The sequence below is a fragment of the Neofelis nebulosa genome, chromosome 6, assembly GCF_028018385.1.
Source record: "Neofelis nebulosa isolate mNeoNeb1 chromosome 6, mNeoNeb1.pri, whole genome shotgun sequence".
Lineage (NCBI taxonomy): Eukaryota > Metazoa > Chordata > Mammalia > Carnivora > Felidae > Neofelis > Neofelis nebulosa.
The window spans coordinates 97,883,735-98,128,166 of record NC_080787.1 but is presented as its reverse complement, the minus strand read 5'-3'; the positions used below and the strand labels follow the sequence as shown (position 1 = coordinate 98,128,166).

General features: G+C 37.4%; 1 protein-coding gene and 3 pseudogenes across 7 annotated transcripts; 2 read left to right on the top strand and 2 right to left on the bottom strand.

Moving 5' to 3' along the window:
* The first annotated feature begins 942 nt into the window (after window positions 1-942).
* Window positions 943-123,399, top strand: HACE1 (HECT domain and ankyrin repeat containing E3 ubiquitin protein ligase 1). 7 transcript variants are annotated; one of them, XM_058734826.1, is made up of 25 exons: window positions 943-1,257; window positions 8,887-8,941; window positions 10,143-10,232; window positions 11,485-11,589; window positions 18,217-18,292; window positions 26,799-26,930; window positions 39,998-40,080; window positions 48,625-48,721; window positions 49,757-49,858; window positions 50,475-50,581; window positions 57,026-57,176; window positions 65,341-65,675; window positions 66,161-66,229; window positions 66,470-66,557; window positions 87,285-87,396; window positions 87,490-87,587; window positions 87,768-87,855; window positions 91,571-91,720; window positions 92,245-92,441; window positions 100,871-101,002; window positions 104,605-104,628; window positions 109,085-109,183; window positions 109,474-109,544; window positions 121,995-122,108; window positions 122,668-123,399. In XM_058734826.1, exons 1-25 carry the CDS (start codon window positions 1,182-1,184, stop codon window positions 122,768-122,770), a joined length of 2,754 nt encoding a protein of 917 aa, XP_058590809.1. In that variant the 5' UTR covers window positions 943-1,181; the 3' UTR covers window positions 122,771-123,399. The 7 variants fall into 7 exon arrangements, 6 of the variants coding, with proteins under 6 accessions (XP_058590809.1, XP_058590812.1, XP_058590811.1 ...); XR_009263164.1 differs by lacking the exon at window positions 109,474-109,544; XM_058734829.1 differs by lacking the exon at window positions 26,799-26,930.
* On the top strand, window positions 62,721-63,751 carry LOC131514612 (translationally-controlled tumor protein-like; annotated as a pseudogene).
* Window positions 123,400-136,731: 13,332 nt separating the features above from the next.
* LOC131515462 (piezo-type mechanosensitive ion channel component 1-like) lies at window positions 136,732-141,689 on the bottom strand (annotated as a pseudogene).
* Window positions 141,690-215,640: 73,951 nt separating this feature from the next.
* On the bottom strand, window positions 215,641-217,449 carry LOC131513485 (intraflagellar transport protein 74 homolog; annotated as a pseudogene).
* Between the last annotated feature and the right edge of the window lie 26,983 nt (window positions 217,450-244,432).

The following is a 244,432-nucleotide window of genomic DNA, read 5'->3' as shown; positions in this document are numbered from 1 at the left end:
TTTGCTTCTTGAGGAAGGAGAAACTGAGAAAGTCCAAGCTCTTTGCTTCTTTATTACTCCAGCGTCCGAGAAAAGAAAATTCCTCCCTTAACTTTTTCATTGTCAGTGGTGTTAGCCAGGCTCGGATTTACCTGGATCACATTCTTCCATGTTTCAGCTGCTCAAATTTCTGTTTTTACCTTGGCTTGTGCTCAACTTCAGTGCAGAGCTGACAAAAATGATTTTTCCCCCACTGATTTTGTCATAATTCATTTCTTCCACACTTTGTTGGTATTGTCAAATTTTTTGCAAGCCATAAAGTCAAAGTCTGGATTCCCCACTGGTATCTATTGTCACCTTCAACTTCAGCAGTGTACTAAAGAAACCAAAGTTTTCTTTCAGGATGTCATCATCTGTATCTTCCTTAAGGTTTCATTGTTGTGTCAGGTGCCGTGGCAAGTACGGGAGTACAAGATGCAAGATAGGTTCGTGATTTGCCCTCACGAAGTTGTCCCAATGGGGAGACAAATAGTTGAGAGAAAAGGTGTATCCTGCTTTGCATTTGTTTGACTTCGTTCTTCTTTAAATTTGACATGTGAACATACACTATTTCAACAGTTCATGTATCTGGAAAACAAATGTACCCAAACTTGGATGAAGGCGAGGAAGGACTTAAGAACTGCGCAGAACCCCAATCTGCCATATAGGGGAGTGACAGAATTGAAAGAAGCTGCTCCTGTACAACTCTGGAGGGCAAGAGAGGGCGTGGGGCCACCCAGCAAGTCTCTCCAGGAACTTGGCGGTAAGCCCGGTGTTGGCCAGGCTTCCCGCACTCACCACTCTACCCCAGCGTCGGCGTGGCCTCGGCGCAGAGCCACGGGCGCGCCCAGCGTGGCTCCGCCTCAGGCGCGCGGGTCGGCCGGCTCGGAACTACCGTTCCCAGAAGGCCGTGCGAATCCGGGAGGGAAGCGGCGGCGGTGGCAGGAAGGGCGCGTTCGGCGGCCGCGGCTGCCCCGTCAGTGGTCGGTCCGGCAGTCTCCGGTCCCGGGACGGGGGACGCGGCCCCGAGCGGCCCGTGCAGCCCCGGGCGTCAGCCGGGGCGAGCCGGTGGCTCCTCCCGCCGAACGGGCCGGGGCGGGATGTAGGGCGCTGGGCGCGGAGGCCGCCGGCGCGGTGGGGTGTGCGCGGAGGGCGCGCCGAGGATGGAGAGAGCGATGGAGCAGCTCAACCGCCTGACGCGTTCGCTGCGCCGCGCGCGCACCGTCGAGCTGCCTGACGGTGAGCGGGCAAGGGGGCTCGCGGTGTCGGGGCGGCAGTAGGGGGGCGGAGGGCGGGGCTGGGGCGCAGCTGGGTCGGGTGAAGAAACTGAGCCGAAGCCGAGAAAACGCCCACAGTTACTTTCCTTAGCTGGGAGGGGCCAGGCTGGAACCCGCGGCCGCCCCTCGCCCGCGGCTCCCGCCCTGGCAGATGGGAGTTTGCGGGAGGTCTGGGCTCGGCGGGGCCCTGGTGCTGGAAGAAGCAAGACCGAAGTCTCTCCCGACTGTCGATTTAAGGTTTTAGCAAAGGGGCAGAAATTTCAGTCGGATGGCGGAGACCCGGATCCAGAAAACATTACAGTTGTGGGGCATTTTACAGTCGCTGCTAGTTGGGGGTAGAGAGATGCATCAAAACAGTATTATTTGCTTTAAGTTGCAGAGCGAGAATTAAGTAGCCTTTCTTTTCTTTTCGGAAATGTGAGCACTGTTGTATTTTGATGGTAAACAGATAAAAGGGTGTCAGATACCACACTTGTACTCTTAAAGTACTGTTTGTGTGTGCAGGTATGTATATGTGTATACTTTAAAAATACGCGTGCCTGCCTGCCTTCATTTATTCATCAGATTTAAGAGTGAGTCGAGGACCTTCCCCAGAGGGGAATAAGGCATGACCCTTGTAGTTCCGGGATTTTAGTTCGTTGTGCCAGGGTTTCAGAATGGGTAAACCACTATCAATAAAGGAGGTGAGAAAACTGTTGTTTGCAGCCTCATGAATTCCCACCGTTTAGTGGCAGCAGGAGATGGCAGTGCTGCATCTAATAGGCTTTCGGTTCTGTATGCCCCAGCGAGAGAAGGGTTAGGAGGTTATGGCTGGTAATTTTTTTTTAATGCGTTGTATTAGTGTATCTTTCATTTTTCAAAACTTTTTTTGAATTGCTGCCGGAGAGGTGACTTGTAGGTTATGGAAGGGGACCTTGGGAGAGAGTCATCAAACAAATAAATGTGGGACTGAGGACTTTGGGGGTAGTTTTCACGAAAAATTCCCCCCCCCCCCAGTCTCTATTTAGAATTAAGAATAGGGATGATTTGTGTGACTTTCTGAAAAATGATTTTCTATTTGATATTCTGCTAGTATGAAGTAGTTGGCTGAAAATAATGATGTCAGTAACTAGACTTCTAGCTTGAACTTCTACATTCTGTGTTTTCTTTCCAGCTTCTACTTTGAGTCCATTTCTTAGGTGCTGTCCTCACTCATTTTCCACAAATTATTGGTGTAGGCTGATGAAGAACACAGCACGTACAGTTGAATTAACCAGGCACTTGTGTTGCTTAGTTTAAATTCCACCATATTTTACACAAATATGATTTAGAAGACTTTGATAATGTATCCTGCTCCGAAAAGTAATGTATTTTCATTGTAGAAAATTTCAAGAAGAATAATTTTAAAAATCTGTTATTCTACCATTTAGTAATAAAGTGTTAGTATTTTATTTCCTTTTCTTAGTGTTTTTTTCTCTTTATCAAATCAAATTAAGAACCTACTGCATATAGTCTTTTGCTTTTAGGAAATATCACATTTTTTATGTCTTTAAATATGCCTAATGACTTTGCAGCATGTCATAGGATACATGTAACAAATATTGACTCTCATTTTTGTTTTGATAATAGATTTTATGAGGAGCAACTTTGTAGTTTTAAAGTCTTAGCCTTCCTCTAAATATTTCCTTAGGATTAATAAGTGGGAGAAAAATTATACACCTAATTACATCGACATTTTTAAAGCTCTGAGTTATCACCCTCCCATAGAAAGTTTCACCAATGGTCTAGAGTCCTTGGAAACCAGAGTAGTAAGTAAAACTAAAACATTCTCTCATGTTGTTAGGCAAAAGTGGCATCTTGCTTACATTTGTTTCTGTTTCATTGTAATAATTTGTTCATCTTGTTCCTTTAGTTTGTCTTTGTCCCTAAGTTCTGATGTATCTTTTTGAATTTTCTGAGCTTGGCTCTTTCAAGTATGTAATATATGTGTGTGTGCACGCGCGCGTGTGTGTGTGTGCGTGTATGTATTGCATTCTGGTTACAAAAATCCAGCTTGTTGTGCTTGCATTTTAAAAGCTGCAGAATTAAGTCCTGAGATCTCTCTAAATTTAGAAAATAATCAGATACTGTACTAATTTTGCCATGTTAGAATTCAGTGATTAATAAACGTCTAATTGGAACACAATATTAAGGTTGGAAAGTTTTTAATCTCCTTTTACTCTAAAATTAACTTTGTTGCATAGGATTAAACTGCATATTTGATTTACTGAAACTGGATTCTGGTAGAACGCATTTATGTTTCCTTGGGATGATGAAAACCTGAGTATCACCACTAAGTAATGCCACTAAGTAATGGAGTGCAGGTTGTTCAGTCATCCTGGGCAGGGCTAACATTGGAATATTCTTGTGAGAGAGGAAGTGTAGAGAAAGAAATTACTTTAGGGATGTGGATTCTCAGTGGACGTTAAAAAATTGGTTTATATTGTTTGTTTATGTGGAAAAAATAGTCCTAAACTACTGAATTTACAGTGAATTTGTTTAGTAAAATAATAGAACTTGAACCCATATTAGCATATATTTGAATGATGATTAGGGTGATGATCAGTTTTTATTTTTTATTTTTTAAAATATTTTTTAATGTTTATTTTTGAGAGAGAGAGAGAGACAGAATGTGAGCAGGGAGGGGCAGAGAGAGGGGGAGACACAAACTCTGAAGCAGGCTCCAGGCTCCGAGCTGTCAGCACAGAGCCTGACATGGGGCTGGAACCCACGAACCATGAGATCATGACCTGAGCTGAAGTCTGGCTCTTTTTAGTATCTGTGCTGCTGAAGAGAGCACTGAAGTCTGGCTGTTAACCAACTGAGCCACCCAGGCGCCCTGTGATTATCACTTTTTAAAAAATCACTCCCATTTGATGGCTTTATAGAGAAATTGTAAATAATATAATGAACCTGAGCTCCCTGTTCTTAAAGGATTTCCTTTTAGTTGTAGAGTTCTGGAGCTTTATCAATTGATCAAAATGGTCACCATATCTGATAAACTGAGATTAAATTCTTCTTATCACTCTGAAAACTTTATATGCCTAATTCTTAACGTGTCTTCATGAGTGTGGAGAAGGAAGCATGTGACAACAAATTTTGTTCTTTCCTTTTTTTTTGTAATGTTTACTTATTTATTTTTGAGAGAGTGAGTGAGCTGTGGAGAGAGAGGGAGTGAGAATCCCGAGCAGGCTCAACCCCATGACCTTGACATCAGGACCTGAGCCCATATCAAGAGTCAGATGCTCAACTGATTGAGCCATCCAGGCGCCCCGTTCTGTTCTTTCATAGTATACTATTTCCTGGATAGTCTCCTTCTAGCATCATAGTTGTGGTTATATTTATTTCTTCATACTTTTAGTGTATGTGAACTGAATTTTCATAAGGTTATATGTGACTTAAAAAGTAAGATCTACATCTGAATTTTACCTAAATAAATACCCTTTAAATAAAACCCATGTGAACCTTATGATGCTCATTCATGGTCACTTAAAATTATGTACTAACTTGACTTAAAAATTTAAATTCAAAATAAGGGTATTTCCTTTTTGTGACTTTCTTTATTATGGAGGGACTTAATGAAATTGTCATGGTTTGGAAGTTCAGATGTTTATTAGGGCGTGTATCATATGAGAGAGAAAGAATGTTGCCATGTCCAGGGAGGCTTAGTGCCGTGTTTTCCAGCTCCAGGTGGTGACTCACTGATAGTTAATGAGAATAATTTATTGCAGTCAGCATTAACAAAAAAATTGAAATAGAGAATAAATTAGAGTGTATTGTGCATAAAAGAATAAGTATGTAGGCCTTTTGTTTACTGTATGTAGTATACTGGGTGCACTGTAAGGTTTTTACTGTAAGGGCTGTGGACTCAGCCAGCTTTGAGTTTGAACTGAGCCCCTTACTGACACCATCACACAGCTTGTTACTTAATGTAGTGCTCAGTTTTCTCATTTGCAAAATGGGGGTAATAATAGAACTTCCTTCATAAGATGGTTGTGAGGTGAAAAGAGATGATGTATATAAAGTGTTTAGAACAGTGCCTTTAAGATTATGTTTTAGGGGCTCCTCCTGGGTGGCTCAGTTGGTTGAGTTTCGACTTTGACTCAGGTCCTGATCTCAGGGTTTGTGAGGTTGAGCCCTGTGTTGGGCTCTGTGCTGACAGCTGGAATCCTGGAGCCTGCTTTGGATTCTGTGTCTCCCTCTCTGTCCCTCCCCCGCTTGCACTCTGTCTTTCTCTCAAAAATAATAAACATTAAGGGGTGCCTGGGTGGCTTAGTCAGTTATTTGACTTTGGCTCAGGTCATGATCTTACAGTCTGTGACTTAGAGTTCTGCGTTGGGCTCTGTGCTGATCAGCCTGGAGCCTGGTTCAGACTCTGTGTCTCCCTCTCTTTCTGCCCCTCCCCAACTTGCTCGCTCGCTCTCTCTCAAAAATGAGTAAACATTAAAAACAATTAAAAAATATTAAAAAAAATTTAAAAACCCAAAAGATTATGGTTTAAAACATGTGGGCTGTTACGATTAGGATTTTTTGTTATTATTATTTTTTTGTAGTGAAAATGTTGCATCTGCATGCTGAATTTGTGAATAGTCCTGACGAGAACTAAATTGCTTTTCATGGATATACTTACAAATAGTGAAATAATGAGCAAAGATGTGAAGAAATGGTGATAACTTTTCTCCTTCTCAGTTATATATTTCTTCAGTGTATATTTCTAAATACGTAAACTGCTTTTTTCAAACATAATCACAATATTATTGTTAGAGCCAACACAGTTGACAATTTCTGTTATCATCAAATACCCAGTCCATATTGAGTTTTCTTCTCTCAGAAACATTCTCTTATAGTTGGTTTGTTTGGATCAGTATCCAAAGCCCACATATTACATTTGGCTGATCATCTCTTAAGACTCTTTTAATGATAACTGTCCCCCCCACCCCCTTTTTTTTACACCTTCTTATTTCTAAGTAATTTTAGACTTAGAGAAAAAATGCATAAATAGTACAGAATTTCCATGCACCCTTCAGTCAGTGTCCCATAATGTTCATATCTTGTACAGCCATAGTACTGTTGTCAAAACTAAGGAATTAACATTGGTGTAATGCTGTTAACTATGTTACAGACTTTATTAGAATTTGACAAGCGTTCTCAACAATGTCCTTTTTCTTTTTTTCAACTTTTTTTTTTTTTTTTGGGACAGAGAGAGACAGAGCATGAACGGGGGAGGGGCAGAGAGAGAGGGAGACACAGAATCGGAAACAGGCTCCAGGCTCCAAGCCATCAGCCCAGAGCCTGACGCGGGGCTCGAACCAGAGCCTGACGCGGGGCTCGAACTCACGGACCGCGAGATCGTGACCTGGCCGAAGTCGGATGCTCAACCGACTGCGCCACCCAGGCGCCCCGGTCCTTTTTCTATTTTAGCATCCAGTTGGTGATACCATATTGCATTTAGTTGTCCATGTTTCCTTAGCTTTTCCAAACTGTAATAGTTCTTCAAGCTTCTCTTGAATTTAATGGCCTTGAGACATTTTTTAATCCTTATTTATTTATTTTGAGAGAGGGAGAGAGAGAGAGACAGAGTGCGTGCATACGTGCACATCCATGTGTGTGATGGAGGGACAGGGAGAGAGGGAGAGACAGAATCCCAAGAAGGCTCAGTGCTGTAAGCGCAGAGCCCAACAAGGGGCTAGATCCCATGAACTGTGAGATCATGACCTGAGCCAAAATCAAGAATCAGACGTTTAACTTCCTGAGCCACCCAGGCACCCTGGGCCTTGAGACTTTTTAAGAAGACTGCTTGGATGTTATGTGGAATTCCCCTTAATATGGGTTTGTCTGATTTTTTTTCATGATGTGCTTTTTATAAAAAAACGTGGATTATATATCAGAGGCTACATGATACTACATGATATTGATATGTGTTCTATCTGGTGATGTTACCCTTTATCAGTTGATCAAGGTGATTATCAGCTGTGTTCTCCACTGTAAATTTACTATTTTCCTTTGTAATTAGTCAATATTTTGGGAAGATACTTTGATACTCTGCAAATACCCTTTTCTTCCTGAAACTTAACTCATTAATTTAGTATCAGCATTAATGTTTTAAGGGCTAAATGGTCATTGTCAGAGTTACTTCTCTGTAAATAACTCATAAAAAAACATAAATGCATTGAATTGAGAAACGACCACTAGTGATATGTAAAAATAAATCCAAACACAGTTGAAATTTATGTAAGTATAATCTATCATAGATATTGTTGACATTTAACCTTTTCTTTTGGATCACACTTCTGTGAACTTACTCTATACAAGATATAAATGAAAATGTGAACAGTGTAAAGTAATAGGGAAAATTAAGACTTAAATTTCATAAAATAGGGGCGTCTGGGTGGCTCAGTCGGTTGGGCGTCCGACTTCGGCTCAGGTCATGATCTTACTGTCTGTGAGTTTGAGCCCTGTGTTGGGCTCTGTGCTGACAGCTCAGACCCTGGAGCCTGCTTCAGATTCTGTGTCTCCCTCTCTCTCTGCCCCTCCCCTGCTCAAGGTCTGTCTCTGTCTCAAAAATAAATAAACATTAAAGGGGCGCCTGGGTGGCGCAGTCGGTTAAGCGTCCGACTTCAGCCAGGTCACGATCTCGCGGTCCGTGAGTTCGAGCCCCGCGTCAGGCTCTGGGCCGATGGCTCGGAGCCTGGAGCCTGTTTCCGATTCTGTGTCTCCCTCTCTCTCTGCCCCTCCCCCGTTCATGCTCTGTCTCTCTCTGTCCCAAAAATAAATAAAAAATGTTGAAAAAAAAAATTTAAAAAAAAATAAAAAAAAATAAACATTAAAAAAATTTTTTTTAATAAAAAAAATTCAATTTCGTAAAATATAGTTTCATAAAAGCTTCTAAAATAATTTCTTTTGTTTTAATGTTGGCAAGAAGCAAGTACTATGTATATTTAATGTTTTAAAATTATTTTAGCATATATATCTATAATGCCCATATATACTTAAAATTTCCCCAAACTACATGTAAGTTTGATAAAACATGAAGTTGATAAACACATCTTTGGAAGTAAAAGAAATTTCTTTTGTAAAGCTACAGAAACTAATATGTATCTCATTTTCCCCATCACATCCAGAAGCTAATAAGCACTTTGGTGATGATTTAAAGGGACTGAACATTATGATAAAAAGTTCTGCATTGCTGCAAATTTTGCAATACCTCTGGTATTGTGCACTTTTTAAAATTTAAGTTTATTTATTTATTTTGAAAGAAAGTGAGAGAGCCAGGGAGGAGCAGAGAGAGAGGGAGAGAGAATCCCAGGCAGTCTCCGTGATGTCAGCACAGAGCCCACCTCTGGGCTGGAACTCATGAACTGTGAGATCACTACCTGAGCTGAAACCAGGAGTCAGATGCTCAACTTCAACCAACTGAGCCACCCAGGCACCCCTCTGTACTATCTTTAACCTTCTTCCACCTCTTGTTACTTTTTGTATGGAATTAGAAAAACTCTAAAGTAGTCTTAAGTATCTTTGGAAGAAAATAGATAAATTAATTCTGTTTTTTGTTTTGTTTTTGTTTCTTACTCAGATAATGAAACTGCTGTTTATACATTAATGCCAATGGTTATGGCTGATCAACACAGGTGAGTGCCTATTTAAATTTTTTTTTTTAACATTTATTTATTTTTAAGAGAGAGAGAGAGAGAGAGAGAGCACAAGCAGGGGAGGGGCAGAGAGAGAGGGAGACACAGAATCCGAAGCAGGCTCCAGACTCTGAGCTATCAGCACAGAGCCTGATGTGGGGCTCGAACTCAAGAACCACGAGATCATGACCTGAGCTGAAGTCGGACGCTCAACTGACTGAGCCACCCAGGCACTCCATGCCTATTTCAAATGTATACTTTTTGTTTAAATGAGTAAGGGAAGTATATAAATTTACCTAAATGTTGTGTACACTTACATGCACACACACAAACATACACACACAGTTTGGACATAGATGTTGTCCTGGGGCATGTTGTTTAACCTCTGTTATAATTTACTGTCTGTGAAATAAAAACCAAAATTTTCCAAGATCCGTATCACCTGTAAAATTCTATGGTAAGAGATTTTCTGAATGAATTGTCAGCTATTAAGTCAGGTATTTGGTTGGTCACTGACAGAAAAGCACTGTGATGGGTTCAGTTAGAAGTCACTACTGATCTTTATAGCAAAAGGTTAGGGCTGATGGACAACTTACTTCCCTAATGTTCTACTTTGATGTTCTTTTTATTTGGTGCATATGAGACACAGTTATCTGACTAGATGTTGAGATGTTTACACTTGTAGCAGACATTTCTGCTGTGGTTAGCCATTGGATAGTTTGGTGTAATAAGAAAGTGACAAGGGAACTATTTTGCAGTAGTTTACAATGTAAATAATTTTTTGCTTTAAACTTCCTGTTTTATGCAACTAAAACATATTTTAATCTGATTTTTCTTATTTGGCTATGATTAATACAGATAAGCCATACTTTTTGCAAGGGGATTAGCCAGCCCAAGAGTCTTTCTTAAGAATCTAGGGAGAACTGAAGCCAACTTAGGTTTCTTCAGAGCAGATGATATAGATCAACAGATGAAGAAACCTTCAACACCAGTTTATAGGTCAGTGCAGTTGGTTTTTGGATGAAATGTTGCTGGCTACCATGCTATGCTTAGAGAATAGTGCTTTGTTTCTTGGTTGTTGTGGGACAGAACTTTTTGGATAATTGTTAAGAGTAACTGAAGAGCTATTAACTTGAGTTACTATGTTTTTAAAAGCACGTTTTTTAACATATTGACTCTTACTAATTTTCTTTTGGTGTAGGTCTGTTTCTGAGCTACTATCAAATTCCAGGTTTGATGTCAATTATGCATTTGGACGTGTGAAAAGAAGCTTGCTTCACATTGCAGCAAAGTAAGAAAAAAGATATTGTGGATTAAAGTCTGATCTAGAGTAATGATCAGTAAGCTTTGGATCATTGTTATTCTACAGTAGTTTTGGGGAAAGATGAGAATAGACTGCTGAATGGTTCTTTATTCTGTTTAGAGCATAGTATGCTATGTTTGTATTCTTTCTCTAGATAACCTTGAGATCAGACTCAAGTCTCACATCTACTGTCTTAGCTTGTTTTAGATCAGATCAGTAGGTTGCCTTTCCTGGATGTATTTAAGAGGGTACATACACTTATTTATAGCAGCACTATCAACAATAGCCAAACTATGAAGAGAGCCCAAATGTCCATCGACTCTTGAATGGATGAAGAAGGTGTGTTATATATATACAATGGAATATTACTCAGTCATCAAAAATAACGAAATCTTGCCATTTGCAGCAACGTGGCTGGAGCTAGAGTGTATTATGCTAAGCCAGATAAGTCAGTCAGAGACAGACAAATACCACATGATTTCACTCATAAGTGGAATTTAAGAAACAAAACAGGTGAACATATGGAAGGGGAAAAAAGAGAGAGAGGGAAACAGATCATAAGAGTCTTAATGATGGAGAACAAACTGTGGGACATGGAGATCAGTGGGAGAAGAGCTAGATGGGTGATGGGTATTAAGGAGGACACTTCTGTTATGATGAGCACTGGGTGTTATATGTAAGTGATGAATCAATGAGTTCTATTCCTGAAACCATATTGCACTATTAACTAGAATTTAAATAAAAATTTGAAAAGGAAAAAAAAAAGGTTATATTCACTGTAATCTTTTTCTTATCCTACCAGTATGAAATTTTATATGTTAAACTGCTCACAGAGCCATTGGCTTTATATTTTTTACTTAGGTGTGAGAATGATTTTTATCCATAGTCTTCAAGTATGTAATCAATCACTCAATTAGTTGACATCTGACTTCCTTTCAAGAGTTAGGTAAATGTGTTAAAATTAATTTTTCATTATGAATTTGGCTTCTGGAAGTACTATGTGGTTTTTTTGTGTGTATTAATACTTTATTTTGATTTGAGTATCTTCGTAGCTTTCATAGTAGAATGTACCATCTTGAAAGTAGAGGATATTTACTATTTGTGACGGAAGTTAAATCAAATTTTAAGTTAATGGACCTCAAAAATAATGTGTTTACTAGAGCTTTTTGTTTTTTAATTAAGTTGTGTCAACTGTGGCTATTCATTGAATGTATCTGAACTGTTTTTAATACTGTTTTAGTTGTGGATCGGTGGAATGCTTGGTTCTGCTCTTAAAGAAAGGAGCGAATCCTAACTATCAAGATATTTCAGGCTGTACGCCCCTTCATTTGGCAGCTCGAAATGGGTAAATATTTTGTTTCCTTGAGGAGCTTAAGTTGCATTATCAGTTATGTCTAACAGTATTCAAGGCACTCTTGATAATTTTGTTTTTTGACCATTATTCGCCTTGGAAAGTGGGTTGTGGGTCGTATATTCAATTTTTAAAGAACTATCGTATTTAATAATTCATTACATTGTTTACTAATTTTTTTCTTGAAAATATTCTTGTTGAGGTTCATTTTTACTTGTATTATAATGACATTTTATTTTCTGAAAAGCAGAGTTGTCACCTCTTTGTTTTGATATCCCTTTTCCTGATAATTTTTTCCTGTGTCTAATTTCATACCTTATTTTCCAAATTACTTGTTTAGTTAGTTTTATTAATGAAATTAAAGATAGAGTAAATATATTGTACCTAGCTTATTTATAATTTTTTGAGAATGGGCTGTCCTATAGTCAGCTTTCTAAGTGAGGCTAGCTAACTCATTTCAGTGCCAAAAGTTGTGTTTTCTTTTAATTATGACAAAAAGCTTTCTGAATAAATAATGTGTTTACTAGCCTTCCTTTTGAATTTTTTATTAAATAAATTTATTCCCATTATAAAACTAGTATTTCCAAAATGTAAATATATTTTTGCCTTTTTTGGATAACTTTGGTCATCATTATGAACATCTTTATGTTATTATGTGCTATTTTAAACCTTACTATACTTTTTATGGTTTTAATTTTCCTTTTTTTGTTGTTGAAAATTTCAGATGTCACATCTTTGTGTCTGCCTCTACCACTGTTTTTTACTTCTTAAAATTCTCTTGGACTGCAAAACCATATCAAATGGCTGAAATTATGTTTAAAATGAAAAAAAGTAGTTTTGGCTCAGGACTTGAGGAATTTACATTTATAAACATGTTTCAAATGCTATAAAGTTTATTCCCATGTGTCTCTTTGATTACTCTTGAAAATATTTTTGTTTCCTCTTTTGATCTGGGATTTTAGGTAGTTGAGGTAGCTGCCTAACTGAGATAGATATGGGGCTAAAATTGTATACTGCATCATTCTGAGACTAAATTTTTGCATATAAAGGATTAAAGTGGAACCAAAAATACAAAAATCATAGTGACGTCTAGGTTGGACCAGGGGAAGGCATGGTCCTTTGACACTGACTGTTCTGTTCCAGTTCCTGATTCAGCATGTGAACTAGTTGTCCACTGTTCTGGTAGGTAACAGTGTGCTGATCAAAGAGCTGTTTTTATAATAATTAGCCACATTAGATATGTTTGTAGGGTGTCACACTCAAGGTCATAGATCTTGTTGAATTCATTCCTTGCTGAATTGATGTCAGATCTGGATACATTATCCCAGGTGTTGGTGAGATAGTAACAAAGCTCTTTAAAAAAATTACACATTAAGGGGTACCTACATGGCTCAGTCGGTTAAATGTCCATTGACTCTTGATTTCGATTCAGGTCATGATATTGCAGTTTGTGAGATCAAATCCTGCCTAGGACTCTATTCTGACAGAGCAGAGCCTGTTTGGGATTCTCTCTCTTTTTCCCTCTTTGCCCCTCCCCTGCTCTCTTTCTCTCTCTCTCTCTCTCTCTCTCTCTCTCAAAAAAAAAAAAAAAATTACAAATAAAAAATATCTCAGTACTCTATCTCAACAACTGTAAGTGAGAGGACACATCATTACACACTGGGGATAAAATGTCTACTGCCATTGTAGTCAGAGACCTAAGTCATTTAGGAGACCGTTACTTTTTTTTTCCCCTAGCTTTGTTGAGGTATAACTAACAAAATTGTAAGATATTTAAAGTGTACGTCATGATGATTTGGTAGATCTATGCATTGTGAAAGAATTCCTTTCATTTAGTTAGTTAACACATCCATCATTAACACCTCACATATTTATCTTTTTTGCTGGGGGGATGTGTGGAAACATTTAAGTTGGAGAGCTTTAAGTTTAAAAGACGAAGAAATACAACAGAAATTACTTGATTCACGTGGCAAATCCATGAGGAGAGAAGGAATAAGAAGAGTTTGTAACCCTAACATAACATCTGATTTAGATGCCTTTCTATTTCTGTGAAGATTAATTTTGATACTTAACTACTTTCTTTTTTATTACTGGGTACCTTGTACATTTTAGACTTGCTCCGTAAATGTTTGCTGAGTGACTTGAATGCATGTTACTTCCTGTAGCTGCTGCTGTTTTCAAAAATAACTTTTTATTACAATTTCTTCAAGTTCAGATTTGTCTAGACTGAAGCAGAAGTCTTTGCCTTTTGCTCATACATCTGTTTTTGGGGTTTAGTTTTTTGTTTTGTTCCCTCAGTTAACGTCAGATGAGTAGTATAATTCTCTTGGCCTGCTTTAGCAGTCCTCTCTGTAACCAGTGGTGCTGGGTACATTAGTACTGAATTGCCCTCCTTTCTAGTAGAAGACCCATTAAGCTACCACGGACCACTTGGATGATTGGTCTTTGTGTCATTTGGGTTACCATAAGCTTCCTATAATTATTGCAATATTGGGGCTGGAAAATAGTTGCTTCCTGTACAGGAGGATCCAGGGTTGCTCATGATTATATGAGATTATTAAAAGAGAAGACTTCAAAATTGTTGGGAATTCTTAGGTTGCATGTTGCTCAGATTTGAAATACGATTTTTTTTCTTTATTCTTTTGGGCTAGGTTGTGAGCTCATAAAGGGCAGAGCCTGTGTGTTAATTAATATTTTAGCTCTAATTCTTGGCAAAATTGGTGCTCATTTAGTGGGTTGTTTTGACTTACTGAGATTCTGGAAAGTAGCAATAATGATTGTTAAGTGAGAAAACATAATTTCTCTCATATTACTCTTTTGCAATTCATTTTTGAGGGGGAGCATTATGGATTGCTGTTTTTCTTCATCAACCCCCCCCCCCCCCCCGCCCCATCACCTCCTTGGGACTGTTTCCCTGGCTCATTCCCATGGAAGTGTTTATTTTGTCAATAGGCCAGTGGTCCAAGACAGCTTGAAGATGTTTTAGAAATCCAGCAATATGGGTATAGACAGTCAGACACGCAGACACACACACACACACATTTTAAACAATGTATTCATAAAAACATTTTTTTAATGTTTATTTATTTTTGAGAGAGAGACACAGAGTGTGAGCAGGGGAGGGACAGAGAGAGAGAGGGAGATACAGAATCCAAAACAGGCTCCAGGCTCTAAGCTCTCAGCACAGAGCCCGATGCGGGGATTGAACTTGGGAACCATGAGATCATGACCTGAGCCAAAGTCGGACGCTTCCCTGACTGAGCCACCCAGGCACACCAACAATGTATTCATTTTAATAAGACTATCTGGTCTGTTGTCTTAGGATTATGGAGGATTTATTTCCTAAGAGTTTCATAACAATGTGTTAGGTAAAGGAACTTTGTAAATGTTTGAACTTATAAGCTTACTCAGAACTTTCTTTTCTTTGATTATAATGCTGATTTTAAATGACATTTAACTTCATTTCAGATACAGAAACCAAAGCAAGAAAAGTAATTTGTTCTCTGTTAAAAAATATTTATTCAGTTAATAAAAAGCTTAGCTGTTAACTTAAGATTGAATAATTAATTAATCAAGTTTTATTGAGGTTCATTGAGAGCACCTAGCTGTGCTTTTTATTGAGTTTAAGAAATATACAGTCTAAGTCATGAAGAAATTTATGATCTAATTGAGTAAATAATAACATATACACATACATACTCTATATATTATATACTTTGTATATACCATACACAGCATTATATGTAGTATACTCATGTTAATACTATGTATATATTATATTACATATGACATATAGTACATAATATGCTATTATGTGTACACTGTTACATATTTTTTATATGTATAATTGTTCATTTAACCAGATCATAAACTTCTTCATTCTATGGATTATATCTTATTTCCTTAATTTAGTGCTGAGCATTGTCAAGCATATATATATATATATGTATATACATATATATATACATATATATATGTGTGTGTGTGTGTACGTGTGGGTATAAAATGTGTATTATAAATATATTGTGTGTGCATCACTTTTGGTTTCTAAAGCATGAATTTTCATTCTTTAGTGAAGTGGAAATGGAGATTGAATAGTCACTGGGAATGGATCAGGCTAAGAGTAAACATTGTGAGCAAAATGAAATCGATAGGCAGTTCGTAAGAGGACAGAAGACTTAAACAGATATTTCTACATAGAAGATCTACAAATGGCTAATAAGAACATTAAAAGATGCTCAATATCACTAATTATTAGGGAAATGCAAATCAGAACTACAGTGAGATGCCAACTCAAACTCATTAGTATGGCTATCAAAAAAAAAACAAAAACAAAATAACAAGAGTGAACAAGGATGTGGAGAAAAGGAACCCTTATGCATTGTTGGTTGGATTGTAAAATGGTACAAATGTAGGGGCACCTGTGTGGCTCAGTCAGTTAAGCGTCTGACTCTTGGTATCAGCTCAGGTCATGATCTCATGGTTCATGAGTTTAAGCCCTGCATCAGGCTCTGCACTGACAGTGCAGAACCTGCTTGGGATTCTTTTTTTCTCCCTCTCTCTCTGCTTCTCCCTGCTTGCTCTTTGTCTCTCAAAATAAATAAGTAAACTTCAAAAAAATGAAAAAAAATTGGAAAAAAAAAAAAGAACTTTGGAGCACCCGGGTGGCTCAGTTGAGCATCCGACTCTTGGTTTTGGCTCAGGTCATGATCTCATGGTTTGTGAGATTGAGCCCCATGTGGGGCTCTGTGCTGACAGTGCAGAGCCTCCTTGGGATTCTCTCTGTGCTGTCTCTCTGCCCCTTCTCTCTCTTTCTCTCTCTCAAAATAAATAAACATTAAAAAAAAAATGGTATAGATGGCCTGAAAACAATTTGGCGGGTGGTCAAAAAAAAAAAAAATAGAATTACCATGTGATCCAAAAATCCCACTTCTCAGTATATATCCAATAAAATTCAAAGGAGGGTCTTGAAGTATTTGTACACCCATGTTCATAGCAGCATTAGCTAAAATGAAAGCAATTGAAGTATCCATTGATGGATGAATAGATGAGCAAAATGTGGCAGATATGTGCAATGGAATATCATTCAACCTTAAGGAAGGAAATTCTGACTTATGCTACAACATGGATGAACCTTCAGGGCATTATGCTAAGTGAAATAAGCCAATCACAAAAGGACAAACACTGTCTGATTCCAGTTTTATGAGGTACTTAGATAAATTGTAGAGACATAAAGTAGAATAGTGGTTGCCAGAGGCTAGGGGGAGAGGAAATGGAAAGTTACTGTTTAATGGGTATAGAGTTTCAGTTTTGCAAGATGAAAAAAGTTCTGTGCTTGAATGGTGGTGATGGTTGCACAGTAATATGAATGTACTTCATACCCTTGAACTGTAACTTAAAAATGGTTAAGATGACAAATTTTAGGTTCTGTGTATTTTTCCACAGTAAAAATAACAAAAAAAAGAAATGAAATAGGTAGGGGGATGCATAGATATGTACTTCATTAATTTTATAGTTACGTTCTTATAACTCATCTAAGTATTAACTTTTAAATATCTTGTAATCAAGAATGTAGGATACTAGAACATTGACTTTCATTGTCTTATATTTATTTAATTTTTTTAAAACTTTATTTTTGAGAGAGAGAGAGTGAGAGAGAGAGAGAGTGGGGGAGGGGCAGAGAGAGTGGGAGACACAGAATCTGAAGCAGGCTCCAGGGTCTGAGCCATCAGCATAGAGCCGGACGTGGGGCTCGAACTCATGAACTGCAAGATCATGACCTGAGCCAAAGTCCCAATGCTCAACTGACTGAGGCACCCAGGCGCCCCGTCTTATGTTTCTTTAAAAAAATTTTTTTTAATGTTTATTTTTGAGAGAGAGCAAGACAGGGAGAGACAGAGCATGAGTGAGGGAGGGGCAGAGAGAGAAGGAGACACAGAATCTGAAACAGGCTCCAGGCTCTGAGCTGTCAGCACAGAGCCTGATGCAGGACTCGAACTTGGGAATGGTGAGATCATGACCTAGGCTGAAGTCAGGCGCTTAATCAGCTGAGGCACCCAGGTGCCCCACCCCCCATTGTCTTATATTTCTGAGGAAGGTTACTATTCCAAATGTTCAGTCAACAATAGAAATTTCTTAGCATTAAAAAAAAAAATATTGATTTACTTTAACATTTATTTATTATTGAGAGATAGACACAGAGCATGACTAGGGGATGGGTAGAGAGAGGGGGAGACACAGAATCTGAAGTAGGCTCCAGGCTCTGAGCTGTCAGCACAGAGCCTGACGCAGGCTCGAACTTAGAAACTGCGAGATCATGACCTGAGCCGAAGTTGGTCGCTTAACCAACTGAGCCACCCAGGTGTCCCGTTTTCCTTAGCATTTTGAATGATAAATTTGTCTTAATGACACAAAAACCTCATTGTACCTTTTCTTTATCCTATTATCTTGAATTATAGAAACAATTTTTCATTTTATTTCATATGTTATAGTGTTTATTTAAAAAGATACAGATTAATATTTGCCACCAACTAATGTTGAGTGTAGTCAGTATTTCAATAAAATAATAGTCATTTGCTTATTTTTCTTGTACCAGTTATCTGTGTCTTTTTTTCTTTTCAGGCAGAAGAAATGCATGAGTAAATTATTAGAATACAGTGCTGATGTCAACATTTGTAATAATGAAGGCCTTACAGCAGTAAGTGCTAAGAATTTTATCTGAGAATTTTAAAATACTTTTAGAAAATGATATTGAAGGTGATAGTAATGCAAAGTGCAGTACAAGTGTTTTTGCAAGTTACTTCTTGGTGTTCATGAAGAAGATACAGAATGATTTGAGACCTGATTCTCTGCTGTATTAAGAGAAGTTAAGTTTCACTTTGTTTCTCCTATCTCCTTTTTGTTTGTGACCTTTCACTTATTTTGAAGGCTTATTCTTCTAGCTTTTGTCACCGACCTACAGGACACTTCTTAGGGGCATCTCTGCTCCTTCTTCATAGGAGAGCTGTTTTATTAGGTCCTTTAAAATATTTTAATATGTACATGGTAGGAAAATTGGATGGCTAGGCAGAAAAGAAAAAAAAAGACAATGAATGGAATGATCACTCACTGTATCCTGTGCACTCAGAGATAATCACTGTTAATATTTTGGCCTATATCCTTTTAGACTTGTTTATATCTTACCTATGCTAGAATTTTTATCCATTTTGCTATGTCACATAAGTTAATATGTTTTTGATCCATATAGATGTTATAGGGAGGTGGTGTGGGATATTTCTGAAAAGATTGTTGAAATCCAAAAATTTTTAAAAATTTATTTATTTTTATTTTTATTCTAGTGTAGTTAATATGCAGTGTTTTATTAGTTGAAGGTATATAATGTAGTGATTCAATAGTTCTGTACATGAAATAAAAAATTTTAATCATTTTCATTAATGGAACATTATTCATTTTAGAAGTTGAGATAAAATAGAATTATGTGATTATTGAAAAATTGTTTTGAGGGGCGCCTGGGTGGCGCAGTCGGTTAAGCGTCCGACTTCAGCCAGGTCACGATCTCGCGGTCTGTGAGTTCGAGCCCCGCGTCAGGCTCTGGGCTGATGATTCGGAGCCTGGGGCCTGTTTCCGATTCTGTGTCTCCCTCTCTCTCTGCCCCTCCCCCGTTCATGCTCTGTCTCTCTCTGTCCCAAAAATAAATTAAAAAAAAAAAAGTTGAAAAAAAAATTAAAAAAAAAAAAAATTGTTTTGAACTTGTGACAGATGTTAAATTTTATATATCAAATTTTACCTTCCTATATATGAGGTGATGGTATTAATTAAGTTGATGGTCAGAATCCTTTGTATTCAGTTTTTATTTTTAATTTCAATACAGTCAACATACAGCATTATATTAATTTCAGGTGCACAGTATAGTGATTCAACAATTTTATATGTTACTCAGTGCTTACCATGATAAGTGTGTGTTTTAATCCCCACCCCCTATTTCATCCATTGCTCCCTCCACCTCCCCTCTGGTAACCATCAATTTATTCTGTATAGTTAAGAGTCTGTTTCTTGGTTTGAAAAAAAAAAAAAATTTTTTTTAATGATTTTGTTAGTGTTTTGTAGATTCTAAATCTTTTAATTTGTGGATAAAGAAGAATATTGAGTATTTACATACCATGCCAGTTTTTCAGACCTTTCTGATTAAAAATATTTTTGAAGGTAGGGGGTACTGGGGCATAACAAACAGCTTGCCTAAGATTTACTTTATTCTGTGAATGACTTACTAAAGGTAAAGAATAAGCTCAATCATGATTATTATGTGGAACCCACAATTCCTGTGATAATTCAGATTTTGTTATATATTAACAACATAATGCCGTCTATAAAGAAAAACTGTAGTCTGAATATCTACAAGATGCTTAGTGATACGGTAGCTACCATTTGGGTATTATAAAACTATGGCAATGACGTAGACCTGTCCTTAGGACACTATCTAATATAGGCAAGTTAAGATGTTCAGTGTTAACATAATCTGTTTAATCACATAAGTTTTTATCTGCTAATTTCCCATTCCTGAACTTTAAGGAAGGTAGAGTAGAAAAGTTTTAAAAATCAAATTTTTACTTAAAAAAAATATTAGTGCATATATTAAAAAATTTTTTTTTAATGTTTATTTTTGAGAGAGAGAGAGAGAGAGAGAGAGAGAGAAACAGAACGTGAACATGAGAGAGGCAGAGAGAGGGAGACACAGAGTCTGAAGCAGGCTCCAGCCTCTGAGCTGTCAGCACAAAGCCCAACACGGGGCTCAAACCCACGAACTTGGAGATCATGACCTGAGCCAAAGTCGGATGCTCAACCAACTGAGCCACCCAGGTGCCCTTGTGCATATATTTAAAGAGTCAAAAGATTCTACAAAGCTTGTGGTAGAGGAGTAGTCTCTGCACTCTTTCTGACTGGAACCGACCTTAATATTCTCTCCTGTGGCCCTGAATAGTATAGTGTGCCTCCTCCTCTTGGAAACTATTCTGGCTATGAACCATGATTCTGCCTAGGCCCAGACCACCATGATGGAATTAATTCAACAGCTGGGCCACTTGACTCCATCAGTTGAAGGAAGCTGGGCTGGTGAAAATGTGTTGCTGCAGAACTGAGTAGTTGCCAGCAAATACATGGGACAGTAAAGCCAGGGCTCCTGAGTTGGAAGAAACCTTGTATGAGGAGCCAAGAGCCCCAAGACTTTTGTTACAAAGGAGAGAACTGTTGACTGTATGCTTTCTAGGCTGGTTACCCTCACAAAAGACTTATCATATTTCTTCATTCATTTGCTCTTTCAACAGGAGTTTCTTGAATACCTACTGTGTGCTGGCACTTTGATATTGTGGGATAGAGCCATGAATATGACTGACTGGTCCTTGTTGTCCCCATACTTCTAGGAAGACAGGAAAGTTAACAGGCAGTGGTAACACAGTGTAATGAATGTCAACATAGAAAAGGGAGATGCTATGGAAGTCCTAGCAGGGGCCCCATCATCACTTGGGACATTGGAAGAGGTATCCCAGGGACATACCACATGAGCTAAGTCCAGAAGGACCAACAGAAGTTAGACTGGTGAATGTCGCGGTTGTGGGGTTGGGAGAGGGGGTGGGGAAGAGAGTTTTGACTCAATGGAATAGACTGATGAAGGCTTAGAGACGAAAGCACACTACATTAGAGTGGTGAGCTTAACTGGTGTTCAGGTACCCCTGCGGGTTCATGGAAACTTCCCAAAGGTCTTTGGCATGGATAGTTACAGGGATCACTTTCCAGACCTTTAGCTACCGTATGTACTTTTTTCTCAAGATTATGTGCTCAAGAAACATCCTGCAGTAGATATCCTGCCCTTCCCACCTTCACCTTCAAAATCACTCTTCCACCACTTTTTGAATGAAGTACATTTTGTGCTCAGCCATCCTGAATATTGCCAAGGCACATTGTTAAGGGTGGCCTGGGGTAGTGTCAAACAAAAGAGCAATTCAAAGTATTAGTGTGTGCAAAGACTCTGTCACTCAGTACCCACCATAAAATCATGGCAGGATTTTGTAGACTTTTCCCTGCCTTACACATATTGCTGTTAGGGGTGAGGTAATTAAACTGAGTTGGTTTGTTCCAAACAAAGAAAAAATTATAAAAGTGAGGCAATAGGAGTGATGGAGTATTTGTTTGATTATGTTGCCTATAACATCCCCCAACCACCGTCTGACAATTCACTGCCTCTAACAGAGGTCTATGAGAGCAAAGCAAAGAACATTAGTAAAAAATACTGAAGGCAATGTTGACTTATGTCACTCAGGTGACAAAATCAGGGTGAGACCTATATCTTACCCGTCTATCTCAGGAAAAGGAGGAAATGGGTAGTGACTGCTAATGGGTACTGGGTGTCTTTTTGGGGAAATGAAAATGTTCTAAAATTGACTTTGGTGATGATGATTGCACAACTCTGTGAATACACTAAAAACCACTAAGGTGTATACTTTAGTATACACTAAAGTGTATACTTTACACTTTAGTGTATTGTATGGATTGTATGGCATGTGAATTGTATGGCATTATACTTCGAATAAATATACATCTATATTGTGACACCCCTCCAAAAAAGGAAACATTCTCTTGACTCTCCTCCCCAACCTTTATAAACTGTTAACTCTGTAGTTAGCTCTTAACTATTTCAATGGATATAAAAATTTAGTTTCCTCAAATCTAAATATTGTACTATTGTTGCTACTTCTTGATTTTTCAGTTTTAGGCATTACCAATTGACTTTATGGAACATAAGGTTATTTGCTCTCTTTTCCAATCCCGCCTCCTTTTATCCCATCATGTATAAGCACTTTTCTGTCACACCTTTCCAATATAGTTGTTGTAATTTTAGTTAGATCATTTTTTAGTATTTTAATATTTAAATTATATTTATACTGTTTATAGTAGTACCAAATAGTTTGTTATAGTTACTTCTCTTTATTACATAGCATTTTGTTTTTCATGTAGTCAAGAATTGCATTAAAAAAAAATCAAGATAATGTACATTTTTTTTTTTTTAACGTTTATTTATTTTTGAGACAGAGAGAGACAGAGCATGAACGGGGGAGGGACAGAGAGAGAGGGAGACACAGAATCGGAAGCAGGCTCCAGGCTCTGAGCCATCAGCCCAGAGCCTGATGCGGGGCTCGAACTCACGGACCGCGAGATCGTGACCTGAGCTGAAGTCGGACGCTTAACCGACTGCGCCACCCAGGCGCCCCGATAATTGTAGATTCTTAAGTACCTATAAGAAGTAATACAGAGAAATCCCCTTACCTATTGCCCAGTTTCCCTCACTGGTAACATTTTACAAAATTATAGTATAATATCATGACCAAGATATTTATATTGACATCATCTTTCTTGTTCAGATTTCCCTAGTTTTACTTGTTTATCTGTACCCAGTTTTACTTGTGTGTGTATATTTATAGCACTATACAGTTTTATTACCTGTGTAGGTCTATGTGTCCACTACCACAGTCGATATTCTGAACATTTCCACCTCCACAAAGATGTTTCGTTTTGCTTTTCTTTCATAACCATACTTTTCCTCCTCTTCACTCCATGCCTAACCCTCGGCAATCACTAATCTGTACTCCATCATTTTAAGAATGTTATATAAACGGAATTATATTGCATGGAACCTTTAGGCTTTTATTTATTTTTTTTTTTAATTTTTTTTTTCCAACGTTTTTTATTTATTTTTGGGACAGAGAGAGACAGAGCATGAACGGGGGAGGGGCAGAGAGAGAGGGAGACACAGAATCGGAAACAGGCTCCAGGCTCCGAGCCATCAGCCCAGAGCCTGACGCGGGGCTCGAACTCACAGACCGCGAGATCGTGACCTGGCTGAAGTCGGACGCCTAACCGACTGCGCCACCCAGGCGCCCCACCTTTAGGCTTTTATATGTTCATCATATTCCATGGAGATTGATCTAAGTTGTTGTATGTGTCAATAGTTTGTTCCTTTATATTGTTGACTGGTATTCCTTGGTGTACATGTACTACTGGTTGTATAACCATTGAAGGACACCTGGGTCATATCCTGTTTGGAGCTATCTTGAATAAAGCTGCTATAAACAGCTATAGTGTACTAGTGAACCTGTATTAGTGTACAGGTTTTTGTGTGAACATAAAAGTTTTCACTTCTCTGGAATAAAGGCCCAAGAATGCAGTTGCTAGGTTATATGGTAGTTTTCATGTTTAGTTTTAAAATGCACTGCCTAACTTTTGCAGAGTGCCTGCATCATTTTATACCTCCAGCAGCAATATATGAGTGATCTAGTTTTTCAGCATCTTCACCAGCATTTGATGTTATTACTGTTTTTTTATTTCATCTGTTATGATGTGTGCAGTTGCTATCTCATTGTGGTTTTAATTTGCATTTGCCTAATTGACATCTTTTCATGTCCTTTTTTGCTATCTGTATATCTTTCCTTCTTTTTCTTTCTTAAAGTTTTTATTTAAATTTCAATTAGTTAACCTACAGTGTTCTATTAGTTTCAGATGTACACTATAGTGATTCAGCACTTCCATAAAATACCCAGTGCTCATTACAGGTGCCCTCCTTAATCCCCATCGCCTTTTTAACCCATCCCCCCCCCCCCACCTCCCCTCTGATAGCTATCAGTTTGTTCTTTATACTTAAGAGTCTGTTTCTTGGTTCTGTTTTTTCCCTTTGCTTGTTTTGTTTCTTAAATCCACATAGGAGTGAAATCATGCTAATTGTCTTCCTCTGACTTATTTTGCTTAGCATAATATTCTTTAGCTCCACCCACATTGTTGCAAATGGCAAGATTTTATTCTTTTTTATTGCTCAGTAATATTCCAGTGTACACACACACACACACACACACACACACCCCACATGTTTATCCATTCATCAGTTGATGGACACTTGGGCTGTTTCCATAATTTGGCTATTATAGATAATGCTGCTATAAACATCAGGGTGCATGTATCCCTTTGAATTGATATTTTTGTATTTTTTGGGTAATTTTGCTATCTATATCTTTTGACATGTCAACCTATATCTTTCGACATTTTTTAGTGTTTTATTTGTTTTTGAGAGAGAGAGACAGAGAGAGAGTGTGATTGGGAATGAGAGAGAGGGAGACACAGAATCTGAAGCAGGCTCTAGGCTCTGAGCTGTCAGCACAGAGCCCGATGTGGGGCTCGAACCCACGAACTGTGAGGTCATGACCTGAGCAGAAGTAAGACGCTTAACTGACTGAACCACCCAGGCGCCCCAATTGCATTGTCCTTTTTAAAAAAACAGTACCCTGGGGCGCCTGGGTGGCTCATTCGGTTGGGCGGCTGACTTCGGCTCAGGTCATGATCTTGCGGTCCGTGAGTTCTGGCCCCGCGTCAGGCTCTGTGCTGACAGCTCGGAGCCTGGAGCCTGCTTCATATTCTGTGTCTCCCTTTCTCTGACCCTCCCCTGTTCATGCTCTGTTTCTCCCTGTCTCAAAAATGAATAAACGTTAAAAAAAAAAAAAATTAAAAAAAAAAAAAACAACAGTACCCTGTTCTTGTTTAAAGGGTGCAGTCAATATTTCTCTCTCTGAGAGTATTAAATATAACTTTTTCATTTGAAGTTTTTCCTTCAATATCCATGGTTCCTTTTTTTCCTCTTGCTATTTATTTATTTATTTAGTATTTTGTCTTTCAGACTAGATGCATTTGTCAAATGTTTGGTGGAATTGGGAAAAGCTCTTTGAAAGCTCTGTTTGAATTAAGGAGGTTTATTCACTGTGGACTTCAGTGTAGGGTGATATGCTTGGGCATTTGCCTTTAGGATTCTTTCTGCTGTCAATTTCTTTAGGCATTTACTCTCAAGTTGGTCAGATTCCTCAGAGAAAGCTCTAACAGTTTCCAGGAGGAAACTGGATACTGGGTAGAGGAAAATGCTTTGGGATTTCAGTATTCAGTGTGTGTAAACTTGCACTTCATCTCCCATTTTCAGTATGATATTCTTGCTTCATTGTGCCTGGTGTCTCTCTTATGTAGAGACTGTTTTCATGTCTCTTGTGTTCTCTCAGATGGGGAGGGGCAGTTATTGGCCTTGAAGAGTTCAGGAGGGATGGTAATTAAGGGTCTAAATCTTATTTAGGTCTGCTAATACACCCCTATTTCAAGAGATGCAAAGTGCTTGTACTGATTTTGAGCCTTTTGGGATTTCAGTGATCTGAATCACCTTCTTGGCTTTCTCTACTGCTGGTTTAGGATTCAGCTTTTTGTTCTGATAACTCTGACAAAAGCTTTTAGCTTCCAAAACTTGTTGCTATTTAGTCTCTTTTTTATCTTAAGATAAAGATCTATCTTTTAAGAAAAAGTACTCTTTATTGTCATTTCAATGGAGTTTGGGGAAGAAATAGAAGTTGATGCATATGTTCAAGCTGCCATCTTAAAACAAGTTTCATGATACATTTTTTTAATGGAAAAAAGTCAATTGAAAAATGCATGGATTGGGGCGTCTGGGTGGTTTAGTTGGTTGGATATCCGACTTTGGCTTAGGTCATGATCTCATGGTTTGTGAGTTCCAGCCCCACATCGGGCTCACTGTTGTCAGCATGGGGCCCACTTGGGAACCGCTGTCTCCCCCCCACCACCAAATAAATAAAACATTAAAAAAAATGCATGGATAGCGTAGTCCAAAGTTTTAATATTGATTATCTTTGAGTGGTAGATTTATAGGTGTTTTATCTTCCGTATATATTATTATTTATGTATGTTACATGCATTACTTGTAAAAGACATGAGGTAAAGAATATGGTGCCTACTGTGTTAATTACTTTTTTACTCATGTTTGCTTCTGGGGAAGGAAAAGTATCCAGTACCTTTTCTTTAGAGACAAGCTATGCATAGAGTCCAGGATCATCTAGGAAGCAGAGTATTTGATGATCCTAAGTCTAGGACCCTTAACTATTTTGATCTATGGAATGCTTGATTTTGAAGTACATAAAGTACATGGTGTGTAACCTACATCTGGATGCATAGTTTTTCCCCATATAAAAATATAAGAAAATGTAGGGGCTTTCATTTTAATTTAATCTTTAGTGTGTGTATCATGCTCACATTTGAAATGTAATAGCATTATTTATCTGCTGGTTTTATATGAAACACTCCTTGCACAAATGTTAAGTAACTCCATGGCTGCACAGATACACTGGCTGGCTGTGAATGGGCGGACAGAACTACTCCATGACCTTGTACAACACGTCAGTGACGTCGATGTTGAGGATGCGATGGGGCAGACAGCACTGCATGTGGCCTGCCAGAATGGTCACAAGACGGTAAATTCATCCCTGAGGACTTTAAATTGCATGTATTTATTTTTTTTTTTTTAATTTTTTTTTTTTTTAACGTTTATTTATTTTTGAGACAGAGAGAGACAGAGCATGAACGGGGGAGGGGCAGAGAGAGAGGGAGACACAGAATCGGAAGCAGGCTCCAGGCTCTGAGCCTTCAGCCCAGAGCCCGATGCGGGGCTCGAACTCACGGACCGCGAGATCGTGACCTGGCTGAAGTCGGACGCTTAACCGACTGCGCCACCCAGGCGCCCCATGCATGTATTTATTTTTGAAAACTTTGAATTTATGAAAAGTTTTTCACTGTGCATAATTGGGAACATGAAGCACCATAGCAAAATCTTATGCATTATATGGACTTACGATTAATATATTCTTTGTGTATAAAAGGAATAGAAAACAGTGCTTTTAAATCTGTTTAAAATATTTGGATTTCAAATTTATTTCTGCTTCATAGATTTTCACTAAAATTTTAAGTGTGTGTTCGCATGTAACTTTAAGTAATAATGTTCTTATTCTCAGTTTTATTACATAACTTTTTCATATTTTATTTTTTACCATTAAGCCCCAGTTACTGGGATTAGATAGTAAGAAAGTGAACACTGACATTGCTTAAATAGTTCAGCTTGGATTATCATATTTTTCTGCTGTCTTGGAATATGCTGCAAGACTAGAGTGATGGTTTTCATTCTTTCTTAGAGTTCTAAAATCATGTATTTGTTTTATGTCAGTACTTTCCTGTTACTCCCATGTACAAACCCTTTAGCTTTATAAATTGCTAATAGTTGGGGTGCCTTGGTGGCTTAGTTGGTTGAGTGTGCAACTTTGGCTCAGGTCATGATCTTGCAGTTCATGAGTTTGAGCCCCACATTGGGCTTGCTGCTGTCAGCGCAGAGCCCACTCGGGATCCTCTGTCTCCCGCTTTGTGGTCCCTCCCCCACTTGCACTCTCTTTTTCTCTCTCTTGAAAATAAATGAATATTAAAAAAATCTTAAAAAAAATAAAAAAAAATTTGCTAATAGTTTTCTCTTTCATTAGGAGAACTGCTGCCTATGTAAAAATTGTTAGCTTAAGATTTTAATATTTGCTTTGCTATAATTTTCTATCCTGGTTACTTTTGAGTTTTTTTTTTCATATTTAACATTATTGATAATACAGTATTACTTATTTACTTGTTAACTACAACAATAACAACAGCAAAAACCAGCCAAAAAAAAAAAAATCACCGGTAACTGCAAAGATACAGAAATTAGTGTGTTTATTATTTTGTACATACTCTCTCTGAGTCTTTATGTTGGGAGAATTCCTACTAGAATCTGGATTTTCATCTCTGCAAATACTTTTCCTTAATTTGGGTTCAGGATGTAGGATCCTTCGTGTTTAGAGGCTTTATGTATGACTGTAATTCACAGAATATTGCACTTCTTTAAGATAGGCTGAGTGTGACATTGCTATGTTTTATAAGAATTGGATAAAAGGAGGGATATAGAATTTTTGTTTTCTTCACTGGAATTTCTTCTGAACACCAATTGTTCATTTTTATTTTATTTTTTTGGTCTTTCATCATCTGAAAACTGACCCAGTATTTCCTTCTCATTAGTTTTTACTTTCTGAGAGTCAATACTGTTCACTTAAAAAGTATTCTGTGTGAAAAAAAAAATGATCTGAAATGCTCTAATGTGTTGGAATGGCCCAGGTTTTTAAAGAACTGTTGTGTATTAGAGAAGGGGTCCTGCTGGCAGCTGTTATAGGACAGAAAAGTACCCACTTTAATACAAATATTCTCTGTTATAACAGATTGGAGTGTCATTTACTAAAATTATAAACCCTACCTGTTGCCCATAACTTTTGTATAAAACACTGGAATTCAGATCAGAAGAGATCTACAAAACCCAATTTTACTTGCCTTGAGCCAGTGAAGAAATAAGAATTACTAAGAAAACCTTATTTCAAGACATGTGTATTACAGGCTGCATTAAAAATTTAGAATTGCCTTCTGAAGTTATTGAAGAATAGTTAGTATAAGTATAATATACTCCATATGGTTTACAACCTAAAGCAGGTGTGGTGAAGGAAGGGAGAATTCCTCATAGTCAAATGCCTTTGAAAAATTATATTCTCAGAAGATTTATAGGGGGCCTGACTTCACTACAATGATGAGTTTCACAGAGTGAGATTTTGCAGATATAGAGGAGGAAGGGTACAAAAGCCATGTTGATTTGTGGTTGATTGTATTGGTGAGTGAGATTCCGTTCTGTCATAGTTGGTCAGTTATAATTATCTGCAAAGATCATGAACAGAGAAAGTATGTTTAGCACTGACTATTTTGTGAATCATTGTATGCATCTTGAATTCTTCAATTAGGGCAAGGAAGAATCTTGAAAAATTAGTCTATCTCTTAGCTTCCAGGCTGAAATAAACCTCTAAAAATCTTTGTTGGTAGTTGTGCTAATACTACCTGTGTCTCATAATTACTTAACATATTTCTGGGACACGTTCAAATCTCAGTGGATGAGCATATGATATGATTATTACAGGGTAGGGATCATTGATTTTTTTTTTAACTCTTTGTATATTTTTCCATAAGTTGAACACTGAGTCTAAAATGCTTTGTCAGGTATCCTAGTGACTTATTTTAGCAGCAAGAAAAAAATGGCCTTTTTATTGTCTCCAAGTAGCCAGTTCATGCATAAGTTCATTAAAAGGTCTTCAAAACTTGGTTCCATGTAGACATATAACAGTGCATGTAGGTTTCAGGATTTATATTTAAACTTAAAAACTTACATATTGTTTATATATATTTTACAGAATAAAATATAAAACTTTAAAGGGAGAAAGCTCCATTTAAAATTATTTTTAAAAGATATTAGCACTTTTCAAATTAAAGAGGCAGATATGCTAATCCTCTGAAATTTACTTTCTCACTCCATTTTAGGGTAAATCTCAGCAGTACATGGAAAGATCCTGATCAACTGGTTAAGAACTCTAAAGCTTTGTAGAATTTGTAATTGAATACTGCATTCTTGCTTTGATGACAAGAAATGCTGTTCAGATATGCATTATTTTTTTTAAAAGACAAAAGATTTGGAAGAAAGATTCATTTTTGTTATAACTAAGAAATTGAATAATCTTTGCCATGATTTCATATAGATGCATTGGTTTCGGTAGTGGTAAACCAAGATAAAGGTGTCAGCATCTTACTGAAAGAAAGTGGCTTGCATTCTGACCATTTTTTTGTTCTTGCAACAGAGTAGCACTATGATTTTAAACTACTTCTGTTCTGATTTAGAAATGATCAGGTGAAAGAAATGATCATAATAACTCCTTAGTATTTTAATTTTCTATAACTTTCCTTAGGTCAGCTGTTATTAGTTGTATGGTTTGTCTTGGGCTATTGATTTTATTTTATTTTTTATTTTTTATTTTTTTTTTAAAGATGGCGGCTAGCAGAGGTCAGCTCTCTCACCTCTACAGTTCTTCCATCATTGCCTTTTATTTTTTTTTAACGTTTATTTATTTTTGAGACAGAGAGAGAGCATGAACGGGTGAGGGTCAGAGAGAGGGAGACACAGAATCTGAAACAGGCTCCAGGCTCTGAGCTGTCAGCACAGAGCCTGACGCGGGGCTTGAACTCTTGGACCGCGAGATCACGACCTGAGCTGAAGTCGGATGCTTAACCCACTGAGCCACCCAGGCGCCCCGGGATATTGATTTTAAAAATCACTTCAGGGTTTGGTTATTCAGCTGGCCTAGTATATAGTCTTTGGCAACTTTTTCTTCCCTTGCCCTTATCTACCTCCTAAGGTATATTCTGTTTACCGATTATGTAATTAGTAAATTGTTGTCAACACTTTGGAAGACACTTAAGAGCGATAATAGAATTGGTATTGTTATTACATTTATTGTTTATTTTTACTATCATTATTAATATGGATGATGTGATTCTGCAAGGAAAGGTAGAAAACATTCTCTGAACCCTTAATTCATTTACTCTTGTATGGTAAGCTAGGACCAGTGTGTTTGATTTTTAATCTCAGTTTTAGAAAGTATAATAAAACATAATATTATTCTACATAGATATAATTGACACCAATTTTTTTTGGCCATAAATGGAACTTACTTTTTGATACTTTTTCTCTGTGTCATTAGTTTTTTAAGATGTATTTTTTTTTTAATTTTTTTTTTCAACGTTTATTTTTTTATTTTTGGGACAGAGAGAGACAGAGCATGAACGGGGGAGGGACAGAGAGAGAGGGAGACACAGAATCGGAAACAGGCTCCAGGCTCTGAGCCATCAGCCCAGAGCCTGACGCGGGGCTCGAACTCACGGACTGTGAGATCGTGACCTGGCTGAAGTCGGACGCTTAACCGACTGCGCCACCCAGGCGCCCCAAGATGTATTAATGTGTTAAATTGCCACAAAAGGTTGATTACTGGTTTCCTAGAATAACTTGGATTTAGAAGCCCTAGGAAATTGTCAGATGGTTTAATCTTAATTTATATAAATTAGAGTATACAGCAGGATTAGTTTATGGACTAATTTCACTTCACTTAAATTTTTATTTTTAACTTTATACTCCTAAATTTATATAGCTAAATATGAAGCTTGACCATATAAAATGATAGTTGAACCCTGCTTAGAGTAGATTTAAGCCCTTGAAACTTAAAAACATTGTTTGACACTGACATTATAGACTATCTTTGATAGAACTGACTGCATGTTTTACTGAAATTGTAAGCTTGTTAAGGAACAATGTTTGCCTACTTTCAGTCCGCTCTGTTGATACCTTTCAGTCAGCTTCCAAGCTTTTCATCTAGAGAATTACAGGACAGCCATGCAAACTTAATTGAAAGCTTTTACAAAAACATTCGTTGGGTTCAGCCTTGAGGCACAAAGGTAGGTAGATTAACATTTTGGATTGTATTTTTAGGTTCAGAGTAATTTTATTTATTCTAATGTTAGAATTCTCCTTTAATCACTTCTGGGAAATGTGAGCAAATAATAGAAAGTTCTGTTACTGTGATTTTCAAACACAACTGGAAAATAATGAGTTTTACTAGATGTTTACTAGATGTTTTCATACGACTTCAAAGTTTTGATAGGTTTAGGTGTACAGTTTTCTATAGAAAACCTATATAAACCAGTCATTGATTAGTGAGTTGGCCATTTTTTCTTGGTGTGTAAGTTATTTGTACATTGCTGTCAAGTCATGTCATCAGAATTATTTTTAATAAAAGATAAAGATGCTTTTTTGTTGTTGTTTGGTCTTCTTTTAGGTAGTAATAATACCATAACTCAGATTTTTACTTGTAGTTTTAATATTGAATATCTGTTTCTTTTTACTTTGATCAGTGTTGTTTAGAGAGTTGACATTGATAAAGTAGAGCTGCCTTGGATTTCTTGCTTTGTAATTTATCAGTGTATTGGGCACAGGTGGTCTTGGTTAGTCACTGCCTTCAATTAAATGACTTTTGAGATTGACCCAAACATTAGCTTTTGCACATTAGTTTCCCACTTAGAATATTGTTGTATCACTTGAAAGGTCATGAAGTCTGTTGAAGATGTGTTGTTTCTTTTCAAGAATTTCTTTAAGCCATATGAAAATCCCTTTTCAGTGCTTTTTTTTTTTTTCCAACATTCCTTCCCAGCACTTTCTTATACTGTAAGGAGGAAGGACCCCCCATTGTAGATTATCTAGGAATAGGAGAATTGTTTTGTTTTGTTTTGCTGGGGGGGGGGGGTGGTGTTGGACAGGGAATTTGAAGTTTTGATTATTATTTTTATTATTTTTTAATGTTCTTTTATTTTTGAGAGCAAGTGAGGGAGGGGCAGAGTAAGAGGGAGACAGAGGATCCAAAGTGGGCTCTGCCCTGACAGCAGAGAGTCTGATACAGGGCTCAGACTCACAAGCTGTGAAATCATGACCTGAGCTACAGTTAGACACAACCAACGAGCCACCCAGGAGCCCCTGAAGTTTTGATTATTTTAAAAGCATATTTTGATGATCTGTGTTAGGCAAATAAAATGATTTCAGTTCAGTGTCATTCTTAAAATTATGTATTATGTTAAATTGGAAAATGTAGACAACCAGTTATCATTCAAGATATTTATGTTGGTATGCTTTTATATGTCTACATTTATACTGTAAGCCGCTGAGCTTAATTTTTTTCAAGTAAATGAGAAGTCACAAAATTTTGAAAACAGAAGAACTTAGGACTATTGTAAACCACAGGTCTTTTTTGAACTTCATGGTTTATAGTCACAATACAATAGACACAATGCAGTTTTTACAGAAGTATTTGTATATAGGGGTACAGGTGTGAGGAATTTGCTAAAGCACATTGACTCCAAATCTCTCGTAGAGAATCTTGTTAATTTTTCTGCATATCACTAGTTACTATCTAGCACAGTACATATTTTATTTGTTTTGTGTCTTGGTCTTCCTTTTCTGCTAGAACATAAACTTCATGAGGGCAGAGATTTTTGTTCATTGCTATAACTCCAGCATCTAGAGTTGTCTCTAGTACATAATAGACATTGGATTTTTTTTTTTTAAAGATGGAATGGACAAGACAAACACAGTACTATTTCAGCCAGTTTTTTCCTGCCATTTTCCTTCCATTTCTGAATGTTTGTCACTTTAAAATTTTGTGCCTTTAAGTGTTGTACATAGTGCTGATTCTTATAAAAGTTCGGGTTTAATTTGTTTCTACTGGTGAAAATCTCTGGTCTTGAGACCTGTTAGGGATTTTAGTGGTTAAATCTAGAATTATTTTCTTCAATTATGTTTTTCCTTATGCTTCTGTATAATTTAAAGTCCTCTAGTAGAGAGCTTTCATGTATTTATTTTAGTTTAATAAACACGCAGAGTTTCCTCCACCTGAGTTTTACTAGTTTCAAAGTTATTTTGCCCTTTGTATACATACAAGTAGTTCTACATAGACTGAAAATATTTTTTAAAAACTGTGATTTAGGTTATCTGTGACTTTCTTGCTCCTCCTCCTCTTCCATTTAACTGGTGATTGAATTCTAAATTATTCTTTCTCCTCCTGTTTCAGAGCTTTTACAAAAAGCAGTCTGTATACAAACCTGTTTTTTTAATCCTAAAGATTAATGACTTTTCAGTCATTTCAGTGCTACGAGGCAGAGGCAGTTTTCATTCTTCACATTCAAATCCTTTTATATACTATTTATCCTTACTCTAAAGGAACTGTTTTTTTCTCCTTGTTTGTCTTCAGGCAACATTCTAGGTACAAGTGGAACTGTTGAAAGCTTTTTAAAAATATATGTTTCTTGGGGTGCCTGGGTGGCGCAGTCGGTTAAGCGTCCGACTTCAGCCAGGTCACGATCTCGCGGTCCGTGAGTTCGAGCCCCGCGTCAGGCTCTGGGCTGATGGCTCGGAGCCTGGAGCCTGTTTCCGATTCTGTGTCTCCCTCTCTCTCTGCCCCTCCCCCGTTCATGCTCTGTCTCTCTCTGTCCCAAAAATAAATTAAAAACGTTGAAAAAAAAATAAAAAAAAAAATATATGTTTCTTTTAGTAGGTACATATTTTGATGATGTTAATTTTGTTAGAAAAGCAGAAAGATTCACAAATGGAAAAGAAAATGCTAGAATGAGCTATTTTTACTTTCTTGATCTTTTCTTAACAGAAATAATTTTTCATGTCTTCGTCAGATATTTCCTATAAGTGAGGATGTGATAGGAACAAATGATAGTTCATATTATAAGTCATGCTTTCTTGCTATGATTTGCCCAGTTTGTCTCATCACATTGTTGAAGAGAACAGTAGAGAGGAATAGTCTAATGGCTAAATTGTTTTTGTGCTCTCAAGTTCTACAGTATAGACACAAAAGTACTGTAAAAAGTATATGATTTAAAATGCATTATTTTAAAACTGAACACAAACAGCTGTCTAGGCACTTAAGTTTGACTCTCAAGTAGTTATTTAGTGGGGAATTGGTAGAATTAATGCAGTTTGTGAAAGTATGCCAGTTAGCCATAATACTATTTAGTAGTCTGAATTCAGAAAAATTAGAGTTCCTACTTTTTGGTAGGTAGCATAGTGGTTATGAATACAGGCTTAGGTTTAATCCCTGCAACCCTGTTTATTTGTATGTTGGGGTACACATTTCTTGACTTCTGTGAGACTCAGTTTTCTACTTTGAAAGTAGAAAGAATATCTGTTTCCTCACAGGATGTATTAAATTTATTAGCACAGTTTCCAGGCACATGTTAAGGTTACTTAAAATATTATAATATTGTATGTTTTACATTTTAAACATTTCAAACTGTATAATTTTTGTGAATGTATAATATGTTTTATTAATAATTAATTTCTGCTTCTATCTGGATTGCTTGGTTTTAATTGCATATTAGTACATATTTTCAATAAATTTGCTTTCATCTCTCTTGAGCCTTTTGAATTGTAGCCTGTGTCTAATTGCTGTAACAGTTAATGAACATTATTGTTGTTGTCTATCTCATTCTTCTTTTGGGCCATGCAGATGCAGCTTCTAGGTCAAAGCTCAGAAAGGAGAAAGTCATGATCAAAAGGCTTAAATAGGCTATGTCTTATAAAATACTGACCTAAATGCTTATTTTTCTTATATTTGAAAGTTGTGCTTGACTACTTGTCCTTAGTTTAAAGGAATTATATAGCTGATGATAAAGTCTTATGTAACAGTGTTTCTATTCCTCTTGGGATAGAAGTAAATAAAGTAGCAGTACTTGATATCTTTGTTTTAATTTTTATTTTTATTAAATTAAAAAAAAATTTAAATGTTTGTTTATTTATTTTTGAGAGAGAGAGTGCTAACAGGGGAGGGACAGAGAGGGAAACACAGAATCCAAAGCAGGTTCCAGGCTCTGAGCTGTTAGCACAGAGCCCAATGCAGGGCTCGAACTCACGAACTGTGTGATCATGATGTGAACTAAAGTCGATTGCTTAACTGACTGAGCCACTCAGGCAACCCTCTTTTTTTTTTCTTTTTTTAATGTTTATTTATTTTTGAGAGACAGAGAGAGACAGAGTGTGAGTGGGGGAGGGCAGAGGGAGAGGGAGACACAGAATCCAAAGCAGGCTCCAGACTCCGAGCATTCAGCACAGAGCCCAATACAGGGCTGGAACCCATGAGCCCTGAGATCATGACCTGAGCCTAAGTCGGACACTTAACCAACTGAGCCACCAAGGTGCCCCTGTGAGTACTGTTATCTTAAAATATTTTTATCAAAATCTTTGCAGTAAAAATGATAGTCCCTTGAACCACCATTTTTTGTGAAGCCATGATCACCAGGCAGCAATTTTCAACTCTTAGATTTTCCTCTGGTATCTGTTTCCAAACAATATGCTTCTATTGCTCTTTCTCAACTTTTAGGTAACACTGAATCATTTCTTGTCCTGGTTGAGTGAGGATTTAACTCCTTTAAATTCTCTTCCCATGCCTTCTTCCCCCATTTCTAAAATTATAGTGTACATTTTGGCTAGATAAGACTAGTTGTATATATAGTTAGGTAAATATTGTTTACTGCTGCGTCAAGTAATGAATTGTGATAACATTTTCTATCTAGGGTGACTACTTTTATTGAAGTTAATAATTGGCCTTGTTTAATTTTTCTTTTTATAAATCAGTAATTCTTCCTGTATGCTCCTACAAAGTATCTTAGTACTGTTTTCAACAAAGACAAATTCATTAATTATCACTTCCATTTTTTTTTTAACTTGGGAATTTCTTAGTTTCTCTTATTTATGTTCAATCCCAAATAGTCTAGATTTCGCATTTTCTACTTTGATGTGTTCCTTTGTTTTAGAGGAGGATATCCTCCAGTAGCTTCTTGGAAAAGGTGCATTGGAGGGAATTTTTTCCCTCAAATCTTACATAGCTCAGCATATTTTTTATTTAAAACCATGTATTTGAGTGCTAGTGTGGTTGGTTATAGGATTCTACATTGGAAGTTATTTACTTTACTTTTTTGAAGACATTTCATGTTTTAAATTCCAGTGTTGCAGTTGAGAAGTTTAGCGCTAATCTGATTTCTGTTTATCTCTGGAATCGTACATCCCTAGTATTCTGCAATTTCACTTTGATGTACCTTGTTGAAAGTCTTTATTATGTCAGACGCTTGGTGTGCCTTTTCAGTCTGGCACTGCAGGTCTTTCAGTTCTGAAAGTTTTCGATATTATTTCTTGATTACTTCCTTTTGGTTCCTCATTGTCTTTATTCTGGATTTTCACAGTGTCTCCCTGGATTGATCTACCAATTTCCCATTCTTCCCATTTTCTTTGTCTTTTTGTTTTACTTTCTTTCTTGTAGAGTTTTTCAACATTGTCTTTCTGAACTTCTCTTGAATTCATAGGGCGCCTGGCTGGCTCTGTCAGATGAGCCTGTAACTCTTGATCTCGAGGGTGGGGGGGAGGAGGGGTTGTGAATTTGAGCCCCACAGTGAGTGTAGAGATTACTTAAATAAATAAATAACAATACACTTTAAAAAAACTGTTTAACTTCTATTGAATTTTTGCTTCTTCCATCATATTTTTGATTTCTTATTCTCTGAATATTTTTTTTCAGCATCTTGTTTTATCCTATGGATATAATATCCTTTCTGTTTGAGGGTAATCTTATCTGATTTTTATTTTTTCTTTGGTTCCCTGTATTATCTTTATATTTTTGACTTCCTATTTCTGTTTGTTTTAATTTTTGTTTTTCAAGCTAGAGACCTACTTTTAGTTAGCCATCAGGTTAATTGTCTCTTAAATATTGTCTATCCATTTGTGTATAGCCGTGAGGCACTAAAATATTGGCTGGAAGCATTGTATACATGGGCTGCGTTTTGTTGGCTGGCCTCATGGTATGCTATGGTTTCTCAGTTTTGCCGCTATTGTTATTTGGGGCCTGAACTTTCTTTGTTATGGAGGCTGTCTGTAGATTTAGGACGTTTAGACATATCCCTGACCTCTACCTACTAGCTGCCATTTGTACTCTTTCTTCTGCAGTCATAAAAAAAAAAAAAAAAAAAAAAAAAAAAAAAGTCTCTCAGCATTTCTGAATGTTCCCTAGGGGACAACTGAGATATTTCATAGACACTCTGTAATGCCTTATTTGTAGTGGTGCCAGTCTTTAGAGAGGAAACTTTCAATCTCTGCCCTTTGAGGTTTTAAGCCTGGCTACTGGATTTTTGGGAGCCTACTGGAATATGGGGGTTGGAGGTTTTCACTGAATTGTTTTCATCATGGCTCCTTATCTCTGCTTTACCTGTATATCCTGCCTGCAGTCTAGAGCCTCCCATTTTACTTTGCCCAGAGAATAAACCTTCCTACTTTGAGATAGTATAGGGAGGGATAGTGTCTAACTCTACGGCATGGGGAGGAAAGGTCCTGGGGTAAAAGTTCAACTGTTTTTTATTATTACTATTTTTTAAAGTTTATTTATTTTGAGAGAGAAAGAGAAAGAACATGAATGGAGGAGGGGCAGAGAGGGAGAGAGGGAGAGAGAGAGAGAGAGAGAGAGAGAGAGAGAGAAAGAGAATCCCAAGCAGGCTGTGTGCTGTCAGCTTGGAGCCCATTGTGGGGCTTCAACTCACAACCTATGAAATCACAACCTGAGCCAAAACCGAGTTGGATGCCTAACCCACTGAGCCACCCAGGCACCCCACCAATTATTTTCTTTTAAGGCTTTCAACTGCTCTTCCTATTTTGAACTTTTTGTAACTATCCCCATCATCCAAGGTACTTGGTACTTCCAATTCCTGTATTTTCTGTGTTCTGTAGTGAGAATTTGGTGGTTTGTTGAAATCCACATTTGTAGGCACTTTGACTTCAGCTGTCTTTGATCTGCTAAGTCAGCTACTTTTCCTCCACTTGCTTGCCATTTTCCCAGAACTTACTGACTTACCTAGTATGCTGTTGTGTTCTTTCCCGTTCTTCCTTGTGGGTTTATAGTCTTATTATTTTGCTGACCTTGTGCTAGGTTTTAGAGCAGCAAAAATGAACATGTGTGTTCAATCCAAAAGTAATACTAAACAGTGTAATTCCAAAAACTTTTGGATTTTTACATGTTTTCTTCCTTTTTGCAGGAGAAACTCAAATGAGGATTAAAGGAATAAACCAGAAGAAATTCTTTTTTTTTTTTTTAAGGGTTTCAGGCGAGCCTCGTTCTCTCTCTAATTACTGATATGTATTTTTAAGATTTTATATTAACTTGATTTTCTTAGTTTGACTAAGATGATTGCAGAAGTAGAGCTTAGGAGACAGAGTATGGATGAATGAGACTATCAAAGAAACTGAGTCAGTATTGGTTACTGTTAATAGCAAAAGGACTTTGTAGTTTTTTAACATTTTGTACTTTAATATTTATGTTTAATAACTATGCTTGATTTTAAGAAAGGTATAGCTCTGGTACTTATTTTTGGCTTTTAGAGGCAAGAAATTCTGTAGTTTTTTTTTTTTTTTAAGTTTATTTATTTAGTTTAGAGAGAGACAGAGTGAGCGAGGGAGGGGCAGAGAGCAAGGGAGACAGAGAATCTCAAGCAGGCTGTGCACTGCCAGCACGGAGCCTGATGTGGGTTTGAACTCACAAAACTGTGAGATCATGACCTGAACCGAAACCAAGAGTCAGATGCTTAATCGGCTGAGCCACCCAGGCACCCCAAGAAATTCTGGTGTTTGATTTCAAATATCTAGAGCAGTGCTGTCCAATTTGCTAGCCATATGTGGCTATTTAAACTTGTTAATTATAGTAAAATAAAATTTCAGTTTCTCAGTTGTTGTAGCCATTTTTCAAGTCCTTGATAACTCCATGTGTCAGTGATTTTCTAGAGCCTTCCCAGGTTAACACAAGTTATGTTACATTATAATTCCACATATATTGTTTAGTGCCTGAGAGTCTTAGGAGAGCTAACCAAAAAGTAGAAGCTGTTCAGCCATCGTAATTGTCATGTTCCTACTTGTTCTGCTTTAAAATTTCACGTTGGGGCAAGAGAATTCCTTATATCTATTTAAACTGTGATAATTGTGTCTTTCTCTGTATTTACTTTTAATTGTTCTTTTCCCCCTCAGACAGTGCAGTGCTTGCTAGACAGTGGTGCTGATATTAACAGGCCAAATGTATCTGGAGCCACTCCATTGTACTTCGCCTGCAGGTATGATATTTTATATTTTCAGATGCATTAAAGAATGTTGTGTATCTGTTATGTTTCCAAGCACAGGCATTTCTTTACACTTTCTAAACCTCTCTTGTTTTCCCACAAATACTGCACTCCCTTAACTGTGTAAGGAAAAGTTTTTCTATTGTATTGCCAGTGTTTTTATATGTTATAGGTGGGAGCTTTTGATTCACTTGATTATTTAAATTTTAAACTAATTACTTAGTAGGTAATGAAAAAAGACATGTTTAAAATCCAGTGATTTCCAAAGTTTGCCTTATTAAGTACTAGGCATAAGCTATTAAAGTATGTCTTGGACCAGAGCCGTGTCTTTGTTTTCTTTGGATTTGTATATTTTTTTAAATGTTTTTAGTGTTTCTTTATTTTTGAGAGAGAAAGACAGAGGCAGAATGTGAGCAGGGAAAGGGCAGAGAGAGAAGGAGACACAGAATCTGAAGCAGGCTCCAGGCTCTGAGCTGTCAGCACAGAGCCCGATGTGGGGTTTGAACTCACGGACTGTGAGATCATGACCTGAGCCGAAGTTGGATGCTTAACTGACTGAGCCACCCAGATGCCCCTTGGATTTGTAACTTTTAAAAAAATCTTTGAATTTGTCTTGTTAGGTATTAAGTTATGCATTAAGTTATTTTTGCACTTCTGTCTTGGTTCATTTTCTTGGAGCATACATTTTGATTGTTCGTTCATTCATGTAATGAGAAAACATTGACTTAGCCACTCACTGTGTGCCATATATTATAGGCATTAGTGATACAGTAATAAACCTCAGTCCTTAAGGAGCTAACAATATAAAAGTTATACATATATTCCACTCCATAACCCCCCCCCCCCACATATATACATAATGTTACGTAAATGTAGTTTACAATTAGAAGCAGTTTACAGTATGCTAGTATTTCTTGTCTTTGGTTTGGATTATATGAATTGTGTTACTTATTTAGGCTCTTAAATTCAGATATAAAGGTCTCCAGAAGGTTCCTCTTTTGTTATCCTTCTTTCTGTTGTATATCATTTCATTGGAGGTTTATTTTAGACTAAAAGACCTGCTTTTGTTCTTGTTTAGCTTGTCTTTGGGGTCTCTAATGTTACTGTGATTACACTGGTTCAAATCATCATTGAACAACCTTGAATTAGAATACAAGGACTTTTGGATCTCTAGACTTTTATATCTTGTCTGAATCCAGCCATTTTCTTACAATTTACTTATGATTTGGTTGCTTGGCTAGGAAGCCAATTCCTTCTGTAGTGTCCTGAATTTATGAATAATGTCATTGTTTGGTTTCCTGAAATCATATCCTATCTTCAGGAGTTATCTCTAGATCAGTTCTTTCTTTGAAGCTTCAGATTTGAATGGCTACCTGCCTGATTTACATCATCGCTTGCAAGTCTTGTAGAATCTCAGCTGTCAGAATGTCCAAACTAGAGCCTTAGATTTTCCTTTTCAAACCTTTCATCCACCTTTTCTCATCTCAGTTATTGGAACCGTTATCCTTCTAGTTGTTTAAACCAGAAACTAGATGATGATTTTGTATTTCTGTCTGTCTCTCTCTCACCCTCAACTTGGAATTTATTAGTAAGTTCTGTAAATTTCACCTTCAGAGTATATTCTGAATCACTTAACTTCTTTCCAGCTCACAGAAGTGACCTTAGTTAATGTTGTTACCTCTCATCTAGAGCCCTGTAGCCATCTCTTAACTGGTCTCCCTTTCTCTATTGTTTCCCTCCCACCTGTCCGTTTCTCAGCAGCCAAAATGATCTTTTAAGAAAATGAATCGACTTTTGTCATTCTGTGTTTAAACCCTGTATTAAAACTTTTTCAGTGCCTCTGTCTGTTGCATACTCTGCCTTGCCTATGAGACCTGCATGGTCTGACCAATGTGCTTTTGCCACATTGGTTCTCTTTGAGTTTACCAAATGCAAGGGACTCTTTCTAGCAAGCTTTTCTGCATGCTGTTTGTTTTACCTCAGATGCTCTTCTCTAGTCTTCTTATGTGGCTGACTCTTTATGTCACAGCTTAACTGTTACATTTTAGGAAGGCAATTCCTGACCAGTCTAACTAAGTAGGCCTCTCCCCAAATTTTCTTTCACAGCATCACAATCCTTTCTTTTATACCACTTTGTATTTTGTAATTATTTATTTACTTTGTTTATGGCATGTCTCTCCTACTGGACTGGAAGCTCAATGAAAGTGAGAACTTTATTTTATTCACTGCTTTATATTCAATGTGTAGTACAGTGTTTTGCATTTAGATGCTTAGTAAGTGTTTTTTGAATGAATGATTTGCTGTAATTACATGTTTGAAAAATATCTTATATAAAATAATGCCCTGTATAGTAGTTAAATATAGGTATATTAGGGTTGTATAGAGCTTGGATATTCTTATAGTTAGTCTGAACTTAAAAGTATGGTAAAAGAATATTTTAGAAGTACTTTCTGTTAGTATTATATGCCCATCATTAACTTTTAATTTAGCAAATACTGGATCTCTTTGAACAGAGATAGTTAACCAAGTCTGATTGAAATTGAAACTAGAAAATAAATTTATCGTTGTAGCAGGATGATAGATATGGAACATGGTTCATTTGCAGGCAGACTTTTAATTCTATTTGTGATATCTAGATATAGGTATACATTCAACGTATTATTCCCTGTGTATTGTCTCTGATTAAATGAAAAGGGAAAGGAATGTGGGGGAATAGAACAAGTTGGCCCTATAGACAAATTGTAGATCTTTAAAAAGCTAAACTTAAATTAAGTTTTTATTGGTTGAGAGGTATTACTAGATATATCATCATATGTCTTATTTAAGAATCAACTACTGAAAAAAATTTTTTTTTGTTTTGAATTAAATTCGAAAGATATTGAGATATATAGTAGAAAGAGCCTTGGGAGGCAGGTTGCAGATCTCAGCCCCAAAGCTATGCAACTTTCATGAAATTTCTTGACCTCTGAAACTTCTGTTTCTTTGTGAAATAGAAATGCTGCTATCTGGCTTGTGGGACTGTAATGAGAATTAAATGAGATGGCTTATGTAAAGCACCCAGCAGAAGATTTTGCACTTAGGTATGATTCTGAACATAGATTTGTAGCTACTGCCAAGCATCTCCTTTCAGTTAGTGGAATTTCACAGTCAAAGCCATATAAAACAGCCCAAAGACTCAAAATTGTAAATTTTTAGAAAAGAAAAGGACCATTGGAAAATGTAGTCTCTTTGTTTTATTAGCAGTTCCAAAAAATACTGCAGTATATGTACTAGATGCACTTTAGCCAAGTTTTCTGATCATATTGCTTGAAAAGAGCCTAAATTCGGAGACTCAAAGTGCTTAAAAAATCAGTTCAAAGTGCTTTAGAAGTACTATACCATTCTTATTAAATCTTTGCCAACTTCCTGGTTTCCAGAAAATGCATTGGCATTTCCTTGAAGGGAGAATGATCTCAATCAATATTAAAAAAGTGGTTGAGGGGCGCCTGGGTGGCTCAGTCAGTTAAGCGTCCAACTTGGGCTCAGGTCTTGCCCTTGCAATTCGTGAGTTCCATCCAGCGCTGCATCTGGCTCTGTGCTGACAGCTCAGAGCCTGGAGCCTGCTTTGGATTCTGTCTGTCTGACTCTCTCACTCTCTCTCTCTCTCTCTCTCTCTCTCTCTCTGCCCCTTCCCCACTTGTGCTCTGTCTCTCTCTGCCCCTCAAAAACAAACATTAAAAAAAAAAGTAGTAGAATGGCAAAGAAAAATTATTCATTGGGCCAAGTTTTGCAGTTATTTGAACTGAAAAATCTTTTATGCAATACTCTGAGCAGTCTGTTATAGGTTAATCTTAATGTCTTATAATATAACAGGTGAGGCAGTTGATATCCTAATTGGGTTATGCAGATTTTGTATATTACTTAGCTCATGTTTTTTTCTTTTAATTTATTTTTGAAATGAAACATCACTTGATCGTGGGTGAGATTTTAATGTGGTTTTAGAAATAACTCCAGTTTTGTAAAAATGTCGTAATGGTACTTTTTTCCTTCATGCTAATTATCCATTTTGCTATATATGGTAAATAACTGATCATTTGGAGACTTTTTTTATTTTTTATTTTTTTAACGTTTATTTATTTTCGAGACAGAGAGAGACAGAGCATGAACGGGGGAGGGGCAGAGAGAGAGGGAGACACAGAATCGGAAGCAGGCTCCAGGCTCTGAGCCATCAGCCCAGAGCCCGACGCGGGGCTCGAACTCACGGACCGTGAGATCATGACCTGAGTTGAAGCCGGACGCTTAACCGACTGAGCCACCCAGGTGCCCCTTGGAGACTTTTTAAAAACCATGTATATTCAACCGTGTTCCATTTGTAGATGGTGATCTCTTCTGTTCATAGTGTGTGATCTCCATCATATTTTTTTCATAACATAAATCCCCTTGCACCTTATACATTATTCTCTTGAGTATTGAATTGTTTACTCTTTGAGGTAAAACTCTATGTTTATTCATCTTGGTGGAATAGTATGATATAGATGAAGGATTTGGAATCAAACTGATCTTGATTCAGATTCTCCTCTGTTATGTAATTGTTGATCTTGAGCAACTTAATGGTTTTCTCAACTGAAAAATAGAACGAATACTTATTTTATAACAGTGTCAAGATTAAGTCAGACTTTGTACAAAGAACTGAGCATCATGCTTGTCACCTAGTAGATCCTAAATCAGTTATGATTCCGGTCTTTTTTATGTTATTTTCTATAATAAACTACCTTATTTAATGCTTATTTGTCAAATGAATGGTACTTGAAGTTAAAAACTATAATATAATTCAACAAATGTATTGAGTGCATGTTATAAGCCAACTATCATGCTCTGTGTTATGGAACAAATATGTTGTCAAGTTTACAGTTTAATTGGAAAGATTGGATATGTGGGTATTAAATATCTGTAGAAGAAATGTCATTAAAGTTGAACAGATCAGCTTTGCACATCTGAGTTTCTCAGAAACAAGGGTTTTAGCAAAGATATCACTGTCTTCCCTAAATAAGTTAAGCTCAAGTTAGTTTCTTTTCACTTAGCTTTCCTTTTTAGGTATTATAAAGAATACAACAGTAATAATTGTAAAGTATTTGATATTAGCTATAGTATTTCTGTGTTGACCAGCACTCCCAGCTCAATGACAAATGATGCTTGATGAAGACTTTTCTTGATGTACAATAGTATAACTACTTTTGCCTTTGGAGAGATTGCAGATTTACTTGGTTTCTTGGTTTTCTGGTATAAATTAGATACTGCTCTTAGGTCAGTTTTGGCCTCTTGATACTTGCATTAAGCAAGATAATCAGTATTACAATAGAGTATCAAGAGAGTGGTATACCTATAATGTCTACTATTAGATTCATATTAGGAATCTATTAAATTTTTAAGATTTAAAATTTAAATATTTTTAGTTGTTTAATTCCATTTGGTTACAAATAATGCAGTGTCATTCTGTGAAAAAGAGTGAGTAGGCTTTTTTTTTTTTTTTTTTTTTAAACTTTCTGAGGCTGTGTGTCCTTTCTCTTTGGGAAATGACATACCTTTATAAGTATGTCATGTAGACTTGGTACTGTAGAAAGAGTACTGGTATAGACACCAGGGATCTAAGTTCTAGTTTCACCTATGGTTGAGTTAATAGTTCTTACCATCTACAAAATAAAAATCTTTGATCAGATACTCTTCCAAACTATATGAGTTCCTTGGGAATTTCTTAAAATTAGCTTTAAACTTTAGTGTCCCTGGATTGTAAATTTATTTTTTTATTGCCTAGTATCTGGGATCAGATTAGCTCTTTGAATAATGAGACTTAGAGTCTAGTGGTTGCTGTCCCCAAAGTAGCTTCCTCCTAGCTGAAAGAGTTGTGGTTACTGATTTTACTCCTACTAGAAAAGAGAACAATTAGAGAGAATGAGCATGTGGATAAGAGCACTGTTCATTTTAGGTCAAATTGAATAGCTGTCAACAAAAGCCAAACTGAGTGGGTTGATAAATGAAGGTTGAGCGCTAGATAGTATTTTTGGCTAATTAATCCCTACCACCACCACACCCCTCCCCCATTCTCTTATGTTGATATCTGTATTTTTGCCTTACTTCTTTCCATTTTATTTTATTTTTTACAAAGTATTAAAGTGCTATAGAATGTACTTGTTTTCAATATTGAAGGTTTTTTGGAGGTAAGAAGTCTAGAAACTTAGAGGGTGTGGTAGGAAGAAGGTTAGAGTTGCAAAGGGAATTGTTTGGAAGAAAACAAAGCAACATAAGCCTGAGTAGCAGCTGTTTATCCCAGAATATTATGATTTATTGTAGATAATGTGTCCTAAGTTCAATTCTAAGATTTAATAGGTCAGTTTCTTACCTATATAGTAAAAGTATGTTTTAACATTGGGAGAAGTTTTCCAGGTTGTTGAGGATGTAATTCAGATCATCCTCTCCATTAAAAAAATTTTTTTTGTTTATTTATTATTTTTGAGAGAGAGAGGGAAAGAGTGTGAGCAGGGGTGGGGCAGAGAGAGAGAAAGAGAGAGAGAGAGAGAGAGAGAGAGAGAGAGACACACACACACACACACACACACACACACACACACACACGGAATTCGAAGCAGGCTCCATACTGTTTTCCAGTGTGGCTGCACCAGTTTGCATTCCTACCAGCAGTGCAAAAGAGATCCTCTTTCTCCTCATCCTCACCAACATCTGTTGTTGCCTGAGTTGTTGTTAGCCATTCTGGCAGGTGTGAGGTGGTACCTCATTGTGGTTTTGATTTGTATTTCCCTGATGATGAGTGTTGCTGAACATCTTTTCATGAGTCAGTTGGCATCTGGATGTCTTCTTTGGAGAAGTGTCTATTCATGTCTTTTGCCCATTTCTTCACTGGATTATTTGCTTTTTGGGTGTTGAGTTTCATAAGTTCTTGATAGATTTTGGATGTTAACTCTTTATCAGATATGTGTTTGCAAATATCTTCTCCCGTTCTGTCAGTTGCGTTTTAGTTTTGCTGATTGTTTCCTTCACTGTGCAGAAGAAGCTTTTTATTTTGATGTGGTCCCAATAGATCATTTTTGCTTTTGTTTCCCTTGCCTCCAGAGATGTATTGAGTAAGAAGTTGCTGCGGCCAAGGTCGAAGAGGTTTTGCCTGCTTTCTCCTGGAGGATTTTGATGGCTTCCTGTCTTACATTTAGGTCTTTCATCCATGTTGAGTTTATTTTTGTGTATGGTGTAAGAAAGTGGTGCAGGTTCATTTTTCTGCATGTCGCTGTCCAGTTTTCCTAGCACCATTTGCTGAAGAGACTGTCTTTATTCCATTGGGTATTCTTTCCTGCTTTGTCAAAGATTAGTTGGCCATATGTTTGTAGGTCCACTTCTGGGTTCTCTGTTCTGTTCCATTGATCTGAGTGTCTGTTTTTATGCCAGTACCATACTTTCTTGATGATTACAGTCTTGTAGTGTAGCTTGAAGTCTGGATTGTGATGCCTCCAGCTTTGGTTTTCTTTTTCAAGATTGCTTTGGCTATTCGGGGTCTTTTCTGGTTCCATACAAACTTGAGGATTGTTCTAGCTCTGTGAAGAATGCTGGTGTTATTTTGATAGGTATTGCATTGAATATGGAGATTGCTTTGGGTAGTATTGACATTTTAACAATATTTGTTCTTCCTATCTAGGAGCATGGAGTATTTTTCTGGTTTTTTTTTTTATCTTCTTCAATTTCTTTCATAAGCTTTCTATAGTTTTCAGTGTATAGCCAAACTATGGAAAGAGCCCATATGTTCGTCAGTGGATGAATGGATAAAGAAGATGTGGTATACACACATATACACACACACACAATGGAGTATTACTCGGCAATCAAAAAGAATGAAATCTTGCCATTTGCAACTATGTGGATGGAACTAGAGGGTATTATGCTAAGCAAAATTAGTCAGAGAAAGACAAGTATCATATGATTTCACTCATATGAGTACTTTAAGATACAAAACAGATGAACATAAGGGAAGGGAAGCAAAAATAATACAAAAACAGGCAGGGGGACAAAACATAAGAGACTCTTAAATATAGAGAACAAACAGGGTTGCTGGAGGGATTGTGGGAGGGAGAATGGGCTAAGTGGGTGAAGGGCATTAAGGCATCTACTTCTGAAATCATTGTTGCACTATATGCTAACTAACTTGGATGTAAATTTAAAAATAAATAGTTTAAAAAAAATTATTAGTCTTCAGAGCTCCTGGGTGGCTCAGTCGGTTAAGCAACTCTTGGTTTCTGCTCAGGCTTCGTGGGTTTGAGCCCTGCATTGGGTTCTGTGCTGACAGCATGGAGACTACTTGGGATTCTCTCTCTCCCCACCCATTCTCTCCCTCTCCCCCACTTGCGCTGTCTTTGTCTCTCTCAAAATAAATAAAGTTAAAAAAATTCTAACCCCCCAAAACCTTGTTAATCCTCTGTTGATTCATATTAACTGTTTATAATTCATAGAAAAAGACTAAATTAAAAAGATTACTTTTTTAACATGGCTTTTTCTATACAGTCATGGTCAGAGAGACACAGCACAGATTCTCCTGTTACGAGGAGCCAAATATCTGTCAGATAAAAATGGAGTAACGCCTCTGGATTTATGTGTACAGGTATGCTGTTAGTGTATATTCTTAGCCTTTTATTTTATAATAGAAATTGAGGTTGGTAAAACCACTTTCCTGAAATGAGAAAGATTTTTATTCTGTTTTGTTCTGATTTTATTCTATTTTATTTTAGCTTTTTTTTTAAAAAAAAGAATATGATCCTTAAATAGGAACTATGGCATTATAAGAAATATATATTGGCCTTCATCTCAGTTCCTGACACAAGAGCTTCTAAGGCTCCTAGAATCTCCAGGGTGATAAGAATGTCTTTTTGTACGTGAATGAGATGGCTGGTGGCTAAAAGCCTCTGAAAGCTTCAGCATGGGGGCTGGTTGCCAGGGGAACCAACCATGTGACTATAGGGCAGTGTCCTATCCCATTCCCTGTGAGGTAAGAGGGAGTGGAGATTGAGTTCAGTCATCAATGACCAATATCCTGCCTATGTAATGGAACTTCCATAAAAACCGTATAAACAGTGGGGTTCTCAGGGAGTATCCAGGTTGGCAAACACATCAAAGTTGTGGGATGGTGGCATGCCCGGAGAGCGCGTGGAACCTCTGTGCCACTTCCCACATACCTTACCCTATGCATCTCTTCCATTTGGCTGTTGCTGGGTTGTATCCTTTATAATAAACGGGTAATATTGAATAAGGTGTCTCCCTGAATTCTGTGAGCTGTTATCAAACAGCAAATAGCAGATTATCAAACCTGAGGAGGTGTTTGTGAGAAATCCTGACTTCTAGCTGGTTTAGTCAGAAGTATAGGTGGCCTGAACTTGTGAATGACTTCTAAAGGAGGGGGCGCTCTTATGAGACTGAGCTCCGAACCCATGGAGCCCGTGCTCACTCTGGCTAGTTTGTGTTTGGATTGAATTAAGTTGTATGACGTTCAGTTGGTGTCCACAGACAGTTGGGAAATTCTTGGTGTGGAAACCTAAACATACAGTGTCAGACTGGTATGTAGAGGAAACCAGTTTTCCTTTAGGAACTTTTTAAAAATCTAGATAAGTTTAAATCTATTTTTTTTTTTTTTTCTTTTTAGGGTGGCTATGGAGAGACTTGTGAAGTATTAATTCAGTATCACCCTAGGCTTTTCCAGACAATTATTCAAATGACACAGAATGAAGATCTCCGAGAAAACATGGTGATGTAATTGTGCTAATAGCTTGTAAAAGAATAAGCCTTATTCATGCTTATCATATATGGCATTTTAGAATGTGCTTGGTAGTTTTATTATTACAAGTATTTTAATAATTCAAATTGTCTGCATTATAGGAAAGTATGAATTATACACTAATAAACTTTGTGCTGATATTTAGCCCTGTGAATCTTCTGTCCTCTGGGTCTTTGGTTTTTGCTTAAAATAATTAGAATTTTCCCCAGAGGTAGGGGAAAGTAATCTAAGGAGGAATATCATAGTATCATTAGTAATCACTAGTTTATTGAGTTTATTTGTAATAGTTTTACTCGTTGAAAAATTGCAGAGTTTGAATTTCTCTTATATTTTAGAAGTTTGGAATTAAGTTTCTGTAAATGAACTTGGTGATTTCTGTTTATATTTTCTATTGCTTTTTTACTGGGTAATTTTGAAAAGATTTTTTGTCATCTTTGTATTAGTTTTGTAAGGCAAAATAACTGTAAAGGAGTTGATTTAAACTAAATGGCTTTGGGATACTTTTTAAACTAATAGGTACTTACTTTCTTGATAAAGTTTAATGGATTATTGTGTAATCACATTTTTTTATTTGTAAAAAATTTAGTTACGACAAGTTCTGGAACATTTGTCTCAGCAAAGTGAAAGCCAGTACCTGAAGATTCTAACAAGCCTTGCTGAAGTTGCCACAACAAATGGCCATAAACTGCTTAGGTAAGTGTTTCAAAATATAAGCAAATCAATAGGCAGCAGAATCTGTCAGCTTTGTCTCCTTTCAGGCTTTTCTGGGAATAGTTTATTTTGTTGGATGTTTTTGTCAGTGGTAAGATGTTCTAAAATTTTGCTGACTTATTATTGTTTTGTTTTAACGGACCAGAGCAATCAACTATTACTGGGAAATTTTAGTCTCTCTAGAGTGAAGAAAAATAGGGACTTACCTTGGATTTGGATAGGTTTCTAAAATTTTATAAAATGATAGGTTAGTCATCTAAGTAAAATATACATGAAGAAGAATCAAGGAAATTTAGGAGTCTTTTGTTGTTGTTCCTCCCCCACGAAAATAGTTTGGGAATCAAATCGTGATCTCTAATTTATAGAACTCTGGGTACAGGCTACTGTTCAGGGTCTCAGCATACCTTCATGATTCCTTACAAAGTGTTTGCCCTAAACTGTCCCCCTCTGTTCAGTTCTTTATTCTTTCCAAAAGACGCTATGGTTTTAATGGCTGATTTTTATGTTCTTGGAGGTAATACCTTTATATTACTTGCATTTCTATATATGCCTTTTCCTGCAACTTTACATTATTGTATATGGTTAGCTGCCCCAAATAGGAACAAACAGCCCCTTAGAAACGGTTAATGTATTCTTTCTTAGCTTATAAATTTGGCCTACTTCTAATATGGATGCTTTTCCCTGGGTAGTTTTCATTTCACTTCTCTTAATACACCCAACTCTTAGAACAGGTCATGGTCTTATCTCTGTGATCGCAACTGGAGTTTCTTCCTCCCAACTCCATGATATTTCTATATATCAGCTACATTGTCAAGTCCATTATGTTAGCCCCTTGTTTCTGTCGTCCTTTGGGGTTTTCATATACTCAGACCAGAATCACACTCTATAACATTTATGTAGAAGGATCTTTGCTAGGCCCCTTAAACTTCATGGTACCAAGGTTACCCTCTTGTTTTCTTTTAGCCATTAAGTCTTTCTTCAGTTCTACTCACTATACTATTTGCTAATTTTTTATAATTCAGTTTCTAACTTTGAGACTACTTAAAATTCTTTTTATGGGATTCATTGAATTTCACCTTTATATAATGTTCTCATTTTATTTAGTCGTTTCCATTAATCCATTTATTTGATGAGGGCTTTCTGTGATTCAGACATACTAAAGGCATGGCTCAGAAGTCTGCCAGACTCAGGTTTAAATCCAGATATCACTATTTACTGTGTGATCTCAGCAAGTGACTGTTTTGAGTTTCCCTTTTTCATCTACCCATCCGTCTAATACATATTTTTGAGTGCCTACCATCCCCCCAGGCCATCTGGTAGATGATTGTGAATAAAACAGACAAGATCTCTCCCTGTATTTAATTTACAGCCTAGTCAGGATTTTGTTTCCTTATTGGAAAATGATAGTAAATATCTTCTTAATGAATTGTTGTAAAAATGTAATGATAAAATACTGTAAAGTGCCAAGCATAATGTTTGGCCCATAGTTGAGATGGTGATGATGATTATATAAATGGAAAATGCCAGAGATAATGATGATTATTTTAAACACCCTGTTTTCCTATATTAGAAAAATGTCCTGTTTTTTTCTACCTAAATCTTTTGTCCTATTTTTTGCTTTTCCACAGTAATGAGAAGGCCTATGTTTTTAAATGTTTATGATTTTATTTTAAGTTCACCTTTAATACTTACAACCAGACACTAAGCTAAGGAGCATTGAAATACATTATTTTATTTAAACCTCACAATAATTTTATTTAGGTAGTAATTTCCATTTTACATGGAAGAAAACTGAAGTTAGCAATTGACCAAGCTAATACATAGAAGAGTGAGGATTCCTATTCTCATTAATAGAGAGCAGATTCTGGGTTCCAATCTAGCTCTTAAAAGTAACAGGGAGAGGGGCACCTGGGTGTCTCAGTCGGTTGAGCGTCGGACTTCGGCTCAGGTCATGATGCCACAGTTCGTAAGTTCAAGCCCTGCGTTGAGCTCTGTGCTCACAGCTCAGAGCCTGGAGCCTGCTTCAGATTCTGTGTCTCCCTCCCTCTGCCCCTTCCCCGCTCATGCTCTGTCTCTCTCTGTCTCTCAAAAATGAATAAACATTAAAAAAAAAAAAATTAAAAAAAAAGTAACAGGGAGATGAGTGGAACAGAAGTACGGTAGGAAAAAGGGGCCATGGCCAGAATGAGTTTTAAAACTGTTTTAGTAAACTGCACTGCCTCACCACCTACAGTGCTACTTTTCAAATGCTCTATGAAATCTGTTAATTATGGCCATTTTGGGGCTCTAAGTATCTTTTTATTTTTCTAAATGTTTATTCATTTTTGAGAGAGAGTGGGGAGGGGAAGAAAGGGGGACAGAGGATCTGAAGCAGGCTCTGCGCTAACAGCGGCAAGATCATGACCTGAGCCGAAATCTGACGTTCAGCCTACTGAGCCACCTGGTACCCCTAAGTATCTTTTTCTTGAGATTGGTAGTGAGTATTGGTTATTAGAATTATATTAGAATTTATTGTGTTGTTTACTGTTTTGGAAAGTCCCGTGTTTCTCCTTTACTACCTTTACCTGACACTGTTACCACCCTCGCCAGTTGTGTGGGTTCTTCATTCCCCACACCAGGCAATTCTTTAAACACCAGCTGTTGTACAGCTTTTCTCAGCTTTGAAAACTATCCATCTAGATAGAGACACATCAAGTCTCATAGGTTAAGGACTCTTTCTTATGAGACTGCTCCCACTTTCAGATGCCAATTCCAAGTAGTAAATCCCCAGGTTAGCCATAACTTCTGTCTGACTTCACTACAAATTAGAAGTTCTCATGACCTCCTTCCCCTTGGGTTTGGTTATTTTTTAGAACAGCTCACAGTATTCGGGGAAACACTTATTTAGATTTACCAGTCTATTAAAAGACACAATAAAGGATGCAGATGATCAGCCAGATGAAGAGATACAAAGAAAAAGGTATTGGAGGATCTAGAGCACAGGAACTTCTGTCCCCATGGAGTTGAGGGTGTCACCCTCCCAGTATGTGGACGTGTTCACTAATCTGGAAGTTCCCTGAACCCCATAGTTTTGGGCTTTTTGTGGAGGCTTTACCCTGTAGGCATGTTGATCATTAACTCCATTTCCAGTCCTTCTCCCCTCTCTGGATAACGTGGGGTGGGGCTGGAAATTCTAAGCTTCTAATCGTGGCTTAGTCTTTCTGGTGACCAGCCTCCATCCAGGAGCCCACTAAGATTCACTTCAGTAGAACAAAAGACAACTGCTGTCACCCAGGAAATGACAAGAGATTTAGGAACTCTGTATCAGGAACAGCAGTCAAAGACCAGATATTAGAACAAAAGATGTTCCTAGTGCTCTTATCAGGAAATTATGAGGGTTTTAGGAACTTTGTACCAGGAACCAGGGGTAGAGACCAATATATATGTTTTCTATTGCCTCACAGCTGCCAAGGTGTAGAATAAGAGGGTCTCGAATACAAATTACTCCCTCCTGAGGGTTTATGTTTCATGGTACTTTTGCAAATTGTCTTCCTTTTGTTCATTAATTTATAAATCATTTTATGCTTCTTAACCCACAATGGGATATAATTTTGGCCAGTTTAATAGAAATTTTAATTAAGAAAACTGATTCAAATATATATTTAGTGACAATTGAGAAGTTAATTAGCTTACTTTTGAAAAAATGGATAGCCTTTTGTCTAACCAATTCTGGGAATATTTACTAAAGATAATAAATATGTACTTAAAATTTTTTTTTAATGTTTTTTAAAATTTATTTTTGAGAGAGAGAGAGAGAGACAGACAGACAGGGAGACACAGAATCTGAAGCAGGCTCCAGACTCAAGAGTGTCAGCACAGAGCCCGACACAGGGCTCGAACTCACAAACCGCAAGGTCATGACCTGAGCCAAAGTTGGACACTCAACCAACTGAGCCACCCGGGTGCCCCTAGATAATAAATATTTATTTGCAGTCCCTTTTGCACATAATGTGTTTGACTAAATAAGTGAATTATCTTACTTTCTGTATACCTATGATTAAAGATAAAGATAGTTATCAATGTGCAAATGAACAGAGAAATCACAGCTGTTTGCTTAGTAAGACATTGAATGAAAGTATACTTTCACATATAAACCAAAGGTAAGTTCATTGATAGGGCCTTGATTTAGGAAACTAATGTTAAAACTTTTATATTGAGACCTTATGGCTTGGGAAGAAATTATCATTTTATGATCAAGTGGAGAAAGATATGAAGTTTAGATTTTGTGATATTTTTGTATAATACTAAAGATATTTCACTTGTTGTAAAGTGAAAAATAACATTTTTTAAATCAGTGATTCAGCTTGGAAGAATTTTAAACTGGTTATAGTAATATAAAATTATTAGATAGTGTTTATAATTGAGAGTCGTATTCAGATTCCATTGTTCAGAAAATACTTCTTAAGTCATGAAATGTTTCCTAGGTCAGTTATTTAAATATTTAAATGTATGGTAATTTTGCAGAGGAAAGTCAAATTCACCTCTTTCTCATAGAAAAATTTGAGAGTCATCATAGTTAACTTTTCCAATAGTCACAACACAATAAAAGAAGGAAGTAGTTTCAGTCAAACTACATTTCTGTTTTGTTAGTCTCAACAATCTTATGATATAAAATTAGAAACACTTCATAAAGACAAATACATAAAAATCAATACAAAGTTACTAAAACAAAAAATTTTGTTAATATGATGTAGGTATCCCAGTTCAATACAGTATGGATAGCAGTAACTGTCATATTTTACTAACAGTTGTAACTGATAGCTAATTTTTATTGAATATTTTTAACAATTTAATAATTCTTAGAATGAGAAACAACATGAATATTGAAGTGAAAATGTCAGGAAATTTTGGGTTCACATGTCACCAGCAGAGAAAATACGCTCTAGTTGGCACTTACACACTGGAATTCTTAGAAGTAGGCATTTGCTATTTCCACATTACTTATGCATTTTATTTATTTTATTTTATTTTTAAGTTTGTTTATTTATTTTGAGAGAGAGAGTGAGTGAGGGAGGGGCAGAAGGAGACGGAGAGACAGAATCCAAAGCAGGCTCTGCACTGCCAGCACAGAGCCCAACACGGGGCTTGAACCCAAGAACCGTGAGGTCTTGACCTGAGCCGAAACCAAGAGTCGGACGCTTAATCAGCTGAGCCACCCACTCCCCCTACTAATCCTTTTAATTATTATTATTGACGTATAGTTGACATACAATGTTGTGTAAATTTCAGGTGTATAACATAGTCATTCAACAATTCCATGTTACTCAGGGCTCAACATGATATGTATAGTTACTATATGTCACCATACAGTGTTATTACAGTATTATTGAGTATATTCCCTATGCTGTACTTTTCATCTCCTTGACTTTTCATCTCTATGAGCTGGGTAAAATACACTTGGGAGAATTTAGGGTAAGCTATGATAATTAATATATACAATCATAACCATTCTGCCCAAAAGTTTATGTAACTCTTTACTCTGCTTTGTGCTACCGTTAAAATACAAGATAACTGATGTTAGAGATTCCAAATTAACCCCCTGAACAAAAACAACAAACATTTTTTTTTTTAAAGATCTGTCACTGGTTTCAATACAGATTTAGCCTAACTCCTACAATTTCTCTATGGAAGAATAGTTGATTGATATTTGTAACGACGAACAATTCCCAGGCACTATAAAATAATGAAGGGGTTTTTGATTTGTCAAAGAAGGTTTATATTATATTCAGTATTGTTGTGTTAATTGGATTTGAGTTCTTTTTTTCTTCACAGTGGTGTGTATATCCTATATTTATGTAGAGTCATAAGACTACTAAGACTACCATTAGAGAACTTCCTTGATGCTGATATTAACTTTAAGATTATTCAATTTGTAAGTGTTCTGCTATATGTGAACAATTGGTTACTATTCTGGGGTGAGGAGGGGAAATGAGGTTATGGATAGAGTAGAAAGTTCAGCTTCTACAATGGAGTTGTAGGTTGACTTGAGCACATAATCAACATTTCTATTTCTCTGTGAAATGTCCTCAGAATTCCTAAGAGTCCGTTTAATTTATAAATATACTTTTGGAAGTGAAAGTTAGAGATTGCTTAAAGTTGATGCCTCAAGAAACCAACTGTTGGTGCTTTCCTTCATATTTGTGCTTTGATTATTGGTTCTATTCTGGTTGCTTAAACATTAACAATTCATTCATATGCAATCCAAATAATGTATAGCAACTTCCTATTAAACAAAGCATTCCGTTCCCTATCACAATAGGAAGGAACTTCGCTAGTTATATTAGGAAACAGATGATTAATGTGATGAAAATGTTTTAAATTAAGTATTTTAAGATGTGATTTGTTTTATTCCACCTAACCTGTTCGTATTTTAACTTTTATTTTCAGCTTGTCTAGTAATTATGATGCTCAAATGAAGAGCCTTTTAAGGATTGTGAGGATATTTTGTCATGTCTTTCGAATTGGTCCATCCTCTCCCAGTAATGGAATCGATTTGGGCTACAATGGGAATAAAACTCCAAGAAGCCAGGTGTTCAAGGTCAGAAAAGTATATGATGTTGTTAAGAAGATAGACAAAAAAGAGATGAATTTGACAAAGCATGCATTCATTAGTCAGAAACCTCATAAACTAAGTTTGGTTCATACTCCTATCACATTTTAAGTTAGACACACATTTCTCCTTTCATCCCTGTGTAATCAACAGCAATTCTTAAGTGGTAAGCTTTCTGTATTTTTCTTACAAGTAACATTTTAATTCCATTAGTGTTGTATTCAAAGGGTAAAGATACTTAATACTTAAATCTACTTTTTTTTTTTTTAATTTTTTTTTTCAACGTTTTTTATTTTTATTTTTGGGACAGAGAGAGACAGAACATGAACGGGGGAGGGGCAGAGAGAGAGGGAGACACAGAATCAGAAACAGGCTCCAGGCTCCGAGCCATCAGCCCAGAGCCTGACGCGGGGCTCGAACTCACGGACCACGAGATCGTGACCTGGCTGAAGTCGGACGCTTAACCGACTGCGCCATCCAGGTGCCCCAAATCTACTTTTTTAAATTGGATTACAGGTTTTAAATGTAGCAATATGCAGCCATCATGCTTTTTAAAAAATTATTCAGAAGTAAAGAAAATAACTAGTTTTCTTTTTTTTCCTTGTGTCCATTTTTTTTAAAGTTTTTATTTTAATTCCAGTTAGTTAACATACAGTATTATGTTAGTGTCAGGGGTACAATATAGTGATTCAGCAATTTCATACATCACCCAGTGCTCATCACAAGTGTCCTCCTTAATCCCCATCACCTGTATAACCCATTTCTTCTCCCCACTCCCTTCTGAAAATACCTAGTTTCTATTTAGAGGTTATTATTGCATATTTTCAGAAGGGAGTTAATGTGTGTGTCCATATATGTGTTTTAAAAGTAAGTTTACTTTCATTTCCTGTGTTTACTACCAGTTAATTCCTGGGATCACTTCAAGGAAGAATCATTGAGATATTTTCTTTTCTCTTCTTAAAAATTAAAAAATATATATTTATTTATTTTGAGAGAGAGAGAGTACAAGCAGGGGAGGGACAGAGAGAGAGGGAGAGAGAAAGAGAATCCAAGCAGGCTCATCAAAGTCAGCGTAGAGCCTGATGGAGGTATCAATCTCATGAACTGTGAGATCATGACCTGAGCCAAAATCAAGAGTTAGATGCTTAACCGACTTAATCACCCCAGCACCCTGAGATATTTGCTTAAAATATTTGTATTGCTTCAGCTGCTTCCTGTAAGACCCAAGACAGTGTTGCTACCTAAGTTAAAGTATAATTTTATGAATTAAGCAAAATGAATGTGACTATAATTGTTATTGTTAAGGCTTTTTTTTTCTTGAGGCGTATTTTTAAATAACTCAGATTTTGGACAAATGTGTAACTTTATAACTGTTTTCATATTAGCTTTTTAAAGGTAACTTATCTTAAGAAATTTTCATGGTATAAAATTTGCTTTTGGGTTCATGAAGGTTTGTATTTCTTTAAATAATCTTTCGAGTATAAATATAGGTTATCTATCCAAAAAGTGATATAAACATTTTTATTTGTCACTTTCTAAAAAACTAGTTATGATTGACAGCTTTACTGTCTGTAAAATTTGAAGTAAAACTAATGACCAATGCTAAGTGATTCTTTTCTTACATGGAACTTTTTGGGCACCTACAAATAAGTGCTTTGTAAGCATTTTGACACTGGTGGATTTTAATAGCTAAAATAGGTACAATAGGCTTTTAGAAAGATGTGTGTAAGGGTCTTGCATCTGTTTGTGTTCTTCACTGTTTCTAAAGAGTTAGTGCAGAAAAGAGTTTTCATCATCTGTTTGTGTGTGTGTGTGTGTGTGTGTGTGTGTGTGTGTGAGAGAGAGAGAGAGAGAGAGAGAGAGAGAGAGAGGGAGAGAGAGAGAGAGAAAGAGATTGATTCTTATTTTTTTCCTTTTTTTCCCCTATTGTGCCACCTCCTGGAAGAAGGCAGTTATACAACTTTTTGTAATTCAAATTTTGGCTTTTCACATACCACTTCTTCAATACTAGTTTGGAGTCATAAGTGACTATCTTTGTAAAATTTGAATCTAAATATTGATCCACTATTTTGTCAGTGTTATTTTAAGTGAGTTTTACTGCTTAAATAGTCACATTACATGCATTTGTTCTTAATGTATTCTGGTATGGCTTGTGCTGATTTAATTTTCTGCTTATCCTTTCTACTTATCTATAATGATGAATAGAAAATCAAATCAGGCATAGATAAAGTCACTATTCTCCAAATTGGGTGTAGATTATATTCACTATTGTCTGTTTTTTGTTTTTGTTTTTGTTTTTTTTGGTTTTTTTTGGTTAAAATTTGAGTCTACCATGTGTTTGCTAATGATCAGAAAATAAGTATGTGTTAATTCGTAGCATCTCTATAGGAATTTTGTGCTTGATTTAAAATGTTAGTTTCCTATTTAGCCAGTCAATACTGGTATAACAGAGTAGAAAAGGGTATCCCTGGTTTCTTTGAGTTTTTCTTTTGTGAAATCTAAACTCTGTTTTGATTATTATATCAATGACATATATATTACAAAAAGCTCTTTTTTTTCTATCTTATTTCATTTGTTAGTATCTTTTTTTAAGGGATTGTTTTATGCATCATTGACAACTGCTTTTGCCTTGACTGTTTTTTTTTTTTTTTTTTTTAATTTTGACCTTACACTTCGGTAAAACATTTTTATTACAAAACTACCTACGTTTTTAAAAACATTAAATGTTACTCTTAAAAATTTATTAGTCTCTTGACATATAATTTTATGAATTATATTTTATGACTGGAGGATGACAAAATGATGCCCTCCCACTTACAAGGATAAAAAATAGAAACTACATTGTCATCTATTTATATAAAATCTTCTGTTCATTGTGGGGTGATTCAGAGTTGTAAAGATCATAACCATTTCCTGAGTTCCTGCAATGTTAGACTGGAAAATACCATTTTAATTTTTACCACATTTTGTCTAAGGTAGCCATTGATCCCTACTTTCCATTTCATTAACTAGGTACTCTAACATGTCACTTTATTGTTAGGATTAACTAATGGGTTTTCCATTACGAATGAGTGGGTTTATAGGCCATGTGGTTTTAGTAGGTGAAATTGTTTAACATCCTGTTACTAGTTTTCTGATTTATCTTAGAAATCTTTTAAGTTAATCTTAACACTTAGCCATTTTTTCAGTGTTAAGAGATTTTTATCTAATGCCTTGGGAACTTCGGAGCATCTGAAGGAGAAGGTAGTTATGTTTATTGAAGCAGTGTGAACATGGGGAAGACTTACTGAATCTTGATATGCTCTTCTTTTGTGACTAGTAAGCTGTGACTATTAATACTTACATAGAATTGTAATTGGGAGAGTTTGGAGCTGAGAATGATTGAGAAACTTTTAACTTCAAAATCTTATATTTTGGATCGTAACATTTGACATTGTCAAGTTGAGAATAGTGAGACTATACTGTTAAATTTCAAGAGTGTATTTCAAGATACTATTAAAGAACTTAATTTAGTAATGCTTTCCTGTCAAATTCATATCTCACGTTGGTACATGGATCTTAAATTTTTAAAAAATTGTCCAGCAAGTTTGAGATTATATATTATAGCTTTGAAATAGAACTTAAAATGTTTTGAAAATTATGTATGATTGTCAATAATGTGAAATGAAGCAATATTTCACAATGGCGAGATCTGCTAATGTTTTCCATAGTCATTGACTCAATTTTCAGTAAAAGTTGATATATACGGTGCTTTATATCTTTATTTTTTTGGTGCTTTGTGTCTTAGCTAATGTTTTTATCATTATTATTTATGAATATAGAAAGCATCATAGATAAGGCTTGAAATTGTTTATTTTTAATTTTAAAAATTTATTTTAATCCTTTTTATCTGTGGCTAGTACCACAGTTAGATATTAAAGTTATTTTCACAGTACTTTTTTTGTTGTTGAGGCATGAACTTTGTGAACAGATCTTCAAGGGAAAACTCTGTAGGTAAAAATACCTTGAGGTTGGGATTTAGTTTTAATACATATGTGAATGAAGAAAGAAAAGATACGAAAAAGAGAAAAGAAAGGCCTAAGATGACGTACTACTTCTTTTTTCTCCTCATTCTGTTTTAATTTTTGCTGTGTTCCTTTATTGAAAGTCTTTCTAAACTATCATTTTTACACAGATATGGGCTTTAAAAATTATTTCTGGATTATTCAAAACATGCCTTTAATTTTTACACATTGTCAGTATTTAAAAATAGGATTGTTGGGTGCCTGAGCAGCTCAATCGGTTAAACGTCCAACTCATGATCTCAGCTCAGGTCTTGAGCTCAGGGTTGTGAGTTTGAACCCCTCTTTGGGCTCCATGCTGGGTGTGGAACCTACATTAAAAAAAAAAAAAAAAAAGGAAAGAAAGAAAGAGAAAGAAAAAAATGGGATTGTTGCTGGTTGTTGCTGGTTCAGGCTCAGTGCTCTCATCTGTGTGAGCAGCAGGTATCATTTCTTGCCTTAGGCTTCATCTCTATCCAGTGTGCTGTTTTTCTAGGTTGCAGTCCTCATTTAGAGGCCAATTATTCCTTTTGCCTTTTGTTTCAAGAAGTTTTACATTACCACCTGTTCTTTCTATTTTGGAAGTTCATTTTGTGATGTAAAGCTAAAAGTTTTACTGACGTAAAATGTTCTTTTTCATTCTTTACAGCGGGTTTGATGTTTTGCTCACGAGAATTAAGACCTTTTCTGTGCAGGTATCATGTCAGTGTTTATGGCAGCTGGTGCCTCTTACCCTTCCTTTGAAGCAGCTCAGGGATCCTGAATCTTGCAGCTGCTACGCCTAACCATGGAAGAGCCCTCTTTGTTGGGGAGAGGGGTGCTTATTTCAACCTCAGAGAGTATAATCAGTTTCTCACTTTGCCTACCTGTTTATGTAGTATGTACTAACTAAATATTTGTTGAAAGAAGGGACTAGGTTTTTGTTGATGATAGGGGGAGCTTTTTTTGCTTTATTTTGTTTTGTTTTCTGCTTTTTGGTTTAATGTTTAAGTGAAGACTTAAGATTGATTTAATTATTTGCAAATCTAGTAAGTCAAATAAATATTCTCAAAAAGACAATGTTCTGCAAACCTGAAGAAAAGCTGAACACATAGCAGAAGAACTTGTTAGAAAATAATGATAAAGAATTTCCTGGAAGAACATGTTATTTAAACATTTCTTAAACTTCCAATTATAGTTGTGTAATCTCTTTCCGTAAAGTAAGACTCTAATATTTAAAAGTAACATTTCTTTTGGTTGAAATATTGTGGGTCTTTCTGAAGCGCATCGTCTAGTTTGTAGCATTCTGTGATCCCATAAGAAACAAAAAGATTAACTCTTATATTCATTTGCAGAAAGACAGTTTATCATTCTCAGCAGTAATATTTAAAATGGTATATAGCTTTTCAGACTCCCCCTGCCCCCCAACTTCTTCGTCATACCCCCAGTGTGACTTCTTCTGCACCACATTTAGGGCTCCCTGCTCCTGCTAAGATAGTGCTGCCATCGTCTCTCTCCAGATGCCATCATGATTATCTACCAGGACCTCATGAGTCATGATGAGATGTTCTCTGACATCTATAAGATCTGGAGATCATGGGTGGGTTGTGCCTGGAGGTGGAGGGGAACATGGTTGGTAGGACCGAGGGTAACATTGGTGGATCGTTAATTGGTGGAAATGCCTCCGCTGAAGGTCATGTGTGTGAAGGTACCAAAAGCACAGTAATCACTGGTGTTGATGTTGTCATGAACCATCACTTGCAGGAAACCAGCTTCACAAAAGAAGCCTACAAGAAGTACATCAAATGAAATCAATCCAAGGCAAGCTCGAAGAACAGAGGCCAGAAAGAGTAAAACCTTTTATAACAGGGCCTGCAGAACGAATCAGGCACATCCTTGCTAATTTCAAAAATGACCACTTCTTTATTGATGAAAACATGAATCTAGATGGCATGGTTGCCCTGCTGGACTACCGTGAGAGTGGTGTGACCCCACATACGTCCTTTAATGATGGTTTAGAAATGGAAACATGTTAACGAATTTGGCTGTTACTCTGGATGTATCCCCTGTTGTCATGAGTGGTGGCTCCTCATCCACACAACACCAGGACTTAGACAAATGGGACTGATGTCATCTTGAGCTCTTCATTGATTTTGACCTTGATTTATTTGGAGTAGAGGCATTGTTTTTAAGAAAAAAAAATACGCATTTAAACTCATTTGAGAGAATGGCCTCTTCGTTTAGTACATATTTAAATCCACCCTGTGTAGTGTCCTGCGGAAGCTAGAGCCTGGTTGTAGACTACTGCTAGAAAGCATAAGACTTCCTGCAGATAAGTCTACAGTGAGAACTACTTCTGGACTGCAGTATTAAAAACAAGAACCCAAAGTCTTAATTCTGAGTTCAAGTAAACGGAAAGACCATGCTCATAGCTGTGCCAACATTTGGAAGTGGATTCTTTACACATTTCATGACCTACAAACAGAAGTAGTGAATTCTGGGAAAGATTACTAAAAGAATAAAAAGAGACTAATACAGTTGGAAGCAAAAACAAAACAAAACAATAGTGTAGGAATGAAGGAGCATTTAAGTGCTATCTTTCTCCTTGACCCTGACTGTTAATTTTTATTTGGGGTTAAAAATGTTCTTGCAGACCTTTTTTCCCACCAGTTTTATTGCGATATAATTGACATATAACATTGTGTAAGCTCAAGGTGTATAATTTGATAATTTGATACACATATACATTACCCCAATAAGGTCAGTTAACACATCCTTCACTCACATTATTACCATTTTCTTGTCATGGTGACAACATTAAAGCTTTACTTTCATAGTAACTTAAAAAAAATTTTTTTTTAATGTTTATTTATTTTTGAGAGAGATAGAGCATGAGCAGAGGAGGGGCAGAGAGAGAGGGAGACATAGAATCCGAAGCAGGCTCCAAGCTCTGAGCTGTCAGCATGTAGCCCAACATGGGGCTCAAACTCATGAACCATGAGATCGTGACCTGAGCCGAAGTCAGACGCTTCAGCGACTGAGCCACCCAGGTGCCCCCATGGTAGCTTTCAATTTACAATACAGTATTGAAAACTAGACATGATGTTGTATATTAGATCCCTGGTAGCCTTCTTTTGATAGTACTTGGGCATTTATACTTCTGCTTGTTAAAAATTACTAGTTATTAGGGATGATGTAAATATTTAATCTCCTTTAGTACTTAGTCCTGTTGTAGCATTTGTGATTACATAATATTTTAAAAAGAAAATTTCATGTGCTGTTAGTTTACAAAAGGCATTTCATTATTTTTAAAAGGAATATTTTAAATAGTGTAAAAAAAAGAAACAGTTTACTCCCTCCCTTTTTCTTTTTCAAGCTGTTAATCTTTACTGGAATTAAGGATTTGCTAGTCAGTTTTGATAGTTACTAGTCATTAGATGGAATTTGTGTATATGTGTATGAAAGCATATGCATGTATGTGCATATATATAAATATTATGTAACATTTTTAAATTTCTCACCATAAATTTTCAAAATTCTATGAATTACATGAAAAGAGCACAATAAAGCTTTTATTTTTTAAGTTTATTTATTTCTTTTAGTGATCTCTACACTCTCTGTGGAGCTCGAACTCACAACCCTGAGATCAAGAGTCACATGCTCCACCAGCTAACCCAGGCAGGCACCCCAGAACCAAACTGTTCGTTAGACTTTTTAGGACTTCTTATTTTTTTTTTAATTGAAAAAAGACAGTTGAAAATTGTTAACACATGAATATAGTAAAGGTTGGGGGATTGTATATTTAAAAGTAATATATGCTTTTAGAACTAAATATTTGAGAATTTTTAAAAGAGGAAAGATTGCTTATGAATTTTTTGTTAGATTTTAGGTTTTACCTTTTTATTCCAAGGAATAAATAAATACAAATTAAATTTTTGCTATAAATGAAGAAATTGTTATTTATGTGGCATTCATATGTTTTGTTATTTACCTTCAGGCACTGCTGTCACATTAACTTGGGAAAGTAGCAGTAGCTAGAGTAAATTTTCTCTTTTATAATATTTGCTTGAGTGAGTTTTTTCATCCTGGAATTTAAGAATGATGTTAAAAAAACCCTTCTGTTTTTCTCCTAGCCTCTTGAATTGCTTTGGCACTCATTAGATGAATGGCTAGTTTTAATAGCTACAGAATTGATGAAAAACAAGAAGGATTCAACGGATATCACTTCTATTTTGCTGAAACAAAAAGGCCAAGATCAAGATGGTACTTCCATTCCTCCATTTGAACCTCCAGGGCCTGGGAGCTATGAAAATCTATCCACTGGCACAGGGGAATCTAAACCAGATGCTCTTGGAGGGAAACAGGAAGCCAGTGCAGACTGTCAGGATGTTATTTCTATGACAGCTAACCGGCTAAGTGCTGTCATTCAAGCCTTTTACATGTGCTGTTCTTGTCAGATGCCCCCAGGGTAAGAAGGTTTCTGCTTATTATTTCCTTTTCTGATAGATGAAGAAAAGCTATGATTTTTTTGGTAATTCCAGTAACAAACAATAATTTTTTGATTTTAGGTTCTGTTTTGATCTGTTTTAGGACACTCATCGTACTAATCTAGAATTGGTTTAAAATATTTGAGTTTTAAGCATTATATAAATGATTAACATGTAGAATGGTGAATGTCACTTTGTGCAGGATTACTTAATTTTGTATTCAAAGTGTATAGAGCAGAGATGTTTAAATTTCAAGGTTTTTAAAAAGTCACTGTTCATATCCTCTGTTAATGAAAAGTTCTATATATTTTTTCATCTTATAAATTGACTAGGCATGCCTAGTTTTCCAAACACAGATCTTTTTTTTTTTCTTCTGCTAGGAGCCAGTCCAATTGTATACATAGTTACCAGATTTGCTTTATCACCAATTTCAGTCCATACGTTCTGATTTTTTTATCCCCCACAGAATGACTTCACCCCGTTTCATTGAATTTGTCTGCAAACATGATGAAGTTTTAAAATGCTTTGTTAATAGGTAAGGCTTTCTTGGATTCATAGATTGCTCTTGTAGGCTTTTCTTTCTTTGCTTACAGTGTTTATCTCAACAGAAATAATGTTTTTTTTCTGTTACAATTCAAAAAATGCTTAATGATAAGTAAAAATATAGTAGGTGTAGATTAATATTTTTCTTTTGTTTCAGTATCTGTATATCTGAATTTGCATTTCACTTATTCATCCTTCCTGTCCATTTAAACAAAATATATTTTTCTTTTAGAAATCCCAAAATTATATTTGACCACTTTCACTTCCTCCTTGAATGTCCTGAGTTGATGTCAAGATTCATGCATATCATAAAAGCACAGGTAGAGATTTCTCTTAATCTTGTTTTTAGTCTGTCTAATGAAAATTAGTTTTTTCACTTGAATACTTTTTAGTGAAATAATTATTATACTTGAGACCTCTTGCTAGAAGAGGAGTGAAATTACCTTATTCTTTACTTCAGTATGTGGAATTACATTAATATGTTACATTAGTATGAGGGGCATTTTTTTATCTTCAAGAAGTGTGTACTGAGTGTCCAGTGTGTGCAAAAGCTTGTGCAAAGACAACAGAACACATTGCCACATTTCCTGAAATGAGTTTTATGGAGCATTAGTCCTATAAGGCTGATGGTCCTTGAGGAAAGGATTTTATCCCTAAATACGTTTGGAAAATACAATATGCCCTGTTGGAGATTTGTAAAGCGTATCAGCAGCTTGTTAAAAGGCTTTGAGAAACCATTTGATAAAAATCGTGATTTAACTTTCTTAATCCTCCAAATTTATTTGACCTGAGATCCTTTCCCCCACCGGGGTTCATTCCACATATCTCATGTTTTGTGAAACATGCTAGGGAAAAGTTTTTTTGCTTCTTACTAGCTATGTAATTTTGGGCACATTTCCAACATCCTTGAGCCTTGGTTTCTTCATCTATAAAATAGAGATAATGACACCAACCTCAAAAACTATTGTGAAGAATAAATTTTAAATAATAACTGGTATGTATGTTCAATAAATGGCAGTTATTTGGAGATAGAAAGCATATGTCCTTTCTCCACAAAGATCTTAATTCAGTCTAGCAGGTAAGATAATAAATGTACCTATAAAAGAGTAATTACATCATTATCTGACTGCTTAGGACTTTAAGGGAGGAAGACTTTGCTTCTGCCTGCTATAGTCAAGGAAACTTTTAAAAAGAGGAGGTGGATTTTATGCTGGACCTTGAAAAACATTGCAAAATTTTGCTTGGAGTGAATTGGGTAGATGAACATTCTAGCCAAGATAGGGTCTGGGGCTTGTAGATGAAGAAGTGTATAAAATTACAATGGTTGAAACAGAAATGTTTTGTAGGTGAGGAGTGAGGTGTAATTCTGGAAAGGTAGGTTGGGGTCATGCTGTGTTAAGCCTTGATTGCCAGATTGAAGAATCTTCTTTGTTTTCTAGGCTGTCAGCAGCCCCTGATAACTTTTCATTCAGGAGAATGATATGATCCTGGCAAAATTTTAAAAAATAATTTGTCAGAAGTGTAGGACAGACTGGAAGCTGTGGTTTGGTTAGTAATCATAAGGTAGATATTATAGGTGTTTTTAAATCTTTTTAGGGACACTGACCCTTTCAGAAATTAAAGCTAAGAACTAATTCTTATAAAATTATACACCTGTATATAAGTATCCTTTTGACATGTGTTAAAAATGATAATGTGAAAGAGAAGATAGTAATAATAACATTTCTTGAATGCTGACTTTAGGTCAGTTACCATATATTTGCTTTACTTGGGTTATTTTCATAGCAGTCATGCGAGATGGGTACTCTTGAACTGAAGAGATTATGTAACTTGTTTAAGTCATTCAGCTACCAAGTGGGAGAACCAGGATTTAAGGGTCTGTCTGGTTTTTAAATTCATTTTCTTAATCTAAACTATGTGACTCCATTCTAGGGCAAATGAAATTATAGGTGTAAGAAGCTTTTAGTTTTTGAAAGAGATAGTTTGCTATTCTTAATATTATCTCTGCTTTTATTATCTTTTATTATCTCTGCATTTATTTTCCTCTTCCCTTCCTGAACAACTTAGTCAAAAGCATCTGCATTAAGAGGTCCACTGTTTTTACCTATAGAGGAAGTTTTGTTGCCTGGCCAGAGTGAGGAAGGTGTTCACGTGCATAATGGCCTAATGTGTGGTTTTGGAGCATGGGTGTGGTAAGGAGGTTGTCTGTGTAGAAGAGGGGCTCAGCATGGAGTATGTGAGTTGGAAGAGCATATGGAGGATGTCCAGCATGGAGAGCGGTGACAGTTGCTCAGAGTAGACTGACAGAGCCCGGGTAGGGTAGAGGGCATCAGTGTAGTAAAGTATGCATGTCCGTGACAGGAGATTGGTTATACAGAGGGTGGGCCAGTTCATCAAATAAGTAAGTATACTTCATATGGGAGCCTGGTTTCTCAGTGTTGGAGAGAGGACTTACAAAATGGAGAACAGAATGAAGCATACACTGTTGGATTAGAATTGGACGTATCAGTGTGAACTTACAGTTTTCAGTGTAGATTGATAGATATAGCAAACCTGGCACCCGGTTCTTGGCTTCTGAACACTGTTCTCAATTAACCAGTGTTCTTTGGAGAAATGGCTTATTTCACAGCTGAGTCAGGGAACGTACAAGATGAGCCTGGAACCTCTTATAATGCAAGAAAGTTTTTCGAAGAGTGATAGGATTATGTCAGAATGACACAGAACCAACTTGAATGGACTCCACTGGCCAAAGCTAAATGATGTGAACATCTGAATAAATAATGATGGCAAAATATTACAAATAAAATTGGAACCCATAAGTCTATATTGAAAAAATTAATGAATAAATGGAAAGTTTGATGAAGCAGGGAGTATGTTTACAGTCTCAAAGTATCTACTGAAAGAATAGTTAAAAATTACAGAGATTAAAAACTACAGTGGAAAAACTTGGCAGTGATCAAAACAGACATATCAGTGTGCCAGCTGATAGGATGCACTGAGACTGGCATCACTTTTATATTCCTGCCAAAGATGTACACCCTGAATTTAATCTTGAGAACGTCAGACTAACTCTAGAGGAGGGACATTCTCCAAAATAACTGACTGACCTGCAGTTTTTATAAATTTTTTTTAATGTTTTTATTTATTTTTGAGACAGGAGAGACAGAGCATGAGCAGGGGAGGAGCAGAGAGAGAGGGACACACAGAATCTGAAGCAGGCTTCAGACTCTGAGCTGTTAGCACAGAGCCCGATGTGGGGCTCGAACTCAAGGACCGTGAGATCATGACCTGAGCCGAAGTCGGATGCCCAACTGACTGAGCCACCCAAGCACCCCATGACCTGCAGTTTTTAAAACTATCAATCAAGGTCATGAAAATTACGAACACACTGAAGAACTGTACTGGAGTGAAAGAGACATGACAGCTAAATGCAATTCATCAGTCACGATGCTATAAAGGATATTATTAGGAAATTGGTAAAACTTGAAATGGGGTCTAAGGATTAGCTATAGTAATGTACCAGGGTTAATTTCTTGATTTTGATGGTTGTTACCTGGTTATGTAGGAGGATTCTCTTGTTTGTAGGAAATACAACACTGAAGTATTTAAGGGTGACTGGATTTCATGGTGGCAGCTTACTCTCATATAAGGGAAAAAAAATACTTGTACTCTACTGTACTTAGAAATTTTCTGTAACTTGGAGGCAGTTCACAGAAAACAAAAAGGGTGAAAAAAAAAAAAAAGCAATTACCTGGGGTAAGGGGTTGAATTCTTATTCTATTGGTGGCTAAAGGAAGAGACGTTTTGTATGGCTGTACAAATGCTATTAAGAGGAGCCTATAATCAGTCTTGTGAATTATTTTATGGAAGTGCAGGTACTCAGAAAGTTTATATACAAAAATGTGCCCTTTGGCTTTGTAGTTGTATATAAATGTGTTTTGATCTTCCAGATCTCTTACTAGCTTTTGAAGATAACATTTTGTACGTTTTAATGTTCCATTTGAATTACTTTAAAAAATGCCATTTGCTTTTATTTCTTGGTTCATATTTTATAGATAATATCTTACAATAGGGGAATACATTTTCTGTCATGTTAAATAATTTTAACATTATTCCAAATGATAATAAGAACAATATGTATTTATTGAGCATTCTGAGTCTTGAGTATTTCCCCAAGTTACTTAACTAACCTTTTATTGCTTCACTTTTCTCTTCTGTGAAAAGGGGATGATAAGAGTCCCTTTTTCTCTTAGTGTTGTGAGAATTACATGTGAAAGTGCATGTGAAGTACTTAAAACAGTACCTGTTCACATCCATAGGTGCTTTAATAATTGTTAGCTAATTAATGATTATAGTTATGATTCTTAGGATCTCTATTTGCATTATTTCATTTAATCCTCATAGTTAGCCCTCGAAATATTTTCCTTATTTTACAGGGGGGAAAGCAAGTTCTGAGAGGTTTACTAATTTCCCTAAGGTCATAAACTTAGTAGTGACAGAGCCAGTATTCCAAACCATGTGTATCAAACTTCAAAGCCCCTACATAAATACATTACTTCTGTGTAATGTTTTTTTTTTCTTACCAGAGTTTTAGAAATAATCAGCATTAAAGCTGAAAGCACTTTATATTCTAGTTTATTAAAATTTATATGCCCAGAAGTTTTATAACAACAGCAATGCTTTATTCAGAATGGAAAGACTATTAGAAGTATGAACAAGATTATACATTTAACTTTATTATTTTTAATACATATATCTTTTTCTGTTATTTCATTTTTTGTTTCAAGTTTTTATTTAAATTCCAGTTAGTTAACATATAGTGTAATATTGGTTTCAGGAGTAGAATTTAGTGATTCATCCTTACATATAACACCCAGTGCTCATCTCAAGTGCATTTCTTATTACCCATCACCCATCTAGCTCAATCCCTGCTCATCTACCCTCTGTCAATCTCAGTTTGTTCTCTATAATTAAGAGTCTCTTATGGTTAGCTTCCCTCTTTTTTTTCCCCTTTCCCCTATGTTTATCTGTTTTGTTTCTTAAATGCACAGATGAGTGAAATCATGTGGTATTTGTCTTTCTCTGATGGACTTGTTTCACTTAACATAATACCCTCTAACTCCATCCACGTCGTTGCAAATGGTAAGATTTCATTTTTTTTGATCATCAAGTAATATTCCATTGTGTATATATACCACATCTTCTTTATCCATTCATCTGTCGATGGACATTTGGCCTCTTTCCATAATTTGGCTATTGTTGATAGTGCTGCTGTAAATATCAGGGTGCATGTGTCCCTTCAAATCAGTATTTTTGTATCCTTTGGGTAAATACCTACTAGTGCAATTGCTAATTCATAGTGTAGCTCTAATTTTAGCATTTTGAGGAACCTCCATACTGTTTTCCAAAGTGGCTGCACCGGTTTGCATTCCCACCAGCAGTGTAAGAGGGTTCTACTTTCTCTGCATCCTCACCATCACCTGTTGCTTACTGTATTGTTAATTTTAGCCTTCCTGACTGGTGTGAGGGGGTATCTCATTGTAGTTTTGATTTGTATTTGTCTGATGATGACTGATGTTGAGCGTCTTCTCATGTGTCTGTCAGTCATCAGTTGTCTTTGGAAAAATGTCTATTTGTGGCTTCTGCCCATTCCCTTTTTTTTTTTTTTTTTTTTTGTAGGCTTCACACCTAGCACAGAGTCCAAAGTGAGGCTTGAACTCACGACCGTGAGTTTAAGAGTCGGACACAACTGACTGAGCCACACACGCACCCCTCTTCTGCCCGTTTCTTAACTGAATTATTTGGTTTTTGGGTGTCGAGTTTGATGAGCTCTTTATAGATTTTGGATACCAACCCTTTATCAGATATGTCATTTGCAAATGTATTCTCCCATTCTGTCAGTTGCCTTTCACTTTTGCTGATTGTTTTCTTTGCTGTGCAGAGGCTTTTTATCTTCATGAAGTCCAAATAGTTCATTTTTACTTTTGTTTCCCTTGCCTCCAGTGATGTGTCTGGTACGAAGTTGCTTCAGCTGAGGTCAAAGAGGTTGCTGCCTGTGTTCTCTTCTAGGATTTTGATTGTTTCCTGTCTTACATTTAGGTCTTTCTTCCATTTTAAATTTATTTTTGTATATAGTGTAAGAAAGTGGTCCAGGTTCCTTCTTCTGCTTGTTGCTGTCCAGTTTTCGCAATACCACTTGTTCAAGAGATGGTTGTTTTTCCATCGGATATTCTTTCCTGCTTTGTCAGTGATGAGTTAACCATATAGTTGTGGGTCCATAAATAAATCCCACTTGACCATGGTGAATAATTCTTTTAATGTACTGTTGAATTCAATTTGCTAGTATGTTGAGAATTTTTGCATCCATGTTCATCAGGGATATTGGCCTGTAATTCTTCTTTTTAGTGGGGTCTTTGGTTTTGGAATCAAGGTAATCCTGGGCTTGTAGAATGAGTTTGGAATGAAGGTTTTCTTTCCATTTCTATTTTTTTGGAACAGTTTGGGAAGAATATGTATTAACTCCTTAAATTTTTGGTAGAATTCCCCTGGGAAGCCATCTGGCCCTGCACTTTTGTTTGTTGGGAGATTTTTGATTACTGATTCAATTTCTTTGCTGATTATGGGTCTGTTCAAATTTTCTATTTCTTCCTGTTTCAGTTTTGGTAGCTCATATGTTTCTAGGAAATTATCTATTTCTTCCAGATTGCCCAATTGGTTGGCATATAATTTTTCATAATATTCTCTTACAATTGTTTGTATTTCCGTGGTGTTGATTTTGATCTCTCCTCTTTCGTTTGTGATTTATCTATTTGAGTCCTTTCTCTTTTCTTTTTTATAAGTCTGTCTAGGGCATTATTAATTTTATTAATTCTTTCAAAGAACCAGCTCATAGTTTAATCCATCTGTTCTGTGTTTTGTTGTTGTTGTTATTTTTATATAAGTTATTTCTGCTCTAATCTTTATTTTCCTTCTGCTGGCTTTAGTCTTTATTTGCTGTTCCTTTTCTTTCTTTATTTTTTTTTTTAATTTTTTTTTTTTAACGTTTATTTATTTTTGAGACAGAGAGGGACAGAGCATGAATGGGGGAGGGTCAGAGAGAGGGAGACACAGAATCTGAAACAGGCTCCGGGCTCTGAGCTGTCAGCACAGGGGCCCGATGCGGGGCTCGAACTCACGGACCGCGAGATCGTGACCTGAGCCGAAGTTGGCGCTCAACCGACTGAGCCACCCAGGCGCCGCTGCTGTTCCTTTTCTAAGGTTAGGTTGTGTATTTGAGACTTTTACTTACTTCTTGAGGTAGACCAGTATTGCTATATACTTCCCTCTTATACCACTTTTGCTGCATTCCAAAGGTTTTGGAGTGTTGTGTTTTCATTTTCATTTGCTTCCACATATTTTTAAATCTTTATCTTTAATTTCCTGGTTGACCCTTTCATTCTTTAGTAGGATGTTCTTTAACTTAACGTCCATGTATTTATGTATTATGGTCTTTCCAAGTTTTTTCTTGTGATTGACTTCAAGTTTCCTAGTGTTGTGGTCTGAAAATATGCATGGTATGATCTCGATCTTTTTGTACTTGTTGAAGCTTGATTTGTTACTCAGTATGTGGTCTGTTCTGGAGAATTTTCCATGTACACTCAAAAAGAATGTGTATTTTGTTGCTTTAGGATGAAATGTTCTGAATATATATGTTAAATCCATGTAGTCCAGTGTGTCATTCAAAGCCATTGTTTCCTTGTTGATTTTCTGTTTGTATGATCTGTTCATTGTTGTAAGTGGGGTATTAAAGTCCCCTTCTATTATTGTATTGTTATCATGAGTTTCTTTATGTTTGTTATTGATTTGTGTATTTGGGTTCTCTCAAGTTGGAGGCATAAATACTTAGAATTGGTAGATGTTCTTATTGGTTAGACCCCTTAATCATGACACAGTGTCCTTCTTCATCTCCTGTTACAGTCCTTAGTTTAAAATGTAGTTGGTCTGATATAAGTATGGCTACTGTGGCTTTCTTTTGACGTCTATTAGCATGGTAAATGGTTCTCCATTCCCTCACTTTAAATCTGCAGGTGTCTTTAGATCTAAAATGAGTCTTTTGTAGGCAACATGTAGATAGGTCTTTTTTTTATTTTTTTTATTTTTTTATTTTTTAATCCATTCTGATACCCTGTGCCTTTTTTGGAGCATTTATTCTCTTTATATTCAGCGTTATTATTGATAGATACAAATTTAGTGCCATTGTATTACCTATAAAGTCAGTGGTTCTGGAGATTTTTCTCTGTTACTTTCTAGTCTTTGTTGCTTTTGGTCTTTCCTAGTCAAAGGGTCCCCTTTAATATTCTTGTAGGGCTTGTTTAGTGGTCATGAACTCCTTTAGTTTGCTTGTCTGGAAAGTTCTTTAAGTCTCCTTCTATCCTAAATGACAGCCTTGATGGATAAAGTATTCTTGGCTGCATGTTTCTCAATCAGCACATTGAATATATCATGCCACTCCCTTCTAACCTGTCAAGTTTATGTGGAGAGATCTGCTGCTAACTTTGTCTTTCCTTGTCGGGTAGGGATTTCCTTTCCCTTGCTGCTCTCAGAATTCTTTCCTTATCTCTGTATTTTGTAAATTTTACTAGGATGTATTTTGGTGTTGGCCTGCTTTTGTTGATTTTAATGGGTGTTCTCTGTGCCTCCTGGATTTGGGTATCTATTTCCTTCCCCAGTTGAGGGAAGCTTTCAGCTATAATTGCCTAAATGAAACTCTGCTCCTTTTCCCCTCTCTTCTTCTGAGAGTCCTATGATGTGAATGTTATTATGCTTTATGGAGTTGCTGTGTACCCTAAGTTTATATTCGTGATCCAATATTTTTCTCTCCCTGTTCTTTTCAGCTTCAGTATTTTCTACAATTTTATCTTCTATATCATGTGTTCCTATACTTCTTCCATTCTTGTGGTCATTATAGTCTGTTAGTTTTGCATCTCAGTTACAGCATTTTTAAATTTCAGCCTAACTAGTTTTTAGTTTTTTTTTTTTAACTCTGTGGTAAGGATCTCTTTGGTTTCTTTGCTTTTCTTAAGCCCAGCTCGTATCCTTATGCTTGTTGTTTTAAAATCTGGTTCCGGCATATTACTTATATCATTTTTGATTAGCTCCCTGGCCATGACCTTTTTTTGTTCTTTTGGGATGAATTCCTTCCTCTTGGCTTTTTGTCTAGGTATTCTGTATATTAGGAAAACCTGTTATGTTTCCTGCTCCTGAGAGTAATGGCTATATTAAAAAGAGATCACATACTGTCCAGGGTCTGATGCTTCAGGAAGTATTTCTGGTATATGCTGTGTGCACTCTGCTGTTGTGTTTTGGCTCCTCTTTCCCTGAGGTCAGTCTTCTGCAGAATTTCTCCTTGCCTGCAGTGGGGGAGTATTTGGACCTTGTCCACTATACGGTGAGTTTTATCTAGATATGTTTTGATCTGTATTATAAAAGGGGCTAGATCCTGTTTCCCCTAGAGCTGAAGCTTTGCAGGACTCTATGGTCATTAGACTTGGTGGGTGTGGGAGGTTTGTGCTGGTCTTCTGGGGGAGGGTCCCACTGCTGATCTGACTCTCAGGCACACTTGCTGTAGTAAAAAAGCACCTGCAGGGCGCCTGGGTGGCTCAGTCAGTTGATTTTGGCTTAGGTCATGGTCTCACAGTTTGTGGGACTGAACCCCGCATCTGACGCTGTGCTGGCAGCAGGGAGCCTGTTTGAGATTCTCTCTGTGTCCCTCCCCAACGTGTGAGCTCTGTTTCACGCTCTTTCTCTCTCAAAATAGATAAATGAAACATTAAGAAAAGACACCTGCGGAGCGCAGGGGGCACAGAGCTTGGTGCAAGCAGCTGAAGCCTCCACTGTGGGCTCTGTGCTGTTCACTGGAATTTGATGGGCGGGGGTAAACATAGGGTCACCTGGCTCTCTCCTCCCCCGGTGGGAGAGTTTGCACCTGCCGCTGTTCAGGAAACCCTCACAGAAGAGCGAACAGTCTCTCCTCGTTTGTCACAGGTTCCCTCAGATCCCTGCCTTCACTCTGTCTGTGTCCAAACCGTCTGCTCACCCGGCAGCCCTGTGCTCCTGTGTTATATCTCAGGTGTGCCAACTGGATTTCAAAACTCCAAATTTTAGGGACCCAGCAAGGACCTTCTCTGATCCTCTGGGGCAGGGTCTTGCTACACTGTGTCTGGTGCTGTTTTGTCCCAGAAGGGCAGTTGCACAGGGACTTGGAGTTTATGGTCACGTGCAACAAAAAGCCAGCGTCCAGGTTAGTGGCCCACAGCAGGCGTCTCTGCTCCTGTGCCAACAAATGGGGTAGCTCAGTGTTGCCCACTGGCTCATTTGTCCCTGAAGAGGCAGTGCTTCCTCTTCAAAATGCACTCCAACAAGGGGAACTGGCTCTCCCAGTGCCACCCAGGGGATCCTCAGGCCACACTCTGCTCCCACAGCGAGGGCCTCTGCCCTACATTCCACAGAAGCACCTCTGTACCCTCCAGGCTCCATCCAGTGATAGTGGGGACTTCTAAAACTTCAGACTTTGAACTCTGCTGCTTGTAAAAACTTGCGACTATCAGTTCCTCTTGTTTTCCCTGTCAGTGGTTTGGGACAAGTATCTTTTCTTTGCAGTGCCCTGCACAAGAGAGGGTGTGCTCTCTCTCTCTCTCTCTATTTCTCTCCTCTCTCCCTGATCAGGGCTCCTTCCTCTCTGCAGCATTAGGGATTGTTTTCTCCCCCAAATCACGTCTCCACACCTCCTACCTTCCATGATGTGACCTCTTTTTTCCCTCTAGTTGTGCAGTTTGTTCTCTCAGTCCTCAGATCTGTTTCCTTCATATTCAGAATGATTTGATATTTATCTAGCTGTGTTCGAGGAACGAGGCAAGCATAAGGTCCTCCTATTATTCTGTCATTTTTTTAAAAATTTTTTTAACGTTTATTTATTTTTGAGACAGAGAGAGACAGAACGTGAACAGGGGAGGGGCAGAGAGAGAGGGAGACACAGAATCTGAAACAGGCTCCAGGCTCTGAGCTGTCAGCACAGAGCCTGACGCGGGGCTCGAACTCACAGACCGTGAGATCATGACCTGAGCTGAAGTCGTATGCTCAACTGACCGAGCCACCCAGGCGCCCCAACTATTCTGTCATCTTAACTCAACTTAACAACTTATTTTTTTTTTAAGTTTATTTATTTAAGTAATCTCTACACCCAACATGGGGCTTGAAATCATGACCCTCAGATCAAGAGTCACATGATCTGACTGAGCCAGCCAGACACCTTTATACATTTAACTTTTAAAAAGAATCTGCTCTTTCTTACTGAAAGAGCAGACATTAAAAAGCAGAATTTGGGGCACCTGGGTGGCTCAGTCAGTTAAGTATCCAACTCTTGGTTTCGGCTCAGGTCATGATCTTGCCATTCATGAGTTTGATCTCCAACCCCGCCCCCCCCCCCCCCCCCCCCCCCCCCCGGTCATGCTCTGCACTGATACCATGGAGCCTGCTTAGGATTCTCTCTCTGCCCCTCCCCTGTGTGCTCACATGCTCTCTTGCTCTCTCTCAAAATAAAATAAACATTTTTTAAAAATAAACTAAATAAAAGGCAGAAGTTAATCTTTCACTGGTTATCTTCACAACAGTATTTTTACTAAGAATTAATAAAAAGTGATATTTAAGCCTTTTGAGGATAAACTAATGCTTAGTTTAGCTCAAATGAAGAAATTTACTGGTGTCCTGTAAATTTCCTGTAAGATAACCTCTTTGTGGTCTTGTGTATTGATTATATTTATTTCTTGAAACTCTTGGCTTTGTGGTATTACACCACCCTGGTCCTCCTTTGACTTTTCTAGCTTTGTGTATCATTTGGCCAAGCAGCTTCTCAGTCCTGACCTGTAATCATAAACTCCATTATAGGTGTTTGTTCCCTATATCTTTAATCTCTTGAACAATAGACCTTACCTTGTGTCCATCTTCAGCTTTGTTCATGACTTTCTTTCTAGTGCTTTAGCTGTGGTACTTTCCAGTATTTGTTTCCAGGCTCTTAGTAGTTACATCCCAAATAACCTGAAATTCAGAATATATAAAACCTCATTCATTATCTCTTCACCTCTGCTTCCTAGGAGTTTAGAGGTAGATTGTGAGAGGAGGGTTTTCCCCCTCTAAGCTGTTTCTATCATTAAGTTCTGTCTCTAGAGATTTTCTCTTACTTTTCATCTTTATTCAAAGAAGTCATGTCTCATTTCCTTTTTGTTCCTCTTTGATCCCATGACACACACATTATCACCCAGTACTTAATATTTTAACTGTTGCCTAGACGGTCTCCTTTTATTCTGGTGTAACTCACATTTTAATAACCACATTTACCATGTTATTCCTCTGACCAAATACTCACAGTAGCCCCTGTATCCTTCACTTGATTCTCAGGATCCATAATTATGTCATCGATGTACTTGCACAAACTTATTTCCTTCATAATGTGCAGGAATAGAACTCTGGTTATGCCAGCTACCTTCACTTCATCTTCCAGAAAGACACAGTTTCTCCTTCAGTGCCTTTCTCCTTGACTCCCTTAGCCTGGTGTGCTCTCTTTTCTCCGTGCTTGAGTAAATCTTACCCAGCTTTATATTCCAGTCCAAACTGTGACCTCATGAAAGCTTTGTACTCTCCTCATCTTTGCAGTCTGTAAATTCTTAGTGCACTGTAGTCTTCACTTAATGGTTTAGAACTTGATATTATATGTGTATTGTTTGTTTTATGCTAGTCTTACCTCTTTTAACTGTATTAAATCATTTTTAACAATGAAATTGAGATTTTAAAGCTCATATGTTCCCTGCAGTGTTGGCACTTAGTAGGTATGCAATACTGCCTGATTAATCATAAAAATTATGCTTATCTGGCAAATGAATAAAAGGTAGAGATTTCTTTACTGTTCAAGAGATCTTATTTTTCAGTTTTTCGGGAGGAAGGGAAGAAAAAAGGGTAACAGTTCCTTTTTAGTTGCCTTATATATTTGGTTGTGTGTTAACTCTCAGCTTATCAATAACCAGTGTTGTGGCTGGACCAGCCTTTGTGGTTCTGAACCCTTCAACAGTAGCCATCAGGAGACTTTGAAAATGAAGGTTTATTACTTACAGGACTTGAAAATTACTCAGCATACCTGAGGCCACGCGGTGAGGTCACTTGTAGAGAGAGAAAGAGCATAAGCATGCCTGAGCCTGGGGTTCTGCTTTTATTGGGGTTGATGTGGGGGTCTAGGGTTTTGAAGGCTCATTTTTTACTGGTGAATTTAAAACATTAGAGAAGGAATTTAAAGCACAGGAAGAGAAAAAAACAAATGGCCCAAATGGTTAGTTATTAAAATTAACCAAGATTTCTAAAACAAAGGAATCTCAGTGTGAGGAGATGGCCTGGCTCTGTATCTAGTTTTGTGGCTGTGTCCCATACCCCCACCCCCCTACCCCCATTCTCCCCCTTCAGATAGTCCATCTTTGAGGTGGCTGCCACAGCAATCAAAGTTTAAGTCAGGCCCTTGCATTATGAAAAGGCAAAGACCCCAAACAAGTGTCAGTATTTGTAGTCCACTCTGAGGCATCAGAGTCAATGGTGAGGACCTTAACTGCCTGGGTAGCAGATATAAGTCTTTTGTAGGGCATGTGTAAAACCCAGTACACATCTAAATAGCACATTGTAATAGCAAACTTAATAATTATACAGGCAGTAGTCTGATATCCAGTCTGTAGCCATTGTCCCAAATTTGAAAGGTCCAGCTATGAAAATAGATCAGTTAAATAGTTGTATCTCATTTCAGGAGGTGGTCTTGCAAGTGGATTCCCAAAGTTAGGCCTATATTTGCAAGAAATCAGGTATTTAATAAGAGGCATTTCTATGGAGTAAAGGAAAAATAAAGGCTAATGGTTGAAGCAAATTATAAACCGAATCTGAATCTGGAGGGCAGGATTCCTAGATGTTAGGGTCAAAACAGCTTTGTAGTTTGAATTTTTGTGATGATGACATCAGGTGTTCAGGCAAACTCTTTATTGCCCACACAGCAACAGACACGAAGATTGTATATGAGATTGTGATGATTTCTCTCAAGTGTATATCCAGTTATTCCATTCTAGCTCTCGTTGTTTTGGGGAAAGGCAATTTTAGTTCTCAATGATTCCAAGTCACAAGGGTGGGAGAAAAACTGGACATGTTAGTTTGGAGAGTTGTAGCCAAATACTGGAAGAAACTAGAAGAATTTATGATCCATTTCAATTTACAGGTAAAAAACAAAACCTCAAGGACAATTAAAAGCACTTAAATCTGATATCTGGAAAGGCGTATTACTGAAACATAATTAGGTCTTTCTGCAGTCACCCCCATTTCTATCAGAGATCAGGAAAATAAGGCTCAAGTGTTTGTAAAATAAGTCCAGTCTCTTTAAACTTGGCCTGGTTATTTACATAAGTGCAGCATGAATAGCTATTGACCATGATTGACCATATAGACTCTTTTCATTCAGCTTTGCTGAATTTTTCATGAGGAGTCATACATTGAACTTGTAGATGCTTCTCAAGGCTACGAAGCCAAGCCAAGGACTTGGATGTCAGACTTCATCTGTAATACAGATAGATTGGGGTGAATTCCTCATTTTTTGAGGCTCTCAAATATTCTGAGGTTCCTGGGCCTGCCAGGAAGTGACTTTCTTCACTTACCTGGTAAGGCTGCTGGGAACCCTGTATGTAAGGCACCAGACTTTCCCTAGGGACCTTCCTGGTTCCATAAAGTCAACCTTAATTTTTTAAAACTATCTGGTCATATCTGAATCTATGTATGTCTCTCTCAACTATGACATCCCATTCAAAGCCTTGGTAATGTAACCATTGTTTCCAGTTGTGTCCTGGTACAAGGAGAACAGATTCTTAAGTGAACATATGCAAATAATTGTACTGCTGTGAAAGTATACTCACTGAGAGTTTCCGAATTCTGGAGGGATCAGATGGAGGGAAAAAGTGATTGTTTCACCTTTGTTCACAAAGGTATATATTTTACCAAATTGCTGTAAGTCATAGCTAGCTTAAGAGAAAACGTTTCCTTCAATCTGGAAAACAGAAGATTAAAGAACCAGCAATATTTCAAACAAAACTCATAAAAAATTATAATTATTCTCTTCAGTTCATTCAGTCCTAGTGATTCTTGGTCATGATCTTTTTTTTAGCAGTTTTATGAATTTAGTTTTTCCTTAGAGTTCTGTCCGTTCTTACCTAGTTTTAGTGGTACGATCTGAAAGTTATCAGAAACCTGGGCTTGTCAGATTCCTTTCCAGGAATCTCCTTGAAGATGAAGCATTTGTGCAAAAGCATCAGAGTGAAACAGTAACTTCTGTAAATGATAAAAGACTTAAGAATGCTTAAATTTAAAGCTCTGATGAGAGTTAATTATAACACCGCTGACAAGGAAATTTGGCTATTTCTGTGCCACACGTTTTAAGATGATAACTGGAAATGATGACTGATAACATTTCATATCAGATTTTTAGGAATTTCATAGAATTTCTGGAACACTTACATTAATAGCGTATATCCATACAAGGATATCCATAAGGAGGGTTTAGTGTTATTTGATAATGCTTCTCTTATAATTTAACATATCAAATAAACCTAGTTAATTCATCATCTCTCTTTTTATAAGGAAAGTAAAGAGATCTTTTGAGATGTTCCAGGGGTTCCCTAGGAAATCCCAGAGTTATTTCCACGTTAAAAGGACTTGATGTAGAATTTGATTTGGGGAACGTTGTCAAAAATATCAAAAGGTTTTAGACACTTGAGTAAATAGGATCACAGATGATTATGAAACAATACTTAATTATCTACTTAAGTGACAAAAGATTGTATTTTTTAAATTAGTTTTTAAATGTTTTCATTTATTTTTGAAAGTGAGACAGAGCACGAGCAAGGGAGGGGCAGAGAGAGGGAGACACAGAATCTGAAGCAAGCATCAAGCTCTGAGCTGTCCGCACAGAGCCTGATGTGGGGCTTAAACCCATGAACCATGAGATCATGACCTGAGCTGAAGTAGGAAGCTTAACTGACTGAGCTACCCAGGTACTGCAGTAACAAAAGATTTTAAAGGCAAATATAGAAGGTTACATAGTTGTGAGCAAAATTCAGCTCCTTTAATATTGAAAAGACTGTTTGCTTAAGTAATCAAAGATCTGATTAAGACACATGAAACAGGTTAATTATTTTGATAAAACACAAAATCTTTGCTTTCTAGCTACATTACTTGAAAGATAAGGCAAAACCTTTCATAATCTATTATCAAGAGCTGACCAGTACTCCCAAGAAAACTTTGTCCTTATAGCAGATAAAAGAAAATTATATAAGCACAGTATTGATTTTAAAGCTTACTATTTTAAAAACCACCATTTATAACAACAATTCAGTTTTAGCCAACTTGACCGCACAAGGTAAAATTCTTTTCTCTTTCTTCTCAACTTTCTATACCATTTTATGCTTTATTTTCCTCTTTCCCTTTCTGAAAAAACCAATTTTAAGGCAAATTGCTTTCTTTTTCCTTAGCAAAAATACATCTTCATACCTCATACCTTCTCTTAGCTGAAGATACATCCTACTTTTCTTGCATGCAGAGATGTTTCCCTTATTATTTCTAGTAGCTGTAATTATATATATTATTTAGAATTCTTAGCCCTTAGAAACCTTAATTTCTCACAAAAAGTAAGAAGTAAAACTTGTGAATTATTATATCAGCATTCTTTAGACTGGCAAATTTGTGACTATATTTCATAATTTCTATAAACATACATTTCCTCGTAGTACAGCTTTGCAGTGTGGTGGCACAAGACACATTTACTAACAGACCCAAATATCTTTAGTTCCTCTGTAATAAGAGGTCAAAAGTAGGTCAACTTAAGCTTGTTTTGCAATTAATATTTCAGTATTTTATCTTATTTGGAAATGATTTAGATAATCAGTGAATTCCTTTCATTTAATTTAGCAAAATTCTGAGGGTGGAAGTTAACAAAAATTTTAGAAACTACTTTTAAGTAGACATGTCATCACATAAATATTGCTGAAAAGTTCGCTTAGAAACTCTTATCTCATTTAACATTTATCTAAATCACTCGATCACAGCAATTATGTTTAGACTACCCATGAAAAACTTCTTTAGACAGTAAACAAAGGTAAACCACCATCCCAAGCTATTTTTCTTGCTGACAAATTTTATAAGATATAACATGAATTTATTTGACTAGTAAACCCAGGTAGAGTAAGTTTTTTATCTGAATTATACTTAACGTAATTAATTATATTAATATGATCTGCATTATATTTACTATATATAATATACATGAACAGTATAATTTTATAATATAAATGAATTAGATATAATTTGCAATATACTGAATATCTATGTTTCTGAAGACATACTTTTTTTAATTAAACCAAATTTAAAGTAGCTTTTACTTACCAGAGATTATTCCAGATCATGTGAACTTGAAAATATTTGAGTTAGTTTCAATATTTCTGAGTTTTAGGAATACTTATTTCCTAAGTGCTTATTTTTAAGCCAGTGAAATAGTTCTTTTACAGATTAATTTGGTGATCCTGTCTCTGGAGGTAGAGAGAAAAAAATCACATATACATAACATACCCATAGACATACATGAACATGCAGACAGACATAGAGACCTGTAGCTTCCATTTCAGCATTCTAGCCATGAATCAGGTACAGCAATATAATACTCACTAGTTTATAAATAAGGGCTGAATCCAAATTGGCAGACAGAATAAGAAAAGGTTGCCTGCTCTAGTAGCGAAAGCTTTGTACTAATATTTGTAGAGACGACTTTTAAGATTTGTACTTATCCTTAACAAATAATCTTAAAGAGGCTGTGGACTAGAGTTTGGGCAAAAGAGCTTTTATAGCATTTTGTATTTTAAAAGGCCTGTTTTCCCCCTTTTTTTTCTGCGGTTTCAGGCGATGGTGGGCAGGGCTTTAGGTACCCCCTGGGTGTTTACATTTCAAAGACATGGCTGGATCTTAAATCTTCAAGGGACAGAGTAGAAGGCAAGCTTTCTCCTAAGAGTTCTAGTGCCTTTTGAATGGTTTTGGCAGTCACAATAAAATGTAGTAGTGCTACCCTGTAATTAGGGGGAATGCCTTGTAAAAATAATTCTCTGGACTCCACATCAAATGGGGCCTCTTCAGGTTGGAAATGCAGAAGGGGTCATTTGGGTCATTGTGGTCATGGGAATGATGAACCCATTGGACCATGGGAATTTTGTGCAGCAGGAGATGGGCTTCCTCTGTGAACCTTAGCAGTAATCACGATGATGGAAGGACAGGTGCAGTGCCAGGCAATGTATATCCAGGTGAGGAGAGGGAGGGCTCGGCTATGAGTATCAGTGGCTCTAGGGGCCTTTGCCTTCCCAGTTCCCTCTTCCTCCTCTAGGAGAGGGCTCGATAATCCTGTCAGCTCTTCCCTTGTTGGAAGAGACACCTCGTGAGGCATGCTTCTAGTGGAAAGCTGTTCAGTGGAAAGCCGAGGGGGCTCAGGATCTCTGGTATCTCAGAAGGAAGGACAGTATAGCCCAGATGGATCTCTGAGAAAGTTATGGATTTTAGGGTCTTTAGATACTGGCCTGTTAGTGCATTTTGGCCACTGTGAGGCATTTAGAGCCTGTTCCAAACAAACAAGAAAATCCACAATAGCCAATTAGCTCTCTTCTCTCCTTCCTGCTGCATAAAATCTTTAAGCAAGGTTTGAGTTTCATTAAGGTATAGTTTTTGATCTTGGTTTCTACGTGTTTTTTCTCCTGTGACCTTAATCTTCCATGTTGTTACCAGAAAATTTGGATGACATCACTGTCAGCCCTCTTCATAGGTGGTTGCTTTCTTTTCCAGGGTGTCCCAATAGACATCTCCAGGATTGGAGTGTGTCTTCAGTAGCGTGATATGCACAGGGTGTTTGGGAAAAGTCCCTTGGCCTCTGGAGCATAAACCAGAGTCTTGGCATTTTGGCTTGCATGGCATTGAATAATACCCAGGAAACATTCGTGGGTTTTGCAGTTATCACAGAGCCGGTGTACCTCCTCAGGGTTCTTAGGATGTGCTGGCGCCAGATGTTCAGGATATTTATTTGTCATTAATTTTTAGCAATACCACACCAGGAATTGGACCCATGGTATCCCATTGGGTCAGGGGACAATAGCAATTTCAGTGAGTGAAGTGGTAACACAGAGACTGTAGGCCTCTGTTGTATTTTCCCTTTGTGGTGCTATTGGCTTCTAGTTGTAAGCCTATTTCACTCTTCTGGGTTAGGACATATAATTTGGGCACAACCCAGTTGACTCAGTGGTTGCAAGTGGAAACCTTCAGTCCTCCTCACCTAAGGGGAATAATTTCTTCCTATCTTTGGCTCAGAACCTTCCTTGGGCAGTGACAATAGCCTTGCAGTCTTACCTACCCTCCTTAGCTTTCCTTGGCCGTTGAGGATCTTTACGCACATTAGTAGTCAAATAAGATCTTTATAATTAGTAGTCTGATTGTCGCATTAGACCACATGGCCTTGATTATGCTGCTCTGGGGAAATTTTTGGATTATTATGGCAGCCGTGACCTTTAGGTTGGATACTGCAGGCAACACACAACAGAGGCAATGTGTGAAAGCACACAGTAGTATGACCCCTAGCTAAAGGTGTCCATTTCTTAGATGGTGAGTTTGGCAGTTAGTAGGCAAGTTGCAGGTAAAGGCATTCCCCTTGGTTAGTTGCAAGGGCAATCATGTAGTCTTGCCGACTATGCCAGTTGTGTGTTGGTCTTGTTATTAACCAGTTTTGTGGCTAGAGAAGCCCTTGTGATTCTTATTATGATTGCAAGATGCCGTTCAGCAATAACTATCAGGAAACTGAAAAAAAAAATAAAGGTTTGTTACTTATAGGACCTGGATATTACACAGTATACACGGGAGTGGAGGTGGGGGAGTGGGAGAGTGTGTGCACATGTGTGAGCATGATAACATGCATGGACCTTTTGTTCTGCTTTTCCTGGGGTTGAGGTAGGAGCCTAGGATTTCACAGGCTTACTATTGGTGAATTTACAGCGTAAGAGTGGGAATTTAAAGCACGGGAAGAGAAAAAAACAACAAGTGGTCCAAATGGTCAGTTACAGAAATGAACCAAGATCTCTAAAATGGAGGAGCCTCCATGTGGGAAGGTGGCCTGACTCTTTATCTAGATGTGTGGCTGGCATTCTGTTTATTTGAAATAGCCATCTTTGAAGTGGTTGCCTTGGCAATCAAAGCTTAAGTCAGGCACTTACATTAAAGTAAGAAAAAATACCCCATTTATCAAGGTTTACACTACATATTCAAAGGATAGAAATAAGAATAAAGTTAGGCCTAAAGATTATTTTCATGGAAAATTAAATGTAACATGAAGTGTAATCTTTCTGGATTTGGAAATACATTCTTTTTTTTAAAGTTTATTTATTTTTGTGTGAGAGAGAGAACGAGCAGGGGAGGGGCAGAGAGAGAGCTCCGGAGAGACAGAGGGAAAGAGAGAATCTCAAGCAGGCTGTGTGCCGAGCCCGATGTGGGGCTCAAACCCATGAACTGTGAGATAATGACCTGAGCTGAAACCAAGGGTCCTGGACGTTCAACTGACTGAGCCACCTAGGTGCCCCTGTAAATTCATCCTTACAAGTGTTGTTGGGATTGAAAGATATTGAGAGTAAATTACATATCAGTTACATATCTGATATTAAGTTTTTAGATATAACCTAACTTATTATGTCTTTTCTGTTAAAAAATATAATTAAAAAAAGTACACTCTATGTAATCAAAGCATTTCAGCTAAGACCTGCCTTTTTGCGAATAATTTTTGAAATGTCAGAACATTATCTAGAACTGTTTATTATAAATAAAGGTCTAAGGATGATTATTTGTAGAAAGGGGATTTAGCAGGCTCATTAAGTAATCTGATAGATAACTGAAATAATGCTAACATATTTTACCGTTATTTGTTGGGGTAGCCATTTAAAGATCGCTGTGAATGGTTCTATGAACATTTGCATTCAGGACAACCAGATTCAGACATGGTGCACAGGCCAGTGAATGAAAATGATATCCTGCTGGTTCACAGAGGTATGTTTGACAAAGAAACTGATGTGTGTGAGGCACAAAATACTAGTTATTACAAGTTTTAATATGTAAAATTAATCAATGCTACATATTTAGATTCTATTTTTAGGAGTAGCTGTGAAGTTGTGTCAAAAGCAAATTGTGCAAAGCTAAAGCAAGGAATTGCTGTACGGTTCCATGGAGAAGAAGGCATGGTGGGTATAAAAATAAGTGCTGTTAAGGTCATTATATATAAAAGATTGAAATACGCTTGAATAAAGTTTAGTATTTAATTGATAATGGAAGAAACTTGAAATTATTTTTATTTGTTATTCAGAAAAAAATTTTTCCTCATATATTTCTGTTCACACTTAATTTTATTTTCTTGAACTCAGGGTCAAGGTGTTGTGCGTGAGTGGTTTGATATTCTGTCTAATGAGATAGTCAATCCTGATTATGCATTGTTTACCCAGTCAGCTGATGGTAAGTTGCACAGTCTACATCACTTTTTCTGTGGCTTGTCACATTTTCAAACTCCTTCAGTGCATTGTACCCTTTGATTCCCATAGTGATCCTGTGAGCTAGGTGAGGTATTCCCATTTCATAGAAAAGAAAGTTGAAATTCAGAGTTTCCATCTACATTAACACAGTTTGTGAGCTGTAGGATCATGAATAGAATCTGATTCAGTTAAGTATTCTTTCCTGTAAATAGTTGGTTCTTAGATATTTGTCTCAAGGGCTAGTGCTGGCCCCAACGAAGTTTTCATCAGTCCTTTGTAAAGTACAACTAAACTTACTCAATTTAAGGATTGTCCTTAGACTCATTTTTGAGTTAAAAATTTCCTTTTGTGAAACAGTGCTAGTAGATGGGCTTAAAAATAGCCTTATGTGGAAAAATTAAAATTTGCTATTGCTTATTTGAGTTTCCAAGTCTTAAAATTTTTGGATCATAAAAAAAAAAGTCTAGAAATCATGGTATTAAATCTTAACTTATAATCTATTTATGTATAGTAGCTTAGTTTTCAGTCCTTTTAAAAGATCAAAATCTGGTAACTGAAAACCTGTTTTTATCTTATAAAACAGATAAACTGTTTGTTGAAATGATGCTTTGAATCTGCACAATTGTAACTTGATATTGTAGGCAAAATGGAAATGGTTATTGCTTCATCTATGGGAGGTATACCTGACAGTTCTCTAACTTAATAAAGACATATTCAAGTGAAGGTGGGATTCCAAGTTTTCAATGCTTTACACAGTTGCTTTTATTTCCTGAAAATCTTTTCTTTCCCGGTGTTTAAGTTCTTTTTATAAGCAGAGAGTGTATCATTAATTATAGCTTCTGATTGCCTCTACCCAAACCAGCAGGCAAATCTCCATTGAGTAAGAATGATGACTCTAAGAGAGGCGAGGGGGTGGGGGGCTGCAGTGATGCCAGGGAGCTGCAGGGATTCACCTGTGTGATGGGCTTCAGACTCACATGGTCTCTTGGAAGTTACTTAGGATTATGGGACTGTCTGCTTTAATTCTGTAACTACTGATTATTTACTCTGAGGTAAATTTGGTGTCTTTGTGATTTTGATGACAAGTTTGATGAGGTGCTGAGTTTAATTAGGCCTAACCTTTGAAGCAAGATTTAGAATTAGAACATTCTATTTTAGATTTATTTCTTTTCTTTATAGTCCTTTACTCTATGTCTGTTATTTTCATACCTGAAAAACAGATTTGGTGTGGAATCATAAGTCAAGATTCTTCCTCATATTACAAATATATTAGCACAGCATATGTTGCTCTGCTAACAGAGACCATAAAGATGGTGATTTGTCCTTTTTGTAAGCCATACAAGTCTTCTCTTTAGGGTCACACTATTTATAAATTAAAATCTAGATGAAATGTTTCTTTATGCTTACGTTTAGTTGATATGGAGGGAATTATATTAAAATTTTGAATTAAAATTCCTAAATGTGGGAAATGTTTGGCTAGATCTCATGTCTAACAATTTCTTTAAAACTTGCTTTCTCATTATATTAAGATGCTTACTATAGAGTTTGGCCTTTGGTGTTACACTGGACATGAGTCCTGGCTCTGCACCTCTTTTTGCTGCGATCTTGGGCCAGTAAATGTCACCTTTCTGGACCTCAGTTTCTCCATTTGAAAATGATGATAACCTATGTTTTGTAATGTGGTGAAAGAAATCAATTAGCTGATGTGTAAAAATGCTTAGCCCAGTACCTGGCACATAGAAAGCAGAAATAAATATTAGAAGCTATTATTCTGTGAGAATTATATTTTCTTGTTCTATAGGATTTTTCTGAGTAATGAAAAGAGCTGTGTCACAGGTACACTTATTTTGAACTTAGAACATAAACTTTGTGTTCTGTTTTAAGTAGTTTTCAAGTTAAAAATAACATTTCTTTCCTGAAGATCCCTCCCCCCAATTTGTTTCCTTATTTTTTAAAAATTTCTCCTTATCTTTTTAATAACCCAGATTTCCCAGAAAATACTTAGCAAAGGGATTATAAATCACAGACCTAGGAAAGGAAAGTTGAGTCATCAAAAATCTTTGCTGATTCATCAGTAACCCTAAGCATTTACTATTTTGATAGGTAAAAAAAAAACTTGTGACTATTCTTAAAATACTATATTTTTAGAATTATTGTTATGTTTGTCCTTGAAGTCTTTTATTCATCTCACAAAACTTTGTTTTGACTTTTTTTAACATTTATTCATTTTTGAGAGACAGAGCACAAGCAGAGGAGGGGCAGAGAGAGAGGGAGACACAATCTGAAGCAGGCTTCAGGCTCTGAGCTGTCAGCACAGAGCCTGATGCAGGGCTCAAATCCACAAACCACGAGATCATGACTTGAGCCGAAGTTGGACGCTTAACTGACCGAGCCACCCAGGTGCCCCTTGTTTTGACTTTTAATACCCAGTCTTACCCATGACTGGGAATGATTTTCAAAAGATACTTGACAGTGAATGACTAGCTTCATGTGACCCTTTTAAGTCATTCAACCATAAGCTTCCAAATTTGTACCTTTTATCTAAGTAAACTGGTTACAGCAATGTAGTCTAGTGCTAACAGTGAGACATCAAAGACCAGCAATGAACAAAGTGAATTATTATCAAAATATGTATACTAAATGACCAAACATCTCACTTTCCAAAACTTTCCATTTTTCCTTTATTTTATTTATTTATTTTTTTGGAAGGGATACTATTTATTAGATTTAGCAGTTATTCTTTCTTTTAGCCCCATTGCCTAGAAGAGTAGTAAATAGGCTGAGCTCAATAAATATTTGTTCAATGAATGAGAGTTGTATTCAGAGTTAGTGATCATCACAGAAAAATACGGAAAGAATTCTTCAAAGGTAAGGTTTGGTATTAGGTTTTTCCATTGCACTAGATTTTTTTAGACTTTTTATTGTAAAATATATAACAAAATTCACTGTTTTAACCACTTTAAAGTATACAGTTCACTGGTGTTAAGTACATTGACCATGTTGTATAACCATCACCACTGTCTATTTCCAGATCTTTTTTTCATATAAGTGGAATTATACTGGGTTTTGACAGTAATTGGTAACTATTGCCTTTGCCATTTTTACTTCTATACCTCAGTGGCACTTATTTGAAGTTGATTATTTGTCGTGAAGAATAATTGGTTGACTTGTGGATTTAGGTGATTTTCTGAAAATTGTTAAAAGGCATCAAGTCCATTACTTAAGAACAAGTTGAACATTTAAAATTCTTACCCTCTCATAGTGCTCTGTTCCATAAGAAACAAAAGGTAGTGAGTACCTACTGCACTGGGCATGTATAGATGAATGAAACAATACCTGCCCTAATTCATAGCCTAATATTTCTACACTGCCGAGGAAAATGTGTGTGTGTTTTATCGTATAATATATTATTTCCACTATCTCTCTGGCACATCTTCCAACCTTTCGGTTAAAAGTATTCTAAAATTTTCTCTCTGCACAAAGACTTAACTCTGATAAGTATGTGTGAATTAATGATTATCTTCTGACAATTCGCTTGTCTGCTATATATTCCACAAAGAACATTACTGTGCAAGTTTATACATCATGTAACTTTGGTTTTGTCAAAGTTGTGTTTGAACTGATTTATCTGCAGTGAAATGATCTTTCTTCTGCATCTGGATTCTTAGAAATAAATTATATTGTATTTATTTTAATAGGAACAACTTTTCAGCCTAATAGCAACTCCTATGTAAATCCTGATCACTTGAACTATTTCCGGTTTGCTGGACAGATCTTGGGATTAGCTTTAAACCACAGGCAGCTGGTCAACATTTACTTTACAAGATCATTCTATAAGCACATTCTTGGTACGGCTCTATTGTTATTTCCATAGGCATTTATTTAAAGTGTTTTTCTTAGAATCTTTAGGAAAAACTAAGTAGACAAGAGGTGGCATTTTGGATGAGGTAATTTTTATTTCAGTTGGAGACTATCTGTGTATGTAAGGCATTTGGGAGCCTGAGGGAGAGGGAAAAAAATTACCTTTTTCCTAAAAAAAAAAATTATTTTTCATTTAGTGTGTATATGTTCATGCTAAGAATGCAATTTAATATGAATATACTTAAGAGAATTGGCACTTCTTGAAGTGCATGATAATTTTCCTGTATAGCTATTTCAAAGAAAGAATACATTGTAAAAATGTGGAAAAAACCACAAGCTTCAATTAATAGAGTTCCAAATCCAGGAATTAGCATGTATTTAAATCTTGCTGTCAATTGGATTATATTTTGCAGTTTTATGGAATATCTGTAGAGGGCAGTATTTCACCACTAAACAAACAAGGAAAGGCAGAAACATTTAGAATATAACTGCTGTATGTTTGCATTTTTAGGTATTCCTGTAAATTACCAGGATGTGGCATCCATTGATCCAGAATATGCCAAAAATTTGCAGTGGATTTTAGATAATGATATTAGTGATCTAGGTCTAGAACTAACCTTTTCTGTTGAAACTGATGTGTTTGGAGCAATGGAAGAGGTGCCTTTGAAACCTGGGGGTGGAAGTATTCTTGTGACACAAAATAACAAAGTGAGTATTCGAATTTTTACCTTAGCCAATGTTTGTAACTTGTCCCTGATTGCTAATTACTCTAGTTTCCTGCCACTAGCTAGAAAAGCTTTTACTGTTACAGGGTTTCACAGCATTTTATAACAGATAAGATACTTAAATTAACTAAACCATCAAATATCAAACTTTGAATTAGGATTAAATCACTGTTGTGTTAGACAGTCAAGGCAGTTCCTGAAGCAGCCTAGAGCACAATTTAGTTGATTGTATAACTTGGATAACTGTATACTGAAAAATTCAATTAGAAATGGAAGCTTACATCAAGAACATATTTGCATCAGTCACTGTTTCATGTTTTAATGTATGATATTAAGAGTTCCAGTGGAGAAAAGAAGAAATTCCCATGTTAAGCTCTGTACCTGCTTTTGGGATCCAGTAGAGCTAATGGATCCAGTAGATCTATTCGACTACTTGATTTTTTTAAGCTTTATAACTTGATTATGTATTATATCTTCTGTTTGTAAGTAGTTTTTCCAGTTTTACTGAGAAATAATTGACATACACCTATACATATTGGTTTTAAATTTTGGCATATGTTTTAAATTTCATTGTTGAAAAATATGTTATTTTAATATATAATACATTTTTATGTTTGAAAATGTAGGAAATTGGGAGTCAGAAAATCTGGTTTGGCAATTCTACTTCTGTCATTTGCCAGTAGCAACTTTTGGTTAAACAAGACTAAAATCTTTTCCCTTTCCGTTAGTTGGATTATAATTCCAAGATGGCTTCAGAAGCAACTAACTATAAGAAATAATGTCCATTGATTTAGTAAAGCATATATTCTTTTTTAAAAGCCTAAAAGACTTGGCTGCACTTTAACCTCTTTTAGCCCCAGTTTTCTATTCTATAGACTTGGGATAATAATACTTCTTTTTTTAAAAAAAAAATTTTTAACGTTTACTCATGTTTTGATAGCGAGAGACAGAGCGTGAGTGGGGGCGGGGCAGAGAGAGCGGGAGACACAGAATTGGAAGCAAGCTCCCGGCTCTGATCTGACAGCACAGAGCCCTACGTGGGGCTCAAACTCACGGACCATGAGATCACGACCTGAGCTGAAGTCAGACGCTTAACTGACTGAGCCACCCAGGCGCCCCAGGATAATAATACTTCTGATACAGAATTGTTACTAGCGTTTTGCTGACTGAAAACAGCAACACGAAAGTCAGTTGTTATTGCATAGTTTTCTACAAAGAGGCTCTTAGTTTGAGATACGTACAGGGTATTGGAAAGTTATATTAAGCTCTGTAGTTTTACTTTTTGAAACTTAGATACTATACACATAAAAAAAACATTAAGTGTAATTGTTGAAAATAAGATCAGGAACTGAGTATTTGCATATGTACACTTGGACAATTTTTAGTCTCCTCTTTCATTTTATCCAGGAGGACACTGAAGCCTAAAGAGTTAATGGTAAAACTGGGGCCAAAACCCAGTTTCAAATCTAATGTTCTTCCTGTTTGCAAAACATGTTGAGGAAGATCTTATTTGATTTTTAACATAACGAGTCATTTTAAGCTCTAGAAGATGAAAATTATAAAATGCTTATTTTTAAGATTATGTATATAAGCTTGCCAGTGAATTAAAATACTTTAAAAAATCTAATTATTAGATTGTCCACCCTGTCATGCATTTATTATTTTATTTTACACTGGAGACCTATTCTCACTTAAGAGTAATGAAGTTATAGAATCTTTGTTATAAGCAAGAGATTGCTTTTCAAGAAACTCAAATATGATTCTTATCTGTGAATATTATATCTGATGAGTAGATTTGTCACTCTTGTCAGGTACGTTTTATGTGCCAAAGTTGAAAGACCCATTAACAATTGCATGATGCATAGTTATATTTATCCTTGTATCTCCTAATAGTCCCCCTCTCATTATGAAATTACTTTTGTTTAGATTTTTAAAAATATATATTGTATTAATTCTTTTGCATTTGTGTCTTTTATTGAAATGTAGTATTGGTAAGTAATAACAAAAATAATATATGGATATTGGGGGTATACCTTTTGTTGTGAGCCTAGTTTGAGGCTAGAATACTATTGTAATATTAAAGAACTTGAAAGTTGCTTCTAAGTTTAATACACTTTTACTTCACTGTATTAACTCATTTGATAATAGGCTAACTTTTTTTTTAATGATTAGTTTCAGTAATAGAGATAAAAGCAGGATCTCAATCACTAATATGTTCATTATTCTCAGCTTTCATTTTGTGATGTAAACATTTTTTCGGAATAATTGAACCTCTTCATTTTCTAATATTACCAGAGTCAAGTATAATTGTATATCAGATTATTGATGTTTAAACATTTAATGCTTACCCAATAAGCAACCTGATTAATTTTTTAAAATTAAAAATCTTTAGAAACATACCTGCATCTTAAATTGATCACTTGCTCTAAGATTGTTAAAGTATTAACTTTGTAAATACAGTTTTCAAACCATGTTTTTTAGAGATTTTGTTACTTTTAAACATACCTTTCTTTCATGAACTTTTTTGTTACTTTAGGGTTAGCCTTTTACTTACTCTTCTCTATAGATGTAAAGTTGTAACTGTCGTTTGGAGTTCAATGTCAAAATCTGTAAGCATATTGAAGCTTAAATGAGTTGCCAAGCTTGTTAGTGTGAGAAAATCTGTGTAAGCTGATGTCCACATGGGGGAGTCATTTATTCCTGAATTTTATGGAAAGTCTTTGGTAATTATAGAGGGAAACCAAATAGATGAAAATAACTTTGTTTAAAAAGGAGTACCTTAAATAAATACAAATGATGTACAGAGAATATATATCTGTTCCACATTTGAAATATAATGCTCTTTTAAATTTAATTTTGTATCTATCAATTTGTTTAAAAATCTTAAAAACAAATAACAAAATGAAACTCTGGTTTCACTTTTGAAAATGGCTGAATTAACCGGGAGCTAAACATTAACATTTAAATAATACTTTCACCTTCTTTTAAAAGCTTTGCTTTTATTTTTCACTTTTACTTTTTTATTCTTGACCAAAAACTGGAATCATGGAACCATAAAATTTGTGTTAGAAGTGACAGTTTTTCTTAGATCTTCAGTTCTGTCTCCTAGAACTGAAGAGTAAACTACATGAGTTTTAAATGTTAACACTTTTACAATACTACTGATAAAGTTCACTCAGGCTGGGACGGAAAGAATTAGGGGTGGGGTAAGACAGGATATCAAGGAATGGAGGAGGTGCCATGGAAGTTAACTTATAGAGGAGATGCATTGAGTGGTCAGATAGGAGGAGTAAGGGGGAAAGGAAATGTTCTGGCCTTACGCGAAGTTGAGGATGACAGAGGATGATGTGTTTGGGGAACCACAGGTAGATCAGAGTTGTAGATCTTAGCTTCGGTTGTGGAGTAAATGAGTGGTAAAAGATGAGGGGAGTATATGGGGGCCAAATTCTGAAAGACTCTGCAACCACAATTAGGAATTTGAAAATTAATGTGACTGCAGGGATGATTGCAGGTGTTACAGAGCCAAGTTTCCTGAGTGAATTCTGGTTTTTAAAAAAACCACAAAACAGCCTCAGCTTGGAGTGTGAAGAATGGATTGAAATAGGGCGATACTGGAGTCAGGAAAGCTGCTAGGGGATTGTGGCGTTGGTCTGGGGAAGATGCATGAGAATTTTATAAGACAGTGACAGTGAGGATAAAATGAGATAGTGTAGCCTTTTTGATATTTCTGCTTATTTCTACAAAAGAAACCTGATTATCCTTTGGAGTTCTCAGTAGAGAAATTTTCAGTGAGAACTTTTACATACTAGAGCGATAATAAGTGGATAAACCCAGGAAAGAAGCTTTTTATCACCAAAGGATTTATATTCAAACAGTAACTTGAATTATGTCAATAACAACACCATTTAACCTGTTAACTATTAAAAAAAAATAACTATTCAAAACCATTTTATAAACGTGGTCCAGTTTTTATCTCTCCTTCAAGGAGGGGGAAAAAAAATCTTGTTTTCACTATTAAGAGTTAACTGTTGGGGCGCCTGGGTGGCTCAGTCTGTTGAGCGTATGACTTCAGCTCAGGTCATGATCTCATGGTCTGAGTTTGAGCCCTGCGTCGGGCTCTGTGCTGACAGGTCAGAGCCTGGAGCCTGCTTCAGATTCTGTGTCTCCCTCTCTCTCTGCCCCTCCCCTGCTCATGCTCTGTCTCTCTCTCTCTCTCTCTCTCTCTCTCTCTCTCTCTCTGTCAAAAATAAATAAACATTAATTTTTTTTTTAAAGAGTTAACTATTATTTAAGTAAATGGTTTTTTCCGGACATCTTTTAAGAAATAGTGAAAAAAGATCTGCAAGAAGAAAAATGGCTTTAACAAATGCATTAGTTTTCAGCATCACCACCACTCTTCATAAGAAGATATAGTTTAGGTTCAAAGCCTGAAGAGAAGTTAAAATTTTAAGGAAGATTTCTGAGAGGTGGATATTATTTATTTCCCATATTCAAAAGACTGGGAGATTATTAAAACAAAATGGTTCTGTAACTAGACATTAATTGGAATTTAATGTACAGAAGTTCATTCTTAATCTTAATCTTTTTATGTTTTTCACTTTGCAGTTTCTTTTTTGCTTACCTATTTTATGTCAGTGACCAGGGTTGGAGGTTAAAGCCAGAAAAAAGTTGCTACGGCTCTTTTTTTTTGTTGCTGTTGTTGTTTCTATGCTCAGACTTTCTCAGTTGAAAGATTTCCATGTATTAACATAATTATTTCACCATTATAAGTACTAAGATTTTTAAATATGATCAATTCTTTAATTCTTTGGCATCTGGTATTAATTTATGCCTTCAAAGAATTGACAGCAAAACTCAGGTGGGAGCAAATAGGACTCCTAGGATATGCCATCTGTTAGCGATAAAAGATCCCCTGCCTCCAAGTTCTATCAATCTCTTTTAACAACTTAAAACAAAATGAGAGTTTAGGTATGGTTTGTATTTAATGTTTAATTATGCAACTCTTTATGCCAGTGTTTTGTGGACTGCTTGTCATCTGTACATCCACTGTTTCCTTATTAAAACATGTAAGATATTTGATGCAGGGGCATAAGGTGTGGGGGGATGAATCCCTTGGATGCCTGCATAGGTAATGGGAATGCAGCCAGTATATTTCTGCACAGTGTGAATAGTTAAAATGTTAGTGTGTGATAATAGTGGCTGTTCATGGTAATAATTGTATCATCAAGATAATGTTAATTTGTGTCCTGTTTGAGGATGTGCAATGTTTAAGGAAGCAGGGAAACATTTTAGCAGCAGTTGGATTTAGATTTTCTTTTATTAAACACCGTTATCTTACAGCTACATGGAAAACTATTTTATTAAATACCTCAGGAGGATTTGTGATGGCTAGGATTTTATTATTTTACTGAGAAATAATTTAGACCAAGATTCATCAACAGTTAAGTTAATATGGAGAATGGTATGTGAAGGAGCTGATTTCCATAAGTTGATATCCAATAGCTAGGGGTCAAAGTTATAGAAATAAATGTGGAAAATAATTAATATTATACGGAATAGAAGGGAACATGTAAGGAAAGATTAGTATACTTGTGAAAATGTTTAAAAAGAATGTGTGAGGAAATAATAGGAATTATCTGGTAGAAAATGGAATGTGTACTATTCTGATAAATATGGACTGCAATGGCAAAATAGGTAAAGTGCCCTTGAGCAATTCACAAATCTTTTACTTTTATGCCTCATAATTTAACATCTTAAACAATGATCACTGAATAGTACTACAAAATTCTAAGTGCAAAACCTTTTGGGAAAAAGCTATTTTTTAAAAGTGTATTTATTTATTTTGAGAGAAAGCCAGAGAGAGCATGAATGGTGGAGGGGCAGAGAGCCAGAATCCCAAGCAGACTTGCGTTGTCACTGTGGAGCCCGATGTGGGGCTCAGTCCCGCAAACTGAGATCATGACCTGAACCAAAATCAAGAGTCAGATGCTTAACCCACTGAGTCACCTAGGTGCCCCTGGGAAAAAGTTATTCTTCTTAAAGGAAGATAGGGTCTCATATAGTACCTTAAACATACAATTGACAAGTGAATGGAGCAGAAAAATTGTAGTAGTTCAAGTAGGCAGTTTTAGAACAGACATAAATTAAAAGATAATGAGGTGCTAATGTTGAAATCACTGCTGGTTATAACTTGGAAGTGTGCTGTGTATATTATTTCCTGTATTGGAAAATCTAGCTTATGTTTCTGTTTGATTGTTTGGCACACATTTCCATCTCCCTCTCTCTAGTAACTACCTGAATATAACTTGTAGTAACTGATTCATTCCTGTCTAGTGGAGAAAAACTTCTGGGTGGTAGGGAGTGCAGTTTGGGGGTGGGAGTAGACTGAATAGCAGAGATGGCAGCTTTCGCTGTGCCAGATGACACAAGGGACCACGTTGGGTTTGGGAAGAACTGTGGGGAATCCACCATGACACTTCTGTAGCTTTGGCATGTATGGAGAATTCATAGCTAGTGGTTAAATACAGTTTGCTGACTTAGTGCTTGTGGAGGCAAAGCATTAGATTAGTGCCAAACAAAATTAAGGAAGGAACCTGAAACAGGCTTTCTCACCTCTTTAGAGTAATCATACCTGAGAGGTGAGAAATATATACAACATATTGCTTTTAAATGACAAAGTTTCACTTAGACATAATTTAAAATATATAAACGATAACAATGATAGAGTTGATTGAGAGATATGGCAACTCATTCTTGTCTGAGCCAAAATATGTTTTTATTACCTTAAATTTTAAGTGACATTATTTTCTATGAGGATATATTTTATTTATGTTTGTTTATTTATTTCCATTTTTTTTTTAATTTAAATTTTAGTTAGCATACAGTGCAATATTGGTTTCAGGTGCAGAATTCAGTGATTCATCACTTACATTAAACACCCAGTGCTCATCACAAGTGCCCTCCATAATACCCATCACCTGTCTAGCCCATTTCCCACTCTCCTCCCTCCATCAACCCATAGTTTGTTCTCTATCATTAAGAGTCTCTTCTGATTTGTTTCCCTCTTCCCCCCTTCCCATAGGTTCATCTGTTTTGTTTCTTAAATTCCACATATGAGTGAAATCATATGATATTTGTCTTTCTCTGATTGACTTGTTTTGCTTAGCATAATACGTTCTAGTTCCATCCATGTCACTGCAAATGGCAAGATTTCATTCTTTTTGATGGATGAGTAATATTCCACTGTGCCTGTGTGTGCGTGTATGTGTATATATATCACATCTTTTTTTATCCATTCATATGATGATGTGTTTTAAAATAAAATGTGTGAAAATAGTATACCTTAATTCAGAATCAAATTGACTATGGTTAAATGGCCCATTTATCAAGTTCCAACTATGTATTAAGTGCACTTGTTGAATGTATGCATTCATCACATATTTACTGAACACTCTACAAAGTGGCAGCCACTTTTTTAGAAGCTGGGAACATGTATGTATCCTGGTAAACAAAACAGATTCCCTGCCTGCAGAGATACTATATTCTAATGAGATATTTCAGTTAGAGACACTAGGAAGTGTAAAGACACTGAGGGGTGCCTGGGTGGGTGGCTCAGTTGGTTCAGTCGTCTGACACTTGATTTCGTCTCAGGTCATGATCTCATGTTTTGTGAGACGTGAGCCCTACGTTGGGCTCTGTGCTGACAGCATGGGATTGTCTTTCTCTCTGTCCCTCCCCCGTTCGTGTGCACACTAGTTCTTTCTGGCTCTCCCTCTCAAAATAAACAAATAAACATTAAAAAAAAAAGACTCTGAGGAGTGAATAAACTTTAGTTTGGGGAACAGAGAGAATGAACAAGGGGAAGAGTGGGAGGAAATGAGATGAGAGAGCAAAGCAGAGGCTGGATCATTTAGGGCCTTACAGGCTACGAAAGTAATTTGGATTTTACTTAAGTCACTGTAGGATTTTAAGCAGAAGTTATGTGGTCTGAATTGTATATGAAATTACATATAAAACATTTAAAAAACCACTCAGTAGTAAGGAAGAAGCACTACAGAGGCAAAAACGGAAGCTGGAGCACTGCATGTTGCAGTAATCCAGGTGAGAGATGATGGCTTGGACCACTTGCTAGCCGTGGAGGTGGTGAGACAAGGTCAGACTCAGTATTTTTTTGGAGGCAGTTGTGATAGCACCCACTGATACAGCCTGTGAGAGAAGTCACGGGTGATTGATTCCTAGGATTTTGGCCTAAGTAGCTTAGTGATTGGTAGATTATGGGTTTACTGAGGTATGTGGATAATGGTGCGAAATTAATTCCAAGCCTTTACCTCTAAAATGAGAAATGAGTATATCAATAGTGTCTTAAATATGTGAAATTGAAGAAAAATCATCACTTTTTTTTTTTTTTAATAGGCGGAGTACGTCCAGCTGGTTACTGAACTTCGGATGACAAGAGCCATTCAGCCTCAGATCAATGCTTTTTTACAGGGCTTTCATATGTTCATTCCACCTTCTCTTATACAACTTTTTGATGAATATGAATTGGTAAGGAAAAACATCAGTTCTTTTGTTGTTATAAACCATACAAAACTCCAGTTGCTGCAATTCAGAAATAATTTTGTGGTACTGTGAATGAAATAATATATAATAAGACATTATGTTTTAATGTTCATGTTTAGAGGTTTGTTACAAGATTTGTGATTGTGCTTCTCTTGAGCTTAATAACCAGATTAATAATTCCTCAGTGTGAAACGGGGCGAAGTGGTGATAAACAAAGATGGAATACATTTTCAAAATATTTTATGTGGGAGATGTTGAAGGCCAGTCTTCTCAAAAGCGGTGTTCATATTACAGTTGACCCTGGAACAACGGGTGTTTGAACTGTGTGGCTTGAAACTTAAAATGTGGATGTGTTACAGTATATCATTGTAAATGTTTTTCTCTTCCTTTTGGTGTTCTTAGTACTATTTTCTCTAGTTTCCCTTATTCTAAGAATATGATACATAATACATACAGTGTACAAAATGTGTCAATTGGTTATGTTATCAGTAAAGCCTCTGGTCAACTGTACATAATTAATAGTTAAGTTTTGGGGGAGTTCAAATGTCACATGTGGATTTTGGCTATGTGAGTCAGTCCCTAACCCTTGCATTGTTCAAGAATCAAATGTATTTCTCCATTTTTTTATTTGACCATATGAGATAAAAAATAATGATACTGACTTCCTGTACTTCCAAAAAGGAGAATTAAGAGGCTTTTTCTTATTCTATTTGTTTAGTTTTCTCTAGTTTCTCATTTGACCATATATATAATTTTATCATTCTCCTTTTAAATCTCTGTGGAGTCCTCTCTGTTGTGGCCTCCAATATCTAGTAAATGTTTTGTTTTGCTTTTTTAATTTGCATGCCTTTTACTGTGACCTAACAGGATTTCTAATTTTATATGATTTATGTTTGCATTTTCCCTCATATCCTTTTTCTCTTTTATCATTAGTAATGAATTATTTTGAAACTTTGAGTTGTCTAACTCCTTAATAAAACACAGTATTTTAAAGAGTGTAACTATTTTTTTATTTTATTTTTTTATTTTTTTTAATGTTTATTTATTTTTGAGAGAGAGAGAGAGAGAGCATGAGCATGGGAGGGGCAGAGAGAACACAGAATCCAAGGCGGGCTCCAGGCTCTGAGCTGTCAGCACAGAGCCTGATGTGGGGCTCAAACTTACGAACTGTGAGATCACGACCTGAGCCAAGGTCAGGCACTCAACCGACTGAGCCACCCAGGTGCCCCTGTTTTTTATTTTAAAAATTATAATTTGGAATAGCACATTTTAGATCAGTGGAGAAGTATTCTTTGTTGTTGTTGTTGTTGTTTTAATGTTTATTTTTGAGAGAGAGAGAGACAGAGTGTGAGGTAGGGAGAGCCAGAGAGAGAGGGAGACACAGAATCCAAAGCAGGCTTCAGGCTCTGAGCTGTCAGAAAAGCTCACAAACTGTGAGACCATGACCTGAGCTGAAGTCGGACTTTAAACCGACTGAGCCACCCAGGTGTCCCTCTTTGGTTTTTATTCTTTTCCATAAAATTAGTTTTATCCTGTGCCTTTCACTTTACTGTATGAGTAAGTACACTGGTTTATACCTTTTAGTTTTACATATATGCCAGTATTTTCAGTTTATCATTCATAGTATATTTTAGTATAGTAGTGAACAAAATTGTGAATTAAGTTTGAAGTTGTCCATTGTGACTTAGTTTGATTAAATGTCAGTTTTGAGTTTTTGCTTACAAGATTAATAGTTTTGTTTAGTATATAGACTTGTCTAGTTTTTGCATAGCAATAAGTTATTTTTAGCATTTAAAAGCTGAGGAGTACTTATGAGCTATTATTAAACATGACTAAAATCTGACTTTTTATGTACTGTGCTTGTATTAAATTAGCTTTTATGAAGTTCAAAACAGATAATTACATTATTTTCTTGACCTGTATGTAAAAAAAAAAAAAAAAAAAGCAACAATCTAAATAATTGACAAAAACTTTGCCTCCTAATTTTTTTTTTATTTTTTTTGAGAGAAAGAGCAAGTGAAAGAGTGTGTGTGAGTGGGGCAGGGGCAGAGGCAGAGTAGGAATCCCAAGCAGGCTCCATGCCCAGTGCCTATCATGGAGCCCAATGCGTGGCTCAATCCCACGACTGAGAGTTCATGACCTGAGCTAAAGTCGAGAGTTGGACCCTTAACTGACTGAGCCACCCAGGCACCCCTTTGCCTCCTAATTTACTGATAGTGCTAAGTTTTATGAAACTTATTGATCTACAGTGTACATAGAGAGGAGCACATGTATCATAAATGTATACTTTGATGAATTTTTACAAACTGAATACACCCAGTACCCAGATCAAGAAACAGAGAAACCTCCTAGCACCCCAGATGTCTATTCCTGTCTTCTTCCTGTCATTATCCCTCTTCATGGGGAACCCATTCTTCTGACTTCTAATACCATAAATTAGGTTTCCTCTTTTTGAACTTCATATAAATGGAATAATCACCTAAAATATATCTGACTTATTCAGCTTAATTTTTTGTGAGAATTATACATATTGTTGCATGAAGTTGTAATTTGTTCATTTTTTTGCATTATAGTATTTCATTGTGTGTGTGTGTGTGTGTGTGTGCGCGTGTGTGTGTGTAGAGAGGAGGTCTGTTTCTACTCTTGATGAACCTTTGGTGGGCACTTTTCAGGTTTGGGTTATTTGAAATAGCACTACTAGGAACACTTTCATACACGTCTTTAGGAGAATATATGTATGCATTCTTGGAGTGGAATTGCTGGGATACAGGTGTTCATTTTCTATTATAGTAGGTATTAGCAGATAGTTCAAAGGTGTGTGTGTCAGTTTACATTCCCACCAGTAGGTGTGAGAGTTCTGGATATTACACATCTGTGCTAGCATTTGATATTTTCTTTTTCATTTTTATCATTTTTGTGGATCAGTAGTGGCATTTCATTTCCCTGACTAATGAAGTTGAGTGTGTTTGTATGTTCATTGGCCATTTGCACTCTGTTTTTGAAGTTTAACTAATTTGTCCATTTTTCTATTATGTTTTCTGGGGTTTTTTTGTTAGTGATTTATAGGATTCTTTTGGGAGTCTTTGTTATCTGTATTGTGAATGTCTTCTACTCTGGTGTCTTTTGTGAATAAAACCTTTTAGTTTTAACACAGTTTGGTTTATCACTTGGTTTTTCTTTGTTTAATGAATGGAGCCTTTTTGTGTCCTTCTTTTTGTGTGTTTAAGAACGTGTTTCTTATTCCAAGGTCATGAAGGTTTTTTCCTTTATTTTTCCTTTATTCCTTTATTTTTCCTTTATTCCTTTATCTTTCATATTTAGGTCTGTTACTGTTAAGTTTTCTATAGTGGTTTTATATTGGGAGTTAGGTCTGGATTCCTGCTCTGTGTTAGATTCTGGCTTTATTCCACTGAGCTGATTGAAATACAGGGATTATTTGGGAAGAGCAGTGTTGTCAGCATGATCCTAATTTATGTAGTGATGAAAATTATTATTAAAATTGTAGTATTTGCCAGGCACTTTATATGTATTGACTTTAAAATTTTTTCACAACAGACCCCTGAGGTATTACTATTTCTATTTTACAGATGAGGAAAACTAAGCCAAAGAAGGTACAGAACTTGCTCCTTCATAGAGTATGTGTTAGAGCCATGCTGGGAACCCATGTTCTGTGACCTACAGCCCAGTCTGTCTTCATCAGTATTGCCAGACGGCCTCTCAGAGGCATGAGTTCTAAATGGGACTTTTAGAACCTTTTGTATGACTATGTCTTCTATGGGAAAGGGCTATGCTACACTGGGTTAGGAAGCTCTTTTTTAAAAAGTTGGCACCAACATTTGAGCTAGATGTGCATCTGAGTTAAAAGATACAGGTTAGATTCTAAAGTTTTAGTGATAGGAAGGTAGCTGGTAGTGTCAGTGTCCTGAACTGAGGTTGTATTCATCCACTGTAGACAGAATGCAGTTCCAAGTCAAGAGATGATTATCAGGTTCAAAAATAGTGACAACTCTGGGGCGCCTGGGTGGCTCGGTTGAGTGTCTGACGTTGGCTCAGGTAATGGTCTTGTGGTTCACGAGCTTTTTCTGACAGCTCAGAGCCTGGAGCCTGCTATGGTTTCTGTGTTTCCCTCTCTCTCTGCTCCTTCCCCACTCATGCTCTCTCTCTCTCAAAAATAAACAAACATTAAAAAACAAATAGTGACAACACTGCTATCATTTATACACTTATAATACAATAACAGTTGAGGGATCCCTACCAAATATCTGAGGGACTGTCCTATATTTCATACTGTGCTGCTTATCCATGATGGTACCAGAATATTAAAACATTGAACCATGTGAATACTAGGTAAGCTAATGGGCTGTGAACATTTGCATGACTCAGTCTTTGACCATTGGTATGGGCTATATGTGTTATACCTATTTCCAGTGGATTAATTCATTTATTTTCCCATTTTTTAAAAATGTTTATTTTGTGAGAGAGTGAGCGAGCAGGGGAGGTACAGAGAATAAGGGAGAGAAGAGAATCCTAAGCAGGCACAGCCCCATGTGGGACTTGAACCCATGAATCATGAGATCATGACCAGAGCTGAAACCAAGAGTTGGACGTTTAACTGACTGAGCCACCCAGGCACCCCTGTCATATTTTTAAAAAGCAATAAATTATTGATTGGGATTTGAAATCTTCTTGCTTCTTTTTATTGTGGAATTACCATTTTATCTACTTGTTTTTAGTCAGTGTAATAACTTTTTTTTTGCCTAGGTGTTAAATGGGATAATAAAGATCTTTCATCTTCTTCACAAAAGTCATAATAATATATTCATGAAATGATTCAAATTTCTTGAGAGAATACAGTCCCAGTCATTTTTATTCATAATTATTAATAATGAAAGCATACTTGATATTATTAAATGCTTATCTTCAGTCTAGAAGGGAAGAGGATTAAACTGTCATGGCTTGTATGAAATGTGTAAAATTCATCCCCACTCCCTTTTGGCAAGATCTGTATCAGGATCTTGCCAGGGGACAGAATTTCCCCAGATGGTTCAAATAGAAACTTTAATAAAAGGGCTACTATAGAGGTGCAGCAGTATTAAGAATAACAGCAGTAGGGTGAGGCATCCACAGACTAGCAACATGGATCGCCTTATCATCCTTAGAATTGAATAGACAGGTGGAGGAATTATAGTAGTCCCCGCTTATCAAGAGGGAATCCGTCCCACCATCCCCAGTAGATGCCTGAAACTGTGGATAGAACCAAACCTTGTATAAAGTATGTTTTTTTCCTAAATATATATATTACATATATATATATATATATGTAAGATAAAGTTTAATTTATAAATTAGACACAGTAAGGATTACCAGCAATAATGAATAATAATAATATAATAATATTTATAACAACAATAACAATATACTATAATAAAAATTATGTGAATGTGGTCTCTCTCTCAAAATATCTTCTTGTGCTGTACTCATCCTTTTTCTTGTGATGACGTCAGATAAAATGCCCATGTGATGAGATGAAGTGAGGTAAATGATGTAGGCATTGTGACGTAGCGTTAGGCTACTACTGACTTTCTGACAGTATGTCAGGGGAGTCATTTGGTTCTGGACTGCGGTTGACCATGGGTAACTGAGACTATAGAAGGCGAAATTGTGGGTAAGAGTGGGGGGCTACTGTATGTGAGGACCCTGGTCCTCAATGAGGGCCACCTGGTAGTAGCTATTATTGAGGGTCCATGGCTACCGTAAAGATGGGCTGAAGCAAGGTGGGAGCAGAAAATATCCTCACCTCTACACTCCTGCCTATTTCCTAAGGATGGAACCCAGTCAAAAGCTGATAGGCAAGAGAACCAGTCTGTAAGTATTGGTCTCCAGGGGCACAGAATAGTACAAAGAAAGGTGGAGAATGTATTTGGAATGTTAAAATGGAGACTAACCAGAATGTCCATCTAGTAAAAGTATTTTATAATACTATGGAAAGGAGGACTAAAACACATCCCAGATCAGCAGTTCTCAAACTTTTTGGTTTTAGGACACGCTTACAACAAAGGTTTTGTTTATGTGGGTTATATTAATTGATATTTATTATATTTGAAATTAAAACAAAAATATAAAATATTTTCTTAATATAGAAATAATGATCCATTACATATTAACATAAATAATATTTTGAAAATTGCATTTTCCAGGATAAAGTTAAAAATAGTGGGAAGATACCCCCCAAACCAAGAGCATGCTGTATACACTGTATGTTAGCTAACTTGACAAGAAATTATATTAAAAAAAAAAAATAAATGAATTGATTATAAAAAGACATTTCTAGGTAGTCAGGGCGATTTATATGAACAAATATTAGATGGTTTCAAGAAGTCATGATTAATTGTATTTTACGTAATATTGCCATGTGGTTTGGTAAGGAAGTTCTATAGTGGTTTTAGATGTATAATGAAATACTTAGGAATGAAATGCCATAACACCTAGGATTTCTTTAAAAATGCATAAGCAAACATGGGGGTGGAGATGCAAACAGTTATGTTACGTTTGGATGGTTGTTGAAGCTAGATGACGAATTCATAGGGATTTTGTTTTGATCTCTTTTTTCAGTGTGATTTTTTTTAATGTTTATTTTTGAGACAGAGACAGAGCATGAGTGGGCGAGGGGCAGAGAGAGAGGGAGACACAGAATCCGAAGCAGCCCCCAGGCTCGGAGCTGTCAGCACAGAGCCTGATGCAGGGCTCGAACTCATTAATCGCTAGATCATGACCTGAGCTGAAGTCGGACATTCAACCGACTGAGCCACCCAGGCGCCCCTCAATGGTTATAATTTTTCTAATAAAAAAAATTGAAGGGGCATTTCACGAGAAAAAATAAAAAAAAATTTTAAAAAGTAGTGGGAAGAGTGGCATTGTTTTGTGTTTTTGTAAGTTTATTTACTATCTGGTTAGTAGAAGACACTGGGTTCTCATGTCTGCTTCTGCATATAATCAATTGTAATATGTTGTTTGCTTGAACTGTGTGGAGAAATTCTGGCCTCAGATATGTTGGAAAAGGGAGAACCTTGCAGACCCTGAAAAGATCTTAGAAACTCCCAAGAGTTGTCAGATAGCATCTCATATTAACCTTCACTAATTTTCTTCAGAGCACACTTCTTTACTAGTCAGATGTGTGCTCTAGGAGATGTGATTTTGAATCACATTCTGTCCATGTCTGTGACAACAAACCCTGCTGTTTAGCTTGTCAGTATTTAGTTAAATGTAGTATAGTCACTGCCTTATCTGACTATGTAAATATATCCACTGTGAGATACGGGCTGATGGAGCCATATGGACAAGTTCTTTCCATGTTCTCTTTTCTCTTAGAAAACATAATGGTAAATATTTTTGACATTCTTAATTTCATTTTTATTTACTTAATATTTTGTTTGATGATCTTTATGTAAAAAAAAGACTGTCATTAGGAAAATTGCTTTTTCCCTTACACTGGGGAATGCTTACGTTAAAGGATTTGAATCATTCCAAAATAGAGTTCTTCACAGGCCTAAATCTGTTGTTTTTTTCCACATAATGACTATTTTTGTTATGCCTCCTTTTTTTATATTACTCCTTTTTCATAGTGATTAGAGTTTCTTGATGATCTTTTCCTTTGCTTAACCCAGAATTTATTCAGGGCTTTGTTGTCACTTACATGTTGAGAGTATGGTCTCTTCAGAATTTAACAAATACATAAAATAAACATAAGCATATTTACCAAAGATAATAACATTCATAAAATTGTTGCAAATGTAAACTTGCTGCATATGTGTTCATATATTTATCTCTTCTTATGTTTTAGTGAGATATCAGTGTGGAGACATTTCCACATCTCAGCAGTATTTGAGATTATCAGGATGAAGAATTCTCTCCCATGTAGTACTTGTTATTGATGACGTGCAGAAACTGTCACAAAAATAAATCAGTTTTACATGGGATTAGTTTCTAATCAAGGCAAATTTACTATTTAAATGTAATAGCTTTTTTTCTTAATGAAGATTAATGAAATACTTTTCTTCTTCCCCAAAGGAACTACTGCTCTCTGGCATGCCAGAAATTGATGTGAGCGATTGGATAAGAAATACAGAATACACAAGTGGCTATGAAAGAGAAGATCCAGTTATTCAGGTAAAATCTCTCTAGAGCTTAGAATGAAGTTAAGTTTTGCCATTTAATTTTATAAGCTTTATAGCACTATTGGATGAAAACCTACATTAATTAACAAAGTAAAAATTTTCCCTAAACTCCTCTCATGGGGATATTGCATGTGAAAGCTTTGTATGAAAGCATTTTTGATAAATGAGTTTCATAGAATAAAATATGCTTTATGAATATTGCATGTTTCTCGGGTATTAGGAAGTCTACAATTGCTCAGAAATGTGAGTTCGGTTTTTTTTTTTTGTCATTGTTGTTGTTAGTGGTTTTGGGAAGTTGTGGAAGACATTACTCCAGAGGAGAGAGTTCTTCTCTTGCAGTTTGTTACTGGCAGGTAAGAAGTGTTTATATGCTAATGTGGAAAGAACTTAATGTGTTCCAATTTTAATTACTTAAACAACAAAAATGCATTATTACTTTGAATTGTCAGTTTCCATCTCCCTTTCCTGTTTTTAGTATTAAACAAGGATTTGTTTAGCTACTAAAGATAGAACATAAACTAGTGCTCAATAAATGTTTATTTACTGTATAAAAAATAAGCTATTCCAATCAGGACTGTCAGCATATATATTGTATTTTATAATTTGGTAATCTTTTCATTCCATAGGTAAGTCAATGATAGTGCCACATTTTTAATATTTGTGTGTTGCTGGACAACAGACAGACACATACACCTGACATATGTAATACCCACACTCAGCAATTTTTCTACAGTTCTTATCAAATTTTAAAGTCTCAAGACACATGGCCTAAAAAATAATTTGTGATACCACACTTCTTTGAAAAGTCTACTTTTGGACTGATTAAATATCACAGATACTAGAAAACTAGAGGATTTTAACCTCCGTTAATTTATATTTCTGAAAGGTGTTTTAAAAAAAATCTGATTTTCCTTCTTGGTATCTTAGAATTTCATCTGTGCCCTCCTGTTATTGGAAGCATTGTTCATTTGTTCCATTATAAATGTACATGGTTCTTCTAAGAAAGTTGGAACACACATAAAATGAGAACAAATAAGGAAAATCACTCCCTGCCAGCAATAACTACTATAAACAATTTGATGTATTTACTTCTATTTTTTCTGCCATTTTAAAAACATAATTGTGATTATATGTCTCTATGAAATATACATGTAATTTAAAGTCCACTAGTTTTTTTTTTTAAAGTAGTCTATAACCATTATAGAAAATTTGGAAAATGAAGAATATAGATAGAAGAAAATGAGAATCCATTAAGTAATTCCACTATCAGAGATAATGCTATTAACATTTTGCCTTATTTTCTAAGTCTTTGGAAATGTTTATTTTTATTTTTTTAAATGTTTGTTTATTTTTGAGAGAGTGAGAGACAGAGCTTGAGCAGGGGAGGGGCAGAGAGAGAGGGAGACACAGAATCTGAAGCAGTCTCCAGGTTCTGAGCTGTCAGCACAGAGCCCTACACTGGGCTCGAACTCACAAATGGTAAAATCATGACCTGAGCCGAAGTCAGATGCTTAACTAACTGAGCCACCCGGGCACCCCTATTTTCTAAGTCTTTTAACTATATAATTAGAAAAATAGTTGGAATCACATTATATGTCTGTTTTTAAAATGATAAATAAAATATGAATATTCAAAGGCACCTGGCTGGCTCAGTTGGGAGAGCATATGACTCTTGTTCTCGGGGTTGTAAGTTTGAGCCCTGTGTTGGGTGTCGAGATTACTTAAAAATAAAATCTTTAAAAAACACCATGAATATTCACAGATTATAGACTTAAGATATGAAAGAAAACAGAAAAAAGTTGGTTTTTTTTTTTTTTTTTACTTCTTAATGCCAAGAAATACCCAAAGATTTAATAAAAAGTAATTTAATGAAAAGAATTTAAATTATATATTCTACTTAGGAGGGTTAGGCAATTTCAATTTAAAAAAGTCACCTCTAATATCAGTATCTGGGATTCTAGAAATTTTCCCACATACATAAATTTTTACTTTTTAAAAACATTGAAACATTGTTCTTCTTTTGTAACTTTTGAAATTAAGAATATATTATTTTTTTTTTTTAATTTTTTTTTTCAACATTTTTAATTTATTTTTGGGACAGAGAGAGACAGAGCATGAACGGGGGAGGGGCAGAGAGAGAGGGAGACACAGAATCGGAAACAGGCTCCAGGCTCCGAGCCATCAGCCCAGAGCCTGACGCGGGGCTCAAACTCACGGACCGCGAGATCGTGACCTGGCTGAAGTCGGACGCTTAACCGACTGCGCCACCCAGGCGCCCCAAGAATATATTATTAAAAATTGTTCTGGGTGCCTGGGTGGCGCAGTTGGTTAAGCGTCTGACTTCAGCTCATTTCATGATCTCCTGGTTTGTGAGTTTGAGCTATTGGGCTGTCTGCTGTCAGCTTTAGAACTTCTGTCTCCGTCTCTCTGCACCTCCCCTGCTTGCATGCATTCTCTCTCTCTCTCTCTCTCTCTCTCTCTCTCTCTCTCTCTCTCTCTCTCAAAAATAAATAAACATTAAAAAAATTTTTTTAATAGTTCCATATATGGATCTAATTTTTTTCATGGCTACCTCATCTCCAATTTATGGGCCTCCCTTAATTGGTATTGTCCTCCCTTAATTGGTAATTTTCCTGCTTGTGAATAATGCTGAACAAATAAGGAATTCTTGCACTTACACATTTGTGGGCCAGTTTGATTATTTATATAGAATAAATTCTTAGAAGGAAAATTTTTGGATATGAAAGTATGTAAATTTTTATAACCTGATACATATTGTTCATTTACCCTTCAAAAAGTTATCAGTATTCATTCACATCAACAGGTAATGAGAGGGTCTGTTCCATTTACTGCATCAATACAGGGTGTAATAATTTCCGTTTTCATATAATTTATTATTTATATAATTTTTTAAAATGTTTATTTTGAGAGAGTGTGTGTATGTGCCTGCAAGCGGGGGAGGAGCAGAGAGGGAAAGAGAATCCCAAGCAAGCTCCACGCTGTCGGCGCAGAGGACACGGGGCTTGAACTCACAAACCATGAGACCATGATCTGGGCTGAAATCAAGAGTCAGACCCTTAACCAACAATTGAGCCACCCAGGCACCCCCTTATTTATGTAATTTTTGTGTGAATTGCCTGTCTTAAATGTATGCATTATTCTATTGTCGTTTTCAAAAATTAAGTTTTAGGGGCGCCTGGATGACTCAGTTGGTTAAGTGTCCAACTCTTGGTTTCGGCTCAGGTCATGATCTTGCCGTTCATGAGTTCAAGCCCACATCAGGGTCTTTGATCGCAGCGCAGAACCTGCTTGAGATTCTCTCTCTCTCTCTCTCTCTCTCTCTCTCTCTCTCTCTCTCTCTCTCCCCCCCCTCCCCCTCTCTCCCTTTCACCCTCACCCTAGCCCTCGCCTTCTCTCTCTCTGCTTCCCCCTTTCCCCCCCACCCCTCTGCTGCTTGCTCTTTCTCTGTCAAAATAAATAAATAAACTTAAAAAAAAAAAAAAAGAAAAATTCATTTTTAAATGTTCTTTATATGAGACATCAATGCTGCAAATACTTTTTCCAGTTTATTGTTTGCCATTTAATTTCATAAAGGTAAATATACAGATTTCCATGTAGTTTAAAAAAGTTATAAATTTACTTTATAACATTTATAAAATCAAATTAATTTTGTAAGTTGATTATCAATACCTTTCCTTTTGGTTTTTATAAATCCTTCTCCACTCCCAAGATTTGATATATATGTTTATCAGCATTTTTTTCTGTAACTTTTTATTTTACATTCTAATTTTTAAATCATCAGGACTTTGTTTTATGTTGTGAGGTAGAGCTCTTATTATTTTCAAAATGATCTATATTGAAACACTATTTAATTATTATTACATCCCCTCTCCCCAAAACACACACCATGATTTGGTTGGTATGATTTAAAGTGCAGATAACAATTTACTCAAGTTTTCTGGTACTAAAAATGTCTGTTAAGTTGTACTCTTGTAGAATAAAAACCGCTTGGTGTCAGAGTGCATAATCCCAGTTCAATAGCATAATCATTGTTAGCAGTACTGAAAAGGATTGCACTGTTTATTATTTAACTGGTCATGAAGTGTAACATGTAAATCCATTTGAACTGAGGATGTGAGTAAAAAATGTGAATCCATTTGAACTGAAGGGTGTGAGTAAAAAATAGAAGCCACAGAAGCTGAGGGGAACAACAGAGAGCTCAGCTTCACCATCATGCTAAAGAAGCCACCTTTCAACACTGTCTACATAGAGTCCTTGTTTTGAATTCAGGCTGAGTTAAGTTCTAAGTTTTTTTAAACCTGAATTTTCTTTTATATTGGACTCAAGTATAGGTATAGCATTTGCCATTCTAAACTTAGTGTGTGTGTGTGTGTGTGTGTGTGTGTGTGTGTGTGTGTACATATATGTATATATTTTTTTCTTCAGCAGTGTTTAGAAAATTCTGCTTATTTGTTTATATTTAGATATATTTCTTTCTCTACATCCATAGTATAGTTTAGTGCAACCTCAGTGAAATGTCAGATGCGTTCCAATTACTAGAAGCAAAAATCAGTACAAAATAATTTTTAATATTTTTATGGTGGGGCACCTGGGTGGCTCAGTTGGTTGAACGTCCCACTTCGGCTCAGGTCACGATCTCACAGTTTGTGAGTTTGAGGCTCGCATTAGGCTCTGTGCTGACAGCTCGGAACCTGGAGCCTGCTTCAGATTCTGTGTCTCTCTCTCTCTACTGCCCCTTCCCTGCTCATGCTCTGTCTCTCTCTTTCTTCCTCAAAAATAAAAAAATAAACATTAAAAGTTTTTTTAAAAATATTTTTATGGTATAACATTATTTTGTTGGCCTATAAGACTGTCTTAATTAAATGTCTTACTTTTGTGTTTCTTACTGTTTAAGAATAATGAAAATCAGACTTAATAATTTGTGTATAAAATAGAAGTATTATGTCATTTTCATTGACTGTAATTTTATATTGTATAATCCAAGTGTCATAATACTCAAAGACCATTTCATTTATTTTTCTCATACATGGTTAAGCTGCCCAGTCATATTTGTTTGTAGTTTAGAAGAAGAGGAGTAAAGTTTCAGAGGTTGTTTGTGAATATCAGTTTACAGTGTAATTTTAGTTTAGATCTTAAAATTGGGGAATCTTCTGATTTTCAAGCTTATCTTTGAAAATTTAGTGATACGAAAAACATTAGCTCGATTATTCTGATATTGAAAGACTTTGTATTAATTTGTGTAAGAATCTGTGTCAAGTCTCATTTTCTCATCCTATCCTGGTAAAGTGGTATACTTACTTTTTTAAAAATTTTTTTCAAAATTTTATGTAAATTCAAGTTAGTTAATATATAGTGTCATATTGGTTTCAGGAGTAGAATTTAGTGATTCCTCACTTACATATAACACCCAGTATTCAGCAGAACAAGTGCCCTACTTACATATAACACCCAGTATTCAGCAGAACAAGTGCCCTCCTTAATGCCCATCACCTGCCACCTCCCCTCCATCAACCCTCAATTTGTTCTCTATAGTTAAGAATCTCTTATGGTTAGCTTCTCTCTCATTTTTTTGACCCCTTACCCTATGTTTATCTGTTTCATTTCATAAATTGCACAGAAGAGTGAAATCATATGGTACTTACCTTTTTCTATTCTAGCTCCATTTATGTCATTGCAAATGGCAAGATTTCATTCTTTTTTGATGGCTAAGTATTATTTCTTGTATATATACATCTTCTTTATCCATTCATCAGCTGATGGACATTTGGGCTCTGTCTCTAATTTGGCTATTGTTGATGCTGCAGCTATGAACATTGGGGTGCATGTGCCCCTTCAAATCAGTATTTTTGTATCCTTTGGGTAAATACTTAGTAGTGCAGTTGCTGGGTCATAGGGTAGTTTTATTTTTAACTTTTTTTTTTTTTTTAATTAATGCAACTATTTTCTTTTTTTTTAAAGTTAATTTGAGAGAGAGAGTGAATGCATGTGTAAGCAGGGGAGGAGCAATGAGAGAGGGAGAGGGAGAGGGAGAGAGAGAGAGAGAGAGAGAGAGAGAGAGAGAGAGAGAGAGAGAGAGAGAGAGAGAGAGAGAGAGAAATCTCAAGCAAGCTCAATACTGTCAGCACAGAGCCCGATGCAGGGCTAGAACTCACAAACTATGAGATCATGACCTGAGCCGAAATCCAGAGCTGGATGCTTAACCTACTGAGTCATCCAGGTGCCCCCTCTTTTTAACTTTTTGAGGAAATTCCATAGTGTTTTCCAGAGTGGCTGCATTTGCAGTTTGCATTCCCACCAATCCCATTTCTTCGCACCCTCACCAACATCTGTTGTTTTCTGTGTTAATTTTAGCCATTCTGACAGGTGTTGTGAGGTGGTATCTTAATCATGGGTTTTTTTCTCTCTTTTCTTTTCTTTTCTTTTCTTTTCTTTTCTTTTCTTTTCTTTTCTTTTCTTTCTTTATTTTCTTTTTTTTTTTTGTAAGTAGGCACCACACTGGGCATGGGCTTGAATTCAGGACTCCGAGATCAAGACCTGAGCTGAGATCAAGAGTCAGATGCTTAAGGGGGCTCCTGGGTGGCTCAGTCGGTGGTTGAGCGACTTCAACTCAGGTCATTATCTTACGGTTCATGATTTTGAGCCCCTCAACGGGCTCTCTGCTGTCAGTCAGAGCCAGCTTTGGGTCCTCTGTCTCCTTCTCTCTCAGGCTCTCTCTGTCTCAGAAATAAACATTAAAAAAAGAGACACTTAACTGAGTCACCCAGCTACCCCTCATCGTGGTTTTGATGTGTATTTCCCTGATGATGAATGATGTTGAGCATCTTTTCATGTGTCTTAACATGTTTCATGTTAGCCATCTGTATGCTCTCTTTGAAAAAATATCTATTTATGTCTTCTGCCCATTTCTTAACTGGATTAAGTGTTTTTTGGGTATTGGGTTTGATAAGTTCTTTATTGATTTTGGATACTAACCTTTATCAGATGCCATTTACAAATATCTTCTCCCATTCTGTAAGCTGCCTTTTAGTTTTGTTGATTGTTTCTTTCACTGTGCAGAAGCTTTTTATCTTGAAGTCCCAGTAGTTCATGTTTGCTTTTGTTTCCCTTGCCTCCAGCAATGCATCTAGTAAGAAGTTACTCAGCTGATGTCAAAGAGGTTGCTACCTCTGTTCTCCTCTAGGAGTTGATGGTTTCCTGTCTCACATGTAGGTCTGTCATCCATTTTGAATTTATTTCTGTATATGGTGTAAAAAAATGGTCCAGTTTCATTCTTCTGCTTGTTGCTGTCCAGTTTTCCCAACGCTACTTATTGAAAAGACTGTCTTTTTTTCCATTGGATATTGTTTCCTGCTTTGTCGAAGGTTGGTTGAGCATAAAGTTGTGGGTCAATTTCTGGGTTTTCTATTCTATTCCATTGATCTATGTATCTGTTTTTGTGCCAGCCTGGAATTGTGATGTCTCCAGCTTTGCTTTACTTTTTCAAGATTGCTTTGGCTATTCGGGGGCTTTTGTGGTTCCGTACAAATTTTTGTTTGTTCTAGCTCTCTGAAAAATGCTGGTGGTATTTCAATAGGGATTGCATTGCATTAAATTGGGAAGATTGCTTTGGGTAGAGTAGACATTTTAACAGTATTTGTTCTTCCAGTCCATGAGCATGGAATGTTTTTCTATTCCCTGTGTCATCTTCAATTACTTTCATAAGTGTTCTATAGTTTTCAGAGTACAGATCTTTTACCTCTTTAGGTAGGTTTATTCCTAGGTATCTTATGGTTTTTGGGGGGCAGTTGTAAATGGGGTCGATTCCTTGATTTCTCTTTATGCTTCTTCATTGTTGGTGTATAGAAATGCAGCAGATATCTGTATGTTGATTTTGTATCTTGCAAATTTCCTGAACTTGTGTGTCAGTTCTAGCAATTTTTTGGTGGATTCTTTTGGGTTTTCTACATAGAGCATTATGCTGTGAATAGTGAAAGTTTGACTTCTTCCTTGCCTATTTGGAACTTACTTTTATGAATTCTGCCTCTACAGGAAATTGAGAACAACTTGGCTTCTTATCCCTTTTCATTTTTGGTTGCATTTGTTGATTTTTCAAGCAAAGGTTAATATGCATAGATTAGTGTTGAATTTTATTTCAGTCCAAGTTTCTTTAGCTATTCTTTTGCCCTAAGTAGAAATTGCTCATGCATTAGTATTTTCTAACAAGATACAGGCCAGGAATATAAAATATTCAGGAATGTTTTAGTATTCACTTGGATTTCTAAGGTAAGCTAAGGCATTTCATCAGTAAAGCATTTCTTCGCAACCAAATGACTTCCCAGGAATAAAAGGAAGCTATTCTTAGATATTTATTTATATTAGATTGTTATTTTTCCCCTGTCAATGTATACATATCATTTAGAACTTCAAATAAAATCCTGGTACAAATTCATAGTTTTTTATAGTATATATGACAGAAAATACATAATATAACTTAACGTTGTAACCATTTAAGTATACAGTTCTGTGACAGTAATTGCATTCATATTGTGCAGTCATCACCACCATCCAAGTCCCAAACTTTATCCATTTCAGCTGAAACTCTACCAGTTACACACTAATTCTTCACACTCCTTCCCTGCCACCCTAGGCAACCACCATTCTGTTTTCTATCTCTATGAATTTGATTACTGTAGGTACTTCATATAAATGGAAGCATACATCATTTGTCCTTTTGTGACTGGCTTATTTCACTCAGCATTGTGTCCTCAGGGTTCATCTACATTGGATCATATGTCAGAACTTCTGTCCTTTTTAGGGCTGAATAATATTCCAGTGTATGTGTATACCACATTTTGCTCACCCCTTCATCCATGGATGATCACTTGAGTTGCTGCCACCTTTTGGCTTTCATGAATAATGCTGCTGTCAACATGGATGTGCAAATAATCTTTTTCAGTCTCTGTTTTCAATACTTTGGGCTACAAATTGTAATTCTATCTTTATTTTTTGAGAAACAGCAATGCTGTTTCCACAGCTGATGTAAATTTTACATTCCCACCAGCAGTGCATAAGGATTCCATTTTCTGCATATCCTTTCCAATGCTTGTTCTTTTTGTGTTTTTTTTTTTTTTCATTTTTGTGTTTTTTCTTTAAAATGGTCATCCTAATGTGTATGAAATGATATCTGATTATGGTTTTGGTTTGCATTTCCCTAATACTAGTAATGTTGATTGAGCATCTTTTCATATTCTTATAAGCCATTTGTATATCTTCTTTGGAGAAATGTCTATTCGAGTCCTTTCCCTATTTTTAAATTGGATTTTTATTGTTTTTTGTTGTTTAGAAGTTCTGTTTATTTTTCTGGATATCAATTCCTTATGAGTTTTATGATTTGAAAATATATTCTCCCACTCTATGGGTACCTTCTCACTGTGTTGATGGTGTCCTTTGGTGGATAAGTTTTTAATTTTGATGAAATCCAACTTACTTATTTTTCTTTTCTTGTTTGTGCTTTTGATGTCAAATCCAAGAAATCATTGCCAAATCCAGTGTTGTGAAGCTCTTCCTCTTTATTTTCTTCCAAAAATTTTGTGGTTTTTGTTCATGTTTTCATCTTTCATTCATTTTGAATTCATTTTTGTGTATAGTATTAGGTGAGAATTCAACTTCATTTTTTGGTAGTGGATATCCAGTTTTCCCAACATAATTTGTTGAAAAGACTGTCCTTTCCCAGTTGACTAGTTGAAAAGCATTTGGCCATATATGCAAGGGTTCATTTTGGGGTTCTCTATTCTATTTCTGTATGTTTGTCTTTATGCCAGTACCACATTGTTCTGATAACCATCGCTCTATAGTTTAAGTTTTGAGATCAGGAACTGTGAAACCTCTGACTTTGTTCTTCTTTTTCAAGATTATTTTGGCTATTTGAGATTCAACAAGTTGGGGTTTTTTTTGGTCTTTTTTTTTTTGTTTTTAATAAACTGAATTATGCTTTGTACTCAGGATCCAATGTTAGAAAACATTTTTTAAACTTTTTTTTTAAGTTTATTTATTTATTTTGAGAGAGACCTAGAGAGAGTGCAGGTGGGGGAGAGGCACAGAGACAGGGACAGAAGATCCAAAGTGGGCTCTGTGCTGACAGCAGAGAACCTGATATGGGGCTCGAATTTATGAACCATGAGATCATGACCCAAGCCAAAGTTAGATGCTTAACCAACTGAGCCACCAAGACACCCCTAAAAAACATTTTTAATACTAGTCAGACTTCTGCCTATGCATTTAATTACCTGTACCTTAAATATTTCTTTGTCATCATTCTTATTTATCTAAAAGCACTACAGCATCTCATTTTTAAAATGACAAAGTGTTGGGTTGCCTGGGTCCAACTTCACCTCAGCTCATGATCTCACGGTTTGTTGGTTTGAGCCCTTTTAGGCTCTGTGCTGACAGCAGCCTGGAGCCTGCTTCAGATTGTCTCCCTCTCTCTGCCATTCCCCCACTCACATTCTGTCTTTCTGTCTCTGCCTCGGTCTCTCTCTCTCTCTCTCTCTCTCTCTCTCTCTCTCTCTCTCAAAACTAAAGAAACATTAAAAAAGTTTTTTTAAACAAAAAACTAACAAAGTGTTTTACAGGATCAGATTGTCTAATCATGATACATCAAAGGCTAATTTGAAATACTAATTGTCTTTCAAATATAAATAGAATTTAGGAAGTTGTAATTAGATTCTCTATGGCCATGTATTCAAGATTAAATTTTCTAGTACTGTTTATGCATTTCGTTAGGGTTTTCCAATTTGAATCTGATGTTGTTAGGTTAGGTGACATTAAAAAATAAATACGTCTGATATTCTGAATCTTTGGAACAGAAATGTAAAGAATATTCTAGTTTTCCTACTGTGAAACCCAAAACCCTTTTGATGAAGTTTTGGGGTGATGGTGGGGTGGTCCAGAGCAGACGGCCAAGAAAGAATCTTGAAGATGTTTTTGGTGCAAAAAGCTCATGTTATTAAAGCCCTGGGACAATACCTGTGGGCAGGAAGAGTTGTACTGGGGTCCTTACGGTAACTCAATATATATCCTCAGGTTGGGAGAGGGGCTCAGGGATAGAGTAAGCCTCTAAGGTATTTTGGAAGCAAGGTTTCTAGGACCTCAAGGGACTAGCTGTTGCTAGGGAAACACCATTTATTGCCATTTAATAAAACCTCAGTCATGAGACCCTTCAGATGTATATGGGGTGGGGGGCTATAAGCTTGGAGTATGATTGCCAGCATCTCTCTTGGGGCAATTAAGATAAAGGAAGTAGACTTACAGGATCCTCCAGGTTGGGACAATGTTTAGCTAAGACTCTCTTTTGCCCCTGGCAAAGTGTCATCCTTTCAGGCAGCTGAGCAACTAGAGGGAGGTCACCCTGCTGGTTTCAAGGACTTGTCAATGGGCATAGGCAGTAAGAGAATTTAATTTCTCATTTGCCTTAGTTTCTCACATTACCATGGCAAGCACTTAAACCTTTGTTCTTGGGTGGCCAGGAGTGTTCGAGGAATATCACTCGTATTCCACCTGGCTGGGGGGTGTTCCAGCTGTATTTTGCCCTCAGCTTACCCCATGCTCCCTCATCACTTTGACCTATTAGGAAGGAAAAATTTACCTTTACCACTCAAAGTTATTCTGCTTGGCCTAAGAATTAAATTGATATACACAGATCAATGGTGGGAGGGAAACAAATTTAATTCACATGTTTTGGAGGTCATAGAAATAGGAGTCTCAGAGAAGTGACCACAGTAGGCAGGTTTTACACCTTTTAGGCCAAAGAGACAATAAATGTTTGAGGAATTGAAAAGACAAAGAAGAGACTCTTAAATACAGAGAATAAACTGAGGGTTGATGGGGGGGTTGGGGGGGAATGGGGGATGGGCATTGAAGAGGACACTTGTTGGGATGAGCACTGGGTATTATATGTAAGTGATGAATCACAGGAATCTACCCCCAAAACCAAGAGCACACTGTATATACACATATGTATGTTAGCCAACTTGACAATAAGTTATATATATTAAAAAAAAAGACAAAGGAGTTTGTGCTTGGGGTAGTAAATTGATGAAAAAGTAATGAGGTTTATTTCTACACCTTCACAGCCCTGAATTCCCTATCTCTGGTCATAGGATGTTTCTTTACCTCCTGGTACAGGGAGAGTACCTCTTACAAGTGAGAATTACTTCCTGTTTTCAGGGAGACAGGAGAAGGTTAGAGTGTCCTTTTTGCACTGGTTGTTTTTAAGTAACTTTAATTCAAAATAATCAGTGTGCCAAAGTGGCATATTTTGGGGTGGCCTGCTTTTAACTCCATCAGACCCTAGATATTTTTCACAAATAGGGAAATCATTTGGATTATTTCTAAGAGCCTCTCTATTGCTTGAATTAATCAAGCAAACATTCATGTATTCAACAAATATCTAATTAGATGCCAGTCATTTTGCTAACCTCAGGGTCATATAAACATGACATATTTGGGTCCTCAAATTAGTCCCAGTTTAGTAGGGAGACACTATGTACAATAGCAGAGGTATGTGCTATGGCCAATTGAAAGCATAGTATGGCTTATAGAAATTTCCGGGACTGTCTCCATGGAAGCTTGCTAACTGGCCATGAAGCACCTTTTAATAATGAGTTGGAGTTTTGCAGAACCAGAAATGTTACCTGGTCAGTATCCTAGAGTTGAATATATTCTTACCCTAACTGATCAGTTGAAATATATGTATCACAAAGGTTTTCCTTGCATGATTAGTTTATTAAGATATGAACTCTTAGTTCCAGGGTCCCACATGGTGGATTTGCTAATATCATGGGTGGAAGTGGACTGCAAAACTTTACAATTGCTGCTGTGCCATATACTCCTAATCTCCTACCAACTTCAAGCACATGGTATGTTAAATTGGTTTTTTTAAATGCTGTGAATTGTTTTTGATTAATTTTGAATAATTAAAGGTCTAACTATTGTACTGCTGCATTGAGAAGAAAACCTCAACAATAATCTCTTTCATCATTTTGGAATCGCTGATAAATAAGTACCAACATAATTCCTTGCCTCTCCCTTTTGTGCTAGTGTGCTAGGGAAAATATTTGGGGAAACTACCTATAATTTAATTAAATGTAGTTCACATATCACTGAAGTTATACTGTCATAAGTATCACTGAGTTACACCATCACTTCAAACTAAATTCCCTTATTGCTTATTTATTTTAGGCTGAAAGGAACTTATTTTCTTTCACTACATTTGCATGCTAAAGGAAACTGCAATGCAGCAGTTTGTGTTTTTTTTTTTTTTTTGTCTTTTTAAATACTTCTTCAGGGTTTTCCAATTTGAATGCAAATTTAGAGGGTGGTTTTATGTTAATTTTGAGTAGTGTTTTCACTGCTAGACAAAACAATCAGAAATTTCATAGATTTCCTATTTAATGGTGGTATATTTTTCTTTTAAAGCATCAACATGCTCAAGTTACCTGAATACCCAAGTAAAGAAATACTCAAGGACAGACTTCTTGTGGCACTACACTGTGGCAGCTATGGTTACACAATGGCTTAAGTCTGGAAAATTCGTCTGATTACTGATGCGCAATTCCAAGTGGCAGAAATAATTTAGGAAACTGTCAACAGAAAAGGAGCCTAAATGCAGCCCACAGGCAGGGGTGATGTTTAAAATTCATAAAGGATGACGCTTTCTACCCTCCTCTCCCTGCTTCCTTTTTTTGTTTTCTCTTTGTGATACAATTAGAAAATATAAAATCACAGTAGTCTTCAATTTAAAAAATGCTAATTGAAAGTAGTAGAAACTGTCCTTTTTCATATTTCTTTACTCGTATCCAAGATCGTGTCAAGGCAAAACCGTATTCTACATTCCACCTACACTATGTAACTGTCTTGTTAAGAGGGTGTTTTCTCTTTATTTTCCTATATATTAAATTATATTAGGACATCCAGCCTGGTATGTTCTATTGCATGTAAAGTGCCGTTTATATTTTGGAAAACTATTGTATAGAATGGATTAATTTAGATTGTGTATAAAGCCACAAATATGTATTTTCCCATATTGAATCTATATTGCAATGATGTTTTTTAGCTTTTTAATATTTTAATATATAAAGTTTAGACTGATGTGACTAACAGCTGATGAAATGACATTTAATTTATATATTAAAGCTTATATTGTATGAATTATTTGCATCTTTCAGTGGTCACTTTTCCATATATGTATTATGGTCTCAACGTTTTTCTTATGCCCTATTTTAATTTATATTTTAGGTAAAATTAAATATAATATTTTACCACATCATTACTTTTGTTTTATCTCTGAGTTCTGATGATACATTGGAAGAAGTAATCCAGTGTGCAGATGACAATTTAAATTTGTAATTTTGAACTTCTTATTTGTTTTTCATGGTTAAAATGTTGAGTTCAAGTGACATATGCCTAATACAGAGCTTTGGGCTTTTAAAGGTGATCTTAGGAGTTTTCTTTTGAAAAGGTACACTTGAGTAGTTACAGCATAGAACACTCACATATTTAGAAGTGCTAAGAGAGGAATATGTAGAACTTTGCCTTTGTAGAATCTTTAGAACTTTGCCTTTGGAAACTAAAAGTACACTGTCTACTGGCATCGATGTTGGTAAAATGACTCATGCAGATTTTCTCATATGAACAGCTTCGCTCATGTTTTCAGTATACATTGAAAACTTTGCTACATTATAAAGCTTCCTTAATATATGTCTTAGTTTTCTTTTGTTACTGTAGGTGTGTGTGTGTGTGTGTGTGTGTGTGTGTGTGTGTGTGTAGTCTCTCACCAGATTAATTTTAAAACTAGAAATTCTTTAAAAATTATAATTAGTTTTAAAATTAAGACTCACATGCTTATTTATAATAAAGAAAGTTAATTTTAAAATTTTGATTTTCAAAATTCATCTGTATAAGAGGTCATTGCCTTCTGAGTTTTCAAATAGATAACTGACCTCTTTAAAATTACATTGCTTATGGGGTGCCTGGGTGGCTCAGTCAGTTAAGCTCACCTCCTGGACCTTCTTCCTCCCTCGATCCCTGACAGTTATGGTCTTCCCAAACCGTCTTTGATCTTCTGATTCCTCTTGGTTTGAAGCAGACCAAGTTCCTCCAAGGCACCCCAGTTTGGGAGGGGGCTGAGATTTTTTAATGGAACTCCCAATTCCCCACCTGTTCTATCCTCTTCCCATGCTGCCAACTTTTTTTTTTTTAATGTTTATTTATTTTTGAGACAGAGACAGAGCATGAACGGGGGGGGCGGGGGGGGGGGTTAGAGAGAGGGAGACACAGAATCTGAAACAGGCTCCAGGCTCTGAGCTGTCAGCACAGAGCCCGACTCGGGGCTCAAACTCACGGACCGTGAGATCATGACCTGAGCCGAAGTTGGCCGCTTAACCGACTGCGCCACCCAGGCGCCCCCCATGCTACCAACTTCTAACCTCAGTAGTGACTCTGTGCTTGTCTATTTAGTTCTGTGTAAATGGAATGTTGGGATGACCCCTCCCTGACCACCTGGTTCCCCTTCCCTTTTCCTTGGGTGGCAGCCACTTATGGGAGCAGGACCAGTAAGGAACTTTTAATTAAGACACACACACACACACACACACACACACACACACACACGTCTCCTAATTAAACTCTTTTGCAAACAAAGGAATGCTCTTTTGCTCACAAAACTCTATTTCCACGTTCCTTGTTAATTAGCACTGTTTATAGCTCTCTAAAATTCTACCTATTAGAGATTTATTTGAATTTATACTTTTTCCCTTGATTTTCCTTCTTTCTTTCTTTTTTTTTTTTAAATAGCACTTACTGGTATGGGAAAATCTGGAAAGCATGGATTCATGTACTCACTTGGGAACAGCCATAAATTACAAGTCGTCTACCCAACAATTTTATTAGCTCCTAGTCTTAATACATTTTTTCAATAATTGAGTTCATAAAGAACATAGCACTTATCATTTTTACCTATTTATCATTTTATTTTATACAATTGCCATGTCATTACAACTTATTTGTAAACATTTTTTAAACATTGGCATAATAGTCGTATTAATGTATCATAATTTATTTGACCATCTCTGTAAAATTTTTAAGAGGTTTCTCATATTTTTGCTTGTATAAGTTTTAATATTTTAAATATTCTAATATTTTTGCTTGTATAAGTAACAGTCTCTTTCAACACTAGTTCTACTTTAAGAGTGGTAACATTTTCTGGGTTATTTGTTGAAATATCTATCAACTGCTTCACAGTTGTGAAATTACTATTTAAAGGTTCAAGGAAGTGCTGTTGAAACTGATGGTAGGTAGGACTGGATAGGATTGTTTCAGCAGCATGATTAGGGCTGTGTGCTCTATCAGAGTGTAAAAAGCTAGAGAGGTAGAAGGGTGTGATAAAGGTAAATCAATTTTAATCATTGCTTACTTCTAGTCTTTCCAAGAACAGGGGAGGAGACTCATCAGTATCACCCAAGTCCCATTCTCAGGACCTATATATAAGTTGAGCATTTAATATTATATAGTTCAGGTATATCAACAATTATTTATGCTCTTATGGGTTAAACTAGAAACCTCGCTTCCATTTACAAAGTTTTCCAAAAAGGGATTAACAAGCTTTTGGAATGCAACCCTTTCATCAATTGCAAAATGTATCTATAATAGCTGTCTCTATGAGTGAGATTCTAGCTAATAGTAAAATTGTGGTTGTTCTCAGGACGATTTAGGCATATTAACATGTGTCAATAGTCACTTTTTTTTTTTTTTCAAGTGAAACATGTTCCTCTATTCCTGTGCATATCCTCAGTTGTTAGGTAACAAAATTTACTTTAAAAGTTAACAATAGTAACAAATCTCAATTTTACACTTTGGCTTAAGCTATTTTAATGTGGAGAGATTTTTTTTTTTTTTAATGTCCTTTATGAAAGAAATTCTTAGGTCCTGGGCTATGATTACCTGCCTACTGATCTGGTATAAATGTCATAAATCCATTCTTAAAATTTATAATAAGTCCTCTCATTTTGCAGATGAGAAAATTGTGGAGATCAGAGAGGTGGTGACTGGCTTAATGTCTCAGGGCTACTTTACTACTAGAATTTAAAACCTAGATTTTCTGATTCTTAGTCCACCAGTTTTTCTTTTACTCCATGCTGTCTCTTTTATGACATAACTGCATTGTAAAAAGACTCTTTTAGAAAAACACCTGCAGCCTATTAACAATCCTGTAAGACAAGCCTGTTGGGAAACTATAACTTAATAAGCTGATAGTTAAGAGTGATTAATAGGACTATATTTCTTCTCTCCCACTGTGCCACAATGAGCTAGGGTGGGTATTTTACCATCTCAAGATGAAAAAGAACAGATGTATTGTCAGATCATAGATCATGGGTAGTCATTAAGTTTTATTATCTTTATAAAAATGTTCAATTTCAAGCATACTTGGTGCTTGGAAATATGTTGTGAATCTAATGTTGCAATACCATTAAAACCATAAACCGAGACTATGACGACTATTACTGTATACTTGTGTGAGTGAATTGAGTCTAGTTGAGTGAAATGGAGAGTGAGTCATCCTAGGTGAGTGCTGGATATGCAGTTAGTGGAGACAACTTTCCAAATCAACAAATTTCCCTTAAAAGTATTCAACATTGGTTTAGGGACTGGGTCACAGTCCCTACCCTCAAAGGAAATGAAATTGGGTTGGGCAGATGGAAGGCATATTTGAAACAGATTTTAAAACTGTGCAGTGTAGCATATGATTAAGTATAAAAACCAGCTACAGAAATGTATTTGTATAGGGGAAGAAGGGTTTAACATAAACTGAGTATCCAAGGTAGCTTCAAATATTTGGCCTAACTGAATTACTAAGTTGCTCTCTAGATATGGAGACAAATAAATTGTTCACCCTGTTGACTGGACAAAACTGAACATCAGGTTAAAAATGATAAAATTGCAACAACTAGGCTAATGTGTGGCAGTCACTGGGTTCTCAGATTTTTAATTAGTGAATTATTAGCTTGCTCAGTTCTAGATTCTAGTCATTCCTTGAGATTTCTGATCTGGTAGTTTTCATAATTTGGAGACTGTTGTGTCCATATACCAACCATATTTGAAGATGGCTCTATATTTTTCTCAGAAGAGTGGCAATATCTGATTCTGAAAGCTTACTGTATGAGTGGGGAGGAGTGCTTAAGTTGGTATCTGCACAGTATTCTCTTATACAGTATTTCTCTTTTCCTAATATCTAGACATAGAAAAAGAAAGTAAAACTTCAAAAAAAAAAAAAAAGTAATACTCTCATTCAAATTCCAAAATTCCATATCCAGTGGCCTACCTGACATCTTCACTTGGGTGTTTATTAAGAATCTGAAACCTTAAATATATCCAGAGATGATCTCTTGTTTCTCCATTGTCCCCCTGCCACCTGTCACCCCATCCCAATCTTTCCTGTCTCAGCAAATGGGCACCAGCATCTACCTCATTGCTCTAAGCTGAAGACCGAAAAGTCATCCTTTATTCTTCCCTTTTTCTCACCTTCTACATCCGACCCATTGCCAACTCTTGTTGAGTTTACCTGTTTAGTACACCTTAGTCAACTTCTATTGTCCTAAGTCACCATGACAAGTTCTTTGGACTAGAGTGTTCTTTTTTTTTTTTTTTTTTATGAAATTTATTGCCAAATTGGTTTCCATACAACACCCAGTGCTCATCCCAACAGGTGCCCTCCTCAATACCCCTTACCCTCCCTCCCCCCCCCCCCCCCCCATCAACCCTCAGTTTGTTCTCAGTTTTTAAGAGTCTCTTATGTTTTGGCTCCCTCCCTCTCTAACCTTTCTTTTTTTTCTTTTCTTTTTTCCTTCCCCTCCCCTATGGTCTTCTGGTAAGTTTCTCAGGATCCACATAAGAATGAAAACATATGGTATCTGTCTTTCTCTGTATGACTTTTTTCACTTAACACTCTCCAGTTCCATCCACATTGCTACAAAGGGCCATATTTCATTCTTTCTCATTGCCACGTAGTACTCCATTGTGTATATAAACCACAATTTCTTTATCCATTCGTCAGTTGATGGACATTTAGGCTCTTTCTATAATTTGGCTATTGTTGAGAGTGCTGCTATAAACATTGGGGTACAAGTGCCCCTATGCATCAGCACTCCTTTATCCCTTGGGTAAATTCCTACCCTATTGCTGGGTCATAGGGTAGATCTAGTTTTAATTTCTTGAGGAACCTCCACACTGTTTTCCAGAGCGGCTGCACCAGTTTGCATTCCCACCAACAGTGCAAGAGGGTTCCCGTTCCTCCACATCCTCGCCAGCATCTATCGGACTAGAGTGTTCTAACACAAGGGGAGGCAGTAGCACATTATGGTTAGGAATACAGGGTTAGACTGAACTGCTTGGATTTGAATTCCAGCTTTCGCACTGGTAACTGTTAGGAGCTCACCTCAGCTGGGAAAGCGGGCTGAGCTTCAGATGTTAGAGTAGCTAATTAATGCAACAAACTCAGAATGAAAGAGGTAGGCCTTTAATCACCTGCTGCAATGGTACCTGTGAGAGTATAAAACTGGAGAAGGCACTGATGCCCCCTGTCACATTCCATCATGGAAAGATTCACTAATCCAGGGTTGGGTACATCAGCACAGATGTCGGATGTTGCTGGAACTAAAGGCTGCAGCAATTTTATGGACCCTATCGTTGAGGGGAGGGTGAAGGAGGTAGGTTAGGAGTGGAAAAGCACAGGGAAAAGTCACAGTGGAACAAAGTGTTTTTAGCGTTTCCACTTCTTCCCGTCAAAAGGAAGACTCAGCAGAAGCACCTGAAGAAGGCTTCTGCCCCAGGCCTCAGATAAAGAGACCCAGAGATGAAGACACCAGGCTAGGAATGCAAATATGTGAAGAGCATGAGTAAGCAGGGAGCCTGAGTGGACTGCAACTGCCTTCAAAGACTGCAATGCATTGGCTGTGTGCCAAGTCTGGGTGGGGGGCAGCAGCTTTCTCCCACCAGGCTTGCCAGGTAAAGCCTTTGTAATTGCCATGGTCACATCTGAAAAATCACATAGGTTTTTAACCATGAGCCAGCCTGACTCCTCAGCTAGGTGACCTTGGGCAAGTTTCTTAACTGCTCCCTGCTACAATTTATAAAGGAGATGTAAAATCATGAGAATTACATATTTTATGTAGTTTTCTATTGCTGCTGTAACCAACTACCACAAATTTAGTGGCTTAAAACCACAAACATTTATTATCTTAACAATTCATGAAGTCAGAACATTATTGGAATAAGGGTGAAAATTTGTATGATTACATCAATAAGTGTAGAAATAAGCACTTCATAAAGTTCAATCCCTTTAGATAAAAACTGTCAAAATTCAGAATTTAAAAGAATTTCTTGATTTGATAAAGACACATTGTATACCAAAAATTCTACAGTAAATATCATATTAATGGGGAAACTTTATTCTCATCAAGATCTGCTCCAAGACAGGAATCCTCAATATCACTGTTAATGTTTGACATAATACTGAAGGTTTGACTAATGCCACACTGTAAAGAAAGTAAGTAAAAGTTATCAGGATTGGAAAGAGAAAATTATTTGCAGATATGATTACATAAGAAATAAGTGGATTGAACAGAACAACTGTTAGAACTAATGGGATGAAAATGATAGCATTTGTCTTTATCAGCAATAACCAATCAGAAAATTTAATTGGAAATTAGACACTACCTGCTAAAACTATAAAATAAGAAATAACCTCTCAAAGATTCAAAAAAAAAAAAACAAAACTTTACAGATAAAACCTTAAAACTTTTTAAAGACTATGACCTGAAGGTGGAGGAAAACATTTAAGACCCAAAAAGTTCAAACTTTATGGTGAAAAATTGCTCCAAAATAAAGAGGTTCTTTCATTTGAAGGACATCATACAGAAAGACAGATGACAGATGGGGAAAAGAGATCTATAATGTCTAAGTCCCACATAGGATTGATATATATATATATAATATATAAACAAATGCTGCATATCAACAAGAAAAAGACAGGAAACCCAGAGACAAATGGGCAAAGGACATGGTTAGGCAATTCACAGAAGGAGAAGCCCAGCTGGCTAACAAGTATATGAAGAGATGCAAAACAAAACAGGCAAGTTTCAAATAAAAATTAGGTTCCACATCAGAATAGCAAATATTAGAAAATAGAAAATACTAAATTTTAATGACCATGTGAGAACTCTTAAGCCCTGATATTTAGAGTGTTAGCTGGTAGGGCCATTCCAAAAAATAATTCTAGAACAATTTGGTAAAACTAAATATGTGTGTGCCTATGGTTCAGTTGTCTCATGCTTCATATTTCCTAGAAGAGTTTCACACTTGTCTTTAAGGGGACATTATAACTTGTTAATTGTGGCCTTGTTTAAGGTAGACGTTTGTACTGCTTCCTGTTTTTGTTTTAAAACAATACTGCTATAAGTATTCTTGAATGTCTTCATATGTGCCAGAGTTTTTCTGGGGGAATTGCTGGATCACAGGGAATGCACCTCTCCCAAGTTTAATAGATGATCCTAATGGTTTTCCAAAGTGGTGATATCAGCTAATACTTTCTTTAGCAGTGTATAAGAGAGGTGACTATTCCTAGATTGTGGTCAACACTTCAGATTGTCAGATTTTCAAAATCTTGCCAAGAGGGTCAGTGTGAAATATATCACAGTGTGACTCTAATTTTCATTTTCCTTATTACTAAAAAGTTTAGCAGCATTTTTATAATTTATTGGCCATTTGTGCTTCAGTCTCCTATGAAGTGCATTGTGGCAAAGAATATAATCTGTGTGATACCAATCATTTAAAATTAGTTGAATTTTAAAACACTGACCCAGAATGCATTCAGTTCTTGTAAATTACCATTTCTAGAGAGGCCTGAAATACTTCACTTTTTGGGTGAAATGTTCTATATATATTTATTAGGTAAAGCTTTTTAACTGTATTGTTTAAATCTTCTATATCCTATTAATTTTTTTCTGCTTGATTTTTGGGCTATCAATCACTGAGGTCTGAGGTGTGTTAAAAACTTCTTCAGCTCTACCATTGTGTTTATTTCTTTTTGTAATTCTTTTAAGTTTTGTGTTATTTGCTATATTATTTAGAGCTTTATTATTTGGAATTTTTATATCTGATGGTGAATTAACCTTTTCTCATTATGTAGTTTGTCTCAATGCCCTTTGTCTTAAAAATCTATCTTGTCTGATATTAATATTGTAACATCAGCTTTATTTTGGTTATCTGCAATGTGCATATTTTTTTTTTCATCTTTTTATTTCAACTATTAGTTATCCTTATGTCACAGGATCCTTTTTATTTTTATTTATTTTACTTAAAAATTTTTAAATGTTTATTTATTGAGACAGAGCATGAGCAGGGGTGGGGCAGAGAGAGAGAGGGAGACACAGAATACAGAGCAGATGGGGCTCCAAGCTGTCAGCACAGAGCCCAACGTGGGGCTGGAACTCATCAACCATGAGATCATGACCTGAGCCAAAGTCAGATGCTTAACTGACTGAGCCACCCAGGTGCACAAACACAGGATTCTTTTTAAAGCAGCTTATAAGTGGATTTATTTTTACCCAATCCAATAATCTTCACTCTTAAACACATTCATTTTTTTATTTAAATTTACATAATAATTCATATTTTAAATTTATTTTCATGTGCTAATGTTTATTAAAACATGATTTTGGGGGCACCTGGATGGCTCAGTTAAGCATGCCACTTTTGGTTACAGCTCAGGTCATGATCTCGCTGTTTGTGAGTTCAAGCCCTGCATTGGGCTCCGTGCTGAAGGTGCAGAAATTGCTTGGGATTCTCTCTCTCCACCCTCTCTGCCCCTCCCCCACTCACATATTCTGTCTTTGTCAAAATAAATAAACTTAAAAAAAAAGCATGAATTTGTTTTTTATTTATCCAGCTTTTCTGTTTTTCTCTTTTCTAACTTAGTACTTCCTGAATCTGAAGATTTAAATCATTCAAACTAGAAAATTCAGCCATTATTTCTTTGAATATAGTCTCCCCAAAGTTTCCCTATTCTCTCCTTCACACATTCCAATTTGACTTTTGTAAAAGTAGATATTTCCACTCTACCGTCTCTCCAAGATTTTTCATATGCTTGTGTCTCTGTCTGCATTATGCAAAATATTCTGATTTATCATCCAGTTTATTCTGTCTTATGCTGTGTCTATTCTTTTGCTTAGCCATCCTTTAAATTTTAAATTAAAATTATTTTAGGGGTGTCTGGGTGGTTCAGTCAGTTAAGCATCTGACTCTTGATTTTGGCTCAGATCATGATCTCAGGGTCGGGGGATCGAGCCCCACATCGGGCTCTGCACTGGGTGTTGAGCCTGCTTAGCCTGCTTAAGACGCTCTCTCTCTCTCTTTCTCCCCCACTTTTCTCTTCCTCCACCCCTCCCCCCATACCACCCCCGCTTGGGCATTCTGTCTCTCTCTCTATATATATAAATAAATAAAGGAAAAAATAAAACTTTTATTTTTCATTTCTAGAAGTTCTATTTGGTTCTTTTTTTGAAACTTCCTTTTTGTGTTTTTATTTTTTTGTTCTTTATTCATATTTTAAATTCTCAGGCACATAGTTTATTGGAGGAAGTGAACCCAGGGAAACATTGGAGAAAGTGAAACAAGGAAAGGAGGGAAAGCCAATATAAGGGTGTCCTATGGATTGATCTTCACTGTGGGCAACTGGGACTCAATTCCATCATGACTTTTGAAGATCTCGTACCTTAGAATTGTCCACTAAAAGAGTGAAAAATGAGGTCATTTATCCATTAACTTTCATACTCCATTGGTCAAAGGTTGCCCCAGGATGGCGATGTTCCATAATTCCAGATGTGTGTGCATGAGTGCCTTCTTGACTTCTGAATACATCCTAACTGACATGAGAGAAGGCCAGGGATAGAAAGCAAGAGATAAGTGGAACAGCTGAAGTGAAACACTACCAGATTTCACCTGTCATTCTCTATTACATAATTACACTCTCTGGTGTCTTCTGGGGTCTAATTCTTATGATTATAGTTTCCAATGGCCCTAAACTCATGGTCCTTTATTTATGTGTTTTGTGATACTCTAGATTTTATTGTCTGGTAGTTTATCTGTGGGAATTCTTTGGGAATCGACTTTACAGCTGGCCCCTTTTGAGTGGGGTTGCTTTTGATTCTTCCAGGCATCTGAGTGCACTACCAACACAATAAAATTTTAAACCATATTCTTAACCTGAAGTTTCTTTGGCACCACTCTAGTAGTGTAAATTTGGACTAGGAACCCAAATAAAGGTCTGTTTGTGGTTATGAATTCTTAGGAGAGATTTTTTTTTTTTTTGGCCCTCTACTAGCACCTAGGGATTGAAAAGTTAGTTTTTCTTATTATCTCTAATGTAGGCAGTAGATCTGTGGGTCACTGAAGTCTCCTATTAGTCTCTCCACCCAGTCAGGCCACTTGTGTCTCCATGGCCCATGACCCTATGAGAAATCAAAGATCAAGGTCTACAGGAACATCGAATATTATCAGAGTGAAAACTGACTTCGGGGTTCTGCTTGTCTCTTTGGGTCCACATTTTCACGTGATTTTAGGCACCTAAGTATTCCTTACTTTCTTGCCAATTTATTAGTATATTTTAAAAAGTTTTTTTCCTTTTAATATTCTGTATTGATTTTGTGTGTTTTCAAAGGGAGGGTCAGTCAGACCATTTAGGCTACAATTACTGCCTGAGATGGAAATACTCATTATTGTCTTTAAGTCAGAAAAGCAAATGAAATTTCTCATAATTCAGGAAGTCTTTGAAAATTCACCATTACTACCAGACAATAATCAGAGCACAAGTTGGAGAATCAGTTTGCCTGAGTTGGAATGCTGGTTCCAACATTTACTAGCTGTATGGTAACAGGTAACTCAATCAACCTCCTATTGCCTCAATTTTTCATCAGAATAACAGTACCTGCTTCAGAGGGTTGTGATGAGAATTTAATAAGTTAATATACATACAGCACTCAGAATAGTGGAAAATATCAAGTGCTCAATATACATTAGCTATTATATTACTATTATCATTATTCTTCCAAGCTTGTCTGTTATGTAACCAATCTCTTCTTTCATTGCCCTCTGACTGAATTGAGTGTGTGTCATTATTTCTCTTAAAGTTCTCCTCCAACTGTTAGAGGAGATCATTCTCAAAGAACACCTGTACCATCACGTAGGAAGAATTTTCAACCCAGCCTTCCATGAGATCCCATTCATTATTGCTGCCTCCTCATCTATTTTGTTTCTTTATCGTAAGTTTGTTAGGGTTCTCTGTGGGGAGCAGAGGGAACCTGACAGGGCTGCCTTATTTGGGGACAAGACTCTCAACAATGCTACCCCCCCCCCCCAACCTATCCTATTAATCCTAACACTAGAACAAAAGCTCCAAAACCAAGATTTACAGCATCAGGAAGACTTCAAAACCTCAAGCCATCAGCTCTAGGTTTGAGTTTCTGTTCTGTAACTTACTAATGAGGTAAATGATGTTACCACGTCTATAGACCTCTCAAGTGTTGTTGCAATAATTAAACAAGAAAATGTACTTAAAGATCCTGGTGACAGTAAAGCCCTAAATTGGTATAAGCATTATTAAGAGGTTAGGAACCCCTGTTAAAAGATAGGAGGTGATTAAAAAAAAATAACCATGACAAACTTTTATTTACATCTAGAGGAATGGAGCATCCTGTTGATAAATGCTTGTGAACATGACACAATATGAAGCCTAGGTGACATAACATCATTAAAGACGAACAGACATCACCACACACAGCAGTGTGCTCCTCACCAGACCGAATGTAGTAATCATTAGCTTATGCATGAGAGGCTAGAGTTTGTGTGTGAACATAGGGTTCCGCTGTATGTACTAATTCCCCTAAGTGCTTGTGACACTATGTCAAGAGTTCAGCGGCTGAGTTTCACATAGGGCAGTGTGATACATCGGGATTATTAGGATCCTCCCGGAATAACTTCCCTGAGTTGATTGCCTTTGACAGATCAGTTTGCTTTGATTAAAAAGCAATTGCTGCTGTCTAGTCAAATTTAAACACTTTGGCTAGAAAAAGCTGAACTCTAACTCTGTCCAGTCCATAGGAACACCTTGATGTGAAAAATACATCGAATGTAGTGATGTAAAGAGAAAACTGAGTTAGCAATTCTCTGGGGTACAGTTTTGTAATAATGTGAGGGAGCATAAATGCCAAACAAAAGTGACCCCAGGCATATGTGAGGGAGGGAAGAGTACATTGCTTTTAATAGCAACTTTACTTGTGCCCAATGTGCTGCTAAATCAGTAACCATGTTTGAGGTACCACTCTGCTCCACACTCATACAACATTCACTACTATTAGATTTGGGAGTAAAAAGGATCCATCTTCTGGGATGAAGAATGGAAAATATTTGGGGATATAGGCATCTCTCCCTTTCCCCTTTCTGAATAGACCTAGGAATTTAATGGAAGAAACAATACTATCAAGATGGCTGAAGTAGCAGTATGCGAAAACATAAACCATCTTTTAAAAAATGAATGGAGGGGCACCTGGGTGGCTCAGTCGGTCAAGCATCCGACTTCGGCTCAGGTCATGATCTCATGGTTCATGAGTTCGAGCCCTGCATCAGGCTCTGTGCTGACAGCTCAGAGCTTGGAGCCTGCTTCAGAATCTGTGACTTCCTCTCTCTCTGTCTCCTCCCCAGCTCATGCTGTCTCTCAAAAATAAACGTTAAAAAATTTTTTTTAAATGAATGGAATATCTGATTTTAGTGAAATTTACCCTTAATGCCTGACATTACATTCCCAGCCTGCATGAGTTGTAGGACAATATGATATTAAGCTGACATCCAACTTATCTCTGGTGGATCAGCAAAGAAAAGTATTGAAACTAGTGTTAGAGGAAAGTCTCCTATACGCTATCCCTTGCATCACAGCTTGCTTTTATGTTTAGGCTTCTTGAGATCTTTGAATATGGAGGCTGACTGGGATGTTTAAAGTGGAGGACATGAGAAGCCTGGCTTGATGGGCTTCTCTTTTCTTGGGAATTTAAGTCCCCGGAGGGTATAATCCTTACATGGACCCAGGCTACAGAAAGCACTGGTTATACAGAGTTTTAATTTTAGTGAATTTGTAGTGAACTTTTATCCACAAAGAGCACTGTTGCCATGTCATCTATTAATATATCTGTGGAGTTGTGCAACCATCATGATCTAAGCTTAGGCAATTTTGATCACCCAAAAGAAACCCAGGTATCCATTAGCATTCTATCCAGCAGAACACTGTGTACCAGTAATCAATGCCAGGAGAGGACTCCAACTACACGGAGGACAGAAAAGAACATTACAGTGAGAGCCAACTGGTATAGAGTCCAAATACTTGTGCCCACTGCATCTTAGTATCAGAGTCACGAAGGAAAACGGAACATAGCTAAACACTGGATGGAACAATGCTTTTACTCACACAGAGAAGAGACAGCCTGGAACTTCCAGAAAGACCTGGCCAAAAGCAGTTCCATGGAGTACACCGAGAATCACACTGTGGAACAGCACTGTGCAATGACAGCCAGCCAGCTTGCTGGAGGGTACCCTTTACAGGCCATCCCCAACCGCTTCCCCAATTACATCTGTGTACCCAGGAGGCCTGAAGCCAACCCTATGAAGGAGCTGCAGCCCAAAGAGGAGGATGACTACCATGACATGAGTGTCCAGCGTTGGAAGGAGAGTGTGGGCTCAGGGGTTGCTGGCTTCCTTGAATGGCGGTCATCAAGCTGCCAGACTGCCTGGCCAGCTGCCACCTGTTGCTGATATATGCTCTGAGTTAGCAATAGTTCTGGGCCAGGGACAGACAGAAGAAGCTCCGCAGGGGGAGCCCAGCTGCCCTCACTTTCTCCTGGAGGCCACTCCACCCCTTCTCTCTCCCAGAGCAGCCCCTGTCCCCTGCTCCTGAGGGTCTTCTGGGTTTTGGGCTCTCCCTCCTAAAATGTGGCCAAAGAACTTTGTGTTGGGGGTCTTGAGCTTCACTGGGAACTTGTCCATAGGCCGGTCCCTCACTTCAGCCTGAATGTCCTCCTTGGTGGGGGCGATGGCTCCTTGTGGGGCCCTCCTCCGTCTGAGGTCTCAGCAGGGCTGTCTGGATGTGCCGGTTTCTCTTCAGCCCCTCTCTTCACTGCTCCTGTCATGCTTCTTGGGGAGCAAAGGGGTCCTCCCTGTGGTCCCACAGACCACAGCACAACATCTGGGGAAGGTGGAGGAAAAGGGCCACGAGGCGCACCAGATCATAGGTGATGTAGCTGTCGGTCTTCTTCAGGCCCAGGATGCATGGAGCGAAGCAGGGCTTGTTCTCAGCGCCGCATCACTGTGTGGCTGTTCCAGAGGAAGAAGCCAAACTGGAACAGGTTTTTGGTGACACTGTGAGGACAATGGCCTTCATCCAGAAGCGCTTGTTTGGCCACTGGATGGACAGCATGGCCCACAGGAAGATGAACACGGCGGCGCCAGGAAGGTGGCTGACGCCGTGACCACGTGGTTGAGGACGATGAGGACGGAGCTGAGCAGTTCCGAGTGGGCGGCCATACACTGGTAAGTGGCCTAGAGCAGCCTCAGTGCCTGGCCCTGCCCCACCGCGAACCGCTGGGCCTTCTCCAGCTCCGGGACGCACAGGTGCCGGGTGAGGAGAGGTTCACTGCCCATGCGCGTCCGGCTGCCAGTGTGGGCTGGAAGCTCCCACGGTCACACAGGAAGCCCACCCGCTCGGGACCACTTCCACCTCGCTGCTGCTGCTGCTGCTGAGGGTACCGTAGCCGGTGCTGAGGGGACTGCTTGTGTCGTCGGTTGTGCTGCTCAGCGGCTCACCTGATGCTGTGCTTGGTGCAGCGCGGGCCTCTGAGGGGCCTGGCAGCGTGGCCTGGGCTTTGCTCTCCTACAGCTGGTCCAGCAGGCGTTGGTGCGTCTCTCCGCCCCCGAAGGAGATCCTGCGAGTGGAGTTGGCCCCGGCGCGCAGCACGTAGCTCTCGGCGCTGTGGTGCCGCGCGAAGCTGTGCAACTAGTACGTCGGCCCGCGACTTCGGCTCAGGCCTACTTCCCCGCGGGAACTCCACAGGGCTCGTGCTCAGCTCTCGCTGGGTCACGTGGCTGCGCCAGGCCTTCCGCTGGCTCCGCCTCTGGGCGCAGGCCGTCCCGCGGGCAGTTGTCCTGCCGGGCCCTGCCACCGCCGCCTCAGCACTGCCGGGACGTTGGTCACCCGCTCCTGCTGTGCCATCTGAAGGGCGCTCTGTGCCCCCCGCCTGGGGTCCGTGGACTGGGCCTCCTTCCCCTCCTCACTGTCGGACTCGAAAAGAAAGTAGTCCCGGGCGGAAGTGGACGGGTCGGGGGCGGTATGGACACAGCCACCTCCACTGTTTCTGCCGCAGGGAGAAGCCCCCTGGACTGCCGGGCCCTGGCTCCTGGTTTCGGGACGGGCTACCGCCCGCTGGGTCCTGCCTGTGCTTCTCCTGCTTGGCACAGTTGTGCCAGGGACTTCTTTGCTTTGTGCCACGGGTGGATGCTTTTGAGGTTGACAGCATTGTAGAGGGCGAAACTCCTGGAGGCCTGCAGGGCGGGTGGCATGGACCTTGGCCTCGATGTGTAGCAAGCGGTGGCTGAGGAAGAGGCAGCGCTGCAGCAGCAAGAATAGGGAGCAGAGGCCGTCGCAGAGGACCCGGCCTCCTCCACGGGCAGCAGGCAGTCCTGGTTCCTGCCCAGCGTCTCCTTGGAGTCATAGTAACCTTTGACTTCAGTAAAAGCTGGGTGACCCAGCAGAAGTTGCTCTGCATTTACTCCACAAACATACAGGACAGGAACAAGAGCATGTTCTTGGAGATGATGGTGGTGACCGTGAATAGAGAATGTGGCAGTCCCATGGCAGGAGGCAGGCACGTGTGTTCTTCTGCAGCTTGGTGCTGAAGAGCAGCAGGTATAAGCAGGCTAGTACGTAGCCCAGCTTGAAGATGCTGATGTGAGTGGCCCCCTTGACTAAGGCCAACCAGAAGAGGAATGAGAAGATGGCCACCTTCATCATGTTGAGGTAGGACCTTCAGGGGATGAAGTTGGGCATGGGTTAGGCTCCCCTCCACAGGCTCCAGGTGGTCAGTATTGATGCTGGCCACCCCTCTGTGTGCTTGGCAGGAGGTGCAGAGCAGCAGGAGGAAGTCATTTATGAGGTTGGTAGAGTTGGGGGCCCTGAATAAATTGGGCAGGTACCCCACTTGCATGTGGAGTTCACAAGGATGGCCTGGCCCCAGTGCTACAGGTAGTTTATGCACAGGGTGGGGAGAATGCCCAGGTACAGCAGGTACCGGTGCAGCAACAAGAGTGCCAGGAAGAGGCACTGACCAGAGTGCTGGTGGGTGAGGATGGCCATGCAGGATGATCATGAAATTCCTGCACTGCCCAAACACGTTCACGGCCATCCGGAATATCCCCAGCCCAAGTTTGTAGAAGAAGAACTTGAGGCAGCTGAGCAAGTCCTGGCTCAGCCACTGGGGGGTGCTGTCATTTATAGACAGCAGGGGCCAGCAGGTGTTGTGGATGGTGATGTTCCCGGCATTGGTACATGGTGGCCTCAGATGCCAGCAGCAGTAGGGTCTGTAGGTGCTTCTGGATGTAGCCCAGGTTTGGGAAGCCCTTCCACACCCCCAAACCAGTTAGCAGGGTTAATGGGCCTCTGGTATAGCAAAAACTGATTTTTTTTTTCCTTCTGTCTTCTGAAAGTTGGTGCTATTGAGAAAGGGTTCAGTATAGTTTCTGGAGTACTCATGGGGTTGATGATCTCGATAGTCTCACACAGGGTGATGATGCCGATTCAGATAGTAGACTGGCAAGAAGCCATGGACCAGAAGTGGGGGTAAGGCAGGATGAAGGCCCACAGCACAACCAGTGAAAGGTTTATCATTAACACCTCCTTTGGGGCCATCCAGATAGTGTATAAGACTACCAGCTTGAAGATATGCAGCTTTAGCAGTTATCACAAGAACACCTGCATGTCGGTGAGGACATCCCAGAAGCCAGTGGCCAACTCCAACAGCTGTTTGCCCACAAGGCCCCACTTGTTTGCTGTTGCTTCTGGAACTTGTGTGGCTTGGTGGGAGCCAGCTGTGCTCAGCCCCTTGTCCTTAGAAACCTATTCTTCCTCCTCCTGCTGCTGGACCAGTGGGGTGCCACTTACCACACCCTGCCTGTGAACCCAGCACAGGAGGTGGTGCCGGGTCAGGGGACATGCTTCAGACTGAAGAGCTGCATAAAGGGCTGGTGGAAGGAGTGCTGTGCAGGATGCAGGGGAGCAGGAAAAAGCCAGGGATGAAGATGCTGGAGAAGAACTTGGACATGCTGAGCTGCTCCAGGCTCAGGTCCCCCAACTGCTCATTGCCCATCAGGTTGTGCCAGTATATGGTGAAGTTGTGTAACTGGAAAGTATAGACAGCGATGAACACCAGCATGGTGTAGGCTACACCCAGCCACCAGAACGCTTTGAACAACTTCTGCTACCGGCTATAGTAGATGTGGACGAGGGTGAGGCAGAGCAAGAAGGGGAACACAGAGACGATCTTGTAGATGATGGGGCAGCCGGCAAAGCTGACACCAATGAACATGCCATCAGACATGTAGATCCAGTACTTGGCATAGACACCTGTGATTGGCTCCCCCAGGCTCTGAAACAGTATCTACATAAACTTTGTGTCTTCCGTGGTGACTTCCATTAGTGCAGTGGGGTCTTCACCTTCAGCAGCTTTTTCCCCTTCCTCCCTCTTCCCCTTCCCCTCCCCACACCCTTCCTCTCCCCAATCCTTCTCCTCCTCCTCCTTCTTCTTTAAATGTTTATTTATTTTTGAGAGAGAGAGAGAGAGCATGAGCAGGGCCGAGAGAAGAGGGGAACAGGGGATCTGAAGCAGGCTCCACACTGACAGCACAGGGCCCAATGTGGAGTTCAGACTCATTAACTGTGAGATAATGACCTGAGCCAAAATCAGACACTTAAACGACTGAGCTACCCTGGCACCCCTAGCAGCTACCTTTTGATACATCAGGTGTAGCAGGAGCCAGAAGGTAAGAATGTGCAGCGCCATGGCACCAAGTTTTAAGCAGAGGTAGCAGGTGTTCTCTAGCTCCAGATGGCCAGGCTGACAGGGCCAGGGTCGTGGTGAGCTCGGGACACTCCTCCATGACCCACATGTAGGGTAGCCCACATAGTGCCAGCCTGTAGAGCAGGATGGAAGGTGATCAGAGCATGGCCAGCTAGTGGCAGCTGCACATCGTCCAGATGAGGCAAGCCCAGAGCAGCAGCACAAAGGCATGAAGGCCAGCCAGCTGTGGTAGGTGATGCTCCATATGATTATGGTGATAAGGGCACACACATGCATAGAACACTGTTCCGTGATGAAGTGGGCCCCATGTCTCTCTAGGCTCAGCCTGGGGCACAGAGGGGTACAGCTGGATGGGGCTGTGGCCAGTCAGGTTGTGCCTGGTGTAGTTGTCAGTCTCTATGTCAGGTCCTGTGATCATGATGTGCTGGGCAGCCTCCTCTTTCATGGCAGCCCTGGCCTGGCCCTAGACCATAGTCCACCTTGGTTAGCTCCACCTGTCTTTCTTCCTTGCCCCTGGAACCTCCTTTCTCTGGTCCAGGGGTGGTGTCTGCAGAGCTTCAAGAGTGAGATTCATTACCTTGACTGGAAGACATCTGAGGCCCTGGAAGAGGTCTTCAGGAGGCTGCAGTTCAAGGTTGGGAGTCTGGATGAAGATGGTGCCTTAGCCTTCTTCAACATAACTGAGTACGCTGAGTGGGCCATCCTTCTCAAATCTTGTTCAATAAGCACATTACCAGTGGGGGCTGGCAGGCTGTCATACAGGCCTGGGGTGATATACCTGTCAAACCGTAATGCAGGTGTCCTCAGGTGAGCTCAGGAAGGTGAGCTTCCATGGAGCAGAAGGACAAACGCTCCCTTGATCTTGATTTTCAGTGTGAATACACATTGTGAAAACAGGCCCTCATGATCCTTCTGATATCTTGGTAAGTTTTAAGTAGGAGGTGTCAGAAGAGTTACCACAAGGATAACTGGCTTGTGGTGGCCAAACGTTCATAACAATGTTGCTTTATGATCCTTTGAAATTGTCTCTTCCTATCATTGTGAAGTAGAATTCACCAAGCATTGGTGAATTATTCATTCATTAATAGGGAGGGAGAGTTGGGATTAGACCATCATGGGATAGGTTAGTTTTACCTTACTGATAATGTGTTGCTGCCATGGTAAGGCAGTCCTGCTTTATTTAGTACAAGAGGAACCTCCCTGTCATTTTTAAGAATCATAATTCTGAAATTCACTTTCACATCAAAGAAGTGTTCTGAGATTCACACTTATGAATTCTATTTTGTTAATGCTGTTAATTTTTTTTTTTTAATTTTAGAAAGGGCAGGAGAGAGAGAGAGCATGGGGGAGGAGCAGAGAGAAAGAGTAACTTAAGAGTTAAACACTTAGCCAACTGAGACACGTAGGCACCTTGTTAATGCTACTTGAATGAAAAGTTTAACAATAAACTAACTACAGTCTTATTTAGGCACTCAGATTTTTGTTCCTGGAAGGATTTTGGAGATAGTCTAGACACGTAGGCACCTTGTTAATGCTACTTGAATGAAAAGTTTAACAATAAACTAACTACAGTCTTATTTAGGCACTCAGATTTTTGTTCCTTGGAAGGATTTTGGAGATAGTCTAACCAATGGATTAAGCAGTAGCCACTCATTGCCAATCAGTTATTGCCAGACTGCAATGAAGGCCCAGTGATGTTGGATCCTACAATTAAAAAAAAAAAAACAAACCATTAATCTGTATGTTTATAGGAAATATTCAAATTTTAAAATGGCAGTAGTGAATTTAAAACTCTGTTAACGTGAGAGACCCTGCTCTTTTAGTTTTTTTGTATCCTGCTATATTTCTCCTCATGTTGTGGATTGGAGATAGATGTTGCTGAAGAATTTAGTTGGAGGAATTCTAGGATATTGTAGATTTGATGTATTTTAAGACTGATACAGACAGGAAAAAAATTATTAGCTTTAGCCTTTTAATATAAATATTGACTGTTTTGAACCAGATAGGTATTAAGAAGCCATGTCAGTGAACTTTCTTCCCTTCTTAAGCTTTGATTCTTGATTAATCAGTCATTTATTAATTTGGATCTTCAAAGATACTTTATGTTAGTCCTGGGAGTTGTCCCTTCTATTCATCTAGAACTTGAAAAAATGCTTTAAAATCAAGCATTTATTCTCCTGTTCAGCTCAAGTTTTAGGGATTGGTATCTTCTGGAAGTAAGGCTCTCTTAAGGAAGCTTCCTGGGCAATGTGACATTCAAGGAGAATGGTGTGGGAAATACACTATGGAGAATCCAGCACCATTATTCAGAGAAAAGCTCTCAATATATTTAAATGTTATACTTGGAAGTGATAAAAATACTTACATTTTAAAAATGGAAAATGGGTGCCACTTTTTTTTCTTTTTTTTTTTTTTCTTTTTTTGGAGGTAGAGATAGGATATTCCTTGTGATCTTTTTTCCTTGGCTGATCTTGAGATTTGATTTCTCTGTTAAAAAAAGAACGTGGTTGAACATTTGTTCTCTGAAGTATTTTGAGCTCTTTAAAGATGACTGGCATAGTTCTTAGTTTCCTGATACCTTTCTTAAGATTTCCTTCCTGAGAAAACGTTATCTCACAGCTGAAGAACAAAGCCTCTGGCCATATCCTGATGTTCTGATGTGTAGTTGGTCAGTCTTTTTTTTTTTTTTTTTCTTTATTTATTTATTTTGAGAGAGAGAGAGAACGAGTGAGCAGGGGAGGGGCAGAGAGAGAGAATCCCAAGCAGGCTCCGTGCTGTCAGCAAAGAGCCTGATGCAGGGCTTGATCCCATGAACTGTGAGATCATGACCTGAGCTGAAATCAAGAGTTGGCTGCTTAAGTGACTAAGCCACACAGGTGCCCCAATCAGTCTTTTTCAAATCTCAGGTAAAGGCAAGGTGAAGTGGATTTCTACCACTTTTCTAACTATAAATATTTAGAACTAGAAACTTTTGAACCACACAACTGGGTATGTAAATATGTTTTGCCAAGTAAGGTGATGCTTTTAAAGTGGGTCCATTTAATGGTGAAAATGAAAATCTTGAATATTCATCATGGGAGATTGTGTGATGCTGGAAAACTCTAATACATGCAGTATAGGAAATTTCTCTACTGCAGAACTGAAATACTTTTACGTCCTTGTTTGTGGCTTCTGTTTTGTGCTTTGTTTAGGCAATATGTATTTTTTTCCCTTAATGAATAGCAGTTGAACTCTATGTTTTATATATCGGTAAGTGATTAAGAGACACTTCTGAAAATTAGTGACGAGCAAGTGCATTTCATGTTGCGAAGCAACATTTTGGCAGATGGACTTAGCCTGAAATTGAGACTGTCCTGAATTGGCTTTCAGCATCACAAATTAATTCCATGTGGAATCCCACCAAACCTTTTGGCATTAAACAGAGCATGATGTAAATGCTTGAAATGTACATCACACTTGATGAGATGGACTTTCTAATAAAAAGTGAGTCCAGAGGCTAGACATCTGGTGGTGTGCTTTATGCAAAATACATTGTCAAATTGCAGCATATAGAAAAATAATGGTTGTCATTCTCTTTTGCTGCCATTCCTCCCAGGAACATGTTATAGTCTACATTTTAGTCAAAATTATGTTGATAATAATAACAAATAAGCTTCAGAGTTTTCCAAACGTACCATTACTGCTTGTTACTCTTAAGGAATGTGACTTCTGACCTGTAGTTTATGATGCTGTAGGTTTCTTTCTCACATATGTAGGTAAGAACTTCTCAGATGGTAAAAAAGGAGGATGTATGTTTTTCAAATGCTGACTTCTCTTTTTACTACCTGCTTTTATTTATAAAAACATGTTGCATTTCTTCTTTTGAAAGTAATTTATTCTGTTTCAGTTTGCTTTCTAGTTCTGGTTAATATTGATTTATTATTTTGAAGGCATTCTTTATAATTTTCATCAGATTCTCAGTTTTACTTTTGTAAACTTTAAGTTCTGTGACTTCACATTACTCTTACTTCACATTATTCTCTTACTCATTATAAATAAGGTTTACATGTTTAATGAGACCTGAAAATACCTAAATTGATGAAGATAGTGTATGTAACAGTGGTTTAAATCACCATGGTAATTTTGTTTGAAGTATGGTATTCTGAATGTGAAGTTAAAGAGGGTATAGTGATTTGATCCATTTATTTTGTCTATTCAGGTTAAAATCTGTAGGTTAGAGTAGAAAAGAGGTGCTGGTATCCATTCATCTCTCTTCTGTCTGGAAGACTTTCCCCACATTCCTCTGTACATTTGTCAGATAGCATTAATTACGTCTTCTATAAGCCCCTTACACTGATGCACAATGAAAAGCTTCTTTCATGCAGTGTTGCTTTAAGTATGTGAAGTTTTAATGGACCACCTTGGGACCACGTTTTCAATAAGTGTTTGAAGAGATTTTTTTCCAAATTGTTACTGTCAATGAGAAACTAGACCTGTATTAAGGGAGGCAGTACAAGGAAATTTATATCAATGGAAAAAAACCCTAAACCTTCTTGAAATCACTATTGTTCACTGACAAAAAGGGAGACTGTAATTTTGAAGGCCTCTTCCAGCGACTGAATTGCCATTTGAGTTGTCTTGGCCTCCTACGAGTGGATCCCTCACCGTAAAATGAAATCTCTTTGTTGCTTGTGGTTATAAAGTTTTGTTCTTTAATAATAAATCTAGCTCAGAGACACTGCTTTACTGTAAATTTGTCTCCACTGAAGTGCTCGTAAACAGTATCTGCTTCTATTACCAGTGGTAGAACCAGGTTTGAGCATCTTGTAGAGTAAGCATATGCACTGAGAATCAATATGTGTTTTATTAGCACCAGGAGACTCATTGGATTGATTTTTTTTCTTTTTACCTTTATGGGCAATTGCTATAAAAAGGTAAATTAAAAAGTTAACCATCTGCTACCTCACTTTTCATTTAAAATCTTTTATTTGATTACTCTTTCCAGGTAATCAATGCTTTCTATTTTGCTATTATGCTTGCTAGTGAATGAAGGTGGGTTTAATTTATAGCTTTTATTTATCTAACGGTATTGTCAGAGTCACAATCTTTATGCATCCTATTAGTAGTCTGGAAAATATTTCTTACTACATCGAAACAGAACAAAATTCAATTTAGAAATATAATTTCCTGCCATGGAGACACTTGATAACAGGGGGGAGATTAATGGAGCCCAGTGACAGAAACTTGATTTAAAGCAGGAGATTAATACTGCTTTATCAGCCTACACTGCAAGTGAATTGGCTCTGAAAGAAAAAAAAATCTGTTTGAAGTTGCTGAGTTGTCGGCTTGTTGGTTGGAAAAAGGTCTCTGGACACTTATTTTGTTATTGCTGAGTATTTGCTGCATTCTTGTCTATTTGACAACATAGGAACAGACCTATGGCGCAACACCAGACTTGCTTATTTTACAGTAGTAACATGTTTCTTATTATTCCTTTTGATCCCACAGGAAGCTTGAATGCTGTGGAGGTCAGCTTCTGACTTAAGGGGATTTTACTCAGTAAATCATGTCAAAATTAACGAATAGAATTGTGCTGACACTCCAGTTTGGTTGGATTTAAGTAAAATGTTTAAATGGTATTTTTAATTGCAAAGCCCCTGCCCCTAAATCCCATTATAAATACTTTTTTCTATCCTTTACAGAAGTCATTAATTCCTGCCCCCCCCCAACTATAAAAGTGTGACTCTTCCAGTAGAATTCAGAGCAAATCTGAAGATTACCTCAAAGGGTTACAATGCCCACTAGATCTGTTCTGAAACAAAATATGGAGCTTGGTAAACTGTTAGAATGCAGCATACTAAAGGAAGTGGGTCTGAATTTTGATTTTTTAAAAAAATTTTATTCCCAGGAAATTAAAGTATTCATATTGCTGGAATTAAACTTTTTGAACTTTGCTTGAGCTATATGGATTTTTAAACTTGGTATTTGTCTAGTAAATCCCTCCTGGGAAATAAAAAAGAAATGGAATGAATTCCTTACCCAGTAGCATCACAAAAATGGCTCTGTGTTTCTCAAAAGCTTGAGTTTTTACATAATCCCCTACAAATTACTTAGTAACCTTATTTCTGAGAGGAGATAGTTAACAACTTTTATTTGTTTTTATTAACTGAAATTTTGTAGAAGTGAACTGAAAAAAACTTGTGTTTTTATTAAGTTGTATAGTAGAAAAAGGATTTTGCTAGAAATCAGACTATCTGGGTTGTCGTTTAAGGTCATTTAACACCTTTCTGTCTTCTTATGGGCATTTTTAAACAACTTTGTATTTCTAGGACAGCCGAATAATAATAATATCTGCCTTGCTACCTTGCAGGGTTATTGAGAATAAAAATGAGATGATTTATGCAAGGTATTTAGACATATAAAGGGCTGTAGGAATATAAGCAATTTTTCTTAAAATAATATTAGCACGATTAGGCTACTTTAAATATATTGCATATAGGATTTTATTGGAGGGAGAGGTATCATTTCAAAGACATGTATGCTAATTTTATGTTGCTATAACTAAAACTATCAATATTTCTTGGAATTGATCCACTGTAGGTTGTTTAGATGTTTTTAAATATGTGGAGAGTAATGACCTGTAGCACATTTCTCTTTGGAACTAGACACATGGAATAAATTAAGTAGAAGAAACTTAGGGCCAATTTGATTTGCTCATGGTGGGCTCTCAATACATTAAAAAAATGAATGGTAATGAATCAACGGTAGTAAAGATGGTCATAAGTGCTCTGAACCAAGTCCTTTGGGTGGTGCTCTGTCTGATGTCACTTGCATGGCTTCTTTAGTCTTCATTGGCTTGTGGACTCTGTTTGGTGCTCGAAAAAATACATATGCCTGAAAGGAGAATTAGACCCTCTTAAAACTCTTTTCCTAGCTTGAAGGCACATACAAAAGTCCCAGGTAAAGCACATTAAAGTGGCTAAACATTCACTCAGAGGGGAAGGAGTTGCTTTCAGGAATTTAAAATCATTCAAGTCCTAAGAATTTAGCAGAGAAGACAACCTAAAAGGGTTTTTAATTTCAGTGAACATGCATGTGCTTTTATCCCCTCTTATTTCACAGATCCAGAGGGACCTTCTTGAATATGCTCCTTTGACCTTTTCCTAGTCATCAAATTACCCTTATCCTGCTTTTTCTCTTTTGCACTTCCTTTCCCAAATGGCCTTTCTTTGGTAATGCAGTTTAAATTGTGCAGTGCCTACACCAGACATTGGCACTTGGATTAATTTTAATCCCCTTCGTTCTCATTTGCTGGGATGTGACCATCAAGCGTGCTGACCTCTTGGGAGCTGGTCTGCGTTTTGCCTGGGGTTCATGGCACCCCCCAATATTTGAGAAGCTTTTATTTTCCATCTTGGGGAACATAGTATTGGAGATTTTTCTTCTCTTTTGTTTTTCTTTTTTAACTCCCCCTTCTCTGTGCTGAAAGTTACATCTGGGAGCAGGAGAGCCATTTGTGAAGATTACTGACTGCGTCAGCTCAGTTGCCATTATGAATTCGAGTTGGCAAATCAGACTCAGGAGACACAGACAGGCTTTAATCAATACAACTCTTACTGAACTTCCTGGAAGGAAACACAGCCGAAGACCAGCAAGGAGATAGTGTCATCAGCTCATGGGGATGCCTAGCAGCTACCTTAGTAGCAGCTTTTTGTTTGCCCCGTCACTCACACAGGTCCAAGGTGTGAGAGTCAGGGTGGGTGGGGTCACCTTGTCACAAAGAGGCCACTTCCCCCACCAGTCTTGTATATGGTTTTCATCAAGCTTGAGGTCTGCATGCCAGCTCACAGATCCCTCAGCCCAGGTTTTTGTTTTACACAATACAGAGGGAGAGACAACTGTTCCCCATTTATCTTAACTCTACTGTTTCCAAGGAAACAAGGCCATGGGAGGCAGGAGGTCATTCTCAGGCAGGCCTGCCTCAGCCAGGCCTGATATTAACCCTTTCTTCACACTTATACATGCTGCTGTGGAAATGGTAGCATCACTATGTGCAAGGCAAATGCTAAGTTTCAGTATTATAGTGGAATGTCTTTAATGTCAGTGTTTACCACTCTGTGTTTTCTAGGGCAATAAATAGAAAAAGAAGGCCTCAGACAGTCATCTCTTTGTTCAACCCTCCACATTTTTTAAGTGCACACTGCATACCACACCTGATTTTAGATACTAAGAATGCAAAAATGGACAGGCCTGGCTCCTGAATACTTCAGAATCTGAAGGGCAGTTCTCTCAGGATTTGGATTACTATAATACCAAGCTCCTAAGTTCCACATAGAACTGAGTGAGAAGAGATCTCAATCTTTTGCTACTATTTTGTATCTTATAGACGTTATTCAGCCGTTCCTTACAAGTATGACCATATAGAATAGTAACTGATATTCACAGTGATTACTCTGGAATGTTGTAAGAGTATTAAATGCTCTCCCAATCATTGAAAAAGGACTTTTGGAACTGTCTGTAATTTTAGACTATAAATATTAAGTTCATCCTTGTATACCTCCCAGCACATTAACAAAGTATTGTATGTCTAGGAAGTGAATGATCAAGGTTTCTTGAATTAAGTCTAAGTAATATCACCAGGGGCATTACACAGTATTCAAGACGTTCAGTTATAGAAAAATAAACTGGAGTAGTTCAAATTTAAACTTATGGAACTTACACTTCCCAAAAGTTTATACATGCTGCCAGAGGAGAATTATTCAAAGCACATTAGATAAGTCCATTAGCTGTATTTCTGTAATAGGTTATGGGAGGGTAGAATGTTGAGGCATGTTACATCCCCACCCTTGAAACAGATGTCGGGGGGCATAGCTACTGCCTTACACACATGCTTCTGAAGATCACCATCAGATGTGATTCTAAGCGGGGAGAGCCATGGATCTGACCCATTCATTCTGATTTCATTCCCTAAAATACTTGTTTGTTACATTCACAGATTTTTTTTTTTCTTTTTCTCATTATTTGAGTAGAAAACGAATTGGTGGGTCTTTTGCCAGTTTAGGGAAGAATCCATTAATGTACCTGAGAACGTGTTCAATATTTAGATTTAGTTTCAACAATTTCTGAGTACCTGCTATATGCCAGGTACTTCCACATGAATCATCTGCTTTGATTCTCACTATAAGCCTTCCATAATTTTTCACTTTGTACCTGAGGACATTAAGTTCTGAGAAGTTGAAAAACTTGGCTGAGTCACACAGCTGGAAAATGGCAGAACTAAAATGTGAACTATCTTTTGAGTCAGAGGGTAATGTTATTATACCACCACCAACTATAAGTTGAGAAGGAAAAACAAGAAAAAACTTTGTGGTACTATTTGGCAGTCAGAAAGTAGGAACTTATTAAAGTGGGAAGCCACAAGATCACAGTAGCATATTTTTAATTCCTGAAACAAAGCAAGCATAGCACATGCACTTTGCTTTGGTGGCTTCTAGGTCTTTTTCAAATCTTACCTCAAGTGTTACCACATCAAAGAGGCCTTCTCTTAACTCTTTATTTTCTAGCCCAGTGTACTGTTTTATTTATTGAATGTTTCTTAAGTTTTTATTGCATGTTTACCTCTTAAAGTTTTTTTTAAATGTTTATATTTGAGAGTTAGAGAGAGACAGAGCATGAGTGGGGAACAGGCAGAGAGAGAGGGAAACACAGAATCTGAAGCAGGCTCCAGGCTCTGAGCTGTTAGCACAGAGCCCAACACGGGGCTTGAACTCGTGAACCTGATCGTGAGATCATGACCTGAGCTGAAGTTGGACGCTTAACCAACTGAGCCACCGAGATGTGACTTTTAAAATGTATTTACTGTCTGTTTATTTCTTTGGGCTATGAGGTTGATAAAGCCACTGTCTCTTCAGTGTTTATCACAATGACTGCCATGTAACAGACATTTTAGATCCTTTGGAATGAATAAATGAGTAAATGAAAGCAACCAATGAAAGGACCGAAAGTAGATGCCTATCACCTTTAATCCTGATTAAAAATCAGTATTGGTAAAATCATAGTTGTTTAAAATTGGCAGATGGAGCACACATATTTAACCACCATTCCCTCCCCAGTCCCACTAAAATAAGAATAAAAGATTGTATTTCACAAAGAATACATCTTCAAGGAAAAGGAGATCAGAAGAAGACAACAGCCAGGAAATTTGGGAAACTAGAGAACAGGTGGATTATCTCCAAAAAGTAAAGCAGATTTGAGAATTCTGAATCCTGGCCCACAGTTGTAAAAGTTAAAAAAGCAATCTTATTAACACTACAAAACCCCAAGAAAGCTGTCACAGGTTAGTGTCACAGGTTCTTCTAGAAGGGGAAGTGGAAGTAGGGCTAAGAACAGAAGGATTGATTGAAAATCTGTTTGAGAAGCTACAGCTGAGAAGGCTCCTGTCTCCAAATCCAATCTCTGTTTCTGTCTTTTGGAACCCCCTCATCACCGAGTTTTAGCTAAGCATGTACAGCCCAGCTAGCAATGACATTTCCCAATCTTTCTTGCAGGGAGAGATGGCTACATGAATAAATTGTAGCTAATAGGATGTGATGAGTCAGGCTCTTAGAAAAGAAGATAATTTTCCTCCAATTTCTCTCTCCTCTCTTCCTGTGAGCTGGAATATAGATATCATGTGTTGAGTTGACTTGTATCATCTGCAGAGGACCTCCTAGAAGAAGGTGGAGCAAGAAATAGAACACATCTGGACTTTTTTTTTTCCTTCTCATGGAGCAAAGTCAACTCAACCAGGACCAACTACCTTCTTTTCAACTACTTTGGGAAGAAATAAAGTATCTTCAACACATCTGGACTTTTTTTTTCCCTTCTCATGGAGCAAAGTCAACTCAACCAGGACCAACTACCTTCTTTTCAACTGTTTTGGGCAGAAATAAAGTATCTTCCAAATTAACATAGAAACAGATCTTAAGACCTTCTTTCCCACTTTGCACAACCAGGTGACGGCCTCTCACCTACCCTGGCAGGAAACTAGGTTTATTTATGCAGGACCATACTAAAAACAGGGAGATTAAGTGAATACTCGGATACTGATACATTCCCTGTCCATTTCTTCTACTCGTTCCCAGAATATGGAGTCAGACTTCATCTATATGTATATGTAGGAGACTGGAAGAGTCTTATCTGAAAAATCTGACCAGCGCAAGAGAAAGACCTTCATCTCCTGACATTGAATGGCGGCCAGTGAAACACCTAGACAGATGACTAGACAGAACAAAGTTGCCAAGTCTCACCCATGCACACAGAGCTTTAATAAACTTGTTGGTGCGACACTTTTAGAGGCAGACAACCAGGGAACTTCTAACCTTTTAGGAAAGTGTGCCGGTAAGGCTGATGGAGACAGAAACAACCTGAAAAAGAATCTTGGAGGGAATAGGCACTAGGAAGACAATAGGAAGAGAAAAATATGACCAAAGGAAATTATTAATGTTAATTCTTTAAAATGTGTATTTTTGAGAGAGAGAGAGAGAGAGAGAGAGAGAGAGAGAGAGAGAAAGAGAGAAAGAGAAAGAGAGAGGATGAGCAGGGGAGGGGCAGATATAGAAGGAGACACAGAATCCGAAGCAGGCTCCAGGCTTTGAACTGTCAGCACAGAGCCCAATGCAGGGTTTCAACCCACAAACTGCAAGATCATGACCTGAGCTGAAGTTGGACGCTCAACTGACTGAGACCCCCAGGCACCCCTGACCAAAGGAAATTATTAACCAGGGGGATGAAAGAAGATATTGCAGCCATAGAGAAAAAAATATTGGCTATAAAAAGTAACATTCAGAAAACTGTAAGAGATTCTAAAAATTAAAACTATGAGAGAAGAAATGAAAATTCAGCAGAAAGGTAGGAAGATAAAGTTGAAGAAATAAGCCAGAATATAGACCAAAAATAATTTTATTTATTTATTAAAATTTTTTTAATGTTTATTTTTGAGAGAGAGAGAGAGAGAGAGAGAAGAAGAGAATCTGAAGCAGGCTCCACACTGTTAGCACAAAGCCTGACGTGGGGCTTGAACTCACAAACTGTGAGATCATGACCTGAGCCAAAGTTGGATGCTCAACCGACTGAGCCACCCAGGTGCCCAAAAATAATTTTTAAAATATCTCAGTATTGAAGGACAAGAGTTTCCAGAATCAAAGAGCCTATGGACTCATAGGAGTGTAAATGGATCCAACCAATTTAGAAAACAGTTTGTCATTGCATTTCAAATAGGAAGCAGGCATAACATAAGGAGTAGCATTTTTATAACAAGATTGATAGCCCCATTTTACCCCTTACAATATGTGCAGGTGTGACTTTGTTAAAAATAAAACTAACATTTAAAAGAAAGCCATTAAAAGGGCGTTCAGGTGGCTCAGTTGGTTAAGTGTCTGACTTCAGCTCAGGTTGTGATCTCACAGTTTGTGAGTTAGAGCCCCGCGTCAGGCTCTGTGCTGACAGCTTAGAGTCTGGAGCCTGTTTCAGACTCTGTGTCTCCCTCTCTCTCTGCCCCTCCCCTGCTTATTCTCTGCCCCTGTCTCAAAAATAAATACTTAAAAATAAATAAATAAAAGAAAGCTATTATACTAGTTTCTTTAAATAGCAATAATAGCTACTGTTTACTGAGGACCTTCTATCTGTTAAGCATGAAAACAAGTTTTTTTTTCAGATATTATTTCTAATTCTTACAGAACCTTGATCTATAACTACCATTTACAGAGAAGAAAACTACCCCTCAAAAGAAGTTAAATGACTCTTCCAACAACACATCCATCTGGCTTCAAAGCCTACCCTTCCTTCTCTAGACCTGCTTTTATTTCTGAGGACCTAACTGGAGTAAAGATATTCTTGACTTTATAGGGGTCCTGGAAACTGAGGTTCACATAGCTTTGCTGTGTAACATACTTCATGATGGTGAGAGAAATACCAGGAATTTCTGAATTTGGTCACAGGTCTGAATTTGTGATCTGAATTTGACAACTTTGTTCTCTTCTAGCAAGTGGAGGCATTTAGAAGGCTTTTCTGATGGCCACAGAAGGAGAGAAAGTCCTCTGATGCCAGGGTCTTTCCAGTGGAAACATGTTGAGTAGAATTGGGAAGGTGGGTGGCAAGTATCAACATTTGGATGAAATATGGCTGTTGATTCTCTTTCTTTTGTGAACTAGTTTTAGACTGTTAGGTTGTATAGAGGCAAATTCTAAGTAAACTAGAAGTGACAGATAATAAACATATAGCTAGGGCTGTAGCAACTGAAATCGATGCATTTCAAGTTCCGCAAAGAAGAGAACAGTCAGGATGTTTCAAGTCCTTTTAGAGTGATAAATGCAATTTACACAATAAGCAAGAAGCAATGATTGGGAATAGACGGTGTAAGATCCCATCTAGGAGATAGAAAAGAGGTGTTTGATGGGGTTGATGCTGCTAACCTTAGGAACTGCCAACAAAATTGGCTCTGAAAGTTATAAAAAACCTGTGAATATAAGCCAAAAGACAGAAAAAGTTTAGACTTCTTTGTGCTTCATGTCACTTGCATAATGGTGATTAGACCCAGCCAGGATAGTACAGCTGCCTTGTCTTAGAGAAGTGGAACCACACAGAAGTCAGGTAGGTCTACAGGCATGTAAAGACATTTCATGCAAGTAGAGGCAAGATGAGCTCCTATGTTTCCAGAGAGTCTCCCTAGGCCACTGCCAGATCTTATACTATACCATTTCCTACTGTTAAACTGAATGGCACACTCCATTGACAGGAGCCCTTGTGGGGCACAAAATGAACTCAGTGAAGTTTTATAATGGTCTGTTATAAAATATGTTTCATGCATCTCCCAACCTGTCAAGTCTGTGCCTTTCAATAATCTTATAACATGGCCATGAGAGTTGAGGGACATGTCCCCTTTCCCCCTACAAAGACCATATAGTCTTGATGTTAGGGGCACTGCTTCTCCTTCCCTCTTCCAATTTTTTTTAAAAAATATAATTGATTGTCAATTGGCTAACGTACAGTGTGTACAGTGTGCTCTTGGTTTTGGGGATATATTCCCATGGTTCTTCGCTTCTCCTTCCCTCTTGTAAAGAGGGAGCTTTACAAAGAGGCAACAAGGTATCCTGTGGGCAAAGCCTGGCCTTTGGAGTTACCATAGAAGAGAGGGTCTGAGGAGGATTGCTTTCTCAAGGCCACTCTGATTCTGGGAAAGTCATCTGCTGTAAAACAAGGATGGTGTTATTCCCTACTTTAGGGAGCAGTGGGATAATGCATGTGGAACACACAGTAGAAGCTGCACGTAATCAGCATTCGGTAGACATCAGCTTTATAAAGTTACCTCATTACTTTAAGCTTCCTTCCCTAACTCCTAGAATGGGTACAATAAAACCCTCTCCATGGTGTTGTTTATGGAATGAGAGCAAGTGTAGGTGGAGAGTCTGGCTCATGATGAGTTCTTGATGAACAGTTGCCATTATCCCTTAGTCCTGCAAACCACATCAGAGGTTGGAGTTTCAGAAGGGCTCAGCAGTGTGAGGTTGATCCCAGGAGACACACAAAGCAAATGGAGATTACTTAGATTAATAAGATAAGGTCTCTTTTCACTCTTTTTATCTCAATCAGTTAAGGCTCTTGGGGTTGATGCATCCCTGGCTCACTGGGCTCCAGGATGAGGCTCCACTCCAGGCACTGACTGGTCAGGATGTACTTTGTTTCTTGGGTTCCAAGCCTAGTTGCTCTCCCAAACTGACTCCCTTTCTTGTTTCATGGCTAATAGCTAGAGAAGGGGCTAAAGTAAGTGTCTTTTTTCTTTGTTACCTGCTCTTTTCTCCTTTAGTCATAAAAAAGATTAGGAACTTAAGGTTTAAGGTATAAAATCTAGTCTGGCATATTCCACTGTTCCTGTTAACTGTTGTTTTGTAAAAATTAAAAAAAAAATAAAAATAAAAAATCAGCCTAAGTTTAAAGTCATAGAACATTGACAGCTACTATATTAGGTTTGACAGTTTCTGATTGGGAATTTGGAGGGCTCAGCTGGGCAGTTCTGGCTCTAGGTCTCCTGTGTTTACAGTCTTCTGTTTTCTGGAACTGGAACATCAGGGACCTAGGGCATCTGGGTGCTGGCTGGGCACTTCTCTCTTCATGTAGACTCAGCACTTGTAGTCTCCTTGGGTGGGATAGTTTAGTTTCTTCACAGCATGATGGCCTCACACTAATTCAGAGTGCTCATGTGATGGCTTAAGGTTTTAGCATAAGTGTCCCAGAGAACCAAGTGCACACTGCATTGCCTTTTGTGACCCAGGCTCAGAAGCAGGACTGGCTACATAATTTGGGGGGGTGGCACTGCAAAATGAAAATGTGAGTCCTTTGTTGCTAAGAATCTGAAGATTGCAGTAAGGAGCCCTCTGAGCCTGGGGCCTTTTATGATTTCATAGGTCCATGACTAGGAAAGTCACCCTCACTAAGGTCAACCCAGATTCAAAGGCAGAGAACCTAGAAACATAACTTCTGATGACAGAAGTGTTCCAGAATTTGCAGATATATATTAAAATCCTCATATCCAGATTTGTCTGATCCCTCCTTTTTTTTGACTTTTATGTTCTCTACTGGTCATTCTATTCATTCTTACTTCATGTGTATTATCCTTTCCTTATATTAGGGTCCTTAGTATTATTTGCAGGTTTTTTTTTTTTTCAGTTTTTATTTGAGGTTAGTCAAATTTAGATTTTTAAATTATATGTTTTTTTAATGTTTATTTATTTTGGGGGGGGGAGAGAGAGAGAGAGAGAGAGAGAGAGAGAGAGAGTTTGAGTGGGGGAGGGGCAGAGAGAGAGAGAGAGAGATAGACAGTTTGAGTGGGGGAGGGGCAGAGAGAGAAAGAGAGAGAGAGAGAGAGAGAGAGAGAGAGAGAGAGATACAGAATCTGAAGCAGGCTCCAGGCTCTGAGCTGTCAGCACAGAGCCCAACATGGGGCCAGAACTCACAAACAACACGATCATGACCTGAACCGATGTCACAGCTCAACTGACCGAGCCACCCAGGTGCCCCATAAATAACATGTTTTTAACAGTTGTATGGAAATTTGGCTTTCACATTTACTTGACCAAATGCTTCTGGTGCACCTGGAAATGGCTTGTCATAATTTTCTGCCTTTCATTGAACTCTGTGCTCTGTAGCCAGCTGCCTCCGGGTTGTGTTGCTTTGTGTTCAGCATCTGTCAGGGCAGAGGGAAGGGTTGAATTCATGAAATTCCTCGAAGGAGAAGACAGGCATCTTGATTGGGGTTCAAGCTGAAAGGTGAAAATACTATGTTTCCCCAAACACACACACACACACACACACACACACACACACACACAGACCCCACTCTTCGGACATATGTGTGATCGTGCTGTCTACTTTGGCACATTAAACATCTTTGCCTGATGCAGCTGTGGGTTTTTAAATTTAAGCCTCATTACCATGTGATCTTCATTAAGATTTTTCCAGATTATTGTCTTCTACTCAGGCCGTTGAGTTTCTTAATTCTTAAAAATTAATTACCTATTAATGAGCTTGTTCATGTCACTTTCAGTTTATATGGCATTAAATTCTTAGATATGAATTAGATATTAACTAGCATGTTTGTGTCACATTAAACTGATATGGCGCTTTCAGTTTTATCATTACCCAGTTGGAGCCTCACACGAAACCTCTTTAGATTTGTTCCTACTGATAGTTGAGAAAACTGAGGTTTGAAATATAAGTGCCTCTTTCTAGATTACACAGCTTTGATGACGTGGAGCTGAAAACTGAACCCAGGTCTTTCAGCTCCTGTGCTTCCTGTGTATTTGCACTGCATCGTATATCTCCCATTGAATTCAGACTTCACTGAATTCAGTGTTCGGTGAGCAGTGAGAGATGATGTATGTTTAGTTTTTCCTTATCTGTGTCAACAACAAGTCTCAGTGGTGCTGGCAGAGGAAAATCACAGATAATTGCCCAGGGCCTTGCTTGAACATTTTTTCTGTAATTTTTTGAGTAGATAATGAACATGATCAAAAGTCTTCATCTATCCTTGATCCTACAATGTGCAGCTGTAACTGTATTCACATATCGCTTAAAACACTCACTGATGGTAGCATGCCGTATATTCTGTTCTGCACCTTGATTTGTTTCATATAGTAATATCACTTGGAGCTCGTTCACTACCATCATCGACTGCACAATGTGTGTGTTCAGTCACTTATTTAACCGGTCCTCAGTGAAGGGTGTTTGATTTATATCTGATTGTTTTCTATTACCAAAAAAAAAAAGTTATGTTTAATTCCCTTTTACATACTTGTTTGTGTATATGTGAGAGTATTTTAGCAGTATATATTAGGGTTAGAATACGTATATATAAACTTCTCATAGATATTTTTATATAAGTAGAATTTATGTGTCAAAAATTTGTATATTTAGGGGTGGGCTCAGTCGGTTAAGTATCAGACTCTTGGTTTCGGCTCAGGTCATGATCTCACAGTTTGTGAGTTCAAGTCCCACCTTGGGTGCTACACTGAGAGTGTGGAGGCTGCTTTGGGTTTTCTCTCTCTTCCTCTCTCTCTGCTCCTTCTTCACTCACTCTTGCTCTCAAAATAAATAGGTAAACTTAAAAAAAAATTGTACATTTACATTTTGGTAGATACTCCCAAATTTCTCTGTAAAGAGGTTGTTGTTGGAAGAGATGAGGACATGACCACCAGTTGATCTTCGAGCTGGACCTGGGCAATTAGAGGCTCATCACCCCCTCCCCTGTCCCTAGAATATATTTTTTACACACCGTGCCCATAGCTGGAGCTGTTTTCAACAACACAGCCTTCAGAGAGTAATGTGTTCTTGAGACCATCTGGATGGATACCTGACTGAACTCCATTAAGGGCTCTACATAAAATTTTACAGTTCTGACAGGTATGTATAGAAATCTACTTTTCTTGTAGCCATTTAAGTCACGCCTTTATTTAAGTTCCCTTACTTATTAAACCTGCTACCAACCAGTCTGGAGTGAGTGATCTGCTTGTTTGTTGGGTCTCTCCTTGCCCTTTGTGTACGGGAGCTAATTTCAGATTTCACTTGGGATGTTCCCAAGGTTGTGAATGAAACAGAAGGTATGTTCTACTTACCTTCCCACCAACATTGTTATAAGAGTACTTGTTTCATCTCTCTAATATAATATGCAAAGTTTTGTTTTTTTCTAATCTGATTGCTAAAAAGTGGAATCATAGTGTTATTGGAATTTCACTTATTTTGTGAAAGCTTGACTATTTAACATGTAGGAAAACCATTGTATTTCATTTTCTCTCTTTCTTTTTTTAAGTTTATTTTATTTATTTCGAGAGAGAGAGAGCATGGAAGGGGCAGAGAGAGAAAGGGAGAGAGAGAAAATCCCAAGTAGGCTCTGCACTGTCAGCGCAGAGCCCGTTGTGGGGCTCAATCTCAGCCCCACATGAACCATGAAATCATGACCTGAGCCGAAATCAAGAGTCAGATGCCTAACCGACCGAACCACCCAGGCACCCTGTATTTCATTTTCTGTGACTTACTGTTTTTTGCCCATTTTTTCCTTTGAGTTGTTGATAGTTTCTGATTGATATATTGGAATCTTTATGTTTATTGCAGATAGGTTCTCCTGTTTGACATTTGCAAGCTGGATAAAGAGCATTTTCAGGCAGAGAGAATAGCAAGTAAAAATACCTGAGGCATGCAAGAAGAATAGAAAGAATAGTGGGGCTGTTTTTCTCCACTTTGTGATTTCTTTTCAAGCTGAAATTAAAAATTGTTATGGAGTCAAATTCATTATTTTCTTATAATCCAGTTATAAAGTAGGTTCAAAACCATCCTTGACTATTCTTGCAAGTTTATTTTTCCATATTTAACTTTAGAATTAACTTGTTTCATTCCAAATATTCCTATTGGTATCTTTATTGGGGTAGCATTAAATGACTATCTTTACTTTAATACTGAGTTTTACTAGCTACTCATCTGAATTTTAACTTGACTTCTTGAAGTCAACAAATGTATGAGGACAAGTATTAATAATATTCTCATTTTACAGAGGAAGCAGAGATCTTTTTAGAGGTTTTAAACATTGTTATTGCTCAAAGTTACAAAAATGACAAATCTTGAAGAAGACCTAAGAGAAGATGTTCTCCCTTTATACTCCTGATCTTTCTGTTGTTCTGTGGCCTACACATCCAGTCAGTCTCATCTGTCCTTTTATGTCAGGGAAAGGCAGGTTCTTGAGACCACGGGCACACCTGTTATGACATGCAACCATGCTAAGAAACATGATGTAGTAAAATAAACTGTAGGGTGGGGAATATTCCAGTTGCTCCCTGACTTTGCTCTTTCCTATCTGTGAGATCTTGGGAAAATTATTCAACTTTTGTAGAATCTCAGCTTCTTGTTCAGTAAATGGTGGATTGCACTTAATTTGTGGAGGATTAGTGACAATGTATCCTATCCTGTTTGGCATTTTGGAGGCACTCAGTAAATGGTAGATATTTCCCCCTTCAGAAATGTGAAATACTTTCCCATATGGCATTGTGCTTTTGTGATCACTTTGTAGTGTGAAGTTTACCAGACTGGTGATTTTCGTCCCCCACAGCTGAAGTTCTGGGCTGTAATAAGGGGAAAAATCTTTGTCCCAGATACAGAATGGTCTCTTTTTAAGGTGTCCTAGCACCTTGGTCTCCATAGCTTCCCCCCTTCAGCTGTGCTATGGCTTTGGGCTTCTTCCTTTTTGCTTTAGAGTATATTTTGGCTTCTTTGGAGGGTTCCCCCAACCCCCTATTTTTTTTCTAAGGCTAATTTTTATAAGAAAATAGCCATTTAAGGGGCGCCTGGGTGGCTCAGTCGGTTGAGCGCCGACTTCGGCTCAGGTCACGATCTCGCGGTCCGTGAATTCGAGCCCCGCATCGGGCCCCTGTGCTGACAGCTCAGAGCCCGGAGCCTGTTTCAGATTCTGTGTCTCCCTCTCTCTGACCCTCCCCCATTCATGCTCTGTCTCTCTCTGTCTCAAAAATGAATAAAAATGTAAAAAAAAAAAATTTTATAAAAAAAAAAAAAAAGAAAATAGCCATTTAAAATGAATCCATTTAGAATAGGGACCAAAACGTTCTAGTAAATATGAAAAAGGCCTAAATTGACTTCTTGCCTTGAAAACTAAAACTAAAAACTTATGAAAATAAGTTTTCTTATTGGAATAAAATTAACAATAATTATAATAATGAACTTAGATTCAATAAGGAATGAATCCAGATTGATTTGCTTTTGGTAAAAAAAAATCTGTAAGACAATTGGATGATCGTATATACACCATTTCACATTTTTCATCATAAGCAAAAAATTTGAGGAGCTTCATCAGTTTTCCAAGATTCTCTCTTAATCAGGTAGTATTTCCATAATTTTTTCTTTGCTGTACCCAGCTGTTACTCTTCCTGCTGATTTTCTATTTTTTTTCAATTGTTTCAGGTTCTGTCTTGCTGAATCATCATTTGTCAATGGCTTTGCTCATAATTTCAGCAGTTCTCAACCATAACTTTTGTTGACTATGGATTCATTCATCTTTTGCAAGTCTGACAGTTTCTCTTTGTGATCGTCTTGCATTGAATTTGTACTGATTTTTTTTTTTTTTTTTTTTTTTTTTTTGGGACAGAGAGAGACAGAGCATGAACGGGGGAGGGGCAGAGAGAGAGGGAGACACAGAATTGAAACAGGCTCCAGGCTCTGAGCCATCAGCCCAGAGCCCGACGCGGGGCTCGAACTCACGGACCGCGAGATCGTGACCTGGCCGAAGTCGGACGCTTAACCGACTGCGCCACCCAGGCGCCCCTGTACTGATTTTTTTAAATAAAGTTTGTGACATCTAATAGTGTAATAGGCTGAATAATGGCCTCCCCAGTCATGTCCACATCCTAATTTGTTGAATTTGTGAATGTTACCTTATGTGGTGAAAGGGACTTTGTGGATATGATTCAGTTAAGCCTCTTAAGATCATAAGGATTTTTTTGTGTTGTTAAGTTTATTTATTTTTGAGAGAGAGAGAGAGAGACAGAGCATGAGAGTGGGGGAGGGGCAGAGAGAGAAGAGAGAATACAGGGCTTGAACTCACGAACTCCGAGATCATGACTTGGGCCAAAACCAAGAGTCAGATGCTTAACTGACTGAGTCACACAGGCACTCCAAGATCATAAAGATCTTATTCTGGATTATTCAGGTGGGTCTGATGTAATCGCAAGGGTCATTATAAGAGGAAGGTAAGAGATCGGAATGAGTGGTGGATTGAGGATGGAAACAAGAGATTGGAGTAATGCAGCCACCAGCCAACAAAAGCCTGCTGCCTCTAGAAGTTAGAGGAGGCAACGAAAAGATTCTGCCTTGGAACCTTCAGAAGGCTCAAGCCCTTCCAACACCTTGATATTAACCCCTTCAGACTTCTGGCTTCCAGAACTGTAGAAGGATAAATTTGTGTTGTTTCAAGAGACTTAGTTTATAGTAATATGATACTAATATAGCCAGGCGCTAACCAAAGTGATGACCTCAGAGAGCTTGGGAGTGGATAGATGCTGTTGCAAAGAGTGGGATAAACAGAGTAGGTTCATTAGTGAATGTTTGAATGACTGTAGCTTCTCCATGTATCCCATCACTGTGCTGTATAAGTGTCTGTATGTGTACGTGTGTGTGTGTGTGTGTGTGTGTGTGTGTGTGTGTGCAATGAAAAATGAATATTCAGAGAACAATTTAGATAGTCCTTTTCCTTCTTCTGTCTTGTTGGGAGCCAGGATTCTTCCTTGCAAAGCTACTGGATCTACTTGGGGAAATGGTCAGAGATAAAACCTGAAGACACTGAAGAGCATGATGACTGAACATAAGAAAGAACCTGAAACTGTCCGAGGAATACAGGAGAGATGCTGATAGGCTAATGAGAAGTAGAGCCTACTGATTCTGGAGCATGTTAAGAAATAGAGAATAAGAACGGGGCAGCTGTTCCAAGAAGTAGGACTTTTAGGAGCAGAGATGAGAAAAGAGGATTATTAGAAAGTTTAAGTGTGTGTTGTGTATTGTAATGTATACCTCTTTTGCTTCCCAACCAGCTTTCCTTAATAAAAATCTTCAGGTGTGATCCAGAGTTGAGATTTCCTTTTTATTTTTATTTTTAATTTAAAATTTTAAAGGTTTATTTATTTTGAGAGAGAGTGAGCGAGAGGGAGTGAGCGTGTATGTGCGTGCATAAGGACAAGCAGGGGAGGGTCAGAGAGAGAGGGAGACAGAGAATCCCAAGTAGGCTCTGCACTCAGTGACATGGGGCTTGACATGGGGCTTGATCTCACGATAGCAAGATCACAATCTAAGTCGACATCAAGAGTCAGATTCTCCACTGACTGAGCCACCTTGGCATCCCAGGATTTTGTTTTTAAAAATAGGCTGGTCCTAAAGCAGGAGCAAGCACAACTTTATTTGGATTGTATGTTATCAAAATAAGCTATTACTACTATCTCTTACCAGAGGCTTCTAAGCCAGCTCTTTCTGACCTGTAATGTTCTAGGCTGGAACTAAGATGTCTGCAGCTTCTGATCTTTAGCATTTTGGGTAAAGCCTTCTTGTTGACTGTCTTCTTAGAGGTGCCTATATGGCAGTTTGGTCTCTCTGAGCAGCTGCTCTTGGGCAAGGCCTTCACGAAAGAAGCCTTTCTAACCTCAGCTTCATGCTTCTGTTTCTCATTTTCTTTGCTTTTTTGAACTTACAGCAGTCAAACATCTGTCATGTTGGAATTCCTTTCTCTGGCTACACCGTCCTTGGCTTATCTTTCAACTGACTGTTTTGGATGGATATTCCTCTCTGGGGCAGCTCCTATAATGTTCTAATGAGCACTGTGTAGGAGTTTGAGAGTAAAGTCAATGAGCTGTGTACATTTGCACGTAAGAGCACACATCCTTATACCACTTCACACACCATCAACCAAAGTCCAGTTCTGATCAGTAACAACCATGATTATAACTAGATCCCCAGGATGTACTGCAAAGGAAATGCAGACTACCCAGCCAGTTTTTTTACATCGTGCTTGGTACCTTTCAGCCTGAAGCACTTGGAGGCTTCTGAGTAGTTTCAATTAGATGTCTCCTTTACTGTATCTTCTCTCCTCGCCCCAGGGAGAATCCAAGGCAGGTTTCAACTTTGAAATACTGCCCCCCCCCCCGGTGTTATTGGGCTTGTGGGTGCTGTATGATTATCCTACAACGTGCTATGATATTCGAGTGTTTTATTTTTATTATTGTTACTTTTCCCTGAATTTAAGGTTAGCTGAATGATCAACCATTGGTCAGAGAGCTCAATTAGGGGGCACATCTTACTGGGAATGCCACTGCAGGGCCACATGTGTTCATGCTTCCCATTCCCAGCAATGACTCCCTTATGAGAAGGAGGGATTCTTTCCAAGTACTTATGACCTAAACTGATAAATTCAGAGAGAACGTAATAGGATGGATTTTCCTTTAGGCTCTGAAACACTTGTATTGCCATGCCCATATGGACTATCTTGTCTTGCCAGTGAAACGTGAAACATGGCCGAGTCCAAAGAGGGCCGTCAACTGGCCTGTGTGACTGAGAGGAGGGCATGTGGTTGTGGCTAGTAGATATGTCTTTTCTGGCTTTGGAGGTATAATTAAGTTCTGAGTGATTATTGAAGAGAACTAATAGCTCTAGAAGTGCAAAATAAGGAAAGGAGTCCTTAGTACAAATGAGAAGCAAGGACTGGTGTCAGCAGATTTTTGATGAAGGTGAAACAAATGGATAAACCCAAATTATCCTTTTCTTCGCCCTATGTGGATTTGGTGAGCAGGAAGAATCTATTACAGACAGAATCGTTTAGTAAACAAAGATGAAAATTCTTAGATAACAATTTATGTTTTGCCTGGTGGCTGGCATGCTAGGATTATTTTGACAGAAAGTAAATAGCAAGGCCATATGTGATATGTGAGAGGAAAAAAAAATTGGATCAACCCATGTGTTATTTCGTGAAAAGATCCAATCGATTTTACTCCCATTGCCAGAAGAAGAAGTTATGTAGCCATGCTGGGTAAGGTTTACACATTGCTCTCCAATCAAGAGGTAAATAATATCTAAACCCTGCAAATTGAATTTTTATTAAGAAATTCATCTCTGGCTACCCCAGGGTTTATAAAATCCTTTAGAGCTTGTGGAGGAAGGCAGTATATCTCAATGTACAAAACCAGATTGATTGGGGTACGGAATTTTAATTTTTGGGGTCAGGAATATACCTCACCTTTTAAAACAGTCTTAATGAGAAGGGAGCAGACAAATGTTGCTTTAAAAGCCATTCTAATTCTTCTTGTGTTGTCCTTTATCTATATTACCTCTCGTGTTGCTAGTTTCATGCACTTTACAAATTGGGATTAATGGCTTTTTTGCATAAGAGTTTCAAGGTCACAAATTCATAAATTGAGTAAATAAATCCCTCTCTATCATCGACTTGCTGTGTACTTAACATCTATATATTCATTATTTTCTGCATTCATAAGATGCCAGCACTGCTATTCATAAAATTTGTATTTCCTGTACAGTGCTTGTTTAACTAGAAAATATAAGTGTCAGTGCTTAACATAGCATTTTTTTTAAGGATGAACAAGTGGAATGTTTATTCTGCTCTTGCACTTTTCATGTTCAGACTCTCTTCTATAAGAACAAGTGATAATAATAGCTATTTTTAAGCTATATTGATATTTTACTGTGTGAAAGGTGTTTTACAGCATGTAGGTTCTCATTTAAGGAGGCTATTATTATTCTCATGTTTCTGGTGGAGGAAACTGAGGCTTGGAGATATTAAAGAACTTGCCTCTGTAATCAGGGATAGTTTATCAGAGCCAGATTTTGAACCTGGCCTGTTTCAGTGTTGAAAGCTTAGCTCTTTCTGCAGTTTCCTACCACTTCTTGAGAACTAAATCTCTCTGTAACCTTGCCCAGTGATACCTTCCCTGACCTCTGCCTCTACAAAGCCTGTGTCTTGGTGCATTATTAAGGTACGATTTTCTGATGTGGCATCAGTCAGTCTATGCTGGATTATGCTGCAGTATAAACAACCCCCAAATCTCAGTGGCTTAAAACAGCAAATATTTATTGCACATCAGTCATGGGTACCACGTGTCTATTTTGCCTTCGAGGAGCCTTTGATTCATGATTTTCTTACTCGGAGCTTAGGCTACATAGCTGGACACTGTGGCTGGGTGAGGGAACAGACCAATCAGGCGTTGGCTCTTCTAATGTTCTGCTGGAAGTGATGCGTGCATTTACTGTCTCATTTCATTGGCCAAAACAGTTCACTTGGCCCTGCCTAATTTCAGAAGGGCAGGGAAGTGTTAATACTATCATGTACTTGCCTGGAAGGCAGGCAACAGGCAGTGTCAGTGATAAACATAATACCACATGTATTCAGAAGAAACCTGTGTTGGTCTTAAATATATTTCAGTTTAAAAAAATTCTAATACATATTATCTTCAATTTATAAAGGTCCCTATATCTATTCTAAGGTTCAGAAAAGACATGACTATTCAGAGGTGGTTCTAATTTTCACCTACCTATGTTAATGACTTCCTTGTTGAACAATTCAGTGGTGATACCTTCCATTTCTCTAAAAAGGCACTATTTATAATGATTTGTTTGCTAGCTGGATTTTAAAGAAGAGGTAGAGGTAGATTTGGAAGTAACTAGCTTGGTAGGACATTCATCTGAGTGTCCTCCTCAAGGGTTCCCATTTATATAATACATAGCAGAGACTGAAAATCAGAACTTAGGCTTTTAATTCAAATGGGAGAGAGAATTTGGTACCTTCTTCTGGGATTGTTTTATAAAACAGGAAGGTGTAAATTAACTGTCAGGTGTCAGTTTGAACAAGACTGTGAGGCAGATGATGGGAAAATTGGTTAGAGTAATTTCTGTAGCAGAGGGGACTATGTTGCTTGGGACTTGCAGGCAGGAGAAACCTTAGCTGTCCTAAAATAAAAATTCTGTGCAGTGATTGCAATTAATAGCCTGTCACATAATGGAATGAAATCATCTGGAACTCTGACTTGTAGTTTAGTCCAGAATTTGTGATTTTAACTTTGGCATTTAAATTTTGTGCTTCTTTCAACATTAACTAAGCACAGAAACCCCATAAAGGCATACCATAACTGCTGGAGCTCTTAGCTTCTGCCTTGCAATGCCTGGCAGTGCTCTTGTATGCTCTGTGAAAGATGCAATCACACAATAAAAGTAATATTTTCCCAGAGATATCCTGGGGAGGATTGGTTCTGCAATTTTCCAGTGATTATTTGGGAAAGACAGCCCTAGATTTGGTCTTTCTCTCTCTTTTTTTTTTTACATTTTTTTTTAACGTTTATTTATTTTTGAGACAGAGAGAGACAGAGCATGAACGGGGGAGGGTCAGAGAGAGAGGGAGACACAGAATCTGAAACAGGCTTGAGGCTCCGAGCTGTCAGCATAGAGCCCAACGCGGGGCTCAAACTCCTGGACCGCGAGATCATGACCTGAGCCGAAGTCGGCCACTTAACCAACTGAGCCACCCAGGCGCCCGTTGGTCTTTCTCTTAATCTTCCCCCACATCAATTCTCTGCACTGTGGCTCCTGGCTTCTCTTTTGCCAGCGTCACATAAGTACTTGTGATTGGGGTGGATTCCTCTGTGCCATTAATTACAGAGTGGGATTTGGTACCTTCCTGAATGGACTTCTACTCTAGAAATCCCCTCTATCTCAGTAGTCCGGTGCCCCAAATAGCCTTGCACAATAGCAATAAGGTTAAAGAATTCTTGAGCATTAGAGCCTGTGAAGAGCTGAGGTGGCCTTTTGGGGGTTAACACACTTCTTTTGTCTTGAGTTCACAGCCCACATCTTCTCTGAGAAATAAGTAATGTTTGTGCATAAAGATTTTTTTTCCTTTTACTCATCACCCCAAGGGCAAACCTGTGATGTTGATGAGCCACATGAGATTGCTGTTGGTTTTATTATTTTTTCCCCTCCATTTCACTGAAAAGAAAATGGAGGCTCTGGGTTGTTGACCAAGCCAAATAGCTAGAAAATGCTGGAGTCCAGCTTCTCCCAAGTCCTGTGCTATTTTCCTATGCAATGCTGACATTTCCCTGTTAGTATTAGAGCCATGAGAAATAACAACAGGGAAGCAACAGTAATATTTCAATGTGCTCCCTTCAGCGTCCCCATAATGAGCAGTAGTTACAGACCTGGACTTCCTGTGGGAATAGTGGCTGTGGATAGGGTCCTTTTTGTAATGTGGTCTGCCGCCCTCTGCTGGCAAAGTGGCCCACTTTTCTTGTTGCTTGGTTTCCTGTGGCCTTAATCTTCATCTTCCTAGTGCTACATCTTTTGCAGGGTATGCCAGTCTTCTTGGAAGGTGAGAAAATACTCTGGTCGTCACTTCACTTAAGAAAAATATTGGAGAACATCAACTAAAGAAGCAGGACTTGATATTCTTTCAACAATACACTCCTATGTGTGAAAGCTCCCTTTTCTCCTGCCATCTACTGAGGGGGGCACATTCACTTACCCAGTTCCCACCTCATCTTTGGCATGCTTCTAATTCCCTTTAAAAGAGAGTGAACATGCTTCTCCAAATCATGTCAGGGAGAGGCATCCAAGAGGACTGATGCCAAAGATTTATCCACACTAAGTCCTGGAAGCCCTGGAAAGAATTGGGCCAGAACTCCTCAGGTACTCAGGGAGCCAAGATGGAGAGGACCCACGATGAGATCAGAATCATAGGTTGGGTTCTGCAGGATGGCAGTGGGGGATGTGGGTTCATGGTGGGAAGACACAGGTCTTCATGTAGTGGATCTAACAGATTAGGCAAGACTGCAGGCAGGCAAGTGGAAATTGAGTGAAAGTGCTTTCAGGGTGGAGGCAGATGCGAGATTTGGCTAGTTAAGACTTGGTTGACAAGTAAAAGGCCAGAGTTCTCATGTGCTAACTTGAGATTTTTGTTGCATGATCTTCTTTGGGAAAATAGAAAAATAATTATGTATGGTGCCGTGACCACTGTACTGTCAAAAGGAGTCATCAATTTGCATCATTTCTTTTTTTAAAAAGATTTTTAAGTAATCTCTATACCCAACATGGGGCTCGAACTTACAACCCTGAGATCAAGAGTGGTATTCTCTACCAACTGAGACAGTCAGGTACCCCTAATTTGCATCATTTCTAGTATACCATCCAGAGGTTGTTAATTAGGATGCTCACTCTAATGAGTCTTGGAACAGTTTACATAAATCACAACACTGGTCACAATAGTATCTGGAACAAATACCAAACAAAAGTGGTAAATTATCTTATATTAGTGGTTCTCAAAGTGTGTTCCCTGTACTAGTAGCATCAGTATCACTCATTAGAAATGCAAATTCTCAGACCCCATCTCATACCCCCTGAATCAGAAACTGTGGGGGTGGGGCCCAGCAATCTGCATTTTAACAAGCCTTCCAGATGACAGTTGGTACACACTCAGATTTGAGCAGCACTGCCTTAGATTATAAGTGTAAATGACTCCCATCAGATCATTTCTACTAAGGAAGGACTGTAAATGATATGTTAGAGCAGCAGGGAGAGGATACAGAAAGGTAACACAAAGATTTGACAAACGTATGTTTCTGCTGTGTTATGAATGGCTAAGGTTGCTTGAAGTTTGACCACTGGATAAATCTGGGTAGTAACAATACAATACAGCTTAAAGGTGGATTGCTAAAATCACAAAAGGGCAAGGTGGAGAGTCTGAAAGAAATGATGACAGCTAGGATTGATCAGGCTCACTCTATCATTGTTCTGGGGCTTTGCCGTGAAGCATTACCCTGTGTTCTGACTCTGTGACCTTCTTTGATATAGACAGAGTAAAATTATATCTTCCTGCAAAGGGCAAGACCAGAATTATTTCATAGAAATTAATTTTCTTGGGGAAAAAAGGAATTGGCAGTGTCATCTGAAATTTTTATTAAAAAATATTTATTCAGTTTGGAAAATAATAAATGATACAGCATCAGCTTTTTCTTTAATCTTTTATTAAAACTATGATTCATAAAGCTTCAATTAAAAAACGTACAAAAGGACCATAAGCATCAGTCTAGTTTTCACCATCTAGTTATTTCTTTCTTGAAAAACCAGTATTTTAAAAAAACAAGGTGTTACATGATAAAGTGCTTCTGGAGAATTTAGTCCTTATGGCTAGAATTCCTGAAATTGCAAAATAAGTCACTGATTGTCATCTTCTGCCAGGGAGATGAAGAAAAACCTGTTCTCAATTACTGGGCAGCTGGTATGTTTTAATTGTTTGCTTTTTATAAGCAGTAAAATAAAAGGAGTATTCCTTAAGTATCCTTATACACTATTAATGCAGTACTTCCCACGCTTACTGTGCATCACAATACCCAGGGAACTTGTTAAAAATGCAGATTGCCCACCCCTTGAGGCTCTGATTTAGTAGGGATATGATTTTTAACAAGCATCCAAATGATTTTGGTGCAGGTGGTTTGAAGACCACACTTCTCCAAACTCTGCCCAGGGCCTACCCATAATTTATGTGCTCATTATTTTAGCATATCTAAAAGTGATTGACAATTCATAAAAAGCCAGTTTAGTGTAGATAAAGACTTACCTGTGAGCAACACATGCTTATTCCAAAGGAGCCTTGTTATTTGACATTAGGGGAAAATGAGTGTTACATAAAAAAATTTTTAAATTAATAAACTTTACTTTGTAAAGCAATTTAGGTTTATAGAAAATTGAGCGGTACATCCCATATACTCCCTCTCTCCCCTAATCAGTTTCCCCTCTTATTAACATCTTGCATTAATGTGGTACATTTATTATAATTGAACCAATATTGATACAGTATCATTAATATCTGTAGTTGATACATTATTATTATCTAAAAAACATATTTTACATTAGGGTTCACTCTTTGTGTTGTACAGTTCTATGGGTTATGACAAATGCGTAATGTTCTATATGTATGCATTATAGTATCCTACAGAATAGTTTTACTGGTCTAAGAAACCCCTTATGTTCTATTTATCCCTCTTCTACTCCTGTTCTGAACATTGGGCAACCACTGATGTTATTGTCACTATAGTTTTGGCTTTTCCAGAGTGTCATGTAGTTGTAATCATAACATACCTAGCTTTTTAAGATTGGTTTCTTTCACTCAGCAATATGCATTTAGGATTTCTTTATGTCTTTTAGTGGCTTGATAGCTCTTTTTTTAATTGCTGAATAATATTCCATTGTATGGATGTCTCACAGTTTGTTTATCCATTCACTTTTTGGTCTTTTTTTTTTATGTTTATTTATGAGAGAGAGAGAGAGAGAGAGAGAGAGAGAGAGAGAGAGAGAGAGAGAGAGAGAGAGAGAATGAGCAGGGAAAGGGCAGAGAGAGAGGGAGACACAGAATCTGGAGCACGCTCCAAGCCTGTCAGACTCAGAAACTGTGTGAGATCATGACTTGAGCTGAAGTTGGATGCTTGACTGGCTGAGCCACCTAGGCGCCCCATCCATTCACTTTTTGAAGGACATATTGATTGCTTTTAGCTTGGGGAAATTATAAATAAAGCGGCTATAAACATTTGTGTGCACGTTTTTGTGTGGAAGTAAGTTTTCAACTCATTTGGGTAAATACCTAGGAGCGTGATTGCTGAATTATATGATAAAACTGTTTAGTTTTGTAAGAAACTGCCTAACTCTTCCAAAGTGGCTGAATCTTTTTGTTACCACCAACCCTGAAATAGAGTCCTTGTTGTTCCACATCGATGCCAGCATTTGATATTGTTAGTTTTTTTTTTTTTTGACATTCTAATGGGAATATAGTGGTATCTCCTTGACGTTTTAATTTGCCATTCTCTGACATATGATGTTGAACATTTTTTCACGTGTTTATTTGCCATCTGTATATCTTCTTTAGTGAGGTATCTGATTGGATCTTTTGCCCATTTTGTAATTGGGTTGCTTATTTTCTTATTGTTGAGTTTTAAAAGTTCTTTGTATATTTTGGATACAAAGTCTTTCATTATATGTTTTGCAAATATTTTCTCCCAGTCTGTGCCTTTTTTTTTCATTTTCTTAACATTTTCTTTTGTAGAGCAGAAGTTTTTGATTTTCATGAAGTACCACTTAGTAATTTTTCCTTTGTTGCTTGTGCTTTAGTTGTTCTGTTTAAAAACTCATTGCTGAACCCAAGGTCACCTGGATTTTCTTGTATGTTCTAGAAGTTTTATAGCTTTGCTTTTTACATTTAGGTCTATGATCCATTTTAATTTTGAGTTAATTTTTATAAAAGGTGTAAGGCCAGTGTCTATATTTTACTTTTTCTTCCTCCCTCCTTTCTTTACTCTTCCTCTCTCTCCTTTCCTTCCTTCTTCCCTTCCTCCCTCCCTCCCTTTCTCTCTCTTTCTGTCCTTCTTTCCCATGTGGATGTCCAGTTGTTACAATACCATTTGTTAAAAAGACTACGCTTTCTCCATTGAATTGACTTTGTTCCTTTGTCAAAGATTAGTTGATTATATTTGTGTAGGTCTGTTTTTAGGATCTCAGTTCTGTCCCATTGATCTTTTTGTCTATTCTTTCATCAATACCATACTGTTTGGATAATTACTTTAGCTTTATAGTATGTCTTTAAGTTAGGTAGTATCAGTCCTCAGACATTGTTCTTCTTCAGTATTGTGTTGGTTTTTCTTTTGCTGGGTCTTTTGTCTTTTCATATAAATTTTAGTTTATATATTTGTTGATACACAAAATCACTTTTTAGAATTTTGATTGGGATTGCACTGAATCAATAGATCAAGTTAGGAAGAATTGACAACTGAAGAATATTGAGACATCTTACAGTTGGAGAGCAAAATTGCCACTCCAAAATGTGTCTCTTTGGCATTAGGATTATTTTAGGTAGGTTATCTTTAAGACACAGAAGGCTGAAGAAGTTTTTCTTTTTACTTCTCCCTTAATTGCTCAAAATAATTTAGATAGATAAGGAGTGTGCACCAGGAAGAGAGCTGTCACCAAGGATATGTTTGTTTTACATAAGAAAGACTTCTCCACATAGCATGGCAAATATTTGATTACTAAACATTTGCTCTTTCCATCTATCTGTGAATTGTTTTCTTCCCCTCTGAAGTCCCAAACCTCTGCTCCCTTCTTCTTAGCTCAGGGTAACATATAAGCCTCATTTGCCTGACTGCCTACAGGTCTTACATTCGTAATGAGGCCCTGGTAATGTAATTAAATTTGTTTTTCTCTCATTACACTGTTTTATGTTAATTTAATTATTAGACCAGCCAAAGAACCTAGAAGGATAGAAGGAAAGTTTTTCCTCCCCAACACTATCCAGGGAAATAAAATTTTTAATAAGTAAAAACATTTTTTTTTCTGTAAGCTTTAAATCTTTAGTTATTAAAATATTTTCACAATAGTATTTATAAAATATAATTTAATTTCTCTAAGTTTCTAAATGTATATGAAATGAAATTTGACCTTTTACTTCTGACTCAGGGTCATCATTGTGAGTTTCATTTCTCACTGGTTATTAATACAGTTGTATCTACTGTTTATTATTCTTCCTCTGTATTAGGTACCTTAGTTATCATTATGGTTATTTGTTTGCATGTCCCTGTTGCCAGCTGGATCATGGGCTCCTTTAGGACCAGGATCATATCTTGGCCATTGCTGTTTCACAAGTCTGGTAGATACTTTATAAATGTTTGTCAAATGGATTGTGACCTTCTCTGACATCCATTTCTGTCTCTTAAATTTTGGCTTTTAATCACTGTACTTAAGAAAAAGAGAAAAATCAACTTTGTTAAGAGCTGTCTGCTTATAAAGAATCAGTGATGCTCTAAACAAAGTCACTAGTACCAGTGCTACTAATGTGAGAGAGACAAAGTACTATTATGAGAGCTTTTGTGGTTTTTGGTGAAGTACAGTGATATTCTGTATTTTTAAAAGTACAGAAAATTTGAATTCCCATGTGCTCTCCATGTAAATAAAATAATTGTTAACATTTTTTTCATAGTTTCTTTATCTTGCCCTCTCAATATGGTAACACGTGCACACACACACACACACAGATGCATATGCTGTACCATTTGAAAATTAATAATGGGTTCCAAAGTCATAAATAAATCAAGCATCATCTAAGAATAAAGACAATGGGAATATACTTATTTTTATAACTTATTATTATGTAGCTATATATTACATATATTTATTTTATAAGTATATTAAGTATAAGTGTATTAAAGTAAAAGTATGTTATATTTAATATACTTATTTATATAACAAAATATACTTATTTATATAATTTTTAATATAATTATTATGTATTATTATATTATATAACATAACTTATTATTATAAGTTGTTATACTTAAGGAAATTAGCAGTAATGGTATAATGCTATTTAGTAGTCATTCCATGTTTAAATACCCTAATTGTTACAAGAATGTCTTTGATATGAGCCAATCTTTGTTCCCATATTGAAATTAACTGGTGTGTTATGTTGTGTGATGTGATATATCAGGTTATAGTGTGTTGCCTCTGGTAAGTCCCTTCACATCCCTGTGCCATTTAGGATAATCTGTAATATCGTTTTGAGCTCTGAGTGTATGACTATAATTATAGGTCATTTTAGGTCTATAATTTTGTGATTTATTTTTAAGAAACAGAAAATTAGAAATGTTATGAAGCAATTTGACAGGAATTGATAAACTACCAAATAAAAGAGCACTGTATTTAAGTCAGATTTCAAATACTGTCCAAACTCAGGTGTATGTCCATGGAGTTTGCAGTATTTCTTCTATGTAAAACTCAGCCATATGAAATAAATATCTATCTATGGAGATTGGTGTCTTTAAATACTACTGACAACTGAGACAAGATTTGAGGCTATGGACTACATATTGAAGCTTTTTCCAACACATTAAAATTCTTACCTAGTTTGACCCTGGTCAGAAACTAAAATTTTAGACAATTGAGTTAATTTCTCATGTGAAAATAGTAATAATTTTAAGCATCTTAAAGCATTTTTACATTTTTCATTTTGTATTAACTTCAGATTTTTCAAAAAATTAGAAAAATGAGAACTCTGTATATCTTCTACTAGATCCCTCAGACATTTATATGCTGCATAGCCAAAGTACAATTCTTAAAATTACTTTGAATTTCCCTTGAGGAAAAGGGTTTATATTTTTACTTGTAGAATATCTCCATTCAGTTTCATATTAGACTTTCCAGTATACTTGTACTTTAGAAATCCCGTGCCCACTTTCCAGACTGGGTAAGATTGTTCTCTTTCACATTCTTTTTTTTTTTTTTTTTTAATATTTATTTATTTTGAGAGAGAGAGCATGAGTAGGGAATGGTCAGAGAAAGAGAGAGACGGAGAATCCCAAGCAGGCTCTGTGCTGTCAGCACAGAGCCCAATGCCAGCTTGATCCCATGAACCATGAAATCATGACCTGAGCTGAAATCAAGAGTCAGATACTCAACTGACTGAGCCATCCAGGTGCCCTCCTCTCTCACATTCTTATAGTTACCCAAAAGTTCTAATTCCATCTCCAATATTTTTCCTTATAAGGAACCAGAGAATCACTAAAAATGTGGTAGGGTGGATTCAATTTGACTTTGATTTAAACTTAAGGCTTTGTTTTGGAGAACTCTTAGAACAATACGCAGGAATGAGAAAATATTAGTAAAGCATTTGTATGACATAATTGGCTGCAAATTCCATAAATAAATGTTGGCATCTTAGTTTCATCCCAGTTAGAATTTTTTAAAATTATTATTGCTCAGAAGTGCTTAAGAGATTATGGCCTTTACATTCATTTCCTTTTAAGAGCTAAAAAGCCCTGAGAATAATTTACATTCAAACTGCTTGCATTTGTTAGTTTTAAGGTGAAAGTGCAATGTTTAAATAGTGCTGGTTAGTGCTTCCCCCCCACCCCCCCCACAGCTGTGGGTAAAGTTAATCTTTCTTACATAAGCATTTCATTTTAAAAAATATGTTCTAGACTAAGCTAAGCATCCTCAAGCAAAACATTTAAAATCTAAGTGTAATTAACCTTGACTTGTGTTATGATTTATAATTAACATAGGCCTTTCAGTTGCTCTGGTTGATTTTATGAATTCTGACACTTGTCTTGATAAAGCTCGCATAGAGGGATGTTTGGAAATGGCATTGGTGAAAAGATGGCTTAAATCTAGAAATTTGGGCAGGAAGTTATGTAAATTCAATGTGTATTCATATTTTATTTTTATGTATACAATTTAATCTTTTCAAAATTTAATAGAATATTCCTTATATGAAGTTCACCATTATGTTCATCTTCCTCAGGGGATTAGTGAGATTAGGGGAATAATATTAACTCAAAGCTAAGAAATTAAACTGTGAAAGCCAAATAGGCTTCAAGGAATTGTAATGAAAGTCTATCCAAAAAAAGTTGGGGATAGGAATTAGAAAGCTTCGACATATAACTGAGTTTTTTCTAGTCTTTTCTTTTTTTCTCTTTCTTTCTTTCTTTCTTTCTTTCTTTCTTTCTTTCTTTCTTTCTTTCTTTCTTTCTTTCTTTCTTTCTTTTTTTTTAATAGGGGCAAGAGTCTTTGGTCAGAATGGATATGTTTGGTTATCAAAAAACATTGTAGACTCATACTGATATTTGCATGACCTTAAAAAATATAATTTGTATGGGTATAGGAACCAGGTATCTTTGATGAGATTCAGTTTCTTAAAGTAGATTGCTAAGCTAAAGTATAAAACATGAGGATAAATTTAAATTTATCATTGAAGAAAGCCAAAATCTACCTACATAAAAATGTTAATACCAATTAAATTATGTTAAGAATATTTAAAATGTTGGCTCAGTGGAGGAAGAGAGGGATAACAGAGAGAACTAATTCATATGTACCAATCTGGATGCATTATCTGCTAAGTAACAGAAAACTGACTAAAAATGGCTTAATGAGGAACATTTATTATCTCACATAACAGGAAGTATGAGTATGGGAGGGAGGGCTGCAGATTGATTGATTCAGTTGCTTGACAAAAAAGCAGGAACCTGAGTTCTTTGCATCTTTCTGTTCTGCCCTCCTGGGCCTGTTGACTTAGTTCCCCACATGGTTCTAAAATGGCTGCCCACAACTCTGGGAATCCTTGTAGACATAGTGACCTCCAGCAGCAGGGGATGTTTATCCCCAACCTTTTTTATTGTTAATAAGGAGAGCCTTTCCAAGATTTCCTACACATCACAGTATTCAGAATTATACTACATGCTCTTGCTCAAACTAATTCTTGGCAATAGGAACATGAAATCAGGGATGTGGGGTGGGTCTGTTTTCCTTTCCTGAGTACCAGCATATACAGAGGAGAGGGAACACCCAAACAATAAAGGCATCCTTTTAGCAAGGGGGAAGACAGGGCTGGATTTGGGTCACTTCTACTATGGGTAGCATAATTTTCCACATCTCTAGTCAAACTTCACTGTTTGGTATGAAGGCATTGAGAGGAACCATCAAATGAATTTTCTGTAAACCAATGTGGTAAACGGACTCAGCTTAAAGGCATTGAGGGAAAGAAGGAAATGGGAACTAAGGCAGTCAATGACTGAAAGTTTAGCTGTGCTGTGAGGGCTGAAGCATATCTGTATGTGACCCATAAAGGAGGGGTTAAACATCTCAAATTTTCTTTAGCTATTTTCAGAAGAGAATTTCTACTTTAAGCTGAAGAGCCTTCTGCAAAATATCTGGTCATGGATTTATGAAAAGGATTCAGAAAAAAGAATGCATTTCATGTTATCTTAATAATATGTACTATTCTGACGCTTGTTTGAAGTTGGTAAATGGAAACATGTACTTTCCAAAGAGATTTTTGCATATATACCTATATGAGAAATGTGGAGATTTTAAATACTTTTGAAATGTAAAAATACAATTCATAACTTAATCAAACTGTGTTGAAAAAGAAAAATGTGATTATTCTTTTTAGAATTCTTTTTCAAAGTTTACCTATTTATTTTGTGTGTGAGAGAGAGAGGTGTGTGTGTGTTGGGGGGAGAGAATGAATGGGGGAGGAGCTTAGAGAGAGGGAAAGAGAATCCCAAGCAGGCCCCACGCTGTTAGCAGAGAGCTCGATGCGGGGCTCAGTCTCCTAAGATCATGACCTGAGCTGAAGTTAAGAGTTGGATGCTTAACCAACTGAGCCATCCGGGCACCCCTGTGATTGATTATTCTTATCGTTTACCTTGAAACTGTGTTGTATTGCTTGGCCCATAACTTCTTGTTCTATCACTTAATATAACAATATAATAGTAAAATATTATAAATACTAAAAAACTAGAATCCTTCATCACTCATGTATGTGTCATGAATTATATAATTCTGGTTAATTGTTTGTGTATCCCCACTAGATCCTAAGCTATAATAATAGTTTCTGAACTTTTATGTAGGATGGACTTGAGACAGCAGTCCCTTTGAAGGGGAGGAATATGTGGAGGGCCTGAAGTTTTCTTTTCCCAGAACTAAAATCATCATGAAAAGTCAGAAGAACGGTGTGATGGTAGGCATGGAGGGCTGGTTGAGATGAGCGGGCCACAAGTGCCCCTCAAGGAACTCCTTGGTTTATGGTGAGCTCCTCAAAATGATGTCTGTAGTTCACTGCCATATCCCCCAGCATCCAGCTATGTGATTCTAAACACTTATTGAATGATGGAATTACCATCCTGTTTGCCAAAAGTAGTAACTAAGTAACTTGTCATATGAAGTTAGGGGTGCTGACTTTTTTGTTTTCCTAATTATAAACCTTCTAGTAAGAGGAAGGACTGATTTTTTTTTTTCCCTAACTCAAGTGGTCCAATTGTGCTGGGACTTGTTATTCCCCATGTGGCATAAATCTTCATGCAATTTTTTGTGAAAGGGTACAAAGGAAATAAACTCAGACTTATTTATGTCTGAAAATATCTCTGTTCTAACCTTGTATTTTTAAAAAAAGATTTTATCTTTAAGCAATCTCTACATCCAACAGGGGCTTGAAGTTACAGAGAGATCAGGAGTCACATGCTCTACCAACTGAGCCAGCCAGGTGCTCCTCAGCCTTACATTTGATTAGATCCTTGGGTATTGAATTATCTCTTCTCTCCCTCTCTGAATCTGTGGTCATCTTCTAGCACTGAGTGCAGCTGATATATAAAATGTTGGTCTTGGGAATTGGCTTCAAAGGAGCCACCGTTGAATTCAAATAAACATCTGTCAGAGCTGATATAGCTGATAGAAAAAATAGGGTCTGGAAATTCAAAAATCACAGGATAAGTGCAGGCAGCAGAGTTTAGTGGTTAGAAGCATTATCTTTGGGGGTGCCTGGGTGGCTCAGTCCGGCTCAGGTCATGATCTCACGGTTTGTGAGTTCAAGCCCCACGTCGGGCTCTGTGCTGACAGTTGAGAGCCTGGAGCCTGCTTCGGATTCTCTGTGTCTCTGTCTCTGCCTCTTCCCTCTCTGTCTCTCTGTCTCTGTCTCTGTCTCTCTCAAAAATAAATAAACATTAAAAAAAAAAAGAAGCATTATCTTTGGAGTCAGCAGACCTGGTTTGAGTACTACTTCCCCTGGAGTCTTTGCTGTTTTTACCTTGGGAAATTACTTAACCTCCAAGTGTTAGTTTCTTTATGCATGAAACAACAGAGATAATAGTATCTGTATCATAATTGTGATGGTTCAGTGGGAGTGCTCATTAAACCTTTAGCATGCGGGGCGCCTGGGTGGCTCAGTTTAGGCTAAGTGTCTGACTTTGGTTCACGTCATGATTTCATGGGCTGTGGGTCTGAGCCCCGTGTCAGGCTCTGTGCTGATGTCTCAGAACCCGGGGCCTGCTTCAGATTTTGTGTCTCCCTCCCTCCCCCTCTCTGCTCGTGCTCTGTGTCTCTCTTTCTCTCTCTCAAAAACAAACATTAAAAAACAACAACAACAAAAAACCTTTAGCATGCAAAAAGCCTTGAGTAAAATTTAACTACTATTCATTATTACTGTTATCATTAATAATAATACTTATATAAATGTCTTGATTAGAATTTATGAGCTGATTTATATAAGCACATTTTTAAAAAACTATAAAAATGCTTAAGAACATAGAAGTAAAAATTCAAACAGCATAAATGTGAATAAAAGAAAAATGAAAAGACTTTATTGCCCTACAGCCTGACCTCACTTCCCAGGGGAAGCCATTGAGAAATACTTTAAAGTTAATTTTTATGTAAAATATATCTCAAACACTCATAAGATGATTTATCAACTTTAAACACTATCAGTTGATTCCATGCCATTTTCCATATACACCCTACTAGCCCCATTTGAGTTCATTATATTTTGGTTTTTCTATTCATTACTTTTATAACTTTGAATTATTTACATAGCCCTGTTTCTTGACCAGCAAATATTAGACAAAATTCTGGATCCCCACTGTTATCATGAGGAAATTCCTGCTCTTATCCTTTCCAGCCCCCCCTACCCATATAACTAACTCCCAGCTATCATCAGATACGTTATTATGTTGTCAAGATATATTTATGTTTTGTTTGGTAATTATATTTATGTTTTCCATGTTGGTTAGTAGGTTGATTCTGAAAATTGAGAATCAATGGTTTTTATAATTTTATAAAATAAAAAATATTTTCTTTGTAGAGCCAAATAGTATGATTGGACCTGTGGAGAAGATATCATCTTAATGTCATAAAACTTGTGTTCATAAAAGAACATTCTAAGCATAAAGATCAAATGGACTTTAATTTTTTTTAACATTGTCAATTATTCAAAACCATGACACTATTTGTACCACAGTCTCTTCTTTATTTCTTTGTTTCTCTTGATACTTCTAATTGGTCTTCTTTTCTATATAAGAAAGACATCATATCTTAAGATTGTTTTGCTGCTTAATAATAATATTTCTTTAATATGGATCCACCATAGTAGGTAAAAGGGAACCATAGTAGAGTACAGGGGAAATAAACTGCCTCTGTTTTTTTTTTTTTTTTTTTTAATTGCTTCAGGTTTTTTTTTTTTTTTTTTTTTTTTTTAAGGATACCAAAAGATTTTGTTTCATATAAAGACACAATTTCTTTGGGAATAGGCACACTTGTGAATATTAAAATAACAAAAAAATGTAAAGAAATTAAACATAATTTTGCAAATTATATATTATCGTATGATGTCCTAAAACTCAGTATTTGTGAAGATTTTTTTTTTTTTTTCAACATTTTTTATTTATTTTTGGGACAGAGAGAGACAGAGCATGAACGGGGGAGGGGCAGAGAGAGAGGGAGACACAGAATCGGAAACAGGCTCCAGGCTCCGAGCCATCAGCCCAGAGCCTGACGCGGGGCTCGAACTCACGGACCGCGAGATCGTGACCTGGCTGAAGTCGGACGCTTAACTGACTGCGCCACCCAGGCGCCCCAATATTTGTGAAGATTTTAACGTGTTACACAAATTCATTAGGAAAAATACATAAATGCATTGATTTCATAAAACTTTAAGTAGACACTTCCTAAATGTATCTTTGACATTATCTATCCCTACAGAATCTCACTGATATTTATCTTCCTACACCAAAGTCTGAGTCATTTGATTGGGTTCATCTAGGAATAGCATACTCAATTATACAGAACTCTCTCCTGAGAAAAGAAGAGGGAATTAAAGAAATTAGAAGGCAACAGGTTGCATATTTTGTTGTAAAGAACAGATCGTTTAGGAAAAGTAAGTGCTTAAGTGGCCATCTAAAAGGCCCAATTAAAACTAATTTAGATTTGTCTCAGGATTTTTTTTTGGAAATTTTCTTTTTTTTAATATTAATTATTATTTTTTAAGCTTAAATTCAAGTTAGTTAACATATAGTGTAATAATGATTTCAGGAATAGAATTTAGTGATTCATCATTTATGTATAACACCCAGTGCTCATCCAAACAAGTGCCCTCCTTAAAGTCCATTGCCCATTTAGCCCATCCCCCCCAACCAACACCCCACCAGTACCTTACTGTCTTGATGATTACAGCTTTGTAACACAGCTTGAAGTCTGGAATTGTGATGCCTCCAGCTTTGATTTTTTTCTTTCTCAGGATTGCTTTGACTATTTGGGGTCTTTTCTGGTTCCATATGAATTTTCGGATTGTTTGTTCTAGCTCTGTGAAGAATGCTGGTGTTATTTTGATAAGGATTGCTTAATTGGTTCAGTTTTTTTTTTTTTTTTTATGTTTGAAGATATATCTATGTTACCCTCACATTTGATTAGATTTCTGGGTACTGAATTTCAGATTCAAAATTAATTTCACTGAATTTGAGGTCATCATTTGGCTATCTTCTAGCATTTAGTATAACTGATAATGAATTCCCTGTGATTCTGTGTCTCATTCCTATGTAAGAAACTTGTTTTTGTTGGTTTGTTTCATCCTCAGGAAAGTCTTTTGGAATTTTCTCTTTATTTTTGGGGTTCTTAATTTCCTAAGAGTCTGTTCATTTCTTCTGTTTGGCTGTCACTGGGACTGCAAATATGAAGTCTTATGTCTTCAGCTCTGGGAGATTTTCTTCAACTGTTTATTTGATTATTTTATGTCTGTTTCTTTTTTGTTCTTACTTTCTGGAACTTTTATTAGGTAAATATGTGTTCTTAAAGATTTATCCTCTGTGTATCAATTTTTCTTTCATATTTTCTCTCTTTAAAATTTTTTTTGTGTTTATTTATTTTTGAGAGAGAGAGAGAGAGAGCACAAGTGGAGGAGGGGCAGACAGAGAGGGAGACACAATCTGAAGCAGGCTGCAGGCTCTGAGCTGTTGGCACAGAGCCTGATGTAGGGGCTCAAACTTGTGAACTGTGAGATCATGACCTGAGCGGAAGTCTGACACTTAACCAACTGAGCCACCCAGGCGCCCCTTTTTTTGTTTTGATTGCATAATACATAGGATCTTTTTTATATTTATCAACCATAGTTTTGGTTTCTAAGAACAATTTGTTTTCCATTTCCTTATTTTTAGGGGGTGGAGGTTGTATTATTATCTCACATATCTCTGGGAATAGCAAGTGACTTCCCTCCATGCCAGTTTAGTTGTTTTCTTTGCTTCTATTGGTCCTTCTCTTTTAGATTGTTGCTATTCCTTATATACTGTTAATTCTTGATTGTTCAGATTTATGAACAAAGAACAATGCTGATTAATATGGGTAGGTGAGTTAGGCTTTCTGCTTTTTGCAGAGTATTCTGCATGTAGATATATTATTCCTTTTCATGGCTGCAGAGTTTTACATTGAATGGATGTGCTGGAATTTATCAAACTCTTCTGCTGACTGGAAGTTAGAGTCAGTCTGATTTTTGTATAATAAATACTACTGCACCAAATACCCTTGTACAGATTTTGGTGCTTATTTGTAAATAAGTTTAAAGAGACATTTCTGGGCTATAGACTATGTGTATTTGAAGCATGAATTAAGAATAATCCTGTTTATTTAGGTAGTTTCATGTATATAATAGGTGTTTATATGATAAAAATGCAAAGGGACCACAGGACACAGTAAAAATTAAATCTCCTTTAACCTCTCCTTGTCTTCCCTCTGTCATCCTTGTCTTACGCAACTACTGTTATCACATAGGTATGAGTGACTCTGTGTCTGTGTGTGTGTGAATGTGTCTGTGTGTGTGAATGTGTCTGTGTATTTCTTCTTAAAAAAATGTTTTTTAATGTTTATTTATTTTTGAGAGACAGAGAGTGAGCAGAGGAGGGGCAGAGAGAGACACACACACACACACACACACACACACAGAATTTGAAGCAGAGTCCAGGCTCTGAGCTATCAGCACAGAGCCTGACATGGAGCTCGAACTCAGGAACTGCAAGATCATGACCTGAGCTGAAGTTGTATGCTTAACCGACTAAGCCACCCAGGTATCCCTGTGTATTTCTTCTTCTTAGGTAAATTCCTAGAAGTGGGATAGCTAAGTCAAAGATTTGAGAAGCATTTCTTTTTTACAAGTGAGTAAAATTTGTTTCTGTGAAAAATATTCATATTTGACTACTTTTAATTTGAGCCATTTGAGCCCTCCAAGCAGTGTGCCATGAGACAGGCCTTGAGAGTTCATCTCATGCCTCCTTCACTCACTTCAGCTGTTCCCAGCCCCTATCCCATCTGTATGCCAAAGGTTTTCCTGGAGACACACATTTATCTTCACCAGTATTAGAACAGAGTAGATTCTTGCAGTTCTACATTATCTCTACTTCTTCCTTCTAGTGTTGGAATCCATGGCAAATGACAGTAATAAAGAAATGATGCTTGGCTCTTTTGTTCTCTCTACAGCACAATAGAAGGTAAATGGTGCAATTAGATTTTTGCATAACAACATAAAGAGGCCAATATTTAATGATGGACAGCTTTCTGTGCTGAACAGTGTAATCACTGAAATGCTATTTGTCTTCTTACCTTTTCATTACTATCTTTTTTGTTCAGTTCCAGTGCCTTTTACAAGCTTTCTTTTCTCCATCTGTGGACAGTCTTCATTGAGTATATGATGTTTCTAATGATACTAATCTACAGAGAGACATATTCTCCTTATTACAGCCCTAAAAGAGTCAGAACAGTATCAAGAAAGCTTAGCATTGAAATTCTCAAAGATAGGTATTTTTTTGTATTAATTCTCATTGTAAGTTTTGGTGAACAGTGTGGAGGTTTATATTAGTATATAAAGCAAGACCAGGTAGTAGGATGTTCATAGAATTTTAAAATTATGACAAATGGGACTGGGAACCATCTGTGCCACCAATACACTGTGCGACCTTGGGAAAATAAAAATAATATGTGTGTCCACTTTCTCATCTGTAGGTGTTCACAGGATGATTGTATGTATTAGAGAGATAATATATGTAAAGCACTTTGTCAAGTGTTATCAAGTGTTATATAAAATTATAGTCATAATGTTAAAGTGAGAAATGGACAGAACTTTTATTAAAATCATCAAGAATAACTTTTCATGATAATCTCCAACATTTCTCATTATGCTATAGTTTTAGCTTCAGAAATGTTGTGTTTTTTTAGTTCAGTAAATGGAAAATATAAAAGGCCATTCCCTTTTTAGGAAGGGGCATCTTAGTGATTCAGACTCTTATTGGCCTTAATGAATGTTGCAAGCAGCCTATTGAGACCAGAGTACAGGGTAAAAATAAAGGTGTAGTGGGAATCAAGGCCAGAAGGATGGTGAAGCCAGATTGGGAAGGCCTAGGATACCAGCTCTAAGAAAAATAGATCTTAATTATTGAGTATTGGAATCTGTGGGACTGTCGCTTTGGGAGGGTGATATGGAATACAGAAAGATGCCAATAGATGCAACAAGAGGATGAAAGTTCTTACTGGCAAAGGATCCAGAAATATCCCCGTTTGGAAATAACTACATAAAACAGGAGACTGGCATGTTCCCAAGTGGAGGCATCATTCTCCCAAAGTTCCTGTAGAAGTTACTCCTAACTACTCAATCTATTTCTGAGGGTGAGGTTTTGACCAGGAGTGAGAGGCTCACCTTTGCATTCTTGGGGGGCAAGGGGGGGTGGATTTCATAGCCACCTACCTTACCACACAGTAGAGTCTACGCTTGGGTTTTCCTGTTCACCAGGTACAAGAAACTGTTCCAGAATGGGTCAGCACATCTCTGAGTCTTTACTCAAGGGAATGGGTACAATAGCTCAGCAGACCCAGCCTGTCTATTCCTTCAAGATGCAACAAAGATTTGTAAGAAGGGGGAAACACAATGATGGAGCCCAATGGACCAGTTAAGGAACAGGCTGGGAACAGTGAGAGTACTAAAGACCTTTGCCTTAGGTCAAGTATGAAGTAGCAGTGTCTTAAGTTGGAAGGTATGGTGGGAATGGGGAGATACAGTGAGATGGCAGTAACAGAGTGAGAGAAGAAACAGTATTAGATATAAAGGAGAAGTTAGAAGGAGGAGTCAGGGATTGGGTCAAGATTTCACACTCCAGTGGGAATGGAAACATCATAATGGAAATTGGGAAGAGGAGAAGATTTGAATAGTAGGGAGAAGAAAAACAGCAATGTCCACCAAGTAGTTGGAAATGCAGAAATAAATTTGATAAGGGTATTCAGAATTGGAGAGAGAGAAAATAGATTTGGAAAGTTCCTATTTATAAGCCAAGGGCAAATTTTGGTATAAGAGAAGTTTCTATAAATTATATTCCATTGAAACAAACAGCTTGTTTTCACTGAAAAGTTTATTCACATTATACAGGATATACTCAGAGAGAGGATGCTTTTAGCAACTAGTGCTGGCTTGGCCAGTTCCATTGCCTTCCTTTAGTGCCATGGTGCAGGGCACTTGTTAGCACTCAGAAATCCTTGTTGGATGAGTATGTGGAGCCACACTGTCTGGCATACCCTGAAAGCAGCAGTTTGCACAAGGTGAGAGTCATCAATATTGAATAGTCACCCACTTACTTAGTCACCAAGTATACTAGGGGTGCTCTGCTTTGCTGCACATTAGAATCATCTGGGGAGCTTTTTTTAAATTTTTTTATTTTTTTAAATTTTTTCTTTTTCAACGTTTTTTATTTTTATTTTTGGGACAGAGAGAGAGACAGAGCATGAACGGGGGAGGGGCAGAGAGAGAGGGAGACACAGAATCGGAAACAGGCTCCAGGCTCCGAGCCATCAGCCCAGAGCCTGACGCGGGGCTCGAACTCACGGACCACGAGATCGTGACCTGGCTGAAGTCGGACGCTTAACCGACTGCGCCACCTAGGCGCCCCTCTGGGGAGCTTTTAAAACATCCTGAGGCCAGGCTACAATCCAGGCCAATTAAGGCCCTCCACTCCAGGTGATTTTAATGTGCATCCAAGGGTCAGAAACACTGCCAAATATCTCCCCTGAGAAGCATGATTGATGCTTACCTTACGATACTGTCCTCTCAGAAACTGCCCTGTGGAATTTGTTGTGTAGGCATTCGCTCCATGTGAACCTCCTTATACTACACTATAGGGTAGTATAGATAGATGTGGGAGGTGAAGAGGAGTCAGTGGGCCTGAGAAAGTCAGAGAGGGAAGAAGAGAACCATGAAAACACGATGTCATAGACACCAAAAGAGGGGACTTCCAGGAGAGTGAGTTGGTCATCAGTGTCAATCACTGATGTCCAATGTTGTGGCAATTTAGGGATGGTAAGGAATGAGAAGAAGCCAGAGAGTGTTGCATCGAGTTTCAGTATAGTGATGTGGTTGGAAGCCAAACTGCAAAACAGGTAAAGACACTGGAGTCATGGAGGTATTAAGTGTAGACAGAGGCAAGAGACTAGCTACACACGTGCTTCGCGCTGTGCTTTAGCTGACCTGCACGTCGTTGTGCTCCACAGTGTTCAAAGACTAAAAAAAATTAGCTTTCAATATTTAAAAATTGGGAGGTTTCACATAAAACATAATTTTTTCTTTCTCTTGAAAAAAACTGGAAGATCTGACAACAATGGCCTTTGCTTCCTCTTGGCAACAATTGGTTGTCCATTTTAGAAAATAATGTGCTTTCTTGAACCCCTGTCCCTGATGGTTATCCTTTCTACCAGCTCATTTCTCTTACTTGCATGACCTCGGTGGCTGCTGTAGGAGAGTGATTTTGGGATTTGGATTTGATCCAAATCTGTCACATGGTTTGTCAGAGAAAGGGAAAAGAGGGGCCCTGAGCATCACTGGAAGAGGGCAGGGAGAAGTCTGTGTAGAGGCTGTTGCGGGTGAGAAGGGAATTGGAACAGGTAGAGGGCAAAGTGGAATAAAGGAAGAGCCTCTCCAGACATTTGGGGGAAGAGAGGAAGAGAAGATGAGAGGTGTTTCTTAATCTTAGTATCACAGGTTCATCACTATGAGTCTGGTGGAGAACACAGCACTAGAGCCTGGGAAACATGGAAAAGATTTGGAGCAATCATAATAGGAACTAATGAGAAGATGCCCAAACTTGGAGTGCAAGGTGAGAAACTGGCCCTGAAAAGTACTGACTACGTAAAGATTTCTGGGCTTATTTAGAAACAGCTCTTCCTTATTTATTTGGAGACAATGGTTTTAAAATAGAAACTTTTATTTTGTAGCATTTGAAGTCATGTTATTTTAAAACTCATCTTTTAAAAAATATAGTTTCAAGGGCATTAAAGAGTAGGTCCCATAAACCATGAACAACATAATAAAGCTTAACTGCTTTTATAATGTTCACATTTTATGGTAACTTGATTGTATGTTGCAAAGTTTTCTGTTCCATTATTTTTCCAATGGTAGTGCCATTTTTATTAAATTATGTAGAGGAATGGTTTAAAAGCACTTCTGCCAAAATATTCAAATGTTGTGGTTCAGTGCCAATATTTCTGTTTGACTAAACCCTTTCAGATAACATAAAAGCAATTTGTTCTTATTGAATGGAACAAATGTTTGTTTGTTTCTTAGGGATTTTTTTTTTGTTATTCAGGTCTGCTTATTTTTAGAGATGGAAGGCATTGTATAAACTGAAATGGTGTTGCATCAAAATTATCCTTCATCAATTTGTTATACACCACTTATTTTTAATTGATGCTGGCAGCTCCTAGGCTGTTCATGGGTAAATTTGTTTTGCTGATTTAAGTATTTGGAGATTGTTGCATGGAGTCTGGAGAGCATTACAAATCCTGAATCTGTATTTGAGGAGACTATGGCTTATAGAAAAACAGGAGGGTAAAAATCATATTGTTTCATTGAAGACTTTATGAGTAGGGATAAGATTTATTTTCATAGAGTTTACATGTCTGTCTTTTTTCCTACTCTTCAGAATCATCTTATATATTCATTTGTACCATTTAATTTCTTCATGTGGAGAGAAAATTTTCTATGATTTATGAGACAGTCTTAGAAATAGTTAATTAAATTATATAATTTGAGAGATGTTGTATGTTGGGGTTTCAAGGGGGCCATTCAGTCAATTCCATCTCCCCTCTGAGTTCTGAACCAACTGAGAAATAGACACAGGAAATGGACAATGAGAATAAAACACAGAAATAGACATGGGAATTTTATTATGGATAAAACTGGAGAATGTGGGGCCAAAACGAGGGCTTCCTACTCCCTCCCCAACAAGTTTCGGACATGAATGGAGGATGGGTTGGGCCTGCAGAGTGGTATTTCCCCTGCCATCTCCTTGAAGTACTATGGCCCACTCATACCTGTTGGGCTTAGAGAACCTGAGTGAGAGGCCACTCGTATGTAGCAGCCTTGAACCCTTTGATCCATCCAATGGTGAAAAGTGAACTACTGAACATCAGGCTCTCATCACAAAACACAGAGGAAAAATGTCCCTCCTACTAGAAGCCAGTGAGTAGCATCCATGTAGCTACAGTGTCTACAGCTAGAGCAGAAGTTCTCATTTTGTGAACCAGCAAGAATGTGAGGATGTGAAAGGAAGGTTCCACTTACACTGGGAAACTCCGTTCCTATGGACCTACAACTCAGTGCCATACTGCACAAAATTTTATAATTAGGGATTACTTCTCTGGACTATTCCTTCTTTAATTCTTGTGATTCATTTAAAATGAATTTGATAGAAGGAAAAGGACAGTCCTATATAAAGTCATGAGAAACACCATACTATGTGTCAGGTAGGTTTTTTACATGTTGGGAAAGGATATAGCATGAAACAGAATTGTTTGTACCTTCCTTTCCTTTCCTTTCCTTTCCTTTCCTTTCCTTTCCTTTCCTTTCCTTTCCTTTCCTTTCCTTTCCTTTCCTTTCCTTTCCTTTCCTTTCCTTTCCTTTCCTTTCCTTTCCTTTCCTTTCCTTCTCTTGTTCTTGTTTTCTCCTTCCCTTTCTGGTTGTCACTGGTGAGGCAGGTAGCAAATCTACTACCCTCTGTGTCCCTACCCCAAACCCAAAGCTCATTTCTGTGCTGGAATAACTGGGCAAGATGCTTTTTCTACTTTCAGAAAATGTAATTTTAAGGGCATCTGCTGGCTCAGTTCATTGAGCATCCGACTCTTGATTTCTGCTCAGGTCATGATCCCAGGGACATGGGATCAAACCCCATGTCGAGCCCTGTGTTGGGCTCTGCACTGAGTGTGGAACCTTCTTGATTCTCTCACCCTCACCCTCTGCCCCTCTCCCTCACTTGCACTTGCTCTCTCTCTCAAAAAAAAAAAAAAGAACAGAAAAAAAGCAACATAATTTTATACATTTATCAGTTGCCTACATTTTATTTGATGAAACATGATCTAGTGGCAACCCAAAGCACACACAAATGATAAGTTGAGCTCAGAGTTATCCTGTCTCCTACCCCTGTCTGCTAGTCTTCAGACTAGCCTCCTCCAATTACTTTTTCTACAGTTTACCAGAAAAAAACACCCAAATTATATGGAAAAGTGAGAGAAGGACAATTACAAAATTCACAGTGATTACCTTTGGGTGGGTGAGTGGAAATAGTCAGAGGAGTAATTGGGGAAGGTCTTATGGGCCATCAAAGGCACTGGTAGGTATTTTTAAATTGGGTAGTAAGTACATGCATATTAATTTTTACTGGTATCTTTCTACCTTTCACAAATATTACTTATATCTTTTAAAAATATCTTATCATTTGGAATTATAAATCCAATTTTAAAAAGAATCCAAATCATCTGTCTTCTTCACTCTCTAAAGCCTCTGTTCAGCTTCTAAGAATATGAATTTAAGAATTCTGTCATATACTTTGCATATGACGCTAAATTAGTCGATATTCTGGTTGCAAGTGACAGAAATCCAGTTCAAATGATTTAAGCACCCATTCCCCCCAAAAGAAAAATAATTTGTTGACTTACATAACAAAGAAGGACAAATGTGCCCTCAGTTGTGGCCTGGTCACATCCATAAGTTCAAACAGTATGGATTCAGAGAACAGTGTGGATTCTCTCTTTTGTCTTTCTCAATTATGTTACTCTTTGCATTTTTGCTTTAGTTTTTCTTATTACAGGTGACTTCAGGGGCTTAGTCACTTAAGTGTCTGACTTTGGCTCAGGTCACAATCTCATAGCTCGTGAGTTCGAGTCCCGTGTCGGGTTCTGTGCTAACAGCTCAGAGCCTGGAGCCTGCTTCAGATTCTGTGTCTCCCTCTTTCTCTGCCCCTCCTCCACTTGTGCTCTCTTCTCCCCACCACCCCCCCCATCAAAAATAAATAAAAATTACAAAAAAAAAATTTAAGAACTAAGTGACTTCATCCACCTGGCCAAGGAAGACAGTCATGAGACTCTAGCTCATACTGCTCTTCTAACTTGAGATTCTAGGGGAAAATAAACATCTTTCCTGATAGCCAGAGCTTGCTATGTAATTTGTGGGGTCTCTTATTCAAATGCCAGGAAAAAAGTGTCATTAAAGGTACTAAAATATAAAGTATTATTTTGAATTCTGTATTGTCTTTAAACTTGTCATTGTGTTTTTAAAAGTTTCTTATATAATGTTTTTCCAAGTAAAGAAAAACTAAAATGTTAAGAATGAGTATGAATCTAACCATTTATCATATTGTATGATGCTAGTTTTCAATGCAAATATATGAGCATTTAATTCATAGTTGGAAGCACTAAAATTATACAATTTATAATTCATACGTGTAATTCATATATATTCTGTTCTTACCAGACCAATGGAATTGTTGTATAAAATGAACTCGACTGCTTTTATTTTACTTCTTGATACACTCACATTCCACTTTTGCCCTTCAGCTTAGCAATGAATAAGGAATAACTGAATGGAAGAGGAACTATGAATTCCCTATCTTTCCTTTCCTTCTGTGTCATCATTTTAGTGAGTTTGTTTAGTAAAGGGAAGTGACACAAGTAAGAAAGGATATGATGAAGTTATCTGGTTTTGTTTTGTAAAGTGCCATTGCCTTTTTTCTGCATTGGAAGCAAATTCTGGTTCAAATGGGAAGTGTGGTCTCTTGGGTCTGTCAGCACCCCCACTTATTCAGTTTTAAATGTAACATACTTACCTTGTCCTTTGAGTCTCACAGAACTGCTACACATTGTGGGTCTACTGGAAGGCTGTGTTTATGGGGCATCATAAATGCTACTCTGCAAATAGAGTGTGTAGTTTCTTTGCTCATGTGCATGCCCTGTTGTCCTGTAGGACTTCACTTATAAAGCACAAGTTCAAAGATAAAATTATTGAGAATTTAAAAATGGCAATAACAGACCATTAAACCAAGTATAGGATGCTTTTGAGTTGACTGAAGAGGTCTTTGTGGATGAATAGGTTATACACACCAAGCCAGATCTGCTGGTAGACTTGACAGGGATTCCGATTGGCCTAGTTTTGGTTATGCGTCTATTCTTGAACTTACCACTTGGTCCAGTGTATGGAGCATTCCAATGGGTCAGGCTTTGCTCACCTGTCTGCAGCTAGAGCCAAAAATAGGGTGTTGTCAGCCTCCCCAACTAGGAGGAGTAGAGGAGCGCTTCATCAAAGACCAGATAATGGGCAGACAATGCATATTTACTATAAGGGGCTTTACATCAGTCTGCTTCACTTTCCTCTCCTGCTGGGGTTCCTCCTCAAACACCCCACACTGTTGTCTCAGGACCTTTTTATCTTTTCTGGGACATACCAAGTTCCTGTATGGCTGTGCTTTTGCACGTGGTCTTCCTTTTTCTTGCAACGTTATTTCCTCTTCCCCTGGAAAACTTTAACCAATTCTTTAATACAATTCAAATTCACTGCCTGTCTGGGATTGGCTCTGACATCCTTGGGCAGATTAGTTGCTCAGACCTTAAATATTTACTGTTCTTTGTTTTTGAGTCACAGCACTATTGCTTCTATTCCAAAGTATTTATTTTTTTGTCTTCTAACCCCAGTAGATTCTGGGCTCCTTGAGAGCAGGGTAGGCTTATCCATTTCTTCAGTGTTCAGTGTAGAGCAAATGCCTGTTATGTAATAGGTCCTAGATAAGTGTCAAATGAAACACAGCGAAAAGCTGGTTATATAAAATAGTGTTTTCAAACTGCCTTCTCTAATATTAACCTTGTACCCCAAAAGGGTGCTTTCATAAATGAATCCCATATTTGATATATCATTGGGTGGCATCGGAGACTTTTCAGATTCTTTTTCTCTCAAGCACTGGGCTGTTTTCTGAGTGAAGTGAAACATCTCTTGGTTAAAACTTTCAGAGGGAACAACTAAATGCAAAACTTAGAGAAGCAACGTTTTGAATTCAGATAAATTTCCAGATCAATTCAGTCTATTTCCTAAAAATCAAACACACTGTTTAGGGGTTGATACTGGGATTGTTGGTGTTGATGACAAGCAGTGAACACTGTGTCCCACCTTGCCCATGGGCAGATCAGCCTGGACTCTGGAGCTACATGTATCAGGGATGTGAGACCAGTCACACATCACCTTTGTCATGATTTTCATTCTCACATCATTATGCTTGTCTGTAGTGGCGCTGTCCAGGGAATGCCGGAAAGCACATGATATGATCCAGTGCTTACTTTGAGATTCCCCTGCCCAGTTCCACGTATTTGGAGGCCCTATTCTAGCACATGTCAAGATGAAAGGACCTTTGAGAAATTTGCTCCAGGGAAGGTGCAACCATTGAAACAATGTAGGCAGTTGCCTTGTGTTAGAAATAGGGGTAAGCTAAGAGTCTGGAAGGCTCTCTGAAACTGAATGTGTATAATTACTGGATTCCAACAAAAAGGACAAAAAATGGAGCAAAAGTGAACAAGATGAAAGCAGCAGTAAACAAAATCACATAGAAATAAATTTAAAAATCAATGATGTGAACATGTGGATTGTATAAAGAGTAAAAAAAAACAATAGAAATATTATAATATAGAATTGTGAGAGGAAACCCTTATTGTCACAAAATCTCAGTTCTGCTTAGCAAAATCTTGATGCATTTCTTTTGACTATACTTTAGGTATAATCTTTAAATATTGACTTCTCTGCAAGGAAATGAAACATACATAGATTTTTTATACAGTTCTGTTTTTTTTTTTTTTTTTTGGACATTTTTTTCTTTGGACAGATCACACTGCTAGTTGTTATTTGCAGTTTGACATTGTATAAAGTGCACAAATAGCTCCATGTTTTGAACTTGTTTTCCATTGTTCCATAACGATAAAAACAAGCTGATCAAATAGATCCTTAAATATAAACTAATATGGAGTTTATAATTAAGAGGCTGCTGGAATTTTGAAGACATATAAAAGTTGAGCAGGTCATGTGTCTGCTCCCATATTTCTAATGCAAATGGTTTTTGCATTTATTGATTCAAAAAAAACATTCGCTATCCATCATACCTCTAGAAAACTGTAAACTATGATTAATGCATCTTGTAAACATTATATTTGATTGGTCATGATGCCATATCATCATAGAAAAATTAATCACTTAAATCAATATTGAATTGAGATATATGGTTAGAATATTTAAAAACCCTCTGTCTTTAATCATTATTTGGTGATTTTTCTAATTCTAAAAGAAGATGAATGTTGTATCAGCTAATGACATCTGATTCAGGGCATCTTGTAACTAACAGCCCCTAAGGAGAGAAAGTCCACTTCTGGAGGTTTTTTTAAAGGTAAAGGGAAGAATGTGACAAAAAAAAATTAGAGGTGCCAGAAAAAATAGACTGTAAGTTTATAGTAATGAATGTGAAGTTTTCCTCTTACATGGCAACAATAATCTATCACCTCCCACACCCTTCTCTGATGAAAAAAACTAATTGTCCTCAGAGATAACATCTGCTAAATATAGTGTCAGTATAACAGGTTGTTAGAAATGTGTTAAATAGCACATTAATTAAATTGATACCCATGCATTTTTAAGACTTTAAAAAACTTCCTATTAAATGATGGCATACATTTGAAGAAATATGTAGCTGTTTTTGTAAAGTGGAGATACCCTGCATCCAAAAGTGATAGGAAACGGTCATTAACTTAAGCTGAAAATTTAAAAAAAAGGTAAAACTCATTTTTTTAACCTCTTGATACTTCATTACTAGCAAAAGAAAGTGATTTCTTGGGGTGTGGGAGAAGTTGAGGCGAACAGCTGAGTGCTCACAGGCTTTGTATATCCAGGTGCATGGGCAGTACATGCGATCAGTGAGATATTCAACATTGTTCTACTATTATTAAATTTTACACATACATGAACCCCAGTAATACATGCAACAGAGGGTTTTTGTGTTCAGGATTTGCCACCATTTAGCCTTGCCTTTACATTTTGGAATTCTGTAATTAAAGTTATCCCTTTATTTGTACAATCAAATATTAAGTGTAGGACTTTTGAACCGGTCTGTTTCAGAAAATAGGTTTAAGAGGAGGGGTGAATTCCCTAATTTCACTTGGCTCTAAATGCAGAATTCCAGTCTATACATATATTCATACTAGTACACCTCTGCAAGGTGCCTACCAAGGGCAGTCAGTTAGGGGGTACACCATCTGTAGAGAATTTAAGAATACTAAGAAAACCAGGTGGGTCTGCTTTCTATTGTTATGCTTCAGTGAGTTTAAACAATGCCAGTAATAGGAATAGGCCTACCTTCAGGGGCAGATACACCTGTGCCCCCCCACCCCCACCCCCGCCCAAGCAATGTTCCCTATTAAAAACTGTTGGAGAAACCAAACATACTTTATATATCTTATGCTTTCCCATCCTAATTTGTCTCAAGGACAACTTAATTTCTCTTATTTGGTAAAACAATTATTTGAAATCCGGAATCTCACCCACAAAAATTTAAAACTGGCTTCTCATTGAGTTGCTTCTTGAGTACTGAAGGAAAAATGCCTATGCCTATGTAATAAAAACCACTAAACTTAAAATACATGAAACCTGAGGCTTTTCTTTGTTTTAAGACAAGCAGCATCATACTGTAGAATTTACTCTTTTTTAAATATTATTTATTTATTTTGAGAGAGACAAAGACAGCATGAATGGAGGAAGGGCAGAGAGAGAGAGAGAGACAGAGAATCCCAAGCAGGCTCTGTGCTATCAGCTCATGGAGCATGATGCGGAGCTCCAAGTGGGGGTCAACCCTGTGAAACCCTGAGATCATGACCTAGGCTGAAAACCTAGACTCTGAGCTTAATGGACTGAGCCACCCAGGCGCCCCTAGAATTTACTCTTGAATGCAAAGACCTTGTTGTAGTGGTGACTCTGATGGTGATAAACCATTGAGACCTCAGGCATGGCATCAAGCCTCTGAGCCTCAGTTTCCCTCTTTGAAGGTCAGCCTGATGCTGTCAAAGGTCATTAATGAAGAAACCAGGTTATTAACAACATGGTCATTTTAACTAATTATGCAAAATTAAAAATTTTAAAAATCTGGGTTAAAGGAATAATAATTGATTATATAAGCCATTACAGTCTTGTTCATTTTCAGAAAAAAAAATATGGAAGTTCTACTAACTCCTAAATACTAAACTCTGAATTTCTAGAACTCTCAAATACTAAACTCAAACTTCTAGAATTCAAATGGGAAGAGAAGGAATTGCTTCATGAACCAGAACTTCTCCTGCAGATTTTAGGAGGTAAAACAACAACAACAACAACAACAACAACAACAACAACGAATCTAGAAAGGCATGATGTTCACAGATGGCAGGTGCTTTATAATCAGGCTGAAATTAGTCCACTGTGAGGATTTTGCTACTCTGCCTCTGTACCTTACCTCATTGTTTTTTAAGTTGCTCCCAGGTCTCTTCCCTATGTTGGAACCCTACAGAGCATACAAAAGCACTCAATATTCATGGTGGCCATAACTGAATTGTTCTGGTTTTCACCTGTGGTATTTTAGATATAGTTCCAAAGATCTGTGAATGAATGGCATCTGCTTCTTTTCCAGTGATTGAAAAGACTGGTTTTTCTTCATTCACGTAAGCATTGATTCATGCCATTGTTGGGGTGGGATAGAGCAGGGAGTAAGTTCTCTAATTTGAGGAGCTTGCCTTCTTCTCACGGGATGGGGGTAGGAGAAAACAGATGGAGTCAAGATGTGCAGATGTAGGTTTTTGATTCATTTAGAGTCCTTGCATAATAAACCTTTTATTCTAAACATTGAGCACAGCGATGTGAGAGTAATGTACTTTTGGGGGTCAAAAGTTCCTACAAATATTTCCAGATGTCAATTAGACCTAAGAGTTTTGACTTAGACTGAACAGTCTGTGTGTCTTTCAAGTCAGGCCAGTCCACACTCTCCCTAGGCCTGGTCCTTGTCACTTTTCCTAAGCCAATTCAGTCATTTCATCTTCTATATCAGTGCTTTCCATGCCTGGCTGTACCTCACAATCATGTAAGAAATCACTTAAAGTACTAGTTAAAAATACACATGTGTATAAATAATACACACACATATATATAGTATATATATTTTACATGTTATATATAAATTAAAAAAAGATACATTTCTTCTCTTAGATATACTCTAAGTTACTAGGAATGAGGGAATGAAGGTCTTGGGATTTGTGTCATTCATAAAGTGCTCCAGGTGATTCTAACTAAGCCAGTTGGCACCATTTTTCAAATCAGATTTTAGGAACTATTACCAGATTCGTCTTTCTAATGCAAAGATTTCTTCAATGGTCTCTTATGAATGCTCAGAACTTTACAGTATAAAGTATAAGGTATTTGAGAAGTTTTCCCACCTTTCCAACCCCATCTTTGATTGCTTCATTACTGGTACTTTATGCTTCAGTCAGACCTGCCTACTGACGTCTCCTCGGATGCCATCAACACGCCTGCGTGCATGTCTTCCTTGTGTCTTTCCACAGGTGCTCAAGGTCTTCTTCCCTTTTCTCCAGGTCTTCACTTTTTTCAAAGCCCAGCTCTAGTACCATCTGGGACATGAGAACCTCCCTTTTTGGACTCTCTTAGTCTTGATCATTTGGGTCACTCATTTGTCATGTGTAGTCCTTCGTGAGCACAAAGTCTAGTTCAGTTCTTGGAAAGGTTTCTAAGTGCTGGGTACACATGCCATGCCATTTATAGCATTTCATTAATGATAAACAAGTAAAAAACATTTGCCAACCTTTTTAGAAACTAATGTTTGTATTTTGTATTTCAAAAGACATTGTGTAAATAACAGTGAAGGCATGCATCGTACCTGTCTTAATCACTAAAATCGTGCTCAGTGTCTGGCATATAAATTATTTGTTGGACAAAGTTAGGAAAAAGCCTATGTTGTCTCAAGACCTTTGGTGTTGCTTTTTGTTAATTGTTCTGTGCCTGCTATAATGAGGGTTTGAAGCGTTGGTTTTCACTCTTGTGTTCTCATTATTTCTTTTTTAGCACACGGTGGGAGTTTAAGCTGCCCACTTGACACCATGCCTAGTTCCTGTCCCAGAACCAAGCAGTTTATCATGACTTCAGAAGGCAAGCAGAGTAACCTGAATTACCACATTATTAAAGTAATGTATAAACCTAGAGGCTACTCTACAGCAAACATTCCAGCAGCTCAAAAAACTCACTGTGCTCCATAAAACTGATCTTGTTGGCTCTCTGGGCTTGTTTATTATTATGGACTTTAGGGCAACTTTGAGAATCTGACCATGGTTCACTAGAGAAATTTCTGTTTTATATTCTTTCCGAGCACACGAACTTAAATTCTTCTGATTTTAATTTTGTTCATGCCTCATAATATATTCTCTCTTCAGTGGATATCATCTTTCTGATAACTGTCAGAAATAGCCCTTGTTATATCTGAAAGTAGATATTTCATTGACTGTCATAGTAAATCTTCAGGAAAAAAGGTACTTGGAGAAGCAGTAGCCTATACGTTTCTGAATTTAGAAAGCATCTTTTGCTGTCAACCCTGTGTTGTAAATATTCTTTGGTAACACAAATGCCTGTGTGAATGGCAGCCAGACTTTGCTTATTTGGTGTAGATATTTATTAGAAGCTGAAAAATGGTTCCTTGACATATTTTACTAAACTACACAAGGAATACAGTATGATTCTAAATGGACTCTTGAGATTTAGGCTCTTTTACCCAGAGCTGAAAGCGTAACCCTGGATATTTTCATTGGCAGCAAATTTTGGCTTTGTTCATTTATTCAGCAGTTATTTATTGAGCATCTTTTCTAGGCACCATTTCTAGTATCTGACCTTTTCTAGGTCAGATACCACTGGAGGACCTGGGGTACAAAGATGAACAAGATAGGTACATCTTTGTCCCATGGAAGTCACAGTTTATTCAGATAGACATTAAGCAGAGGATTATATTAGTAATGACTTCATTACTGTTGTGATGGTGGTATAAAGTAAAAATCTAGTGTACAATGAAAGAATATAATGAGAGCCCCCAATCTCATTTGAGGTGGTGAGTTGGGGTGAGGGGTAGGAGTGGGATTCAGAAAAGTCTTCCCAGAATGGGTCTTCTTTAATATAAGGACTGAAAAAATAAATGGGAATTAGCAGGGCAGTGAGAGCAGTTGCCAGTGCCACAAATGGAAGAATGATGAATGATAATAGAAATGACACACTTCTGACAAAATCTCAATTATGCTTATCTAATCCTATTTTATAATTGTTCTGTCACTGATACTGGGTAAGAAGGACTGTATGATCTGTAAAACCTGGTTAAAATAACTGTATTAGAAAGGACTGGGCTGCTTTTAAGGAAACTTTGAAGGTCAGGAGATGAGGCAGAGATTGTAATGTTCACAAGAAGATGCCCACCATACACATCACATGAGGGCTCTAACTTATTCTAGTAATTGTTTACACTAAACAGAAAAAAATTTTTCTTTGATATATTTCTTGACATATGAGGATTATAACGTATTTTAGTATTATCAGTCAAGTTGTACCTGATATGTTACCCAGCTCTAAGATTATGCTTAACATTTTTGGTATTTAATAAGGTAACTATTGCATTGTCCATATGTCCAAAATAAGAAAGAAATAAAGACATCAGGAAGGAAAATGAGACAGAGACAGAAAGGAAATAAAAGCAAGATAATTAAACTTAACACAAGTTATGTTGTGAAAAATGTGTTTAAAATCAAGTAACATCATTTTTCATTTTTGTTCAGAAATTTAAATGATCATTAAGACTGGAATTATTCTATATTCACCAGAACAATAAACATGTTGACTGGAAAATACTGTAGAATTTTCTGTATCCCTCAATTTGGAGCCACTGGTATTTTAGGTGAATCTAAAATACAGTTCTTAAGGGAAATTTACTTGTGTTTCCTCCCAATTATGGACGCAGTGCCAGGTTTAAGGGCTTAGAGAGAGAAAAAGCAACAAGCATTGCAGTTGCCATCAGACGTGGGCTGGGACTACAGTCATCTGAGCTAGCCACTTGATTTATGCTATTGAATTTAATTCTAATAGCAACTTCTTTTTACATGTGGGAAAACTCAGGCTCAGAGAGCTTAACTAATTTGCTGAAGTATTTGAACCAGGATTCAGATGTAATACAGAGCCCATTTTATTTCTTGTAAATTAGAGAAAAAATGTTTTTTCCCCTCTAGAGAAAGAATGCCTGATTTTCCTTATTATTCTGGATTAGCGGCTGTCTATAAAATGCTGAGAGGTCTCATAAAGGTAAACTTACATCTGGTGTGTGGTTCAAAGAGAATTTTCTTAACTAGATGGTAAAATGTTCCTTAAAAGAGATGAGTGTAGAAACAGAACTTGGATTGCTAATGACTTTCTTGTTCATATTTACTTTAGAGTCTTACTTTTTTTCATTACAAATGTAAAGATGTTGACTCTAGAAAAGTAGAAATATAAAAGGGCATAAAGAAAAAAATCAGAACATGCTGCAACTCAAAGACAACCATTTCATTAACATCAGCATTTCCTGCTAACATTTTCTGCATATTCTTATGAATATATGTTCCCAGTGATACAGTCATACTAAATATAAAATTTTGTCATTTTCACTTGACACTCTAATATAATTTTTATCCCTTGCTAAAAACTACTCATAAAAGTAATTTTAATAGATGCATATTATTCCATTGTGTAACTTAGAAACAAGCCAAGTGAAATATTCACTTATACAGCAATTATTATGACTCATGGTTAGAACTATTAAGGTAAATATAAAGTTAAAATTAAATCTTTTCTTTTGGTGATAACTTAAAAAAAAAATAACGAACTTGCTTTAGATTAAGGCATTTGCCAAATGGGATAAATTCATAGTAAACCTGGTAGGTCAGGGTTTCTTTCATCTAGACCTTTGGAGAAAATTTGAATCTAGTTCTTTAAACTTAACTGTAATTTGGGACAGGGCATTGCTCATCTTTCCTGCATATAAAGGCTTTTTATTCTTTCACATTTTGGTTGGATAAAGCAAAGAATTTAGCAATTATAGAAAATAACATGCGTATCCTTTTTCTTGACTTTTAATCAGTATTTTATCCCAGAAAACCTGAAACATGAAGAACCACTTTGTGTATAGTTCTGCCTATTGACCGATTTTTGTTTGTTTGTTTGTTTTTGTTTGTTTTTACCTGGCTACTGAGTCAAGAGCATAGATTCCAGAATTAGACTGAGGTCACATTCTGATTCTCTACTTAAGCACTGCGTGAATTTGAGCAAATGACTCAACCTCCAACCTCATTTTTCTCACTTATGGTGTGGGCGTAATAAATATTGCCTAGCTCAGGGGACTCCTGTCAGGATTAAATGAATCCATACACATAAAGCATTTACAATGTTGCTGGTACACTGCAAGTTCTCAATAAATATCAGCTATTATTTTGTGATTATGCCCTTATCTTTCATTTGGTAGCAAAGATTTGGTTAACACACCATTTTCAGCTTAAAGCCTAATCTGTTCTGTAATGCCTTTAAGGGCACAGAATCTGCATTCCTCAGGAAGGCTACCTGTTCTTTTAGTTCATTACCTTGGTCAGATGTCTATTTCTAGAGGTTTATTTCTGAGGTTACTCTTTGGTTTAGTTGCTATTTTGATTATCGATAATATAATTTGGGACTTTGGAACTCACTGAATGGTGTAAGACGTCCCTCAAGAAAATGGAGCTGCCAGTGTAGCTATCACCAGCAGAACTCTGCCTGCCCCAATCTCTGCCTGAAGGGAAAGAGGAAAGCAGGAACTGAGGATAATGGTTATGCTAGTCTGGTTAGAATAAAGGACTTGTTGTAGGGACGATGGGATACGAGTTGGCAAATGGAGGTTGGCATTAGATTGTAGAGGGCCTTGAGTGCCTGGGTAAAGCCACTGGATTCTATTCTTTGGTTTATGGAGAGTGATAGGATGGAGGAAAGACATTTTCCCAGAGACGCTGGAGTAGGAGTCACCTGTCTCCTAATTCTTATGTTCTTAAATTCATTTCCTTCTCAGTTAGAGAATGTAGGAGGGCATTGTGTTCACATCCCCACTAGTGTCCAAGTAGTCTAGTCACTGAGGAAGGTATTTTTTGTGAAGGTAGTTTTTCTAAAGTCCTGAAGTCACTATATGCAGATGGCTACCCCTTTTGTGCCTGTGGTGTTGGCCCTGGGCCCCAGAGTTTTTTGTGACATTTCTGTTCCTTGGAAGCTCAAAAAAATTAAGACTGGATTGTTTTAGAAGCAAGATTTGAGGATTATTATTGTTTAATCTCTTTGCTGTAATAGAATTTTACTCCTATGAATAGTTATTTGCTAGGTTATACTACGTACACATGCAAAACAGATGCTGTGTATTTTCTGAGTAATCAGAATCCTTGAAAGTTGTGCCCAGCAGTAAGTGGTGCCTTAGTCTAAAAGGTTAATTCTTTTATCAGCTAAAGAAGTTCTCAAGCATCTTCCAGAACATAATTGTCTATGTAACAAAGTTGCTGGATAATGAGGGGAAACATTTCCATTAATAATATAGCACAGGAACTACAAGGCAATTGCAATGAGGTTAAAGGGTAAGAACAAAATGCCAGAAGGAAGTTGTTAATCGAAAGGCTATCTAATTTTTATTGTGTTTTGCAACAAATTCTGTGGAGATTTTATGTGCCACCCCAGACAGAAATTAATTATATCCAGCTCTGGGTTTCTACAATTTCTTCATGCCCCTCATTTTTTTTAAAAAAAAATTTTTTTTTTTTAACATTTATTTATTTTTGAGACAGAGAGAGACAGAGCATGAACGGGGGAGGGGCAGAGAGAGAGGGAGACACAGAATCGGAAGCAGGCTCCAGGCTCTGAGCCATCAGCCCAGAGCCTGACGCGGGGCTCGAACTCACAGACCGAGAGATCGTGACCTGAGCCGAAGTCGGACGCTCAACCGACTGAGCCACCCAGGCGCCCCATGCCCCTCATTTTTGCACTTCCATATCGTGTTGCAATTAGTTTATATCTGTCTTTCCCACTAGACTGCTGATACTTGACACTGGGGATAGGCCACTTATCTTCTGGTATCCTGCACCTGACATAGGCATGCCACATAGTATGTGTTCAATAAATACTGAATTTTTGTTGAGTGAGAATCTGTTTATAAAAGTCAGTATTAAGTAATAGATGATTGCCACAATCAGTGGCAGCTTAAAAGAGAACCAATTTCATTACAGAGAGCCAGGCTTAGTAACAGTATTCCACAGGGACGTGTCAGTAATGACAGGGGCTGAACCTGACACTTGATCTATTCCCTGTGACCAGGAATGAGACCTACCAGATAATGTGCACAGGTTGTATTATGCGGTGTTTTTTTGGCAAAAAGTGGGTATGAGTAACAAAGAAGATTGATGGATACTGTTTTAATTGATCACCAACATAGACCTAAGAGTGGATCTTAGGTGAATCGGGGCTGATTTCCTTTGCCAGGTAGCAAAGAGGCAGCAGCGGGAGCAGAAAGAAGCTGTAGCCCTGCCCCATATGTGAAGTCACTATGGTCCCCAGAGCTCCTGGGTGATGCTCTCTGCTCTGGCTGGGTGAGGGTTGGTCTGGGGAGCCCGGGGGGAAAACTCTCTGGGTGAAAGTGCTTGCCTCAGCTCACTCCTGTCATTCTGACCCAGACCACCCTTAGGTCATGTCCCACTCTAGGGTGTGATAATACATGTCTGTCTCTAGCTGTGCCCCGGGTTTAGGTATAGAAGACCTGTGCCAAGCAATGATAGGCCAAGGAGAGGGAACTATTATACTACACTCTAACAGACCAAAGACTAAATTCACTCAGTTTTTTTCCATTTGATTTCTTCTCCACCACCAGCTCTAATACCAGCCACCATAGCCTCCTAACTGGTCTCCCAGGCCTACACTAAAATATTCTGTATCCAGGTCCTATCAGTCAGGAAGATCTTAAGGTGAAAATCTGATTATGTCGCCACCAACATCCCCTGCCTTCTAGTGCTTAAATTCTTACAAAGTTTCCTATTATCCTAGGATGAAATCTCCAGTGCTCACCCTGACCTACAGTCCCTGAATGGTGTGGCACTGGCATGTTTCCAGCCTCGGCTCCTATCATGCCTCCTCTTCCTCCAGTCTCCAGTCACTTCCTCTGGTACAACATACTCCCTCACCACAAGGACTTTGCATATATGGCTCCTTTTCCGTGGGTCAATCTGCCCAGTCCTCTTTACCTACTTAGTTTTTTATGCTTCAGCTCTCAGTTCAAATGCCTCTTCGCCAAGGGAACAGTCTCTGTTTAATTATGTTTTCATAAAACCTTTCCTTTTTTCAAAGCACATATCTCAGTTGGTAAGTACACGTTTATCTATGTGGTAATTGGATTAATGTTTATCTCCCCATCAGATTCTAAATTTCATAGTGCAGGGATTATACTGTTTTAGTATCCTCAGTGACTAGCACAGTGACAGATGCATAGTAGTTGCTTAATAAATATATCATTACTAAATGAAAAAAAGGAAAATTATCACCATAACTAATACTTGCTGCCTTCTGGACACTCTTCTGGAAGTTATTTATAACTCATTCAATCCTCACAATGCCAAATTAGGCATATTCACTATTTTTATGCCCATTTTACAGATGAGGAAACTGAGGCACAGATAAAGAACTCAAGGTTACACAGCAATTGGCAGCACGAACATTTGTACCCAATTTCCATGCTCTGTAACTGTCTGCCATACTGCCTCTTGGGGTGAGGAGCTTTATTATTTCATCCAAACCTTAAACTAAGTATAACCATCTCCATTGAACAGATAAGTAAACTGAAGGTAAGTGAGTTAAAATAACTTACTCAAGGTCATGACCTTGTTAAGTGGCAAAGCCAAAGTTTTAATACAGGTCCCCTAAAAATCATGCAGTTTCCTTTGTAACAGTCCTTCTCTGGGTGTGTTATAACACTTTGAGTGAGAAATTCTGATCTAGAGAAAATAGCTAGAAAATCACTAATTATGATGACACCAAAATATGACTCATGATTTAATGAGTGCTTGCCATGTGTGAGGTGCTCTGTGATGTTCTTTATGGAGATTGCTGCATTGAATCCTGACAAGGATGCTGTGATTTGGAGAAGCACCCCAATACTTTCAGGGGTTTGGTAAAATTGGACTGTGTGAGAGTCCAGGGAGCAAGTATTCCCCCAAAGAATCAGAACATAAAAAGCGAGAATGGTTTGCAATTTGTGTGGCTGGATGCTGATGGCTGGATTCATTCTTGAAGCTCACCTGAGGTTACAGAGAATGAAATTCCAGTAAGGGATGTTTAAGCGGAAGAAAAAGCTTATGATTTATGTCTTGTACTCTTTGCATTTAAACAGTGCAGACACTGATCAGGATAGAAACCATGCAGGGAAGCCCTGGTCTGAAATGTCATTTCACTGTAGTCTCTTTAGTGTTATGCAGTGTGGTTGCAAGATATGCTGAAATGGAAATTTAGTGCTACCATATTCTGAGATGTATTTACACGGTGTTTTTATAGTCTGTGCATGTACCTTCTGTTTATTACTAAATAAGCTCTATATTCATCGTTGTTGACTGAGGCGAAGACTGACATGCTGACATTGAAAAGATGAAGCAAGATTATATCTCAGAGTAAAACATGCAGCCTAGAAAATGGAAACTCAGAAGTAAATGCCGATATCTGAATAAAGAAGCAATTTTCAGGGTTTACTTTACATGGTTCTTAAGGAGCCAATCACATTTATATCTGTGTATGTTATTTCTCACTACAAAACTAGTAATTGCTTGTTTAATACTTTCAGATAAGGGTGAGGTTTTGCTGACAACTATTCTTTTAGAAAGCCGGAAATAATGAAAACAAAGCAAATGTAACAAATTATTGGCTGCATTAATTACAACACCTTCCCCCCCCCCCCCCCCCAAAGGAAGGTTCTGGTTGTTGCAATCCTAGTATCAAAGGAATGATTTGTTTAGAACTGTCATTTACATTACTTGCTTCCAAATTACGGGCTAAAGATATATCAGGACATGAATGGAAATCTCTCTTTCTGACTAATGCACATTCATGTTCCATATGTGATATGAAACATACCTATTGTCCCACAGATTCTTTTCCTCCATTGACCTCTTCCTTTTGCTTCAGAATTACCTACAAAGAAATGAAATGGAGCTGCATTGTATAACCAAATGGTGGAAATTTCTTTTTCTTCTTCTACAGAAGTGAAAGATTTTTTTTCCCAGACAGAAAGATTTGCTGCTACCTGTATCCTTGGGTTGTACCTAGCTGATAAAGAGCCCATGGATTATACAAACATAACTGTATTTCCATTATCTCCCTCTGACAAATTACAGCCTGCCAATACAACTGCCATAGTAGAGAGCAGGCATTTGGTTTTAAACTGTCTTCTTTTGCTGAAATCCTTAAAACAAGGCCATGATTCTTCATAGTTAGTTGAAATAGAAAATGCTCAGGCTCGATACACGCAAGGAAATTGCAACCTCCTTCTCCCACTCCCCCTCTCTGATCTCCTTTCATTTATAGAGACCCTTTACTGCATTGCAGTCCTGCAAAGCTCTCAGGGAGCCAGAACCACAGGCTGGGGGTGGGACTGCATGCCAAGCACCACCACCTCTCTTATAGCCAAACCACAGAGCCTCGCTTGAGGTCATCTTTTACATTGTATTCCGATTTTATAGAGCTGCTTTCGGTAAAGAGAAGACAGACACATTGCTGAGATGTGTGCAGCATGATAGTTTTATAAGAAGAAAAGAAAACCCCAAAGGTTATACAGTTACCTGCCAGTCTCATCCAGTGCTGCAATTTTTGGAAGAGGTGGTGGGAAAAAGAAAAGTTCTCCCTTTAGTATGTGACAGTAGATTTAGGAAACTGTTTTGGCCCGATTAATTTTGTTATTTTTCCTTGAAAAAAAAATGAAAAGGAGAGAATGTGTGCACTGCTCTGCTTTTTTCTCTCTAAACTTTTTAATGTAATTATGAAATAGTATCATATTTTGAAATAATTTTATTTGGTCTCTTTTGAAAAAGTACATTTGTAAGAGATTCTTCTGTTTTTCTGGGGCCTCTTGGACTATGAGGTGGAATATTTCCCTCTTTGGACCCTAGAAGAAAGACATGCCTACTATCACACTAATTTTTTTTAATGTTTTTAAAATTTATTTTGGAAAAGAGAGAGAGAGGGAGAGAGAGAGAATAAGAGAGAAAATGCACGCAGAAGCTGATGTGGGGCCCTATCTCACAAATTGTGAGATCATGACTTGAGCCAAAGTCAAGAGTCGGACACTTAACTGACTGAGCCATCTGGGCACCCCTACCCGCACACCTGTTGAAGGCTATTTAAGGAGGAAAGTCTTTATCCTGAGGATGTTTTCTTGGGAATGGCCTCTGTTGGACCTCTGTTGTCTAGGCAGTGCAGCAAACTCCTCTTGTGTGGTTAGGGTGTGTGATCCCCATTGGGTTCACCCCAGTGAAGACTACCCACAGAAGGGTTAATTGCCTAGGCAGTGGCATTTTAAGTGAGTGCCCTTACTCTCTGAACTTCAATATCCTGGTCTGAATAATTGAAACAATAAATCCTCCCCGTCTTCCCCCCCATAGGGCTGTGAAAATTAAATGGGAAGGCATGTGAAATACTTTGTAACATAGAACGTGAAATACATTGTAACATAGAATGATCTCTCCATATTGAGGCTGTCTTTGGCTTCCTCATCGTTTTTATTTAAGGATATGGATGTTCCTCTCCTTACTTGCCCCATCTCCCTAAATGTATTTGAGTCTCCTACCTAGCCTGGAAAACGTCCTTCTCAAATTCTTCTTCCTAGCCATTATTAGAAGGGTAAATCAAATACTTGGTTTCTTGTCTGCCTTTCTGCTAAGTGTCAACTCCAGGAGAAAGGTGCTATGTCGTTTGGCTCATCAGTGTTTCCCTGTGGTCCAGTGCCAAGCCTGGGTGCATTCAGCAAGTATTTGCTGAAGAACAATGAGTGCTTAGAAGGTTCCTGAGTCCACTGTTTGGACCTCTTTTGTTCTTCTGCTTGCTCCTTACTCTAGGGGCTGCTCTCCCCAGAGAATGTGATGTGGAGATACTTTGGGCAAGTGTGAGTTTTAGTCTGAAATAGTCTAATGATTTCACATTTTATTAAAATATCCTCTATTTCCATTATACTTTGATTTGCTTAGCACCTATAATCCTTTTTAGGAAAGAAGGCCAAATGCCCTTACTAAATATTTTGACTTAAAAAAATGCCTCAAGGAATTAAAGAATAAGTGTTTTTATACATGTTCATTGAAACCAGACCTCTAGCAAAAACATTTGCTTATTTCATTGCTGACCTCTCATTTGAAGCTAGTTCAAGTGAAGTGGAGATTGTTTTTAGAAGCTTACAATTAACCTCAAGTCATGAAAGTGAGAAGAAAATGATAAGAACATTTATTTTATTTCAGTGTATATTCAGAACTTCTGGAGACCTGTGTAATGGGCTATAAATATAGTACATTTCTAATTTAATGGATTTAAAAAATAATTATCTTTACTAATATTAAATTATTTATGGTGAAATCTTAATAAGATATATAACTTTTATGAACTGTGAAATTACTGAAATGTTTTGAAAGTTGTTCCTTATTCTTTCACTGATTCAGTGCATGATACTGCAGAGGGTCTGTGACTTTTATATTTGAGTATCTGAAACTAAGATAATAGGCAGTACTTTTTGCTGCCTCTTTGGAGGACTACAGAGTGAAAAAATATTTCCTTAACGGTTTTGGAAGATGAGATATAAAGGCTAATATATATGTTTTGTATCTGTATAAATGTTTATGTGCACATACATATGTAAATATGTGTGCAAATATCATTTTAGAACTTTCAACAGTCTTTTTTCTTTTGAATTATGAAATATTTATACAAAATAACATCTGTAACATATATTCAATGTGATTAAGCATACTAGTAAACAGGCAGTTCTTAACATGGATAAATCTCCAATGTCCTGTTTGAAAACAAATACTTCATTATTCTCCTTTGAGCCCAGTGGCAACTGCTACTTCATTTTAAATGTAAAACATAGTCAAATGAATGATGTTTAGTTTGGAGCACCCAGAAACAAGGCTTGGTAGAGTAGCATTTTGCATTGGAGGGTGAGTGGTGGGTCAGCCTATAACCTCCTGCCCTCCTGGGCCCCTCCAGGCACAGAGTGAACACCATTATCAGAGTGGTCACTTAGTCTGGTGACCAGGAAGGATTATGAAGACCTGGAAAGTTTCTTTAACTCAGGTTTAAGACAATAAAGGTATTGAGAATGAATGAATCCATGTTGTGGAATGTGAGTTGCACTTTATTATTATATTATTTATTATATACATTATTTTGTGTACTACTATACTATTGGTTTAAGTACAATTATATTAAACAAAAATATCAGATGGTGTATCAAGGGACTCAGCTATTTATTTGTGGGCCTTCCTGACTAGGAGTTGATGACCTGTAATTTTGTATCTCTGATCACCGTGGAACTAGTTTTCTGCTGTGGTCTGCTTCCCATTTCTCCTGTTTGTTAGTTGTTCAGGCTTTCCACATCCTCTTTTCTCCATGCTATTCTGCCTTGTCCCATTCATTCATGCTGGAATCCAAACCTTCCTGGTAACGGAATGCTTTTTATTCCTTGCAGATTTAAGTAAAGATTTGATCTCTTTTGCCTCCATCATCTATAGATTCCATGGGTTGCTTTCTCTGATATATTGTAAAATATTTATGTCCACTATTATTTGATTATAACTTTTCTATTTTCTCGGCTATGCATTTTATCCATTTCCATCTGAGTAATTTTCTTTGTTAGGTCTGTGAAGAGGAAGGTTATGAGTTCCTTTGGCTTTTTGCTAGGAACAATAATTTCCATGTTGCGTTTGAGCTGACAATGGGATTCTTCATTGGGCAGTTATGTAGACACCGTTACACTTTGGTGTAATGGGATTTCACTACTTATTAAGGGATTACATAATGTGTCTTACCAGTCACAAAGTCTTCAACATTCTCATGACTCAAGATAGATATTAGTTCTATATGTAATATTTCCATGTAAATAATGAACATGGACAAGTACACTCATTATTCTGCTTTGTTCATGAATATGATTTTTCATAATATCTGCTTTTTAAAATGCTTTACTCATTTGGGAGAATCTTAGTCGAGAAGGAACTGCTTCCTCTACTTTTCTGTGACTGAAAATAGTGTTGATTTACAGAGACGTTGAAAGGCTGTGGCCTGAGTGAGAATACAAATATATTGTGCTCATGTTGGTCATAACCCTGTTGCCTTAGTGTGGTCTCTAGATCTATAAAATAGGCTTCATGTCAGAAGTCAATTAGGAACACATGTTGTCTGTTAATTGCATGTTAATGAATAGGCTCCAAATAAAATGTTAGAAGTTTTTCTTCTCCAAATGTGTATCATGTTGAATTTCAAAATATGATTTTCTTTAAAAAAAACCTTATTCTTAAATAATTTAAAATTTACAGAAGACTTACAAAGACAGTATAGAGTTTTTGTATATCCTTCACCCTGCTTCCCCTAATGCTAACATCTTACATAACCATGGTACATTTATTAAAGTAAGAAACTCACATTGGTGTAATACTATTAAACTACAGACTTTATTTGGATTTCACAAGTTTTTCCTCCTGTGAAGGACATATTTTTAAATCACTTTATTTTTAGAGCATTATTTTATGGAGAATTATTTTAATAAAAGAGCTTAATGAAGTTATGCCTTTAAGGGATTGGGAAGTCTAATGTAGATATATTTTTGGGAACTTCTCTAGAAAGTTAATGAAGGATTTTAAATAATTTTGTAAGGTGAAAACATTAAAACATTAAGTATTTTAATTTTGATTTACAGAATCATTTTAACCAGTATGTTTATTATTCTATATAATGAATATAGTATCATTTATATGAACACTTCTTTCAAGTGAATGCAGTTTTGCTTTTCCTAAGGGTCAGAAGTGTGGATATAAGGAAACTTCTACAATCATCTCTTTTTTTCATCCTGTAGTTTTTAAAGTCATTGACTCTCTCACAGGCTTCCCCTGTAACCATGATGAATTTTACATATTATGGAAAATACTGCCAATTTTGATGAAGGCTAGAATAATTTTTACTTTTAAATTTTGTAAAATGTTTATTTCTTATTTTTGAGGGAGAGAGAGAGAGACAGAGTGCAAGTGGGGGAGGGGAAGAGAGAGAGGGAGACACGGAATCTGAAACAGGCTCCAGGCTCTGAGCTGTCAGCACAGAGCTTGATGCGGGGCTCAAACCCATGAACCGTGAGATCATGACCCGAGCCAAAGTTGGACGCTTAACCGACTGAGCCACCCAGGTGCCCCAATTTCGTTTTCTTCATGAAAAGATGTTACATCAACCTTTCTCTTTTTTCATTTTATTTAATAGCTTAGCAAATTAATACATTAAAAAAAAAACCATTGTCTTTGTCCCACTTTGCTCTTTTGTGCTCCTTGTGCTTAGTGCAGGATACTAAGGATTGTTGACTTTTCAAACATTTGTTTTCATTAATACCTGAGCACTAGTGTAAATGTAAGGGACACAGATTAAAAAGTGAATGCCTGGGTGATGGTGGCATTAATGTTACTACAGTGGTGACTTGGCTCTCTTCACAAGAAAAAACAACTGAGAATAATTCAAGAACAAGATACCACTGAGAGCATCCCTTAATACATGGGTGAAGCTAAAGCATCCCCTGTACCACAGAGATCAAGAGAGACTGTGGTAGAAAGGTACGAGAGCTGACTGCATTGCCCCTCTCCCAGGCCAGTGCAGCACCACACCAACAGGTCTCCATTGAGCCGCCAGTCCTTCAGTGGGAAAAGAGAACACAGTGGGGACCACTGGCTCCCCCCAGCGTTGCTCTTTGGGAGCCCCTACTCTGATCTCATACCACAAAGACTGAAGAGGCATCTGTGTTGCTCAACCAATGGGAATCTGAATGTGATGGGTAAATGAGGAGGGGCTTGCAAAAATCAGCATATGGATCTTGGCAGGTCGGGTTCATACCTGTGATGCCCAAGTAGTAATCCCAACCAGTGGTTTTGCTGTCTGACTAGGGAGGCAGATTGGGTTTCCCTCTGACTAGGGAACTAAGTAGGGTACAGATCTGTGTGATGTGGAACCTCAAATGAATTTTGACATCCCTAGAGCCCTGTTTACTCACACCCAGGCATTGAGCTAAGTCACATCCCCACCTGCTGTGGAGTGTCTTCTGGTCCTATCAGACCAAAAGGGCTGGAGACAACTCCTGGAAGGTGTGTGGACCAGCAGCACTTGAGCTGAGAGGTGGGTGGGCACAGTAAAGTGGTCCTGCTTGGTCAGGGAACTTGGGGTGCAGGTTGGTATAAGTTAAGTCAACAAACAAAGAGCTTTACCTTTGTTTGGTTGCTCTTTGTTAGGGATGCTTCTCCCACTGTGCCAGGTAGGAAATTTAATTTGTATTCAGCAGTGGGCTTAGAATATAGCCTTTAGACTCTCTGACCAAGGAACCTAGCCAGAGTACATGGGAAGCTCTGTAGCCCACCCAACAGTCCTATGTACAGTGGCACCTAAATAGAGAGCACAGCCATGGCTTTTATTCCCTGTCTGAGGAGCAAAACTGATGGCTTCACTAGATCAGGAAATTCATTGTACACTCTGGACTAATTCGGGTACATAAACAATAAGCTGTATAGGTCCTGGGTCCCATCCTGCTGGCCTATGAGGACAGGGAAGCTAATTCATAGTACCACCTATTACTGAATTTATCTATTACCCAACTATCTCATGAACCTGACCACAGAATCCAGGAAATTATGGAGTCCATCTGCAGCTCACTTGGGTAGGGAATCAAGCCAGAAGCCCTATCCAACTTTTACCAGACAGTGGCACATCCCCCATCCTTGTCCTCAGAGTTTGAACAGTTGCCTTGCCCCAAAATAGATCATGGTAATAGGCTCCACCTGCCCAAAGACATAACCCAGAAACCCAAACTGAACTTATTGGTGAAGAGCTGCCACTGCTAAAGCAAACCTGTAAAGTCTGGAAGAAGATCCTGACTGCTAAATTACTCAAGATGAGGAATCAAGGATCATAAAAAATCAGGTAAAGACACCACCGAGGGAACTGATAAAGCTCCAATAACTGACCCTAAAGAAATGGAGATCTATGAACTGTCAGACAAAGAATAATCAGAATAATCCTCATAAGCAAGTTTAGTTAACTACAAGAAAACACAGACAGGTAACTAAATGAAATTAGGAAAATAATGCATGAACAAAATGAGAAATTTGACAAAGAAATGGTAACCATAAAAACCTCAGAAATCCTATAGTTGAAAATTACAGTAACTGAAGAGTTCAGTGAAGTGTCAAAAGTAGACTAGACCATGTAGAAGAAAGAATCAGTGACTTTGAGGATAGAGCATTTGAAATTACCCAGAGGAGCAGGGAGAAAAAAGAATGAAAAAGAGTGAATGGGATTATGGGAATTATGGAACACAATGAAAATAAACAGTATTCACATTGTGGGAATTCCAGAAGCAGAAGAGAAAGAGAAAGGAACAGAAATATATTTAATGCAACAATGGCTGAAAATGTTCTACACCTGGGGAGAGAAATGGACATCCAGATCCATGAGGTCCAAAAGACCCCAAATAAGTTGAACCCAAATAGGACTACACTGAGACACATTATAGTTAAATTGTCAAAAGTCAAAAACAAGAAAGAATTTAAGAGCAGCAGGAGAAAAGAAGTTACATAGAAGGGAGCCCCCATAAGATAACCGACAGATTTCTCAAAAGAAACCTTTCAGGCCAGGGGAAAATGAGATGACATATTCAAAATATTGAAAGAAAATAACTGTCAGTCAAGAATTCTATACCCAGAGAAGTTGTCCTTCAGAAACAAAGGACAGCTTTTGTTTGTGTAAGACACAAACTCTTACCATTGAGTATGATGTTAGCAATGAGCTTGTCATTTGTGTCCTGCACAAACAAAAGCTGGGGGAGTTCATTACCACCAGACCTGCCTTACAAGAGATGCTAAAGGGAGTTCTTTGAGTGGAAGTAAAAGAATACTAGTTAACATCATAAAAACATAAAAAGATAGTGTAAGTCTCACTGGTAATGGTAAATATATAGTCATAATTAGATTCTGAAATATGGTAATAGTGGTGCATAATTCATTTACAATGCTAACTTTAAAGATAAAAAATGAATGTATTAAAAACTATACAATAGTCTGTTATTGGGGCACCTGGGTGGCTCAGTCGGTTGGGCGTCCAACTTTGGCTCAGGTCATGATCTCGCGGTCCGTGAGTTGAAGCCCCGCATCGGGCTCTGTGCTGACAGCTCAGAGCCTGGAGCCTGTTTCAGATTCTGTGTCTCCCTCTCTCTCTGACCCTCCCCCGTTCATGCTCTGTCTCTCTCTGTCTCAAAAATAAATAAACGTTAAAAAAAATTAAAAAAACCTATATAATCGTCTGTTATTAATTACATAGTATAAAAAGCATATAAGTTGTAACAGCAATAATGTAAGGTGTGAGAGGAGGAGAAATTAAAGTGTAGGGTTTATGAATGCTATTGAAGTTAAGTTGCTATCAGTTTTATTTATTATTTATTTATTATTTATTTTGTATGCAAACTTTTTATTGAACTATTATTTAAAATATCACTCTTCAAAGAGGTCACAAACATTATAGCACTCAAATATTTTAGGTAAAACTCTTCAAGGGTAAGCTATTTTTTTTTTTTCAGTCAGCTTGTCCGAAGTTTAGCAGTGGAGGACACTGCTACAGAGACTTGCAGTTGGTTCAGACTCAGTTTCTGCTCATGCTATGTAGAGTATCCACGAGGTTTTTATTGTAATCTGCAGTCTGCTTGGTCACATTTTTCATAATTGACTGGTAATCACTCTTTTGACTCTTGGTTGCTATGAATTTTTTCATCCAAAATTATTTTGCTCGTGGTGTTGCCACTTCCTGTCTAAATTTGTAAGCTTAGAATGTGTCTCATTTTCTTGCAGTTGTGTTTTTAGCATCTCATAGTTTACATTTAGCTTCTGTTATTTTCTTAAAGGCATTTCTACGGGTTGTTAATACTGTTCTCTCCTGATGTAATTTCTTTTTCTTTTCCTCACCTGATGATTTTAAAGCTGGAAAATCATTATATGTTTTCAAATCAGCTGTCATTTGCTTAATTTTGCTTTTCAGAGAATACTGTTCCTCAGTCATCTTACTTTGCAGAAGCTCCATTTTCTGTAGATCCAACTGTAGACATTGGCTATCTGAGGTCAAATTTCTAGTTGTACTTTGTGATTTCTGCATTTCAGTAGATTTAAAGTTGAGATCATCCTACATCATCTTCAGCTCTTGGTTGGTGATAGAGGATATCTGTTTTATACAGTTTATATTTCTACTACTGTGCTCCAAAAGTGTAACAATGTTGGCTTCTATCTGTGCCTTCTGCTCCAGTTCTTGATTCTTAGTTTCCTCAAAAGTCTCAATAAAAGTGTCCGTATTTTCTTCTCCCTGTTTTAGTTCCTTATACTTCTGACTCATTTCACCATGGTGTTCTTCTAAATCCATGTCTAGTTGTCTAATTTCTTCATTAAATTGCTTTATTTTTTCTTTTATGTCTATTAGCTGTTGCTCCTTGCTGCCTATTTCCTGATTATCTTCTTTAACTTGCTTGAGTAATCTCTCTCTTTCTTTCATTGGAGATCCCATGCTTTTGTCTTCAGCAATCATTTGGTCTTGATGGGACTCCCAACTCAAAGTTTTTTGTGCAGCAGTAAAGCCTCCTATTTAACCTGGAGGTGTGCTATTTCAGCTTCCAAGCTCTCTTTTTTTTATGTTCAGTGAATCTAGCTGTTGCTGAAGTGTATCTAATTCCTGCAACAGTTTCTCATTTGTGGTTTTCATTTCTATGTACCTGACTTGTTTTTCAGGAGATGTGTTTCTGATAATGTCATCTGCTGCTTGCTTTTCCTATTCAACTTCTTCTACTCTTCTAGTTTGTTTTTCCTTCGCTTGTCTTTCAGTAAATATGATATCCATATGTTGTGTGGATAGCTCATTTTGAGCTTTAAGCATGTTGTAATCATTCATTACTTCTTCCATTTCAGCATTGGTACTAAGTTTATCTATCAGCTTATTGTAGTTTGCTAGTTGTCTTTGAACTCTTTGATTTCAACAGCTAAAGTCTCAGCTCTCTTTTCATATGACAAATACACTGAATTCTCTTGATTGTACATTTCTATTTCTTTCTGAAGTTTATTAACTTCTATTGTAAGTTCATTTATTTTACTTTGAAGAAATCCAAGATAATAAGATTTGTCTAAAATTTGCCTCTGGGAACCTTTCATTCCAGTTTTCATTCCACTCAAACCTTGTTGTGTTACAGGACAATCATCAACTTTGATTTGAGAAGACAGAATTCCTCCTGTCCCTATGGGACCACCACCAGAGCCTGGTCTTGCTGTTCCCGGTGACATTCCAGTTGCCACTCGAATATTACCTGATGGGGGGTCATATTCCAGAAGGAGGTCTTCCAGTCAACCCCGTTCCACCTTGTGAAACAGGGCAAGCTGCTGAAGGTTTGTAATTCCTGGCCATTGTTTGTTTACTTTAACCACTCCCCTGGTGCAGCAGGAGGAAGGTTGTAGCAGGGGTACTCAAAGTTGTTTCCAGGTTTCTATCAGTTTTAAAATAGGGTGTTATAAGTTTAAGATATGTAAGCTTTATGGTAACCACAAGGGGAAGTTCTGTAGTAATTACACAAAGGAACACGATAAAGAAGTCAAACAAACTGATATCAAAAGACATTAAAACACAAAAAAGACAATAGGATAAGAAACAAGGAACAGTGGATCTACAAAACAACTAGAAAAGAATTAACAAAATTACAATAGTAAGTCCTTACCTATCAATAATTACTTTAAGTGTCCCAGATTAAACTCTCCAATTAAAAGACATATAAAGGCTGAATGGATAAGAAAAAAACAAGATCCAAATATGCTGCCCACAAGGAGCTCCCTTTAGCCTTAAAGACACACAGTGACTGAGAGTGAAGAGACGGAAAAAGACATTTCAAGGAAATGGTCACCAAAACAAGGAGGGTAGCTGTATTCATCTCAGACAAAATAGAGTTTAAACTACAAGTGGTAAAAAGAGACAAAGAAGGTCATTGTATAATGATAAAGGGGTCAACACATCAAGAAAGTATGACAATTTGTGCACCCAACATGAAAGCACCTAAATATATAGAGCAAAACCTAGCATATCTGAAAGGAGAAATAAAAAGTAATACAGTAATAGTTGGGAGCTTTAATAATCCACTCTCAACAATCGGTAGATCATCCAGACAGAGAATCAATAAAGAAATGATGGATTTGAGAATGCTATAGACCAAAATGACCTTACTGACATATATAGAACATTCTGTCCAACAACAACAAAATACACTATTTTTCTCAAGTGCAAATGGAACATTTTCTAGGAAAGGCCACATGTTGGGTTACAAGTTTCAGCAAATTCAAGAAGATTGAATTCATATCAAATGTTTTCTCTGAGCACAATGGCATGGAACTAGAAGTCAGTAACAAGAGGAAAACTGGAAATTTTATGAACACATGGAAATAACCAATGGATCAAAGAAGAAATTAAAGGGGAAATTAAAAGTTTCTTGAGACAAAAAAAGAAATACAACATAACATACCAGAACTTGGGGGGTGCAGCAAAAGCAGTTCTAAGAGGGAAGTTTATAGTAGGAAATGCCTGTATTAAGAAGCAAGAAAGATTCCAAATAAACAACCTAACTCCATACCTTTAAGAAGTAGAAAAAGAAGAACAAACTGAGTCTAAAGTCAGAAGAAGAAAGGAAATAATAAAAATTAGAGCAGAAATAGAGAACAGGAAAACAATAGAAAAGATTAACCAAAATGTGTTGGTTTTTTGAGTTAATAGACAAAATTAACAAAACCTTAGCCAGAAGGAAAAAAGAGAGGATCAAATCAATACAATTATAAATGGAAAAGGAAACATTACAACTGATAGAAGAACCTGATGTTACAACCTAGAAGAAATGGGAGAATTCTTAGAAATATACAACAAGACTGACCTGACTCAGGAAGAAATAAAAAATCCGAATAGACCAATTACCACTAAGGAGATTAAAAAAAAAAAAAAGTCCCAATGAAGAAAAAGCTCAGAACCAGATGGTTTCATTGGTCAATTTTACCAAACATTTAAAGAAAAATTAACATCACTTTTCTAAAACACTGAAGCACTCTCAAACTCATTTTACAAAAAGGCCAGTATTATCCTGATACCAAAACCAGAAAAAAGACACTACTAGAAAAGAAAATTATAGGCCAACATCCCTAATTAATATAAATGCAAAATTTTCAGTAAAATAAAAAATGCCACAGCACCTTAAAAGCATCATATATAGCATGATCAAGTGGGATTTATGCCTGCAAAGCAAGGATAGTTTAACATATGTAGATCAACTAATGTGATACATCATATTAATAGAATGAAAGAAAAGAATCATGTGATCATCTCAATAGATGCAGAAAAAGCATTTGACATAATTCAACATCTATTCATGATAAAAATTTTTAACATATTAGGCATAGAAGAAACATATCTCAACATAACAAAGGCCATATATGACAAGTCCATGACTAACATCATATTGAATAGTGAGAGTTTAAAGCTTTTTTCTAAGATCAGGAATAAGACAGGGATGCTCACTCTCATCACTCCTTTTTGCCAGAGACCAGCTCCAGCAACCAGGGGTTCCTGAAGTATGAATGGCATCGGCGAAAAAGTGAAAATAAAATAAAACAAAAAATAAAAATGGACACAGACAACAGCAGTGTGTTGAACTGGCCGATTTACTGCAGTAAACGTGGCATTATATATGCTAGTGATTTTCTTGTAACATACATCATCTATGTTTTTCTAACATTTCCCAATTCTAAAATTGTTCCTTTGTATAACCACCCAATAAGGAATAACATGATTGTTTTGTCATAATGTTCCCTCCTGCCCTTTGCTTATTGATTAATTTATTTTATTGTTTTTATTATGTACCTATGTTTATCTATAATTTATAAAGTATTTGCTGTTTTCACGAAAGGCCATTTATCTCTCAACACCTCAAGTGGAACAGTTACAGGGACATGACCTCTTAGTTGCTTCCCTGAACCATTCGTGGTTTTGAAGAACAAAAGTGTTTGCCTGGGTCCGAGGTGCCAGGAGGGGGCCAAGAGAGCCTTAGAAACCCACGCCTTATACATTCTCAGAGAGACAATGCACGAACCAATGAACCATTCTGTACTTTAACCGACTAGGTTCAATCATCATCTGGAATGCCTCCTGGGCGCCAGGTGGGCCTAGGGGTCAAAGTGACCTGTGTCCATAGATACACTCCTTAGTTACCGGAGTGGGGCTTTTGGATCCATATGTCTCTCCTTCGTTGGCCGCCTTTGCTGGCAAATTCATGAGGCTATCCTTCCTGTAAGTAGAGGAGTCTCCAAGGGATAAATGTAAGGCCGCGCAATTTCTTGCGGAAGCTTATTTTCTTCCCTAACGGTTCTTTTCCCAGGGGGCCTGCCGAGGGCAATTCCCCAACAGACAGTACCCCAGGTACTTTTAAGGCCAAATTACCTAAAAGTGGGAGTCCCAGAAGCTTCACTGTCAGTGGGCTGCCCTGCAGTCACCAATCCGTCCACAGCCTGGGTCCTGCCACTCAGACTGGGTAGCTTGGTTTCCAGCACCTTTTCAACATAGTACTAGAAGTCCCAGCTAAAGCAATCAGTCAGGAAAAAGAAGTAAAATTGGCCTTATTTGCAAATCCCATGATTTTATATATAGAAAATCCTAAAGATTCAACCAAAAAACTCTTAGATCTAATCAATGAATTCAGTAAAGTTGCAAGAAACAAAATTAACATAGAAAAATCAGTGGCATTTTTATACAGTAACAATGAAATTTCTGAAAAAGATAAATCAATCCCTTATAATAGCATCAAAAATGGTAAAATACTTAGGAATGAATTTAACTAAGGAGGTGAAAGATCTTTACTCTGAAAACTATAAGACACTGATGAAGGAAATCACAGAAGACACAAATAAAAGGAAAGGTATCCTGTGTTCATGGTTTAGAAGAAATAACATTGTTAAAATGCCAGTATTACCAATGACCATTTATAAATTCAGTTCAGTCCTTATTGAGATTTCAATGTTATTTTTTATAGAAATAGAAAAAAAAACAATCCCAAAATTAATATAGAACCATAAGAGACTATGAATAGCCAAAGAAATCCTGAGAAATAACAAAGCAGGAGGCATCACATGTCTTGATTTAAGCTATACCATAAAGCTATGATGATCAAAACAGTATGGTACTGTCATGAAAACAGACAAATAGACCAGTGGAGCAGAGTTGAGAATCCAGAAATAAACCTAAGCATATACAGTCAGCTAATATTTGACAAGTGAGTGAAGAATACTCAATGGAGAAAGGATAATCTTTTCAATAAATAGTGCTGGGATAATTGGATATTTACATGTTAAAGAGTAAAATTAGACCAATGTCTTACCCCACTCACAAGAATTAACTCAAAATGGATTAAAGACTTAAATGTAAGACTTCAAACCATGAACTAGTAGAAAACATAGGAATAAGACTCCTTGACATGGGTCTTGGTAATGATTTTTTGAATGTGATGCCTAAAGCACAAACAACAAAATAAAAAATAAACAAGTGGGACTATATTAAATTAAAAGGCTTTTGCAAAGAAAAAGAAGCCATCAACAAAGTGAAAAGACAGTCTACAGAATGGGAAAAATATATGCAAATAATATATCCGTAAGAGGTTAATATTCAAAATATATAAAGAACTCATACAACTCAGTAGAAAAAACCCCAAATAATCCAATTAAAAAATAGGCAAAGGACCTGAATAGACATTTATCCAAAAAAGATACGTAAAGGGCCAATAGGTACATGGAAAGATATTCAACATCACTAGTCATTAGGGAAATGGAAATTAAAACCATAATGAGATATCACTCCATGCCTGTTAAAATGTCATTTAAAAGGATAAAAGATAACAAATGGTGGTGTGGATGTAAAGAAAAGGGAACCTCTTGTGCACCCTTGGTGGGGTTGTAAAATTGGTACAGTCACTATGGAATATAATATGGAGGATCCTCAAAAAAGTAAAAATAGAACTACCATGTGATCTAGAAATTCTACTTCTGGGAATATATCCAAAGGAAACAAAAACACTGATGTGAAAAGATATCTGCACCCTTATGTTCATAGCAGCCTTGTCTACAATGGACAAGACATGGAAACAATCTAAGGATCCATTGATGGATGACTGGACAAAGTTGTGGTATGTACATATACACAATTATGTTAGCTGAAATAAGTCAGAGAAAGTCAAGTACTGTATGATCCTACTTATATGTGGAATCTGAAACAAACAAACAAACAAACAAACAAACCACAATCAAACTCATAGAAAAGAGATCAGGCTTGTGGTTACCAGAGACAGAGGCTGTGGGGGAGGAGGAGTTGGAGGAAGATAGTCAAAAGCTATAAACTTCCACTTATAATATAAATAAGTACTAGGGATGTAATGTACAACATGATGACCATAGTTAGCACTGCTGTGTGATATATAGGAAAGTTCTTAAGAGAGTATATCCTATGAGATCTCATCACAAGGAAATTTTTTTTTGCTTTTTTCTTTTTTTCTTTTATTTTTATCGTACCTAAATGAGAAAATGGATGTCAGCTGAACCTATTGTGGTATTCATTTCACAATATATATAAATCAAGCTATCATGCTACATGCCTTAAACATATACAGTGATATGTGTCAAGAGTAGTTTATAGGTGGTTTATAGGAAAGGCATGTTTTTCTATTGCTTCCCATAAAACAAATTTTAAATGATGGTGGGGAGGATCAGTGTTGTTAGGGCCAAATTCTATTTTAGGTGTTCCTACTTGGCATTCAGTGGTGCCACAGCAGAGAGTTTGGCCTTGAATCTATGGCTATTTCCGGAATGGCAGCCTAGTTGAAAGACCTATTGATGATAAAAGGTTGATGTATGTATTGATTTTTGTGTCGGCCAATGCTGTGGAAAGATTAAAACAAAGGGGTGGAAGTGGGGGAATTCTCCTAGGCTTTCCTCCTTTGGATTGTCCCTTTTGGACTGGTTCCCCTCATGGTGAGGCCATGAGGCAAGGGAGTAATGCTTTCCAAGGTTTTTTTAATGCATTTTTTTGTCTTTACATTTGGAAGTTTTCTGTAGTACAGAACTGCCTCCTTGAATTTTCAAAGTCTAATATCACTGTAGTTATTGTGCTCAAGAAGACCTACTGTGTAGTGCCTTAGAGCTAATAGCCAGTGGCGGTAGTCTGTAGGGGCTGTCTGTTTTGATTAGTATTATATTTATTTTGGGATGATCGGAGCAACCTTGTACAGTGTTCTGGAGAAATTCCTTAACTTTTCAAAGATAAGCAAGGAGTGTATTATGAATTTAGATATAATAAGATCTCCTCCTTGGTTCAGCTAAATAAATGAGTTTATATTAGAGAAATGATGGTATTTAATCCAAAAGTAATTCAATTTGAATTACAAACTCTTAATTGATTTAATTTTCTTTGCTGGTGTTAGTTGGGAGTCTGTCACATTTTCTTTGCTTCTGTGAATGGTGAAGTCAAAGTGGGAACCTCAAGGGGCTACCAGGAAACAGTTGCTGAAGGAGAGATTGACTTTAATACGTATAGTTGATGGGGGGTGGGAATGTGCTTCTCTTCTTCAGATGGAGGAGGTGAGGTATTCCTTGGTTGCCTCAGCTTAGGGATGCCCCAGACTAACTGCAGGAAAGAAAATCGTCAATTTCTGACTGATTGAGCAAACAGTTAAAATTATAGATAACAGACACTTTGCAAGGGTTTGTTAATACCCCATGTGATATTGTTATGAAATTATATTCAGAATTAAAAGGAATTTAATGGCCAATTATTATTATTGTCCTTTAACTTGCTACATTTGTAGGTAGCCTCATTCTAGTCCCAACCTTCAGCTTCTTTTTTACTCAAGAAGACTGGAGAGACAGAATTTTACTGTATAAGCAGTGTTGGGTGAAAGTACAAGATGTCAAAGGGAGGAAGGACACAATTTGACAGAAGTGCTTTCTTGGTGTAATTGTTACTTATCTATTGCTTTGTAACACATAACTCTGAAGACTTAGCAACCTAAAACAACAAACATCTATTATCTCAAAGTTTCTCTGGGTCAGGAATCTGGACATGGCTTAGCTAGAAGCCTCTGCCTCAATTTCTCTCACAAGGTTGCAATTAAAGCACTGGCTGGGGATGCAGTCTCATGTGAAGGCTCATCTGGGAGAGGATCTGCTTCCAAACTCACTTATGTGGTTGTTGGCAAGATTTAGTCCTTCCTTAGTTTCTTGCTCCATGGACCTCTCCATGGCAGGCCACAGCATGGCATCTGACTTGTCTCAGAGTGAGTAAGTGAGTAAGGGGGAAGCCATGGTCTCTGCAACTTAATCTCAGAAGTGACATCCCATCACTTTCCCTGAATTTTGTTTACAGAAATGAATGTCAAGGTCCAGTCCACACTGAGGAGGGAAGACTACACAGGGCATGAATAACAGCAGGCAGAGGCCATTGAGGATCATTTAGAGGCTGCCCCCACAGCATCCTACAGCTTTTCCTATTTCAGAAGAAAAGTGAACCACTATTCGTTTATATAAGTTATCTATGTGGAAGTCACTGATTAGGTGAAGAAAATGCCATCTCTATAGTAAGGGTATTATTGGGGAAAATGGGACTAAATCTAGTGGACCATACTCTGATAATTGTGTTTCAGATTCTTCTATCCCTTCAGGTGACAGTCCTTTTCAGGAAGCATTTTCCCTGGTTTTCTTCTTCACCAAGGTTGAGGACCTGCTCATTAGTCTGAATCCTGTGTTTATAACCCATTGTATCCTTCCTTCATATGAAATATAATCTATTCTCTGTCCTTTTTTTTAAAACATAGTCTACAAAGTTATTAGGTTCAAAATCTGAGAAGTTAATTTGGAATAAGATTTTAGTAAATGATTATTATTTTAATGCCTTAATTTATCCAGGTCATAATTGTGTTTCCCTATGGACTCCTCATTCTTTACGACTTTAAATGTCACCCTCTCAGAATAGTCTTTCTTGATCATTTTCCTTAAGTAATCCCTGTACCCTTCTCTGGTTTTTCTTCATTATCTTTCTGGGACTTCCCATTACTTGAGAGTGTCTGCCTCATTTCTGTGTATATTTGTTAATTGTTTTTCTCTCCTTACTAGAATTTAAGCTCAGTGAAAGTAAAGATATTATCTCTTTTGTTTACTGCTATATCATCAATACTTAGAACCGTACCTAATCCTTAGTAAGGACTCAAGAAATGTTTGCTGAATGAATGAACATGGGATTTCAGGAACCAAAGCCAGAAAAGGGAGGTCTGTTTTTGGCCAGGGAAGCCTTTAGGTATTCCTTCTACCATGCTGTCTCCTTCAACTGTGTGTTGAATTTGACTCAGATAGTTCTAGAGTAAACTGTAATGTGGTCAGGTGACATCACTGGACCTCTGAGTGTGCGAAATCAGCTGTAACATGGTATTAGTATTAGCTACTAGGTACTTAGAATGTCTTCTAACTTTAAAAGCTATGAACCTATGCTTGTCTTTTTGACCAACAAAGAAAATGTAAGGCTTTGGCAGAAGAAGCACTCAACCTTTGTAATCCAAGTGTCTTCTAGTGTTTACAGTGATGGCTCCTGCTATCAGGCATGATGGCTATATTGTGGCGGTCCTTGAATAATTGTGGGATGGCATACGAAATGGCAGAGAATACAAGCAAATCATAAGAAACCACATTCCAAATAAATCTGGAGAAGACAATTACTTAAGGTTGAGATGTAAAAAAAAAAAAAAATCACTGAGGATGGTTTGCCCTGAATAGAATGACAGTTTAAATTAAAGAAAAAAAAAATCTTATTCTTTCCTTGCTGTGGTTTCATTTTCACCCAATGTGGAGCGTGACTTGATAGTTGTGTATTGTGGTTTAATACAGCTCATCATCATGTTTCTTTTCCATTGCAGCAAAGTGGGTTGAAAGCTTGAGGGATTTCTTCTGCAATAATTCCCCAGATCTCATTCCTGGTCAGCACCGTGCAGCTCATTTCCATTAAGCAGATAGTCCTCCTTTTTCTTCTTTGCTTCCAGACTCATAATTCTGTGCTTATCTGCACTGAACTTCATTTGCATTTATTAGCTGGGTAGGTACTTGAAATATCTAAAACCCTTTTATCTGCCTCCTTTGTTTCTCATTATTTGCTGTCTCTTCCAATTTAATATTAACTGCAAACTTGAAATGTTTCTTCTGAAACTGTTGTTCAAATTCTTTGCATACCAATGTAAGGCCTGGAACTGATGTCTGCTGGGATCCTAGTCAATAATGTGGTCCTGCCTTGAAAAGCTGTACTTCTCACATGTTACTTTTCTCATTTGATTGAGGTGGAGATTGATTCATTTGGTTTTTGGGTTGAACATTTTGAACCATTGAGACTCTTTACTCTGGGAGATGGTGCACTACAGAGCACAACGATGAACAAGACAGGGGCTGCTTGCCCTCATGGAGTGCGCAGCATGTTTTGTTTGGAGAAATAGATATATCCCAACTCATTTAGCCCTCCACCAAATTCCCCTCAATTTTCCTCAACTGCATTTTTTAAGGCTTTGGGCCTTTATCCAATAAAATTATACAAACGATATTGTGAAACTCAGAATTATTTTAAAAGCATCATTTACTTTATTTCACATTTTTTTTCTTCACAGAGACCCCTGGAGAAATTCCTTTTAGATTTCTCCACAGCCACTGGCTGGTTTTTATCTTATACTATGATTTAAGAATAGATTCGACCTGCCTCTCTGTGTTGGCTGTCAAGCAGCTTGAAGGCAGATTTGTAATCCACTTTCAGAAAACGCACCAGCTCCTACAGCAGGACTTTAAATTTTAATCTCACTAGGGGATTTTAGCCTACCTGTTTTCAGCTTTCATACTCCTGTCCACTTCACAATCTCCATCTTCCACCATTGTAGAATTTTTTCATTAGCTGTAAGAAAACTAAAGTCTTATTTTAAGTATTTCTCCACACTGTCCCAGACCTTTTCTATAACATGACAGATTATAAGTAAATACATTATTTATGTGAGCTTGAAGGGTAATTGTGTTCTATTTTGAGGCATAGGTTCAGATCGCTTACCCTTTTCTAAACTGGTGTTCTAGGATGAGCCTAGATTGTATGAACAGCTGTGTGAACTTGAATAATTCACCTAATGAAGTTCTCTGGTTCTCACATGTAAGTTAAAATGATTTCAAAGATGTTCTCATCACTAAAGTTTTATGTTTGCACATAAAGATTTGTAATTGTACCATCCAGATGCCTGCTTTTTATGTTAGAACTTAGCTGGAGTTTCTAGCAGAGTTTTTCCTTGGCATGCTTCTCTTGGATACTGTCTAGATCTAGGTTATGGGGCTGATAAACAACTCAGGAATCCCAGAGTCTAGTAAGTGAGATTGAACAGCCTGACCAAAAGCAAGGGTTCTCTGTGAACCAGCTAAGGAACAGGTAAGGGCAGCTGTGAGCATCACCCAGGAGGGGCCTAACAAACTTTGGGAGCTGTCAGAGATGTGGAAAGAAGAGGGCATGAGCAGCATTTAGAAGGGCAGGAAGGGTTAGCCAGGAGGGCACTATTGACTCCTGGAAACTGCATTTGCCAGCATTCTAAGACACAGATGACTAGTTTCTGTTCAGGGCATCAATAGTAATTTTGTGCCTTTGGGGAATGGAGGGGTAGAAGGTTAGACTGGAAAATCAGCAGAGACTGGTTGTTGAAGGGCTGTGTGTGCTCTGCTGAAGGACTTGAATTTTATTTTAAAGATCATGGTAATCTACTGAGGGAGTTTAAAGGAGGTGGGCAGATGTGAAGAGATTTGAAATTTTGAAAGAGACCCCTCTTATGCAAGTATGGATGATAGATTCTAGAGGTTAGCTAATAATTGGGGCATTTTTTTTCAATCCATAGACAAATGCCTGTATTAGGAGCAGGAAATTACCTAGATTTCTGATTTGAATGAATCAATGAAGAGTGCCAGTACCATTCATCATAAAAGAAAATGCAGAGGAGGGACAGGCTTGCAAGAGCATATGAAACCTTTGTTGTAGACAGGTGGAGTTTGTAGGGCTATTGGGATACTTACAGTGGGATGAACCAGGAAGTTTGAAATAATAAGAATTACAATAATAGTAATAAAATGATAATAATATTAATATTAACAATATTTGTTGGATAAGTATTAAATGTATTATAAAATGCATTCTTAATGATATTGTTATTAATATTAATAATATTTATTGAATATGTATTAAATGCCAGCTGCTTTAAGTGTATTATCTCATTTAACCCTTGGAATAGCTCTATTATCCCATTTCTAAATGAGAAAATAAAGCCTGGAAAGATTAAGTACCTTGTCTAAGATCATATAGCTGGGAAAAGGTAGAGTGAGTATCATTGGGCACCGAATCCCGCTTTTAACTACAACTATGTACTGTCTTGAAGCGGGATGGCCATGTACTGTTGGTGTATTATATTCATCAGTGACGTAGGTGAACATGGAAGCGTGAGAAATACCAACATATTGGGGTCCAGCAGAAGAAGAGGCTAAGAAGTAGAGGAAACAGAAGAAGAACACTGAGAGAGATGGTACCATGTCAAGAACACTGGTGCCACCTCATGCTAACGGGGTCATTGATGGCAATCTACTTATTGTCTCTGAACTTCATCTGTTTTTCTCTGTAAAATGGGGATAATATTATTTTCAAAGTTTCCCTTATGTTTAATCAAGGTAGTGTTTATCAAGCACCTAATCTGCTATGCGGCACATAGTTAGGGCTTGGGAAATGGTGGCTGCTGTCATTACTTTGAAGCAGAAAGCAAGAAAAGAGTTTTATGAGAGAGTAGCCACCACTTTTAAATGCTGCAGTGAATTAAGTTGGTGAGGGGGACAGCATAGCATCTGGGATATACCCAAGGTATAGTCCAAGAGTTTTGAAAGCTATGAAAACAGCAGGAAAAAATTTTCCTCAGTCATGCATCTGCTATTAATTTTACGTTACAGGGAATAAGTACCTTGGTATCAGTTTTCTTCAAAATCAATCACAGTGAATTCTGTGAATTATGAATGCCAATACAAATGAAATGTCGATCATTTATAATTACTTGAAAATAAAATTGCATTGAAGATGTTTTAAGGTAGTCTTATGTAGAGTATTAAAACCTATTGTACATTGGTGATAAATGAGAGAATTTGGCAAATGACAAAGACCAATATAGTTCAAGATTTAAACTTTCCTTTGTTATAGCACTCTTTCCTCCATCCCCACTTCATGGTATCATTTTACAGAAGCAAGGAGGTTGGAACCCCAAAATCAAAAGAGACATTCATAGTTCAGTGACCATTTTCATCTTGATGGAGTTCTTGACATTGGACAATTTCCCTTACCTCCTCATCATAAATTTTCTCATCTGTGAAATCTAAAAAATGCATTTTGAATTTGTATATAAAACCTAGTTTTAAAAGCATGGCAGCTAGTTAACAAAAAATCACCATGGGCCAAACAAATCATGTTTATGGGAAGAATTTGATTTCCATACCACTAATTTGCAACTTCTGGTTTACAGATTTTCCATATAATTATGAGATTTTACTTGGAAGAGGTTTAGAGACCCCTGTCTGTGTGCTTAGTCCACAGAACTGTGCTAGGCATTCTAAGGATGGGGTAGGATGGGAGGCATACTAAAGACAGTTCAAGCAAAGCTTTTGACCTTAAGGTGGTTATAATCTTCTTTGAAAGACAGTATTCACCAGAAAGAAACAGAAAACAGTTCTGAAAGAGTGTAGTTGTAAGGGGGTTGAGAGATTTCCCCCTGTTTTGGGGAAAAATCTGAATCCCAGAGAGACCCAAATTCATAGGATTAGTGAGTAGCAGAGTTGGCCCTTGAATGAGGCTTTCTTTAAACATTTTTTTAATGTTTATTCATTTTTTTGAGAGAAAGAGGCAGAGTGTGAAAGCGGGAGGGAGGGAGGGAGAGAGAGAGAGAGGGGGGGGGTGTTGGGGAAGGAGACACAGAGTCTTGAAGCAGGCTCCAGGCTCTGAGCTGTCAGCACAGAGCCCAACGTGGGGCTCGAACCCACGAACCATGAGATTGTGACCTGAGCCAAAGTCAGACGCTTAACTGACTGAGCCACCCAGGTGCCCTGAACCAGGCTTTCTGAGACCTGGAAAGGTTCCTTTCCAGTCCTCCGTGTTGCATTCCACGGAGAGTGTGTCTTCCTGTAAGCACCATACTGTTGGAGTTCAGAGGGAGAGAATGGTTGGGGCAGAAGCCTCCATCAAGGAAAAATGGCTAGAGTCAAGTACTGAAGGATAAGAGAGTGATAGCCATAGTCACTCAAGAGAGTGACTTGAGGGGAAAACATGGGGTAAAAGCAAAACCAAAACCAAATCAAGAGTTAAGAGTAAGTATGCTGTATTAGGGTGTATCAGTTGGGATCCAGTCATAGCAGAAACCATACCACTTATTTATCAGGGAGAATTTCTTGTAAAGAATTACTGACCAGGTGTTAGAAAAATGAAAAGGTGAAAGAAGATGAAGAGGTGTGACAAGAGGCAGTGCCTGCAGGAAGCAGCAGTTATGTCTAGGGTTGGTGGAACAAAGAGAAGAAGTTGGGATTATTAGAATTTAGATGTTTGGAGGAATGATCCCAAGAAGGTAGGACTCAAACCACAGAAGAGGGACTGTGCTGGTATCTGTGTGGAGCATGCCAGGGTTGGCTCTGGAAGTCTTGGGGAAAAGAAAAAAGCAGCAAACTAGAGCTGTCACTGCAACTAGGACCAAACTAACTGCCCCTTCTAGGGCAAAGAACTCTTCATGAGGCTGACCAAAGCAGGGAGCAAATAGGAAAGAGCAAGAGCCTTTTCTTTTCCCTGTCCTTTCCCTGGATGCACCTTACTGGCAGAGCCCACCTGGCAAAACAGAGAATTGATTTGTAGAGTCCAGTGCCAGCACCACAAAACTAAGTTGAGAAGTCTGAGTGTGAAGCTGAGAGACAAAAGCTCCTTTGTAAGCAGCATGGTGGGCACATTGGGGCAGCAGTGAGGAAATTGACTGGAGTGGAATACTCATGTTGGGTGTGGCAGGAGGTAGGGCTGTAGACATTGGCTGGGACAGGTGACAGACAACTTTGAATGTTCAGAAGAGCTGTTTTGATTTGAATTTCAAAAGGGACTTATGGACTAGGAGGAAAGATGGGACTCCAAGTCATGATTGTGTCTGCCATTCAGTTGTGTTCTCTTAACAAAGAGGAAAGATGAGTGCTTAGATGAAAAGGTGAGTGTAAGCATGTTGGTTTTAAGGCAGTGGATCTTTCTCAGGAGCCAATAGAAGAAAGTAGTAACAAATCAAGTCTTAAGGCATGTGAGGAAGTCTTTGGTCAGAAGGCTGCAGCAGAGAGGCATAGCCATAACTCATGAGGTATATTTTAATGTAACATTCCTGTCATTCTACACATTGACATGTACAATCTTCCTCACTAGTCTCTTGGCTTTTAAAGGAGAAACTGTCACATTCACCTCTGGACATGCTGGGCTCAGAAGATTGTCTGAAACATAGTGAATCCTAAAGAAATTTTAAATAGCTCTGCTTACATTATGTTTTATAAAACATAAAATCTCTACCATAGAGGCCATACTGTGTATCTATCCAGGTAATAATGAGCTGCATATAGCTAATGCATATTTATTATTGGTAACATAAATGGTTTTTTGGAAACCATAAATGGATTGATACAATGCCTTACACAATTGACACCTGAACAGCACAGACTTGAATTCCATGGGTCTACTTATACACAGATTTTTTTCAATAAATACAGTACTGTAAATGTGTTTTCTCTTACGATTTTCTTAACATTTTCTTTTCTTTGGCTTATTTTGTTTTAAGAATACAGTATATGTTATACAAGTATATGTTACATATAGCATACAAAATATGTGTTGATTGACTGTTTATGTTATCAATAAGGCTTCTGGTCAATAGCAGACTATTAGTGAGTCAAAAGTTATACATGGATTTTTGACTGTGCAGGAGTCAGTTACCTCTAATCCCTGCATTGTTCAAGGATCAGCTGTACTATCAAAGGTGGCAGGCTTCACAAAAGTGTTTGTATTAGTTAGCTTTAGCTAGTGATATTTGTGTATAACAAATAGTCCTCAAATATCAGTAGTTTATGAAATAAATAAGAGTTTATTTTTCCTCATGTTTCATGTCAGTGGTGGTACATCAGTGATAGTGGCTTTGCTTATATTTAAATTCTAATCCAGGTTGGTGACTAGATTTTGGTCTGCTCTACTTAATTCTGGGGTCTAAAATAAAAGAAAGTCCCTTTATGTAACAAACCCATTCTCATGACACTAGGGAACAGTCAAACCATCAAATCACATGGAAGAATTTGTCTCAGAATGAGCATGTATCTCATTTGCCAAAGCAAATAATGTCAATTCATAGAGCAAGAAAGTATATTCCTCTCACTGGGGATAGTAAGGAATGAATGTTTGTAGTTAAGAATACAATCTGTCAGAGTCCTTCTGATGATTAATTTGATGTGTCAACTTGGCTAGGGTGTGCTACCCGATTCGTTAAACACTAGTCTAGATGTTACTGTGAAGGTATTTTGTAGATGTGATTTGCTTTTACAATCACTTGATTTTAAGTAAAAAAGAGTACCCTCCATAATATGAGTGGGATGCATCCCATTAATAGGAAAATTTTAGAGTAAAAAATGAGGGTTTTTGGAGGAAAGGGAACTTTGTCTCAAGATCATAATGTAGAAATCCTGTTTGATTTTCCTCCTTGCCAGTCTTCCCTTTGAATTTTGGACTTGCCAGCCCCCACAATCAAGAGGCCAGGTGACTTCTTAAAATAAATGAGCCTATTCCTTTAAATCTCTCCTTTTTTTTCTCACTTGATAGACAGATAGCTACATAGATAGATCTTTTGGTTTTGTTTCTCTGGAAATCTCTGACTGGTATAATCCCATTTATTATTATGCTGTTTCCTTGTTTGTTGCTTTGCCCAGAATAAAGGAGCAGTGAAACATACAAGAATATTTCTTTTGTACAATTAGGACTTACTTTGGAGAGTGAAATTTTAGCTATTAATAGAATCAAAGATAGATAAAATAGGCCAGATCCTGAGACAGGATCTAAATAAGCAAGTGAAAGAGTTAGGTAAAAATATCACAGGTTCTGAGTTGCAATCTGCTGGCAGGAACACTTTACAAGCCTAAAAAAAAATATCTGAACTTATGAATAATATTCTGATCTGATTACAGCAGTTGGCTTCCATAAGACCAAGATCAGAATTAATGAAGTAATTTTTTTAATGTTTATTTATTTATTTTTGAGGAGGGGAGGGGCAGAGAGAGAGGGAGACAGAATCCCAAGCAGACTCTGTGCTGTCAGCTCAGAGCCTGATATGGGAATTGATCTCACAAGCCAAGAGATCATGACCTGAGCTTAAACCAAGAGTCAGATGCTTAATTGACTGAGCCACCCAGGGGCCCCAGAAGTAATTTTGGGTTCTACCTTGTTCCTGTCTTCTTGGTAACTAACACAATGTCTGTGAGTGGGCTTTTTGTTTATATACCCATTAATATTCTTTGAATGTTCATTGAACATTGTTATGTGCAAGATACTTTCCCAAGGTTGGAGACAATTGAGACATAAGAGATTCACAGTCCCTTCCCTCATGGAATTTACATTCTTGTAGAAGAGTTAGATGTGAGACAACTTACAGACACGATTAATTGTTTAATTCTGATTGTGACAAGGGGATAATTAGAGAAGTAGAGAGTGCCATGAGAACCTCGTAGGAGAGCCTGACCCAGCATGTGGGGAGTGATGAAGGAGCTGAGCTCTGAAGCACGAATGGGGCTGTGGGGCAGGAGAGGTGTTTCAGGCAGAGGGAATATATGTAAAGCATCTGAGACAAGAACTAGATGGACTTATTTTGAGGCCTCAAAAGGAGGCAGGTGCAGCTGGAACTTAGAGAACCAGAATGGAGTATGAGGTGGCTGGGTGTACAAGAGCTTTGGCATACTCTGTAGGTCTAGTAGGGACTGTTGTCTGTTTCCTATGGCAACCGGAAAGCTATTTAAGGGTGTTAAACAGAGGTGTGATGAAGGGTTTGTTGAAGGAACGAAGGGCTGTTTGAGATACAGTAATTGTATTAACAGTACAGAGACTGGAGTTTTTTGGTAATTCTATACAATTGTCTTAATTTTAGAGAATATTTTCTTTCCTGGTAGTGTGTGTGTGTGTGTGTGTGTGTGTGTGTGTGTGTGTGTGTGTATGATATAATTCCTTGTTGTTTTTGGCCCATTTACTATAAATAGAAAGTCTTATATGAACAAAAACAGAGGTCAATTTTATGATTTATAAAAAATGAAAAACTGTGCCACTAACCACAAATAAGGAGCACTTACTAAAGAAATATAATTTAAAATTCTTAGGAAAGTATGGTAGGTAAAAGAATTTTCTCCAAAGTAATGCTATGGATTTAATTATTGACATTTACTAAAGATTCGTAACAAATTTCTCCAAGGCTGCCACTTTATTCTAATATTATACACCATCATAATATCTGCACACTATTCATAATGGATGGTTGAACCATATATAGTTATAGCTAATCAAAAACCATTACAAATGTATTTACTCTCTTTAAACACTTTCATATTTCATTATAAATGGCCGATTGAACACTTCCACATCCATTACAGTATTATATTTCCATTCAATTTACTATTAAGATTTCTTGAACAGCTACAATGTAATAGTAGCTATTGTGCATTATAAATATTTCATCACTTCTCTGTGGTAATCCATTTCTCATTTGCTTGCCAAAACTTATGAAGTGCTTATTAAACATTGATATATAACATTACAGCACATTATATGAAATATTGTTGTCTTGCAAATCAGCTTACTGGTAAACCTTGAAGTTGGCAATACTTTAATCTGCATTATCCAGTCTTTATCCTTCATTATAAGCAATGAATATTGCTATGTCATTGGATTGGGGGGAAATGGATCATTTCCAGGGAAATCTTTACCAACTTAAACAATTTTCTAGTTTTATGGAGTTAATTTGGTGTTTGCCTGTTAGTCTGTGAGGGAGGGCAAGTTGGAGTAACAGTGCTCTTTTCCATCTAGAAACTTCTCAGACTCATAGGGAATCTTTAGGCCCACTGAGCCCAACTTTCCTTCCACATTTTCTTTATTTTGAGTCTGTCTTTTGTCAAATTGGGCATCTTACTGTTCAATATTTCCAAAGTTAGTGACTCACATCTTTCTGCTTTGAGTTGAGATGGACATTTCTTTTTAGCAAGTAAAAATACTGGAAAAGAAAAGAAATTTCTTCTAGGTAATAGTTTAATAGAATCAAATAATGTGAGAATTTGAAAGAGAATTTTTAGGAATCCTTTAATCTGGTGATGGTAAATTTATGCTCACATGCCCCCACCTTCCCCTTCCTTGGCAGATATTACTAATTGAACTTTGTTTCCTGCTGAGCTGGGTTCAATCTGTCCTCCAGACTTCCCCTACTAGTTTAGTATTTATGGGGCTTCAGATGATATCTATTTGTTGTCCCTGATCATTTCTAATAATTCATTTTACAGACAAGGAAATAAAAGCATTTATAAGTGAAATGATCTGGCCAAAGTCACTCTTCCAGTTAGGGTATCTAAGGCGAGGTTTTCTTAATCCCAAACTAAAATTTGTCCTATCATTCCAAATATAAATTTTCTTTGACTGTACCTTACTCTCCTGAGGCCCTGCCAAATGGTGATCTTTATTTTTTCACGCAATTTCAATGATGGAAATTATTCTTAGTTTTCTGAGTTAGTTATTTGAATTGTGTCATCATTCTTTTCTTCCTAGGCTTGATGCTTTCCAGAGGAGGCTATAGATGAAGTATGGAATATTCAGCAATAATTATGGTAGAAAACATATTTTTATGTATTACATGCATTCATACCTGATACAAAATTATATAAAATATCAATTTTACTAATTTTCACTAATTTTTACTAAGTGATTAGTAAAAATCAATTTTACTAATTTTCACACTAGAGCCACTTACTTTAATTCCCAATTCAAATTCATTTTATGACGAGCAATGGAATAAAGGTTTTTTTAATTAGTGAAAAATTTTCAGGAAACACAGTGTCTTGTTTATTTATATGAAAAGAGATGACAGACCTTATATAATTCCCTGAGAAAAATCTGAGCCTATAGGGAGAAAGATGTTACTTTTTCCTTAGGGGAGGATAATAATGGAACCACTCTGATTATATTTAAATAGATGCCCAGTGTGGTACCAACTTTATGGGGCCTGAGAATTGTAATGGGTCTCCTATTAAAAACCACATTAACCCTCCATTGACTCTAATGACTTCTGTCTTTTGGGAGTTGGATTTCTTTGTTTATTCCATATGGGACTTATTATCTTGAGGGAAAGTTAATAAGATTTCTTCCAGACCTGCTTTGCCATGAAGCCTTGTTAAATTCCAAGACTAATAGGAAATGAATTGAGCTAATAAAAGATACCTTAACAGTTAAAAAATCTTGGGGAAAAATTGAAAAGGCAATTGGTAATAGCATTAAAGAACAACCTTAAACATTAGCTACAGAACTCATAATGATCTTTTTATATATATATAAAAAGATATATATATATATATATATAAAATTTGCTTGTCCTGATTAACTATTTGGGATAGCATTCATGGAGCTAAGAAGTTGCTTGTCAGTTAGCACAAAGTGCTGGTAATTAACTTCCTAAGGCACCTCCATCGCTGGGCAAAAATAGGCTCGATAAATTTATACCATGTCATACTGTATGACAGAAGCTCATCCATCCTCTGATTTCAAACAAGGTATTAGAAACAGGTTGAGTTTCTTGACAAATATAACCCAGAACTGACATTTATATAAAGCCAATTCATTTTATAACAGTGATGACTCACTTTGAGATGAATGTATAGTAACAAACTTAGCAGGTATTTTGAGCTGACTAGTAGTGCAGATTCTTGTAATTTTACATTATTTCCAGGGACTCTTGAAAAAGTGAAGTCTATGTCACCAGAAGCCCAGGGTCTTTTAGTTACTACTTGTGGATGCCTGGGGAGTTCAGCTCGGGGAGGGATGTCATTTCTACAATTTGTGATGGATTGGTTGGCACAAATAGCATGATGGGAATCTGAGGAAAATGAGAAAACAGTATTTCCATTCTTTTGAGCTAAAATAAAAAGATGTGATGCAGCATTTTTTTAAAAAGGGAAGTTAACAAAAGTAAACACAGCAAAATTCTAACCTGTCTCTTCTCAAGTGATATATTCTTTAAAAACAAACAAGTCAAAGTTGATGTTCTTCTTAAGAAAGTAACCTTTACTGGTCCATTTCTATGGATATTCAGTGTATTTCTTGAATCACTGCATTTTCCTCAGAATAGAGATGGCAAGGGTTTTAAGCTGTGAAGTGTTAGGCACCAGTGTGATGTGTGAGCACTGAATTTGGACTCAGATGGCCTTAATTCAAGCCTCAAATCTGCCACTTAGTAGTTATATAGCTTTGGACATGTCACATAACCTTCCCCATCCTCAGTTTTTCTCATCTTTGGAGTGGACTCAAAAATACCTGCCTTGGCTGGTGTGTCACATGAATCGAGATCTATCAAAGGAATTGGTGATCAGGAAAGAACTAGATAATTTAAACTAGAAAGGGATTTTCATCTGAACATTACTTTGATTTGAGGAAGTGTAGTAAATTTCTCTCTCCATTTATTTTCTTCTTACTCATGTTTGTAAGACCCACTGGACTTCTTAAAATGTTGCCTTAAAGAGGGACTTAAGGATTATGAGATCTGAGAAGCTGAGTGACCCACTGTCTACTCCAAATGTGATTTCATGCATTCCTCCTTGGTTCTCGGGTATTTTTTTTAATTTATGCCTCATTATAAGCCATATTTTAGATTGACCCACAAACATGAAAAAATTAGTAGTTGAACATCTTTGGTGAAGTGGATAGGTTGAATAATAACATTTATAACAATGAAAAAGCTATATAGAAGGTATATTCCGGTTTTAAGGTCAGTTATATATTGCAAGCTTGCCATCATTACAAATAACACAAGTCAGGAGGAAAAGGGAACTCCGTCTTCAAAGCTCAGTATTCTCAAATGCAATATTTGTGACATTGGAGTTATTGTGGTAGAGGTAAGCAACGTGACCTGGCTGATGTTTACACCCTTTCATTCACTTTTATTGAGTACACATTGATGACAGTGGTAGCAACAGTGAGCAGCCCCTACAGCAATGTCACATGGCCCCCATCGAGGGTGTCTTAGATGCCAGGTACAGCGCTAGGTGTTTATACACACTTCGTATTCACTTTTCGTAACAACCCTGCCAGATACTCCTTATAGATTCACTATTTTATAGACATGGGAGTGAAGCTTGGGGAGGTTAAACAACTCATCAAAACACACATAGCTGGAAAGTAGAGAAGGAGATGGCAGGAAATGAAGCCAGGTTGGTCTGACTCCAAAGTCCAAGCAATTCAAAGTTCTAGATACCACTGTCACCCCCTGAAAACTGTGAATGCCTTTTATTTATATTGTAAGATACTAATTTCTTGTGCAGCTCTCTGGAATCTGAATCATCTACATTGTTTTATATATACTTCCTTTTATTTTCTTTATTGGAATAACTGAAAGGGAAGAAGGAAGGAAGATAAAGGAAAGAAGGAAGAAAGAAAGAAAAGATAAGCTCACTTAGGTTAAATCCATTTTTGAGGGTTTTAGTTCTTATTTCTTGACAGGATGATATACTTCTGTTTTTAAAAATTATCTGTTCTCCTTCTGTAACCAATTTGTTAATCATGTTTTGGTGACTGACTTTTGGGCACATTTCCCAGAAACTTTAAGGCAACCCTTAATAAACACTAATAAGTCTGCATGCAGAAGAAGCCTATTATTATTCATGGACAGTATTACGTAGAATTAAACTTTTGGAAACTGCACCAAACACATTCAGCTAGACATGAAAGTAAGCTGAATTTCCATTTGGTTTGCTTCTTGCTGAGCCTTCAAATTATAAAGTGAAGCAAAGCCAAAAGATTAATACAATGAAAACAAAGATTGGGAAATTAAATGACACGATGCAATTTTCTGCCTCATCGGGCTGGCACCAATAATATGCAAAGGAAAGTGTGCTTAGTGTTGGTTAGCTGCTGTATAAATGCAGGACAATCAGTCTCCTTCTCGAGGGAGACTATTTTCTTGAATCATATGGCCATTGACTCTTCCAATTACCAGAGCCCCCACGCACAGTTCTGCTCTATTTTTTTAACTTTCTGCTCTGCTCTGCCATGGTATTGTTATTATTAGCATTTACACAGGTACATGCTTTTATATTATCTGAAATATTTTAGTGATAGCTTCAGGGCATATGTAAAAACCTGGAGCCTACTGCCACATTCATAATTAAATAATAATAGTATTTTATAAAATGGATCTTTATGGGTAGTTGAAGGCCATAATGGTCTATCTTTGAATCATGCCTATCAGAGAAACATTAGCTCATGGTTGATATCTCACATTTGGGCTTCTATTGGCATGCCACTCATAATGTATCATTGCTGATCATTGTCAAGATTCATTCTAAAGTGATTTGGGTGATAAGAAATGGCTCTCAGGTACCCCCGGTGTTTTGTGAAATTACGTATATCACAGCTGTCATGTCTATACTACCGAAATTCTCCAGATGATTCAGACATCCTCTGGAGAATTAAATTGTTCATTAACTTTCAAATTTCTCTATAACTCTGCCTGACAATATAAACCAGTCAACAGTAATCAGTCTCCTGTGAGGTGCAGAGCACCACACTGGATCAGAAGAAGGTAAAAGAAAGAACAGACTGGTGCAGGCCTCCAGCACCTTGGAGAGAGATGGATCCATCAGTATTATTTCTGGATCATCTTCAGACACCAAACAGAAGCCAATAGAGTGGTCACTCACCTACTTCCTTCATGATCCAAGGCCTTCAGTAGGATCCTTACTCTTTTCTACCAAAGGCAAATCCTTTGAAAAGAATGTGGTTGTGCGTGCATGCACACGCGCACGCACACACACACGTATGTGCGTATGTTTTGTTGTTTGTAATAACAGAGGGCAAAATGTTCAAAGAAAGTAATATTTACTGTAGAGGATGATCATCTCTCTACTTGTTTGGTGCTCTTGACTTTGTTATTTTACTCTGGAATTTGGTTTTTAGAGGTTGATTTTAAGTTTTTTTCCCTTCAGGTTTCTCAAGAGTCTCTGGAGATATTGATTTCAAAATTTCCATGTAAACAATCAAAATGCTTAAGAGATGTGTAAGGTCCTTTCAAATCATGGAAGATGCAAATCAAAGCTGCTAGGTGGTCAAACATCCAAAAATGGGAGGGGAAAACTTGGGCTGAATCATAGAACAGACTGGAAAGAGAGGATCCATATTCCTGCCAAATTTTGTTTTGTTTCCATTTTGCTGATTTTTAAAGGTAGACATTTGAATTTTGAAATGATTAGCTTAGGATTTACTCAATTTTTGCTGAAGAACATGGTTTGTTTTTTATTTTTGTTTGCTAGACTTCTAATTTGTGTGTTGCTTACCTCCCAAATATGATTGGGATGGAGATACTCAAAATCTGCTTTGGGGCTGTCTGCTTTGAGAATTTCTGATGTGGTGATTTTGAAACATGAAACTAAACCTTGAAAATAATGAAGCTAAAAGATTGAACATCTCATCCTGGCTTTTCTCATTATGATGTTTTTGTCTTTTTAACAGAAATTAACCACCTTTACCCTAGAAAAAGATTAACATTTGTATAACATTTTGAAGTGAATTTGGGATCTACATTATTTTACTTGAGAGAAATTCACTGAGATGCATAATCTCACCTGTTGGGACCTTAATAATACAACAGAGGCTGAATAATTTTTTTTGGTTTATATTAAAACTAAAGCTTCAGGTTGTTCTCACTGGCTTTCTGAAGATAGTACGAAGTGAATAAGTGCATGGGCTCTGGAGTATGGTTGTCTTGATTTGAATCTGGTCTCCACCACTTACAGCTAATGACCTTGGGTAATTACCTCTCTGTGCCTTGGTTTCTTCAGCTGTGAGATGGGGATAATAATAGGATCTTTATTATAACATTGTTCTGAGTACTTATTGAGTTAATACATGTGAAGTGCTTAGAATGCTTTCTTTCTCTCATCCCAGATATTTCTTTCTAGTCTGAAACATCTTAAATAATAAAGCACTTCAAGAAAAATAAAAGTTAATAACAAACTCTTAATAATTGGTAACAGTTTTCTGGGCTGTGAATGCTCCTTTTGATTTTCTTTATCCAATATTGCAGAGACTCTTGATGCTTTCATTATCTTGGTGGAAGAAAAAGAAGGAATGAAATGCAAAAGCACATGGGCAGATTTTTAATAGAGTGTCTTCCCAGATGAAGGAGCAGTGCAAGTGCTACAGTCTTCAGCAAAATATATGGCTGCTGAACTTAATAATAAATGTATTTTGGCTTCATCCACTTTTTTCGGTTCACTTAAAGAGAAACATGATCTTTGGTGCATTGTCAAGAAAAAAAAAAGCTTTATAAGACTTCAAGGCACCAAAACATTCCTAAAGTGGTAGAAATTTATTCTCATAAAAAATGATTGTACACCTGAAAAGAGAAATAAAATAAGGAAAGATTTTGGGAAGTTTCTTATCTTTCTAGAGTATATCTAACTATATTCTTTGACTATTACTAAAAAGCTTCTGTATGGGACTGATGGTAGAAATTGCTATGATTTCCTTGACTTCAGCTGCAGTTTTGCTAAAATCATTTATCTCCAGTGGTCTAAAATTGATGTGGATGTCCCTAGTCTCAGCCCTGCATGATTCACTCCTATTGAAACATCTTCCTGTAATGCATTGATTTTTTTGTTGTTGTTTCTATGACAATGATAGAGTTAACAGGATTTTTTTTTTGAAAATGTAAAACTATGGGCAGAGCCTAAAAGCCTATAGGATTCATTTTTATTTAAATTAAAATATATTTTGATAATAACTCTATAAATTTCACAAGTAAAATCAACGCTGGCTTTTGGCAGATGGAAACGTACTTTGAACTACAGTTTCAAAATGCCAGTCATGGTTCAAAGAGGAGAACTCCTCCTTTTCACTTAATTCACACTCCACTGAACTACAGAAACAGGAGTTAACTCTGCCAGAGTAGTACTTTTCAAGTAAGTGACCCCAGGAACCACAAGGTCAGACTACAGTATAGTTTATAAGGTTTCAACTTTTACTTCAGTCAGTCCATCAGTCACTGAAGGGTTAAAGATGAGCTTGGGCAAAGGACAAGGGGACTTTGGTTGCCATTTCCTCAAGCTTTTAGCATTTGTGGAAGGTTGAGTCACACCAGTCTTTATTAAATGATGCATAATTCAGTGATAAATTGGTTTAGCTCTGCCTGTTACAAGTCGGGCCTGAGGTTTTACAGGGGTCAGTCTAGAGGCACTGTGGCTGTTTCATGTCATTAGTTTTCATTCAGTTGCAATGTGTAACCACTCTAGCACATGTCTTTCATTAGTGAGTACAATGCATGCTTTGTGTGTGAACATCCTTAGATGGTAAAAGCCAATTTAGAGCTTTCTCACCTTCCTTTTATGTCAGTGGATTCCATCAGACCCACATGTGTATGGAGGTAAAGGTTTTTGTGGTGGGGTCAGGCTCATTTCCCATTTGCATTGCATCCTGCCCAGCTGATCCAGGCTAGAAGCTTTCTCTGAAGTTAATGGGTGTTGAGCACTGAATAAGACCATAGTGTCAACTTGCTAAACTTCCTCCTCTCGAGTTCAGAAAGCTCTTGTAATCCTACTTCCTTTATAGAGCTTTCTTTCCCTAAGTGGGAGAAAGAGAGTTATTCTTTCCCATTAATTCAGATACAAAACCCAGACTTTTGTTTTCTGTCTGCACATGCACCCCTTGCCTGCCCCCTACTGGTTCAAGTGCTACTAACAATGTAATTAGCTTTGGGGAAGGTTCTGGCGTGTGCAAGAAGTAATCTGCATGTTAATTAGTCTTTTGTGGGCACATACAACAGCAATTACTACAAAGCTAGAAATTTTAAATATTTTGTCTAACACCTACAGTAACAGTAAACACATGGACATTTATAAAATGGACAATCATGCTTTCAGTCTCACTCAGTTTCTCTATCTCTTTCTTAAAATTGTCTTTTCAGTGGAGATTACATTTGTTTGGGAAGAGAGTAATGTAGCTGCAGTGGGACAGGTTCTCTGAGTGAATCAGGTAGTGATCCTTATGTGCTCAAAGTGTGTACCTGAATGCCTAGTATAGTGGAAAGATTATGGCTTTACGTTTAGACCAACGGGGCTTTACATCTGGGCTTTATCACTTCTGTATGTGATATTCTGGTGTGATTATCTGAGACTGTTTTCTCAGTTGAAAAATGGATATCCTACTACTTTTCTCTCAGGGTTGTTGTAAGTATGAAATGACATAATATATGCAAATAAACCCAGAGAGGTGTCTGGCACACAGTTGGCACCCATTCATTCATTCATTCATTCAACAAGTATTTTGAAGGCCAATTATGTACTAGACACTGTTTGAAGCATAGAAGATACAGCAGCAAATGAAAGAGACAGACACAAAATACTTCCTGGTGAGATCAGCTAGATAATACATATCGTAAATAGTGTCTTACAGCATATATTAGGATGAGTGCTATGGAGAAGGACAAAGTAGGGTATGGAGTGCAGGAGTGCAGGGCAATTCTAGTGTCATAGGATGGTCAGGAAAGGCTTCTCTAGGAAAATGTCATTTCAGTAAAGATAGAGGTGAGTAAACAGTGTGGATTGGTAGAGGAAGAACTTTCCAGAAAAGGGAACAGCCAGTGTCCTACTACGGACAAGAGTAGTAGGAGATGAAGCAACAGAGGCCATTTCACTTAAGACCTTTAGGCCATTGTAAGGACACTGGCTTTTATATGAAATGGAGAGTAATTGGAGGTTTTTGATCAGAGAAATGATGTGATCTGATTTAATGTCTTAAGTCTAGTTCTCCTGGAAACAGGCTCAGAGATGCATAGTTGTACTTAGTTGATTTATTTTGGAAATGTTCTCAGAAGCAACACCTCTGAGGGAGTTGGGGAGCAGGACTGGACAAGGGAAGAGCTGAAATGGGATACAATTGCAGCAGAGGCCTCAGCTGATCCACAGGGAGTCCTGCAGCTGGCATGGCCCTTTAGATTTGTCTGAAGTTGAGGAAAAGAGGTGGAGCTTTT

Excerpts from the sequence above, each read along its gene's own strand:
- HACE1 (XM_058734826.1), top strand. The coding sequence starts at position 1,182 with ATGGAGAGAGCGATGGAGCAGCTCAACCGCCTGACGCGTTCGCTGCGC. Across the intron at positions 65,676-66,160 it reads TCTTGTCAGATGCCCCCAGG|AATGACTTCACCCCGTTTCA; the intron begins GTAAGAAGGTTT and ends TATCCCCCACAG. Across the intron at positions 104,629-109,084 it reads GGAAAACTAAGCCAAAGAAG|GAACTACTGCTCTCTGGCAT; the intron begins GTACAGAACTTG and ends TCTTCCCCAAAG.